Source organism: Ptychodera flava, chromosome 14, assembly GCF_041260155.1.
Source record: "Ptychodera flava strain L36383 chromosome 14, AS_Pfla_20210202, whole genome shotgun sequence".
Lineage (NCBI taxonomy): Eukaryota > Metazoa > Hemichordata > Enteropneusta > Ptychoderidae > Ptychodera > Ptychodera flava.
This window is the reverse complement of record NC_091941.1, coordinates 17,508,695-17,710,731: the sequence shown is the minus strand read 5'-3', so window position 1 is coordinate 17,710,731 and position 202,037 is coordinate 17,508,695. Positions and strand designations below refer to the sequence as shown.

At 38.1% G+C, this 202,037-nt stretch overlaps 9 protein-coding genes across 15 annotated transcripts in view; 4 read left to right on the top strand and 5 right to left on the bottom strand.

Annotated features, from left to right (window-relative positions):
• Positions 1 to 14,961: 14,961 nt before the first annotated feature.
• LOC139149586 (polypeptide N-acetylgalactosaminyltransferase 2-like) lies at positions 14,962 to 65,102 on the top strand. Of its 2 annotated transcripts, none has more exons than XM_070721413.1 (15): positions 14,962 to 15,207; positions 21,236 to 21,402; positions 35,002 to 35,103; positions 36,987 to 37,054; positions 39,601 to 39,666; positions 42,526 to 42,647; positions 50,603 to 50,702; positions 51,429 to 51,513; positions 54,797 to 54,900; positions 55,456 to 55,582; positions 57,910 to 58,002; positions 58,659 to 58,742; positions 59,428 to 59,554; positions 60,351 to 60,470; positions 61,373 to 65,102. In XM_070721413.1, the coding sequence occupies exons 1-15, from the start codon at positions 15,070 to 15,072 to the stop codon at positions 61,523 to 61,525; spliced, it is 1,656 nt and encodes a 551-aa protein (XP_070577514.1). In that variant the 5' UTR covers positions 14,962 to 15,069; the 3' UTR covers positions 61,526 to 65,102. The 2 variants fall into 2 exon arrangements, with proteins under 2 accessions (XP_070577514.1, XP_070577515.1); XM_070721414.1 differs by lacking the exon at positions 50,603 to 50,702 and adding an exon at positions 48,307 to 48,394.
• A 3,701-nt stretch (positions 65,103 to 68,803) lies between these two features.
• LOC139149585 (enhancer of rudimentary homolog) lies at positions 68,804 to 75,742 on the bottom strand. The gene is made up of 4 exons (XM_070721412.1): positions 75,639 to 75,742; positions 72,796 to 72,883; positions 71,141 to 71,261; positions 68,804 to 70,236 (listed from the first exon to the last, which is right to left on the bottom strand). The coding sequence occupies exons 1-4, from the start codon at positions 75,639 to 75,641 to the stop codon at positions 70,143 to 70,145; spliced, it is 306 nt and encodes a 101-aa protein (XP_070577513.1). The 5' UTR covers positions 75,642 to 75,742; the 3' UTR covers positions 68,804 to 70,142.
• Positions 75,743 to 75,755: 13 nt separating this feature from the next.
• On the top strand, positions 75,756 to 85,239 carry LOC139149584 (zinc transporter ZIP9-like). The gene is made up of 7 exons (XM_070721411.1): positions 75,756 to 75,967; positions 77,761 to 77,866; positions 79,119 to 79,313; positions 80,476 to 80,559; positions 82,348 to 82,433; positions 83,220 to 83,354; positions 84,186 to 85,239. The coding sequence occupies exons 1-7, from the start codon at positions 75,872 to 75,874 to the stop codon at positions 84,438 to 84,440; spliced, it is 957 nt and encodes a 318-aa protein (XP_070577512.1). The 5' UTR covers positions 75,756 to 75,871; the 3' UTR covers positions 84,441 to 85,239.
• Positions 85,240 to 89,854: 4,615 nt separating this feature from the next.
• On the top strand, positions 89,855 to 97,038 carry LOC139149582 (JNK1/MAPK8-associated membrane protein-like). Its single transcript, XM_070721409.1, has 8 exons — positions 89,855 to 90,001; positions 90,534 to 90,625; positions 91,652 to 91,806; positions 92,407 to 92,486; positions 92,990 to 93,110; positions 94,120 to 94,289; positions 94,710 to 94,786; positions 95,198 to 97,038. The coding sequence occupies exons 1-8, from the start codon at positions 89,965 to 89,967 to the stop codon at positions 95,405 to 95,407; spliced, it is 942 nt and encodes a 313-aa protein (XP_070577510.1). The 5' UTR covers positions 89,855 to 89,964; the 3' UTR covers positions 95,408 to 97,038.
• On the bottom strand, positions 96,927 to 121,227 carry LOC139149581 (leucine-rich repeat-containing protein 58-like). 3 transcript variants are annotated; one of them, XM_070721405.1, is made up of 12 exons: positions 121,128 to 121,227; positions 120,860 to 120,992; positions 110,135 to 110,434; positions 107,253 to 107,401; positions 106,813 to 106,944; positions 106,147 to 106,312; positions 105,345 to 105,526; positions 104,741 to 104,795; positions 103,001 to 103,161; positions 102,397 to 102,518; positions 101,712 to 101,873; positions 96,927 to 101,103 (listed from the first exon to the last, which is right to left on the bottom strand). In XM_070721405.1, the coding sequence occupies exons 3-12, from the start codon at positions 110,375 to 110,377 to the stop codon at positions 100,934 to 100,936; spliced, it is 1,542 nt and encodes a 513-aa protein (XP_070577506.1). In that variant the 5' UTR covers positions 110,378 to 110,434; positions 120,860 to 120,992; positions 121,128 to 121,227; the 3' UTR covers positions 96,927 to 100,933. The 3 variants fall into 3 exon arrangements, with proteins under 3 accessions (XP_070577506.1, XP_070577509.1, XP_070577507.1); XM_070721408.1 differs by lacking the exon at positions 106,813 to 106,944; XM_070721406.1 differs by lacking the exon at positions 120,860 to 120,992 and having other exon boundaries at positions 121,128 to 121,221.
• Positions 121,228 to 129,286: 8,059 nt separating this feature from the next.
• LOC139149579 (isthmin-1-like) lies at positions 129,287 to 149,242 on the top strand. Of its 4 annotated transcripts, none has more exons than XM_070721403.1 (6): positions 129,287 to 129,518; positions 138,306 to 138,508; positions 141,574 to 142,657; positions 143,027 to 143,203; positions 145,267 to 145,350; positions 147,191 to 149,242. In XM_070721403.1, the coding sequence occupies exons 2-6, from the start codon at positions 138,386 to 138,388 to the stop codon at positions 147,700 to 147,702; spliced, it is 1,980 nt and encodes a 659-aa protein (XP_070577504.1). In that variant the 5' UTR covers positions 129,287 to 129,518; positions 138,306 to 138,385; the 3' UTR covers positions 147,703 to 149,242. The 4 variants fall into 4 exon arrangements, with proteins under 4 accessions (XP_070577504.1, XP_070577502.1, XP_070577503.1 ...); XM_070721401.1 differs by lacking the exon at positions 129,287 to 129,518 and adding an exon at positions 132,997 to 133,473; XM_070721402.1 differs by lacking the exon at positions 129,287 to 129,518 and adding an exon at positions 136,184 to 136,320.
• Positions 148,615 to 155,285, bottom strand: LOC139149583 (hydroxyacyl-thioester dehydratase type 2, mitochondrial-like). Its single transcript, XM_070721410.1, has 4 exons — positions 154,941 to 155,285; positions 154,019 to 154,101; positions 151,605 to 151,705; positions 148,615 to 149,671 (listed from the first exon to the last, which is right to left on the bottom strand). Exons 1-4 carry the CDS (start codon positions 155,246 to 155,248, stop codon positions 149,591 to 149,593), a joined length of 573 nt encoding a protein of 190 aa, XP_070577511.1. The 5' UTR covers positions 155,249 to 155,285; the 3' UTR covers positions 148,615 to 149,590.
• A 918-nt stretch (positions 155,286 to 156,203) lies between these two features.
• Positions 156,204 to 165,366, bottom strand: LOC139149578 (uncharacterized). The gene is made up of 2 exons (XM_070721400.1): positions 164,269 to 165,366; positions 156,204 to 160,896 (listed from the first exon to the last, which is right to left on the bottom strand). The coding sequence occupies exons 1-2, from the start codon at positions 165,094 to 165,096 to the stop codon at positions 159,808 to 159,810; spliced, it is 1,917 nt and encodes a 638-aa protein (XP_070577501.1). The 5' UTR covers positions 165,097 to 165,366; the 3' UTR covers positions 156,204 to 159,807.
• A 24,261-nt stretch (positions 165,367 to 189,627) lies between these two features.
• Positions 189,628 to 202,037, bottom strand: part of LOC139149577 (sodium-dependent multivitamin transporter-like) — a 19,431-nt gene continuing 7,021 nt past the window's right edge. Inside the window, exons 5-15 of the mRNA XM_070721399.1 lie at positions 200,129 to 200,280; positions 199,718 to 199,855; positions 199,284 to 199,369; positions 198,830 to 198,877; positions 198,419 to 198,489; positions 196,807 to 196,895; positions 195,398 to 195,540; positions 193,444 to 193,597; positions 192,717 to 192,822; positions 190,742 to 190,881; positions 189,628 to 190,410 (exon numbers count right to left, since the gene is read on the bottom strand). Of these exons, the coding sequence (XP_070577500.1) occupies positions 190,395 to 190,410; positions 190,742 to 190,881; positions 192,717 to 192,822; positions 193,444 to 193,597; positions 195,398 to 195,540; positions 196,807 to 196,895; positions 198,419 to 198,489; positions 198,830 to 198,877; positions 199,284 to 199,369; positions 199,718 to 199,855; positions 200,129 to 200,280 (1,143 nt within the window). The 3' untranslated portion in view covers positions 189,628 to 190,394. The remainder of the gene's footprint in view (positions 190,411 to 190,741; positions 190,882 to 192,716; positions 192,823 to 193,443; positions 193,598 to 195,397; positions 195,541 to 196,806; positions 196,896 to 198,418; positions 198,490 to 198,829; positions 198,878 to 199,283; positions 199,370 to 199,717; positions 199,856 to 200,128; positions 200,281 to 202,037) is intronic.

The window sequence follows — 202,037 nt, the reverse complement described above, 5'->3', positions numbered from 1 at the left end:
TCCATATTAATACCATTAGATGTACTCGGAAACTCACAGACAAGTATCGTCGCGACAGTCCAACAGAGACGCGGAACCGACATAGCCGCGGACCATTCGGTAGTGCATCCACCTACACCCGATAGCGTTCACTTTTATCTTTTCACTTGAGAGACGGTACCATAAAAGTGCACTCTCTGGTCTCTGACACGAAACCCGTGTTACTCATACGCACAGTGTGACTCTGCTGTCGATATCCCAAGATAGATTTCATAATTCATACCCATCGCATAAACATCCCGAGGATGGAAACTAAGGTAACAAAAGGGAAGGCTAATATAATATGGCTCGATTTACTTATTTCCTTCCTAAATTTATTATTTTGATAATAAAGTCTTCCAATTAAGATAATTTCACCAAAGTGTATCAAGATGATCAAGATAGTTCAGTCCTGAAAGTTAAAAGTGACTAGTAATTCACGCATAAAATTAAAATTGAATACTACCGAAATTATTATTTTTTTAAGGTGCTCCTTTAAGATAAAACGGTACAAATTCTTAATTATTATAAAATCGTCTATTTTATCGAGCCAAATTAAGTATGATGCATAGTGCACCTGTTCGGGGGCGGGGGAGGGGGAGGGTCGACGTGACCTGCCCAACTTACGTCATGGTTTGCACAATAATTCATAGGAAAGTTTTGTCTGTTAAGTTTACATTAGGCGTGTTGAACGCAAGTGTCGATTTTCTTCAAATCAAAATAAAAAAAAGGGATTCAACGTGACAGAATTTCTAACAAAAGGAATCATCTTGCAAATTCAGAGAGAAGTGCCAACTTCTGGACATCATCAGCAAAAGCTCAACAAGTGGCTCCATCTCGCATGTTCCGTTTGAAAGCACAATCGTCAGTGCTCATTCACTGGCGAAATTTCGCCGACCCATCTCATCGGCAATGACACGGATTTTATTAGTTTAATTGCGCTTTACAAAGTCTTGTACCGTTTCGTCAATCCTGACGCTTTGTTACAGTACTGAAAACTAACAATCGGATGCTTTGTTATCCTCGAAGTTGTCTTGAGATTCGCGGTCCAAATTCTTCCAACCTTTCCGGGTGTGTAAATCACTTACTTGCCAAGTCCCATATATGGCGACTGCTCGCAACTATCCTATTCAGTTCCATTGGCATTCCTTCAAAACAGGAGACCGCATGCGCAGACAATGCGTGGAATGCCAATCGAAGCCCATGTCCGTTTCACTTCCTGGGTTGACCACTCCATGCCACAGTTAGTATCAAGCGTTCCTTTCTTTGGTGGTACATTAAAAATGCTAGACTAGATGTTGTGCTTGTCACTGCAATATTAAATCGTTTAATCTTGTCACCTTGCGATTTGGAAAGCAATTGACATTGCTCACTGACCCGTTGAGGTCCAGAAACGGCAGACTTGTGAAAACAAAGGAATCCGCAACGGCAAACTACAGATGTCTACAACAGTGCACCCAGTAAACTTCCTACAGTTACAAGAGTTTTGCAAAACTCCAAGGAACATTGCACAGTTTCCAACGATTGGATAAGTATAAGGGTCTTTTTAAAAAAATGAAAGTCTCAGACTTAACTTTAATCTCACAATACCACAATGGCCCATGTTTGTGTGAACCTGATTGCAAACTTCCTGTCCCATGGATATTGATAGTCGCGAATCATGTCCCAGACAGGGCTGGGTGAAGATACCGATGGACCAAACACAAAGTATTTTACAAACATCATGTTGTGTTTGTTTCCGTCAATCACCGCTCATTTCTTACTCATACAAGATCGTAATTTCTTCTTGCTTCAGGCAGTGTCCAACACGAAATTCCAACAAGTATCATATTCTGGGAGAAAACTTTTTTACGACAGGGACATTCCTGTGTTTTTTCTTCTGTCTGTTACCACGATTCTCGTCTTTTGAAAACTTCGTCGGGAAAATTCATTTTCCTTACAATCATCTGTTTGACCGACAGGAATTTGTATGCTAGCACTTGCTATCTTATAATCCTCCATCCTAGTGGGGTCACGCAAAAAACGGCGCAATGTGCAAAAAGTGGTCAAGCTAATGTTGCTTTGTAATTAAAGATCCATTAGCTGTAACTTTGGTGATTTTTTATTTTGTTTGTTTCATCTGCAGTTTCTGGTGTGAATCCCTGAACCATGGAGAAATTCCTAATATTTAGCTCATAAATATAACTTATATGCGTATAATCTGCATTGTTATTGTTTAAATTTTGTATTCAGGTCCAGACTAGAATACATTTATCAACAATAACAATGGTCATTTCACATATACAGGCTGTGTTGGCAAGCAAGACACCGGACATCGGTCATGATGATCGGATTATAGTAAAATTCTGTAGTTGATACATTGAAAAATTAGTCAACAGTACAGCTGCTAATGTCCCTTTAAGATGACACCCTATATGTCCCCTCTCGGATCAGTTTCCTTTTTCCTATTTTACGTCATTTTGCGGATGTAAAAGTACGTTTGTCACGCACGAATACCATTTTCCTCTGACGTTTGCTTGCGTTCGAGCCGATGCTGTCCCGATGAAATGAGGAGTTTCGTTTGCGTCACGGGAAGGGTACATTGATTATACGTCAATGCTACTTTTACTCTTCTTTTAACAGTCCAGCAAGAGGGAAGAATAAATTTTACAGGATTTCCTGGCGAAACAACAGCGCTGTGTCCATTTTTCCCTATCGAAATGGCAAAAGTGTCAGATGATTTATATCGAAGTGAGTGCCTGCCCACAGCAAGTATATACCATTGGATAAAGACAAGTCGCTAAACGTTGTTCAAAGATAATAGAGTATACCGACGAAAACGCAGTATCTGATGAACCCTTTACCCCTCTTCATCCTGTAAGAAGGCCGATATTCACCATTGATAACAACAGGATTGTACCAAACCATGAACCATCCTGTGATGATACTCTGGACGTAAACATGAAAAAGGGCTAAACGTTTGATGTAAAACATTTTTGCAGTTAGTGCGTCTATCAGTTTTAATTTTTCTGCTGTTTTTCTATATATACCTCAGCAGAAAGGTCAATTCTCCATAAAACGCACGCTAATGTTATGAAAAATCATTAATATTGCGCGCGCGCGTGCACACACACACACACACACACACACACACACACACACACACACCGTACAATATGGTGTGCATGAGAATGTACAATATCGCATATAGCGAGACACGTTTAATTAATATAGTACAGTTCGTAAAATCTACAGCGGAAGATAGGCAAATGGCCTCTTGTCAAAGGAAACGCCCCGAGGAAATGGCACCCAGGCGTTCTTCACGAGACGACACTGTTATAGGAAGTTCGATGATGACTTATTTAAAAAGTTCGATAATTCCTGTACAAGACGAGTTTTACGAGATATAGGCTTACTCTAGTACTTATGAACGTAAATTACCTAAGCAATATGTAACTAAAACAACAGGCTTCATACTTCAACTTTCGGCCTCACAATTTATGTGACACTGCATGACTGGGTATTGAAATTGCATAGCACCACTTGAGCTTCACTGTGCTTTGCCTTTTGTTTTTCTACAACCCTTGTGTGCGCAGCGACATGATGTTCTGGAAATATACGCATGTTTCAGCCATACTGTAAGAGTTCATCGGTAAACACCAGGCAAATATAAAGTCTGCGTTTTGTTTTGAGATCATGATATGCATTTGATAATCATCACCGGTTTTAGGGATATTCGGCGATTTACTTGCGCATTTCAAGTGCGTTTGATTGTACAGGACATGCATCATTGAAAAAGATTGGCAAAGGCTCGTCATCGCATATCAGAGCTTTCCATTAACACATGCATTCATATATAACGTAATTACTGTGACTTGTTTTTTCAAACAAACTGGAAAGCAACTGTTAAAAATATTTGCAAAGAAAACTACTCGACGAATTGGTTCATCTCACAATGCCAGGATTCAATTCAAATATTTATCTTCTCTTGTAGGCAAAGACTGATTTTAAAAAAGGAGAATAAATGTGTAGAATATAGAACTCGCATTCAGTGATATAGAAGTACTAGAACACGCTCTTTATAACCAAAACAACGGACGGTTATATGTAGATAGAAAGCAGTTTCAAATAAAGACGTGATGTGATGATTAACTCACCATTTTATGCCTGTCGCGGGCCCTGAGTATTCTAGGATTGTCCGAGGTCATTTCCTCACGGGTGTAAAACTCAACGCTTTGCATTGTGAAATATTGGTGTGCGTTACGTACCCAAGCGTGTTTGCCGTGTCAGTGTCATCTTCCAAGGTTTCTTGTCCGGGGAGCTGGATGCTTCCCGTGCGAGTGGAAGATGTGCCGATGTTCGCGTGCCGTATGTTACTTGCGAATGTGAGTTTCAGGAACTACCTACAGAACACTTTGTTCCATTTGCACAGCCGCAGTAGCATCGTCTGGTCTTCTCGTCTCTCTCGCACAACAAAGAACACGAACAGAACTAATGGTATCCTAGTGACGCTCTACACTTTCTGTTTCTAGGTAGGCTATAGATTCGACGACGTTTAGGCTTTTTAATGTGTATCAATCGTTGGGTTTTTTAATTTAATATCTTTCTCGCCAGTGGTGTAACTAACATAAACCTATCATCTGAAATTTTCGCGGTATCAATGATATGTTGTCGGTAGAACAAGAAAATGAAAAAAGATGATTTTAATAATGTCGACTGTATCTCTTCACTTATGTCATCATGAGATGTGCTCTCGGTGCAGGTGCGTGTCGAACACTTCTTCATTGAACCTTTATTTCTTGAAATATTCATCGGAAGACACAGGCCTACGCATATTTACTTTATTTAATATACGCTTGTTCAATGTGTGCAACGGTTAAGCAAAAAATCGTTAATAAATAAACAAATAAATAAAAAACAACGATAACGAGTAGGCCTAACATAGACAGTAGTCTTATTCCCTGCCTTTTCAGTAGGAAACTTTTTGAAAGGGGTACAAAAACACTTCCACAGACCAAAGCATTTCGTTACGACTCGCGCATTCTTTTAGGTGCCCGCTGGTATATTGGCATGTCCACACATCAGTTTAAGTTTTAAAAGTTGACAGTTTGAACCTCACGGTGGCCATTCAACAGTTACCTTTTATCAGTTTCGGTAATTACACGGATTTTTAATTAACTTGTTTTCATTAGCAATGCTGTTTTCACATGAATTAGCGCACGCTTTGTTCCAGGCAAAGAATTTTGTTTTAATTAGCAATATGCCGCTTTCACGCGATGTGCAATTCACACATTCTGTCGGCTTTAGACAAATGGGCGACCGAGAAGCAAACCTGTCCGGCATTTGCTTTTGGGAAAGGTCTTGTGCTATATCTTGTCACCACTGCTTCTGATAAAAATGCACAAGTATTTCTTTGAAATAACTGATTATTCACATCAAAGATCTAGATGGTGGGCAGCCAAAAGGAAAAGGGCGACGATGCACGACGGCCAGATCCACTGAAGCGGACTCGAATGATATTTCGTTTCACCTGAATTATGAGATCCGTATTGAAGACATAAGTGACCGAACGAGTCCCACTGGCTATTCTAACTACTTACTTTGTTTTATTTTGTCGCAGTCTTTCTTGCGTTAATTTATTCCCTACAAGTAAGACGTTAACAGCCAGGAAGGCAATGGAAAGCAGGCATGTATTGGGATATTTCTAGCCACACCGAAAAAGAAACACATTAATTGTCAAAAATATCGTATCAAATCTTTGGAGTCATAATAACGGCCGTCGAGTAACTACGGTGAATTATATCTGAACATGATTTGAAAGCCACGGGAAGGGTACATTGATTACGTCAATGCTACTTTTACTCTCTTTTAACAGTCCAGCAAGAGGGAAGAATAAAGTTTATAGGATTTCTGGCGAGACAACAACGCTGTGTCCATTTTTTTTCCTATCGAAATGGCAAAACTGTCAGATGATTTATATCGAAATGAGTGCCTGCCCACAGCAAGTATATATCATTGGATAAAGACAAGTTGCCAAACGTTGTTCAAAGATGATAGAGTATATAAAGGAGAACGCAGTATCTGATGAACCCGTTTACCCCTGTTCATCCTAGAAAGAAGGCCCATATTCACCATTGATAACAACAGGATTGTGCCAAACCATGGACCACCCTGTGATGATATACTCTGGACGTAAACATGGAAAAGGGCTAAATGTTTGATGTAAAACTTTTTCACAGTTAGCACATCTATCAGTTTTAATTTTTCTGCCTACTTCAGCGGAAAGGTCAATTCTCCATAAAACGCACGCTAATGTTATGAAAAATCATTAATATTGCGCGCGCGCGTGCACACACACACACACACACACACACACACACACACACACCACGCGCAATATGGTGTGTATGACAATGTAATGTGTGCCACATCGCATATGCGAGACAAGTTAATGAATATAGTACAGTTCATAAAATCTACAGCGGAAGATAGGCAAATGGTCTCTTGTCAAAGGAAACGCCCCGAGGAAATGGCATGCACCCAGGCGTTCTTTACGAAACGAGACTGTTAGGCCTATAGGAAGTTCGATGATGACTTATTTAAAAATAATTCCTGTACAAGACGAGTTTTACGAGATATAGGCTTACTCTGTACTTATGAACGTAAATTACCTAAGCAATATGTAATAAAACAAGCTTCATACTTCAACTTTCGGCCTCCAATTTCTGTGACACTGCATGACTGGGTATTGAAATTGTATAGCACCACTTGAGCTTCAGTGTGCTTTGGCTTTTGTTTTTCTACAACCCTTATGTAAGCAGCGATATGATGTTCTGGAAATACATTATGTCTCAGCCATACTGTAAGAGTTCATCGGTAAACACAAGGCAAATATAAAGTCTGTGTTCGGTTTTGAGATCATGATATGTATTTGATAATCATCACCGGTTTTAGGGAAATTCGGCGATTTACTTGCGCATTTCAAGTTCGTTAGGTTGTACAGGACATGCATCATTGAAAAAGATTGGCAAAGGCTCGTCACCGCATATCAGAGCTTTCCAATAACGCATGCATCATACATAACGTAATTACTGTGACTTTTTTTCAACAAACAGGAAAGCAACTGCTAAAATACTTGCAGAGAATTGGTTCATCTCACGATGCCAGGATTCGATTCAAATATTTATCTTTTCTTGTGGGCAATGACTGATTTTAAAAAAGAAGAACAAATATGTAGAACATAGATATCGCATTCAGTGATATAGAAGTACTAGAATTAACACGCTCTTTGTGACCAAAACAACGGACAGTTATATGTAGATAGAAAGCAGTTTCAAATAAAGACGTGATGTGATGATTAACTCACCATTTTATGCCTGTCGCGGGCCCTGAGTATTCTAGGATTGTCCGAGGTCATTTCCTCACGGGTGTAAAACTCAACGCTTTGCATTGTGAAATATTGGTGTGCGTTACGTACCCAAGCGTGTTTGCCGTGTCAGTGTCATCTTCCAAGGTTTCTTGTCCGGGGAGCTGGATGCTTCCCGTGCGAGTGGAAGATGTACCAATGTTCGCCGTATGTTACTTGCGAATGTGAGTTTCAGGAACTACCTCCAAAAGAACACAGAACACTTTGTTCCATTTGCACAGCCGCAGTAGCATCGTCTGGTCTTCTCGTCTCTCTCGCACAACAAAGAACACGAACAGAACTAATGGTATCCTAGTGACGCTCTACACTTTCTGTTTCTAGGTAGGCTATAGATTCGACGACGTTTAGGCTTTTTAATGTGTATCAATCGTTGGGTTTTTTAATTTAATATCTTTCTCGCCAGTGGTGTAACTAACATAAACCTATCATCTGAAATTTTCGCGGTATCAATGATATGTTGTCGGTAGAACAAGAAAATGAAAAAAGATGATTTTAATAATGTCGACTGTATCTCTTCACTTATGTCATCACGAGATGTCCTCTTGGTGCAGGTGCGTGTCGAACAGTTCTTCATTGAACCCTTATTGTTTGAAATATTCATTTGAAGACACAGGCCTACGCATATTTACTTTACTTAATACACGCTTGTTCAATGTATGCAATGGTTAAGCAAAAAAATGGTTGGTAAATAAATAAACAATAAATAAAAAACAACGATAACGAGTAACATAGACAGTAGTCTTATTCCCTGCCTTTTCAGTAGGAAACTTTTTGAAAGGGGTACAAAAACACTTCCACAGACCAAAGCATTTCGTTACGACTCGCGCATTCTTTTAGGTGCCCGCTGGTATATTGGCATGTCCACACATCAGTTTAAGTTTTAAAAGTTGACAGTTTGAACCTCACGGTGGCCATTCAACAGTTACCTTTTATCAGTTTCGGTAATTACACGGATTTTTAATTAACTTGTTTTCATTAGCAATGCTGTTTTCACATGAATTAGCGCACGCTTTGTTCCAGGCAAAGAATTTTGTTTTAATTAGCAATATGCCGCTTTCACGCGATGTGCAATTCACACATTCTGTCGGCTTTAGACAAATGGGCGACCGAGAAGCAAACCTGTCCGGCATTTGCTTTTGGGAAAGGTCTTGTGCTATATCTTGTCACCACTGCTTCTGATAAAAATGCACAAGTATTTCTTTGAAATAACTGATTATTCACATCAAAGATCTAGATGGTGGGCAGCCAAAAGGAAAAGGGCGACGATGCACGACGGCCAGATCCACTGAAGCGGACTCGAATGATATTTCGTTTCACCTGAATTATGAGATCCGTATTGAAGACATAAGTGACTGAACGAGTCCCACTGGCTATTCTAACTACTTACTTTGTTTATATTTTGTCGCAGTCTTTCTTGCGTTAATTTATTCCCTACAAGTAAGAAGTTAACAGCCAGGAAGGCAATGGAAAGCAAGCATGTAAGGGGATATTTCTAGACACATCGGAAAAGAAACACGTTAATTGTCAAAAATATCGTAGCAAATCTTTGGAGTCATAATTAACGGCCGTTGAGTTGCTACGGTGAGTTATATCTGAACATGATTTGAAAGCCTTCTTCGGTCGAGCTTTGTTATGTAAATTGCCTTCCCTGTTAAAAGTAAACGCAAATAACATGTAAATACAAATACCTTTCCTATGGTGTTTAATTGCTCATGTCTGCTTCATTTGAGATTGTTTAACAGAAAGACCAAAGCAATTCAGAGTGGCACACGATGTAGATTGCACGTTAAGAAAACTTTGTGAAAGGAAAACACAATCTTGCTGGCTCTTTGGGAATAACAGGAACGTAATTACACAAAATCAGTGCGTTCGCTTGGATAACTGGACTTTTGGATGTCACTTGAACACTTTGGACCGCATTTTCAAACATTATTCTTATAAACCCCATCATACACTAGAATATGTAATTCGAAACAAATTGTCATAAAAGTTTTGGAAAAAAATTTTTAACAGACAATGACTTCTTAAGGTGAAGTACTACGAATTACGTCAAAATTAAGTTGTGGTGTCATTTTCTTGAAACTTTGCACAAATATCCTTGGAAGTTGTGCAAGTGCAAAATGAAATAAAAAATGGGGGTCACCACGCTCGTTTCCATGGAAACGGACGTTAAAATGGCGTCGTTAGAAATAAATAAAAATGACATAATTCACTTAAACTAAAGAAAGCAATTATAAAACGCATAGCAAATGAGTTAATTTTAATAAATACCAAGACTTAGATCCATATCTATCGAATGTATAGTTTTTCATGATGTTTGTGAAGAAATTTTAACATAAGTATCGATTACAAAATGACGATATCGAAATTATATCACTACATAATTTTCGAACTTTCTTCCTGTCGCTTGAATGGTGTCATTTTGACCAAACTTGGCGAATAAACTCCTGACATAATACCATTTAGTTTACACTTTTAATAAAAGGGTGTCACCACGCTACTTTTTACAATATCTCCAGGTGAATGGGTAAGTTGCGCCATATAAATGGGAGAGAAATGTTAATTTTCGCTCATATTGAATAAAAACACAGTTCCTAGGGTCAAAATATGACAAGGTTATAGGTCACATGTATTTCTAAGACACTTGGTCAAAAAGTTAGGTAAAAGCGCAATTTCAACAATGACAGGTGATGTTAAATACATGCGCTACAAAATAAACCATTTGCGGCAGGCTGGAGTTAAATCTGCGCAGAAACGTTCTAAAGCGTGTGCGCGTCCGACTTTGTCGCCCTTTACCTTAATTTTGATGTGAAGAAGACTCGACATTGCGACTTGTTATCTTTTTTATGTTATCAGGGTAAAAAAAACTATGCCGAAAAAGGGAAGCGTTCAATACAAATTCAAAACTTTTGAGAAGTTAATACTCTTCTGATCATATATGGTGGCGAAAATCTAATAATTTTCACGGGATGACATCATGCGTACACGACATTGCCCTTGACACTATGATCTTCGTCAGTTGACTTTTTGCCAGATTTATAATGTTCATTAATTTATCAAATTCTGTCTCCTGGGGTTGTGAATGAAATCTCGATATCTTAAAATAGAACTTTGTAAGAAATGCCAATTAGGAGTGCAGTATTCTAGAGAATACCAGGTATTCAACGCCAAAATTGACAAACATGCCACATGTGTGGCAACACACAGCATGCTCAGTCTAGTGTCGCGATTCTCCAGACTATGTCTCGTAAGGAGAGGACAGATTGCACAATATCGCTTCGTATCGCGATTTGCTGTGATTTAGTCACGTGGCATACGGAAGAGAGAGTGAAATAGCATAGCCGCGGAGACTCTTGCCACAGGCGCTATAGTCGGCTGGGTGGTCTGCCCGGTCGACCCGATGGCATACTCGGTTGCCTGTATGTATGAAACCGAATCAGACTATCTACACACACGACCCGTTATTCTGTTCAATTGACAGTATGATATAAAAATAATCATAATTAAGTTTTGTCTACCTTTGGCGGGGTGGGGTCGGAAATTAACCATCCCAAATATTACGACGATTAACAGATATTTAGCATAATTTTGGAGAACATGTTTTGAGGCCAAACACGGGGAAACAGTGGCACAGCAATTCTTTCATTGGAGACGTAATTAAATACATCACTTAATATGAAGAGTAGCCTACCTCTTGGATATTCAAACTGGTTCTTTCTTTCGATTCAGCCGACTTTTGTATATAGTATTTCAGAGTGCAGAGTATGCTGCCGATGAAGCTCGTAAGACGGTAATATCCGAAAACGTCGGGGGGAAAAAAGTACCCGGTCACGTGACAAAGTTCTATGTGTCGTCTGCAGCTCAGAAAGAACAGTTAAGTAACGAGCTTCTGACCAAAAAGGAGCAAAATCTTCCATTCCCCAGTAGAATCGTGACGAGCTGTTTGGCAAATCATGTGCTATTAGTTAACGTGGGCCAACTGGCTCGACAAAAGCGATGTAAGGTGTTATTAAGCCGAAAACGTCGAAAAAAATAAAATGCCCGGTCACGTTACAAAGTTCCTAGTGTCGTCTGCAGCTCTGAAACAACAGTGAGTGACGCTTCTGACCGAACGGAGCAAAATCTTCCATTCCCCAGCAGGATCGTGACGAGCTCTTTGGCAACAAAGATCCAAGTGATACAAATGACGTCATCAGGTATGCTTAAAACGATTTCTCTTCATTTTGTGGAGTAACTTTTACCATGAACATTGTGTAAAAACTCGCCGGTAAAGTTTTCATGTGAACTTTGCATGTTTGCAGCGCATACATGAAAATACATTGAAAACAACAACATGTGTGCTGTGTTATAAAACAGTCACCTTTAACCCTTTGAGAGCTGTAATTTTTCACACCAGAATTTAGTGAAACGTTTTACCAATTTTTGTGAATTTTTCTGTAATTTTTTTGATAATTTTTTGACAAAATGGACATCGCATTTCATTGGCTACAGTTCTTCATGAAAATAGCGCTGATCGCAAATGACGTCACTGTTCTCTCTCATTAATATGCATAAATAAACATTTGTTCGCATTTTCCGCATAAATGACGAAAATAAAACCTGGGAGTGTTAGAATGGCTATTTAGCGTCACACTTATTCGTATGAATTGATGACTGAGACTACAAGCTGCAACAATAGCCGCGCATACAACGACAAAATTTGTCCGAATTTCAGCATATTTGTTCGAAAGTCGCGCGCGTGCAGCTATATTTAGTAACAAACCCGAAATCGCGATCAACGCTATTTTGGCAAAAATCTGAAAAAAATTGGCTTAATTATAATATTCTATAAAGGGGACAAAAATTGACCTTTGGTTTATCAGACCATAGCGCCCGTCTAATACCGGCCTCGGGGGAAAAGCGACGTGTTTCTGGTAACGCCCGACCCCTCTGGGTGGTAAAGACTGGGCAATATAGCTGTTCGGTATGCTTTGTACACATCTGTTAAAGGTAATAAAAAGAACTTGCAACTTTCAGTAGCTCACTTCAAATTATTTTTTTCACAATTTTCAAATCATGATGCTTCAAGTCTCGAATATTCGTGCCCTATACTAACCAAAATTCTGGTCACTTCGAGGATTCACTCCAATGTCGTATGGACCCATACGACCAATGTAAACACTATATCCAAGGTACGATGGTGATTGATGAAAGTTAAAACATGTCTGTCATAATATACATAGTATAATTTAAATGTTGCAGCTATGATGATGAGATGCATCAAGATACCGTGCACGAAATACATTGTTTGTAAACAAGAAACTCGCACAAACTCGAACGACCGTTTCCATTGAACCACAGGAGGGATTGTGCTTTTACAGAAGTAGGAGTACAGACCACTGCCCGATATTCGATATATTTGGTTTTAATGGTATGCTGCATAATTGGTTCTCTAATTATTTGTCACATCGAAGACAGAGAGCGGTAGTTGAAGGTGAATGCTCAGATTGGTTGCCTGTTCCTTCAGGAGTTCCACAGGGATCCATTTTGGGTCCTTTTTTATTTTTATTACATGTCAATGATATGCCCGTCTGTGTATCTCCTAAGACTACCTTAGCTCTCTTTGCTGATGACTCCAAGTGTTTTCGTGTGATAAAAAATTCACAAGATTGTGAAGCTTTACAGAGAGATATTCATTCTCTCTATAGCTGGAGTGTCAAATGGGGTATGACTTTTAATACAGGAAAGTGCAATGTCCTCCACTTTACACGATGTAAAATTTTTCTGAATTTTGATTATATCATGAATGGTAATGACTTAGCATCAGTTAAAAAATACTGTGATTTAGGTGTTGATCTCACTTTCGACTGAATTGGAATACTCACATTGATCGTATTTGCATGAAATCTCATAGATTGCTTGGCATGATCAAGCGTACTTGTGGCTACAAATGTGACTCTAAAACACTTAAAGCTCTTTACTGTTCACTAATGCGTAGTCATCTGGAGTACGGAAGTGTCGTTTGGGCAGCCCAGTCTAAGCGCAACTTAGTAAAAATTGAAAAAATCCAAAGAGCAGCAACAAGGTATATTCTTAATTATCCCACTGACATTGATTATAAACAAAGATTAGTTGCTGTAAACCTTTTACCGTTGTCATTTCGCAGGGAGATTCTGATCTGATTTTCTTTTATAAATGCACTACTGGGAAATACTCTTTAAATGTTCATAAGTATGTCAAAACTCACTCATCTAAAATTAATACACGTTCTAGTGCTGATACAAATGCACTGGATAGAAACCATTGTAAAACTGTCACTTTCCAACACCTTCTCTTTAATAGAATTGTCATTCTCTGGAACAATTTACCGGCGACAATTAGAACCACTGCTTCACTTTGTACATTTAGAGTAACATTGACAAAATGGTATTGGGATAAATTTTATAACTGTTTTGATCCAGACAACACTTGTACGTGGATTTCTCGTTGTCTGTGTAGCAGGTGTAGACCTATGTAGATTTTATTTGATTTGTTTAGACTTTCTTCATTTTTATCTCCTGTATGTTATTGTTGTTTGCTTTTTTTCATTTGTACATATTTCATTTCATTAGGGTGACTGGCTTTGTATAGGTGGTTCGCACCTGTTTCAGTCATCCTATCATATGTCGGTACACGTATCGTGTCCGCTGTGGATGAATATTATAAATAAAATAAAAATAAAATAAAGATATTCAACAGGTGGTTGCAATGTAAACTTCAGTGTAATGGATCTTCTGGTCATTTTGATGAGTTTTTGTCGATCTTAACATATATTTCATATTTTAACGGCTGAATGCGCAGACCTGGAATTTGCATTGGTGTGCTCAAATTTGTCCAAGATCCCAATATTAAGTAGTCAACACTGCACAGTTATGAATTTAATTTAAGTTTTAGCGCCACCTACGGTACAATCAATCTGGCGGTGGTTAGTTTTGATGTGTCTGTGGTCACCAATCTCATTGGTCGCTATACAGTGTGAGGCAGAGCATCTATTGTAAATTCTTTGTTTTTATTTTCACCTACAGTGTTTAATTACCTGTGGAAGATTGAATTTCAGTCATAAACAAACAAACAAACAAACCAAAAAAAAAAATGTTGTGGTTTTCTGAATCCACGAAAATGTGATTAGAATTCTCCGAACCAAAAAAGACCTTTTAAAGTTGTTAACGACATTGTCACACCTATTATTTTTTTGCCAAAAATTGAGTGACTGGAAATTAAACAAACAACAATTTGTTGTACAAAAAAATCTCATAGCACTGCACTGAGCAATAGCTAAATTCAGTTTCCAGGGGGCTCTCATGTTAAACCAATATATAACTAAAGTTGCCTCTGCAAATGCCGCCATTCTTCAGCGAAAGGAGATGAACTGTCTCAGTATCAGCAAACGTCTACTTTTATATCGTGAATGCTGTGGATGCCACACAAATAATCGCTCGATCGATGGAGCTTGTTGGAGGAGCCAGCCGAAGGGCTTTTTAGAGGACGCCCCCTAGAGTTCGAGTCGGAGCGTGTCCACTATCAGTCACCATTTCATTGTCACCCTTTGTCGGGGCAACAGGGAGCTCTCTGAGTCACAGGCAATTACAACTTCAGGCAGCGCTTCATGAATCGTATTGTTCGATCCGATGCTTCTTTTCCGTCAATGTCTGGCCTTACGTCGGAAGCGGAAGGTGCTTTTCGGCTTCCTGGCGTTATGGATGGTCGGAATGGTGCTATACACTGCCGTGATCAACCGGGCAAACTCAACGTTTGAGTTACAGCAGGTGGGTGAGAAAAAAAAACTTGGCGCACAACCTTTCCTGCGGGCCTAACCAAGGCTGGACTAACGTACATTGTGTTCTTTGAGCCGACGACTTCGATCATACCCCAGCGCGTATGTAGCGTTTGTACAATGAGCTTAGAACACTTGATCACTGGAGTCGATGAAGCGAAATGCGCGTTTATTTCAACGCACTGACAAATCAACGGCAAGTTGTCAGGATATTTCTTTCGCACGCTGAGTGACATGAATGAGCTAAACCTGGAGACGGGAAGACAGCACACATACATGCCTATATGATCTGTTAAGGTTTGTACAATATAAAACACGCCAAGGCCAAGGCAAGGGTTTCATTGCGCGGCTGCACATTACTGGCCGACACGGTTCCGGCTTCGTACCTGTCGGTGATTCCCACTGATCATGTATCATAGAGTCCACATACTCTCTCCGTCCCCCAGGTCCCTTCCCTGATGGACTGATTATTTATTCTCTCGCTGGTAAACTGTCACATATACACTTAGCCGTAGCCAATGTTCACAATGATCTTACGGGAAGATGATCGAAAGCAGCTAACACTCTCCCGCTCTGCACACATTTGGTGTAGGTGGGTTCGCAAATACGACGTCAACGGTCAATGATAGGGTTTTCTTTTGGTGGTCAGTTAAGAAAACAAGAAATGAAAACGGAAGACAATAGCACGTAATGAGCTCAAGGGCATTATTTATATAGCGAAACATGAATCTCGTAATTTACCCAAAAGACGGCGCGGAAACGCAAATACTATAAACACGAGTAAACTAGGCCTCTCATTGACCCAGGAAATCTCGTGCTTATCAAAATTCGCGGCCATACACTGATAAGAAAAATCCAGCTGGGAAAGGAAGATCAAGGCAAAGCGCGTCTCAAGGCAAATAGTTTCATTTTCAAGTAGGACGTGGAAACATGTTCGAAAGCTACAAATATCCAGGGGCAGTGTGTGATGTTAAATATGTTACATGTGACGTGTGTTTGATCACTGAGATCTTTTTTACCTCCATGGTTCATGCAGTGAAATTGCGATGTCATATTTTCAATTCCATTTCAATCGACACTTATTCGCTCTCAGCAGTGCTCAAGTTTCATAGGGGCCCAACGATGCATTTCCCCCGAGCTGAAATATTTTTAAGTGCTGTCTAATCCTGTTTAAAAATAGTTTCGAGGTACATACCAGGAAGATTTTCAAGGTATACCCGTTAGCAAAGTTCACCACGGCACTTGACTAACTGTGTAAACTTAATGCAGAGCATGCAACTGATAACTCAAACTTTTTTAATCTTAAAGCGGTTAAACTTACGTGGTCCGATGAAAGTGTCTTTAAACATTGTCAATTTCACAGTGTATGCCTGTCCAGCACTGTGAGGTCCTCAACAAGAGAAAGAGAAATTATTAACTTGAAGTTGTGTATGAAAAATTGTTTTGTGCAGTGATCACTTTTGAAGTAGTCTTGACATGTTCCCGGGACATGTCGATGAATATAATATTTACACAAAATGTGTTGTTGGTGATTCTGAAAACCCTGTGTTTGCCATAGACCGCAATGAGTGCGATAATATGATAATAGTACAAAAGTTGGGTATAGGCCCCAGATAACAGTTATCTAACAATGCTTTATCCTGTTTACGCTAATGATTATGTGAATATTTTAAGACTGTCTTTATTCAAACAATGTCTGGGAGGTTGGTAGGCTGCATTATTGTCCCAGTGCTCGGATTTGTCCCCTCAATGAAAATTGACAAATTGTTCATTTTAAAGGGCATTGAACTGTAAAAAAATTGCTTTTTGGTGTGTCTCTAGTTTCAAAGGAAACACATTCCAAGTGCTGGTTCTAGTCTATCAATTAAGTGATACAAGCAGAAGTCCTAGTGTTTTATTGATCAGTTACAGACATTTTTTATGGCTTGATAGTATTTAAACTGTGAAATTATCAGTATGCTGCTGATAGAACCAACACTTAACAAATAACTCCCAGTTAGCTCAGTTAACAAGCGTGGCCATTATGTGTTACCCACTTGAGATCATTTACATTGTCATGGTGTGCCTGCAGTAGATACATTCTCACAGATATTTCCACATGCCAAGACAGCCGTAAATAACCCTTCTCTCTCTCCTAACCATCAAAATAAATCACTCTTTGCATATTTGTGTTATGTAACTGCCAATCAAAGATCGCCAGAGTGTAGTTGGTGACCGGTTCCCTCAAGGAAGATTTCATTTGTTCCTCGATCATTGCAGAACATGGGTTTCACCAATGAATTGATATGAGCAAAGAAAATCAACAGAAGAAGGAGTTGAGGTCTTCCTCCTTCATTTCTTAACAATGTCTCACATCATGCAAGACAATATTATGGTGGTTTATGAAAGGACTTGAGAATTGTGGAAGGAGGTAGCTTGTTTACTGAGCTGACCAGACTGCTTTTATTGCTCTGGTGTGATCGTTACCTTGATAGAATCTATTGTCCCAGTGGTCAGTTAGTGTCAAAGTAAACGTTGACCTCCCTGTGATGATTGAAGACTTGTGGAGGTCCCAGGACTGCTCAGACCAGCAATTTCAGGGAAGGTGATGTGGTCTGCATTGTACTTCAGACCTTGTGAGGGTTGTTAGTCCCACGGACACCGTCCGGGGGGGGGGGGGACTTATAGGTTGGTCATGTCCGTGTGTGCGTGCGTGCGTGCGTCCGTCCGTGCGTCGTCCGTTCACGCAGATATCTCAGAATGCCTGGAGCGATTTCATTCAAACTTGGTACAAGGATTACTTCATATGTCATACAGATGCACGTGGATTTGTTTTGTGATATGATCCAATATGGCTGCCAGGCGGCCATTTTATTACGATTTTTTCATGTACAGAGCCATAACTCAGGCATGTTTCAACTGATTTTATTCAAAGTTGGTACAAGGACATTGACCAATGTCATAGATATGCACGTCAATTTTTTCTGTGATACAATCCAATATGGCCGCCGTGCGGCCATTTTGTTACGATTTTTTCATGTACAGAGCCATTACTCAGGCATGTTTCAACAGATTTTATTCAAAGTTGGTACAAGGACATTGACCAATGTCATAGCTATACATATCAATTTGTTTTGTGATACGATCCAATATGGCCGCTGTGCGGCCATTTTGTTACGATTTTTTCATGTACAGAGCCATAACTCAGGCATAACTCAACCGATTTTATTCAAACTTGGTAAAAGGACATTGACCTGTGTCATGCACATGCACATTGATTTGTTTTGTGATACGCCTATATGGCTGCCGTGTGGCCATTTTTACATTTTTTCATGTCCAGAACCATAACTCCATGTATCAAGCGAATTTATTCAAAGTTGGTACAAGGAGATTGACCAATGTCATACATATGTACATTAATTTGTTTGTGATACGATCCAATATGGCTGCCAGGCGGCCATTTGTTATGATTTTTTCATGTACAAGCCATAGCTCAGGCATATCTCAACCAATTTTAATCAAATTTGCTACAAGGACATTGACCTATGTCATACATATGCACATTTATTTGTTTTGTGATACGATCCAATCCGGCCACCGTGTGTGCCATTTTATTACGATTTTTTCATGTCCTGAACTACAACTCAGACATGTATCAAGTGAATTTATTCAAAAGTATTTTTATCACAGACCTAATGAAGAGGACTTTATCCTCTCTGAGGACCTGTAATCAAAGTACCCATTAACAAGTGGGGACTGTGTCATCAACGATGACTTGTTAATATTGTGTGTTATAAGGGCATAGAGCTTGTTTTCAAACACAGGAAAAGAGTTGAAAAAATTATTTCTTAACCACAAAGAAGAGAAAGTAAAAAAGCAATCGTTGGGTCTGAATGATCATTCAATATGTCTTGATCTTTTATAATTCATAATGAAACATCACTCAATCACTTTGAAAAATGTATCTCGATATTTGCTGGCATTGCCCTGTTTCTGTTGTTAAATTAATGAAAGCAAATGGAGATAATTATTCAAATGCTCCTTTCCTTTAAAAAACTCTCCTGAAGCATTAATGTCCTGCATTGGTTTACTATAAGTTTTCATGTGTTAATTGTTATGTGAATATTATTATTGCGATAATGAAATGTGTCCAGTTTCTTGTGTGCATTTAATAGCTGCTCTGTATTTCCTAAGTTTCCTAACTGCTTGAGTATAGTGTTAAACCATCATATCTTCCCCCCCACCCACCCACACACTCAGCTGTTGTCTTTGCCATTTTGTGGTCAAGAAGTCTCTGGTCATCAAATCAGGTGACACCTTAAAGTGAATTATATGTCAGTTGTGAGAAGTCTTTTATCCCTGGAAATAGACCAACATGGTGTTTCTAGCCCTTGGTGTGGTCTTGTTGTTGATCAGGTGATTGTATAGGACATCCCTGCAGTGTGCCAGTGCCCAAATCAGTGAAAAGACATCTGTATTGTTGCTGAAATACGGGCGCTTTGTCCACAAGCTGTGGTTGGTCTCTGGTTTTCACATACAGCATGGAGGCAGGAAGTGTCATTCATATATAGCTATTGATGGCACCTCCAAGGCTAAGGTGTTACTGGTACATGTGTTTAGGAATTAATAGCATATTGACTATAATAGATGATCAGGAGTCAAACCATAGACCCTATGGTCAAACCCTCGTCCCCTCCCTTGGGAGGAGCACCCCAGCCAACCCCCCAGCTGACATCTAGAAATTGAGGCAGAGTGTACTTGCTATAGGACAATCTGCCAAAGCATCTAAGATATCACACAGAATTAATTTATATGTCCATGGATATTGTAGCTCTGAGATTTAAAACTTTTCTCTCTGCTTGTTAAAAAACCAATCGGAACACTAATTAGACCTTTTGTTTTCAAAGTATAAAATGTCACATCCTTGTTAATGCAATACACATAGTGAACAATTAAGCTAATCACTTTTCGCACTTAAAATGATGCAAATTTCATCTTGTAAGACCATGGAGGGATTGTGCCAGATACGATACTAATTGACAGGTGTTTTCACAAGATGTCTGCTCGTTGTGTTTACAAGAGTTTCCTGTGTTGGTTTGGTGTGCTGTGTGCTGCCCTGTGTACATTTCTGATACAGGGTACTTGCAGCTGGTTGGAGAAAAATTAAGCAGATTAATGAAGTTAACAAACATGGAGGGGGAGAGAGTTAGAGAGGTTACATTATTTACAGTCAGTTCAGAAAATGTACTGCATCTTCACAGCGAGGAAATAAATCGTACAAAATCAAGAGAGTAAACCAAGCATCTTTAGATAGTGTGTGCAGCCTATTTATTCAAAATGTTGGAGAATTCACATATCTTTGAAAATTTATACATGATTCACAGATCGACATAATTGCGGAAAATAAAACTTACTACATTGATTTAAAATTGATATAACAACAGTATGTCAATAGAAAAACAGAGCTGCCCCAGGTACATTTGTATGCCCATATGTCCTCTGAGTCTTAGGTGAAGACTGTGTTATTTTGATCATTTTTCGTAATGTCAGTCTTTGCAAACAGTTGTTTCTTCCACCATATTATACATTTTATGTTGCTATTACAACCTGTGTGTGTCTGTTGTAAGCATGAGTATTGAACTGTCACAGGGTTGAGATTGTCATTGGGTATAGATTGTCATACGGTGTAGATTGTCATTGGGTATAGATTGTCGTAGGGTACAGATAGTAACAGTGTTGAAAAAAGGCTGCAGACAACATTTTAATGTTGGAAATATCTTCATTTTTAGCTCATATTTGGTATGTATGTAAATACCAAAAAGAGCTTATATGGTGAGTTGGTGGCGTCTGTATGTTTGATACTTTAAAGTGACACAGGAATCCCATTATAGATATTTTTATCCTCTTATATCAAAGTGAATCTAATTTTAGTCGTTGTAAGAGAGAGAAAATTGCCATTATGCTAGTGTTAATTATTCATATTCTGTCAACTCCGAACTCGTTACATAATTGATCTGTTTACATCTGCCTCCTGTTGACAGTTTGTAGAAGAGAAGTTAGAAATACCCGCTGCATTTGATGCCGTCGCATACATCGATAAGACCAGAGAGGATGGAATCAAGGAGCCCTACAAGCGGAATCAGTTCAATCAGCAGAAAAGCGATGAAGTCCAGCCGGACAGGGACATTCCGGACACCAGGTTATCAAAGTGAGTACATGTACATGTATTGCTCTTGCCAGTGAGAACATTGCACTTGTGGCTTAAAAGGATATTCTTGACCTATGGAATGTCAATGCTCCCATTCCAATGTTGCTGTGGATTCTGTTGAAATTTGTGTCAAGGTAGGGTATTTTCATTGTCCATTGAACCCCGATTATTGTCCATTGAACCCCGTGTGAATATTTGTAGCTGCTTGTGAATGGATGCATGAGCTTTCCGTGTCTTTCTTCAAGAAACAGCTTTAACAGTCTTATCTGTGGTGACCATTGAACATGCAGCTGAGACCGAAACTATGGTATTCTAAGAGTATTAAAGGTGCAGTAATGGCTGATTAGTCAGGTAGTAACATGACAAAAAGGCTTATTTCCAGAATAGTTGCTGTAAAACATCGTTAAATTCTTTTCCTTACTTTGTGAAAGTATCGGTTGAGCAATTACACAGGAGAGGGACACACTCTGATTACGCAGCTGTATAACACCTCATCAAAGGATGCCCAAAATGAGCATTGTCGGCAGATCACGGTTCATTTTCCACGCTGATAAGACCGCAAAGATCCTTGTTTTGCAGGGGGAGGTATGTATAGGTGTGTTGTGTGTCTTTAGAATTTGGTAGAATAATAGAAAATAGTGAATAGTGCCTGCAGGAATAAGTTGCAACATAACATAACCAGGTGAGGATTGTAAAACTGGGATCTCGTTCAAAGGAAACTCTGCTCCCCCCAACTGAGTAGCGTCTTGTTTTTTTCATGGGACTTTTTCGTCTCCAGAGTACAAAAGAAAATCCCTGTCGTCATAATAGGCTGGATTTATGCCACAGTCACATTATTGTTCACCAGTACGTCTGATCAGGATTTGGTTTTTATTCCCACGACGAGGACTTCTTGGCTTGTTTTGTTATGAATTCCCAGAGATGAGGGGAATAAATCCGAAAAGAGGGATTTAGGCTTGGTGGCCATCGTCTTTGCAGTGAAAACTTTTTCGTCAGGGGACCACTTGCTGCTATTTTAACATCTGTAACTCTGAAATGACGGACAATTGCCGAGTGGAGTGACACTAATGTCATTTAAACGTGCCACAATGGAGTGGGTCTTGTCAGCCGAGAGAACCTTGGTACTGGTCATGGCTGTCCAATTAGATTTGCAAGTCCTATAGTTTCTTTTCAGGGTCTGTACTTGAGTCTGGCTAGTGTACACACAAAGGAAGACCTTGTTTCTGTACTGCTCTATGTAGATTTGTGTGAAGTGGTTTAGGGGATTCCCACAGTCTTCCCCAAAATCTCTTCTGCAAATTTACCTTTGAGTTCAAGTTGGTACTCTAAATTTCCTGATCTCAATTGTCATTATGCAGTTAAGTCCAGCCAATGATTTGCCCTTTGTGACTTTATACAGATCTGATTGGTTTCTTTTGAATGGAAAACCTAAGCACAACAATCAACCTGGAGATTCCATTGTCGTTTTTTTTCATCCCTCGTACTGGTATAAACTTAAATTTCTGATGGCAAGCTCTTGTTGCTTAAAGTTTGAAAAGTTCTGATGTCAAGCTCTTGTTGCTTAAAGTTTGAAAAAAAAATCAGGGCCCATGGCCAGATGACCAGATGAGAGCTGCCAGCAAATCTCATCCATTTTGGTTGTCCTAGGATCAGTATTAAAGTAAAGTTGGTAGTGTACAAAATCAAACGCTGATTTTATTGTCTTGCAGAAGTGTCCTACACCCGTATGAGGGGAGAACCATTTGATTTCTGGGGAGGGCTAGAGAAAAATAATTGTGGGCAGGTGAAGAAGAAAAAAAAATATGATCCACTGATGTCTTAATGTCAAGTACTGATGGAAAATAGAAAAAAAAATTGCTGCCACAGTGGCAGGGAAAAAAGTATTTGCTGCCGTACCCATTTCCTCCAGCCCCCTCCCAAAATCAAATGGTTCTCCCCTTCCTATGAACTAGTCCATGTGGCTACAAGTATAGCAAATTCAGTTCCCAGCTAATATAGGAATCTGGAGAACTGGATTTGTCGAGCCCTGCAGATATTTTTGTTTCCACCAACATTAGCAGCACAATATCAATGAATAATCACCAAGTGGAATGGGTGTGAACTTCAAAGTTAAGCTGGTCAACTCTTTTGCACCTGTTTGACTGTGCGTGCTGAAGCCCTACCTCATCGCTAACTCTCAGTTTTCAGTAAACTGCTCCAAATATATTGTGTCACACAAGTGACTTGATCAGGTGTTCATGCACTGAGATATTAAATCTACATTATGTGAATGAATACACAGTGGTGTCACGTTGTATGAAATTCTGATATGCAAATCACAAAGCTCTTGAGGCTCTGCTAGATGCAGACGAACAAAATTGAGTTGTATGATAGAGTTGCAAATTTTCCACATGACATGAATGCATATATTGGTATGTCAATATGATGGCAAGCAATGACTAAATTGTAGATCAAGCTGCCAGTTTAACATTACTTAAAGAAGGATGTTAGGTCCAGTAAAGTTTAACATGTACTTTCTCCACTAAGGCCAGAAATCTTCCTTGATTTTAGGAACTGTGGTCCTAGCTTTGTTCCAGTGCTACAAATGAAATCTTGGAAGTACTCCTAAAAGCTTACATATGGACATTTTTATTTAGTTTTTTTATCGTCCTAATATAGATTATATTTAATTCTAGGAATGACTGGTCATACCGGTAGTTTATCAGTTGAAAAAAATTTGATGACAAAAACAAATTTAGTACCGGGGGTATTTCTGACTTGAGTACAGCAGCGCCAATGTGAAATTCACCGAAGTGATTTGTGAAACCGGAGCCTGAAGTTCAGTTTTCTTTACTCTGTTTTCTCAGCATTCACAGTTGTTGAATAATGGTCTTGTAACACTTCATGCCTCCTTCTCAAGAACAAACTGGCTTTTGTTCAAATATGTACAAAAGGCAACAGTTTTCCGATTGTGGAAAGTAATCGCTAACAATGATGCAGTCTGGGGGACTTTGCATTTTAAGTAAATGAGCAACTGAAAAATGTTTAGGTACAGACAAATATGCAGTTATATCTTCTGAATCAAGGCATATCTTTGGTGTTGTTATGCAGGAACTACTGAGTACTCTATATATACTGCAAAGTTTTAACTTGTTTGCATTGTACAGATTGTGTCTCTAGTGTATTGGTTTGTACCAGCTATGGAAAACGATAAAGTTTTCTCTGTGGTACAACTAACTTTCTCACAATATATTTCGTAGCTCCCACATGTATATGTGTATATGTGTACAGCTCCTTAAAAACTTCAAAAATCTCCAAAGTTGTTTATGACATTGTCAGATAGCATTAAAATTTTGTTTGTAGGTTTTATGTATGACTTCCCTTCATGATTCTTATTCAATGAGGTTAATTTTCTGTTTTGTTCTCTAAAACATTTTTGAAACCACTTATATTACTCTCAAATTTGGTATGTCAAAGTTAAGTTTTGGGCAAAGTCATTGAAGCTAGTTATTTTCCAAATATGATAATTTTTGGGTCTTCAGAAATGTGAAATGCACCGCTAAAGTTTAGGAAAGCAAGCTGCTTATCAACGGCAGTATTCTCTCTGTTGAATGCTATTTTTATCAGTTATAAAATATGAACTTTTGATATCTAATATCTTATTTCAATTGTGGTATCCCAGTAGTGATTTCAAATATTTCTGACAAGAGGTTGAAATCAAGACACTTCAAATGTAGCAACAAGTAGAAGAGATTACATACTTGTTTATGGTGACTTTTGACACAGAAATATGCCACGACCAGACATGTTCAGTAGTCAGTGTCTGTGCATTACCCATGACCAGTTCAAAAACTCTGTACCCTATTCCTGGCACAGTACTTGACACAGTTACCCATAATGCCATACTAATTGTGTCACTTCAAGTCAGGCAAATCGTATGTCTGCTGTCAAAGAGAGTAGTTCTATCAGTTTTAACAACATATTTTTGGACACCTATTTGTTGTCACTGAACAATTTTTAAAGAATTTAAAAAATATAATCGCTTGCAAGAGAATAACATGTTATTTAAATTTTCAAGTGGTAATTTTACTGCATAAGCCAAATAGAATAGTTTGTGTAAAAATCAGGAAACTGGTTACACCTGTCCCTCCGATAGGAAGTCCATTATTCTTTTTCAGTAGAATGTGATAAAGGAAAGTAATAGTCAGCAGTTTGTAGTACTTTCATGCTTTGAAATTGTCCAGTGTTGGAACTTTACTCAAATTTATCCCATCTTTCATGAAAACACTGCACTGGCATAGTCATAAAGTAAGAAATTTTAATTTGCAAAATTACAAAGCAGTCAACAGAGAAAAAAGCGTGTACTTGCAATAAAAGGGAAAAAAGTACTTATCTAAGAACACTGTATTAGCACTGAAAAATTTGGGAGAGGGCCCCTTCGGCCAATCAGTGAACTACATTTAAATTCTGATTATCGACAAACTTCATATCGGTACTTGATTGGTCATCAGATTCTACAAGATAACACTGAATGATTATTTTGATTCTAAAATGCAAGCTCGATTGTTAGGTTGAATAAATTTATTCAAACATCTGTTGATACAACTGCAGGAGACTGTGGGTAATTTGTAGAACACAATACTGCACCCTGTGGTGACATTGTTTGGCTTCCCTAAAACAAGATAAGGAGTGCATGCATATCACTAGCAACACTGCTGATTTGTAATGACATCACTGTTCCACCATTACATCCAAAATGAATATCTTTCTTAAAATTTTGATGAAGTTTTTGGTAATTAATTCTTAAAGGAGTGGTCAACTTCGTACTTGTTACTAGTGATGTTCTGATTATAACTATCAAATGTCAAAAGTACCTGACTTCAAGCTGAATAAAGACAGCTGCACAAAGACAAATTTGTTTGGAGTTGTGGTCAGATGTAAAAGTGTGTTGCTATGTTTATTAAGAAATCAACAGTTGCGATCAGTACGATGAAATGTCTAATCAGTTTCAGTGATGGAAAGAGGCAGACAAATGGGGACAAATATCGTGATTTGGTACAATGAGTGCTTCCATATGCAAATTCAAAAATTTCACCTCAATGTCATCCACCAACAATAGATTCTGAAGCAAAGTTAGCCATGAACAGCTTCAGATGTATCACAGAGGAGTGTAGTTGCTCATGGGATAAAACTAAACGTAAACATGCCAGGTACTGGATGGCAACCATTCCATATTAACAAATCATTTACAATATTACATACCTGTTCAATGGAACCTGTTGATAAATTAAAATTGCATGAATTTTATTGAATATTGTTTCACTCAATGAGAGTAATGAGTGGTCCTTATTCTTTAATACTCAATTTTGATTGAGTGGATAACCTGTAAAACTTAAGTCAACTTTACTTAAGCTGAAGGTAAACATGCCATTATGTTGGCGCTAACTGGTCCCATAAATTGTCACATTGCAGCAATGACAAGTACAAATAAGTCAGTTAATCTTGTTTGGCGTAATGTAATATCGTACAATTTTAAACTATGGTTCATTGAAAAGTGTGTCAAAAAAACTTGTGCCATTTCCTATAATAATGTACGATGAAAAATTCTTTGAGGTCTTTTACCATATTATTAGTAAAAGTGGGTTTTGTGTGTACTTCAGACTGGTAATAGGAAAGTGGCAACGAAATATGTCAAGCAAGTTTATTTTAATAACAAAATTTTCTGATCATTTTTAAATAATGTCAAAATTTTCACAGAATCCAGATGGTGGAGTGTTTACGTGTACTTGTGATGATATTTGTATAGGATTTTACACAGGAAAAAGACAAGTGGCAACTTTGCCAAAATACATGATGAAGGTGTTACCAGTCTCATTCAGCAAGAATAAAGGACAGGAAATTGCATGTATAGCCAATCAGGCATGTTTACAAAACCAGTGCCCAAAAGAATTCCATCTATTGTCCAAATTTGCAACAGTAGTGCTTTGTCATGTGTGTTGTTTTTCTAAGTCACTATGTTTATAAGTGTGAAGTTGAAGTGCAGTGAGAAAAGTTACAAATTTACATATTTGATCTTTGAAGTTTTTATCAATTTTCATAGGAACATTTTCTTCAACTTTAAAGATATTTAAATATCAACATATTGAAATATATTATTAATAATAATGTTTTAATAATAATGTAATGCTGTTTTTGTTAAGGAGGAAGAGCCCTGATATAAATCTCAATTTCATGTCAGAAAATCATGCCAGTTGTAACATCAAAGATTTATACTCTGTAGAATAAGTGTGGATCAGTCACGCCTACATATTCTAAGATCTGAACTTACTGTAAAGTATCTGCAAAGCAAGGTGCATGCCATGTAAAAAATGCATTTCCAGCTGTTACATGCATACCTTCTCTGTGTGCTATACGTCAGGCATATCAATGTGCTTTGAAATAAACGTTACAAAAATAGCCCAGAAATTACAGAAATGAACAGTGAGCCAAACACTCATCATCTGATATGTATGGTTGTGAAATATGCGGGCGCCTAAGTCCCAGCGTGCAGGTATCCTGGCATTTTTGAAAACTTTTGCCCTTTCGTTGCTAAATATAAATATGGGTTATATTCCTTTGAAAGAGAGATGGTAGTCTGAATTGCAAAGCGAAAGGTGCTCTGATCTGTCTTTTATTCCATTGTGGTAAAGGGCTCGGGTTCTTTTAGGTCTTTTATTAGTCCCCACGGACACCGTCCGGGGGGACTTATAGGTTGGTCATGTCCGTGTGTCCGTCGTGCGTCCGTGCGTCCGTGCGTCTGTCCGTTCACGCAGATATCTCTGAGATGCCTGGAGCGATTTCATTCAAACTTGGTACAAGGATTACTTCATATGTCATACAGATGCACGTCAATTTGTTTGGTGATACGATCCAATATGGCCGCCAGGCGGCCATTTTATTACGATTTTTTCATGTACAGAGCCATAACTCAGGCATGTTCTAACCGATTTTATTCAAAGTTGGTACAAGGACATCGACCAATGTCATAGATATGCACGTCAATTTGTTTTGTGATACAATCCAATATGGCCGCCAGGCGGCCATTTTATTACGATTTTTTCATGTACAGAGCCATAACTCAGGCATGTTCCACCGATTTTATTCAAAGTTGGTACAAGGACATCGACCAATGTCATAGCTGTGCACGTCAATTTGTTTTGTGATACGATCAATATGGCTGCCAGGCGGCCATTTTTATTACGATTTTTTCATGTACAGAGCCATTACTCAGGCACGTTTCGACCGATTTTATTCAGAGTTGGTTCAAGGACATTGACCAATGTCATAGATATGCACGTCAATTTGTTTGTGATACAATCCAATATGGCCGCCAGGCGGCCATTTTATTACGATTTTTTCATGTAAAGAGCCATTACTCAGGCACGTTTCAACCGATTTTATTCAAAGTTGGTACAAGCTTATTGACAAATGTCATAGCTGTGCACGGCAATTTGTTTTGTGATACGATCCAAAATGGCTGCTGTGCGGCCATTTTATTACGATTTTTTCATGTACAGAGCCATAACTCAGGCATATCTCAACCGATTTTATTCAAAGTTGGTACAAGGACATTGACCTATGTCATAGCTATGCACCTCAATCTATTTTGTGATGCGATCCAATATGGCCACTGTGCGACCATTTTGTTACGATTTTTTCATGTCCTGAACCATAACTCAGACATGTATCAAGCGAATTCATTCAAAAGTATTTGTATCACAGACCTAATGAAGAGGACTCTATCCTCTCTGAGGACCTGTAATCAAAATACCCATTAACAAGTGGGGACTGTGTCATCAACGATGACTTATATTTCATACAGACCTGTGTTCAACATCCTTTCCCTCCCCTAGGAAAAATAAATAAATAAGCAAATAAGTTAGTAAATAAATAAATAAAACAAAACCTTTATCTCCAACTTATTATTGTCAATAGAACAAAAGATTCTTTCTGGGCAAGAAGCTCTGACTTGCAAACTTTCTCATAGGTGTTTTTTAGTAAAGGTAATGTCGACCGCTGTACACCATTGTACACTTGGGTACAGATAGGGATGGGGTGAAGGTGTCTTTAATCATATTAATATAATTGAATAGCACTACCCTTGGCATTACCCGCAGTTTTATCCGTAACAGGGTTGTTCTTTTAGCCTAATTTTTCGTAGCTACGGGTTAAACCTGTCATACTGAACCTAAGTTCCCAGACCATGAGTTGATAGTTCATTAAGTATCTGAAAGGGAACTACTTTAAGTGATGGCATCAACATCAGCCCCTTGAAATAATAATGTGTGCTGGATACGGTAAGCACGGCAAGGAATTTGTCTGTGTGATATACCGCCACTGAATAGCTTTATTCTTTGTTTGAACTTGGAAAGGAGAGATTTCGTTTGCCCCAGTTGGCAAGTCCAAATTAGCTCCTCATGTAGTAGGTGCTTGAAAGTTCTGAGAAAAAAAGAAACCCTTTAGCTCAGCTGAACGCTCAGAATCAGTCTTGTGTGAATCCCAGCCCATTCTGCATTGGATAAAGGATGTTTTGAAGGGACGACCATGAATAGGGCCACACATATAGGGCTTCATGTCAGACTTATTTGCTGCATTGCAAAACAACACTCAGTGAATTCAAATGTGGAGGGCCTGCTCTCAGACACTGCACCTCCCATCAGCCAATTTGGAGGATTTGCACCTGTAAATGTAAATACTCTCACGTTCAGATGGTACTCTAGTGCGCCAAAATCTTTTGATTTGATGTCTCGAGGTGTGCTGTGTTTGCCGCGACCAAACACCATTGTGTATGCATCAAATCCCCATAGACTCAGATGGTGTCTGCGCTATGTCTCCGGCAGCTCGGCTCAATTGTTTTACTGTCTATTCTGTTTTAATCCTGCCTTACATCGCAATTTGGTTAAGCCCCCTTGTATTCTTCAAGTTTTGAGACTGGGTGGTTTTATGGAGGTGGTAGGGAACAGGAAGCTTTTTTATGTGAAGTGAGGATGCATCCTTTTATAGTACACATTCTGCAAACCTTTCCGTTACTGCTTCATCTTTGCCGTCTGCTTTCTCATCAAATGTAACTGACATAGTACTGTGCAAAATCCCATTATTTAGCTCACTATGTTGAAACTATACTTATTGGATAGACTCTTTACATCTATTTAAACACAAAAATTTTGATCTTTTGATCAAAGGAATTTTGGTTGAATATTGTCATGGGATAACAACCAGATGGTTGTGTATCAATAGAAGCCATACAGAGGGTTTTACATTGGCTTTGCTTAAAACCGAGGAAATTGATACGGTTTAGAAATGGTTTCAGGTTTTCAGTCGCCTAGAAGTCAATCGCTTATTGACTTCAATCATGGCGCTTTAGTGGTTTACCAAGCACCAAACCAAATGTGGCTGAAATAACAAAATTGCAATCAGCAGGTTGTGATTTTCATATGCTGTTTACTTTTTCCTAAACAACGTATTCAAGCCTGTTTACTCCATGAAATGAGCGCTGTTTAAATTTCTTACTTTTCAAGAAATAATATTTTGGCTGGGTTCACCATAACAGTTGAGGAAAGTTTCATCCAGTGAGGGGTTTTGGTTCGTTTTTGAAGAAATACAGAAGTTTTCCAATCAAGGAGTGCATATTCTACTTAATTTCCTGCTTTTGTGGTTCCTGTTGATATATTTAAGGTAGAATGCGCCTTTGGACAGATACATTTCACAATTTTTTTCTGATCTGCCTCTGTGGTGGCTCATTTTAAAACTCTCGGTGTAAAAAATTATTTCAATGTCTTAGTTTTTCGAAAATTGAAAATTTTATTTTTGTCCATAGAGTTAATGCAAGCCATTTTGAATTTCAAATATTGGTAGTAAAATCTTGGGTAATTTGTGTCTCTATCACCAAAATTTGCTTGGTGACCCCTGATTTTTATTTTTGATTTTGAAAGAGTATGGTTGAAAGATTCCTTGAGGAAAGTTTGAGCAAAAGTTTAAGTCTTTCACTTTCGAGGTGTATACTACCTTAATCAGCTGACAGTTTTCTGATGTTTGTGTTACATTGATACTGATGTCAGCTTCATAGCAGTTTTAATTTCTTGCAAAAGAAAGGCCGCTACTCAAAATTTAGCTTGGCCCAGAATGTGCCCTGGGACATCGACAGCTCTTTTAAAATTTTTACAAATGTTTTGCTGCTTTTGTGGACCCATTATGAAGCTGTTGGAGTAAATTAAGTTTCTAAAGCCTTTGCTACTGAGAAATTAAAAAGATAATATATTCTTAGGAGTTGACACAAGGGTGTATCACCCATTTGAATTTCAAATATGGTAAATTTAGGATACTTGTAATTTCTTTTCTCTAATACGAAACCTTGTACAGAGAACCCCGTTATTATTATCGATGGTGAAAGAGATTGTTAAAAGTTTCAATAGAGAAAGTTTGAGGAAATTATTGAAGCATTCTACTCTGAGGCGGGTACTATGTAAAAGCACAGTCCCTTTATCCATGATCTGGATAGAGGGACTGTGCTAAAAGATAAGGAGATGTGGTGTACATCATTTAACTTGACAGGTACCAGTTAGGCCAGGGCACTTAAAAGTCAAAAGTCAGAGTGCGTGGGAAAACTCCAAATAAACTTGACTGGGCAGTTTCGTTTTGTTTATATTGATTCTTATTGCAGGATTTAAGGACAAGCATATGTTGCAGTGCATTTGCAAAACAGCTTCTAGACACAAGCCAGAAAGTTTTTCAAGTCGGCAGGTTGTGAATGGAGCCATTGAATTTAATTAGTGAAGTGTTAATAGCATCATAGCAATTCGTCTGGGCTGCCAGACGTTTTACTTCCCAAGTGTGAAAGTTCAACAGATGGCTTAATCCCAATAAGGACAACACAATTATGTTAATTAATCAGCAACTAATGGATACTCTATGTTACTGGAATACCTGAATATATTGTATATTGCTTTTATGTCATACAGTCGTTTTATTTCCCTTTTCATATTATGATAATTGTTTTTTTATATCATTCATACAGCATCTTTCTGAATGGAATAATATTTATTGCTCAAAAAAAGGACTTTAGAACGTTGCCCACTCAAATTCTACAAAATCATTTTGATGTTGAAAGTCTGCTGGGAAAAAAAAAGACTGGAAGATCCATTGCTCAAGGACTCTTTCTTCAATAAGAGGAAAGAGGGTAACAGATCTTATGGTCCAGGCAAAAACACTCTACAGAAATTTCAGATTTTTGACACTACATGTTGCTATCAATATTCTGCCTCAAATGTTATGGATAGATCACCATTCTCTTTAGACTCTAAAATTCAGTTCAATCCCTCATTTTCGCAACCTACCCATTGTTTTGGAATATTCCCCCAGGACAGACAGTAGGTGAATCAGCCCTCGGCCAAACATACCTTTAAAGTTTTCCCTACTGCTGGAAGCTATGCGGTTCACTCCACCATTGTGCATATGAGCTTTCAGCGGTACAACTTGTTTGTTGTGGTCCCCAACAAGTGACAGTTTAAGAGATTTTTCTCCAAATCCCAGGACAATAGGCAAATTTCGCAGCCTGTGTGGCTTTTTACTCCAGAGGGCAACGATCTTGGAGAAGACAGCAGGTTTATTCCCCAGGGTCCGGACAGTGTATTGTCCTTTCTTACCTATAAATAACTTGTTTATGTCGGGGCAAATTTGACTCACATAGTACATCGCCTCCTCCACCATCACACCTCTTGGTTCTTCCTGGTGATGTAAGGTTTATGGTGATGCTAATACTTCACAGAGTGATTCACTGAGAGCTGTTAAAACCTCCCTGCTGCCATAAATCAACCTCTGTGTATACTACTCCGTCATGTGTGTCCACGGCGTTTCAATAACTTGAAATATTGCGGTATTTTTCATCCCATATTTCCTGTCTGTGACAGCTGGCATTATAGAAAATTTATCGTATGAGAGGGCTCTTTCATCTTCAAGCCAGAAATTTATCATTGGAATGGTTCAGTTTGCCTTGAGGCATCAAGATAATCAATTTTCTGTAGCATTCGTTGTATTTACTCTCACTGGGTAAAGCATTGGGGTATCAGTCAGTGTCAAAATTTACAGCAAGGAAAACACAATTGAAAAACATAAGTAGACTCACAAATGACGCTGTTCTTCAGCATTATCACCAAGATTCAAAAAAGTGCAAGATAAATTTGTTCAACAGCTGAGCCTATTTTCATGCAACTTTTTGTGAGAGGCTTTGCAAGATCTTGCACGGCGGTGGTGTTCAGAACTTAAGCTTGCAACGCAAAGTGAACTGCATCATCGGCAGTGTTTAGAACTGCACAGAGCACAACAGAAAAGCTTGTAATACCATACTTTCATAAAAAACGTAAATGGTTGCAAGCAACTTGTATATTGAATATCAAAGTCGCACAGGATCTTGTATAGAAAATGGTCCATTGAGTTCCCCCACCTAGCAGCCTAAACAAAAACAACAGACGGAGGTAATTCTTTGAAAAGAAAAGCAAATATAAGTTCATGTTCAGATGTTTCTGATCACTTGAGATCCATTTTATGCTTTTAATGGCAATAATAAGACATTTAGCACTTTAAAAGTCCATTAGCCATGACTTTGTTGTTTGTTGTCTGAAGTTGCACTTGTTTTCCCCAGGGTATTCCCAAATCCATGTCATGATGACTAGTGAACAACTGGTCAACACCGGTAGAGTTACTGTTGACAAGTGAATTTTCTTCTGGCTAGAATTCATTTGTCAGCAATGTTTGTATTGTACATAATACATGTATTTGTATTTGAAAGGCCTACTCAACATTTTACCATACCCGAGGAAAAAAACATAAACATAAAAATAAATAAAAGCATATTAAAAGCTACTTCCATTGGCCCATTAAATGTGTTCAATTTACTCTTACACCAACAAGTCTCCACTGTGTCGGGAATCATGGTACTCCAAAGGTCAAGCTGGGGTCATTCTCATCCTGATCATTTAGGGTCAGCTGACGTCAATCTGCATCATGCATGTCCTACAGCTAGAAAATTTATAATCCCTTCAAGGCTTGTGCTCAGCCGAGCATACTGAAATACTTTTAGTGAAATGATCATGATTCACTTATTTGTAAAACTCTGCAGCGGTGTTTGATCTCCATAAAAGCTTCTTCAAGCGGTCTGGGTCCCAGTCATGGTATGTGTTGCAATACCATTCCTTGGTTGTCAAAATTATTCATATTGTGAGATCTTTTTTTTTTCAGAATCACCTTATCAGTTTCAGAAGAGTGAATTTTCTTACTCTTGATTAAAAAGGTTCTGCATACTGTCAAATATGTCAAGTAGCCAGTGTGACAATTTTTTACTACAACACAAGTAGTCTTCCACCTCTGCAAGTACATGCAGGTTCAGCTGTATGTGAACATGAAGAGTGAAAGGAGGATCTGAGTGTGTTCTTTGTTTTTGATGACATGATCTTGATATTCTCCCTTTTAACCTTCTTCCGGGCAGGAGAGTTTTAGGATGTGGTGCAGTCATGATTTTTGATTTCTTGTGAAGAATTTCAATTGTCACTGTGGTTAACATGTCGCCTTCTTTTGTTCTTTCTACAGGTGTTTGAGTATCCCATATGATTTAGCTAGTCTTCCACAAACTTCTGTTATTATCACATTCCACAATGAGGCCAGGTCTACTTTGCTCAGAAGTGTCATCAGGTAAGTGTCATCAGACATACCCCATCCTGCAACTTGTAATGGCCCATCCCCTGTACACAGACATACCCTGTACATGCACTTTGAATGGCCCATCCCCTGTACACATGATATACCCGATACATACAACTTGGAAGCCCATCCCCTGTACACAGACATACCCCATACATACAACTTGGAAGGCCCATCCCCAGTACACAGACATATCCCGTACATGCACTTGGAATGGCCCATCCCCTGTACCCAAGATATACCCGAATACATACTACTTGGAAGGCCATACATACAACTTGGAAGCCCATCCCCTGTACCCAGACATACCCCGTACATACAACTTGGAAGGCCCATCCCCTGTACACAGACATACCTCATACATACAACTGGAAATGGCCCATATCCCCTGTACACAAGTGGCTTTAGCCAAAGACATCCGTATTTAGCCAAAGACATCCGTATTTAATGAATCCATAAAGGGTTTATCAAGCTTTGATTCTTATTCTACAGATTACTACCTGTCTATTCTCCAGCAAATTTTGCCTTTTGTTGAAAAAATAAATGGAATGATTAAAAAGCGTCTGATCACATTAGTCCCAAATTGCGCACATACCATCGGCAATATTCCGTCTCCAAACAGTGATAAATATTTACAAGATATTTGTTTGAGTTTGGTTTTTTGCGCATGTATTTTTGTTTCGTCTCTGGGCAAAGTGATATGCGGTACGCCAACAAACACTGGGGGCAAATTGTAGATACAAACAGACATCACACTGGTACAGATCTAGAGATATACAGAGTAGCAAATCATGGAGCCTGCTTTTTATGTCCCCGTGGCCTTGCTCAGTCCCCAGAGCTTGTCACAGAAGAAAAAAATAACAAAATGTGTAGGAATGTCTATTTTAAAATTCCTCAACATTCAATTGAACTTGAACGTGCACACGGTTGGGAATGTTCCATGAACTTTAATAGACGCTTTTGCCAGGTGGTGTGTTTTGAAAGGAGAGAGCTGGCAGTAAGTGGAGAGATCACAGGCTTTGGCGGCCACCTGTCTGTTGACCTGTATCGCATAGGTCTGCGATTTTTCTGGGAGGTAATGCTAGAAACATAGTGTTAATGCCCATAGGTAGTCAGTGTTTAGTCAAGCTTTTTCAGGTGATAACTTTGATATTGCAATGAACAGTTTAAATTTAAAAAAACAAAAAGGCCTCTCATTTAATTTACATAATGTCGGTGTGATGCAGTAAATGACACTTAATGTTTAGGGGCAGTTTCTTTGACATTGCTCATTCCACTGCAGTTGTCGCCATATAAGAAAGTGCGGTGCTACTTGCAAATGTTTCAAAGGCATATTTGATTGCACAGAATTGAGTCGCCCTGAATTATTCATCGAAACGACTGCAAGTCATCTGTCTCCACATGCCCTCTGAGTCACAATAGAATTGTTTAGTTTTCAAACATTCCTGAATGTTTGCTGACAAAATTGCGGCAGGGAATGTCAAAGTGAATTTAGAAAATTGTGGGAAAAGAGGTCAAAGCCTTTATGTATGTGCACAAAGCAGTTGATTAAAACTGCTTCAAAGTGGATTTAATTTGTATCCATGGCGATGATGTGCCTTCACAGCTTTTCTCAAATGGCAACGATACAAAGGCTGTAGACATTCTGTTGGCATGGTAACTGCAAGTACACTGACTACTGATAGTGCTTTTGTCTGTAAGTGAGCTTAACATTCCTGATGGTCTGTATACATCTGACCTCAGCAGACTACTTTACCCAACTTCTAATTTGATCAAATTAAGACTGAAATGTGACAAGACTAATAAATTACAGCCTAATGTGTCAGATATTCTCCTCCAGCGTATCTGATTGGTTTTCTGGTTTGTTTTCACAGTGTTTTAAATAGAAGCCCACCACAGTTAATTAAAGAAATTATACTAGTGGACGACTTCAGTGATGACCGTGAGTATGGATGTTTCCTGATGTCTTTATCCAAGGCCTTGAAGATCATGAAGATAGTATAAATAGGCAGATAATTATTTGTGAAATTGTAAACCCGCTCGGCGAAACCGGAGTCGGTCAATGTTAACACGATAAGCACATGTGCAACATTTGATATTGAATTTCAGCCACGTGGACTTGCGTTTGTGATAAGACTTTTGCGAGTTCAGACTTCCAGTGATGTTGGCATTGTTGAAAGACAATATTTACCCTTTTTTGTAAATTGAAATTGCATCCGTGTAAGTTGTACGGGTAGATTTGTATGCATTCACTTATTATGTGAGTAACATGTTTGGTCTGGAATGAAAACTGTGCCAATGAACCAGTGGAAAGTTGTACCGTGCGCACTGGTACAATTGAAAGTGTTTGTAAATTGTTCTGGCAAAATAAATTAAACTCTGAATTTATTGAAAAATGTGATATAAATTAGACTTTTACGCACAGAAATTTTTGCGTCAGTACAATTGAAAGTGATAGGAAATAATTCTGGCAATATAGATGAAACTCAGTGTGAAATTGAAAAATGATTTAAGAATTATAATTCTACACTTGTGTGTGTCTGCAAATTGTGTGGATATATCGTTCCTCAGTTATTTGAATAGCTCATAAAATATTCAAGTAACACCAGTCTTGCAGCATCTAGATTGTGTAAATCTTCTTCAATTTTCGGAGATTATTGAAACTTTAAAGGAGGGGAGTGGTAACTTTAATAGGATTTTTTCTGAGCGAGATTGCATCTTTGTCTTTCACATGTACAAGATAGCCACTCTACCATAGTCGCTTGTTGTTCGATATGCTTTAGGGTCACTGTAAACAGAAGAAAGAAAGGAAGTTCTAAAACAAAATGGCCACGATACATACATCGCTGAGTTCGGAGACAGATTTTCTTCACAAGAAGGCGCAATTTATTCAATAAAAGTAGTATCGGGGGCTTCCACTACATCTTTAAATTCATACCTGCCATCAACTTTGCGTCAAATTTGATCTATTGTGCATTTTCGGGTACGATTTCTGAGGAGACCCTTTCTAACAACAGCTGCCGTACCTTCATTGGCTCAATTAGCATATTCAAAATGAAATGTTTCAAGTGATTGCGGACTGACAGTAGATGGCCAATCACAGCACCGAAATTTTCCAAACTTCATCTCTTTCTAATGTTTACATTGGCCCTCACTGTGTATCAAACCACTAGCGACTGTGCACTCTAGCTTCAAGGAGAAACATTTTCTTTGTACCACTGGCACTGGTATTATTCAGCCCTCGTTTCAAACTCACAATTGCGTAAGCTTTGAGTTTGAAACAATTCAGATATAACTTGACGAGAGAAGTTATCTTATTGAAACATCAAAAAATTTGGCCTGAGATTGACTGCTAGGGGCAAATTGTCAGTGACAGCCATTCCAGCAGGGTATCAGCAACTGACAGTTCTCAGGGGTCTGTATAACATATTACTAGTGGTTAGATGTATATATACATTTGCCTTGTTATCAAATGCCGGTAAACGTTCTGGCAGATATGTTTCACCAAAAGCCATAAATCACAAATGTGGGTGAGTGTTGCATTTCTTTACGTGGATGAGGATTGTCAAACTGAGTGCGTGTACTTTGAAACCACAGGACTGACTGGATCACTTTTCCATCGGATACGCTCATTCTGAACTACCGCTGAGAAAAGTAGCTTAAGGGCAGAAGTGTTATTTGTGTTATCATATAATCATGCTTCAGCGAGTCTGAAAAATCATGCAGAGTTTAGATATTGAATCTGTCCTAATTACCTCCGTCACCACTGACATGAACGCACGTTTTTATTTTTAAGTATGAAAGTAATAATTTGCTAATGTTCCTATCACAATGTGGAAAAAATTTGCATTTTCCCATGTTCCTTTGTGAAGACATTCAACTTCTCTGTACAAGTCTGTTCTTCATCTATATCAGTACTTAATGTCCCTCAGTATGAAACCAAAATTTGATTACCGTAATCATAAACTTTAAAGGGCCAGTAATGCTATATTTTGATAATTTTTTCACCATTTTTGTTTTGAATGTAAACCATAGTTCCTTGTTACTCCCCAAAGAATATTGACATACACGGTGTTCAGCTTGTCAACTCAGCCTGTACAAGTGTAAACTGCTTTGTTATTGTTGAAAAGTGACTTCTGGTCTGGACTAGAATTAAAATGTAAACAATAGCAATGCATTTTACACATATAGATGATAAATTGACAAGCTGAATAGTGGGTGTTTCAACACTTTTTTGGAAGTAGAATAAGAAAGTGCAATTGATATACAAAATAAAAATAATGAAAAAATCACCAAAAGTTAGCATTATTGGTCCTTTAAGTGCTCAAGCATGTTTCAAGGAAAATTTCTTCAAAACAGTTTCTTTCTTTCAAAGGAGTTAATATGTTAAAGGACGGACATTGCTTGATGCATTTCAGTCTGCCTAGATAAAGAAATGTGTACAAGTAGCCTTTCCTTAACAAACTGTCTTTCTGTCTTCATTTGCAGCTGAAGATGGACTTCTACTTACACAGTTGCCCAAATTAAAAGTTTTAAGAAATTCTAAGCGAGAAGGTTGGTATGAAAGTCTATTACAGTACTTTTAGGAGACACTGTTCAATGTTCTTCAGGTTATTTAAATGTGAGTGCGAGGGGAGATTGTTATTTTGTCCTAATTTTTACCCCAAGGATATGTAAATTTTCCAAAATTTTCCAGCAATTTTTCTGCCCCTCCTCTTCGACATTTTTTTCTAATCACCTGTTTTGAAGCATATCATCCACACACTCATTGCAGACTTTTAATACGGTTATTTATTTGTTAATGACAGGACTAGTAGAACAATAGAATTGGAATGATGAAAAAAACCATTTTATATTGCAATGTATAACAATTGCTCATTGCTATTATAAAGTAATCCTGCATTATACTTACATCCAGTACAGTCATCAAATGGTAGATTCAAGGTAGGTGGTTATGGGAAGTGTGTTCTTTTACCAGTGGGTGAAAAGTTTGTCTTATAAAGGCCTTAGAGATGAAGTCAGGTGCAGTCCAAGATGTACTGACGCAGCTGACTTTCCCAATTCTGAATATTTAGGACAGCCTAAATTAAATTCACTTTGTCTTGCCCGCGAGACAATCTTACAAGCTGGTGTCATAAAAGCTGATCAGTCCATATATGATAATAATAATAACACACAAGGCTACAAGAAGGATGATGGTATACCATGCCTGTTCTTCTGCATTAAATTAAGAACGAATGACTCTCGTACTTGTCCAGTATGCAGCTGTCACTTAAATGCAAAGTTAAAATCTCATTTCTGCTGCCTGAATGCAGCTGGTTTTGAATGCTGCAACGATTTCCAGGTCACATTGCAGGTAAATTTATTAACTGTTTCTCAATGCATTCTCGACACTCTTTTAAAGCTGGCAATTGTGTTAATGGTACAGATTGTAGACAAAATGAATTTGTGTTCTTGTTGGCAGTGAAAACAGTTTTTCTTTAGTGTCAAATTTCCCAACCCACCACCCCAAATGAGATGATTCACCCTTTTACACTGCTTGTTAGGTATTCCTATTGAAGTTAAAATATGGATGCTGTCTGGGGAGTATTGTCTGTATGACTTGTATACTTCAACCGGCGATCAACTGTACCAAGGGACATGGTTTAGTCTTTTTTTCAGCGGGCCAGTTGATTTGCATTTGAATGACGCAAATGATATGTGAATTAGGGCAAATGTAGAAAGGATGAGATGTACTTCAAGTTGGACATTGCAAGACCTATGTCTCAGTCATCACCTACATAATTACAGACTAGCCGTAGCAATTTGCTCATTTTTCTTCGGTTCCTGTCGTTGCATTCTTTGTCACATTCCTTTCAAGATGCTCGCCTCACGCTTTGTGTGTAAAGGACTGTATCTGTGATGTCTGACATTTTAGACTTGTATGGTCCAGGTGTAAAGTACAAATTGTCTTCTCAGAAGCAGCAAGCATTCACTCATATTCAGAATGTCAAGTAGCTTTCTTGACAAAAACTGCATTCAGTGTTTTAAACAGACTTCACCACGGAATTGAAATTTGTTGTTTTTTCTGTTTTAGTTACATCATAGATTTGAAAAGAATTCAAGGCAGTTTCTTGTTAACCTTATATATTTTAACCCTTCAAAAAGCTTTGTTTTACAATGTGAATATGAGATTTAGTTGCTTTCTCATGTCTTAACTACTCAACCCCAAATCGCCAGTGAACAGGTCCACACTCACCATTTATAGGAATGGGTTTAGGCTGAACAATGATGGTGAAAGGGTAAACACAGCAGACATCTGATCTGAAATTTTTGCATATGGTGGTGTTTGTTGTAGGAGTTCTGTCATCAGGAACTTGAATTGCCATCATGATAATTGTTTACAATGACTTTGACTTGCTGTTATTTAAAGTCTATAAGCTGCTTCCATTCATAAATTATTGATGTCAAAACATCTTGCAGTTTTTTCAGACATATTTTGAATTCAACCCTATGACTAAAATCACCTTTAACTGCATTATTACACCATTTTCTGGAGTAATAGGCATGTAAATTTTAGTTTTGTCTTCGTTTTAAAGTTCCCAGCTCATAGGCCTGTACCTGGCAAGAGAAATGATAGAGTCTGTAAGTTATGTGTGAGATACGATAATAATGCAACACTTTTAGAAGACCCTTTAAAGCTTGGTACCCCAACGTAGGTCTCTCAGGGACCTCATAACCCACAGAAATGCAAACAGCCCCTCCTCTACAAAGGCACTGATATATATTCCGGCATCACTCCCAGGCATTGGGAGGCTTTTGTTTGCAAAACAGTCAAGAATTTGATTCACTGGCTGCCATCCGGAATGATGTGATGCCCCAGGCTGTCAACCTTTGAAAGTCGAAAAGGTGGAAAATGCCATTGAAGTTAAGACGATGGAAAACCCGCCTGACCTCCCGCAATAATTAGTGCTGAGCGATCCGCTCACCACCTGTTTCTGTGGAAACCCAGTCAATTAACCTGTTTTCCATTGACTTTCATTGTCTACAGACCAAACAAGATAAAGTCACTTCACAAGTAACAAATATTAAGTCCTATTGTAGTGCGATCTTTTGACAAAATTGTTCTGACACTGGGTACTGAAATTGAAGTGCTTTTTTGTGTAGACTGGATAGGAAGTACTTTAGTACCTGGAATTCTAACATCCGCTGAGCAATTTCACATTTGAAGAATGTGGATAATCGTTGGGCTTGTTAAGCTAAATCAGTAGCAAGGGTTATGTTTTTGTGGTTGCAACCGTCCTTTTGAAATTCATTTGACCAGAGGATGAGCATTTAGATGATATGAACCAGTCTTCTTCACAACACTGAAACCAAAATATATTCCTGCATTAAACCAGATGTTGATTTTTTTCTCTCTGACTTTCCGTTTAGGTCTTATACGATCTCGCGTTCGAGGTGCTGCGGCAGCGACTGCCGATGTTCTGACTTTCCTGGATAGTCACATAGAAGCTAACAAGGGTTGGTTGCTGCCACTGCTGCAGAGAATTAAAGAGGTAAGGAATGATGGTGTTTGGTATGAAGTTCAAGGTTTGTATGGGTTTAGCAAGAATTAATCACAGTTGAAAACTGTCACTAACACGTGTTGTAGAAAAATTTACAAGATTGCAGTTCAAAGGTTAAATTATTGTGCAAGTTGAAGTGGATGGCCTTGTTTTCTGTTTTACAGGGCCGTGACAGGAAAGTTAATGGAAAGGACAAGGTTTTGAAATATCAGTTGAGTTCATTGAGAACTGGTAGAAACCGTACAGCAGTGTACCCTTCCAGAATCTGATACACATCTGTAGACAGATGTCACTTTTGCAGTCATTTAGCTATTGCAGTTGAAAACAGGGCTTTTTGATAGAAAGAGTGCAGGGTACAGAAGACCTTCATGGCCACTTCAGTGATCTTCTGCAAGCAGCTGTCATGCCATCGAAGGTACCTCTCTGGTTTACCACTATGACAATGATGCCATGTGGCAGAAGCAATGCTCTTCTGGCCAAAGTTAACAAATGATGATTGAAACAAAGTTTCGTTATGATGTTCTCAGGGGCCCTTGAGCTGTTACCCTGGATTTCTTGACATTGAAGGACAATATTTATGTTCTGGCGTGAGTGACCAATGTCGCTGACTTTGAAGTGATGAAACTAATCTCCAAATGATTAGGGATGCAAATGAGTGTTTACTCAACGGATTGTCACTCCTTTGAGCGGCTGTCTTTTGTAGGGGGCTATCAATTGCCCCACGGTATTGACCACTGGGTAGCCTAGTCACTTTATTCAAGGTAGTTGTATACCACTATACAAAGAGATACCATTTTAACCTTTTTGCAGTTAATCCGTTTGGGGAAGAGTTACATAGCCATTGTTAATGAGCCAATGGCCCAAACCGATTGTTGCAGCAAGCTGTAAATCCGTATTTTACGATGTGTTAATGGATCTGCCCAATTTAGGAACCGATTCACAGAATTCAAGAGTTATGTGCTTTACATACTGTTATTTAGATCGATGGTTGAAGGCGCTGTGCATTGAAATCAAAAGCGGTTGATACCAGTATTTCTATGAGCAATAAGGTTGTTTTCTTCCATTTAAATTTTATACCGCCACTGTAATACCATGTAGAGAACACACGAGACAGGTTGGAGTCAGTTTCTCTTAGTTCAGACAAGCAATGTAAATTCGACTGACAGATGGTATGTGCGTTGTTAGGTAATCAACATGTAGACAAAGGGAACATTTTGGAAAAGAAAAACACAAAAAGGAAAGTTGGAACAACAAGAACACATAAAAGTGATAGGTCAATGACGCCTTAGGGGAAATTTCTGTTGTAAAGTTGATGATAACTCTCTTGCATTGTAAAAACTGTCATAAGTCATTGTTTATTTGGTACTTTTAAAGAGACAATTGCTGGACTTTATGAGAATATTTTCATTGTTTTTGTTTTATAAAACAAAAGCGTTTTGTAGTCTTCTCGCTAAAGTTTGTGAATACATTTGGTGTAGTCTTGCAAACACACTGCATTGTTCACAATATACAATATTTTTATTGATAATTAGATGAATTCTTATAACATCGACAAGTAAATTGTTGTATTTGACACCTTGAAAAATGCACATATGTGATTATTGGAGTAAAAACAAAAAAGACCTTTTACAGTCAGTGTACCATAAAAGTTCTGGAAAAAGCTAAGAGCTGCCGCAAACTTGGCTATAAGGTTTCTGGCCTGGATTTAGTGTTTATCTGATTTGGTTGTTTTCTTTTGTTTGTGGTCTTGTTTGTTTTTCTAACTGTCAAAGGTGTAAGACAATTGTTTAGCCATGGTAATCTGTGCATGGGAGATGATGACATCCTATTAAACAAGATTCAAAGTGCCAAGGAAGTAATCAGTCTTTTTCAACCGTTCACAGGGCTTTTTATCATGCAAAAGTAATTATCATGTCTTAGATTTGCAAATGTGGATGTTCAAGAAATCGTTTGTAAATCTGGCTTTTTAGCTGGAATTCTGTTGTATAGAGGTGCTCCAAATTGGTTTGCAGTCCTATGTAGCTTATAACCATTAACTACATGTCATGTAGCATTCTTGCCCAGTACTTGACCGTTACTGAACAGAAACAGCTACTGTGTACACTAGTGAATGGTTGATGCCAAACAGTCTGTTCAGGCAGATGTCTTCTGTGTTTTGGTTTTTTTGAAAGAGATACAGCCATTTTCTTTAGTATGATTTATCTTCCGGACTGGACCTTGCCTGTGGTGGACAATGACTCAGATTGTTGTACAATGAATGGTAAGATTCAAAGAGATTAGTTCTGCTTTGATGCACAGTGATGTACCAAGAGAAAGAGTGGTACAGAACCTTGAGTATATAACCTTTTCAAATTTTATCGGTCAAAGGAGGTTACTACACCCTCGTTCAAAGGCATCGTACACAAACTGTTCATGAAATGCTGCTGGTCCTGAGAATAATGAAAGTATGCTGTTTTTTCACTGTGGGTACATACACGTCACTGAAAAGAGGAAAGGTGAAAAGCAAGGGACATCAAATTTGATGTCCATACAATGATACTCTAACTAACTTGACCTCATTCTTTTTAACAATTTTAAAATCAACATCCTTGATATAGTGTGATGCTTGACCGTGCCGGAACATCAATTTGGATAAAGATTTGACATGAACTCTGAATTCTTGCATCTGTCTGATTTCTGTTGTATTTATATTTCTTGTCCCTGTGTGGCGGGCCCCTGTGTTGCGGGAGGTGTAAGTGGTTTGAGTGGCATTGAAATGTGACAAGGTTGTTTTGTTTTTACCTTGTGTTTACAAATTTAGCAAATGTCAACATCTTTGTTGGGTAATGTTTGTTATTGTTTCCTGTCAAAGTTGTAATGTTGAGGTGAAGAGTTGAAAGAAGCTGTAGGCAAAACCTAATTTTATTGACAGTTTGTTGTTGTGTTTCATCACAATCAGCGCTGTACTTGAAACAAACTTACTGATCATCTCATATGACAAAGTGTAGGCTTTCTTTAGACGTGCTTTGTTTTACACAACATTATCCCTCAACTGACTAGTATTGGAATTATGACAAATTGTGTTATGTGGCTTTCTGTAATGAAAATGTATTTAATTGTTGGGCCATGTGGAGCACTTCCCATGGCTCGCTTGTCTTGAGACAGTCTGCATGTTAACTGATTATATTTTATTCTAAAGAATGGTTCAATTATATTTTATTCTAAAGAATGGTTCAATTTCCAACCTTCTTACCCCACATGAAAAATTTGATGTCAAGTGAGTTCAATACATCTGGAATGAAGATATCTAGACTATTCACTAGGCCTTTAACCTGGTGTTATACTACACCCTGGCACAGATTGAAACTTATCTCTTCAACTAAACATTCCTTCAGATTACTGACTACAAGATGTTATAGAATCCCCTCCTTGATATTTTCAATATTGTAATGATCAGATATCTGGTTCCTGCCACTCACTGAGTTGCTGTTCTGAATTCAGATTTCACTAGAGTAGTATTACAGTAATAGTAGAAGTAGTTTTCCTTGGAATTTAATGCAGAAAAGCAAAGAAAAAAGTACCTGGTACAGAATGATAAAAAAGTGTCATTGATCAAATCCAGCCCAGAGAAAATATAGCCATCTTGTATACGTTGATTTGATTTGGCAGCTGCGATGCCCAAACAGCTCTGTTTGTCCTAGAGTGTACCAAAAACTAGAAAGACTCTTTTTTACGAGAGAGCTATGTCAACTTGTCAGTCAGTAAATCTGAGAGGTTTAGTTTTATATGTCATTCCAGAGGCTGTTGATTGGAAGTTAGGAATATGAAATGTGACATTAATGCCCCGGAAAGGGCAGTACGCTGAGTATCTTTGATGTAAGCACCTCTGACCCTTATTGCAAAGTTTACTCTAAGTGATGAAATGTTTTTGCTAAAGTTTTTTCTGTATAGCTTGGCAGAAAAAATTAGTAGATTTGGGCTCCTCCCTGACATCCTACCAAGCTTACTTTCCAAGCTGACCATCTGTGTACTTTGGTGCTCTTGAAAATGTGGATTGGAGAAGGAATTAATCATGGGAATGGAGAGAAATGGTTTAATAGTAAACAAATGTATGAGTATAAGCATGTGTGGATAATGGTCTTTAAGTTTGAAATCAAGGTTTTCAGTTCAATTGTGATAGGCAGTTGTCAAATGCAAAATGCACTTTCTGTGTATGTGATTGTCTATTGGGTGATTTCTTATGCTATTGACATGTGTGAAAACTGAAAAGTATCATGTAGAGATAAGTATCATGTACAGATGGGAATTTGGCTAATACGCAGTGGCAACAACTGTCAGGCTTTGCTAGATGTTGGAAGCGAACTAATAAATGTCACAGACAATCAGAGCCTTGGAATTGGTGTGAAATCAAACAAAATCACAGAACTTTAAGATGAGGTTAACTTGTGTAGACAAGTCTGTTTAAGTGAAAGAATGTCTCCTGTCTGTTGATGGACCTTTGGTTCAAAGACATAAATCAGAGATATTATTGCTTTGCAGCTGGAACATCTGTGCTGCATTATCATGCAAGCAACTTGATTTCTACCCAACACTTACTCATCAAACAACAATGTGTGTATGTGAGTGTGTTCAGTTCTTGGATGTAATTATGCTGAAACATTGAATATATTTTGATGACAAAATATGTAATATTTCTTAAGAAATTAATTTCCAAAATTTTGACAAGTAACAATTCAACAATTCTAAGTATTCAAAAAGTTATTTCACTTCAGGTTTTATCTTCTTTGTGAGTGTTTGGTTTCAGACATACAACCTCCTGCAGATTGATTAAAATAGAAACATGTATGGTGTTATATTTCTGTTTTGATTATTTTTCCATTTTGATTTTTTAAAGGGTTAAAATTATGATATCACATGCTGTAATTTACAGCACAGGTGAAAATAGAAATATCTTTCTCTTCCTAATACTCTCACCACTGTGGTACTACGAGGGCGCTTCTCTGCTCATGCCTTCGGTCATATCACATTCAATAGATAATAGCAGTTACTTTTGATAATGTTTCCAATATTTTTATATCTTTAAAAAGAAATACATTTCCTTCATCTTCTCAGTATAAGTGAGTGGAAAAACGAATAACTAGCCTTACCAATGCAATGCATATTGTCCAATTGGCAAATGAAAAAAGGTACTAAGTAGAATTTTTTTCAGTGATAACCGTCTGGTTCCTGTTATATATACCTACAGGCTGTATGGATACCGTGAACTCTAGGAATTTTGACTTGACTTTCAGGACTAGAGCAAGAAACTTTATTTTACAAACACAGCAAACCCATTGGAAAATGCATCCAAAGTGAATAAGCCAATGAAGCTTAAAATGTGATGTGTTTATTTACACATATACTTTGTATTAGTATAAGTTGATAATCAGTTTATGGTTGTGTGCAGTAACAGTTCTTTGAAGTATAATTTGTTTAATTTTTTTGCTTTTCAGATAGTTGGTTGCCATCAAAATTGCATGGTTACTGCAATGCTCATTTACACCCATGCCAATGTCAACTTAATATTCATAACAATGTTCTAACGTAAAATGCATGTGGCAACCTGCGCCTCTGTCTAATGTATGCTTACAACTTTTCTTTTCATCCATGGAAATTATGGTGATATTTCCAGGATCACACAAGGGTTGTTTGTCCTGTCATTGATGTAATCAACATGGATTCCTTCAAATATGTGGGAGCATCTGCAGACCTCCGTGGAGGTACTAAGTATTCTGTATTAATTCTGATAGTAAAACAGAAGAACCAATGTTGAAATATAAGCAGAATATTGTTTGTCTATGTGTTTAAATATATATATATATATATATATATATATATATATATATATATATATATACACACACACACACACAACACAATCAATCATACATAATACAAATATACATATATATATATATATACATATATATATATATATATATATATATATATATATATATATATATATACATATATACAAGCATACATATGTACATACATATGCACACAGATACAGACACTTAAAATGTATCATATATATATAGTTTGCTTTAAATGTGTCGTTCATTATAGATTCATGCACACATATACACATACACATTATTCAGCTATGGAAACGCATGGAGTCTTCGTTTGAAGGGAAGAGTGGTCAAAAGCAAGCTATACCCATATGGTACATGTCAGTGGTGTTGACATGTCACTGTCAAATAATTATCCTATATTTCAACGTTGGTTCACAATTTACATAAGAAATTAGTCTCTCTTCAGCTTAACTCTTGTAATACGAAATTCAAGCCTTTGTAATTTGTAGCATGATAACCTAAGTCAATGTTTTATTTACATTTTACTTGTGATTTATTGCAATGCTAACCCCAACTGCTCATACTTCTTGTTTCATAATTAATCAAACCTCAGTGTGTTGTTTGCTGTGCATCATTTCTCTCTTTCTTAATTTAACATAAAGCACCTGTCTGTCCCGGTAGTTTCAATTGGTCATATTTTGTCATGTACATGTCATAAATTGACCAATAGAAAGTGGAGCAGAGTTGTGTTCAGTGAAATGCAGGTATTAAAACTAACACAATGGTTGGGATAACAGTTTTGGGCAAGTTTTGTTGTGCTGTGTATGTTGTTTAATATGTTTCTGAAAATTTATATTTACAGTGTGTTTCAGTCAAAGCACTTGATTCAGTGGCATATAAAACAAAAACTGATTCTAATTTTGTCCTGTATGGCTGTCATTTTAGTACCCACTTGAATCCAGCATCTCCTTTTTCATGTAAAACTTTCTTGGAAATTGAGTCATGCATTTTAGTACTCTGTATCATAAATAACAGCACTTAAAACTTGCTTAATGTTGTACAAAGTTGCGGAAGGCACTAACAGTAATAAATTCTTTATTTTGTCATGCTTTGTTTATCAATATTTGTTTTCTGGTGATAACACACCTGCTGCTGCATGTGTTGACAAATGACAGCAATCAACAATCTGATGTAGCAATTTGAACTCATTTTATGGGGAGGGGAGGGGAGGGGGGAGGGGTGTGTTGAAAGAGCTGGAAAGTTGAATAACCATTCTTTTGCACCAGGATAGAAAGAGGTGGAAAGGGGGATTTGGAATTGCCCCGGATACTTTCATATTTCTCTTAGAAATTTCAATGTATTTTCACCAGTCTTTCTTTCCACCATGTGTCTTCGTTCCACATCTATTTTTCATCGTATGAATTTTACCTTGAATCATAATTTTCGCTGTTATCATCATCTTTTCTCATTGAATATGTAATGAGTATTCCGAAGGTCATCTGCAACTGATGTTTTTTTCTCTGTTAATGACTTTTTCCCTTCCTCTTTACATTCATTGTATCATTTACACAGACCCGAAACCCTTGGTTCAAACCAATTGTTGTTCAAGAGAATCAATGGCAGCAGTGATTGTCAAAACTATCACTATTTAATATTTAGTCAAGTTCACTGTACTCGGTGCAGTCATCTGTCATTTTCTATACTTTTTGTTTCATGTGTTGTATTTGATTTGAATTTGACAAATTTAAGTAGAATTTTTTATATGCCTGATATTTTTTTTAATACCATATGTTTCTTCTGTCCTGCTGTATTAAAAAGTCATGGAACTTTTTCAAATTGCTAGATGAAATAAATATACAAGAACAGTGTGATGCAAAGGCGTGAATTATAGATTTTCCCAAAACAATGAGTTTTTTGATTGACTGACATCAACATAGATGTGAATGCATTAGCAGAAAGTTATGCTCAATTTTCAATTTACTACTTAAGACAGCAGACAGTTACAAAAGATGTTTTTTTTTTGTTTCTCAAATTTTGATTCATTATCAGGACACCTTCCGCCCTTTGATGTCCACTTTTCAAAAAAGATGGACAGTTTTGCTTGATTTTTCCCATTCATTTTTTTAGGACACCACACGTTTGGTGAGTCCAGTCATTGATGTTATTGATCTGGATACATTTGAATATCACGGAGCAACACAACATGGCAATGCTCTGTTCAGGGGAGGTAAAAAAATATATTGAAGAGGAAATATAATGCATGAAATTTTCTAGTGCAATAAAAGCAGTGCTTTTACAGAAAGAAAAAAAAAATATTCACCTTGTCTACATTTTGATCATCAGGGTCATTCTATCTCTCTTTCTTTCTTTCTGAACTGTTTTCATGAAAATTTTCTTTCTCACCAGTCATCTACGGATTTTCCATCATTGATACTTCTCTTACATTTTGTGAAATGTCTGTATAATCCCTTCTTTCTTGATCAAAATGTATCCAAGTGTGTTAACAAAATTAAATCCCATATAATCCCTTCTAGCTTCTCTCAGAGCTTTACTTATTATCTTCTGACTTGCAGTTCCTAGCTGCTACATTCCCACTTTCCTTGTTTTCTCCTGACTATAGCACCTCAGATATCAATTAACCTGGGTATTTCCTCCCCTTTAAATAGCTATTAATACCTTTAATACAATAAAAGGGTTGACATTTTTTATTTTTGCGCCATTTAAGTTGGATTACTGAAAAGCGGTGTTCAATTTTTAAATTTTGTTCTGTATAAAATGTCACCATGCAGCAAAGGTATGTTTCTTCTGTATTTTCTCTAGTCATTTTATTTTTCTCCAAAAGTCTATATAAGGGTGTTGTAAAATTAACATAAGAAACATTGACTGTGTATATCTTTCCTCTGACTGTGTATGTCTTTTCTCTCAAATTATTGGCGATATCTTGCATCTGCAGGGTTTGACTGGAGTTTGCATTTCAAATGGGAACACATGAGTAACCAACAAAGGCAGTCCCGCAAAGACAACACAGAACCAATAAGGTAAGTCTGCAGTGTGGTCAGTTTGTTTGTGAGCTACAGAAACTATGCTACTGATCTCCAGCATCATAAGTGAACTGCGTGCAACTGGGCTGATGTGCACCCACAGTGGAAGAAAATTTTATCTCATTACAATATAACGAGTTTTGTCTCTGTTATCGTTAATGTTGATTAGTTTTGAAGAGTGAGACTGCTGTTCTTGATGTAAACACAACGCAATCAGGTAACACAAGTGATCATGGCTGATTGCGTCGCTAAATGTTGCATTGTGGAATGAAATTTGGTTTTGCTCATAGAAAGTACAGGGCTTTAACCTTACCACATCAGGATCACAATATTTTGTACATTCTTTAAAGCCTGTACGGAAGTTCCCAGAATTTTAAGGGTTTTGAAAGCAAATTTTGTCGAGTACCGGTAATCCATGCTTGAAATTGTCATTATTTGTTGCAAAACAATGTAAATAGGGTCTACGTGGAAGGTAGTCGTCAGAGTGTCAACCATTTGTGTGTGGTATGTCTGTCTTAAGTTCAGCAGTAAACCACTTACATTTTCAAGGCAACATTTGTGGTTGTTAAGCAATCTCCCATCAGGCCTTGCAGATAACCTTTTGAACTGAAACAGCATTCTGATTAAAAAACAGCAGAATAAAGGGTGTTGATACACCGCAAACTGAGTACATGTTTACAGTTGATTAAGTGTACTTATTGTGTAAATTCCATGGTGACATTTAAACAGGGTTCTGCCTTAAGTACAGGGGATGATGAAGTGGTTAATTCTGTGAGAAAATCTTGTCAGCTGAGACACAGTTTTGGTACAAACTGTACACCACAGACTGATTAAGCTCAGCTGTATTTATAGCATCACAAGTGTTATTGGCAGTGATGTTTACTGTTAGATACACCGTCTTGTGACAGTCAAATGTTATTGGCAGTGATGTTTACTGTTAGATACACCGTCTTGTGACAGTCAAATGTTATTGGCAGTGATGTTTACTGTAAGATACACCGTCTTGTGACAGTCAAATGTTCCTTTGAATATCTTAACACAAATACTGTTCACTCAGGATGAAATATTCAAAGTACCCTTTATCATTTACAAACAAGCAAAAAAATGAAATTAAAAAAAAATTCAGTCCTTAGTAGTGCATATATACTGTAAGCTGACCTGTATGCTGTGAAGCTGGTTTTGTTGTTTTGAAATGACCACATGAAATGCAAGACATGATCTCACTTGTCTGCTAATATTCATATCATGTCTATGCTTATAGTCAAATATTCATGGAGTCATATTGAGTTATAAGTATTTGATGATTATGGACTCTTCTCTACTTGCGTTTACTGCTTTTTTTTACCACATTCTCCTTGTAATGAATATTCTCACCCACCCAGAGTTACGTCATCAATGCTCTAACTGTCTTTTTCCATCAATTTATTCTTCAATTTGTAGAGGAAAAAAAAAATTAGGCATCTGTGACCTTCATGGACTGATCAAAAATATTTCTACCATGTATATACCAACAATGGACCAATTATACATTTAAATTTTTTTTCCAGCCGGCTGCTCACATTTTTTCATCAATATTATCTATTGTTAGATTGCAAATATATAGGGAATAATCATTTTAACAATGACTATACTTGCTTTGACTGCTCCATTTTTTTCACACCAATGTGTCTGTAAACTTCAATGCCAGAGGCACCAGCTGGCTAATGCATGATAATATGATAATGTCACCTTTACAGGAAATTGTTAACTAAATCATTGGATTCAGTTGCAATGAGTATATCATAGAGGAAATGAAATTTAAAAAAATTTGAAGAATTGATAAATGAAGAACAAATGTGAATATTTTTGTAGCTTACTGTGTTTTATACCTTTTACTCATAAAATTGTTGGTTGTGTGTACTTCACTTTACTCTGTTTGTTCTCATGGCAACTAAAACCACTTTCCTGGCTTGCCCTTTTTAGAAAAATGAGCAAATAAAGAAATACATAGGCAGTGCAATTAATTAATACGGGTGATATCTGAACCAAAGTAATTACTTTTGCGCTATCAGACCTTATTAAGTGATGTATTTTGCAGTCTTTTATCACATTGTCAATTTGTGCTCGTCTTTAATAGTGTTAAGTATTATTGATTACGACTTCAGGGTTATTAGAATCTGTTTTCCTTTCTGTAAATGGAATTGGCCATTGACTCCGCCACGTTGTGTCATTCATTAAAGTATGTAATAAGTTATTTTTTGAATTTCATCTGTGGATGATTTAAAAACAATATCTTATGATGCTTTATAAGTTTTGAATGAGGGCCACAGCAGCCAGAAAGCAACAGACAGACAAGCACAGAGCCATGAGTAACCTTTGCATTCTTGAAAACAAATATAGACCTGACTGAAATGAGGTTGTTGAACTTTGCGGAAACATTCAAAGTATTATGCAAGCTGTTTGTGACATAATTCTGACTTTGTTATTACAACCTTGCAGGGACGGATCACATTTATGTCAGTTTTGTTTGGAATGTTTGCTTGCCTTGGTGTGATACACAGTATGGTCTTAATTTATGATCAAAAGAAACAAAAATAGAATCATCAGTTTTTGCAGGACCGGAATTTTTTTCAACTTTGAACAGTAAAAAATGTTGTTTGCAGCTAAAACAGCATCCTCAAATTCACAAAGACTTTAATATTGTAAACAAGTCACAACATTCAATTGTAAATGCTGTAGCCCTCCAAGGCCTATGTCTCAGTGTAGTTATAGCACAATAAATTGCACCTAACAAAATCTTATCAGTTGCTGAGAATTTTGGATCATTAATTAGACCACGGTGTCACATGTGAATCAGATTGACTTTCCATTCTATTGTGGAAAAGCTATCACAATCAGTGTACCATGTTGTTTAAGGTAATAATGCGCCTCGAAAGTGAAAGACCTAAACTTTTGCCCAAACTTTCCTCAATGAAGCTTTCGACTTTTCTCTAACCAAATCAAAAAAAAAAAAATATCAGGGGTCACCATACAAAATTTGGTAGTGGAGAAACAAATCACCTAAGATTTCCCAATAAATAAAATTTTCTATTTTTGAAAAACTAAGACGGTAAAAAACTTGTCTTACACCAAGAGCTTTAAAATGAGCCCTCACAAATGGTAGATAAGAATAGAATTAGAACAAGTTTGAGAGTCTATTTATCTATTCTTGAGGTGCGTTCTATCTGAAGTGACTTTGAATTTATGAATGCACAGTGGAAGTGAAAACACTCAAACCAGACTCTGTCTGATTTCATTTCAGAACTCCCATGATTGCCGGAGGTTTGTTCATGATCGACAAAGAATGGTTTGATCATCTTGGGCAGTACGACACCATGATGGATATCTGGGGTGGGGAAAATTTTGGTAAGTCATACACTGAATTTTGTGTCGTGGATTCAGAATAAAATAGTGTAGAAACTAGAATAAGAGTGTATTGCAAGCTGAATAGAAGATGTGAATGGAACAAAAGTTACAAGAATAAATATTTAAAAAGATAACATCAAGTAGCAATGTGTACAATAATTTCATAAAAAGTTGACATAACAAGCAATTTCTTCAACTTTTATATCTTTGTTTAGGTAGTTTGCAAATTTATCAAATTTTGCAGCAAAAGAGAGCATAAAAATGAATTTCCCTCAATATGTTAGTGACCTATTGACATTTTATGTGATTGAACCAATTGCTAAGCTAAAGGAAATAAAGTTTGACCTTCTATGGAAAGTATTTTCAGGATCTTGTTGATGTTAAATTTATGTCAATAAACATGCATCTTATATCATGGCAATGTGGTGTATGGAAGGTTTTTTTTTAAGAAATTATTATGCTGTTGCTTTCTTTCATAAATATTATATTTTGATCCATTTAATTATTGTCTGTCTTGAGATTTAACATTTCAGGACTGTTCAATTTGTTTTGCAGAGATCTCATTCCGCACGTGGATGTGTGGTGGCAGTCTTGAAATCATTCCATGTAGCAGGGTAGGCCATGTATTCCGCAAGAAGCATCCTTACACATTTCCAGAAGGCAATGCAAACACATACATCAAGTGAGCATCAAGTCTATATCAGTGCTTAAAATTCCAATGTTAGATATTTTTATCCAAAAGAATTCCATGTTTTATAGATGTGGTAGCTTCAAAGAGTCATATTTGTGCTGAGTTGTGTGACGGCTGTGAATTATATGAATAGGTAATTATTGTAATCCAAGGTTGAAATTGAATCATCGTGAAACCTTTCATTCCCTCTTCCCAAGTATAAACAGATAAGTCTGTATCTGTAAAAATAAAGATGAAACTCACTGAATGGTGTCTGTATCTGTACAAATAAAGATGAAACTCACTGAGTGAAGTCTGTATCTGTACAAATAAAGATGAAACTCACTTAGTGAAGTCTGTATCTGTACAAATAAAGATGAAACTGAGTGAAGTCTGTATCTGTACAAATAAAGATGAAACTGAGTGAAGTCTGTATCTGTACAAATAAAGATGAAACTCACTGAGTGAAGTCTGTATCTGTACAAATAAAGATGAAATTCACTGAATGGTGTCTGTATCTGTACAAATAAAGATGAAACTGATTGAAGTCTGTATCTGTACAAATAAAGATGAAACTGATTGAAGTCTGTATCTGTACAAATAAAGATGAAACTGATTGAAGTCTGTATCTGTACAAATAAAGATGAAATCACTGAGTGAATTCTGTATCTGTACAAATAAAGATGAAACTCACTGAATGGTGTCTGTATCTGTACGAATAAAGATGAAACTCACTGAGTGAAGTCTGTATCTCAGTGTACAAATAAAGATGAAACTCACTGAATGGTGTCTGTATCTGTACAAATAAAGATGAAATTCACTGAATGGTGTCTGTATCTGTACAAATAAAAATGAAATTCACTGAATGGTGTCTGTATCTGTACAAATAAAGATGAAATTCACTGAATGGTGTCTGTATCTGTACAAATAAAGATGAAATTCACTGAATGGTGTCTGTATCTGTACAAATAAAGATGAAACTGAGTGAAGTCTGTATCTCAGTGTACAAATAAAGATGAAACTCACTGAATGGTGTCTGTATCTGTACAATAAAGATGAAATTCACTGAATGGTGTCTGTATCTGTACAAATAAAGATGAAATTCACTGAATGGTGTCTGTATCTGTACAAATAAAGATGAAACTCACTGAGTGAAGTCTGTATCTGTACAAATAAAGATGAAACTCACTGAATGGTGTCTGTATCTGTACAAATAAAGATGAAACTCACTGAGTGAAGTCTGTATCTGTACAAATAAAGATGAAACTCACTTAGTGAAGTCTGTATCTGTACAAATAAAGATGAAACTGAGTGAAGTCTGTATCTGTACAAATAAAGATGAAACTCAGTGAGTGAAGTCTGTATCTGTACAAATAAAGATGAAACTCACTGAGTGAAGTCTGTATCTGTACAAATAAAGATGAAACTCACTGAATGTTGTCTGTATCTGTACAAATAAAGATGAAACTCACTGAGTGAAGTCTGTATCTCAGTGTACAAATAAAGATGAAACTCACTGAATGGTGTCTGTATCTGTACAAATAAAGATGAAACTCACTGAGTGAAGTCTGTATCTGTACAAATAAAGATGAAACTCACTGAGTGAAGTCTGTATCTGTACAAATAAAGATGAAACTCACTGAGTGAAGTCTGTATCTGTACAAATAAAGATGAAACTCACTGAGTGAAGTCTGTATCTGTACAAATAAAGATGAAACTCACTGAGTGAAGTCTGTATCTCAGTGTACAAATAAAGATGAAATTCACTGAATGGTGTCTGTATCTGTACAAATAAAGATGAAACTCACGGAGTGAATTCTGTATCTGTACAAATAAAGATGAAACTCACTGAGTGAAGTCTGTATCTCAGTGTGCAAATAAAGATGAAACTCACTGAGTGAAGTCTGTATCTGTACAAATAAAGATGAAACTCACTGAGTGAAGTCTGTATCTGTACAAATAAAGATGAAACTCACTGAATGGTGTCTGTATCTGTACAAATAAAGATGAAACTCACTGAATGTTGTCTGTATCTGTACAAATAAAGATGAAACTCACTGAATGATGTCTGTATCTGTACAAATAAAGATGAAACTCACTGAGTGAAGTCTGTATCTGTACAAATAAAGATGAAACTCACTGAGTGAAGTCTGTATCTGTACAAATAAAGATGAAACTCACTGAGTGAAGTCTGTATCTGTACAAATAAAGATGAAACTCACTTAGTGAAGTCTGTATCTGTACAAATAAAGATGAATCTCACTGAGTGACAGTATCATTAAAGAGGATAAAAAGCTAATCTCTCCTCATTGGGTTTTATTCACTCATTCATTCTTTAGGAACACAAGGAGAACAGCAGAGGTGTGGATGGATGACTACAAAAAATATTTCTATGCAGCTAGGCCCTCAGCCAAAGGAAAACCTTATGGAGAGTGAGTATAAATCATTACAACAAAAAGTACACATAAAGTGGCACAAAACGACTTGTTCAGTTAATGTGTCAGGGTAAATGAACAAAATTGTATGGAAGTGGAGAGAAGTTATGAATGAGGATGAAATTAATGATTGTGAATTGATTCAGTATGGAGATATAAAAATTCATGTGCTGCTTGTGATGTGGTATGATGTTTGATGTCTGAACAAAAAGCTGAAATACTGGGAGGGAAAAATTCTGGGAAAGACATGTAAAACTGCATAATGTAATAACACATAACATGGGTTTGATTTGGGGAAAGGATTTTTACTTCACTTCCTATTGTGGCCAGAGTGCAGGCCTTCAAATTGAATTTAGCAGTTTTCAGTAACGTCTCATGCTAGAAACTGTAAAAAAGTAAAGAGAGTGCAACAAAACTCTTTTATGTTGGGATATTTGTCAGGCTGTGCAAACTCTAGGGAAAAGAGTGGTCATAAATAGAAGGAAATGGCTAGCTTAAACATCATAAAGTTTTATTATTTGGAAATGAAGACTTTAAGCTTTAAAGAACCCTTGAAATTCTTGATACAAAATTCACATCACATCTTATAAGAAGGGAAAACATAAACTGTTTCTAGTGCCGGCTCTTTCATGTTGGTTTGTTTGTTTTTTCAGCATTGAAGACCGGAAGAAATTACGTGAAAGTTTAAATTGCAAGAGTTTTAAATGGTATTTAGAAACAGTGTATCCAGAATTGAAGTGAGTAATATTGCCTCTAGACACACTGTCTATTTACGCATACTTTTCTGGGTGTTCATGCTGACAGAAACTTTTTGTGTTCACTTGACAGTTGACTGTGCGAGGAAATATTTGCCAACAGAGGTAAACTGATAGTGGAATTACGATGCGTTGAATTAAATCGATGAAAATAAGCTTTGTTCACTCTCGAAGGACATCTTGAATCTCGAGTGCAATAGATTGCTGCGAGTCTTAACATCTGGGCAGTGTTGGGAGTCACTCGAGCAAATGGTGTCTGTTGCCATGGTAATGCTCGGATGGAATTAGTCAATGCCCAGGAGTGTGATATTTTTTCCAAATGCAAGTCTCTGGCAAAAGTTTGGAGGCAAGCATCTGGTAGCCAAATGCAACATTTTCAGTTGTGGAATTTTAATTATGATGGTCTGCAGAGCCGGCTCCGTTCAAGAAAAGGGAACTACCGGCTTTGAAAACCATTACACACAATGCAGCTGTTTTGAGACATGTAATAAATAAAAGTGCTGAAGTGAAAATCAAAGACAGGGTGCTGCATCCTTGTGAGAGTGTAATTAGTACTGACAGGTTTTCTATACAGTTACAACTCATTTCCACTGTACCACATGTATAAGATTTGCCTTCTGTCATGTCAAAGCTATGCCTTTCACACTGATGTCCTTTGAATTCCCAGCGTTCCAGACGAGAAAACTTTCATTGAGGTGAGGCAAGATGACATGTGCCTGGACAGCTTGTCTGCCAAGAACAATGGTATGGGCCCTCTAGGCGTATTCAAATGCCATGGCAATGGTGGTAATCAGGTACGTAAACTCCAAAAGAAAATAGTTGTCTCTTGGTTTTCAATGTAGTGTTACAGACAGGCTAGGATTTGATAATACCGTATATCGCCATCTTTCCCAGTGACAAGTTGTCTGTGATATTCTGTAACCTATACCTGCAAATGCAGAAATTATAATTCAGGATGACATTGTCAATGTGCTGTGTATTTTTATTTCATATATATGAGGGGAGTTTGAGTATAATCCAAAAAGAATAAATATTCAAAGCTTTTAAAACCTTGTATTAGTCAAGATTCATTGTTATTGGCTAAAGCTTACTTATTTCAGCTAAGACCATTACATCAAGTGTTGATGGTCTATATGTTATAGAAATAACGGACAACGCACTGACCATTAACGTTTCTTTATGGGCGAGGGCGAGATATTATCAACAAACCCCCAAAACCGTCAAAATTTACGAAAATTTCCCATGCGACAACGGGGCCCCAGAACCTGTCAGTGAGTAGTGCGCGTGCTGCAAAAATTTGCATATCCGGAGATTTTTTTGAAAAAGCGTCTAAACTTGGCCCACAAATGCTCCATTTTATTTTATGGTTGATTGTGATCTTTGTAGAAATCACAATTTTCGTTTTAACTGTAAAGTTACTATGTTTATGATATTATTCATATTCACGGGCATGAAAACAAACCATTACTGTGTATTTGTTGGCAGTCACATGGTTCAGCTCGACTAATTAAAAGGCAATGGATAGAATGGCATGTGTAGGTGGTGCATACTTTGACAAAATAATAACACATCCTCATTTTGAACTCACAGGAGTGGGCCATGACGTCGGAGAACAACCTACGCCACAAAGATTTCTGTCTAACAGTGTCCTCCGGTGGGCCAAGTTCCAAAGTTTTTCTCTCACCATGCAATAGGGGAGATGTAAAACAGGTGGGTTTCCCTCTTCCTTGCCTGTCTTGTACAGGATAGAGTGTACCGTATGTTTTCCACAAACTATGTAGTGACGTTTAAACTGAATTGAATGAACAATGAGAGGGAATGCTATGTAGGAGAAAAAAACAACACACTTTTGTATTCCTTTTCTTTCAATTATACATTCCTCTACATCTTTACTTCCTTATTTGTAATAATTATTGAGAAATTGGATATCATTATAATTACATGATAGTGTGGATGGCAGAATGAAAAAAATGAGAGACGGGAACTCGAAAAAAATGTGTATTGGATTGATATGACGTGAAGGAAGGTTTTAGTCAGGACAAGCTACTATCTGTAACATGGTCAAACAGAATAGAAGCAGCCAATTGCCAAACAGACTAAAATAAACTGCAACAGGGTAGAATGAAATAGAAAAGAACAGTGGAATGTTGATAAAACCAGAGTAGAATAGAATAGAATGTACACGAGGCCAGGTTGGATAGAAACATACATTGATTGGGCAAGAGTATAATAGACTTGGACAGTATGAAATGAATGGAGATAAAAGTTGAATTGAGTATGGTACTTTCACCTAAATTTGTTGTGCTAATAGCTAGAGGTATTTCTTGGTCCTTTTATTTGTTTCTGTGTGTTGTCAGAAATTTTAAGACCCCCCTGTGGCAAGTGATGGTAACGTCAGTCAACGGGTGCTTAGTCTCACCCTGTAGGGTAATGCTTTGTCATCGGCACAGACCATCAGAATCAACTATTTGTTTTTCCTAGTGTTATAGCTATGGGCAGTTCCATTTTCCTAGCAGTATAGCTGAGGGCAGTTCCATAGCAAAGCAAAACATTCAACCTTTGTTGTTTTTTACTCTTTTTTTGTTTCTTCTCTTCTCTCGGTTTGGTTTTAGAAGTGGACGCTGAAGGACAAAGTGCTGAAGCACCAACCGTCCGGACTGTGTCTGGACAGTTATCTTGCCAGGGGTGTCCAGAATCGCTTGGTGGTATCCAGTTGTGACTCCAACCAGGTCTCACAGTTGTGGGAATTCCATAAGTTGGGTTAATCCAGGATGGAAACTATTTATGCAGATATGATTTATTTTCTGTAGATGTTTCCTGTCAAGTTTCGGACAGTGCCAAAAATTATTTAAAATATAATAACTTAATGCTCAGGTATGGCTTGCTCAGTCAGCAGCCATAACAGCTGCACAGTATTCTGATGTTTATCAGCTACTTTTTGATTGGTTGGACAACTACTTGACTAAACATTGTTGGTGTTTTCAGCCAATGAGAATGTAGCTTTCTTCTATTTAAAGTGCAGACAGACAAATCTACCCACATGTGTGGGTTTTATTTGCATTTAGAAATTTTAATAATCATGAAGCAAAGACTAGAACAGAGTTTCTCAAGAGTTACACAACAGCATTTCTGTTAGACTTTCATCCAAACAATAGTGTCTGTACAAGCTCTTCCCAAGAGATTTCTCTGTTTGCACTTAACTTTTTAAAACTGAAATGAAGATGTTGATGCCTCTGTTTACCTTCTGTGGAAAAAGGTATTTACAGCCACCAACCATATTTTTGCATTCCACAAAGAGCATCTTGCAGCTCGGTCATGTCAAAATATTGAATCAAACTTCTGTGAAAGTAGTCGGGATATCAGTGTTTTTGTTATTCAATGACAATATCATGAAAATCAAAATAAATTCAATCTCGGAGTTTCCCTTCTTATTTTGATGACAACATTGGACCTGTACACTGAGAATGGGAGTGATTTCTAAAAAATGAAGAAACCAACCAGATAAAAAGTAAAATACTTTAGTACTAAATTAAAGTATCTCAGATGTGGATCAGAATCTCGCGAAACGCAACTGAAATAAAAGTTCAGTTTTGTCCATTATTTTTAGAATGTAGAAAAGGGCTATGCACAACAGAGCACATTAAAAAAATTTTAACGATCTAGTACAGGTATATTTGCAGCTGTGAAGAATGTGCAAAAACTTAAGACGGAAATTGATCCAGATTTAAGAAATTAAAAAGCTTGATAAAATTTCGAGATAAAGTTAAGATATAATGATAATATAGACTGCCAGAGATTATGCAATGCAGCAATTTATTATAGATATAATTGAGACTTGACCAGACAGGTCCAAACTGTTACAGGTCAAGAGAACAATTTACATGATTTTAATATGAAATGTTGAATCAGATTTTACAGGAATTGAAGATTAATATATAGCTGTTCTTGTTTTCCTTCAGTTTCTCTTTTGAGAAATGATTGTTGGATCAGTAGCGTTGCCTCAGTGCAATTGCCTTTCAAAGTATGTTACTTTGGGAATTCGCTGCACTTTGTAACTTTTTTGTGTCTAATATCTGTTTTTGTCTGTATTTGTTACAGTCCTTTCTAGAAATGTATTTTTTAAGCTCACGGCAAAGGCCATCTGTTCCAAAAGTTTGTATTTAATACTTTCTGATGTCTATAGTTCAGAATGTCGCAGATCTCAAAGTCAGGCAGGGTTGATGCTATGTTTTAATGCTGCTCTGGATTATTTTTTGAAAACATTTCTTTGTAAGTCTTTCGTCTATTTTTTCACCAAACCTTACAGTTCGAATGTTCAATTTAAATGCATCAGCCTGACCTTGATTGGAATGGTAAGAAACCAAGCCTTTATTGTGTCTCATGTGAAAAAAGTGATCACAGAATTGCACATGGGACATTAGCATTGACATTTATTGCATTTTTCGCATCATTCACATTCAGACTTTTAACAGCCAGGATGTTACGGATAATACAAAATCGAAAAGAGTCCCTCATTCACCAGGATAGGTCAGGAGCTTTTTTCTGTAAGGAAATGCAACTGAAGTTTGATGGCAGCTGTTCGGTTTTTGTTCCTTTTTGGAGTTGAACCTAGGGGACATATTCTCTTTTGGTCTTACTTCCAAAGACTCTAGGATCCATTCATTAGAGTTTAGATTCAGTTTGATATTATAGCACATCCCATATGAAAACTGGCATGTAACGATTTTATATAATGTGAATTCTTTGGTCGTACTCTGCAAGCAGAAAATGATCTTCTGTTGTTACCATCAAGAATCCTTCAAAGATGATGTCTCTATGCAAGAGAAATTGCAAACAGTGTTGTTTCAACTGTTGCACTTAGAAGCTCAATGATTTTATCAAGTCTAGTTTCAAATCTTTCACATTTTTTATCAAAAGTGTTGGAGTCTGATTGCAGTGTTTGTAGGTTACGCAGTAATTTCAAGTTTGGTATCAAAATGCAAACTGTACATAACTTTTTTTCCAACAAAGAATTTAGGGTTGCACAAAAATACTAGTCTCTAATCTTTGGTTTTAAACTTGTTTCTATAGCTCAGTTTTCATTGTCTCTATATTTTTGATACTAGTATCACAACATACAGATTTTGTAAGTGTACGCACAAGGATTAATGAAGTCACACCCCAATTACCTGTAAATAGATCCATGCTCACCATGTAGAACAATGGATTTGGGCTAAACCATTGTGGTTGAGAGGTTAAAGCTTACTGTAGTAGGAGGGCGCTTAAAGGCATGGTTCAGGCTTCCGATTGTCTTACCAGGAAATTTACTTACTAGATTACAATTTCAATGGAAAACAAAAAGCTATGACACCTCCATAATCCTCTTACAGACTAGAACAAACTTGATGCCTGGGATCGAGTCCCCTACCTTTAACCTCTTTAATAACCTGACTTTTGTACATCCCAATTGTTTTCAACAGCGTAGGTTGCACCCATAGTATAGGTTATGGGGGAGAAAAGGATAGAGGGAATGGTTTGAAGACCACTCATGGAAAGTTAGAACCTTCTGTTTAGAGGTGTCTACTTCCCAAAACAAAATGTAGAGAGTATTTTTATAAACTATACACAACTGGGGGTGATAAAGTTGCCCATGAACTTCCTTCGTGTAAAAGACATAAAAGATTAATTTCCCTGTGCAGGTATTGCGTTTAAATCTCAGCCAATGCTATCCAAATACTTTTCTGTACTCTACACATGCAGTTCTCTGAATGTGATCAGCAAGAGTGTAAATACTCAATGGTATCAAGCATTATTTGCAAAAATTTTACCAAAATTCCCTAAAGTCGGGGACTGAAACTTAAGCTGCATTTTGGACACCATGACAGCAATATACTTTGAAAGTTAAAGCTGCTCTGAAATTCTACTAGTGGAAATTCATGTCACAAATCCTTAAAAATCAGTTCAAATTGTTTTCCGGTACTTTGGTGCAGTCTTTGTTTTGTATGATGGACAGGTGTACATTGAATTTATAGTATATATAGTGTGCCTTAATAGGATATGGTGTTCATGAAGTGCATAGTATCTTAAGTGTCATATTGGTGAAGGGGATCTTTAGTTCTAGCTTTTGTGCTACATGTTCAAAATGTGTTTTCTGTCGTGTTTTGCCATTTTTGTCAGTACTGTGAATATTATTTTACCCTTATTTGTGATTTTTTTTCTGAACTTAAGGAAAAAAAATTAGAAAAGTACTGTTGCTCAGATTTTATTGTACAGTAAAAATGATTACTTGTTAAGAGTTATATGTATATATTGGTGAGTACCAGCTATAGTGTGCAATAAATAAAGCAAATTTTGTCCAGATGATGTTGCATTGTTGTTGTGATTTACTCATCTTTCACTGAGAAATAAATCACGCACACTCACACACAAAGAAACAAATACCATGGTGAGTTTTTTCACCCAGGACTCAAACAGGGACAAGACTCAAGAAATCTTGGCCAATGCTTAACTTAAAGTATAATTTAACATTGTCCTGTGGGAGTATTTGCATTTATTTACCATGAAAAGCACTCTCAGGCAAAGCTCTGTTAACAGCATGTGTAGGATATGGCCTAGTTTTCTTCAGGGTAGGCCCATTTTTGGCCTTTGTCACAAACGATGCATCACGATGCATAATTTTGCCCACATCGCTTTGCAACAAATAGAACTGCGTTCTGTGTGTGGTACTTAGTGAATAAATTTTATGTGCAACTCTGGTCTTGGCATGAGAATGCTATTTATGATGTGTTATGCTTTAGTGTACTCTTATCTTTTTAAACACAGGACCAGCATATCAAAAAACTCGACTCCAGTGCAGTCTTTATCTATATGCCACTAGAGGGCGCTATTGCAAATTGCCAGACTGAGGGCCTTTGTGCTTCTTGCTTTGTAGCATAATGAATTGAATGTAACTTCGTGATTTTCAATATGGAAATTGACCATGAAATGTACTTGAAACGGTAACATGAAAACAATAATCATCATATCTTAGGCAATGATAAAAAGAGTTGCAGGTACTTTGAAGTATTGTTACTTCCAATGGACATGCACATTGCAGTGTGTACACAGAGTATGTCATGTTTTTCAAATGCAAGAATCAAATTTATCGCTAAATATAATGAAAACTATTTCCACAGTTTTTTTGTCTGATATATGTGTGAAAAGGCCTACCATGGAGCGAACACACATGTATGATAAAACTGCAAAGTACAAGGTGAGGGGAATGATATGATCTTGCCAGGACGTATCAGATCCGTAAGTCATTTTTTGGGTTTGAAATTGACTCATGTAATGAATAGCCCCATAGGCAAATGAACAGCCCTATCTAAGTGACAGGACCGACCACAGTAATTCCGACTGATCCATGGCTCAGTCGGTAGAGCATTCGAAATGTATTCGGGGGATGTGGGTTCGAGTCCCGCATGGGTCACTTTTCATTTCATTTACAAACATTCTGTTAGTTAGTCAACATTGAATACGGACTTCAATCTACATGATCTGTCTTCAACTTACCAACTTCTCTGGATTTTTGTTTGATAATTTATGCTATAGATGGAGACTGAGCACTCGTTGAGAAGTTTGAATACATCTGTACATCTACGGAGTATCCCCTCTCCCTTGAGTGCAAGTAACCAAACTACACCAGTAGTTTACTGGTACTTTTGTTCTCCTGTATCACCTCAAAAAGTGACACTATAGATCAAAGCGTTAAACTTACAGATATATCAGCTTGTTTGTAAAATCATGGATATTTATCAGATAGGAAAGAATTTTTGTTTTCCTGCAGCAGAATTGTTTTAGTCACCAGATATGAACTGAATATGCTCACGTGTTTTACATCAGGTCATTAATAGTAGTACGCTTCACAGAACAATAAGATATATGTTATCACTAAATGAAGCAGGTTTTTTTCAACATCGCACAGTACTCTCAGATTTTAATCACTAATTACAAAACTTTATTTAATATGCAAATGAGCTGTTAATTAACTTGACACTGCTCAATGCTTCATGGGACAATTAGATATCCATCAGATCAACATTTGTAGCACGTTTTATTTAATTTAATGCAGTAATTTTAGAGTAATGTCACTAATTACAAAGTTCATTAAATATGCAAATAATCCCTATATTAACTTGGCACTGTTCAATGATTCATAGCAAAATTAAATATTTATCAAATCAATATCTGTAGCACGTTTCACAAAATTTGGTGCCGTAATTTCAGAGCTATATACCTAATTACAAGGTTTATTAAATATGCAAATGAACCCTTAATTAACTTTACACTACTAAATGCTTTACAACACAGTTAGATATCTGTCAGATCAGTATATGCAGCAGTTTTCATCACATTTGATGCAGTAATTTCGGAGTTATATGACTAATTATAGAACTTCATGAAATATGCAAATGAGCTAATTATTAACTTGACACTGTTCAATGCTTCTCAGTACAATTGGATATTATCAGATATTTATCAGATCAAATCTGTAGCAAGTTTCATACAAATTTAACGCTGTAATTTTGGAGTAATATCACTGATAACGAAGTTCATTGAATATGCAAATAAATCCTTAATTAACATCACACAAATGAATGCTTTACACCACAGTTAGATACATGTCGGGTCAGTTTATGCAATATATTTAATCAAATTTGGTGCAATTATTTTGGAGTTATATGACTAATTATAAACGTCATAAAATATGCAAATGACCTATTTGTTAACTTCACACTGCCTAATGCTTCTCAATACAATTAGATATTTATCAGAACAATATGTGTACCCGACTTCACTGACTTGGGTGCCGTAATTTCAGAGTTATATACCTAATTACAAAGTTCATTAAATATGCAAATGAACCCTTAATTAACTTCACACTACTCAATGCTTCACACCATAGTTAGATATCAGTCGGATCAGTATCTGCAGCAGATTTCATCACATTTGGTGCAGTTATATCGGAGTTATATGACTAATTACAAAACTTCATGAAATATGCAAATGAGCTATTTATTAACTTTACACTACCCAATGCTTGTAAGTGTAATTAGATATATATCAGATCAATATTTGTTGCAAGTATCATCAAGTTTGGTGCGGGAATTTCAGAGTTATCTCACTTATAACAAAAGTTCATTAAATATGCAAATGAGAAGGTAATTGACATGACACTCACAGCATCATCATAATGTTCTGAGATTGTCATCTGCGGAAAATTTCATGGAATTTTGTGCAGTATTTCTTGATATATGTCTACACTGTCATAACCGTCTCCATAGGGAAACCATTGTACGGAAAAAAAACGATATGCATAACTTCATTAATATGCAAGCCACACTAACCAAAATCTAATCAGTTCTTGCAAGTAGCATATGGTACCTGTCTACCAAATCTGACTTGAATCCGTTCAGGCGTTTTTGAGTTATCGTGTAAACAGACAGACAGACAGAGACACACACACACACACACACACTAACACACACACACACACACACACACGGACAGACAGACAGACATCGCTATGACAATAGCCCACGTGTTTACACACGTGAGCTAAAAATGGCTTCTGGTTAAATATCGTGTACAATATTAAATTTGTCCTTAATTAACATTTTGTAGTTGACCAATATAGAGACAAGATATGCAGGAATGATTTGCCTATATGATACTTGGGTGTATAAGACAATAACAACTGGGATAACACTTGGTTATGTGTAGTCCTACAGGTATATGAGAATGTAGCATTGTGAATGTTGACTGTGTACATATTTATATAGGTTATTTCAACATGCCCAGGTGGTAGTTGGCATGCTATAATGCATTGATATTGTCAGCAGTATGGCACATCAAATGTCATATAGATACATCAGGTATTGTGAAAAATAATCACTGAAACTTAAGCTATTTGTACGACTTATCTGACCATGAAAATCAAGCTTATGATTAGTGAAACTACAATGGCATGGTGTAAACTATGACAGCACTCGTTATGCAAAAAAATAAGACCATGACAGGCAGGATTTTGCTAACAAAACACTTTATTTCCTATGAGAAACTTCTAAAGGACTTGTCATATCTCGAAGGTCTTGGAATGGTACAAGTTTACAGTGATCTGCTAAAGTAGTTGTGTAGCTAATATATAGATATAGCGATACCCATAAACTGATTCAGGATTAAGCTATTGATGTGATCAAAGCGCTCGTCATTCCAGATGCCAGAGAGATGTTTGTTACCATGGCAACTGTAAAATCAAATGTCAGCTTCTGTCCATTTACGTTATGGTGAACCTAAGCCTGGAAAGATGCATAACATATGGATCCAAAACTACAGATCACATTATGCCATCTCCAGTACACTGATGGGACTGAAAAATCAAAACTACCGCACTACACTTGTACAGGTACAAACATTAAAGACAATGTTGGCTATAAGATGGCTACATACAAAACATTCAAAAGTTACTGCTACACCTACAGATTGGTTTCAGAAAAAATTGACTCAGAAAAATTCAATCATACTGGAATCTAGATATTAAAAAGAAAGAAAAGATATCTTTGAATAAATGGAGCAAAATTTGATTTTTGTAAGGCATTTTGCATTTGTCAGGCTGCTTGTTGGGATATTGCAATTCCAGTACTGGAATATTCCATGGCACTGGATTTGGTATGGGATGTTTAGAGTCCTGGCATTTGTTTCTGTTTGGCCAAGATCACCTGGCTGATTTTCACATTGGGGGATGATTATGTTCCCTGATATGGCCATGACATATCAAACTTTAAAAGGCAAAAAAAATGAAAATAATCCACAGAACCCAATTCATTGGCCTACATCCTTACAGGGTAGTTCTGGTACCAGCAATACAGAAATCTCTAGAGGAAACCTTTAAAGCTTTATACAGGCCAATCCCAAAGAGCAGTTGACTGTCTGCAACTCTGATACATGACAGTTAGGGTAACTGAGTTTTGACAAAAGCTGTCTTAGTAAAATCTGTGAGGATAGTCATGGCAAAAACTTTCTTCCTCTTTCAAACTGAAAGTACAACTTCAAGACACAATTTGAAGTTTCACTGGTTGAGACTTGCTTTGGGAATTTACGTACAAAATATTGTCTATGCTCTGTAGAACTTGCCAATGGCAAATTCTACACACTTCAGTTGACTGCACATCCAAACCACAAAGCAGTTAAGTCACAGAAACCAGGAAATATTGTATTGAAAACAGTACTCTGCAATTTTGTACCTGATACATGATAGAACATGATTTTTCTTTAATTTTTAAAACGGATAATCTTGATATAGGCCCCTCCCTCCCCAGTACTGACCCATCCCTAGTAAACTTGCATGTTTTTGTCTTGAGACCCTCATTTGCCCGCTTGTTTTCGCAACAGCACATATATCTTCTCCTTGATCCAGTCTTTGTTGTAAGGCGCATATGTGTTTGTTGATTTCTGGTAACTGAAATAAAAGCATAGTTACAGCGATAAGCTCATCATTGCCACCTCACTGTCACATACCTCTGTGAACACAGAGGCAGAAAATTGGCTTATGAATAACTTAAGTACACAAATCATGAGAGAGGTTGAATAATTTGCAATTCGCTGTTGTCCACTCAAGCCTTGCCTAATATTTGTAGATATGGCCTTACTCTAACAAGGAAGAGTTGGCACAAATGGAGAGGAATATGTGTGATTTTTGCTAAACATCAGAATTACTATCATGGTGTATTTAAAGAGTTTACCCAACACAATAAACATATGTCATATATGACTTGTGACATTGCATTTCAAGAATCGGAGAGAATATGGTAACTAATTAAGAATCATGGCAATAACTGAACACGTTGACTTTGTCTGTCCCTTTGAGTGGAAAATCTGTGCTACAATATCAAACAGAAAATCAACTGTAATCTCTAAGCTTGTCAAGAACGTAACTAAATCTTCAACTAGTGCATCATATGATGTATCATGAAGAAAAATTAATATTTCTGTACACGCTAAAGATATTAAACTCTGGGAGTTGTTTGAAGCATAATTAACTAACAAACACTATGGACATTGTCACATGACATGACTAAGATCTGGGGGCAGGCCAATAAATCATATAACAGATTGATGTCGAGGGCTGTGCAGTCGTTTACTTATTCAACTTAGATCTGTTGGCTGATCAATAAACTTGAACAACTGATTGACAGGAAATGACTGAGCTCTGTGAGCAGGTCAAGAAAATCATATATGGACTGACATCGAGAAGTGTGCATTCAATTTTTAACACAAGAAAACTATGGTTTGTGAGCAGGGCAACATGCAACATAACAATATATGTGACTGATATTGAGGAGTGTGCATTCACTGTTACTTACACAAGGCAACTGAGATCTGCAAGCTGGTCGATAAAATCAAATAACTGACTGATATCGTATGTAATGGATGGACTGTTTGGATTCATCCTCTTCAGATGCTCTTCATAGATTTTGCACACACCTGGAAAAAGAATTACCTTTGTTAGTGAAGCTTGAAACATGAACCATAGCTTCTTTATAGAAATACTTCCAATGTTCAAGTTGACTATGCATAAAGGGAAAAGAAAAATATGAAAAGAGAAAGGTCTGTACACATACATAGATGACTAATATAAGAATTGAACGACTATTGACATAATTTCTCAATTATCATATTCTATTCCCACAGGACAGTACCAAGTACTACTTTGTTTCTCTGGTTGCATCATTAGTGATACATTTCAAAGGCGTAGATAAGATCTTGGTTGTAGGAGTATCAGGTGGTAAGACTACCAATCCAGCACCATCCTTCGATCTGTCGCTTAAAACTTCAAAGTTATCTGAGTGACTCTGCTTTGGCAGTTCACTATACATCTGTCTAAAATTTCATCCAAAGTCACGTCACAGTACAGAAGATTTTGTATTGATACTTGTTAAAGGGATACAGTCATCGGAACTGCGCTAAAAGGTTGTATGAGACCCATATGACCAATGTTAACACTGCATCCAAGGTACAATGGTGATTGATAAAAGTTACAAAATGTCTGTCATAATCTACATAGTATAATTTAAATGTTGCAGCTATGATGATGAGGTGCATCTTGATACCATACACGAAATACTTTGTTTGTAAACAAGAAACTCGCACAGGTGCAGTTCTGACAACTGTATCTCTTTAAGTACATCCTCCGCAGGAGATTTCATAACTTTCATATTTCATGATTGTACATTGCATGATAAGTACAATTCAGTTATTATGACATACATGGTTTTTCATCTATCAACTTACGCTTTCTTGAATTTTGTTGCCTTTGAAACAGAAAAATAATTATCAAAGTTCTCAGCGGCATGCAGCTCATCACAACCTTCACTGGGGGGGGGGGGGGGGGAGAGATAGACGATGCAATAGCTGAAGCACCACTATTAGACCAGATTTGATAGTGGTTCTAATGGAACTAAATTACTGTCAAAGATCCAGATCATCTTCCGCTGAATTTCTTGTGTACATATGCAGCTACTCAGAGCTTGTATTTTGCCAGAATGGGGACGAGTGCGTGGAAAATGACATTGCTACCACATGCTACCACAACAACATGTCTTGAAGTAGAACACTACAAAGGATGCTTAGACCTGTGTTCTATTTGCATGGTTAGGTCTCTGTTTTGAGAGGGAGTGCTGTCCCGAGACCCCACCATCCCCCAGATGCTGTCCTAATTTACAGCATTTTTTATGCCACTGTTCACAAGTAATGGCTGATCTGTTTTAGAAATTGCTCCATCTAAACTCTGAACCAAGGCTTCTCGTATAAACAGAACTAATGCGCAAGTGAAGCAAATGCTTAGTATTTGAATGCTAGCAAAAGCTTATTTGACCACAGTCCCTGGTGGGAGGATATTAATCATTTGATACAATATTTCCATGGTAAGAATGGTGCCACAATTCATTTGGGTGTAGTTTCAATGAGGAACTGTAGGATACATTGTAAATGTACAAGCTTTCTTATCATCTACGCTTACCTTCCATACATTCATTGACAGTCTCATAGTCCGAGTACGTCCTTGTCTCTGGCTTCTTGCCAGGCTGCACTAACAAAATAGTGTGTGACTGTCAAACAGACCACAAGCAAAATAAAATTATTATGTGTGAAAAAGTTAACTACATACTTTCAAATTTTATAATGATAGGGCCAAATTCCCTGAAGCTACTATAGACATGGATACAAAATTAAGTATTTCCTGTCTGTATGAAATTATCTCACTAAGGTCATCCTAGGGACTTGTAAACCAAATATTAAAGCTGTCTGACCAGCGGTTTTGAAAAAACAAGCGACTCAACAGTTGACAGAGCTCTGCTGTGTTATGTAGAGAATAACCTTTTGTGACACATGTATTGATGAAGAAGGTGGATATCTTTGATAGCTCATTTCAGGATGGCCTGACCAAAAATGGAAAATAATTCCGTAAAAATACAGATTTGCATATTTCATCAGACTATATTAGTCTATAATAGCAAATAAACGAGAGTTAATTACATTCTAATTAAAGTAAACAAGACTTGCTTAAATCAAGATTTATGTCATAAAAAAACAGCATATCTGTCAGGTTGTAAAGAATCTTGAGCTGGTTATCTTTTAATATCAGTATTTTCATCCTATTAACCAAGCACATTTTAACTTTCAAATTAACATTGTAAGTAAGTTCAGTTGAATAAGTTGAGACTGTACGTACTCAGAGAAAGCACACTGAAGAGACAAATGTTTGAAACTTAAGAAGTTCAAGGTCATCAAAAGCATTATAAGGAATCATGTTACACTTTCATTGCACTGTTTACACAGATTGCATAATTGCTATAAATAGCACATGAGGAATCTTACAGCCCAGCTTTACCATAAAAACCCCATCACTTTGACCACTCTTTTAATTGACCACTCTATTTTTTTCCTAAAAAAGTAATCTTATTTTATCCTTACCAAGTCAACCATAAATGGAAATTAGAACTTTCTCTATCTCTATTTATTTGACCACCCTATCATGACAAACTATTATGAGCAATTTCTTTTAGATAACATACAGGGCACAATAAATGACAGTTCAGAATATGTAAAAGTTGGGATTCAGGAAAGTTGCCTTTACATGTTTTAATCCTCCAAGATGGTAAGCATTTCACTATGAACTGTCAAAAAAAGTTGAACTTTCTGATAATTCCACACTAAAATTATTTTGGCTTTGATGATTTCCTAATTAATTCAGTTATTAAAATCATATTAATTATTTTTCCTGGGTGAATTGATAGGGTTTATCCAGTACAAAAATTCCATACAATGTAAGTCAAATTTGACCAAAAATGACAAAAAAATTCCTTAAAAATACACATTTGCATATTTCATCACAATTTGAACAAATCTAAGTTGGGTTATCCCTAGGGACCTGTATACCAAATAACAAAGCTGTCTGACCAGCGGTTATGAAGGAGAAGATTTTTACCAAAAACACCTTTTTTGGCATTAATTTGCCTATTTTCAACAATATCAAAAAATTAAAAAAAAACAGTTTCTCAAAATCATATTTTACGGTAATCTACACAACAAATATCAAATCAGTAAGTACCGCGGTTCTCAAGATATTTGAGTGGACGGACGCCTCACAAACGGACATACATACATACATACATACATACATACATACATACATACATACATACATACATACATACAGACTGACGCCGGACGGATACCCATCCCAATAGCTTCTATAGACTATAGTCTATAGTAGCTAATGATAACTCACCAATAATTATTCTGATGGCATTACATATAACATAAATAACACACTCACTCACACACACACACACACACACACACACACACACACACACACACACACACACACACACACACATATATATATATATATATATATATATATATATACACACGAAAATGGATTGCTTGTCAATGCAGGCAAAGTATAGTGCTCAATGCATTTCTGCAGGGCGGTAATACTGAGAATCTAGGAACTTGTAGTTGTCACTCTACAGGCTGTTTCATGCGCTAAGCAATCATCAGACCCTGATGATTGCTTAGCGCATGAAACAGCCTGTAGAGTGACAACTACAAGTTCCTAGATTCTCAGTATATATATATATATATATATATATATATATATATATTATATATATATATATATATATATATATATATATATATATATATATATATATATATATATATATATATATATATATATATATATATATATATATATATCTATATATATATATCTTATATAGATAGATTATCTGGTGGTTGATAGTTTGCATGAATGTTTTTTGTCTGCAACTAGACATACACAGACAAATCCACTCAAATGTTACTACAGCTGTCCTGCCATTGTTATACTCTGCAGGTTAGTATTTCGCCCTTTGCAATCTGGAGCAAAATTTAAAATCATGGAAGGAGTATGTCAAATCAAAACAAAAACATTACAGAAGTTCACATAAAATGCCCTAGATCTGTACAGACTAGTCAGAACTTGAAATTCTCATGACAACAATTTAAACACAAGCTATTTGTTTTCCAAAGTCGTTTTCTTTTATGAACCGATCCGCCTTGCTACCAATACAGATATGGAAAATTGCGAGCTCGTACTCGATAATATGCATTTCTGCCTGACCCACGCGATATGCATGGCGCTTCACAGCTCCAACATGTCGAAAGACGCCACAAAAATGTCCTCCTCAATTGTATGAGATCTGTAATAGATACTGTATTAATGCCACTCAGACTAGCTTTCTTACATAGTGACGGGGTAAAGTCGTAATGATGTTAATCAAAATTGCGAAAGAACGCAGAAAATATTACCATTTTCCCTTGAAGAATCGGCGATACCACAGTACGCTTTGGTCAGAATAGGTAAATGGTGGTAGTTACAGCGCCACCAAAATTGGTACCGTCATTTGCGCAGGGTCATCACGCAGAGGTCAAGTCTGCTGAACACACACACTCCACGAATATTGAATCGTATGTCTATCACCTCATCTATGATTGCAACTTTTAGTGGTTTTCTTCGATAAATAGTGAAAACACAGGAGGCGATGGACGATTTTTGGAGGCTTTTGCTCCTGTCTTTAGCCATGTTGATCGGCTGCTACCTAGCTGGCTCTATCCCCTTAGCCATCAACTTGTCAGAGGTGAGTTCACTGGTTTTAGACGTGGCAAGGATGAAGTGTAGTGTGGCACGTCAATCCTATTGTGATATATTGTTTTCGATAATGATTCTGCCTTCTTCCCAGTCAGCAAGAAACCCAACAAATAAAACATACGTAAGCGAATGTTAATTTCCTTCTTTTCCTATCGTCGCCGTGGATGAAAATCCGGCCACACAATTTTTGTAAAAATCTATCAGAAAAATATCTGTAATCTAACCTGGATTTAATGTATTCAATAGAAATCCCATTCATTCGCTCAGATTGGCCACACTTCTACCAGATGTCGCCAGCAACTGTGACGTGAATAATCCGAAGGATCACAATCTAGATCAGAAATAATAGCACAGAATTATGAAGTGGTTCGATAAAATGGCGAATCAAATGTTTACATTCCGGATCTGAAGAGTTGAATGAATATCACAGACACTGTACTAATAGACTGCTACTGCAATAGTATTAAACCCGGAAAGCAGGTTTTGTTTTCAATACCGCCTGTTTGAGTTCCAAGGATAAATAGATTTGGTTTTCACACATGCAGTCTATTTAATTGTAGAGGATGCCGCTTACTGATGTTGTGGGAATTAAGACACTTAGGACAGTTGTTGACAAGATATGCTACAGGCGAAAGATGGCTAATGAACCCCTCACGTTAGCTGCAAAATTGTAGCTCTACGGTGAGGCGGTCGGTGAGTTTTGGTTTTTGCGACCTCGCTCACCAGTAGAGCTACAATGCCGAAGGCCCTGAAGCATACAAAATAAGCACGCTGCTCATGGCATGGCATTTTGATATAAAATCCCATATATTTACCGCATTTGGTCATACTGATTTATCACTACTGAAGAAAAACACTATACTACACTAACCTTGTCGTGTATGGGGTTTGGTATTTGTTCAAATACGTCGATCGCGTTCCAAAAACATTTCTTGGAGCCGCCATTACCAACTTCCGGTAATGGCGGCTCCCAGAAACACGCTCAATGTTTATGGAACGCGATCGACGTGTCTGTGCTAATACAAAACCCCATAAACGACAAGGTTAGTGTAGTATAGTGTTTAGTCTTCAGTAGTGATAAATCGGTACGACCAAATGCAGTAAATATGTGGGATTTTACATGAAAATGCCGCACCATGTGTGGCGCGCTTATTTTGTATGCTACAGGGCCTTCGGCATTGTAGCTCTACTGGTGAGCGATGTCGCAAAAACCAAAACTCACCGACCGCCTCACCGTAGAGCTACAATTTTGCAGCTACCCTCACGTGTGTGCTTGTGTGTGTGCATGTTTGTGTTGTAAAAACAGTAAAAAAAATTATACAAATAAGTCCAGGAAAAGAGAAATAGCAATATGAAGTTTTTCAATTATGCATGACAGATTTTCATAAGACTCTTATTTTAGGGTCTATGGTTAGGTGAACAGTCACTGTGAAAAAGATGCAACACGCTGTGTACCACATGTTTGACATCAACTGATTGTGAAAATAGCTTTTTTATTTCTCAAAGCTAATAAAGGATTAACGTTGTTGCAAGTGTTATGTGTCACATGCAACTACTGGTTTTGTGAAATTAAATGCAGGGGAAAAAAACAAAGTGATTTTAATGATATTTTGATGGATCAAAACATCATTATTAAATCATGTTGAATTTGGAATTTTTAAAAGTGGGCAAATCAAGTAAGAGAGTACAAAATAAAGATATGCATACAACATGTCATTCATTTTACACATAGCTTTATTTGATAGTTTTGCACAAATTATATTTGCATTGTTTCTTCCACAGGAAAAGCTACGTCTTGTGACGGTACTTGGTGCTGGGCTGTTGGTTGGTACTGCGTTGGCTGTGATAATACCAGAGGGAATTCATGCTTTGTACGAAAATGTTCCAGGTAGGGTAAATAAAATCATTTGTGGAATCACATTATAATATTCCCTAATTAAAATCCTGACCTGTTTTAGTGTTATTTTGTCATGCAGTATTCAAAGTTTCACTGGATGTGTAACTTGTATAGAAACAGAGTGAATATCATAACGAATGATGGCAGCATGGGAATGTTGATGGATTGTTTAGAAGTGACTGTGGAATCGTTGCCTGTGGCATTGACTGTGGAATTAGATCAAGTATTTGAATAGGAAAGATGTAGTGTGTATTGAATCTCATCTCTCACTCCACAGTTTATGTTACTGTGTAACAACCAGTGGAGAAAAATTGACCAAAAAATGCAAAGCACCGTTTGCAAAATGAATTTAGAATAGTGATACCTTTGGATGTCATAACTCCTTTACCTTCAATCTTTCACTTTCTCTCCATTCTGTTGGAAAGTTGGGATAATAAAAGTGAGCCCTCTATAGTTTATTAGTCAATAAAGGATAAATTGAAGGAATTCAGTCAGGCAAATTCATTAACATGTATCATGTTTGTTGTCTTTTACAAAGTAAAAAAGGTTTGTATCCAATCATACTATTCTGGTAATGTACTATATATTAAGTATGAAAATACCAGTGAATTTAACATGTGTAATTTGCATTTTAATCATATTTTTTGTCATTGTGTACCCTCACATTTATGTGACAAAAATGTCTGGCAATCTATTTCGTGTTAAATATAGTACTAAAAGTTGATTTTATATTCCTGAGTATCAAACCAATCTAGGAAGCCATTTCAATACACTACTTCCAGTTGACTGTAGCTAATACGTTAATTTGATAACAGGAATATGAAAATGCAGAACAAGAGACTTTTACCATGTATTTGCCGCGTGGGATTAATAGGTCATTCTTTTGTCAATACAAGACACTTCATATCATGTGGTGTATCAGTGTGAACTGGATACAAATATTATCCTTGTTTATCTCCTCAATTCTTTCATCAGATAAAATTCTTTACACACAGTTTGAATGTTGCCATTGAAAAAAGAAACAGCTACTGTAAATTGAAGTCCAGAAATCCAGCATAGGGTCTATTACTTTCCTGGCCTTTTCTTGCCTTTGAAATTTGCGCAATGGATCACTTTTCCAAAGTAATAATTCATGAACTTCATCTTTTCAAAGGGTTTGTCATGCTTTATTTCCAAAATCTTCACAGATTTCTTATGTCAGTGAAACCTATTACTACCAATGTGGTCTCAACTTCTTTTTCAGAGTCTCACCATGTTGCGAAAGAAGGAATAGAAGAGACGGCCAAAGATGCCGCAGCTCACTCACATGACCATGACCATGACAGTGAACATGCAGAGAATGATCTGCATGTGTACATAGGCTTTGCTCTAGTCATTGGGTTTGTTTTTATGCTCCTAGTCGACCAGATTGGTGGCGCCCACTTCCATTCACCTGCTGGTAAGTCAAACTTGGTCTCTTTGTTTTCCTGACCTCTCTCTGTGTAGTGAAATTTTTTTGTAATGTTACATACTTACTAGACTGATTGTCAGGTATGTTTTCTGGTACTGTACAGTGCTTATTCATTTGGTAGTTCCTGGTGTTACTTGATTGTGTTTAGCATGTTAGAAAATTTGCACGTCAAGTTCTGTTCTAGACCTGCTTTCCATCAGATGATGTATTTAAAGAAAACAAAAATGGATTCATGACCAAAAAAATATTTCAAAAAATTCCATTTATGTAGATATAGAACTGTACCATCATATTGACTTGGTTTTTAGGTCTAGAGAATTGCAGGACCTGTGTTCTATTGTTGACCTGTTAGCATTCAAAGAAGCCTGTCTCTTTTTTTGCATGCAGCTGGGTAAAAAGCTACTATAACACATACCCCGTTCCCTTTTCATCATACAGGGATCCAATCGGAACATTGAAAACAGTAATTAATTGACCAAAGTCTGATTGTGAAAGACTGAAGCCAGTTCCAGTTTATATGAAATTTTATCAGTGAGCAATATTTTTTACAAGGAACCTACAAAACTGAAACATTCCAAAATGTAACATAGAACAAAAACAAAGCAACTGTCAAAAAATGACAAGAAACTATAGTCAATCATTCCTAATACTAGAAAGGTTTTATATTCAGTTGCCAGTTCATAGCAGAGCCCCCTTATGAGCCTCTCCTTACTCAGATGGATCACTGTCACTCCACAGTGAAGTGACCGTGGATGGATGCACTGTGTAACATTCATGCATCCATTGAGAGTATGTAGTATCCACAATGTGAGTGTAGGATTTTCTTTTTTAGGCTTTGACAGTCTCCTTGTAAAATTTTTGAAATGAAAGTCATGCTGTTAGCATTGAAATTTCTATCGTGTAATTTAATGTAATGCAACCATGTCATGGTATAGGATGGTTCTTCTGTTAATTTTTGAAGATTTATCAAATGTCAAGGTCATGTTCCTGTTTGACATAGGCAACTTACTCATTATCCTTTCAATAGTTGTGAAAGTCAGATGTATTTCCATGAAGTGCTTAACATAGTATTTGAGATTAATAAGAAAATCATGCAAAGTGATGTGAACATTACATCGCCATAATTCTAAATAATATTTATTTCCTTCAGGTGACGCTGAGACAGCTGGCAGGAATAACTCCACTGGTAGGAATAAAATTACAGCTACACTTGGCTTGGTGGTACATGCAGCAGGTAAGTCACATCCTGCGAGGTACATCTGATGCAAATCATACTTGGACATTTTATCACTAAGTTAAGTGTCCCAACGGCATCCCTAGGTCCTTGCTATTTGTTACAAATGAGACAGATGTGTTGAGCTCTCACCAGTGTCTCATTTATCATTTTGACAGCAATGACAGGTCATGGTGCATGTTTTATGGCATGTATGTGTCTAGTTAGTCTTTTTTCTCTTGATAAGTTCAGTAACAAATACATATTTTTTTCACAACGAGAGATCACGCCCGTTACAAAACTCTCTCATAGTAGGGGTCTGTCTTTGATTTCTAAGTTGCTCATCAGGTTTCATGTTATTATGCCACGTTTTGGATTGCTGATTAACAGAACCAAACACTGAAGTAGGTGATTATTTGACAGTGCCGCAGCAAAATCAGCTGGCTCTTTATTAACGACAAGTCCAGTATCTGTCTGTCTCTCTTGAACCTGAAACTGTTCTGGTTCTGAGTGGATAGATGGATAGATACTCGACTAATTCAGAATGGGAACTGTCATGCAAAAGTTTGGTTCATCCCCTACCATTGCCACCCCTTATAGATATCAATATTAATATGACTTTTATTCCCGAAACCTTTGACTCTATTGAAAAACAAGTTGCTTCTCATTCCATGGTTTTGACCTTCTACTTCACAGCAATCACCATTGCAAACACTTGCAAACTTTTTGGTACTTGACCAAAGTGTAACAAATTTTCCGTGGAAAAACACTCATAGGCACGACTATCTGCATTCAAAATGTTGTACAGAAAGCCTAATTAGGAATGTGGAATGATATATGGTTTATAAGATAATATGGCATGTGTATCAACCACAGCTTATCAGACACCTGCTGATATCAATCAATTTGTATTGTGATTGATAACCATGGCCTGGACTCTCATTGATTTGCTCTTCATAAAAACTTCAACCATTGACGTGCATACCAAAACTATCCCATCTTCAATCAAATCATCGCTTTCCAGGGTCTATGATCGAATGTGTCTCACAATCACAGTAAAGGTGATTTTTGTGAAAGTTTTGCACAGTGGATAAAAATATGTGTAAACTGTGGTGAGAATTTAGTAGTTCCCAGATTAGAGAGAGAGTTGATAAACCCCTGGGAAAATAATTTTAGAACACTGATATCATATTCATCAGCTAAACCACTGCAAGCAAAAACTTAACACTTCACCACCTGGGAAATCTAATTATCATTTTCATGCTATGCAAGATATTGCCGTGTATGTCACTGCTTTGTCATAAATTTTAAAATGCAAGTTTTTGATACATCAATGTTCTAATAAATGTTAGCTGAAGATTGATGAAAGCCAAAGTAGGATTCAAATATTATAAAGAAGAATCTAAAAAAACGAAATGTGTATATCAACAGCCTGGAAAAGGATAAAAAAATTATGTAATTGGAAGCCAAAAAATAGGTAACAAAAGTATTAATGGCCTCCTCTGGGTGTAATTGTCTGAGTAACAATGTTTTATCACCATGGTTATGCAATAAATGATTCGTTGTCATTGTAAGTTTATTGCCGCTACATTGAACACAGATATTGTGTTCAGATATGCTTTGTCAGGTATCTATTCAAGTGTAAAATGTTTAGACTAGCATCCAAAAAGAGATGAAAAATGAATTCGGTATCAAAATATGTAAATCTACTTATGACAATTTTGTGGTACTTCTTTCATGTGATATTCATATTTTCAGAGCACAGTTCATCACCAATTACTAATAGGATTTTCTCTTATCTGGTTTTAGCCGATGGTATCGCCATGGGAGCCGCAGCAAAGACCTCAAGAGCGGATGTAGAAATGATCGTATTTGTTGCAATTATGTTACATAAGGTAATGAAATATTCCTGAGAGATTTTATTTGTGTGGAAAATACCAAGTGAGGATTTTTCTGTTTTGTGAAAAAAATTATGATGTCCCAGGCTGTGCAGCATATTTTACCCAACTTGGTTTTATTAACACAAGCATGGTCTTTTGTCGTTAGTGATTTTAATTATGATTGAGATAGACCAAACAGTGTCTTCCAATCCTGGTATTGCTTTGGTGAATAATTTCATCTACATTAAAATGTTAGAAAAAACCAAACAGGACAAAATAGAAAGCACTGTACCCTAAAATACCGTTAATTACAGCAGTGAAGCAGAATTGTGTTCTTGAAAGCTGTCATGTATCAATCACACAGATGGATACTATTGGGCAATTCTCATTTTCATTTGTGCGTGATGATGATGATGATGATGATGATGATGATGATGATGGTGATGGTGGTGCTGATGATAGTGAGGTGATAATGATGATGACATCTGTGGTGCAGACGATGGGGCTTTTCTTTGTAATGGGGCAGTTACCATTTCGAAGTTGGCTTTGTTTTACTGAAAATAGTTGTTTATATTAGCCAAATTTAATGAGTTTGTGGGCATAGTCTAATGATAATTAGCTCCATGACATTAAGAATGTGACAATTTTGTGACAAAATTTAAATCGAAAATCACTTGATGAGAACTTGCACCACAAATTCTGTGAAATCATTAATAAAGTTTTCTCCCCCCCCCCACCAGTAGTATCGACCATATACTTGTTGAAATATTGATAAATTTGTATTATTCTTGATCCCTATAGGCACCAGCAGCGTTTGGTCTGGTCTCTTTTCTTTTACATGAAAACTTTCAGAGGAACAGGATACGAATGCATTTATTTGTTTTCTCCATGGCGGCTCCAATTGGAGCAATTCTCACATTTGTAGGACTGAGTCAGGTAATAAATTTAATTTATTTTGTGATATACCAACTTGGTTTGGTCTTTGGCAGTCATTTTGGTTGATTGGGATTATAGCGATTGTACGTGTGTTTGTATGAAATAGAGCATTTTGATTGTCATATTGGTTTTTTTCCACAGGACTTTGCCCTTTTCCAGTGTGTTTAGTGCTGTAGCCTGTTGTCAGATGATCAGATCCCTATCTTGCCACATGGCGTTTACAGTTTTTGATCAAAGCATCAGTGAAAATAGAGAGTAAATTTTGCCATTCCTGTCAGTGTAATTTCTCACAGTTTTGACAATATTTGTATTGTAACAATGGCATAACAACCTCATGAGAAATCAGTGCTGTTATAGGGATTGAGTTTGTTATGTAGGAGATGCAATGGTCTTTTGTTTTTCATTAAAATTGATGTTGAGCTTATGAATTTGCTTAGTGACTGATACGAGAAAAAAGTATGCCTTTAAATATGGACATAATTCCACGACAAATGGCAAAACAAAACACTATTTGTAATTCTATGGATTCTCTGAATATTGTGTGAACTTTTGGTGTTTTGATCGGAGTTCAACCAAAGTATGACATAAAGGTTTTGAATTATCTATGTGATGATGTTTTATAACAATTCATAGAATACATTATATCAAAATACATGTACCATCAAAATTTCAAAGACTTATATATAGCTAATTGGTTTTCATATTTCTACTGAGCTGCACGGAAGTAAACTCTCGTGCTAATTTGTGTTGTACTAATTTTTGTTGCACCATGTTCTGTTTTTGAACTCTCAGTTTTCCATTGACCTTGATATTTTTGTCACACATGCACAGGGTACAAAGGAAGCCTTGGACACCATCAACGCCACCGGTATAGCCATGCTGTTCTCGGCGGGGACATTTTTATATGTAGCCACCGTACACGTTTTACCTGAAATAGCCGCTCAAGGCCATTCCCACACAGCTGGTGCCGCAGATCAAGAAAACTCAACCGATGTCAAACATCCAGGCTTCTCAAAGATTGAACTGTTGGCTCTTGTGGTGGGTTCTCTGACCCCACTTATATTGTCTGTTCATCATCATCATTAAAGAACTTGAATCACAGAAAAAAAAAAATTATGAAGTATAATTTATATTTTCAGAACTTTGAATACTATGTAGCATGGAAATGGAAAAAAGATGGATTTACTGTATTTACTGTGCAAACAGAATTTGTCCGCCATCTTTACAGGAAGTGACATCATCATCCTTGTCCTCAATGCAAGGAAGTGATGTCACTGCAGTTTGAAATGAGCCAATCTTGCGAGAAAAATGTGATGTCAGTCCTTTCTTCTGAAGCTGAAGCTTTATCTTCAGATATTTTTATATGTACATCATAGGTATTATTCAAATCAAAGCACGATATCATATATCTAAGTAATACCCCCAGATTCCTTCACTTTTTGCACATTGTAATTGGTCGTCTCCCAGGATGCTTCAGGGTCTTTTCTGTATTTTTCATCTGCATCATGGTATCTGTATTTCTTGGCTGCTGAACTGAGCGAGGGAGCCTCGTGGTCATTTATGATGTGGTAAAATTTACATAGGATAAAATTTCAACTGTGTCGTCAAGTCATATGAGCCAATTGGAATCATTTCTTTGTTGAACCCTTGCAACAAAATCTCTCTAGCATTGTTTACCATTAATGTCACCTTCTGAATGGAAGAGGTTGATGCAAACCCTTCCTACAAATACTTCTGTGTCATTCAACAAGTTTTTCTGTATGCGCTCGTGCAGATGTGGTTTTCTTCATTTCCCACAAAAAAAATTGTAGCAGGCACTTGCATCATGATTTATGCTATAATGATAGAATGAATTCATTAAAGAGTCCAACAGAATGACACCTATCATATCAACCTCTTTTTTCGAGCCATCCCAATGTCATGTCTTCCCACAAAATTGTGTTTTCATTTTACGTTTCCCCCTCCTCATTGTTTGTCAATCTGCATTGTGCATAGAGTCACATGTTGCTTCAGAAACGGCTGCAACTTGACAGTCTCCCATCGTGACTACCTGTGAATCAAACAAAATCTGTGCTGTTGTCAGAGACTTTATTTACACTTCAAGGAAAGGAACAACTCAAAGCATAAAAAAAGGAGTAAGGTGCGGAATTGTGTCTTTTCCTTAAAGCCATTTCTAAACTATGTGTATTCCTATGAGAGCTAAAGTTACTAAAGTTGCAATAAAAGTAGGTAATAATGATATGCATGGCAAAAAAACAATTCCGCACATTAAAGAAAATTGACTGTGTGGTAGCCATTTGGGAGACAGGGGGAAAATATCTTGTATGCAGGGTTAACTGTCAATCAAAATACCTGGTATGGTGCCAAATATTCACCGCTTGCTGCTTGATCTGGTTCTGAACAGGGAAATGTAGGCTTGTTAAAATAAAGCTCTTGTTGAAGAGACCAGTCTTTAGGAGTTTTTTACGGGCAAAGTTAGTGGTATAGACTGCATATTTGCAGCAGCACAGAATTCCAGTAGGAATGGAAAAGCACTAGGAAAAGTTCTCCAGTTACATTACTGAAGATGCATAACAAGCATGGTGTTCAAGCACTCTTTCTGAGTAATATCTAAATCGGCATTTAATAGTGTTTTGAAGCATAGTGTGTTTGGTCCCTGTGTTGTATGCTTTATTTTTGAATGTGAACTCTGATTGTGATCGGTTTTGATCACATTGAACCAAAGTCTGTCAGTATTTTCTTCATGGATGAATCACACAATTTCAAGCTTTACTAAATCATTTGTGTTTGTATGCTTGTAAAAACCATATCATATTTTCATTTTGTGAAAAAAAAGTGCCTTTGTACAATTTTTAGTCCCGCGGACGAAGTCCGGCGGGACTTATAGATTGGGTCCCGTCTGTGCGAGGCGGCCATTTTGTTTGCGATTTTTCGTGTCTTTGAACCATAACTCAAACATCCTCAAACTGATTCTGTTCAAACTTGGCACAAAGGCATAACACTATGGCCTACACATGCATGTCAAATTATATTGCGATACGATCCAATATGGGCGTGAGGGAGCATTTTGTTGCGATTTTTCATGTCTATGGACCATAACTCAGACATTCTTGAACCAATTCTGTTCAAATTTGGCACAAAAGCAAAATAGTATGCCCTTCATATGAACACCAATTTATTTTGTGAAATGATCCAATATGGCGGACAGGTGGCCATTTTGTTTGCGATTTTCATGTCTATGGACCATAACTCAGACATTCTTGAACCAATTCTGTTCAAATTTGGCACAAAAGCAAAATAGTATGCCCTTCATATGAACACCAATTTATTTTGTGAAATGATCCAATATGGCGGACAGGTGGCCATTTTGTTTGCGATTTTTTCATGTCTTTGAACCGTAACTCAAACATCCTTGAACCGATTTTGTTCAAACTTGGCACAAAGGCAAAGCACGTACTATGGCATGCATATGCATGTATCATTAACCTTGCGATAGGATCCAATATGGCTGCAGAACTGCCATTTTGTTGGAATTTTGCATGTCTTTGAAGCATAATTCAAAGGTCATTACACCCATTTTGTCCAAACTTGGCACAAAGATCAAGCACTATGCCATACATGTCAATTTACTTCGTGACATGTTCCAATATGGCTGCCAGATTGTAAATTTTTTTCCAATATCTCTGCCCGATGGTCATTTTTGGATTTTTTCATGTCTTTGAGGCTTAATCATATGCAAATATTCCTTAACCAATGTGTTTGAGACTTGGTACAAAGATAAAGTACCATGGCATACATATGCATGTCTACTAATTTTGTGCTATGATCCATATGGTCAAGAGACAGCCATTTGATTTCAATTTTGGTGTGATTTTTTTATGTCTTTGAAACATAAACATAGGTCACTGTCCCTCGATGGACTGATTTTGTTCAAACGTGATACGAAGATAAAATACTATGGCTGCGTTCTTGTGCACATTAAATTGTTTCATTATATGATCCGAAATGGCTGATGGCTGATTACAACAACATACCCAATCCCATAGCATTTCGAAAATTCCACCAAACCATGTGTATAGTATGTGCCGTCATGACACTAGAGGCAGTGAGGGCATCGTTATGTGTGATGTAATCAAAAGTTCCTTCAGTGGTCATTACCGGCAGAGATGAGTCATTTATTGAACGTTCCTCAGATTACTTCATTATGCAAGTCACAGGCCTGATGCACCCGTTGCATCAATGTCATTCCACAGCGACCTAGACCACAGCTACCAAGACACCAAAGATTATAACAAAATGGACAAGCGGGACTGTGTCATCAACGATGACTTGTCGTATTAATTGTTTGATGCCAGTGTGACAGACAGCCTGTGCACAGTGGTCATAATAGATGTTAAGCTGATGCGATTACTAAAAAAGAAGCCATTGAAATCCATAGCTGCAGAAAAGCCTTGACAGATAATCAAAAAATCCGCATTTCATGAGTGACAGGAGACTGGATATACAGTGCATGGATGTATAGTATGTGTGTGTACAAATGCATGAGAAGAGAAATGCAACTTGCTAGTTTGTTTGTTTGTTTACCTTTCTGATGTTTACAAAATTATCTTCCTGATGTTTACACAATTATTTTCTGAACATTTGGCATGCTGTCTCACACTGTATATTGACATCTGTAATGTGTTGATCCCATGCCATTGCATATTTGGCAAATTTCATTTGTATTTTTACTTTTTAAGTGCACCAGCATGTCTACTTTAATTCATGCAGTTTAATCAACTCCTTTAGTAAAGTGTAATGAACATTGACAAAAAGGTTGGTGCTTAGGGACAGAAGATACTACATAGACTATTAGCGGTGAAAAAGACCTGTTGAACTGTTTTTTCCCCAGCGAGTCATGTATTTTATATTTCATGCACAAACTTTTGTAACATACTATATTACTTTTAATGTGAAATTTGATTTTGAAGAGTAAAAGTTCAATGTCAAAGGTTACACTAAAGCCATCTTCAACATAAACAATATGGCCACTGAGAAAATCACCAATTGCACAAAATTCAACTTTTAAATTGAATGAGATCACCGGCAGCCCTTCCTACTCGTCTCACGTACTGTTGCTATTTCTGTTTGTTCACGGTTAACTGTGCACAAATAGAAATTCAGTAATGTCTGTCGGTGTGTATTAAAAATGTTCAGGATATCTTTTTTCAGCACCTTTATACGCAATAGCGCTTGCAAGACTTAAATGAGACAGTTTTGCTGGTGTTTGAGATTGTCAACAGACAGTACTGTAAATGGGAAAATTACTTATTCTTATACAGGAGGGTTTCTTTGTAGACTTGTTTTGGGTTTGAAATACACACAGGCTTCTATGAAGTGCACCCTAAAAAGGAAATTTGTGATCGTGAAACCCAACGATAATAGCTCGATGATGATGATGATTGTGATGATGATGATGATATGATAAGAGAGAGAGAGAGAGAGAGAGAGAGAGAGAGCACACAATTGGAGTACTATGGCATATTTGCACTTTGGGCATTGGTATGCAATTTTAAGTATAATGTACATGAATTCTGGATCTTACCTGCCTAGTGTCGGCATGGGCTTGAAAGACTTTTTTGGCATTGCAATGGGAAACACCTGAATGTAATATGTAAATATCTCAACCTAAACATTGTCATGTGACGCCATGATACTCATGGGTAAGACATGTATGTAGGTTTTGCACCAGTCTGTAAATAGTCTCTCTAATCATGCTGCCCTGGTAAAATGTAAACCCTTGAAATATAAAATAAAAAATATTCTGTTCACACAGGCAGTAGTATTTTTAGTGTATTTTTTTCTGAACAGTCTTCAACGATTTTACTCATTGCTTTTATAATGAAAGCTTCTGACTGAAAGTAAGTGGTTCAACTTGTTTCACAGAAGACTTATCTTGGACAATCACTCCACTCATTACACAAATTATAGACCTGCCCCTTTAATCTACTATCATCAGGAACATTTTCTTGATGGGAATTTTCATAGTTCATTTTGACAAGTACATCTCACAGTGTTCAGATATAGGGCAACCATGTATAGGCGTTTTCAAAACTAAGTTTATACAGTAAAACAGCAATCATGACAGACATAACCCCATGACTAACACAGCTGTAGATGTTAAAGAAAACAAGCAAACAGGTAAAACTTAAGTCAGAAGTGTGAAAAAGATCTCACATACAATATTTCTTGACTTGATACAAAAGGATAAATTGATACTACCTGGTATGTGCTATAATTTTATTGTCCCCTCAAAAAGAAAGTGTACCATAACTTTATTGCAAAAAGAAAAGAGGGAGATGGGAAGAGAAATCAATCGTATGCAGCCTTGACCTTCTGCAGCTCCTTTGATGTAATGCGCCTTACAAGAAATAAAGATTTCACCATAGGCAAGGCAGGAGCATGCTAGCTAGCTGAGTGCATGGATAGTGCGCCCTCTATCAAGGTTGCTGCCTGTGGTCGCACAACCCGGAAGTAAATTCGAGCAGATCGTACACAACAAAACGAGATCAGCACTGGAAGGATGTCTTGCTCTCTGTTGTTTCTTTCAATTGTACGCTAAAGCACAAAGATGAAAATCCAGCAAGGTCCATATCCCTATGACGAAGGTGAGCATTTGATATTCTTGTAGATGAAACTGCACGAAGTGGGAGCGATCGATTCATTTTGAACGTTAGTGCATCTACGGTCGATCGCTTTGACTTTGCTGCTTTTTTTTCACTTTGGACCCCTAGCCCTGCGTACAATGCTGTGTGTTCCGGACGTTAGTATACAGCCCCTCACCCCCACCGTGGTGGGAGGCTGTATAACGCCGGGAAGACAGCATCTTGAATGCGTAAAATCACGAGGTTTATTAGAATTCTACAGAATTAGAGAACGCTTGAGATCAAGAATAACATTTTATAACATATCATATCATACGTAGTAATTGATGGGTTAAACTTCAGAACACATGGCAGCCATACCGAAGATAAGATATAATGTAAATGTACTCATGAAAATTGAAAGTCTAATTTTTAGGCAGTGATGTACCAAATCACAGTCACTTTGATTACGGTTACTCTACTCCACCGGAGGGGTAGAGTAACCGTGCTTTGATGTTAGAACTAATCCTTATATAGCTGTAATTTCCATTTCCAGAAATCACCCACATAGAAGAGGGTGTCAAGTCATGTCCTGGATCGTATTGTGGAAGAAATGAACTGGAAAATGGTACTTTTAGTTCGTGTGGGGTAGGTAAAAAGCATCTACAACTATAAGAACTGGTCAGTGTTGGACTTGTTTAGTCCATGCATGGAGGTAGTAGTTACCTCCATGGTCCATGGAGGTAGCATGGTCAGTCTCTTTGAGATATATAAGCATTTGGTAAAGCCACTTTTATTGTCAAACGGTAGACTCGACATTGGCAAGCATGGTCAAAATCCTTTGAGAATTTGTCCATGAATCATTGTACAAATATTTCAAGCGTTAGACTGAAAGATTCATGTTATGTTTAGGCAATCAATTGCCTCTGACAGGGCAGAGGTTGCAGAGCCAGGGTGCCTACACATGACTGTGGAATCTTTCAGTCTTTCCAGGTGTGTCAAATAGACCAATGTACACCAGCATTAACTCAATAAGGACAATATTGCTGTCATTTTTCTCAGCTTCATGTTTGCAATTTGTAATGCTTGAGAAGTCAATGAAAATCATCACACTTGAACTCATGAAGGTGCACCATTTAAGCAGTACAAGCTTTTGTAGAGTTACTGAATAATAGTACAATATGCTGAGTAATGATTCCCCAGTTCTAGTTCCACCATTCTTTCATAAACATACCAATATACATCTGTTTCCATGGTTTTGCCACTCTCATGGCAATTGCATGACTTTTATTATCATCATTACGAGTCTTTATTTCAGGCTGGCAAGTCTCTAAACAAAAGCCAGCATTAAAAAAATGCACTGAAGAAATTTTGTTGTGTAAAAGACTTTTCTAAAATTAGTAAAAGAGGACAAAAAGTAGTGTTTCTGAATTGATAAAACTTAAAATAAGAACATTCCAATAATCACAGATGCACACTTTATGAACAGAACTCAAAAATTTGGCATAAAATACGAAAAAATGTACATCACAGGCTGTTTCAACTCTCGCCAAGTTTTCTTTCCGCACTCATTACTCTTCATTGAAATTGATGTTGGAGAGAGACAAATTAAATGTAGTCTGTTGTACACAGGTATTAACAACCAATCTTCGTTGGTATTTTTTAATTTTTTAGGCATGTGCATGGGGTTACACAACCAATGCTTCATCCATATGTACACTGTGTGATGAGGTACCCACCTTCTATGATTGGTTGTACCTTGGTTTCATGGCATCGTTGGCGCTTGTCTTGAACTGGTTCTTTATAGAATATTTTGCAAAGTCCAAAAGGTGAGTACTGTAATTTGTAAAGCAGATCTGAAACCGATTCAGTGTTATAAACTCTCTTAGTTTCAACCTCACCTTCAGAAATATTTTGATTTACATGAAGGCGGCATTGTGAACAGCTTTAGGAATATGTCCTCAGACTGAAAGAATGTGATGAAGGCAGAAGTCAGAATTTGTACAGATTTCGTTTACTACAAAGATATACGTCATGAAATACATCACTGTGCATAGAGTAACACTTCTTGTAGCCATGAATGGTTCAATTATTCCAAGTTGAAGCTGTTTAGGTTTGTGCCAAAATGAAGACTTGATACAGCTATTGATAGCAGGGAAGGAAGAGAGGGGCTTTTTCTGAGGGTAATCTGTCCTGTCATAGGCAAATCACTAGAACAGCACCGCTGAGATATTTCGGTTCAGTGGTGAAGCATTGCATGAACAGAATAATGAAAACTTGCCTTTCCATGAAAAGTTTGTAAAAGAGTCAAAGTTAACAAGAATCTTTGCAGTCTGATTCTGTTTCCAGAAAATTGTACAAAATATTATATGAAATATTATGTTAAACACAAATGTAACTTTCCTTCTGACTATATGTTTGCATTTCAGGGCCATCATTTTACACATATCGGCGTTGATTGAATGCTCAATAGCAGCTATTGTGACACTTCTATTGGTGGAACCCTTAGGTGAGTGGAAAAGAATTAATGAGTGCAAGTGGCTATTGCTAGCAAGACTGAAAAACATGCAAAGTGTAATAATTATGCACATGTGATCTGCAATTCTGTTCCAACCTTTTGAAAGGATATCATATGGAAACTATTTTGACTGTTGTGTGGTTTTATTCTAAGTTAGTACATCACTGTTTTTCACATGGAACGCAACTATTAAAGATACTGGAACTGTGCTCTCACAAACTTGTTGCTGAGATCAAAGAAGTTATATCTCCAAGTGTCTCAGGCCCTGAATATACATGGTTATTCTACGCTAATACTCAATCACATACTTAATAAAATGTACATCCTTTATTCTCTCTGAATTTTGAGGAAAAAAGTACGGAGAGTTTTATATATATGTTTGTAATATGAAGATTTTCCTATCATTGAAGCTGTACACAGGCAACAACAGACAACATAGTTTTCTTTCCAATGCAGTGAGCTAAATTTTAAATTAAAAAAAAATTGAATTTCAGGCTCACTACAGATTCGTTCCTGTCTAATTACAAGTCTTGCTGATTGGTATACAGTGCTGTTCAACCCGTCTCCAGGTTTTACATCAACACTCCATTGTACGCATGAAGCAGCGTATCCACTGTAAGTAGATGAGAACGCCCCCTCACACCCATATAATATCTCCAGGAATGGAGTTTTCCATAAATAGCGTATGGAATAGCAGATGCTAGATTGATTAAGTTGTTACTAATAATCTTTACGGCCCTGATACGGCTTTTGCGGCCCGAGGTCGTACGGCAGAAGGGCCTGAGTGTGCGAGGGCCCGTACGCCGTACGACCAAGGGCCGCAAAAGCCGTATCAGGGCTGTAAAGGTTTTATCATATACCTTATGGAATGATAAATATGTAGTTTACATAATATTCAACATCGTTTAGGAGATAAAAATGCGTGCGATATCAAATATTTATTGCCATTTGAGTCAGTTTTTCATAAATACGCCGCTTCCCGTCGCGGATTGACATACATAATGACGTCATTTGTTTACCTGCAGAATTCTAGAATGTGCAAAGCAATATGCGTACTATTACGTGACCAACAGAGATCAAGGCTGAAATCGAGGTGTAAGAAGGACAAAAGCGTGATGTCAGTTTCTTGTAATTTATACTGAACAGGCACGCACTTAGTATACACAGGATTTCACTAGAATTTAGAAATATTAAAAAGCCAATGTCGCCACGCGCAACTACGATCTGAGCGAGCAGACGTTTTCCAAATCTCGCGCTGGCTTTGTGTACGAATGGAACGTTTGCGGATAGCAACGCGCGTAGTAACCAGAATCGAGATAGTTCAGAAATGCACGCGATTGCCCATATTTGGGCACCGGGCCGGGGCGTGATACGTAAAAAAATGCACGGATCTGAGAGCGCTTTCTCCCATAGCTTTACACAGGCACGTGAATGTAGGTATATGATAATCACTATTAGTGAACTTTTATGTTCGTAAAATTCAACTGAATCAGGCTGTGCATATAAGCAAATCTTGAAAACATAAAGTCTGGCTCAAAACATCATAGTGTATTGATAAAATGCAAATTATATCAGTATTTCTTCAAAGCTAAATCCTGCATGGTCTTTTTTTATCACTCTGCAGGTACACCATAGTCTTCATATACTATGCTGTAGATTTGGTGTGTATGATGTTAGTGAGACCGGTGTTAGCTGCTAAGTTCTGTGCAAGATACGGTAAACCGTCCCTGTATGCAGCATTGTACTTCCTTCCTATCTTGACAGTGACACAGGCTGTCGCTGCTGGCTTGATCTGTAAGTACTGGCCAAATATTTTTATAATGTCGTCGGAAGTGCTGATCAACATGTGATTGTTGTGCATTTTGTGAAATTCTCAGTTTGTCTATATGCCACAAAAACTGATATACCTTCAAGAATACTTCAGCTGTATTCAATGCATAAATTATAAACTACTTTCCCCTAGTATGCAATTCATGCATCATACACTCTCCTTCCTCTGAACTTTGACCTCACATACCCCTGTAATCTTCATTTGCCAATCAAGAAAATAACTTTCAGATATACAATACTGAAAATGAAGTGATGAAAGGCAGTTGCAATTGCTTGTGAGAATAAATGCAGATTTTCCAGATTCAGAGTGTGGGTTCAACTGTCTTCCTGTGTTCCACAGTTAGCAATAGGCTGAGTCATATTCTGCATGTGATTCATTTTCAGATTACTCCTTCCCGTACATTGTAATCATTGTCTCCCTGTTGACCAGTGCCCTCCACTTTGCAAAACAAGAAATAGAGGTAAGTACTACAGAACAATGTCAGTTGATCTGTAGTTATTTGAGAGATAACACAAGACGTTTTGCTTTTGGGACAGTCAACCCAGGACGATTACCCAGCAGACACTCACCCAATGCCAACTGGTGTTTTGGAAATGTCCACATGATAAATGACCATCATGATACCACTATCTATACCAGACAGGCATACACAGTTCACACAGTGTCAATGCATCCGGTTTTGTCACTCTGTCTTCACACAATCTGTTTGCTAGAAATTTGTTTCATTTGCAGATACAAGAAGCTCAGTCACTTATCATAGGAAGATTGCTCTCCTGTACCATGATAGAGATTTTGCCTTCTACCCTGGATACATGAGTAGCTGCCACACATGTGCCCAGATAAACATTTGTGCGCAATGCTTTGTTTGCAGGGTATAAAGGACCTCGTGAAGAGACCGGGACATATAGTAATACTACTAGGACACTGGGCAGCCCATGCCTATGGCATCATTTCAATTACACAGCTTGAAAACATAGTATTACATCTAGCACTGTTGGCTTTGGTTCCAGTGCCAGCATTATTCTACCTGATGACAGTCAGGTTCACAGACCCTACTAAAGTGCAGACATATTCAATCTGAGGAATTATATCATGGCGATGGTCAGTGGGTCGTGGTCAAAAAGCAAAGATCTGCATGGATGAACCATGGTTTCTCTACTGTCTATGGATGAACGTAAATCAACCTGTGTATGGGATAATATGGACCTACATATGGATTGTTGAATGAAGAATCTCAAAAGCAGTCCTATTACTGAGTGATCTGTGACACAAAGTTTGCATCAGTAGGAGAACTTGAGATTTTATGATGTCACCTTGCTTGTCAAAACAATGAACTGATGGACTTCAGTTGACTCTGCTGTGTTGCAAGAAAGTTTTCATTTTCCAGAAATTTCATTTTAAGGGACAGGTTTTCTCATGTGTAAATTATATGTATTTTGTGTATGGCTCATCTATTTAAAAATATTTCTGAGTGGGAAAGTCTAAAATTGGCTTTTAAAATAAACATAATGCTATGGGGTCCAGTTGCTTCACGAAGCTATTGGAGGGCCCCCTAAGAAACTTGTTTTCAAAATGAAGATTTGAACCAGTCAGTACCATCAATTTTTTCTTTCAAGGAAATTTTTCCGCAAAGGAGAGAAAATACAGCGCAAAGGAGAGAAAATACAGTTGGTACAATTTTGCAAATGACTTGTTCATGTCATAGGCTTACCTTTGTCATATGTTACTGCCCATTGACACTATGCAAGCAGCAGGCGTGAACACAGAATGAACAAATCTGAATTATCTACTTGTATTACATCACTCTAAGCTTACAAACCAAGCTGTTTTGAATCCTGTATGCACGTTATTAGAAAAAAAATTACTCACAGGAAAAAACAGATACACATACTCAGTAACTTTAGGGGCTGGCTGATGAGACGTACTCAGATTTTCAGGTGGTATTGCCTTAGGTCTCTCATGAATTCACCAGTGAAACTTCCATTAACAGCAATTAAGTTGTTTTTCCCTTCCATCAGTGACTGCACGCACTGTATGTTTTGTGTACCATCAAACTTTTCATATTTCTGAGCTCTGTGGATATGGGAATTATTTCTGAGAAACTTCCGTATGTCAACCTTATAATATTGGATCTAATATTTACAATTTTCTGTAGTCGGAGGGCACTGTTGAGTCAGTGATGTGTCCAATTGGCTAAGAGGGCTCATCACAGGCATGTGTACACTTCTCTTGAAAGCAAGAACTGCAATCTTGCAATGTTGTACTTCAAATCATTGTTGATTTGCACGCACATATATAATGAATGTCAGGGTCATTTCAAGTCATATGTACCATGTTGCCTCCACTTAAGAGGAAATATGCGTGTACTAAGAGCATGCAACATGAAACTTCAATGAACTCGGCAAGAAGAGTTAGTTTTGTCTTTTACCAGGAGTTCGGCAAGAACATACAAAGTTCTCTGTGATGTTTCTCAAAGAGAGGAATTGGACATCGTAGCATTCAAGGTAAATCTGTCAATTTGAGAGATGAGACAGTGGAAGAAAGAAAAAATTAAAATGTATTTATTCTTTACTTACTAGAAACAACCTCAGACAACTGTATTCAGCATTTGTAGGTTAAGTTTCCTTTATTGCTTTGTACAGTAAACAACTTAAGATTTACAGAACTGAATAAATAAGAAAGTCTGGAAAAAATACAGATTGCAGTTACAAATCTGTCTGCATGTTCACTTTGATCTATAGTAAATGTGAAGACAGCCATGTTGTGAGGAAATAATTTCACTCTTTGAAGCATGTCCGTCCTTGGTAATTTTCAAATCGAAATACTGATACAATGTAGCTGTTCAAATGCAGCTGATACAATGTAACTATTCAATGAAACTGATACATACATGCATAACATGAAAAATGCATAGGTAAATACACACATACACAATACTGTACTCAAGACAACACAGTATGAACTAACTACCGTGTATTGGGTGAATGAAAGCCCTTGTTTGAAATGTTGATTTCCAAAGCACTGCAGTGTAATGACTGAACATCAAATTGAGCACAACACATACATGGTTGGTTGGTTATGAACTAACTACCGTGTATTGGGTGAATGAAAGCCCTTGTTTGAAATGTTGATTTCCAAAGCACTGCAGTGTAATGACTGAACATCAAATTAAGCACAACACAAACATGGTTGGTTGGTTGGTTGGTTGGTTGCCCAGTGACTGAGCTAGACCTATTGGAAATATGAACTTTAAGTAGCAACAAATATATTACATCCACTGATGTATTTCTATACATCTCTGTGAAATACATTTCTGTGTTTTGTCGGTAATAGCTGCAGTAGTTCTCAGTGAGAAGTGTAATGTGACATACTATCTCAGAAATCAGTTAATGTAGAAAACGCTTTACACCAGCTATGATAGTATATCTTGGTACCTCTGCATCAGTCATCAGTCTTAATACGTGGTTAGTGTTTGATAATCATTTTACACGCTATCAAAAAAGCAATTACATGAATAATACGGATGGACCAGGTCTGAGTTCCTAGTCTTATACTCACAGGCAGTAAGACAAGAGAACGTCTTTGACAGGTCAGAAATGTACCCTATGTTCCTGGACATATAAAACAGCCAGTACAAATGAAAACAGACAATGTTACGAAAAAAAACAACTTGCACCACATAAACACAGTTAAATAAGTTTCAAAACAATGTCCATTTAAGGAAATTCATCTGCTAAAAAGAATCACTTACTCAAGTATAATACACCAAAATTGAAAATTTCTTGTGATCACAAATTAAGAAAATTCATAAGTCCAGAGATTTGTTTATTCAGATATGATTTAACCGAAAGATTTTTACAGCCATTGTAGTTCAGAAATTGCACATTTTGATGACATTGGGATCCGCACTTCTGTTGAGTATGCCGATGCCAAATACATATTTCAGACAAAAATGCACTTACGAAATGCACATGATCCTCGCTCGAAGTTTGAAATGCCTCATCAATTTGAGAAGTAGTTTGTCAGGCATAATCTGCACATGGCGTGAAATTGGCACTTTTCTTCCTATAAATCCATATTTGTGGCATTTAAAATTTGCATACATTTTTGAGATTGGTACAATTTGATGGCCGAATTGATTCCTATTGAGTGAAATCTTTACCATGGGTATGCACACATAAAGCCACTGAAAATTACAGGACTTTCCAAGAGTCTTTTTTTGCGGTTTTCCAGAAGTATTTGGAGGCGAAATATCCTTATTTTGAGAAATGATTGATTTTCCAGGATTCAACACAGCTATTACACATTATTCAGGGTTTTTCCTAAGAAAGTTTGAAATACAGGCCTTTCCAGATGCATGAAAATCTTCCTTAAAACTCGGAAAATCTCACCCCGCTGTCAACTTTAGCAACCTTTGTTTTGTCTTAGCAGCTCACACAAGAAAATTTCTGTAGATTGTACAGGTTAGAAGACACTGTACATGGTTGGGACATGCATGCTTTGTGAAAACACTACACATGTTTAAAACTGCATTTGTAGGTGCATTTTCCAGTATATTTTTGCAAATTTTGTAAAATGCAGTTTCTTGTTCTCCTCTCAAAGTCAAGTTGAAATGCTGAGTGTTGAACATGTCAACATGGCTTACATGTGTGTAAGATTAAATGTTGTTGACTTCCGAATATGAAACTAGAATTCATTACTCCATGATATCATGACATATTGTAAATAAATACTCTGTATTTCAACGTTCCTTGGGGATGAGAAGAAAAAAATGCACTTGTTTTCTAGAAAGATATAAAACATATCAAACGTCTAGTGTTCCTTTGATGTCAGTTTAATACTGTCATAAAGATGTCAAATAATATTTCTAATTGAATTATGAATCTTGTAGACATTTAGCAAAACAAGTTGAATTCAAGGCACAAACCCCACAATTTTTCTATTACAAAATAGTGGGATGTGTTAACTCCCATTTAGATGGTCATACACAACACAGACATCATTCAAAGTAACTTTCAGTACAACAAAACTATGAAATGAGCAACATTCACTGCCAAGCCGTTTCACAATTTACAAATCGAAACAGATAGATGTATGTGTGGCATACAATACTTTTAGAATCATTGAAGGGAAATATGAATTCCTTCATGACATTCACACAAACATCAATGTCTGTGTTATGATATGGTAACATTCCTGGTTGTAAAACGTGTCATCACAGATGGTAGAATGGAACCATCTTACCGGTATATCCGGTGACCCTAAATTTCCAGTTGACATTCTAACTGACATCACTTGGCCAGGTCTGGGGTATTTGGCAAAACCACATTTGCATGGCCTTGCAACCCTTGTTGAAGTGAAATTTGTGTGACAATGATGCTGGCTACTGTGTATCATAAAGAGATTTCCTTAAAACACATTCCAGCTTTTAGAATATTATATCCCAAAGTCAAAACACTGAGAAGCTGAGGCATTTGTTGGACGTCACAACTTACAATACAATAAAAGAAATATTCAAATCAATGTAAAAATCTTGATTTCAAAATCTTTTCACCAACTGAATTTATACATTTAACATCTTTTGAATTGATGGAGAAAACAAAATAAAAGTGTCCATGGCAACAGAGTTTATACATTCTATGTCCACAGAGGCTTAGTTCTCCTGTCTTTAGATTTCGTTTCACATTGTCATGGTGATTGAATTGTAGAATCGTCTATCTCCTTGGTAAATAGGTTTCTATGATTGTAACCTTGAAACATATGATAGACTTTTACATCTTCTGTGTGGATGTGGAGAACATTTCTTTAGTCTACTGAAACATGAAAATCTAAATGTCACCATGGCAACTGAGTTGATGACGTGCATTTCCACAACACTGAGATTGTAACATCCTGTCAGTATCTCCATGACAACAGATCTGCCAGTATTGGATTTAGTTGTTATTTACATTGTGGTTTACGCTCTTAATTTGACATTCAAAGAAAATGAACGTTTCAACGTCTCTGTGGGGAAAGCTGCTGTAATGCCTGAATAATCTTTAGTATTTTTTTAAATTTACATCTGAATAATGATGACTTTAATGATACTCAGATTCAGTTGTGTTGCTCTAAAAACAGTGGCAGGCTTGCCAGATATGTGAAGTTTCAACCAAAATGATCAATTAATTCATGACATAATTGCCTTTTGCAGCCGACAGTGGTCAACTATCTCATCATGGTTGTGTCACAGCAGGACACATATCAAGGACATTGAATCCATTGAGACGTAGAATGGCAGTAATTATGGCTTGTCAGTAGAGTAAAAAAAACACCACTGTGCCATCAAAAATGCATCTGTGTGACTTCACCTCGTTGCTCAGTGTAACAACACATGGTACTTTCAAATTAGAACTGCATAGAGTTTACCATTTGCATGTAAATCAGCAACTCACATACATGCAGTCGTTGCTTCCTTGACTCTAACCAATTGCTGGCACTTCATAAACTATTAGGGTTAACATTCTTTCTGTAGGACAGAATTATAACATTTTCTCATCACAAAGTGATTATCCTTGGATCCATTGATGAGCTCAAAGGCACAAATGTGGCACATGTTTCTCATGTCAACTCATCTGGTGTCTACCGGTTGACAGTGTGTATTGGTGTATGGTGAACAGATCTGCTGGTATAGAGGCACTCTGTGAAACACTCCAACGTTGCTGAAAACAATCTCAGACTTGTAATGTTTGAAGAAAGGCCCCTCACAGCTGGAACACTGTCTGGCATTCACAAGCATATCTGAAGTGGAAAGAAGTACAGGGGATAAACTGGACTTCATAATTTACCATGGAAAGCCAGTTGTGAAATAACTTTTTGATCAAAATAAATGATCATATTCAAATCAAATAATTTCAGAGCATTTATGAGAAACTACACCAGTAGAATCTTGCCATAAACAAGAGGGTACTTTTTGTGTTAAATATGACAATTCCCTGCTCATACACACATGCTACGCACAAACACACAGACATAGAAACAGACAGACATACAGACACACACAGACACAGACAGACACACATACACACACACAGACATACATACCCTAATGATGGCATGGGCACCCTTGGGTGTTTATAAAGCACCCTGGTGCCAAAAATGAAGGGATTGAAGAAAGATGAAGCGTTTCAGGAGGCGGAAACATAGAATTTATGAGGAAGAGACCAAGTTGACAGGAAAATGAAGAAATAAGTATGAATGAAGCTGTGAAGATGGTGCTTGAAAGAAGGGTTGATGGGTATAGCAGCAGAGTTTTGATAAGTGCATGATTGTTAATGTGCATACTAAACATCAGTTTTGAGTTACGGACAGGGGTAGATTTAAAAGTGGATAAGATTATGTTCACTGACCAACAAGTTCCAGTGGTAAATCATCTTTGGTCCAATGTACATCGTGTTTCACCAATGTCCTAGCTGCTAATTCTAAGAGAGGTGGAATGTCATCCGTTGGTTCAACTGTGATAGCTTGCCGAGCCTCCATGTTCCATTCATCTATTAGTGCATTGTGGTTGGCTGAAAAACAATGACATTTCATTCAAGTTAATCAAAACAGTCAAACTCAGTTATACATGGTAACTCTACTTTGTGCCTGTGGTTCTCATTCTGCAGTTTGTTATCACACTGTGAAACCAAATAACGTATCTTCATATTTGTTCATGAAATTCAATTGAAGAGCGTTACCAAAATGTATGAAGCTCGAAAACAGAATTGTAAATTACGTTTCCTTTTGAGAAAAGTAGATGCTTGACTCTCCATCAATGTTCTTTGCTCAACATGTATGACAGTTCATGCAAGGCTTGAAGGGTTGAATCTGATAGCATTCAACCTCAACCTCTTTGAGGATACTTTAAAGTCACAGTCACATTTGCAGCCTATTTGTATACATTGTTACAGTTTAGGTTTTCCTAACCATTGTGGAGACTGTCAAAGCATGGCAAAGTACAATAGTTTTACAGGGATGCACTAAATCAGATAACAGCGTCTCAGGGATCTGGCTTCTCGGTGATACCACATTGAACACATACACTACACTCACCGCTAAATGTGTACAATTGAAGGTATAGAAGTGACGCCGGAAAGTACATGATTTGATTATTGCGTACATGAAGCTCCTTGAGTTGGTTCAGTCTACCCATCTGATCCGGGACAGCTTTCAATCTGAAGGAAAGAGTTGAAAAATACAGAATAGTTCAGTGTCAACAGTGTCTGAATAACAATACCAAATGAAAGGTTGCATGTGCAACACCATGTACATTGTTCATTTGAATTTACTATATTCTTGCTGTCATTTTTAAAAGCACTCTGTCCTATGCAAGGCAAAGGATGGTAGGGCATTGTCTTAACTTCATACTTTGCTCAGTATAATCTTAATTTTTGTGAGGAGAATACGATTTTTTTATCTGGAGAGGTTCGACCTTTCATATAAATATCAAGGTTGGGATTTTCGGTCATATTTACCTCATCACTGATTTTTGCTTTTAGTGATCAGGCACGCAATGAATGGATTGCAAAGATGTCTTTCTTTACATTGCAGGAACTTTATTTTCCCATGTCGTATTTTGAGATTCATTATTTGTTACAATGAATATTATCATCAACATAGACAGAATAGTTAGCAGTGAGAAGACAGAAAGTCTTACTTGTTACTTGAAAGCCAGACTCTGACCAGTGATGTACATCTGGATAAGGAGTCTGGCAGGTAAACTAGTTCACAGGATGATACATCTAACTCAGCTAGTCTCACCAAATTACCAATGTTCTTGGGCAACTCACTCAGCCTGTTCTCTCCCAGGTACAAGGTCTGTCATGTTCGGAGAAGTAAATGCTATGGTCAATATCAAAACCTCCAAGCTTGGGACTTTGTGTCCTAATGCTTAGCAGAATGTCAAAACCAACCTTTGAAAACACAGGTTATGTTTTCAGTGTTTTTGGCAGCGTAGTATTTGGAAACAAGAGCATGTGCATGAAAGACAAGATGCTGATTGTTCATATGAATGATACAATTGATAATAGGCAGACCTTGATGTGTGGCTAGCTTGTCTGCACGTTGTGGGCACTGATTGAATACCGCACTGTGAGTGTTGAATGAACACCAAGTGTTGCAGATTGATGTGAAATCAATCACTTAATTTACAGATTTCTCATTCATGTAGCAAAAAGAGTCACACACTGACAAAAAAGCAGGCCTCGAAGTTTATTTTTTTGCTTAGCTGCCCACTGGGCAGGTACTCTGAAAATTTACCAGCCCAACAAATATTTTACCTGCCCAAGCCAATTTCACAAATCTTTTAGTTCAGGTCGTCTTTTACGTGTGCTACTAAAGTCAAAGCCTGTTTTCTGGATCGTGTCGTACCTATACAAAAAAGCTGATGACTTGTTGACAAGTGCCAGGAAACTATTAGCATTATATTAGCAATACATGACTGCCTGCTCGTCTTTCTCATCTCACTTTAGCCATTTGAACCATTCATCCCTGTATCCCCGCTTCCATTTTCGCTCATACTCCTTCTAATATGAAGTCGACTGTGCACTGCCATCGCTTTTCACGGACTTTTCACTTTCTGTTGACGTGCTCGCTACAGCCGTCGATTCACCACATGGCTCCACATTTGTTGTATCACTCTCATTGCCTTTGTCGGCCGTTGCTGTACTGTCTCCTTCTTTGTCATCGCCTTTTCTTTTCTCACTTTGATTTTCTTGAGCAGTACAAACTCCCTTTGAACTTTATGTAAAGCCAAAGTTGAAAAGACTCATGTTTATTCTATCATGAGGTGAAGCGAGGCACGTACGGAGGAATGAATAAGTCACATGTCCAGTGACGATGTATGCAAATTTATGTAGCTATATTTAGACCACGTACGCTGTGTACGTAGGAGAGGTCAGGTCGCAACACCAAATATGTACTGCCCTCAATGCGGAAGTTGCTTGATGACAACGCGATCGCGTCAAACATCGTTTTACTTTGAAAAGGTCCGTGCTTTAAACTTTGGGCAAGGGCATTGTTATTGTTTTGTTTCCTGAATGTGGACATTTTTGTCAGCGAAAACATGAACTTCCTGAAATAAGCAGTATTAGTCTGACAAATTTACCGGCCCAGCTGGGCCGACGACAATAAAATACACCTGCCCAGCGCAATTTTTACCGGCCCTGGGCCGCTGGGCCGGCGTAAACTTCGAGGCCTGAAAAGCAAATGTCAATCAACCATACACGTATATTCAGCTCCACCACATGTACTAGAGTAACAGAGGGATACATGGTATGTTGCATAGTGACTGTTTGCTGGGACTGAGTTTCATGAAGCAAAGTCTGATAGCAGTGGTGTAATTGTCACAAAAACATACAGTGAGTAAAAAATGCTGTGCTATAATTGCACTACTCACAGTTAAATTGACTAAGTTGCTTATTTCATCAGGCAGCTCGGTCAGTTGATTAGAACTGAAAGACAGAAAACAGAATATATTGATATTTGCTTGATATTGTATTTAATTTGCGATATTAAATTTGACTGGCCATGAATACCTGTATACTGGAGTCAAAATGTGTTTTATGACATGCCTCATCCATTTTCTAACTGAAAAATTTACAAATTTCTCAACTGCTTGTCTAGCTTGCAGATGACACCGTCATTTTCTTGAAGGTGCAAATGCATAGATGTTTCTTTTAGCCTTATCTGGGTAACAGTTGTCAAGATTGTCACCAGGTCAGTTGACAATCCTTTTCGCAAATGTCAATGCTAAAGTGACACATACCATGTGACCAGCATAGATTGATGAATCACTACAAAGACTGTAGATGAGATGTGTTATATGATACAAAACATTCAATCAGGAACACTTGAATTGAAACATGGTGGACACAGAGATACTACATCACTTATGCTTCTTTAGACACACCTCTATAAATTATCATGTGTTCATGCTCATCAATATAGTAATCTCAGAGGGATATTTTAGCCAAGGAGATCAGATAAACTTAAGAACTTACTGGGCACAAAGCTCTTCCAGTTCCACACATTTTCCAATTGAACGTGGAAATGTCTGCAGCATGTTGTTGGTCACATTAAGGATATTCAGGGATACCATATTACCCAGTGAGTTGGGAAGCTTTTTAATTCTGTTGTTTTTACAGTCTAGCTCTTCTAACTTCTCCAGGTTTCCAATGCTCTCCTATTGCAAAACAGATTCAGAAGAACAATTTTAATATGAAAGCTATAGAAAGGTCAGATTGGATAAGGTTCTTAACTTGGTTAATGCTATCCAACAAAATGCATTCTCATGACCTCTGGTAATTTGTATAGTGGGTAACATTCCAATTCATTTACTGCATGAAAAATGCAAAGTTTTGATGGAAAAAATGTTAAGCGGCAGTGCAGAACAAAATCGTGTGACTATGGGAGGTGGCTACAGAGTGTTCTATTAAACTTGTGGACTCATACAATTGAAAATGTATGTAAGGTCAAGAAGGGGTCACTGAGGATGAATGCGCGCTTCATATATGAAAGATGACGCGTGGCAGCTTTAAAACAATGAAAAATGTTCTTGAGAGTGACATGAATATATTTCATTAACTGTTGTTGATAATGAAACGTTTTTTTATCTAATACATTGTTAACACAGAAAGATGACATTTAGGTAAATGGCAATTTGAGACCTGCAATATCTAGCCACTAAGAGGATATCACAACAGCCTTTAAGTCTCTCTGACACAAAGTAGACTTATACATGACCGACTTTACAAGGATTAATCTGCAAAGTCACAAAAGTGCAGGTGTGTATGATAGACTTACCGGGATCTCTGTAAGGCAGTTATACTGCAGAAAGAGCTCCTCTAAGCCTCTTAGGAATCCTATTTCTTCTGGTAATGAATGGATTCTGTTGTTGGAGAGATTAAGGCTGACCAGCTGGGCACCCACATACCCAATTCTATCAGGGCAATTCTTCAGGTTGAGATAACTGTCAGTGATAAAAAAAATAGGACATAGTAAATTTTCCTCCAAGTTCATGAAAATTGGATCATATTATCATTTCTTTAAATGCCAGAAACCACACTGGTTGGAATGTTTCGACTGAAGGAGGGTATTTGAAATAGATCTGATTTTGTTGTTGTTGTATTTTCCTATCTTTGGCACTTTGATCTATTTCAAATGGTTTTAGTCAGCTATAGCATGTATACCATGAAACCTATCACTTACTCATCACAGAAACTCCCTTCAATGTCACAAATATTTCATTTCTGACAAATGACACAAACCTGAGCAAAAACTAATCATTGAGCCAATATGCGCAAGTAAAACTAGCAATCAATTTCTACACTATGACAATGACACTTCTGACAAAAAAAGAAACTGAAACAAAAGGAAAAAAAGAACAAAGTGGACAGAATGAGAAAAAGTGATGGTAATGCAACTGTGTGTGCACGTTGTCATGGTGATATGATTCCCTGTTCATCTCACCTGAGGTCTAACTCCACAGGTTTGTCATCACAGGCACCCTCCACTATACCCTGGGCTGCTGTGCCGCCGGTACCATGGGCGTGGCAAATTGACGCTTTGTTGGCACGGCAACACGCACCACATCTTGCATACCTGATGGGTTGAGTTGACCATGGAATGCAAGGTGAAAGACAGGTCAGAAGTGATGACATGCTGCCGTTCTACCTTGACCATGCTATGCTCTGAAAATAGCTACTCTATAGTTTACAACATATTTAACACAGGTGCTGTGTAGTAACATTGTGTCCAATACTCAGATTGAATAGAAGATTGTACCGAGGGTTGTGAAGTTGCAGAAACAGTCATGATGGTCTCAGAGACAGCATAGGTACTTTTCAAGACAATGCTCTCTTGGAACAATGAACACAAACTGATAGCTGATAATATCAAAGTGGTCTCACCTGCATGTTTTCTTTGCAGCAACAATATTACACACAGTACAGGGAACGTTGTTGAACTGCTTTGGCACTTCTCTACAGGACAGTATGACCTGTTTGGTCTGCTTTGGGGCTCTTCCTAACCTCACACCTTTCTTGTGGGTCACATGTACCTGTGTTGGGGTAGGGTATGATTTTATACAAAGCTTTCAATAAACTTCTCAAACATATATAATTTAAAATCCTGAATCATACTGTGGGCATATGACTTGCTCATTCAGCTGATTAGGAAAAGCAATTACCTGAATTTGACGATTTTAATTATGTAAATAATAAGGAAAACATGGTGACCAAGCCACAAATCTCACTATTATTCAATGTAAGATTGAAATGCTGATAAATATATTACAGCATTTTCACAAGTTTTAAACAGATCATCTTCACATACAATTTCAACTCTAAATGGTACTTTTATACATATTTTTACTTTTCCATGTAAGTGTTACTGTCATAAATTTGCCTGTTGGAATAGAATTCAATTCGGCTTTTTTGTTAGCAGCTATGCTTCCCCATCCAGTGTTTTAGCTAAAATTTGGGCAACATGGATAAATTGTACAGGAACTATCAGAGCAGGTAATATTATCACGGTGCATTGATGTACAATTACATGGGAACCTGACTAGCCTTGTCAAACACCTTGCTGTCTTAACCCTTTGAGTGCCGAATTTTTTCCCACCAAAATTTTAGAGCAACATTTTACTAAATTTTTATGAACTTTTCTGTATTTTTTTTTAATAATTTTGGACCAAATGGACACAACATTTCATTGGCCACAGTCTTTTTTGTAAATGTTTGCAAAAATCTGGAGAAAATTGACTGAGGTATATTTGATAAGGGCGACAAAAATTGATTTTGGTGCTCAAAGGGTTAACACTTTTTCCAATAGTATTCTTCTTCATTTATGGCTGTGCTTGATGTCAGTGTAGCAAGAGTTCAAGATTAAGATCAATGGTTTCACTGAATACAATATTTACAGTCCAGGTAGTTGTGAAATATCACAAGTTGACGATTTGCCTGGCATTTGATAAGATACCCAGTACACCTATTTAGCAACTGCGTCAACAGGGACTTGTAGTGATGCCCTGAAGAAGATTTATTACATAATGACTAGGTATAATGTGGGCACTACAACCTGGACTCTGAACAACTCAAGCAAAACATTCAGCCAAGGCTTTTTGTACTGAACATTTTACATAAATGGTGAATGGATATATATTAGTACCAATCATACTTACCATTTAAATAAGTTTAATGTAAGCCCAACTCATTAAGACCTTGCCTTTCAAACAATTAATAACAAGTTCAATTTGATTTAACCAATGACCCATCCAATACATTAGTAGAAATAATATTAGTTTCTGGTATTTAACATTAAAAATTTCACATGACATAATACAGTTGCTTTGATTTTGAATACATAATATTTAAGTGTCTTCAGCACAGTCAGGCATTCAATGAGATTCAATTCAGTGAAAAATGGTTATATTTTCATATTTTAATTTTGAATATTTTAATATTGTAGGGTAGAATGCATAGTAAAACCAAAGGATTTTTATCTGCTTTGCATCAGCGCTTTCCATTGGTAACGCACTTTTTCAGACCATCAGGGATACTTCTTGAAGGAATGTTAGAGATCTAGCCGAAAGCTTGCATGCTTTTCTAATCTTGAGATTCACAGCACCTGTTTCCTAGTCTTACACACGATGACATCTTAGCATACACACTAGTGTGATATATTCAAACGATATTCCCATTGAAGACGATAAAGTTGTACACATCAAAGAACTCGCAGCACAAAAACCAATCAAACGGCCAGCTAGGCCATAAACTGTCTCAATAAACACTGCTATTGCTACGAACTTTACAAATGTAAACCTTCCATTCACACACTAAAACATGCTCCAGTGCATTGAAAGGTCAATGGAAAAGCTCTCTACTTTTCTCCCCTCTGAGGTTGTGCCACAGATCAATGCATCAATTCATGATAAATGATTGACTAACAAAAAGCCATGGTTAGTTTATAGAGTAAATTGCTTACAAAGATGTAGTGATAATGAAGGGCTAGAAATTAAATTTTGGTGTAGTGGTCAGTATGAACAAAGCGCATATTTTTTTGTGTGGCCTGAATGAAAAAGGAGTGTTACCTTACGGTATTACACAAAATAAAAATCCAAAATCTGCCAGTGAACCTACCATTCAAAACCTGTGAATATTGCTATTTTTACAAATTGGAAGTAGTGTTCTTTAAACACATTCATTTCACATGGTGCTGTAAAAAACTGAGCTTTCACTCAGTGTGAGGTTAAGGCCAGTTCCGATGAGGTTACCGTTGGAATAAAATGGCTTGAGCAGACCACTGACTAGAAAAACTGCTGTCCGAAACTTAGTAATGAAATTTCTCTCGCCCAATCACAGTGATCAGGATCTTTGACAGAATCTTCTTCAAAGGGCTACACGTATTCTGTGACATATTCACAACCCTCCACAGCAACACTGACGGTTTCGTAAGGCCACCAACATTTTTGTCCGGGTTCATGATGAAAAACTGGCAGCTTCTGGACTCAACAGGCAACCATTTCACAAGTCAAATGAACATAAAACACAGCCTATATTTTTTTTTACTTTTCTTGGTATGATTTTCAGAAAGCTAGTACAGAGAAGCAGGGAAATAAAATTTATATTAATAGATGTTGTATTATATAAACAGCCTTGTGATCGAGTGGCCAAATCTGCAGAATATAATCCATAAAGGTCCCAACTGATTCTGTAGGCTGAAACCTTGATAATGCATTACCCTACAGGATGAAAATTCATTCAACAGAACAACTGTTACAATGTTCTCTCACCATAGAAGGTCTTCTTCCTAGTCTACATGACGAAGCCCTCCTGAGAGGCACTGTGCTGGCGGTCTTCTTCTTTGCACTGGTTGCCGGGGGTTTGCCAAATATCAGACTGACCAGAAGGCACACAAGCGAGAAGGACAGCATGCCAACGATGACCACCGCTATGCTGGTGGCCTGGACGTCGCCGGTGTGGAAGATGGAATCAGCCAGGAGGGTGGATACGTAACTACCTATGCTAATGGCCATGGCTTCTCCTAAACTTGACGTACATTGATCTCAGAAGGGTGATTTGTGAGTGTTCACCTGCAAGAGAAGTGAAAATAAAGTACTTGACTGTTTGAGAATTCAAGGGAACATAACAGAAATGGTACACTTTGACTTTTATACCGATGCTAATTTAAAATGTTTCAGTAACATGTTTCACACTGATTTAACTTTTTATTTTGTAAGCTTTGAATCACGTAAAAAATATCAAAGACTTTACCTTAGAACTGCACCAAGTCTATATCTGGATTCAAAATATGCACATCTAATGATTACAAAATAAAATGCGGCTCTTTTGACAAACGCTGCCAGTATAAAAATTAATTCTAACACTCAGTTCTTATTTCAAACCAGCCTGTGCCATGACAGATTTATGTTTAGTTTTGATACAGTTTAAAATATGATCTTCTTGTATAAGTCGGCAACTGCCTTACTTTAATGGTGTTAATTTTAAATCAGTGGTTCTTTCATAAGCAGTGGAGAACAGCGCCCGTAAATACACTGTAAGTTTATTCTTTGGTAAATGATATCAACATCAAACCAAGAACAAGCCAAACTTTGGACTATTTTTGGACAACTCTGTTATTTCTGTCGGCACAGAAGGACAGCTGTAGGGTGCCGGTACTGTGAGGGTGAAAGAACTATAATGCATAGGCAAACTTTTAGTTCATGAAAAGTTTGTATGTACTTCATGTTTGTTCAGAAGACAAGCACTGACCTTTGTGATTTCAATAGCATAATGATAGGAAGTTGTCAATGCAACAAAACATTTTGATAGTGAATTCAACATCCCTTTTCCTGCAAAGTCCATATTTCACCATCAGGTCAAGATGGTTAAAATTAATGAAACACAACATATTCCATATGGTGTATTTTAACATAATGGTGTACATTTGAAGGCTGTTGAAAACATAAATACTATAAACTTGATTTTTTTGACTAAAATGCAATAACATTCCAAGCCAAGTGGGTGAAAATACGTTATGTTTTGGCTCAATACTGCTTTTCACTGACTTGGCTGATGGGGAAATGATAATGTCTGGCAGGAAAAGGGATATATTAAAATTTTTTGCTACTGCATCAAAAGCTGATATCCAGAGTTCATCTATCTACCTGTCAGTCTACCTATTATGATCTCTAAAAGATCTTACTCCATATAAAACATATGGAGTATTTTGGTGAGAATATTTGTATTTACCTGAATGAACAAATCGAGGAAGAGAATACACATCCATTCTGCATTGCAGTTTGATCCATCATGTTGGAATGAACAGTTTAGTAAAGCAGTAAATTCCTAACAAAATGTACAAAATGCCTCGAAATTGAAAGGTTTAAACTTTCCCTCCCTTGCGAAATAAAGAATGAAAATCAGGGGCCACTGTTCAAACTTTGGTAGAAAAGGAACAAATTACCCACATTTACTGACACATGAAATTCAAAATGTCCACCATCCCCGGGGAAAAATTAAATTTTCGATTCTCAAACAATAATCTGGCAAAAACTTTATTTCTTTCTCAAGTGGTAAACATAAATGGACTGCAAAAGTTTTAAAGACCAAATGTCTGTCCCTGAGGAGCATTGCCTGTTAAAAAGTGACAAGACCTCTCTGAAATGTACAAAAGCAGGCAGAAGCCTTTGACGTTTGTGTCATCCAAAATGGTTGTTGTATCTAAACTTGACAAAGTCGATGTGTACTGAAGGATACGATGTATGAACAAAGCACAGAGTGGGGCTTGTTACAATGAGGGTTGCAGGTGCGCGATGCCGGACACTCGGTCTTGGTTACACTTCTTAGATTACAAATGCAATAACATCCTGATCATGGACGGCCGAAGGAGAAACTGGATTTCTTTACTGAGTCACATCAAAAGGACCTGCACACAGGTTTGATAAATCTTTGCGACGTCTTTCCCATCCGCAGCAAGGTGGGGGTTGAAAAAAATCCCAGTAATTTCCTGCGCCCTTGGCTGCTATTGCTAAATATTAACTTAACCTGTAGTGTCAAACTTATTAGTGTAGTTTGTATACTGACCACCCAGAGAGCTGTTTGCTTTTCATTTCAGGTAAGATGGAGGAATTGTCCTGGCAAAGAAAAGCTTCCAAAGATGGCTACCTTGAGGAATTCTTATGGCTGAGTGCATGCGACATGACAACGGGCCCGCAGAACATAAAATTCATGTAACACTACCAGATGTATGCACTTTGCTGGGAATTTTTGCTGGGGAAATTTGTCTCCTCTGTCAAATACACTTAGAGCTACATAAAATTTGTAATGTTGGAATTCAAATTATGGCAGCCCCTCCTGAAAAGCGGAGCTTTAAAACACAGTTACATATATTACCGGTATATCACAAATCATCTCAGCCATCTGTGATCTACATCGTACGTACATAAACCAGATTCTAGCATTTCAAAAGGAACGCAATTGTAAATCAGTCAAAAAAAAAATTCAAGTGACAGAAATCTGTTCAATCATGCTAATTTTCAGCAAATAAATATTTCAGGTATATCATCAAAGTTCTTCTAGGTAATGGATGTGCACTTGGTTCTGGTATGTGATTTTTCTTACGATTCATAAGCATAAATTTGCAAAAACTTTTACATGTTTCTGAAGCTATATTCATATTTGCTTTACCTGCTACAAGTTAGTTGTACCCCTTAAAAAATAAATACAGGATAATTTCTGAAATGATTTTTTCACTTTGCTGTGAAAATATTTCATCACTCATGTTGCACACACAGTTGGTCTCATGACAGATCTGATAAACAGATAAATAATTTGGTGTCAGAGAAGAGTAACTCAAACCACATAGATGTTAGGTATGCACCGCAAATGCAAAGAGACCGCTGTACCTCTCACTCACTCCCAAACTAGTATTTCACAGAGCGACCACAGAACACCAGGAGCAGGTTACAGACCCTATTAAACAAATTGAAACCAAAACACACACACACACTGCCGTCTCCAGCACCGTCTCCCACTGGGGAGTTTACTAAACAGACGCAAACATCACCAATGCAAATATTTCCCTTCCGACACTAAGTAACATCAACAAAGGTGACATCGGAACACCACGTGGGAAAGACGCTTCGGTGTGGTCGGTCAATGGCCAGTCCCATCCGAAAAACTTGACCTAGCATGTTCAATTTCACATATATTACGCGGAACGCCACTCCTGAATTGCATCTGTAGTAGGCATGAATATTTAAATGACGCATATTTCTTGCTGTTACTTCCATTTGGAACAGAGCGTGCGAGTGTGTTGACGCAGTGGTGGCTGGATCAATGTAAAAGAAAGCCCACTTAGACAGCATATTAACCAAAGTCAGAGTCACCTTCCTGAAGACCTTCAAGACTTCCAAAGGTATGGATCTATCTTGATTTCAAATAGCATCCTGCATGCTTTTCCCCTAACAAATGTAAATGAACATTTTATGTCAACTTGGCAGTTTTCATTAACTGTGGGATCAGATCATCTTATTTTCACATACCAGCCAACATTTGTTGGCATGTGACAGAAAATTACTGACACTGTCCCACAGACTGGAATTACACAGTACATCCAAACAAAAATTAGCTGCCAACAAAATTATGAGGGCACTTGGCAGGGTCACTTTTTTGACGATCAGTTCTTACCTAAAGACATTGAAAATGTATTTGAAATTCGGGAAGCCATACATGGCACATAGTCGGTATTTCGAAACTCAAAATTTGAAGTCACAGATGAACTTCTACACCAAGAAGGATCATAAAAAGTAAAGAAATTTAAATTTTTCTCAAATTAGTCATTATCTATTTGATTTTGTGGGATGGCACTTTAATAATCATAACCAAACAAATGAAGAAATATGAATCTGTGATATATGAAAGCTCTGAATGTTATGATAACTAAAGAGCGCGTAGAATGTTGAAGGAATTTTTTTCACGAGGAATTTGATTTTTCTGAAGTCTTTACACTGAAAGAAGCATGATCAAACATTTGTACAATAGAATTCACCATGTCTGAGTCGGAAATTCTTATGGGGCACCAACTTTTAACGATGTATTCAAACAATATTTGAAATTTATTGCTGGGTATTTTCATTTCAGAATTAATCACACCAAAAATATACAAAGCTGAAACTGCTGAGAACTGGAAGTTTTTAGCTCATGCTATACTGTAAAACCTGTCCCCTTCCAATTCCCCATAGGCAGGTCCACACTCACCATTGATAACAATAGGTTTGGGTCAAACCATGATGGTGAAAGGGTAAAGCTTTGTGACTGCAAAAACATTTGCTGCTAGACTTTGGCTCCTTGAGTTACAATCCAGTCACCATGGCAGAAGCACAGAGGATTCGAGTAATTCTTGACATTGTCAAACAGTTGTGCCAACAAATCCAAATCTAAGGGACAATGGCTTTAACCTTTTAATAATATTTTGTTATTTCTACAATACAAACAAGGCTTGTCTTCTTCCGTCTAAAGCATGACATACATGTACTTAGTATTGGCCTTGCCGACACAATGCGTAGTGTACCAGATGAAACGTTACTAAGTTGAAGTCGGAAGCAAAATTAAAGTGTAAACAATAAAATGGGTATTCACGTACATACAAGCTGTTGACAGGTTACCATTGGACAAGGTTTTAGGGGTAAAATAAGAAATTGTATCTTACAAAGGGACCAAAAATACCAGACAAGATGTAAAAAAAAATGACAGTTAATGGAGCTTTAAGCCCTCATAATCTAGCTGAAGTACGGGTAAATGCCAGTGACTACTCAAAGGGAACGATGAGGATTTTGCAAATTGAGCAAAAAATTCCAGCACAAAGCATTTTTTAGTAAATGCCATTAGTAATGCCATTCAAAGCACTAACACAGTCAGGAGAAGAGAATGACCCAGTTTCTGCATCTATCCAAGCAATAATTTTCCGTCAACATATGTGCGCATCCACTTTCTCTCAACTCAACACCATATTTTGATTCAGCAGCCCGAAGGTTCTGCTGGTGTTTTCGCTTAGACGAGGGTGAATGGGAATAACAGATGTGAAACAAAGATCCTGATTAAACTGCCACTGATCCACAAAATATTTTGTCACCCTTCTTGCTGCTGTCACACACTTCGTGTTCATTAGAGAAGCCATACATGTCCAACGTACCATGAACATATGCGTGACACACCCCTATATCTGAGTGCAAAGGGTCCAAATGGCTTTGTGAAAACAATGGGGTTTACCTCAAAGCTGGTAGTCAAAGTGTTTTTAACTTCAAATTCGAGCTGGAAGAGTAATGATGATGAACGCACATTATAACCACAGCCATGGCATTTTGCTCAGAGTCCACACTGAAAATTGACCCAAACAGTGATGGGGAAGGTTGCTCCATCAATAGTGCTTGTAGCAGTAGAAATGTGTAATCTCGTTTGTGAACCACTGATGTGTATGTGGAAACATACCACTTGCATTGCACACCGGAATTTGCTACTTGGAGACCTAATTTCTGTGGACAATCAGGTAAATGCACTATAGCTCCCGCAACTTTGCCAAAACTGTTCAGATTTAGGCAAAGAAAATCATCACGTTTACCACTTTCTACACGTACATCACATCACATCACAATGTGCACCACTTTCTGTGCTACATCATCATGTGCATCACTTTCTATGCCACATCATCATGTTCATCACTTTCTACACCACATCATCATGTGCATCACTTTCTACACCACATCATCATGTTCATCACTTTCTATACCACATCATCATGTTCATCACTTTCTATGCCTCATCATCATGCGCATCACTTTCTACGCCACATCATCATTACATGTACTCTGCTCATGAAGCAGATGAACTGTAGGTGACCCAAGTACATTTAACCTTCAAAAAATATTTTGCAATTTTTTATCCCTCCCTCTGATCAATACTTGAAGATATTTCTTTCTTCTGGCATCACAATGGTTACTTTTTTATGTCGGTACAAAGTGTGTATAGATATAGATCTTTCTTTCTTTTCCTACCCATGGGCAATACTCGAAAACAAAAACCACTCCTTACAAAAAAGAAGCATTTCTGCTGAGGACATTAACAGTTTATTGCGTCAAAATGCTTTTGAAAACAACAATAAAGACCTTAAGTTCGACTCATGCATGTTCGATGTTTGATTTCTTTTGAATTTTTATTTGATTTCGTGTTGAAAAGACAGTCTTACAACAATACATGTACGTGCCTGTACACCACAGAAATCTATGAACCCATACGTGCACAGCCACAAGTAGGGCCTTCTTTTCTGCTGATGCAAATTTGAAAAAAAATAATGTATGATGGATCTAGAAAGCTGTTAAGACAAGCGGCAAATTGTAATCAAAGTGGGATCTATTCGTGTAACAACTCATTTTGTTGTACAAAGCAATAGGTTCTTATACAGTGCAAGGTGAGAGAAACAGTAAAGAGAGTCAATGCATTGCAGGGCTCTTTATAAGAGTACTGCGCTTCATACAGGGATCAATACAGAGTTGCCAAGTGAGATCCACTGGAATATGGCAATTACTGGCTTTCTCCGAAAGGTTAGTGCTGTGTCTCAACATTATTTGCTGTGCCTTATTAGGGACTTTTGGTGACGGTGACGATGGGTTTTCCAGGAAAAGTCTCTCTTCTTGTTCACTACATAATGGCACATCTGTCACTGCGCAAGCTGGTGGTCATTGTGTTAGTGTTTCTGTTTGTACGATGGCCTTCTACCGTTGTGGCTAATTGACATTGCGTGATGCCCTTGCATACAGTGTCTATCCTTTCCCACACCAAGCCTTTTTGCATCCACCAATGGCAAGAGCACTACAGCTGTCGTAACTTCCATTCAAACCTGGATTTAGCATTATAGCAAAACGTTATATTGATGTAATGTTCACCAATTAACATTTACCAGTTACCATGCCACATTTCCATCTTTCAAAATCTAGATGAAACTATCTGAAGATGGATTGGCCACTAATTTCTTTTTTTTTTTAAATTAATGGCCAAACAAGGAAAAAAGATATCCACTTCCCTATAACTTCCAGGAACCTGCCAACAGCAGATTGTAAACCATACACAATTTGTTTTCAGGACCCATACGAGTAACCTATTTGTCTAAACACTTTCTTTTGAAAGGACTACTATGTACGATAATGTTTTTCTATAGCAGAATGCAGTAAATACACTATATATAGAAACAGGTACCAAAGAGTGCCCACACTGGCCAAAAATGCAGAGCCCAAAGAAATAATGCCAGTGCCTATAGTGGTTTCTGAATGCAGCATTTGTCTAATCTACTCTGGACTATTAAGTCACATGGAAAAACACAGACTGTTGATTCAAAATTCACAATGTGAACTAACTTTACTAGGGTGTTGACATCCATCTGATGAGCATATAGATATTGTGACAACAGGTGGCTAGAACATGAATAGAGAGCAAACTAAGAGAAGCTGCTGCCTACTTTTCCGTACCTCACAACGAAACTGTGCATTGGCAATTTTTTCACAGTTACTCCGTGTTTCTTCATTATTTCAGCTCCAGTGAAGTACTACGGTAGTGACTGGTAAAATTGCTATGTAAGTGTAGACAGAACTTTGATCATACTGTTGTAATTACAGTTACATTTCAGAGAGTGTCCAATTCTATTCTACTAATTTTACATGTAAGTAGTAATGTCAAGTACATGTTGCTCAACATGCAACACACACTTTAGGGTGTGTCTATGTCTGTCTGTCTGTCTGACATAGAAATGACTTATATTTTTGAACATATTGGATACAACACATGAAAGCTCCAGAAAAAACATAGATACTCTACACATGATTTTTATTGACTAAACCTGCTAATACCGGTACATGCCAAGTAGGTAAAAATATGCATGGGTTTTTGCTCAATACTGTTTTTTACCGACTTGGCAGATTGGGAATTATAGACCTTCGCGTTAATCATGTTGCTGAATTTTCTGTTAAAATAGCCTTTGTAATAGGCTATATAGTATGTGACAATGATATAATTATACGTGTTACGCATACAAAACATATTACCTACCATAGATTTGGATCCATTCATTAAATACAATAACAGATGTTGGACAAAGTTGCGGTTCACAAAATGATAAATTCATCTAGTGATGAAAATTCAAGAGTGTGCTTATGAAGATATCCTATTCACATCTTTCACCCTAAGGCCCCCCAAAAAATTGATTTGCTTCTGGTCACCGCCCGTATCACTTCAAAGGGTGCACATCAACTCTTTTTTTTCCTGTTTTTCATTTGCCCCTATAGTAAAAAGGAAAAAATGTATCAAATTCCACCAAAAATAAAAACAAATTGAAAAAAAAAATTGTGTTGCCGCATCATTTTTCCCACATGTCAATGACCAGAAACGACTATTATTGTTTTCGGCCTAATCCTACCAAGTAAATTGAAGTTCATTTGTCACCATCAGGCCAAGTTGGTTAAAACCAATGAGGTGCAATAGGTCTCGATCTCACACGTTGCATTTGAACAAAAGCTTGAATATTTGAAGGCCCCCTGAATACCTAGATACTGTAGATTTGATTTTTTACTGACCAAACCTGCTGTAACATACCATGTCAAGTAGGTGATAATACACAAAGATTTGGCCCGATACCACTTTTAATGACTTGGCAGATAGGGAAGTGATACTGTCTGGCAGGATAAAGGTTAAGGGTTGCACAGAAAATAAGCTGAATGCCGCATAAATGATTTTCAATAAAATTGCTGTAAACGATGCATAAAATTTGCACCACAGAATAGTTTGCTTGCAAAAGCCTTAATTTTGAAGTTCATTTGTCACCATCAGAATTGTCACAATTGTTAAAAGCCTTGTTTGTGCACAGTAACATAAAAATGCTAGAATAAAGCTATTATTAGTATGGTAAAACCCTATTGTTTTAAATATAACTCTGGGCGTCTTGTACAGTAGTTTCACAAATTTCTATCGTGCTCCACAAAATTTGCCATATTGTTGCCCAGAAAACCCCTGATGATAGTGGTACTTCAAAGATTGAGACACTTTCTTTCAGCCCTTTGTTAATTTATTCTAAAAAGCCGAGAGTCTTGTGTTGAAAGACCTGAACATGATTCACAGGATTTGCAGTACTGTCAGTGAATGCTGTAATTATTCATTTATTTTATTTGTGAGAACAAAGCTTGAAGAACGCATTTTAATGATTATTCATGTCATCATTTTTTCTGCTGGGGTTACGCAGATAACAATCTAATCTTTTGCTATCTCTGAAAATTTTATCATTACAACAACTTTGTAGTATTGCTCCAAATACATGTACTCTACAGCTTTGTAGTTTTAAACATCAAAACTTGACAAAAGCTCTCCCATGACACAAGCTTAGTGTGGGTTTTCCCCCAAGAGTGGTGATATTTTGCCAGGGGCTTTGATAAAACTTTAATAGCATTGGCTTTAGAGGAGTGTCCATGTTTTACAATTGAGCTATCAAGCTAGTATTATTGTCAGCTATCACAATGGACTCTGGCAAGACAGAGTGTCTTACAGAGTCTTTGAAGAGTATCAGTAGGGGGATGGATGTCTGTTTCTCCCTCCATATTAAATACCGCCATGGCAAATATCTAATTGGGTGAAATGAAGTAGCAGGTATCAACTGCATTGTCAATGTGTTACCTACTACTAACCATGGAGGTACGATAAGACTTCTGGTTATACCTCCATGCTGCCAGTACTACCTACGCAATATTGTGTTGTGTGAATGCATAGCAATGAAGATAGGTTTGCCATGGGCTCAAAGCCTATAAGCTGCATTTTCAAGACATTGTCACATATCATGTGAGGGCTGAAATAACGCAAAGGGACTATTAATGCATGGCTTCATACATTTGCCATTAATAATTAACAGTACACCCATTTATAAACCATAACAAATATCTGGTAGTGGTACCTCGTATCTGTACTTCATAGTATTTGTAAGCAACAATTTTGGTTGCAACAATGCTTACTTTATACTGATTGTTTCAAATAAGACGAGTATAACAAATGAGGGTGTTTTACATATGACTTAAATCACAAACTTGTAATAAGTCTATGACATTAGCATGCACGACTAAGTCTGGGGGTCAGGTTTCGCAAATAAATAGAGCAAGTCGCGGGGCAAGGAGTGAACAGATCGAACAAAAAAACAGTGTTTGATTTTGATTGTCACTGACACGTTGGGCGTAATCTTGTTCCGATGCACATTACAAGTGTCGATGTTATATAATAATCTTTTCCCCGAGTTACACTGAGAACCACTAGGGCCAGATTATTAAAATTTCAGGCCAGTGGTCCAGAGCACAACACAAAGTACTTTCGCACAGGTTGAAAACACAGGGACCTCACTGCATCGTGTTATAGCACAGAGCACAACTCCGCCTTTTTGGCACTATAAAGAAATACACGAGACGATGCATTCCTAAGAAACGCGCCAAACTCACCTGGTAACGATGCGGTATTCAAATATGTGCGTGCTTCCCTATCATTGTACTTCCCGAAAGGCGCTGTTTTGCCACAACATAAATCCCATGGTCGCCGAAGCTAGCTACGCTCGGTTCACAGTTCACAGTCACACTACGGAACAACGAAAAAACGTAAAAAGAAACGTTACAGGAATAGCAGTGTCTTTGCTTGCCGACTGTACAACTCCTCTGCACAACGCTACCGTTCTCGCGAGATGAAATGAAAGATTAACATGAATTTTAATACCCGAATCGCTTGGTTTTCAGGGCATTTCTTCGCACCCAACTGCGCTTTGTTGAATATCACCTTGTTGGTCACGGAGCAGGCGCGCTGCGTCTCTCTTTGAAACGCTCTATCGTTGGGGGCGATATTCGCGATCTCTTGCACCCCATACGACCACGCTCCCGAACGTTGCGCGTTCCGTTCGTACATTCATCATGTATACTTCGTTCGTAGCATTTCAAATGGCGAGCGATTTACTCCAGAATAAGTCGGAAGCGGATCTCGAACAGGACAAGCACATTATTATTTATTTATTTATTTACTTATTTATTTATTTATTTATTTATTTATTTATTTATTTGTCGCAGCCCTTTTAAAGCAAGGGCTCACTAAAAACAATAGGATCATCAACTTACACTGGGCACTGGAAATGCAAATAAAAAGTTACAGAAGAGCTAGCTGAAAAAATCTAACATAGAAATTGAATGAAAACATAAAATAAAAAACATTAAGGTAGAACACACTTCGAAAGTGAAAACCTTAAACTTTTGCTCAAACTTTCCTCAATGAAACTTTCAACCATTCGCTGACCAAATCAAGAATAAGAATCAGGGGTCGTCGTCAAAATGGCCGCAATCCCCTTGGCGAAGAACAGAATTTTCAATTTTCGAAAAGCTGAACATGTGGATTTTTTCTTACTCAAAGAGCTTTAAAATAATTTCCCATAAATGTAGATCAGAAAACATTTGGAAAATTTTGAGATTCCTAGTATCTGTTCCCGAGGCGCATTCTACATTGAGTTTCTCTATACGACCAAGAAGGATCGTGTCGAGGAAAAGGCTCTTGAACCGAATTTTTGTTTCTCAGATGTATTTTGGTAGTAGTAGCAAATAGAGGATGTGTATTTGCGAATAAACTACATTTTTTCCGCTCATCGGGTCAGTGAACAAGTTCTCTACACGGAAAAGAAGAGGCAAATACTACTGTCATGTATATATATATATATATCGCCCTCAACGGTAAAAAGCAAACGAAATCTTTGGGTTATGGCCCCTGTCTTGTGGTTGAAGGGTTAGGATTGTATAGCCTTTTTGTATAGTGAGACAATGGGGAGTGTTTTAATGGGGGAGAAGCGGGGATTTGTCATGGCGTGAGAAGAAGAGGAAAATATTCAAATCTTAGCGGGAAGGTTGTTACGAACAGCTATTTAAATTTTGCCCCTCCAATTTTGGCTCTCTTCAAAGTACGCTGGAATAGTTAGAATTATGCAAAGAGAACTATGGGTAAAATTTCTAAAAATCGGCTGGTTTGCTACTCCTAGCCTGTTATTTGTCCGGCACATGTTTATCATGAATGTTTCAGTATGCATGTATTTCTCGAAAGTGATGTCGACGCATATGCATTACGCTTGCACAATGTGTCCCATAACACTGTCGTGCTGATCTGAAATCACGTTTTAGGGAGATGTCAGTGTTTACGGACGGGGAGGGGTGGTGGAATTTTTAGGCGTCAGAAAAAATGAGCTGTTTCAAGGGGTTACTAAAACTTGCAATTGAATAGGGGCAACGAAAATACAGAACAAACATTCTTGAACATGAGCTTAAGTCATCACAACTATGTCACCATCATGTTTTTAATAAAACATAAATATAGAAATATTCTTTGATGTATATCATTTAACTTCAACGGGATATAAAGTAATAATATTATTTTATACCCATTGATAAATCAACCTTCTATCACTTCAAGAGCTCACTCAAATCATGTAGCGTCAACGTTTCGATACCTTGGGGATGGGCCTTGATCACTGCTAACTGCAGGTGACTGATGTATATATTCCACAATGCAGTATGTCAGGGCTCAATCAATTAAAAGAATATTTTACACGATTGGAACTAATTTAGGGTAATTGGATGGTGAAGTAATGTTGATTTAATCTACAAATGTAATCTCATCTGCTTTTCTTTTTACATTATACACTTGTTTTTATGAGTAATTTGTATTATTGCAACATTTGATTATCTAGCACCTAACACTTTTGAGAAATTTAAAAAATATGGAAATCTAATTATCCCAAATTAGTTCCAATCGTGTTAAATTTTCTTTGATATTTGTTTCAGTCTTTTTATTGAGTGAATGAGACAACCACAGATTCATGTTTTACTGCCTGTAAAGGATACTGAACCATTCAAGATGTGGGTTTCAACACAGCCCTTTGTAAATATTTGCATTGCTGTTTTTGGTCAACTGAATATAAATTATTCGATTCATTTGAATAGAGCTGTAATATCGATTCAGCCTGTATACGTGTAACGGCGTTTACTATACACACACAAGCTATACTGACAAACCAAATACTGGACATTTCATATTCATGATCCTCTGCTGAGTAGATCAGACATCTGTAATAAAAACACACAAAAATGTATCAATAGTTATATATGCTGTCCCTTTAACATTTCCGTATTGCAAATGCAATTCTTTTTAAGTAGTAATATGAAATTGTTTATATCACATTTTGCAAAACTCAGCGTTTTCATGGGGTCACTTCCTATTTTTTTCAGAAGGCAGGGGATTGCTAAAATTTCTCAATATATTGAGCCACGAAATATGCAAAATATTAACAACAATTTCTCTGCCTCAAGGTCATAATTAATGAAGGTTCCTTCGGATGTGTTTGTTATTTTTTTAATCAATTTATCCTAATGAAAGGTGGGTCCAAGACACTGGTGGTCCGTGGCTTCACCTAATGCGAGGTTGTCTATCTACGTTTGTAAAATAGCTATTACATGTAAATAGCGCGGTTTGACCATTCGTTTGTCTCAGACAATCGGAGAGAAACATATTTTTTGTACAAAACTTACAAGAAACCTCTTTTGTCTACTTTCACATCCTGTCGGTATGTTTTCAGAATGCGCAAGTTACTCTTCCGTCAAGTTGGGTTGTTTGCATCGGTGCTCCTTGTTTCAACCAATTTATTGGCTCTCCTCTCCTCGTCCCTTGCTACCGATTTTGCATACCTCTTTTTAACATACGTACAAGCTGTGATAAACTATAATAAAATACTAGCCTTCAACACGAACCTACATTTTCTGCAAACTTCGCTTCTTTAGAGGTATTAGCGTAAAGAGGGTCTGTGTAGTCTATTGGTTTACAAAACGCGGAAAATTGCAAAATGGGAGAAAAATGTCGCTGCAGACGATGAGTGGATGATAGATGCGGGGGGGAGGGTGGTCATTGCCTGGCGACAGTTTAATCTTAAAAGTCAGGGTCAACGAACGAATTACGCTGGTGAAAAAAAAATTCTGGAGCCAGTAGGCATACTTTCAAACGAACATGTCGATCCGCAAAGTCATATTTAAAATCCCCTTGCCGTATACCAACTTGAAGTCTGCTAATAATTAAGACATCCCAGTTGCATTGCGATGTCTTCTAAATTTTGAATTCCTGCTTTCAGTGAGTAATATCCCCCCAAAATGACGGGTAAATCGGTGGCGGGGATAATTCATAATAGAGAGTCATACTTTCCAGTGATTCGACGAAGAACAAATACGTACAATAGCTCTCTTGTACACGAATTCAACCGTATTGATTGCTTTCCGTCCATACCTTGACTGGTTAAGGAATGTCATCGGTATCTACCCGTCATCCACCTTCTCTCTCTCTCTCACTCACATGTACAAGCCATCACATCGCACTCCATGTATAATAAGCATGTGTCAATCAATCAATTAATCCATCAATCATATATATATATATATATATATATATATATATATATATATATATATATATATATATATATATATATATATATATATATATATATATATATCAGGGTTTTCTCTCGACTGCGCGATTGCGCAAATTGCGCATTTCGAGCCTTTTTCTGCCCTTTAAAAGTTACTGACTGCGCGAAAATCGCGCACAAAACACAGCACGCAAATACGTCCGTATGATGGTGACCCAAGCGCACAGTGTAGTGACCTGTAAATTTGCCGTTATTTCTATTCAGAATATTCCCCGAAAAAGACAAAATATCGCCTGTCATTCAATTTTGGTGACGTGCATAACGTGGAGTGTACGCATCGAAAAGAAAACACAGTAAAGGACATAGTTGTGCATCAGTCTCCATGGATACCAGTGCCATGCATTTTATGTTCATGTTTTGAACATGCAGAGAAAACACTGTATATATATATATATATATATATATATATATATATATATATATATATATATATATATATATATATATATATATATATATATATATATATATGATTGATTGATGGATTGATGGATTAATTGATTGATTGACACATGCTTATACATTACATATATATATATATATATATATATATATATATATATATATATATGTGTGTGTGTGTGTGTGTGTGTGTGTGTGTGTGTAGTGTGTGTGTGTGTGTAATTATATCTGTTACTTAAGTTTCTTGAAACGTACGTAACATATAAGCATTTTGTACTTGAATTGTTTTTATTTATAACGCTCTGCTTTTAGCGTCGAGCACCGTAATTTTGTAATTTCCCATGGGGACATCTGTATACATATTTACATACATACACACATACATACATGCACACACACAGATATATATATATATATGGAGAGAGAGAGAGAGAGAGAGAGAGAGAGAGAGAGAGAGAGAGAGAGAGAGAGAGAGCGTTTAATCGTGCATACACTTATAACACGATTGGAACTAATTTGGGATAATTGGATGGTGAAGTAATATCTTTAACATCTGCAAATGTAAACTCATCTGCTTTTCTTATTACTAACACACTTGTCTTTATGAGTAATTTGTAATATTGAGACATTCAGCTATAGGGCGCCTACCGTTTTTGAGAAATTTGAAAAATATGACGATCCAATTATCCCAAATTAGTCCCAATCATGTTTTATATACAGTTAATATTTGACATTCGGTATGCATAAACGAAAGGAGAGCGTTGGCTGTTTTTTTAAATACCATAAAAAAGCCGAGTCCTTTTTCATATACCGAGGATTGTTGCTGGTCGAAAGCCAAAGACTGATGGCTCGCAATTGCTTACGCCGACGCCACTCACTCTGCATTCAGCTAGTTCCGGCAACGCTTGCCGGTTTAGGCGAAGAAGGTCAAGTCGGTACTGCCGACTGTCATCGACCTAAAAGCATGGATCAACGGCACTGTTTACAGAACGCCGTCGGATTCGGTTGCCAACGTACGCCCATTCCTGTCACGGAACATCACTTGGCACCTAATTCCACCAAATTGTAAACCTTCTGCGAACCATCAAAGTTACCGGTATGGCGGGAAATACGCACACACCACAAATGAATACCGCCGCTTCGCCTTGCCTAAAGCTGCGGGCGGAAAAAGTCGCAAGAAATAAACATCCGTTGGACGAGATAAATAGGAAATATCCGCTATTAAGTGGGTGTTTTGAATTAACCTAGACAAGTTCTTCAGCGATAAATCAACTACAGTGACAAGTCATTTATGTCTTTAATCCATCCTTAATGATACTAATGGATTTTTCCGTTCAATAACACACGTTTCAAGGCAGGGCATTCCGTGGTATTTCCAGTAAGATACCAATGATGGACGATTCAACAAGTCACTGGTGATATTCCTCTATATGAATGTTTCACCCATGCATTGTACAAAGCAACCGATAAACGTAAGCAAGTTCCGAGGGGGTACTTAGTTCAGGGGCAACGTTTACGTCATGAGCGGAAGGCGACTTTTTTTTGGATAAGCAACGAAAAACATAGAAAAAATGTAGATACTATGGGGAATGATAATTTTGTTTCGTCTTAGACAAAGTTTTTCTAGGCTACATGGTACCGTACCATCGTATATTATTTCTTCTGTTGTCAACCTGTGTATAATGATGCGCTATCTCGCAGTTTCAGACAAATTATCGATTGAAGCATACCTGTTGTAGGTGGAAGTCATTATAGCTTGTTCAATTAAGATGACTTGAGATTTGGAGTTTTTGAGGTTTGGTGGTTTTGTTAGATCACTAACTCTTGAATGTAGCCCAAGAAATACTCAGTTTCTGGCATCGCTCAATGTTTCTGTGAATTTTTGCCAACATGCTTCTTTACGTGTTCAAATTTCAAATTATGCCGTTGGGCAGTAGAGTATTCAAGGGTATTTATAAAACGGCATGTAAACAATTTAGAACCTTCCTTTATCTGTTCACACGCTGTTCATTCTCCTTGAAAATAAATATAGGGAAAAAAGAAATGTTTGAAATGAATTTCTACCACACTTCATCCTTCAGCTGTCGTATACGTATTTCGTGGTAGGTAAGACACGCCCAAAAGGCTTACTCGGCCTTGAACATCACCTTGTAGGAAATCTAATGCCCCTTAATACACGGACTGCAACCTCAAGATATTTTGTTTGAGGCTGCCATTTCCGGCTTCAGTTTTCTGTACATGCAATCGACGCACGCATGCATGTCTTATTCAACCGCCAATGAACTCTTGACAAGTCTCAGGACAACTGAAAGTCGAGGCTCCAGTGCATCCATGGCCATGTGGCCCGACTGACGGACAGATCAATATCGCTTCGTGACGCCAAAAAACAAGTTGTGCAAGAAACAGCAGCGTCAAATGGAACTGACAGGAAACCAGTCATGTTTTGTATAAAATACATGCTAAATGCCGACATATACAGACACACTGTCACAATACGTTCATTTTGCACACGTTCTCATACTTATGCGCATGCTCGTAAACTTTTAAGCCAATCGTTTTCCTCGGCGGACACACTCTGTCGCCACCAGAAATTGGTAATAGGAAAGAAGAAAATCATGGGGTCCACAGATCGAGTAAAATTTTCATTTTCTCAAGTGTCTTCTAAAAGGCAATATAATATTATGCAAGTGTAACTTGTGTTTGCAGATTATTTGGAAGAAGAAAATAACAGTTTCGTACATGTGCAGAAGATGTGAAAAAAATGTTAACATATACATAATCAAACTTTCCAGCTGGGTATTTGTAGTGATGTTTCCATGAGACAGCAATTTACAAACTCTACTGAGTTATATTCACAATACGCTCTATCAGAGCAGAGAGGAACTATAAAACACCGTGCTGGGATTGTAAACGATTCTGGTTATCAAGCTCGCTTTTTTCTCAAGGAAACCAAAAAAAGGTGAACAATCCATGCCATTTTGATTCACCGAAAGCCAAGAAACGCAATTCTTGAACTCAATGTCATCTCGACGGCGAATAAAAGAATTTCAAAGAAAAACTCAAGTTTGCCCTCGCGATACACAGCACTAGTTGACGGAAAAGTTGACGTTAATTGACGTGGGAAAATCCGAATAGATATGCGGATGTCGTTATGAACCCTCTGGGGTTCTTGAATTACCGTGGCATTTGAATAAATCGGCGAGATTAAAGCGTTCTACTTGTCCGAGAGGGCATCAATCACGATGACGCCCAGGGACCTCTCCACAGAGTCTGCTCCGATATTCAGTTTACTCACTGGGTTCGACTACACGTGCACCGATCTCAGTTGCAAATTGATCGTGTTTTTGGACATGCACCGTTTTATCAAAACCACTTACCCGTTATCAATGCCGCCGGCTTAATTACAGGGTAAATACGGTGACTTGTTTAAGTAATGACACTGGATGCTGTGGGTTATCTCACCAGTTCGCTCGACACGGCAACTAAATCATTGGGCGTTGAGATACAAGGTGAAGGGGCACCCCAAAGGACAATCGTGAAGGCAACTTGCATCACGGTCTAGGAGCACAGTGTCACACGATGAACCATGTATTGGCCCGTGAGCAGGTAAAGCGAGTTATAATTGGGAACGTTGTAAAAAAATTTTGAAATTTCACGTTACAATCGAACACTTTTGCATTCTCAGGCGATAAAACCACAAAGAGCCATCTCACATTAACTTCCTTCCATAAATCTAACCATTTTAGCAAATGCATGATCGGATCCAAAGGAGCTTCGATACGGTCGATTATGTCCAACAGTATATTACCCAGGTCTTTTTGGAATGAAAATGATGCACTGTGTTTCAACAGCACCATTCCGCTCAAAACAATGCCACGCAGTCATCGGTGTATTATCTTAAGAGTCATGTATAAGGTCAAAGGACCTATCAACCGTGTTTAACGCTCAGCAGCAATTTGTTGACAGACGAGCCATGCGTCCGTTAATTTGAACCCCGACGACGTCGCTTTGTTAATCACATCCCGTGTTGGGGCCAATTTACGGGCAAAAGGCGCCAACGGATGACTTGACGGGAACTCTAAAGCTGTATGCTGACCGGTTAGCGATTAACAGAACAACCCAAGTATCAACTACATGTAAACCACGGAGTCGTAAGTCCGTGACAGAGGATCGGCTATAGCATAGTTAACGTCGGCAGATAGGTGTGTACATTCTTTTTGCCAGATTTCCTTTCCAACTCTTCTAAGTTGGTGATGAGATCCCGCCAAATTGGCTTCGTTACAGTATTTCACAATTGAAAATGGGTCAAAACGTTGGTTTCGGCAGTTACACAGAAAATTGACGTCTTTTACGTTTGCGGTTTACCGTTATCTGAGTCGGCGGGAACTTAACTGTGCTTGTGGTCATGTTCCCATTCAGCTTTAAACGAGTTTCTGAGAGTTATGGGTATGCTATTCTCGGAGTGGACAACATTGTGCAGACACACCAACTGCCAACCTCACATAAATGACATCTACTCATACATGTTTATGTTTCACGCTCTGATTTTGCATTGAACATTTGAATATCCCTAGACATCTGTATGTATGTATGTATGTATGTATGTATGTATGTATGTATGTATGTATGTATGTATGTATGTATGTATGTATGTATGTATGTATGTATGTATGTATGTATGTATGTATGTATGTATGTATGTATGTATGTATGTATGTATGTATGTATGTATGTATGTATGTATGTATGTATGTATGTAAGGATGGATGGATGTATACTTGTATGTACCTATGTATATAAAATGACACAAATTAGTTTAAGTACAAAGTAATAATATAGTTACTTAAGTTTCATGCATCCTTCAATCTTCAGACAGAACTTAACTATCCCTTTACGTTAACCTTAATCTTCAGTTGTTACTAAATCCTAAGTTCTGTCTGAGGATTGCAGCATGAATGAAACTTAAGTGACACATATTATTACTTTGTACTTAAAGTGTATATATATATATATATATATATTATATATATATATATATATATATATATATATATATATATATAATATATATAAAACACAAATTACTTCAAATACAAAGAAATAACAATATCAGATTCATGCATCCTGCAATCTTCATACAGAAGTGAGAGGATTCTTAGCAACACTCTCATTTATCAGTGTTGCTGAGAATCATTTCACTTATGTCTGAAGATTGCAGGATGCATGGAACTTAAGTAACAGATATTATTATTTCTTTGTACTTGAAGACTTGAAGTAATTTGTGTTATATATATATATATATATATATATATATATATATATTATATATATATATATATAATATATATATATATATATATATATATATATATATATATTATATATATGTGTCTGTGTGAAGTTTTGCATGTTCTACATTTATATCCATGATGTCAGGCTGTGTGTCAGCATTGTACGATTTGTTCAATTCAAAATCCGCTTTACAATCAGATAACATCTAGGGCGTTATGTGGTGTATTTTATGTGATTAACTGCATTTATGTAACGTCAATCGGATTTTCTTGCTATTAGATGAAGCCGACAATCCGGGATCATTTCTCAGTGACCCAGTGAGTCACTGAGTACGTCCCAAGCAGTTGCATCTCTGGCCGACTGGCCCTCCATTATTCTGTCGGTCAATTGGTTATTTACTCGTCTGGGGCGTAAATGTTTCGTTATCGCGGCTTAAAAGCCAAGTAAATAACCATAGTAATCGGTAGATGTTCAAACGCCGAGTACTGATTAATGTAAATTGTGTGATAAGGAAATTGGAGTTAGTTGCTCAAATCAAGTCGCTCAGACAAAACTGTGACGATGACACATTCATTTGAGTTGGGCAAGGTCCCCTTTGTGTAGCAGTGCGGGCGCGACATTACAAAATTGGGCGGGCTTCTGGTAGGTGCAGTCTCTCTGATATTCCAGAACTTTATCATTTAAGATATATTCTTCGTATCATAAACTGGATTTTTTACCGCGTGTTATCTAAGAGTGGTGACTTTGCGCTCCACAGCTGACAGCGAGACAAACTTTGCGGTATCGCACAAAAAGAGCCGCGGATTTACCTCGGTCGTATAAAAGGGCAGCCCTGTTTACCTATATTGAATAACATTGTCGATGCAAGCAGGTGTTGTTTAGGTCGGAGTACACCATTGTTGGGGGCGCATTCCACCGTAGGAAAACACGTGTAACGTACATTGTAAATAACTCTACGACGTTTTGATTCAATACTGCTCTTTATTACATAATTAAGAAGACATTTTCTGGATGATGACGCGTTCCACAAGGAACTGCTGTAACTGACCAACCTTGTGAAGCCCGAGAATAAATATCGATTCCACGGCAAAGTTCAAGCAGTGGCCGACAAACGAGGGGATCGGAATTTTGTTTGCCAACTTGCCCCTGTCCGAACCGATTAGCGGTAAACCATAACAATGGTCTGTGTCTCGACTTGAGGCTCCGATTGAATTTGTACAGTTAAGGTTTCTGCACTGTAGGTAAACACTGACGGTATGTCTTTCTCTGTCACGAGCAACCCCACCGAAGCAAAACGCAGCGCTTGAAGTAGCACGTGTCGAGGATGGGAAGACGGGTAGAGCATGTAGGTCAATGGATTGGGCACAAGTTTGAAACATTTGGAGAACCACCGGTACGACGATCCTTGCGTGCTGCTGCTTTATACATATCCTACATGTCGCAAAAAATTCAACTTATTTACATACCTTACAATCAGCCGCCAAGCAAGACCGACCAACAAACACGGTCATTTAAAAACGAATCCGGTGATATCAAAGCTCTTTCATAACTTTATGAAAGATGTCATTTACGGCTGGAGGGCACTGCAAGTGATTATTAAATGGATATTTGACAAATAACATGGGAGATAATCATGAACAATAGCACATGATACTAATAAATAATGGCACAAAAATATACATCATTACAAAAAAAAAATCGGCGTCTTTCAAATTCACTCTATGTTTAAACAGTGAACTGATTCAGCGGAGAGACATACTTTAGTTGAAAAACAAAACAAAACAATGACGGTGGGGGTGACATTAGTTATGACTGAGGCAACGTCACAGAACAGACGTGGATTGGATGTCATGTTTTGATCACAGCGTATATTGGTCGTTGAGGGAACCCACGATGGTTCTTGAGTAACGGAGCGTTCTCCGGGCTTTTCGGCGCTTAGGCGTTACCTGGTTAAACTGACATGTGTGTATGTCGGCGAAAGCTCTCAATGGTTTAATCACATTACACAGGACTTAGAAAAGCCGACATTAATGAATGGGATTTAGTCGCAAGGAGCGTGTACCAAAGAAAGAACTTTATTTACACCGAACGTAAATGTAAATCTCCGATGTTAAATAAAATCAACTGTCCTGGACGTAGATGATCGAACAATGCTGTCGCTTAAGTACACATGTCAGCAATATGCCCACTCTGGCTTTGCCCTTAGATTTGGGATATTGACATTCGATACTGCCCTGTATATGCAACGCGATCGCCGTGTACTCGAGTGTCTCCAGTGCGCGGTTCTGAAGGAGATTTGGACCCCGTTGGCAGGTTTTGTCAGTTAGCGCCATTGACACAATGTTGAATCTATTTAAAGGAGAAATGCAAAACGGACTTGCTTTCAGAAAATGAAGAAATGGACATTAACCGCATGAAAAACTTTCCTCTGAAAGGAGCCAAAACATCTCCTGAAAGCAGTCCAAACAAGTGCAACCCAATTGGATACCAAAGTGAGAAATTCTGCGGGGCAATTCATTCATTGAGGTGTGCGCATAACAAAGGCGAACGGGCGTGTTGTTACGAATATTTCGCCGCTGGCCGTTCAGCTTCCAGATATACAGTGAAAAGAGCAATGACCAAGTAAAGCATAACTCATACGGTATACAGTTGACGAAGTTGCCGATAAACATCTAAATAATCATGTGACGAGGTAAACACACTCGGGGGAGATTTCACATCGCATTTTAAGAGTGTCGTACAGTATCGCAGTACACGTGTTTGATTGAGATCGCTGTCTCCAAGGGTTAGCTTACCAGTTTCCTGGCCACCAGCTGAGAGGGGCTCCACCTGTTACACACATATACACAGGCACAGCATAACGAGGTGAGTGCGATCAGACTTTGTGGTGTGTCGGGGGATGTGGTTTGTGTGGAAACATTTTGAATCAAAAAGACAGGATCTTAAATATAGCAGCACTCGGTTTAATTTTCAAGAACTGACTAATATTCTGACAAAGGTTCATTTTACATTCCCAATCTCTCCCAGTAAATTCGCGGTGAGACCTGTTCACCGATGATCGTTTATCACAGTGTTTATGTGTACACAGTGCGGCCAACATTCCCTCGTGAGCGCCTTCCACTGAGCAAGAACACTGGATGTTTTTTCTCGGGCTGAAGAACTCGATACCGTTCCAAAGAGCTGCCGCATTCTGACGGCAGAGTAGCCCCATCAAATACGACGACAGTTTGCTGGAAGTCCATTCGGAAATAACTATCCGAAGTATTAATTAACTTTCTGGTGATCGCAAATTAGCCGCTTTCGGGAAACGTTCAGGGACTTGTCGTCTCGGGAGCACACACACACACACACACACACACACACACACACACACGGCTTTGTAACTGTGGGCAATGCACATGTCGGTGAAATTGAGACCTTTTTGAATAACGTTATATTCATACCGCATAGAAGGCGAAATCACCATATACCATGGACTGCAAACAGATTATGGCGGATTGCTCACGCGTTTTTTTTTTCACGGAGATTTCATTGGATTAGTAATCCCCACACTTTGTATCACCGGAAAACACATAACTGCTGATACTTGTCAAAATTAGCGGTAAAGGAGATTTTAGTGCTCTACTGTTATTTCACAGCCATCTTTAGCTTACAAGAAACAGCCGTCACTGCCGAACTTACACGTTCAGCCCAGTCTAATTTCGGAAGAAGTGGAAACAGGCTTTACAAGGGACAAGCACGAAATGTTGAACTTTAATATCTTAGGTGAATGAAATTACAGTATGTGGGCAATTTACTGGCCAAACTCGTATTTTTCTTTCCCATCGGAATAAGAATGAAGGGTATATTTAACTTTGAGAATTCGGGAAAAAACATAAAATCTGAATAGTATAATTAACAATATGCTAGTAATTATGTCTGAATCTAGCGAAGATTTAAGTTCACTTTGGAATTTCAGATGCCTGTGTTCAAACAAAATGTCTTCCACTTTCAGTAGGATATACTGTGTTATCTGTCAAAAGAGCGTTCAAATTGTTGTACTTTTTGAAATATGAAATATTGATTAAAGCATTTTCGATGTGCTGGTACATTATAAAAGAGACTGATTATCGCAATATCACCAATTTTTTGCTCCGCGGGGTGGCCGGATAATGCAGGACAACGGCGGCTCACCTCGTAGTTACACTCGTATCGGGTCACCCCCGTGCTGAACTCGTATACAGCATCGCCTAAGTGACTAAACATCCTACAATGGCGTTCAATGACAGGCATTTTAACAAGCAAATCAGATCCGCCCGCACCCATCAGAGTATCTGCTCAGGTTACCTATTACATTCACCACTACAACCGTGTACACTGGGTGCCGCCGTTGTGCTCGCAGGGGGCCGTACAGAACACTAATTGTTGCAAAATGCAATACATATAGCCCCGAGAAAGATGCCGATCCAAGGTCTATGGTGGAGCCTGACTGGCGGTTCACGATATCCCGTATACCATCAGGTGTCTCTTTATTAAGTTTACAAATCTATCGAGGTACCAACTTACTCGGATCATTACAGCGTCCACGGGGACACCTGAACAGAAGAACTTCAATTCATTTTATTTCAGGGACAACCAGGGCCACACAATACACAAAGAGTGCGTTTGTTTTTGTGGCAAAAATTTCGGAGTTTAGCATCCCTCATTATGTAAAGTGCACCTTTCTGGGCGATAACTGGCAAGGTCCTTTTAATTATAGTTACGCTGATCACAAAGTACACCGCAATGGTTTGTAGTTGATTGGACATAGTGGCTTACACTCGCAACTCTGCAAGTCTAAGACATTCCGAACAGTTCAACGTGTGAAAAACGCCAGTCTGGCCAGTGTGAAAACGTTGGCCGTTCACACCGCACCACACAGGTTGGCTAATTATGATAAAAACGTCTCCTCTCCGGTAACTCGCATTGACAGGGAACGATGTTTTACATGGATAGTTAGTTTCGAAAAGAACGCAGCTCCTAAACGTTTGAATGTTTCACAGTCGTTTGTAGACTATTCAGCGCTGGGACTATTCGCCCCATAGACGAGAGTACAGAAGCGAGAAATACCCTCAAGTCTGGAAACAGAATGGCTATAAAAACCACGCCATGTCACATTCCGTGTCCGATTTCACTGTGAAATTAGCAAGTTCATCTATCATGCAACCGTCGATCGTTCCCTATCATTCTAAAATTTCATACCTGATACTTTATCTGATTCAAAAACGCTCATTTCGTGTGATTTTCGGCCGAATTCGACGGACACCTCGCCAAAACCTGGGGGTGAGCAACATTCCGGTCACCTCACAGTGGACGTTGGGCACCTCCACTTTACTGACATTAGCGCCGCGTACCCATGAGGGGTGACTGGAAGGTTTTTCATGCCTTATGTTTTGGCGACGTGTCTTCTGAACTCGGCCGAAAATCACACGAAAATTCATACCTGATACTTCATCTGCTTACAAAATGCTCATTTCTGTGATTTTCGGCCGATTTCGAGAGACACCTGGCCAAAACATAAGCGTGAGCAACATTCCAGTCATCCCTCATGGGTAGGCGGCGCCAACGTCAGTAAAGTGGAGGTACCCAAGAGGTGACCGGAATGTTGCTCACCCCCAGGTTTTGGCGAGGTGTCCGTCGAATTCGGCCGAAAATCACACGAAACGAGCGTTTTTGAATCAGATAAAGTATCAGGTATGAAATTTTAGAATAATAGGGAACGATCGACGGTTGCATGATAGATGAACTTGCTAATTTTCACCGTGAAATCGGACACGGAATGTGACATGGCGCGGTTTTTATAGCCATTCTGTTTCCAGACTTGGGGTATTTCTCGCTTCTGTACACTCGTCTATGGGGCGAATAGTCCCAGCGCTGAATAGCTCTCCAAACGACTGTGAATGTTGTTAACGCTTGGCAGCTTTCTTTCAGCCCCGGTGCCTTTCCCCACAGGCTCAAGATTAGGGGGAAAGTTATAACGCTCCAAGCTTTGCGGTAACCTGCCGTAAAGCTTACCTCCGCTGGTTTCGGCGGGCTTGACGTCATTAGAGTGTTACTCCCAACGCGTGACGCATTTTACGTCGACCACAAAGAATGCAATTAACACTGTTTGAATGCTTTTGTAGATTTCTTATGTTAAACTATTATCAGGAAAGCAAACGTAAAAAAAATCCCACTGTTTTAGAAAGAGAAACCCGACGATGAAAGCATCGTCATGAAAAAATACTTGTGTAATGACACGCAACCTATGAGATATTTCTTAATGGTTACAGAAAAGGGCAGCACGTAAAATTTTAATGTTTCCATTACAAGCAAAGCGTTTCTGGTCGTAAAGAACACATTACAATAGAAAGAAAGTTACTAGGGGCTGTATTGCAGCCAATATACATTTCACGGTGCTATTCATCGGAACACCTAAAGTATGAATGCCAGACCTTGAGTACTACTATAGGGATCGTAGATACAAGTTTAATCAAAAATCGAAACTGTGTGGTCTACTGTATAAAATCTGTAAGTGAGCCTTGCGTGCGTCTGTTCACGTTTATTTGCGTACGAACGTATGTATGTATGTATGTGTACATGTATGTATGTATGTATGTATGTATGTATGTATGTATGTATGTATGTATGCATGTATGTATGTTGTATGAATGTACGAACGTATGTATGTATGTATGTGTACATAATGGTGGGTAGAACGGTAATATGTACGCAGAGTATGAATTTCATTACACAAAAGAAGAAAACAATACCAGTGATCGTCTCTGTTCTTTTCGTGATACCGATAGCCTTCCAAGTATTTGTGAATTACGCAACAGCAAATCTCGATCTCATTTTACATGTAATGTGTGTTTTGCCGAATCAAGGGCGCATATGGTCCGAATGTATGTCGATGGCAACTTCTACGACCAGTCGCTGGAGGTACTCGACAGGCCGCAATACTACTCTCGTCCTCTCACAGCTACGCCCCTGAAATAAGATCCCAGCGTGGCGGCTCGAGGTAGACTGTCTCACAGAAGAACAGGTGAACCACATGAACAATTTCTCTTCGCTAGTCTCCAGGGATATTCAGAGGACGGGTCGGCGTGCCTTTCAAGTGCACTCGTTCATGTGTTGTTTATTCGCATGAATTGATATTTATTAATTAGGGTTGCCGGCGGCATGCAGTCACTGATGTGGGACACTGAAGACAGAGGGGCTGGAACGCATCGATTGGAAGGCTTTCTTAGGGCAATCATCTCGTCCTCTAAAGACGATAGACCTTTCACCTGATTGATACTTTCCACAGCTGTGTGTGAAAAGGCAGTCATGCACCACGACGGGTAGCGACCCAATCGGCTTTCGCCTCTTGTCAGACGGCAGCCAATCGCGGAACCGGATTTGGGGAGGGGGGTTTGACTGTTTGTTTATGCTCGAAATGCCCCCTCCTTTTAAATGACAGTCAATGTACACACGGAAACAGGAGACATTTGTCAACATGTTCATGTTCACAGTGGATACATGTCCTGAGTTAAACGCCTAAACCTCGCTTTGCCACAGGACATTAGATCTCCACTGGATAGTGATAGTGTTTGTTTTCTGATGAGAGCCACGGTCCGGATGACAGACGGTCTTCTTCCATCTTTTAACCCGAGGAAAATTTTGTAACGACGTACATTGTTCTGCCTTTTATTTCCCAGACATTCACTCACGACCGTTCGATAAAGCGTTCTACATGTGAAGACTGGTTACCTGGGCGGAGAGCTCCACGACGACCAATATGGTCCCCTGGTCGCCTAAGTTGTCCATAGTCATCGGAATGGCAGTGATATTCGTGACTGGCGTGGCGCTGATGAACACCTGTGAAAGCTACGCACTACGGATGGAAAAAATTCAAAAGCAGGTAGGCATTTTCATGTGTTTATTTTTTCTGTAAATCCGTGAAGTTCAGATAAAACGCCCTAATTGATTTATCTACAAATTGCCCCGGGCATATCAAGATTAGGATGATAACAGAAAATTGCAGACGCCACTATTTAAAGGACTCGTTGACATCACTGCTCACTCTCGTTAAATCCGAACATCATATTCGGGTTTTACCACCCATTATAAAGTTTAAACTAACTTGAAGAACGGAACTGTCTACCATGTAATGAAATCTTTACCACGCTCGAATGTGACCGATGAGGTGATAAACCTCTGATCTCATATATTTACCTTTTATGGTCAGTTTCAGAGACTTTCGTCAAACACAAGGTTTCCTAGGTTATCGTTTCGGCTGCTGAGTACGAATAGATAATCAATAATTGCATCATTCGGCCCTCGAATTATGAGGGCGTCCCCGTGGAACTTACAATCTCCATGAAATACGACTTCAACCAATCTCTTTTCTACGATTGTCTTCATACGGTTTATGGGTATATCATTTACAGGGTCAGCACAATAACTACTAATTTGGCTCACTTCCAGTCAATTTGAAACTCCTCAAAGCGTGGTACGAATTGCACGGTTTAGTTTTCCTTGATTTTCAGAGACTTCGGCAAACAGTATCAAGTATGCCACTCGGTGGAGGACCCGTTTAATGCTCTTACAAGGGTGTGTGTGGATGGGTTTGCGGCTTGCGCACAGGACAGTCTAAATTGAAAATTTATCACGCTCGATTAAACCGGCTTACAAGCAAATAAAGCCGAGTGTTTTCGATTAGGAGGGATTCTTTCCATTGTTGATGGTACAGCGGCAGCCGCTGAAGTCCAAATGTTTGTATATTTGCTGGACGATCTAAAAAGAGGAACCGACTCTGATCGAAAAATGGGGGAGGGGATGGGGTCGAGTTTGCTTCATTACATGTCCAGAGTCAATAGCATCGCAAGACATACAAAGGAAACGGGAGCCTGAATATATCGATGTTGGCGACGTTGCCCGATGCGGCATCCTTGAAAGTCGTAGCAACATTCCACCAAAATGTTGTCTTCATCTTGTTAACGATCATCGGAGACAGGAGGTTGAGAGGGTCGGCACTGAAAGACCTTCCTTCACAAGTGGCAGCTGTTAGGTTTTTGGATCAGGCGTAAGCGAGTTTGTTACCGTTAGAACATGTTGCGCCTTGGGACTACAGGAGGCTTAGACTGTGTCGGCAAGCTGCTCTTATGTTTCATAAATTTCACAAGGCTTGGGGGAAAGGGAATTTTCCCAGTTATTTGCTGATTTGATTTGTTTAGTCTTGCTGCTTTACTATTGAGCAGAATTTTAGGGAAAAAACCTGGCTGGTATGGACAGCGGCTTGAAACACGTAGAGAGGAAGTGATTGTGTTCACGATAATATATGCAAGAATTTTTTGAGCCTATGAGCAGTATGTGGCTGATTACGTATAGTATATCTAGCCCTTTGCATATTAGCCGGGAAGTAAGGAACAACATCGCACACATTAGTAGGATTGTTAGCGTCGGCAACTTCTGAAGCTGAGAACGCTTGAAAAAAAATCGGCATCTCCATTTCGACGCAGATCTCAAAGGTATATTGGTTTAAACAGACGGTGATAGTTGGTGTCATCTTCAGCGTAACTATTATCTTTCCAGCGGTGGCCATGGGCTTTCCGCGAACAATTAGGTGAGACGGCGATGATCGGCGGCGACCTTCAAAGCAACTCGCCTTATGAATAATGGGGATAAAGAGAGACCGCACAGAAGTCAACACTGGGCGATCATCTCCGTTCTGTTTTTGTCTCTCTCTCAAAATAACACGCGGGCGAATCGACACCTCATTAATGCATTTTGTAACTTCCATATCGTTGGTTGTCCGCTTCGGGAGAGCTGAGGAATGTCGAGGATTTCCTCACCGTTTTTACGGTCACTTAATCCCACTGTCATATCAACCACATGGTGCACAACTCGTCGATGACGCCGGTCACAGCCCCCAAGTAGAAAAAAATATATTCTTCCCATTTACAATTAAATCATCATTTGTCATGGAAACGTTTAAACACTGAAGCTTCTCCTAAAACGGGCTGTAATACAGTGAGAGAGGTTTATAAGACAGAAGAGGTACTGATTTCAAAGTCTCCCGACCGCATTTTTTTTAAATGCCACACGAAATACGGTAAACGCGGATATGTAGCTCTTCTTAACCCAGCTTCGCACAAATGCTCGCCCATGGTCGATCATAGACCCTCCAAAAACAGGGTCTATGGATAGGTCTTGCATAAGTAACATTCTGCCTGTAGAACCATGGACAGCGCCTTCCACTCCACTGTATATAGTGTAAAACCAAACACTCTAACCCTGTGACCTTCGGGCAATCGAACGTGTAGAACTCTGGCATCTGCGGACCAAGACGGATGTTTTGAATCCTTTCAGGACTACCTTTTGTTGAGCAACGTTTTGAGATGCAGACAGAGTGTTTTTTTTACGCATGTGTCTTCTTCACTGGGTCGTGGGTATTATCATAGCATAAGGGACGTTGAACTGTGAAATACACTTTGTCTGCGAAACATTTAGGCACAAGCTGGAATTAGACAGTGAGACACGAAGACAATTCTTGCGGTTAGAGATATACCTTTTACCTCAAATCTAATTTTATTGGTTGCATTTTTGCCATGCAATGAAAATCCTCGTCGATGACAGCATTGAACACGAACCATAGTGTGTGAAATGTCAATTTCAGAGTTTTCCCACCTAGTTAGACATGGAATGCAAATATTAAACAGTCGGACTCAGGACATGTTTTGACACACACACGCAGTCGGCGCGACAAACGGTTCTCTCGGTGTGTCGGTCCCCACATGTCCCCATCGTGATTCACTTTCTCTCCCATTCACACTTTCGTCGTGAACAAGATGATCTTCACACGTTCGTACCAGTTGACAAATATTGCTGGGTTCCATGACATGCACAAAGGTCGCTTAGCGGATAACCTCTAACGCATTTTATTTAAAAAAAGTTGATTAAAAATGTGTGTCTATTATCCTGCAGGTTTCACACGGAGAAGAGCACGCCCGGGAAGCACGAAGGAGTGTGACGGACGAGAGTGCAGAGATTGCTTCACAGAACACTGACGATATAATAGCGAACAGTCAAAAGAGTCTTCCAGGAAGGCGGCAATCGGTAAATGAGCTGGTGAGAAGGGCGCTGTACGGTGCCATGGGAAAAGGACACGACCGTGACTTGAGAGTCCGGAGGAGTTCGGATGCCGCGAACGGTCAGAATAGAGACATCGGGGAGGAAGCCACACTCCCACACAGACACAAACACAACAAACCAAGGGATAAACGGAAGAGGAAAGATAGGAAACGAAATCGTGATAAACAGCGAAGGAGAGATCGACATAAAAGGCGAAATAGGGAGAGGAAGGAGAAACATTTTCATGAGAAGAAGGAACATGATGGCAGTGAAACCTTGGACAGTGTTACTCCAAAACCAATTAGGACTAATGTTGACATTGACCTTTCGACGGCTGTAACAAAGGTGAATCATGGACGAGACACTGCCAACGTGGATGACGATTATTCCGCATATGACTATTTTAATGAGGAAAACAGATTTGCCTTGAAGAAGAAACACCGCCGCGAAAGAAAACGCCAGGAACTTATCTCGGAGAACGATTCTGCGCCGAGGGATTACGCGAAGCTATTTCAAAGCAGCGACTACAATAATGGGGGATCGCTTGATTTGACCAGACAAAACCCGAACATAGAAGTGGCCATTGAGATCCTTCACGAAAATTACACATCGTCGGAATACACGGAAGTGGAAGACGCGGGTCCCAACGACTTTCCCATCGGGCAAGACATGAATTTTGACGAATTCGCCAAGGCATTCCAAAATCAGAACGGAGGCGGTATTCGGGAGGTGGTTGAGGATGAGGATCATGATGCAGGTGGTGGTGATAAAGATGATGATGATGATGATGATGATGGCAGTGATGACCATGACTACGGTCATCGTGATGACGGTGAAGAAGACTCTGAAGCAGTAGAATTCAAGGACTCAGAAGGTCCAACCGAGGACTATTACTCCTACAATGTGGCACCCACTGACATAGCTGGTGATAATAAAGGTGGGTATTTGCCACCCCGACATCTTTCTGACGCCGACGATCTTTGGACAAAGGGAAAATGATAGGGGACGTCTAAATTGTTCTCTTCTTCTTCCACAGCGGAATGAGATAAAAAGGATAGTTTGGTCCTAAACACAGTAAGGCTCGATCAAGTATGGCGAAGGAGAGCGTAATTTATACCTGGACGATACAAAGAGTCCGCAAACAAAGTCCTTTCACGAAAAGGTGTCTAGAAAACAAGATTAGATCACAAGTCAAGCGAATGCCCATGCCATTGTCACAGTAACACCTCTGGGTAATTAAATTGCCTGTGTTGAATGCGTGCCATTCTCTTAATAACCCGCACACTTTCTTTTTGCCCCCTCACAGATACTTCGAAGGAGGTGACGACGGACAATAGAGATAGCAAGAATTACAGAGGTCCGTGGTCTGAATGGAGTGAATGCAGCGCAACATGTGGAGGCGGTACTAAAGAGCGGCACAGAAGCTGTGGGAATTCCTGCACATCCACAGAGTCACGGGATTGCTACAGAGAACAGTGTCCAGGTAAATGATAATGATCAATATAACTCCCTCAGAGTAATATTTGTCACGTTCCCACTTTCGTTCTGACACTTCTTTTGTCAGCCTGTGTGAACAAATTCTTACTCGCCAGTACGTACCTTTGCAGGTACGCGAATGCAACGTAGATAGTGATAAAGATGATACGTTTCCTACAATGGGAATGACCCAAGGTCATACATGAAAGTAATATCGAGCGGTAAATCAGCCTAGAGGTGCTGCATACTCACAGCACTTTATATCCGATGGAGTCCAACACAAGAACTTGTTGTTAATGTTGCACAATTCTGATAAATTTCTGACACCGACATTTGAAACGTATGTTAGTAAATCGATTCAAAGGAGGTTCATCGTGTTTTTTTAACTTTCCTTGCACACAAGTTACTGAAAGAGGGAAACGGTGAAAATTAATGCCGTTTTAGCCCTCATTCGGTTGTAGCTCAAAAACAACAACTTAACTTTTAAGCAATTGATCTGAGCGTCCACATGCCGCCGATAACGTGAGCGCACAAGCGCCCATAACCATGATATCAGATCTTTCTATCTGGGATAGTTGCTAGTTTTTTGTGGGCGTGGCTTGCATGTCTCAAGTTAATTTGCATCGATTAAATTAGTGACAAATGGTAAAGTTCTACCATATTTCAGTGGCTACTGTGAAACTGATGCAGCTGATGCTGGCGACATCGATTATTTGAAATGAACAGATCAGTGTAGTAAGACATGTCGATAGCAAAATATCTTATTTGCATGTTTGATACGTGTTTGAAATCAGGTTGTACATCGCAGGAAAGACCAGGCCACAAAGGTTATACCGACAAAAGGTTCTATCTTTGGATAACGCTTGCACAGGCATGATTATGTATTTGCGTACCTAAAATATGAGCTATATTTTATAAATCTTTACAAAAGTTGACGGTTTTCAAGATACTGTTCATAAAAATTTAGGGTTGTGATGACAGGTGTCATGTCTTTGAGTGGTTAGGTCAAAACTCATGAGGTAGAATATGGGAGTGTTTGCTGACCAACTTTGCCTACCAAAGTATGAAGATGGTATATCTAGTTGAGGAACACCGGTGCTTCACAAATGCAAACTGAAGCCACACCTCATTAGTCTAAGAGTATCACTAGCTTTGAGTACAGTAAACAAACGTATCTTCGCATTCCTATTTTTTTGCAGAAGGACAGACACACATTTTACTCCTTGATGCTTCATCTTTAAGCTTATAGTTCAAATTAAGGTAGAATGTGCCTCGGGGACAGATATTCAGACTCTCAAACTTTCACAATTCTTTTCTGATTTACCACTTGTAGGGGTTCATTTTACAGCTCTTGGTGTAAGAAAACTTTTCACCGGCTTAGTTTTCCGAAGTTCGAAAATTTTGTTTTTCTCCATAGAATTAACGCAGGGGTGGCAGCCATTTTGAATTTTAAATATCGGTAAATTTTGGGTTATTTGTTTCTCTAGTACCAAAATTCGCACGGTGACCCCCGAATTTTATTCTTGATTTTGAACGAGAATGCTTGAAAGATTCCTCATGGTAAGTTTGAGCGAAAGTTTAAATCTTTCACTTTTGAGGCACATACTACCTTAAATAGAGCAAACCAATTTGTTTTTCAGGCTAAAACACGTTTCACTGGAATGGAGTATTCTCTGGAGGTATATAATGTCTACAAAAAAGCAGGGTCTTCAATAACAATCTAGTTTATAAATAAAACGTACCACAAAGGAATAAGCCATGTAGGTTACATAAGGCAACCAAATTCAATGTACATGAGCAATGATAAAAGTAAAGTAATGGCATTACAAATTAATGAAGAGAATGAATTGAGAGGGTTAATATTTTGCTATTTATTCGTGGATAAGAGTTGGTAGTTGAAAGTTTATTGCACCGTCCAGTCACAGTATACATGCTATACACAACATGGACACTCGTTTGTGGTGCAATATCAATGCAGAGTTGACTGAGACCAGCTGTAACCCAACCAGAATGCCTCGAGATATTTTCGGCCGATTTACTTTGAAGTCATTTATCTGTTTCAACACACAGACGATTCGAGGCAAACGGAGGGTACTGGACATGCCGGGGAGTATGGAGTATTTTCTCATTCTGATATAGTCATGGAAGAAATAGGTAAGTTAGATGTTGAAGTTGATTCAAGTTTCCTTCAGCTCATAAATTTTTCTCTCTAACAGATTCAGTTCTTTCATGACATTAAAGTACCTTTGGATAACTAATATAATTTATCTATGATTTCTTTTCGGAGTGGTCCTAAAATTCTGTCCTTTTGTTTGAAGGTCTAGAAGGACTTGTAAAGCTTACACTTGAACTGATAGACCGGTGGGACTTGGTTTTGAGGAGTTAAAATGAAAATAGTGTAAGGCTATTCAGTAGTTGCTTGATTTAAATTCTGGCTGATTTGAAACCTTGAAAAAAGCATAATAGACAAAACTTTGTGAAATCCACTAATGGTAAAACTGAAACCACATGACAGTAAATGTGATTGGATATCAAACAAACTTGACAGTGACTGAACATTGATTGAGCAATATATGGCCATGCCTGGCATTTGAAACATTACAAATTTGGAGATGCTGTACTGATGTCTTTGTCTGTGCTTAACATATTTGTTGCTTTGGAAAGCACAAGAGAAAACACAATTTTGGTGGATTGCTGTGACATTTTGCGTCAGGATGTGGCATTTGAATCATTGTGGTACATCCTGTCATATGAATACACTTCCTCTCACTGCCCTGAGAAAAAAGGTATCAGTGCACAAACAAAAACAAGAACCAGTAGTATGCATCTTAAATTCTGATCATTTTGCACTTACAAGTGTATGGCAAACTTAAATAAATGCAATGTTACGAAACTGGTGACATCACTGCCCACTTTTTAAACACGTCACCAGCCTTTCAGCCAATGGCACCGTGACATCATTCCACAGCTGTCGGTGGCACTTCAAGGATTGATTTGTTTGCGCTGTTAGAAAATACAAATAATTAAACAAGACAGGTCAGTGAGTTCACTCCACTCTTAACCACATGGGGACACACTAGCACAAGCAGAAGATGTACAAGCCTATCGCATTTCTGATTTGAAATGTGATCACGCTGTTTCCTCCAGTAAGGAGATGTCAAAGCCCTCTGGGAGCTTGATTATTTCAGAAAGTTCCCAGAGAAATGACTTAGAAATCTTCCATGCGTGATGATACTATAAATTCTTTGTCCTTGGCAATGACATGCAGGCATGTTGTGTGAGGAATCTCCACCGGCAAGGAACTGAAAGTGTTTGCCCTCCTCACATAAGGGTGAAATTCTTCATTTCTTCACTCCACAGTTGCCACTGAACAGACAGCTGTACCTAAGAAGTAGAAAGTTGACAAGCGGTTTGAACAAGTGCTAGCTTTATGAAGTCAAAGTGACCGAACCATCCTACAAAATAGAAATTTCACTACACTGTAGTCGAGTGAATATAGAGATCAATACACCTTTTACAATCAGCCTGTGGTTTGAATTTCCCTTAGGCCAATTTATGAGGTTCAGGCATGTTTTCGTGCAAAGGAACATACCGCAATGACCATTAATGCAACTATCTTGTTATTCTTATCATCATAAATAATCACAACAACATATTTGTCTTGAATTAACATAATTCTTTTAATCCTAATCATTGCCATATGCAATCCAGTGATACATTATGTTCTAAAAACTACTACTTGTGATATATGCAAGTATGACTGACTGTGTGTTCCAACTCTTGCCACATCTTTCCCCTTCCCAAGTACCAACGTGAGATTGATTTTGCCATTCAGTAATTACTGCCTCAGGCTATACAGCTGCTTGTTTTCTGAAGTCATCACTGCATAGTGTGAGCCAATCTGTTTGTATACATTTGAATTCATATTCCCATAGCACTGCTATTCGCCGATTGGTGTATTCATGTATGTTTAATTTGGTCTCATGCTTTACAGGACATGATAGTTGTGAAGCTTGGATGAAGTGCCGCAGCGAAAGTCTCACATCCTACCTGGCAATGCTGCAGGACCTTCCCAGTTGCCCCTGCTTCTATCCGACAAACATTCCCTACAACGACAGCATCTGGGATCATCAGAAACAGAAGATGTTTCGCTGGATGGATGCGAGCGAAAGGCGTGAGAGACTTGACATATACAAGCCCACTGCTCGGTACTGCATTCGTTCAAAGTTGTCTATGCGCAGCACCAGCTTGGCTGCACAGCACTGTTGCTATGACGATGAGATGAGACTCATCACCAGAGGGCCAGGGGCAGGGACCCCTAACCTCATCAGTACAGAAGTTTCTTACGCTCTTCATAAAAAAATAGACATTATGCCCTGGATTAATTGTAAGGGAGATTGGACCAGATACAATCAAATTAGGCCACCTAATAATCTGAGGGGCTGTACAGAAGTTCCGGACACTGAGACATTTTTAAAACTTTACAGGGATGCCAAGAATTATTAACTTTGAGGACACAAATAGTTTCACTTGTTAATAGAATTCAGCAGCATTCTCTGTTGACATCTTTGGCTTGAATTGAAATCTGTAAGATAAATGTTTGTGTTGGAGAATATGTACACTTTGACTTTTTGGGGACTACTTAATGCCTGGAATTGGATCTCATGACATTCTTACTTTTCTGCGTCATACCGTATAAATGGAGCATGGAAAGCAATCCAAGGGCACTCCTTGGCAACCGTTTGTATGAGTGGACAAGTGTTCGAAGTCTTCTTGGAGGGCTAAACTCTTGTCAAGAGGGCTATGGTATGACTGCCCTTTAGTTCCTGTATGTCCAATGGAGAATGAGAGCACAAACAAACAAACATTATTATACAAAAAGTTGTATTTAGAATGCTATGGTGAGACTGCATGAAAAGGATTCATTATAGCAGAATCCTTGGTATCAAATGTTAAATGCAGCAGTACGGTGTCACTGCAGACACAAGAGAAAGCTAATGACAGAAAGTCTGCCTTTTGTTATCGTAGTTCGCCTCTCTGTTCAGTACTTCTTTCTACAAAGATTGGAAACTTCAGAATCCTTTGAGAGTACCAGCTCTGCGTACAGTTCACCGTTACGGTGTATTAGAGCTTACTTAGGAATTGATGGTAGTGCTTCAACAGCCAAGTCAACTCCAAATGTTTCTTCACTGAATGTAAATTATTGGTCTCAGTGGAAATGATAATTTCATGGTATGAAATCTACTCGGAAATTTGACAGACAAAAAGACAACAGATGTGGTATTGCGTCTGATTTCTGCGACACATATTTATGAAATTTGTTTTGGTACATAATTCCACATTTTTGCATTTTGTAATTCCACATTTCATTTTCTGCAAAAGTCCAGATTTTGCAGCAAACACAGGTATATTTTGTGAAAAAAATTTATTGTCAATTTACTCAGGGCAAAGCTTCTGCTTTTTTTGTCATTGAACAAATTATCATTGTACAGAATTAAACACGTCAAAGATTGGTGAGGACATTGATTAGGATTCCATTTACACTGAAATAGTAGAGTCCATATGTACTTGGATAAACCTACCATTTTTGTTATGTCAGAAAAAGAAAGCATCTTTTGATACCTGTATCAATACTTAACTCACAATTCAAAACAATTCGTTTTACACTTCTTCAGTATCTCACATTATATCCATAATTTCTATAGGAAGCTTTTCTGTCTATAGAATTAAACCAGGTAAAAATTGTAACATAGCTTGTTAGCCATACATTTCACAAAGATCTGTCAGTCCTTCCTGTGAACATGTCCTGTTGGTTTACATAATGGTCAGTTTGATAGACTATTTACTATTGTGTATGATCCTGCTTTACCTTTGTACTGCATACACACACACAAAAAATTATTTGTAAGTTAAAATGATGAGGTCCCAAAGGTAGATTTCTAGAAACAATTCTGCTGTAGGGGGATGATATAAGACTATATTTAACCAATATGTATTATGTTGATATAATTACTTAATAAAATCAATTATCAAAGTGCTGACTTGACTTGAAAAGTTTGTCCTTCTCTACTAGTGTAGTTGAAGAGATTGACAAGACAAAGCATTACATTACAGTTCACCTTTTGTCCAAGTGAATGTTTTTGACATAATAGACATTTCATTTAATTCACCAAATGTTTATTTAAAAACAAATTTTGTTACTTGGCCTGCAAATTTTAATGATGGGTTTTGACCCATGAAGGGAAAACTGAATGTTGGCTCTTCTTTGCTAAAAACCCCATTACACTCAGTGAGTCTTTACACAGACTGTGTCACCTAGGGCATTGTAACAGCGGTATGCCACTGCAGTGGGGTCTCACCTCCAATGTCACCAAGTAGCTGATTTATTTCATGATCATCGTTTCATCACCTGCTGTGAACTGGTTTCAGAGGAATCCAGCGGCATGTACAGCTTAACGTAGCCAGACATCACAATCTGAAACATGGAATGATGTATTTCACATGTCAAATTTCAAACAATGCAGGACTGTTACCAGCAGTAGGCCTACGGGTCACTTTGGAGCAGCGTGTTTTGATACTGTTTGCACAAGTAACACCCGATGGGTAAAAAATTTCATGTGGGCTTATGAAATTATGCAGGTTCTTTAGGATGGTAAGCCTGTTAATGTCACTGAGGTCAAAGGTTACTTTACTGTGGTAGTTCGTGGTATATTGATGCACAGATGATGGGGAACAGACTTATTGTTGCTATAGTTCTTCAATGATTTACCTGCATTTCCCGACCCTAGCAGAAAATCTGTAATGTTAACATTTCAAGGCAGTCCTCCAACACTGGTTCTTGGATTGGCGGTTGTTGATATTGAGTGTTTATGTGATTTTAGTCCTTTGTCCTCCTTTGAAAGTTTTGCACATTTATGGAAGTTGCTCAGAGATAAAGCTGATAAAAAACCTGTCCCTTTAAGCCTGCAACACACAAGAGATATTAGCTGAGCAATACTCCATTTGAGGCAGTTTTGCTCAGCCACTTTACTCCTGTATGCAGGTGACTTTCCGTGAGGTTTTCTTTTTGTGCCATTGAGCAGAATATTCAACATGTTTGATATTTTTTGCCACACCAGAAAAACTCCTCACAGTGCATGCTTTAGAAAAAGATTTTCCTCGTGTCTTTTATAGCGCTTACATGCGTCTAAATCACATGACAGTACAAAATGAAACAGTCGCGTGTGGTTTGATACATGGCAAAGGTTGTCAAGACAAGATAGACTGACCAATCTTTCTAATGCTTACAGTTCCCTTTGCCTCTGATGAAATTTTGCTCAGCTGAATTCTCTTGTGTGCGGCAGGCTTTAAGTTTTAATGTACAAGATCAGTTGTCCGTTGCTTTCATGTGTGTCTAACACATCCATGTGGATCACTCTACCTGACAGAGTACCTTCTTAGCAAAACTCACACATCGCTGACTTGAGAAAGTTTTCTTTGACTCCAAGAATATTTTTCATTAATACATGTACTGCTGTAGGAGGACAAACATTTTTTTAGGAATATTCTGTGCTCTTTTTTGTTTGCTTCCGGTTTGAACCACGTGAAGTAGTGCCATGGGGTGGGGCCATACAAGCTGTGCTGTCATTTTGATGAAGCTCTTATCGTACAAGGTTGCATTCATTTATGTCAGATGTATGAATCAGAGAAAAGTGCACATCTCAGCATTAGCTATGATGTGAATCACAGGCTGAATCATGATGAATACAGAAAATGTAGACTATCAATTATGTAGAACCTTTAAGCATAATGATAATAGTTCCATGTGTATGCTGTCTACCAGAACGTGTATTTTTAGGGGAATATTCACGTAAAGGTAGGATAACTCTAATATTCAAAATTACATACAGTTTTATATTCTGGCAAACCTGCATTTGATCATGCATACTTGCTGGTGATGATGATGTAGGATTTTGCAATGAAAGTCGTGAAAATGAAAGATGTTTCAGTCACTTTTGATAAACTCCCTAAATTTAAGATGACATACTGTTTTTCTCACATCAATAAGTAGATTGAAAAGCCCTGATTTATAATATCTGCCAATGTGTCCCATCTGACAATTTGACATGTAACTGACTCAAGGGTGTTCTCAATGATGAATTTGTATTGACTCACAAAATTCCTAAATTTACACATACTAAAAGTTCAGGAATTTCAAAGTTGACACTGATTGATGCCCGTAAAAACATACACTGTCTGAGATTCATGATGGTTGTGAACAAGAATTGAACACAGAAGATGTCACATGATTTGTAGTGATGCAAGAAAGTGGACATGAAATTTGCAAAATCAAGGGTTGGGTGAGAAAAATGACAGCTTACAGGACACTATGAATCTCAAGAAAGACAGTTAAGATGGATTACTGGTACCTTATCACGTTCCGCTGCTGTACAGGTAGCAGCCATGTTGATAATGGCCTTCTGAATGCTTTTCACTTCCACTTTGGCCATGACTTCTTCTCCTACAAAGACTGAAAAAAGTAAAGCAATTATTATACAGATTCACTCAATGATATCACAAAATCACATATCACCAGAATTACGTTTTCCGTACAAGTAACATTGACTTACACAATGTATGTTTGCTGTAAGCTAGGCAGCATGGTAATTTGTTATTTATGAAATATTGAAAATCTGGATGGCAATGCTTCACTATTACATCACTAAATACTAAATTCTGAGATCTATGTTCTAATTCTGAGATCTATGTTCTTGTGTTGATGAAATTGCTAGGTTTCGAAAGCAAAAAACAGAAATTTTGAAGGGATATAGAGGCCCTCTCAAAACTAATTTGCTCACCCTTCTTCATGAAAATTAATTTGAAATGAGTGTTTCATATCTTTTTTCTAATGCTGTTGAATGTAGAAACCTGAGTCTTTCACTTTTGATGTTCCAGTTTTCCCCAATTCTATGAAAATCGGGAGTACAAAATTATGGGCCGAACACTTTATACCTTCATCAATGCCAAATTATGCAAAGATAAAAAGGAAACGTCTTTTTAAATTATTGTAGATCAACAGATTGACAATTACAGTGTGAATGGACTAAAGCCTCAGTGGAGGCTCTGTTCCATGAGCTTAGTTTCCAAGTGAAATCTCATCATATTCTTGTGCTCATGATGTGATGTTTGTCTGTATGTTACTACACTTACTCAAGAAATACAAGGGTAAATTAGTTTGTAGAAATAATAGCTTGGTGTACATCCCAAAATGTGGCTACCATTGTAACGCTATATATCAGGTGCCGCCAACTGGTAAATTTCATCAATTTCGCAAAATCATCACAAAACATCTTTTGAAGGCTGATATACCAATTTTACTTATTTTTGACTTTGACCTTAAATTTGGAGGGGAAAGTAGAGCTGTTTGTAACTGCCCTCGGACTGGCAGACATGGCAAATGTGCCCTCCCACTGAATTTTGATGCCCACTGCCCTCCAGTATCTATGGTCTGCCTGCTCTTCACTCCCCACAACAATTCACGCTCCCCACTGCCTTCTCCCCACTACTGAAATTCCCAGTTGCCCACTAGATGCCCACTAGGCAACCCACATCAACACAAAACCGTGCCAGGAACTAGTAGTATACCTTAGAACATTGCTCCCCTCTAAGTTAGGTGCTTAATCTCCCCTCAAGTTCTATCATCAACCATGGCTTTCCCCTCCCTCTACGTATTTTCCGGTACCCACTGTCAAAAATTTCTCCCCGCCCACTGAAAATAATGAAATTTCTTCCCCTCCCACAGTAAATATCGATTTTTTCTCCCCGCCCGCTGATTAGTTTCGAAATTTGCCCACCCGCTGAAAAACTGTCCACAAACACCTTTTCACACAAACAGCTTTGGTGGCACCTGATATATGCAATATAGATTAAAGATAGACATGTGCACGGTTAGGGAGTCTGTGAAAATAAAGCAACAGCAAAGTAATATGATAAACTGACCCATCTGAATTCACCAACCGATACTGCAGTAAAGCCTGCTGATTTTATGGGGCGCCATCAGGTCTCTTAGTAATAATGAATAATGGTCTCTTAGTTCAGGTGTGCATTGATGAGGGCACTGTTCAGATAGCAGTTATTATTCAAATTTGCCTGATATTTACATCATTGTCAGTGACAGGTCAGGTAGGTAGACATGGCAACACTGTCACAGTCTATACTGTGAATGGAAAAATGCAAAGTAACAGTGTACTAGTGCTGTGGAGCTGTAATGCATTGTTTAATGCATTTAATGCACTGTTTTATTTGAAGACTTCCCAAAGCTTTGATAGTCCTTCAACACGATGTATTCTTTTCAAAAAAAAAATTGACAGGAATTTCCCCCTTCTTTGTGTCAGAAAAGGGAGTTACTGGACAAATTTACGTGCATAGATAATATCCGGAGATGTAGCGCAGTTCTTTCTGAGAGAGATTTTGTGTAACTTTAACCAGAATGATTTGACTTTGTTGATGGATTCCAAACTACATGTATAGATTCTACATTCCAAAAAGCTAATAGGGTACTCCATCTATTATTTTAAGGATATCTATTTTAAGTGTTATGTTTATCATTAGACTGTTTTGTAGTAATGCCATTCTTGGCAATGAAAATGATCCCTTAGAAGCTGCAGTATTAAATGATGCTTGAAAATTGTGACCACAGCTGGACAAGACACATCAAAGCCGGAAGAACAGTGCTGTGATGATTCTCTGCGACAACAACTCTTTATTGTAACCTTGACGCGCATTTTTACTACAATAAAGAAGATTTCGTAAGACCTGATAGTGATACAATACTGTTGCTTACGTGGTCCTGGGAATTTCATCTCTTGAGAAACTAAGATTGCACCCGATCCTGGTAATCTTGTTCCAAGGACTGCTGATATCAGTCTAACAAGAAAATTTGTTTAGAGAAGATTATTTATAGTACTTGCCAACATGTACATGATAGCAATGTAACTTGTTTACAAATATCTCTAATCTACAGTGCATAGTAAGAAGGCAAAAGATAATGCCTTGGGTTTCATAAAATTATAAAACAAGGATAAATATGCTAAGTTAGAGGGCAAGTAGCAGTAGCTTTTGATGATATTTATTCACAATTTTTGTTTTTTTAATGTCATCCCAAGTTTCCTGTTCTACTGCTCACAGCATATTGCATACAGTGCTTGCCAACTCAGCATGTAAGTGCATAAAGTTTGCATTATTATTGTCGACAAGTGAGTTCTGGTCCGAACTAGAAATCGAATGAAGAAAATAGCAACTTGCATTTTGCATTTAGTGTTCAGTAGTGGGTGTTTCAAAATGCCTTGGGGGATAGCACAAGAACTTGCAATTGACATACAAAAAAAATAGAGAGAAAATCATCAAAGGTTGTAGCCACTGGCCCTTTGAACTATTCAGTGTAATACATCAAATCAAATTTACAAACTTTTATATCATATTCATAAACTAAAAGAAAATAGGAAAATGAAATGAAAAAGGAAAAAAAAGGAAAACCACAGCAAAAATTTTGGCATTTTCTGCAATAAGGCTTATGCTATGACGTGCTTCTCCATAACTCGGTGATTCGTTTCGTATAAATAGGCCTACACTTGAAACCTTATGTAGGGGAAGATTTGTCACAAATTGTCGTCTGCTATACTGGCGACGAACCCGTGAGAACATATCGGACAACATTGCGATTGAAAGTCTACGGCACGCTTTAGAAGAAACACCGCGTTACTTACCCTTGTATAAGAACACCATGCACGACACACTTTCCAAATCTGGTAGTTTCGGCGTATTTTTCATCCGTATGGATTGGATTTACATCGCCCGTCAGCTCAGCAAAAGCTCGAACATCTGATTCGGAGATCACTTTGGACACTTCGGCGGTGTCACCCTCTTTGAACCAAAATCGACTGCGTCTCGATAATTTGGAACAAAAATTGCGTGAAAAGGTCCTGTTGAGACAAACATTCATTGCATAGTGGGAAATGACCAAAATTACGCGCTCACAATCTTCAAGCGGAGCAGCAGACGAGAGACCGAGCATGCAACATAAGCGACCTGTGTGACTTCCGCCTTGTGCGTATGTTGGTTTCTTTACTCAGGTCACATAGCCCTCACACGGCACAACTTTATAAATCTCTTGTTTTTCCTCAATCGCTGATTATGTACCTGAATCGAACGTAATCTATGGTCATTTGTACATACAGAGTAGAAGGGGGAAAGTGGTTCAAAAGCGGAAAATAAAAAATCAGATCCGGTAAAATTTTCAAAAGTTCTAACTGTGTTTAGAATTACGGTAGGTCACAGTTTTCATGATATCGATAGTGAAATTCTCTCGACGAAATTTAATTTCTGAACGAGCTGAAGTTGGGTATCTTAGATATCACGGGGAAAAAAAGAGAAAGTATACACGACAGAGTAATTTTTATCAGCATAAACTATATGATGTCCTTTGAATAATATACGCAAGGATATCGGAAAATATTCGTGACTTTGCGCTTTTGAATTAAGCAGAACATAGTTTCCGTTGAAACATAAACAGATAATAACAATCGCATTGCATAGATTATCATTAGATTACGAGAAGAACACCCGGGTATTTCGGCAGTTCATCTGTCAGAGTCAACAGTTTGGTGGGCTACACAAAAAGTTATGACTGATAAACCAGCTTTCAGATTTTCATGAATAAATTATTATGCATAAAGAGTGAAATCTTCGCTCACGCGCACACTTCGCTTAATAAGAAGTTGATATGGGCAAAAAGTTTTTAAAATAAAGTCACAGCCAAGCAAACAAAAATTACTGAAACAATCCCATCCGACTAAGCGCAAAACGAAAAATGGGCAAGAAGGCAAGCAAAAAATTAATAGTAGATAAATAAAACGCGACATCCGTAAGAAATAGTTGTACTGGTTACACTCCCCCTTTTCCTCTCGTTATTACATTTTGACAGTACTCAAACAAACAACAAGACATACAAATAATGCAAGACAAAAAACTGATTTTACTACATTTATTAGTCGATACTACCTGTTGAACTCCAAAATGAAGGAAATCTACAACATTACTCTCCAAGCTACGCAGGTAATAGTTTTGGTAAACCGATCACAATAAACTGTTTACACAAGTTAAATAATGTACGGAAAGAAAACAATGCTAAGTTTTAATATATAGTTCATATTGCTCAAGGGTAATTATTAAGGCTTCACTGGATCAATCTATGTAAATTAAACAATCATCTTTATCCTCAAGGTTGTTGCGTTTTCTACTGTACTCCTACCATTAATATGTAAAGTTGCATTATTGACCGACTCAGCTGTCCAACTCGGAGTAACCTCCCTCCGAATTCTAAAAGAGAAATACCACTAATATTTGGTTCGTAATAAGCTTATAGCTCAAAATATTACGGCTGCACTATCTCGCATACACTAAACGTATAGTAACACTTCAAAATTGATTGAAAAGAAAGTAAATCATGCATAAAGATCTTAAATACAAGCAAAGAAATGTGAGGCAAGATATTTTAACTTGTCGAATTAATGCTAAGGCAAGCGTCAAGTTGTTCCATACGTACTATAGGTGCTTGTGTATTGATATATGCGCGATTAACATTGGCGTAGACTTAAACTTGAAGGCTGATTTGGAGGAAAATTGGCAGTTGATAATACATCTGTAGTTCAACAGACTTTTCGTGTTTGAAGTACTGTCATGTATGTCACGTGTTCATCAGTCAATGTGACCAATGAAACAATTCAGTGTAGAGGTGGTTATAGATATACTCAAGGTGGAGGTATTCATTCACTGGAAGCCGTATTTTGGCGTTCTCTATAAAGAAAAGTTTAAAAAATTATAGGTTTCCTATTTAAAAATATAACCTCTGTTTAGTATAATGCAAATATGTTATGCACATATTTGTTTTTAAGTAACATTGCATACGATTAGTAACATCGACATATTAAAAGTTCCTCCCATATCTCGGGACCATATGACACACCGTTCATCAAATTTAACCATAAATACCGACATGATTCGATATTTCACATTACTCCAACTGTGATTTATTATCTGCCTTCATCTCCTCGATCAGAGGCCCCTGTCCGTTATCGAAAATGGCATGTGGTACCAAAGTCTGATTAAGGGCGCCACCTCAGGCCGCAAGTCACCGGCTAATTTCACCTGCCCAGCTATTGCTGCTAATTTAACCTTTTTAGTGCATTGTTTTACATCTTGTGATATTTAAATGTTCAAAAAGTTTAAAGTTGACCAATTTTACCCAGAAACAAATTTTAGGAGAATTTTATAGACTTTGCTCGTTAGAATTTTGTAAAACTTTGTGTTGTCGTTTCAATTCACTTCAACTATGGGTTAGCTAACCTAAACAAATTCATTACTCAACATATGGGCTTCGATAATCAAGTTGAATAAGTTTGCACGACCTATACGAGACCAGACCATTCAAATGTGAAGCAATGGTGTGTACACAACGAAATTCAACTGCTGGATAATCCGTTTGTCGTGAGATACATATTGGAGGTAGATTTGAATACGTCGATTGAAGAAAGCGATTGAAATTTGGTCCCTCTTTCTTAGTTTGAGGTAGAGCGCATCCCCGAAAAAACACAGCAGACTTGTAAACGGTTATACTTTGCTTGATACTAATTTTGACTCACGTTTTCTTCGGTACATCAAGAGGTCGTTACCAAGATAGTGTATTGAACAAACATCATAAATTAGGGGTATATTGCCAAACATTTTGGATATATATTAGAGTTGCCACAGACACTGTCACGTTGACATTTGGCAACAAGATTGGATTTACTCGAGCTTTGATTTTACAAAAATGGGACAATTTTTGCATTCTTTCATTCGTCTATGATAATGTCTCTCCCCGAGGCGGACTCTTCCTTAAAATGTAAATAGAACGAACAAGTAAAATACAACTACCAATATGACCAATACTGTAAATATTTCTGTAAAATAAAATGTCTGGAAAACTCGAAGCCAAAAAGCTAAATAGCTCTACCTTACTATGAAGATGTACATGTTATCGATAATTGATAATACATGTTATCGATAATTGATAATACATGTTCTCGATAATTGATAATACATGTTATCGATAATTGATAATACATGTTATCGATAATTGATCATACATGTTACCGATAATTGATAATACATGTTCTCGATAATTGATAATTAATTTTGAGTTATGATAACTCTATGGTAATATATTAAGAGAGGGGGTCGTCGAAGCTAAACATGTTTGTCACGATGTAGTTCCTAAAATTTAAATGTTGCAGCTATGTTGACCTGATGCATCTAGATATGGATTAAACAAATCCATTGCTTGTAAACAAGAAAATCGCACAGATGCAGTTCCGACTCTCTCCATTTGAAATTATAGGGGGACTGGTCAGTTTCTTCAGCCTTGGGGGATGGATCCATGGGGGTCACCGTGTTTTTGAAATGCCTAATTAGGGAGGGGTCTGTGTGATGTTGAATTAAGACACAAGCTCAAAATAGAATAAAAGTGCGTCATACATGCCACACATTGTATCATTCGGTTGTAGTTTTCGGCGTGCCCCCGGGCTCATAATTTTAATACATCACATATCTTCCTGTGGCGGGTTTTCAAATAAAATGACTTTTTTTCATGAGTGTTAAAAAGAAGGCAGGACGTTCTGCCACGATAGTTAAAAATAAGGCAGGACGTTCTGACACTTTTTGATGTCCGCAAGAAATAATCCACCCCAGCCTGAAGAAACTGATCAGTTCTTCAGGGCAAAAACAGCCAGCAATAACTTTTTCGCTCGTTGCCTCTACAAACCAGAACAGCAAATAACAAGCAATGGAGATAATGTCGTGACATTGCTTCATCTGATTTCAATCAGATTAGTAGAACATGAATGTCAAATATAGACAGCAAAACAAAGGAAAAGTTTGGACGTGAAAAATAAGGTTACATATCATCTGTCCTCGGAAAACTACCATCAAAATAAGACGTCTATCGGGGCAATAGTAACCATGAATTAAAATAAATGGATCAGTTTATAACTACCATCAAAATAAGACGTCTATCGGGGCAATAGTAACCATGAATTAAAATAAATGGATCAGTTTATAACATAGTTGTATTGAAACGTAGTTATAACAATCACTTTTAACACCAGAAAAGTTGGCACCATTAATGTGAATATTATTCATGTCTTAAACAATAATCCCTGGAAGTTAATTTCTTATTCTCAAAGCGATCAGAACAAAACTCCAATCGTCACCCCTTCATTTTGTGTGAATCTCAAGCAACATAGCTTGGCTTGCAGAGATATTAAACCTATGATATGTTGTCCTACTGAAAACCAAAGCCCCTACTGGAAACTTCAATTGTTGTCTCTCTTTCAATATACCTCAGCTCATCTATTTGTTTGCATATCTCTAGGAGATACAAGCATGCCCTTGGCTTTTCTTAGATCTGTTCCAATGTCAAGGCACTATTTTGACTGGTGGCACGTCGGCAAAGAATATGTTACGGTTTCTTCTTCGACCACTTGCTTCGTTTCTCTATGTATAACTTGAATGGTTCTACCTAGCTTTATCGCCACTTCACGAGCAGAAACATAGTTCTGGTACCGGGTCATGGCTCCAACGGACAGACTTGCTTGGAAGCACTATACGAGGAAACTCTAACGTGTTGAGTGAAGACAGCGCAAGGTTCCTCTCAACGCCGTTCAGAAAGAGCCTGACGTTGGGGCACTCTCCCAAATTTAGCGCCAACAGATCGCGGCAGTGCAGGTCGACTCTGAGCATGTCCTTGCACCCAAAAAGATTCAGGTATCTCATCAAGTTGGCTGTCATCGGAATGCGGACTTTGGTCAACGCCGAACACTTCTCGAGGTTCAGGTGGGCGATGTTCGGGCAGCCGTTCAATGCCATTTCAAGGACGTAGTCCCCTATGTTGCAGCGGTAGAGCACCACAACACCCGCCGATGGGGTACTCAGGATAAGAGTCTGCACGCTGCAGTCGAAGAAGCGGAGGAAGCCCAGATGGCGGAAGGCCTGGATGATGCAGGTCTCAAGGCACACTTGGTAGTCGCTGCAGATATTCAACTCTATCTTGTCTATCGACTCGCACTGAACAATGAAGTTCCTCAGGTTCGGCACGCCGACCAGCGACACTTTCTTCAGTCGATCCGCCATCACCAGGACATCGTTCAGGGTATCCAGGTCGCTCTCCTCATCAGTGTGCAGCACTCGTAGGTTGTGGCACCTCACCCGGAGACTCCTGCAAGAGAAGTCATCCAGGAGACACAAATCTTGCAGACTTGGGCAGTAATTGTCGTCCAGCGACAAATCGTGAACCCCAACGTCCCCGATGCGCAGGGTGGTCAGAGTCGGGTTTTCTGCAAGACTCTGGACGAGGCTGCGGGTGTCCAAGTCTTGGCAGTTGAAGATCTCCATGTTCCTCAACCTACCGTTCTTGATGTTCAAGGTGTGAAGAACTCCACTGCCATCGACATACACATCTCTGAGCCTGCAAGAAACGACCTCAAGGTGTTCCGCCGACTCGAGACCCTCGTCGACCTTCAAAGTTCGCAGATTTGGTGCGTGGATACTTACGAAGAGGACCGACCATAGGTGGAGTAAGTACACTTTCTGCAAAGAATTCGACTTCAGCCGTACACCGTGTAATCGCTGAAAATCAATAGGAGCATAGCGGGTTATCTGATCTCATCGTGTATATTATAAGGCAAGATTGTACGGATGACAATAAACCATATAAGTGTGATTCTCAGATATGATCACCATAAAAGAAAAAAAAAACTTGTATTGAATGTTCGTATTATCAGACACATATGTCACATTGCCATTGCCACTGATGGTCTCATCAGCACACCGATTCTCATTTCTTTATTTAAAATTTACAATATATTCATTGCAATTTCTGAATGGGTAAATTATTCGCCGTTCTAGATGTATATGTTCTAGAAGTATATATATATATATATATATATATATATATATATATATATATATATATATATATATATATATATATATATATAACAATACTGTGAATATACATGTATGGTACATAGTATATGATATATCGTATATGTTATGTAATATAATATAATAATTTCCCACGAGGACAGCTGTATTATATATATATATAAATATATATATATATATATATATATATATATATATATATATATATGTATATATATGTATATATATATATATACATATATGTACATATATATATATAGGAGCTGTATTTTATATATATATATATATATATATATATATATATATATATATATATATATATATATATATATATTGGATTTTGATTTTCAATAAAAACGACGATGATCTCACAATGTAAATATGAAATAAAGTTATGATGAAATGTGTTTGCTTGGCACATGTACGTTAATCGTCTATTGCACTCTCCTTTTATAAAAAAAAATCTATGACGATTCAATTGCAAAGATTCGAATATAAAAATAGATCATTCCTACACCTGATGTAAAGGGTAAAAATATCGACGACAACCTTGTTTTCCACCATATTCTGGTATAAACACTGATCACTCATTTCGGTTATTACTTCACGCTAGGTTCGCACGGTTTCATCACTGCCTGGATATAGTACCGCTGAACGACCGGCTGGCGCATCGCATAACTCGTCTCCTAGCAACGAACCTCACCCGTAATCATTGGTATTTCACGTGGCCGACATGAGCAGAGAAATATAAAAAATTGGTATTCCTTGTCCATCCTCGAACAGGTCAATGGGGATATACCATCATTTGGCACAGCATGAAACTAGCGACGACGATCAGTTAATCAATAATTAAATCACTTTATTAAATGACATATATCTGCTTGCGTACAATATGGCGTTAAATGAGTTTCAGTAATTGTCTATTCGAGGATGACATCATCGATATTTTCTCATTTAATATGAACTGGCTAACTGATTGACCGACATTCGTAACGATTTTAGGTTGCCAATATATATCAGTGCTTCTCTCCCCTACGATTGAAACAAACACGCTTGAAATCGCGGTAGCAGGGCACTTTTATTACTCGCTGTCGGTATGGCGCTTTTATCACCCGCTGTCGCTATGGATTCTAATCAACTTTCTACCTCAAAATCCAGAGTCAACACTGTCTGATATTCGAGCAATGTTAGCTATGCAGTTTCGTTTGATGGGTGAGCGTTTCAAATCCCGATATCACTCACCGCCGACCCATATTTATCGCGAAGGTAAATATGGTGGATTAGCATACCAGTATTTTCATACGGTGATGGAGTCATGTGCTTCTGAGTCAGCGGTTTGATGCAGAGGTCATTTGAGGTCACTGATGAAAGGCGTTCGTAAGACTCAAGTCTGGGACGTGGATTGAACGTTACATCTTTAGGGGGTGATCAGCATTCGGACATGCACAATTTTGGTGTTCAAAGATTCCACATTTTTTCTTCTAGAAATTGATAAAGCTGGAATACGTATGTTTCTGGAATTTCACAGTACACTAATCTTCCTGTCACGTGATTTGTTTTCAAAAAGCAGAAAAAACGTCGAATATGATTTTAGCCTTAGGTATGGGGACAGAAAATGGCGGAAAGCACCAAACACGAAATGATTTTCTCGAGTTTGAAATCCCTGATCGCTTTTCTCATCCGCCGTATTTCCAATCCAAGAGACTTGATCACGGGTAAACCTCTGAATGGTAGCTGGTCTTGAGGGCGTGGTCACCAGTCCAACAAGTAATGTCGACCTCGAAGATAGCCCGGATTACTTTGTATACACACCTGTTGCAATTTACGTAAATTCTCACCAGAATCAATATGTCCCCAATTGTCTGCACAAGAATCTCAAACCACACACTATTGGGCCACTCAATGTCTAATGGCAACAATATTAGATAGTCTCTAGCCTAAGAGTGGTTGCCCATTCAGTCTGCATCGCCTCATATGAAGGCTAAAAACGTTCACTCTATCCCTTATTTAAAATTTTTCACCGACGACGTGCAAAGCTTTTAAAAAGCACGATAAACCAACTAAACTCCACGTGGTAATCCTCGACAGGCTTAGAGATGGAACAGTTTGAAGAAAATAATAATGATAAAAATCAACTGAGTTTTTGTTCTTTTGCTGGTCAAATCCGATAGAGAGAGGATTCCGCACGGCAATTATGTACACACACGTCATCGATGACAAGAGGAATGACCCACTTTCTGAGAGCAGAGTAGGATAGCGCACGTAATGGGGCCGCCCATCGATCCAGCTGCAGGTGTATGAATGAACAACTTAAAAAGTACACATTTTTAATTATTACTGTTTGAAATGTGTTGAGTACGATTCGAGTCGCCGTTCTTTTAGGGACATAGGTCTCAAAAATTAAACACTTAAAAACCCCGAGAGATCTGATACTCAGAGTGGCTATTAAAATATTCATCACTGAAACACAAGTATATGCTTGTTATCTCCTTGGCTATCCCACAATTTGGACCGGAAATTATAACCGAGTATAGGTCTATTCACACAATTAACCATGCAAACAGATTGATAGATATGTATGTATGTCTGTATGTCTGTCTATCTGTCTGTCTGTCTGTCTGTCTGTATGTCTGTCTGTATGTATGTATGTATGTATGTATGTATGTATGTATGTATGTATGTATGTATGTATGCATGTATGTATGCATGCATGCATGCATGATGTATGTATGTATGTATGTATGTATGTATGTATGTATGTATGTATGTATGTATGCATGTATGTATATATGTATGCATGTGGATGGATATGTAAATACGTGTTTGTACACGTGTAGGCCCTATGTATTTGTACGTGTGCCTTTGTGTATAATTGTATGTCTTCATCTTAGAAATATTTGTGTCAGCATAACGGCATGCCACTACACGGACTCGAACTGATGTACCCACTATTTGTTCCGTTTGTGTGATGTGACCATACGTTCTGTACATGTGGCAAATTTCCAACGCCTTCATATTTACAGTAAATATAGCTTAGACCAGAACACTACCCACCTCACAGTTACTGATTGCTAATTTACGTAACCTTGGCAACGTATTGACGACGCTCCAGAGTTCTTCCAACTCTATCGATACGAAATTTAACGTCAAAACGGTCACGGAAGCCGCGCTCTCCGACTCGGCTATGGTCTTCACCACTAGCCCGCCATGCAGCATCGCTCGATCGCTCCGGTAATCCTGGATCGGCAAGCCGGCGTTTATTTTCAGCTTCAGTTCGGCGGACGGACGTTTCAACTTCCGTAGAAACTCCTTGATTCCAGCGCTGGTCAAACTCCAGCACCCGTTAAGGGTTATCCTCTTCAGTTCTCCGAAGTTTTCCGCGATTTGTATGAGGTCACTGTCCTTTAAATCAAACCCTCCATTGATGTGCACAGTTTCCAGTAGCTTCACCGGTGCCAGGCAATCGAGAACCGACCTGTTCCATAGTATGGGCAGGCGCAAACTCTTCAAATTGACCAGTTTCGATATGCAGTGCAGGGATGATTCGTATACCCTGGATCCGTTCACCCACGTTAACGTCTCTACGTGTTCTCCGTACCTCCAGAAGATGCTGTTGATCAGTCCATAGCACCGAGTAACAGGGCAGTTGGCCGGTGTGATGACGATATTCCGCCATAGGTGACCGAAGTGACGCAGCATCGCCCGCCATTTCCGACAAACCAGGGACAGTCGAGGTAGCTGGTCTTCGATCGGGTCGAGGTAGGAGAACACCCGACCCCACAGCTCACATGGTAGCTCGTCGAACGAAAGCTGACGACATAGTCCATCGTACTCGTCATCAGAACGAGGATATAACTGGTCCGAATCCGACTCCAGCAGCATTTCCGTAACTTTTGTGGTGGACCGGTTCTTTCATAGCGATAAAGCGTGTGTCGTCACCGATCAGTTCCGTCGAACGGCAAAGTCGGTATAACTCACAGATCGCTGCTGTACAAGAACTTAATCCACATATCGATCCGCTATATTGTCTAACCCTTATAATCTGGTGTCAACGACAGACGAAACGGAAGTGTAGGTTATAGAATTTACATTTTCCCAGCCAGCATGTATGTAAAGAGCGTATTTACCAAAAATAGTAAAGGGTAGATCGATATGAATGAAACAGCGAAATGGATTGTGGGTATGGTTTCGGCTCATTCATTGGCCAGCGCGTGGTTGAACGATTTCGTCATCCATTGTTGTCAAATCCGTGTCAGATGCCCTTTCGCCAACACGACGACGGAATCGAAACTGACTGTACATATGCGAATCGAAAAAAGTACCAACCGGATGATATAATAACAAAACCAGACGTCGAGTGCCAAGCGATGATAATTGTATCGCTGACTTTAAAACAATTAGTCGTCACGATATTCAAACGCATGGTAAAAAAGCATTTCCGACGAGACAACATGTTATGTCATATGCAATAACTGTCGCAATAAAGCTTAGACTCTTTGTCAGAAAAATAATGGTAAATATTATGTATTGCAGTTGTAAGCCCATAGTTCCGAATGTCGTTCTACTGCTGTGCCGTCGTGACATGAAAATTAATAGAAGAGCGGATATTGTTCGTAGCGGTTGCTATGGTGACTAGGTTAATGTAAATTCGACAGTATGGTCCCCAGTGTGCACATGCGCTTTTGTGAAAAATCTGATTGCTACAAGCCATGTCTTTGCCCTAAACCTGATCGATCTCGATGTATGTATGTATGTATGTATGTATGTATGTATGTATGTATGTATGTATGTATGTATGTATGTATGTATGTATGTATGTATGTATGTATGTATGTATGTATGTATGTATGTATGTATGTATGTATGTATGTTTGTATAACACGATTGGAACTAATTTGGGATAATTAGATTTTCATATTTTTCAAATTTCTCTAAGGTGTTAGGTGCCTTATAGCTGAATGTTGCAATATTATAAATTACTTATAAAAAATGTGTGTAACGTAAAAGAAAAGCAGATGAGATTACACTTGTAGATTAAGTCGACATTACTTCACCATCCAATTATCCAAATTAGTTCAATCGTGTATGTAGTATGTATGTATGTATGTATGTATGTATGTATGTATGTATGTATGTATGTATGTATGTATGTATGTATGTATGTATGTATGTATGTATGTATGTATGTATGTATGTATGTATGTATGTATGTATGTATGTATGTATGTATGTATGTATGTATGACTTTAATAACCATGCTTTCGTATCAAAATTCCCCGTTTTGTTTGCTTATGTATTGCGTTTTAGTTATACAGAATACATCTCACGGACTTTTTTTCGGACACTCGACTTTTTCAGCACTTGTATCCAAACTATCTTACATTGTACCGGGGAAAGTTTAACGCTGATGTTTTCAGTTTTATACGCCTATGCTGTCAAGTGAACGTTTGCAGTTTTTCTCAAATGAAGTTGTGTATCAGTATACTATTCAGAAAACCTGTTACGACATTGCACTCTTTCCCTTTTGACGTGCATTGAACTGTGCATGAATAATGAATGAATGGGTGAAAAATAAATAACATAACGCTAAAGAAAAAAGGAGATTCCATGAATACTTTAAAATGAACACTTGTGAAAACTATTGGTGGGAAATGTCGAAACAAGTCCGTTGACGATCAGTGATTCAACATTGGCTTGACAGGCTAGGCACGAATCGGGCCCGCTGCGCCTCTTTTCGAAAGATTTTTATGATTTGACTGATGAGGGCGCCCACTCTTACATACACTTGTGCTGCAGGGCAGAAAGTCTTCTCGAGGGTCTCTACTCGAGGGTCTCTACTTTGGCCACGGTCCCTCCTTTTGTGGAGGGACCGTGCTTTGGCATAGTATACGAGATTTATAGCACGGCTCGTGACTGGCGAACTGTCGACGCTGCAGCCGAGATGGACCTTCAAGGTTTCTGTCGGTAGTAATTTACCAAGCTTCCATTGTGAATTTTATGGCAAAGATCGACTACAATGTGAATACTTTCAAATGTGAACTTGAACTCACATACTGGAAGGTTTCGCACGATAAATGAAAAACAGATTAGGCTGCATTCACAAACACGTCTGGAGGGGAAATCGACGGGGAGACTTGAACATATCAAGGGTATGTTTGGGCACTTGAAAGGATTTGAGGACTTAAAGGGAGGACTCAAAACAAAACCGTCTCTCATTGATATGAAATATGTGTTGGATTGTCAATTTTAAGCTATAACATTTGACTAATTTTTGGTTTTGTGTATCCACTGCAGTTTCTTGTTCGTCTCCCTGAAGCACCGCAATATGTGTAAAGTCAGCATTGTTATTGTTTAAAATTGAATTCGAGTTCAGACTAGAATTCATTGGTAATCAATGACAATGACGGTCTTTACGCTTGCATATACAGAGTATTTGCAAAACAGAATTTTGTTATTTAGAATGCTGATGGAAGTAGAACAAGAAACTGCAGTCGATACACAGAACAAAACATATTGATTGGCCAAAAGGTACACGTAGTGTCCCTTTTATACAAATAAGGTAATAATTGTGTCCTGTTTTCCTGAAAGTTGAGGGGAGCGCCCGCACACGACTGAATCTTTCAGTCTATAGGAAGTCATAACGTTTCCAAACCTTTTTTATGTGATCGCGAAAGGGGCAACAGCTGTAATGTTTACCGTCATTTATAGTTTGGCTTATAATTGTACAGAGAGCACGTACTATTATTGTTTATCACGAAAAATATTACAGCCTAAAATACAATATTTAACAACAATCAATATATATATATATATATATATATATATATATATATATATATATATATATATATATATATATATATATATTACAAATATATCAAGTTTTGTCGGGCAAAATATTTAATAGTAAACTTACCTGAAGACTGAGAAGTGAAATAATCATTTTGGGTGAAATTCCAATATCATATTTGTGGTCCATATCTGAATCTTCAAATACTCTATTGTCAAACACTTATCAAAGCACATGGTTAGTTAGTTTAGTATTGTAAAAAATATTCATAGTTTCCTCATAGAATCACATGTATAGTGGAAGATCATTTACGCTGACATTCCAAAAATCAATTTTCTTGTACACGCATGCATTTGTAACCATTCTATTCTAATCATGTACATTTATGTCAACTATCCAACATCTATGAATGCACAGATATTGCTAGTTTTATAATTGAAAAAAAAAATTGTTCAGTTTCCCCATAGACTATAATGAATCAAAATTAACGATGAAATTTAAAATCAAATTTTTTGTACACAGATGCACCTTTTACCTGCCACTTCAAGCAAAGTACATTTACTTGAATTTTCAAACATATATTAATGTACAGATATAGCTTGTTTTTATGGGGGGGATGTTAATAGTTTGCCAAATAAACTCTCATGTATTATTGATATTTTTGGACGAAGCACTATATCGGCCACATTTTTCCTTCCTTTGAAGGGAGGATTTAAAATTATAGCAAGTCAGAAGGAGGATTTGAACACATTATGAGTTTGTCTGAGGGCGTTTGAAAAAAATCTTAGAATTTTTTTTGGAATCTCCCGCCCTCCTCCAGAGATGTTTGTGAATGTAGCCTTGGAGCCGTAAGCACTTAAAAAGACCGGTCTTTCAGATAGAATTTTGCAGGTTGTAATTTCCGGAATACGTATGTTATATATCTACAAAGCAAACATCGACCATGGCGCCAGAACCTCGTCACTCGAATGAAACACAGCTTACTAAAGATTTCCATTATTTGGCCGACGAGGGCGTGCACTCTCAATGAACAGAAGAGTCCTATCGCCGAGTGCATATTCACATTTACTTTTGTATTTCGTTTGGAATGCTTGGAAAATTGAATGGCATCAATAAGTAGTACATATTCTTGTATTTACATTCTGCACCGCCGCATTCAGAAACTGCAAGTAAACTTTACATGCAGTCTAGATTCCTGGAATTCCTAAGCTCTCTATGTCGTGGCAATAATAGGAGTTTTTGATACCTGTGCTATGATTGCTCAAGATATGGGCATCACGGTGAATTGCAATGAGTGTCAAACATAAACTGAAATTCATGCCTACTCCCTCTGTCTGTGTCTGTCTGTCTGTGTCTGTGTCTGTCTGTCTGTCTGTCTCCGTCTCTCCCCCTCTCTGTTTCTCTCTGTCTCTCTCTGTCTCTCTGTCTGTCTCTCTCTCGCCTATGCATCGAAGGAAATATGCAATGTAAATATCGAAATGTAATTTGATGTTCGCTATTACATGTCGATATATAATTTGAAGACAGGTCTGACAAGGATCAAAGGAACATCTTACAATGGCGACGCGTTCTTCATGATCTGCTTACTGCAGTCTATACGGCTTACACTGCTCAATATCTGTGGTCGTCTTGGGTAACACAAGCTATGTTGGTTTGTTGAAGGAGTCGATGTCACACACCTTTACATGTCGTGTTTTCGGAAGAGATATGAATACCAAAAGCTTTTATTCCAATAATGTAATATGTCACATTCCGGATTTGCAGGAGTCAAATATACAAAACGAATGCTTTATACTCCATAATGCTTGAAAAAAATTAATGCTCGAATAAAAACAAAAAATTACGCAAGAATTTAAATTCCACGGAAATGACAAACAACCTAGGCGTAATCGATCGCCATAAAAAGGGTGGTGGATATGATAGAATTGTAGTAAAGATGAAACGACATTTGGAATCGTCAGTCCAAACACGTATTGCAAAATGTAGAGCAAGGAACAAATGAAACTTTTGTGGAGTTACATCAATACTACGTTTACGTTGTGAGCAATAAACGTGCGCTGTGTTTGAACGCGAGACACTATGAGGTCATCACTTTAATGAGCCTCCGTTTCGCGTCGGGTGTTGGCGAGGCTCTGTACAATGCTGCAGTGCTTTTTTCTTTGGACCTATCGGTGGAATTCATTTACGCCACCGCTGGGTTTATCGTGAATATCACAACAGTGTTTATTTTCTCTGGGCAAAGTGGAAATTTGCTTTGTATTGTACCTTTCTTGATTATAGTGGTCGTCACATGGTATGATTTGGCCAAGAATTTACTCAGTTTAGAAACGCATATTTGTGGGCTTTTAGGCCTAATTGTCATTTTGACGCAATTTCAATCGGCGACTTTGTACTTTTTAAAATTGAATTCTTATCATGCATGGTAAAGCTTATCGATCTGCTCATGCGTCATCACGTCGTCTGTCGCCCGCTCGACGTATCCAGCTCGACAATTTTAATCAGAGGGGCCACCTTGATAAGGGGGCGAGGGGAATGTTTGAAAACATCGCTGTGAAAAATTAACACTTCTCACTGCCAACAGCGCGGTGATGACCTTCGCCGTGAATAAAACAATTAGGTCACTCTCACCCTTTCTACTGAGTGTTAAAGGTAAATCGCCCACACTCGAATTCTCTTAATCTTTCCATCTATCAAAGCTCATCTCTCCGAATGCAACCTTAAGCACTGACCTAGACGAGGGTGTAGGTGACACATGTGCCTTGATCTGTAAATACAGGGAATGCCTTGTCACCAACGCGAGAGAGATGGCTGCACGGACCGGAGGGGAAAGCTGTGACCAGAGAGGCACTTTGCAATATATATGAAGAGAAAGGTGAAAGGTGGATAGAAATAAAAGAGAGACCAGGAACGGTAGACAGTTGCAGAGAAAAATGAAAGCTCGCTCTTTAGAATTTTTAAAGTGATCTATACATATGGAGCGCAATTCGTCCTTTGTCCTCAACTCAAACATTACACGCATTTCACATATTTCAACCACATTTTACTTCATACGTCACTGCTTTCTAATGTGAACAGTATTCACCAAAATCATTAAATTTCGCATTTGTTTTTATTCTGAATCAAAAGTGTACCATACGTTCAGACGTTGCCTTCTTTCATCCCATACGGCTACTGACATGAGCTGGTTTCCGCATTAAAATACCTTCGGCTCCCTGCCATCACTCTCTCTCTCTCTCTCTCTCTCTCTCTCTCTCTCTCTCTCTCTCATGTATGTATGTAGTCTATTTTTGATTTTCTCTCTCTCTTTCTGTATGATTTCGTGGTTCAGTAATTTTATTTGGTTCTGGCGACTCCGAACATTTTGCATTGATTACGGCTCACAATTTCAGATGTTCGTGCATGTTGGGCGTTTTCGCACGCAAAAATAAGACAGTACTCAGTCTAACAATCCCACAATGTCTGCCCTCAACGGACGGCCAAATTCCTGAGTTCGAAGACTTCTATTCTTCATGATGGGATTTGCAATCTGTTTCTCACACCCGTTCGAAATAAATTAATATTTTCTTTCGTGTTTATGTCCAGCACACACTCTCAAATGTATCAATGCAATGAAGGAGTAAGGATGGAAATGGTATTTCACGGTCTTTCTTGATTTGTATTTACATGGCATTGAGTTGTAAGCGAGGATCAAAAAATTGAGAATGCTTCAATTTCCAAATGAAGCTATGTATACACAGTGAATTATTTTGCTGGATAGTTTCGTTATCAAATTGCTGTTACCGTTGCGCGAATTACGGTGACAAAATAGGGCTTGTCTGTCAGAGCACGGTGCAGCCCAGCAGTCATTCGTATCGGGTCATAGGAGTATTCAATCAATCGTGACAGTGCCGAACAATTAGCATGCAGACTCCCTGATGCGTAAATGACATTTGAATGCCAAAGTCACTGCTAGATTAAAAAATTCGAACTGTCGATGATTGAGGGGGAAATTATGATTAATATTTTACGACCCTTTATTTTGTTCGTTGGAAGACCTGGACCAAGTGACCCGAGACATGACTTCGCATCATATACAGAATATTGGGGCGATTACAGATGTAGGCGTTGCGCCCTTAAGGTGCAGTCAAGGGATTTTCTTTCAGATAAGCGACTGTCATTTAAAGGAAAGCAACTTTCTTCCCACTGAAAATTCAGCGCCCCTCTGAATCCTTGCTTTTCATTACACCGAGTCATCCACGTCACATGACTCTGAATACATAAACGTTTTCAGCTTCTGTTCTCGTATAGCGATCAGCAATGTTCGTGTGACTGCGTGCGCACACGATTAATCTCGTTAGCTGTACTGAAATATAATTGGCGTTTCTTTTCACTCTTCTTGGCTCTAATAAGAGTGAATATGACGCACGTTTGTTTCATTAGATCATCAGAGACCAACAGCAAAATTACCACAGCGATACAAAGCTGATCAAACTGATGCTGATCAAACTGATGCAAGTTAATACTCTGACACAATGATCTGACGTAGAAAATGATTAAAACAAAATGCAGTTTTTTTGACAAAAGAATGCACACCTCTTTTTACATCTCCTTCGGATCACACCTTTGGATCATGAGAGGCCAGCGACAGTCATGCGCAGTAAGCCAAACAAACATCACGCTTTCTGGCGAGTATTACAACGCCAAGATAAATATCTTGAAAAATTTGGCAATTTCAACGGGAAAGCGGTCGCCCCCGTTAAGCTATCCATTCGCTATTTACCTCTTAATTATATGGATCAATCCACGATACCTCCACACACAGGGAGGGACTTAGCATTGAGTTGCGAAAAGAGACATTACAGGTACTAAAGAGCAGCTTATGGAGTCAATACATTCAGTGAGCAATAGGAGCTGTAAGACTGATTGCCGCATGCGTCAAACTCCTGTGAAACTTAAAATTTTCATTGTGTGTTATCATATCCCCCGGATATAGTCTTTATTGTTTTGGTTTTGTTTATGAAAAGGCGCCATGGAAACGCAAAGGCTTGTGGTAATTTAACCTCGTCTGTGATGACCCTTAATGACCTCAAAATGTCTTCAGTATCCCAAAGGTTCAGTTAGATTTACTTGGGCGTCTTTGTTAGCGTAAAGTCGAAAATAAGGGACGAGCCTCATTCAGTCCCTCGAATTAAAAGTCTCGTTATTGGCAGCATTTGCTGCCACTGGCTATGCTGTCTTGAAAAATAATTTCTTAGCGGTTTTTTGGTCCATTTGCGAAGATAAATCGCCATTGTAGCTGGGAAAGTAGCGTTATCAGCGACAAAGAAGAAAAAAGATGGAAGACAACTGGGAAATGCAATGCGATCTATAATACCTGAAAGTCTGAGTACTATGAGTTAATTTTATCCCCTCTCTTCCATGCTGTCTGGTGGCCCGTCCCTTGCATCATACAGCTTCAATAATATAGTCTTGTAAAGCAAATCCAAAGCTCATTTAAATGTAGTATGTATCTTAACGCGAGATTTCGCTGACTAGAATGCACTCTAAATGCTGGTGGTGTCGAGTATTACAGCTTTGTACTTCGCCGCGTACGTGATTCGGAAAAGTAAATGGAGATCGGTTCATGCATAATTCATCATGCCTTAGGCATGTGCAATCTACGGCGGCGTCTCAGGTCAGTTTTTCGCTGCGAATATTGGGTAAAATAATGTGAGATGTGAAAACTTATACAATACAAGGCAGAAAAAAAATTGCCAGCACTGCGACAAACTCGCTGTTTCCAAGGTATAGGGTAAATCGTATCACTCTTTCGTTACATTGAAGTGCAGTACATCCTGGCATATCTGGTTTTATGGACTGCCAAACATTATGAAATCTTGCTTTTTCAATAAATGATACTCATGTAGTTGCCGTCAAAGTCATTTTTCGCCAAAAGTCCACTGGATTTTGCCGTAAAAACTAAGATGGAATCAACAAGACCATGATGGTAAGAAACCGAAGTCCCTGATGAGTCCACATCAGTCACGCTTTTAATCACTTGCTCTGGAGTGACGTCGGTGCTATGATACCCCTGACCCAAATCATATTGATAAATTCTAAAAATAGAAATATTTAGGCTCCATTGTATACTGTATTCGGAATGTTATTAGTTTTTTTCTAATCAAAGATTAATAAATTGCTAAGACAATATTAATAATAAGAAAGTTCATAGCTTAAACAAAAACTTAAAACAAATTTGGCAGAGCACTCGAATACATATAAGCATTATTGCACACGATATATTTAGCTTGCAAAGCTGATCGCTGAATACTTCGGCATATGGAGAAGCAAACGAACACACACTTGTTTCGGAGAAAAAAAAATAATGAAAGTAGTGTAAAAGAGTACAGCTATAGGCCTACTGTGTCTCTTGCCGTTTGGATGCCATAACTATATGATCGATAATCGCTACATATTTTGCGAACTGGAAATTGGGAGAGATAGAAATGACGGAAGCTGTCATCTCTTTTCCTTCGTCGCAGAAAGTGAACCTTAAGGTCTATGGCCAAACGTAGACATTATGGACAGAACAGTAATAGCCCTTCGGACGATCATTTTCACAAACAGTGTGTTGTTGATAAATGTCATCACTCGGGGAGACAGCTGACAATTGTGACGGGACTTGCGTGACGTCGATCGACCCTTGATGCTGCGCTGAAGCCTCGGTGTGTTTTCTCTCACTTTACTAGTATATTTAAACTTTAGTGACACAGCAACCTACCCACACAAACCAATGAGACAAATACATTGAGGAAAGCAGAAATATCCAACATTTTAATAAGGGCTTTCATCATATCTAAGATATTCAAGTGCAAGAGAATATATAGTCACGCACACTGCTTGTAAAGGAAATCAAATTGTGCCGTAGTGGCCCTTTTCTTGTCAGTGTAATAATCAGAGGAGTGTTTGTGTTGAATATTTTAATAAGCAACTGCCTCTACAGCGCTAACTCTCTTACTATTTCTTCTCAAAAATTCTTCAGTTTTTTCTGTTTCCAATCAAACTCATAATATGATACGACATATATGCGAAATACACATCGATAGCACACCCGCACCTTGTCAATATGTTGTTACTATAATATAGACAATATTTATTGAAAGAAAAAAAAAACGAAGTAAAAATATAACAAAATAACCTAATTTCAATATAACATTTCTAAACTTACTTAAAATTTACTTGCTATATCGAGCGGTGAACTGAACAAAATATGCTGAGAATGTAAATTGCCATTTATATTCAACGATCATCACTGTATAGCAGACGACAAAAAAGGTAATAAAAGGTCAATATATTTTGACATTCCGTTTGCTGATTAAAGTTTTTTTGTTATAATTTATTGAGGTTTCATTAGTCTCGGAGTTGGACCGACGTCTATCTGCCTGGCTTATAGGCCAAGGCTACTACACCTGTAGACGATATGGATTTTCTGATATTTCTGGTATCAATCCCGGGTCTGGATGATTACATTAAGTATTTAGTGTCCTTTTATCAAAGGAATTTCATTTTCGTTATTTTTCAATGAAAAATGAAGCATCATCGTCCCGTCCGACTTTTACTAGCGGTCGTACTTGAACAAACACACTGAATGGCATATAAGCTCGAAAAGTGTCGAACAAGTGATCGTCTGCCCGCGATTTCCCGCCAAAATTGCTCTATATAATGGTCGTGTTTGTGCACACAACAGGCGGGAACACCGTTATTTCTGAATTAGTGAATCCTTTGTCTTGTTACTCACTGGCTTTTAACGAAGTCTATGCATCAAATCCTATTTGAATCGGCTTTCAATAAAAAAAACTGGCCCCATCAGATAGATCCTGTCACGATTTCTCAAAATTCAAACGTATAAAACAGATGTATTCTTGTGATCTGAAAGGTGTTTGAACAATCATGACTCATAGCCGATATGGTGAACATTTGCTGAATAACGTAAAAAGAAGGAATGAGTGCACATGGAACCGCCGTACCGATGCTATTAATTTCTTTTGAACACATTGTTCACTCTCCATTTCGCAAAAGTGGAGTTTCCGCATGCACCTCGCTGAATTAATTCTGGTGACGTGACCGAGAAATCACAAATTCAAGTACTTGAATAAATTATGTGACGACTGTGCCGCGCCGACTTTGTTTCCTAAACAGTCAGCATGTGCAGTAGGAATAACGAATGAGTTCCCAAATTGATTTGTGATAAGAACGTTGAATTTATACTTTTTTGGAATTCGAGGAAAATTTGACAACAGCTTTATGTAAATGAGACGTACAGCACCCGATCAGACTTATGAAATTGTAATGTAAAAACTACTGACTTATAATGAAACAAAATTAAAATTTAAAACCTATTCTTACGCCTATCTTCTCAGTGTTGTATTTCTGCAAGAATAAAACGTAAAGAATGATAAATTCTAAATATACTCATTGCAATGCTTGGTTTATCAATTCTACGTTATCACGTAGATTGCTGTCGTCATTTTCTGTACCCATTGACCTTTGATATTGTACGAAAGGAAATGAATATTCCTCGAATAGTGACAGAGTTGGCAATCTATATGTGTGATGTGACACATTGTTGAACTTGAATTCGGGTTGTCAAGGCGAACGCCACTTTGAAGTTTCAAATGGCATCCCGGCGAGTGCTTCGGTCGTAAGTAATCGTGTAGTTTCCCCTTTACTTTGGTATTATATCTGCCTGTCGATGCGTGTGTAATTAATAAGATGCGGCTATACCCCTTTGAAGATGTGGGCCTAACGGAGCAAAACAATGTTTATTAATCAATGCAGGTATCCGATATGACAACAAAACTGGTCAAATAATCATATCCATCCGCGGTAAAAAAAATACCGGGTTAGTGAGACACTCTGAACCACTAATAGTGAGTGGTGGTACCACGTGTCCGGAATGGATGGATATGATAATTTGACCATGCTCACGACATTGCAATTACTGTGGTTAGAAATAATGATTCAGAGTGTAATGAATCACCCGGCAAGGTTTCCAAAGCCACAGAAGTGCATTGCAACCATCGTTGTTTTGATGTCAAACTTGACTCACACCTTGAAATACAGTTACAAAGGATCACGGGAAATCGGACAAGCGAATTCCCTGCAGAGGTGTAGCTTGCCGATTGCCAAAGTAATTTATTACTTGATATGATAGCTACTTCAAAACCATGGTCAACATCACAGAAAAAATATGCCACTTTTAAAAATTTGAGATTGACATACAGTATTTTCATGACTACATTTCCACTGGAGGTAAATAAGTGAATACTCGCACGTTTTCTTGTGAACCTTCTATATATTCAAAAGTGTAAAATGTCAATCAGATGTTACCTCGCATATTATTGGCTACTAGTCCTAAATAACTCACAGGAGCTAGAAGTCAATTTGAATTTAAAAGACAAAAATCACCTAAAATTTATATGCATCATAGTAAATCGCTGATGAAGTATAAAGATTCATTGAAATTTAGTCAGAAAAGGACAGGAGTATTAAAGCCTATTGTGATGAAACAATAAGGAAAAATGATTAATGGAAATCATATAAGAAAAAAAAGTTTTTTTTCCAAATTAATTTATGTCTCTTGTATGAGAAACTATTCTATAGCATAGATTAAAAGAAAATGGAGTATGGATTTATCTGCTTTTTATGAGCCATGGCAATGCTTTGAAGATTATAAACACTCTCTTCTTGAATATTCAAGCTTGAAACAACACAGTCACCAATTCACTCAGTAAGACATACACATTTCTACTACATTCAGTTGCCAGCATGTTATTCTAGGCGCATTCTAAAGCGGGATCTTTAAATGGAGAAACATTACTCTCACACACGAACAAGAAAATCCTGACGACTACATAAAATATGAGCAGGTCTTACAGATTTTAATTAAATTTCATGATCAGTAGCAACGTTGTCCATTGAGCGAACGTTGTACATAGTATTATCCGCTGCAGGTTAAAGGTTGTCTCAGCTATCGACAGTGTTCTGTTGTGTCCGACGTCGTTCTTCCGTAAATGCGCATTTAAGAGACAAATGACATGGAAACGAGAAACATGTATACCGCTGGGATGTACAAAGTCCCCTCAATCTCTGATTCGTCGTCTTGTAGCGTGAATGTGTTCGTGGGGCCCTTCTATGGGGAAAGTCAAACAAACGAAATTGAAAACATGAAATCGAACACAGACATATAAAAACGAGTGCACAACACCCGTTTCGAGATCTCGGAATGATATGCCCGTGTTTCCCTAAGAAAGCAAAATAAATGATCTCGTACCCTCTTTGTATTTTAACAACGCTGATCACAGAAAATATTAACATTATAAAATATTATAATCTAAATGAATAGTTTGATTCCCCCCCGTAAATCCGTTGCTGTACGCGTGAAAAATGGACTCCGTTAGTGCCTTTGTGTTAAGACGGCGGCATATATAGATATACCTTTGTTTCTCGAAACGCCGATATGGAAACAATGCTTCAGGGATGGTCTTTTACTGTTGCCATGACAACAGGGTTCTGGCGAGTCGACAAAGCAGCCCCTCTCCGACCTTGATCGATCAGTGAAGGCTTCAGTAAACGTATTCTCAAGCAATCAGGCAAAATTTCCGGTATTGTTTAATTTTGCGATCGAAACCGTTGAATTGACTCACAATTTGTCGCTATCCGCTCAGACAGACGAAGCGGTTAATGTCGACAACACTTGTGTTTTCGCTCAGAGCGCTCGTTTGCTTCGTTCGTGCTTCTCTTTTTTATCACATATGTCCAAACATATTCCTGCCTTGTGCATACGTGACTGCATAGTAATGATTTCAAGGCTCTATGTGCCGCTGCTGAAGCTATGATACACGGACGCACAGACAAAGAGATGGAGAGACATGGTATACTGCCTTTATGAATTGCCACGAGCGAACACAAGCAGCAGATGTAAAGATAGTGCCGACTATCAGATCTACGGAGACAAAGAATCGCTGAGATTCTATTGCGCTCGATTTTTACAGGTTACCGTGGTTATTATCAGACATTCGGGGCTCAAATGGACGCAAATTCGAGCGAGCCAGCCTTTTCATGTCTCCTCAATCGAGGGATACGTGAACGTTTTACAGCTCGCAAGCTCGTTCATCTAAACTGAGCAAGAGACATCACCAATCTTGCCCCTCCCGGGAGCAGTTCATTCAAATTCTTATCCGGGATTTTACATATTTAAGCTCAATCGAATCCTTCAATAGGCATGAAATACGAATTCACCCTAAGAGTAGTGTTTAACGCACATTCTCCAGAGTTGTCACTAATGATATTTTTATCAGCAAATGTGATCATATGAAGGCCTCGCTGCTCAGTGGCATTTCAAGAGAAATCTGTCTCTTATGATCGAGCATGATTAATTTTTTGAACTGAAGAATATGAACACTCGTTATCTTTCCATTGTTCACATTATTGACGTTTCTAGAGAAAACACAGAATTAATTAGATTTGCTTTATTGAGGCCATGTCTGGATATTATAATACACGAGAAAACATGTCGATCAAAGCGCACCGTGATCGGCATAGCTCGCAAAGTGTGAAGTCATGTCCGGGGGTAGCGGAAACACAACTATACCTTACCGATATTTCATCACACTTTTTAAAATGAGAACGGTCAAACGGCTTCAGACGACATCCTGACAACATAGAAACAATAACAGAATATCATTAGGACACACTTCTCGATCTTTCCCTGCAGCATGAATCACGAAGCCTGATTTTAATTTTTAAGGTGTTTTTCCTAAATAAAATATGCGCATATTGATATGCAAATTTTGCGTAGAATATAAGCACCATGTAACCACACCGACGCATCGAACGGACGAATAGGAGGCCAGAGACGTTGATGACGTCATTGCCAGTGAGCATTATGCTAATCGCTGGAGACGTGCTATCTCAGGTAGTTCTGTAGCTCACCCATTTGCTGGCTGTCAGAGAGCAGGTAAGGGTTTATTCTTTGTTCTCTTCTCTTCCTTTATTTCGAAAAATCTTGTATGTACACATGTTTGATAAGTTTATTAGGATATGACGAGGAATATAGAATGGAAAACGCTCATTAACGAACTCCTTCCTAACTGTCTAATTACACCTAATGGTTGCTGCAATTGCAATTCCATGAAAAATGCAATCTTCTGCATCTTAATACGGTGAGATTTATTTGAAAGGGGGGGGGGACAAAGTGACAAATTTGTCATCAAAACGCTCTTTAGTACACTAGAAGGACATTTTTAAAAAGTAAAGAAGTAGATTCTGAAATTAAAAAAAATCCGTACAAGAACGACCACTTTCGCTGCTCGCCGCACCCAGGTCATAGATACATTAACTATGTTGAGTGCTATCTGCCATAATGAGAAGACGTCATACCCTCTTTAGTAAATCGTGAAAATATATTGAAATTCGTCTTTCCCACCTTTTAAAACAGTTCCATCAGTGAGTGAGTTGCGTCTAGCGATTGGTACCATACACAGAATGCTTCGTAAGGTGAGCAGATTTTATTTTCAGTTCTTTTTTAATATCTGTCCGTTAAATTTACATTTTTCTCCCTTCCTCGCCCTTTCACTGATCCGTTCTTTCATCTTAACAACGTGAAACCTACGCTTGCTGTTTCACATCCGTATGTCTACTATATCTACCTCTTCTGAGTGTCAAAATCCAAACTCTTTTAGCAGTGGGCTCTTGTTTGCCCCTCCTGGACATCAGACTAATGCGGCTTACCTACTGCGGACTAACTCGTTTTGGTTTGTTTGCTGAAATTGCCCGAAGTCGCATACGGCTGTCAAAGGGATTCGATGAATCGAGAAATTTTCCGTTTTTGGTTACGAACAAAGACCGAGGAGAAGCGTTAGGCTTTGGCGCTGCCTTTCCTTTCATGTGATGTCGAAGGGTCAAAACTGAGCCCACGGTGAAATTTTCGTCTTCTGTGTCACCCTAGCAAATGACGGAGGGCATATTCTTGCATTCTGTGGAACCGCATCCGACCATTGCAGTACTGAGCCATGTGAACGAGACTTACGGGTCAGTAGTGGCACATTGCATTGATGCAAGCCTTTTGTTTGTCCAGGGAAAGTGATGTCTCTTAAGTTTATTTGTAAAACATCATTATATGCGAAAACGTTAATACCTTAACCGTGTTCCGGCTTTCGATTAGCAAAGCGTTTAAAAAAAACCGCCCAAAAGATACAGCGTCCGACATACTGGACATTGCAGCATCGAGGAAAGGGCGTTGGCAGCTTTGCTTTCACTAGTTACAAATAACAGATGATGTAAAGAAGGTAACTGAGAAAGGCGGTCTGAGTCAATCGTAGGACAATTGGAGACAGCTCATAATCGACCTTATGGGAACATTTTGTAAAATGTGTAAGGCTGTGTGTCTGTCAGAACCGGATCGACATCATCGGTCGGCGGGAGCAGAGTTGGAGATTTTTGTAAAAATGAACGCAGGGATTACAATGAGCGATAAACGTGCAAACAATACGTGCCTACAAATCCCCATATACTGAACATATACCTTAGCAATAAGCGAGTCCCTCTTATGTATTCATCCACCATGCTATTGAAATATTTTTCCTTTGTGTAGCCAATCACACAATAAATCATAAACTCTGTGGATGAACCTGTACAAGGCAGTGAATCACCGGCAGAATCATTGGTATTTTCTGATCCTCATACAACGTACTAACACCAAAGAGCCTCATCAGTGCTTTCGATGAGGTAGACGGTCGACTTTGAGCACGTCAGAACAGAGTTTTTTCACTTTTATTCATTGTACATGTAAATTTTATCATTTCCATGCGCGTGGATCATTATGCACACGCAGAGACGAGAAAGCGAGGGTGACGGACAGGAAAAAAATTGCCAATTACACACACTGAATACACAAGCGCAGTGCCGTATGATCGAAGTCTGAATCATTTCAGGCGCAAGTCACGTGATGGGGCCCAAAAAGGAGAAACAGACTAGTGCCATGCTTTTCCTTTCTTTTCAACTTCAGAAAAAAGCGGCGAAATCATAGAGTAGGAATTTTTCAATTAACGCCAAATTTGAACCGCCCCGAAAAAAAATATACTTTTACAATTTTGGACCTAGCAATTCCATTAAAACGTCTTGGTTCAACAATACGGTATTGTATTATCATAGAGCACCCCTTGGGATCTGAGAGCGTACAAGGATCTTCGGATAAGATCACGATTCGTAATTCAAAATTTTCTGGTTCACGTCGTTTTCTCGCTCTTGTGCGAGAAGATTGGCCGATGCAGTCGCAGACCTTCCGAACACTGATAATCCTCGAGGGAATTCAGATTCATCTGTCCAACATTCTACATTTCTTCCGACGCGGCAGACACCCAGTACACAGAAGGCGTTTCCGTTCCCTGTTTAGCATTGCAATGAAAGTAAAAGTAGGCGGCGTGTGAGTAATGCTGTGAATCGCTTGATTTTTCCCAACTGGAAAAACCATGCTACACTTCAGCGAGGTCATTCCTGTAGAAATGAGGGCGCTGATGTACATTACAGTTTAGTTTGTAACTCAGACTAACCTCTGAAAATGAAGTATAATAATATAATAATAATAATAATAATAATAATAATAATAATAATAGAATAATAATAGAATAATTTTGAATATAGTTCTTGAAAATTTCACGGGACGGTCGGTAGCAATAGCAATATTCTGCTCTCATATATAATTGGTTTCAAATATTTGGTTCCCGAGGCGCTTTTTCATAATGTAATCAAGGACAAACAAACTGGGAAATTTCATTGATTTTTATCATCGAAAGTGCATTAGGAATATTAAAATCAGAGCGAGACAATAGCGAGCAGCGTTTGATTGGCTGGAGGTCTGACACATGAGCATGCGTTCTCGAGTGCGGCTGGAAATGAGGTGGTGGCGTCTTTCCTGTCGTCTGCATTAGATCAAAAGTACAGGTCCTAGTTGATATTCAGCTGAATGCTTCAGTTAAACAGGGCGACCTTTTCCTTGTAGTGGCGAAATTTTCTTCTCAACTGTTTCATGAAATGGGGTGAGCTACACTTACAATTTATCGCTGTAAATCCATTGACGACAGCGCAAGCTCTCTACGTATGGCGGGGAAGAAAAGTATCCCTTCTGATGTATGAAATGCCATGCCATTCGTTTCATCAGCTTTCCTGTGGATGACTGACGAGGTCTCATGATGACAATTTTTAAAGTCTGATGTGTATCATTGGGGAAGGGGTAGGGACTGGTCGCATTTTATTCCGAGACTGAATCTAAATTGCCGTCTTTACTCAATGTTTCGGTCGTACACAGTATTCCAATTCAACGACATTGTCAGCATAACTCGCAATGTAATACAGTAGGTATTTTCCATTGTTTACGCATTTTCAGGGGAAAATTGCAAACCAGATATGACATAAGCATCACAAAATGATGAAGTGATGCAGCCACATTCAAAAAAGAGTATTTTTATCGGAAAAAAAATTGGATCACACCCTTCAGAGTCTCAGCACGGAAGGAGGCTAATGTTAGTCTCGAATACTATGAATTGTTGTGATTCCTACGCTTGTCATTTCCACTTCTCTTCATGGAACTTTAAACTGCCGTGAATTAAATATTCTTTATGCCCAGCGCATGATTTTCCGACCTATCTCACTGCACAGCCCCAGGAAAGGTGGCTCTATTTGTAAGACAGTAAAATGTGTCTCAATGCTATCGTCTGCTCAAATCACTTTTGCTTCTTTAAATAGACGTGAAAATCTAAAGCACTGATGACACATATTCACCGCCCGATGATTTTTCCCCTTTCTAGCGAGTAAGCGTAGACGTGCTTTTATCTGTCAATCTTAAAAATGTGCAGCAAAGACTATTTTGACCTCTTTTTAAATTTTAAAGTGGTATTTTGAGGATCAGGAGTGATTGTGACAAAAAAGTAGCATCTGATGGCGCAGTCGAGCCTCCTACACTGTCTTAATGGTTTCCACAATCTTTCTCTCGTAAAATCTTCTCCGCTGCTTGTCTAATATAGCCGTTTTAGTGAGCACGAGCGACCATCACAACTTCAGCCTCAACACAATCGCAATGAGGTCCTTAAATTAACATCTTTTGATCTTTTAAAGTATTTTTTTAAATTCTTTTATGTGCGCCTCCTTCCATTGCAGGGTATATGGTGAAACAAAATTTCATCAATATTTCCTCTATGGAGGATACATGATAGGCGGTCCATAAAATTCACGTTGATCAGCTTGAGAAAAACGTTAACTAAATAACAGATAGTTTACTCTTGACATATTCTCGATCTGCCTTGTATGCCCTTTAGGCCAAAGTAATTTAATTCTTTGTTTTGCGTCCACTCTAAATAGGAAAGGTACGCGTCTAAGCGGCTAAAAAACACACACAAGAAAATTAACACAATGTAATTTGATTGCAGCAAATAAAAAATTGTAACAAAATTTTAGTTCAGAAAAGCTATGCGGTTATGTCCTAAAATTTCCTATTTAATACACTGTGTGTGTTTTTCATGAAAACCTTAAAAACCTAGGCGGGTAGGGACGCAAAACAAAGAATTTAATTACTTTGGCCTTATGATACATCATCAGTTCATTACAAGTCACTGTGTATCGAAAGCTTCTAGGTTGACTTTTAACAATGATGGCTTCGTCACACAGGTGGTTGCGAAAGCTTAAGCCAATGTCCTTCAACGTTTACTCCAAATACTCCGTTCCATGTTATGTTTTTTTTGGGGGGGGGGGAGGGATATGACGTATGCGGGATATCATCGCGTTTTGTTTAGAAAATGTGTTGTCGTTAAAAGAGCCCGATCGTCAGAAGATATCTTGTAATGGCAGCCCTTCGCAATGACTGTGGAAGGAAGTAAACCAAAGCCACAGGGGAAAGAAATCAGTCCCTAGACGGTTTGGAGTTGAAATCTTTATTTAAAATATCACAGTCAAAATTAATAAAATCAAATAAGGTAAACCGTTGCACAAAATCCCTCCCCACCCAAGGGGACTGACTTCTTTCCTCTGAGCCAAAGCCGACTACCTGGTCGTCAAGTCACAGCCTACTTTAAAATACGTCTGCCATATTCCTGACCCCTGACAATGACGATGAAATGATGGCCAACGTCATCAAAGTCACTCAAAGAAGTAAAATCACGAGTGGAAAGTGACACTTCTCAGTATACCAACGAAGAGGTAACTCTCCTTGGTATACGTACTCGATGCTCGAAGCTTGAAATTGACATCGAAAAGATTGCGGAACCTTCACGAGTTCCATGGGAACTCTCTGAAGACAAGTGAAGTAAAATATGAAGTCAATACATAAAGCAAAAATGTTATTGAAACATTGCGTTGAAAATATTTATAACACACCCCTGCGGGGCAGATCTTTTTTTATCTTAACTACGATTTTCCTTTAGTATCAGAGTCTATCATTGTCCTATCATTGCCGTTCAAGTAACACAAGGTTGATACAACCAATCACAATGTGCGTTCCTCCCAGTGTATGCATGACCTCCATTGTCTTGGTATTCTCAGAAATGTAGTGTGTTCATCTTTTACAGATGGTTTTGTTCGCCGTTCTGGCTGTTCTTCTCGTGTTAGCAGGTAAATATACTTTGATATCAGTTGTATAATGATTTGTGCATGTTTTGATTGATTGTGAGAGAGAGAGAGAGAGAGAGAGAGAGAGAGAGAGAGAGAGAGAGAGAGAGAGTCTCCACTTCTCTCAACGAGTTTGTCTTCAAACAGTGCAAGACCAAGTTCACTAGTGGTCAAATTTAACCGTTTGTACTTCTGTGAATACTGATTTCCGTCGCAAAACTACACGATTTCGTTCAATTGCGAGTTGGAGCTATCTAAATGCAATTTTAACCATATTGGTTTTCTGCGATCGAATCATTTTATCATAATGGGGCTTGTCATAAAAAAAATGAAAATGTCACTTTTATCACGATAACGAAGTCGTACAAGTCCCAAAGACAAAAGTTGTTTTGCTCTTGCGGTTGATGGAAAACAAAAAAAGCAAAGAAACACACAAATAGAAACAGAAAGGAAACGAGACTACATTAGTAACTTGAACCTGAAAGTAACCACAAGCAAGCATATGTATGCACGTACGCAGGCACAGAAAACATTATTTTGAAATTCACTCAAATGCACACATAGTGGTTAAACTCGATCAAACTAATGAACGCGTTTCATGTATATTTTAATCACAGCTGCTCAGTCGACCGCTGCAGCCGCGGCTTCAACTGCGGAACCTGGCTCACCACAGACAGCGGCCGCCGAACCCAGCACACAAGCCGCAGCAGAGACCACTCCTGGAGCAGCAGCAGGTATGTTTTTTATTAAAAGTGATCCCGAACAGTCAGCATACTCACGTCATGGCGTCGAACGTACCGAGGGAATTTTTTGACGTTGATGAACAGTAAAGGGCTTGTTCTGTAACTGACGACGGGCAAAGTGATTGAGAAAATGAAACGAGTTTCAAGACTAGTGAGCTGGACGGTTCATAATAACGCCCTTATAAAGAAAGCACAGCATTATCGATGATAAAGAGTGCGCTTTAAGCTATTGTCCATGAAATGGCGTACCAGCGGGACGTTACAAACAACCAGTTGCCCTCAGGTAAACCTTAGAGTATGAAAGCGTGAAGTACTGGTGAAGGATAGACGCCATGATGAAATGGGTGGAAATCAGTTGTTCATAAGTTCACAATTTCCGTCTAATCACCCCGGCCGCTATCTCAAAAACAAATCCATAAAATCATAGTAAATTTTGCCTTGTCTCGGTGCTTGCTCCTTTCTCGTTCTTTCTACGCCCCCTTGTACAGTTCCGTTCCTATCGAATTGAGAAGAAAAAAAAACAGACCTTGCTAACTGTAGGTAACATTGCAAACGCGATCATAGTAATGATAATGGCTAGCCGACCTCACATCGATTTTTCTATTTTCCCACTCACAGGAACATCAGCGTCAATCGCAGTGATGGTTACATCTCTGGGTGCATATTTGATGTGGCAGTAAATTTCCCGCCCTGCATCGCTTCCATCATTCATCGCTCTGTCATCGCTGTTCTGTAAATTCCTCATCGAAATGGTCTTTCCTGTCCACCATCTTCATCTGCAGTAGTTCTTCATTGAGAGTTGAAATCATCACCTCTGTACGTTCACTTGACCTCTCTGTTTCCCTCTTGTCATTCTCCACTTTCTCATTTTTACTAGTCTGAGTTCAGCAAAATTCGGACCCTTTCTTGACGTAGTTACATTAAGGAAAACCGAATACGCATGCGTGGGTGTTTTGTTTGATACTTGCCTACCTACATCATGATGATGTAGCAAAAATAATTCATTCAGCTCGAAGCTAATGAACAAATACGGGTGTAAAAGAAGTGACCTCGAACGCTGTTTGAATAACTTTTACATGAATCTACCTCACAGAGCGTAGATGAGCTCGAATTCTTGCAGGTGAACCGCGGAACACATGTTGACGAATCATGCGACAAGTTATGTCAACGAGGGCGCCCTTCAACAACATCGAAAACTGACATCAATCTCTATATGATACTTGGAAGACTTCGAAACTAAAAAAGACTCGTTCTGCTTTCCTATAACAACATCTTTTGCGTGTAAATTGTGGATATACGCATCCGTTGAGATCGCGAGAACACATTGAGAGTTTGCAAACTCGAGAATTTCTCTGAATCTCTGAACGCTGTAAGGATATAGCGGAACGTTGAATGATAATAGCTATTAAAGGTCATTTCCCCGGATGTAAACCTGTCTGGACAATAAAATATTTAAAACAAAAGACGCACTTCTCCGTGTTATTATTCTCGAGCCCCGATACTGTAGTAGTCGGGAAACCCTCATCAAAGAAACCAACCAACTCACAGATTAACGATAAAAAAACGGGATAGTTTTATGCCGCCAAATTCAAATATTCTAACAATCTGGTCTTAATCCCCCTACTTGATATGTGTCACAGTCCTTCCACAGAGGGACCGCATGGATCCTGGTTATGCTGATGACAATGTTATGAAAACGTAAATGTATCTATGATGCAATCAATTTGCTGACGGAGAAAAATCAGGGCGATACATTCAGCAAGATCTCGTGAATACCAGATTATTTGCAAAAATCTTCAGAAAAGACGATCCCCCGGGAGCGAGTCTCCCTGGGGTAGAAATTATAGGGTGCTGTTCTTGGTTTGAAAGAGTAAACATACGCATTAGTTTTGAGTAGTGTACACGCCAGACGATTCTGCCAGATATGCAATGGAAGATTTCGGTATTATTTGCAAGATGTAGTGATTGCAGGGATGACGATATCGTGTCTGATTCGGTAACTGTTGTACGTCTTTTAAAGAAAAACAGGAAAAAATCAGTTACAGGTATTGAAAGAAAATTGACCTTGCTTTGTTTTCAAAAGGTATCCATGATTGATATGATTTTTGGAGCCTAGGAAATTTTCAGTGCAGGGATAACAAAGAAGCTAGGACAGTTGGGTGAATACCTGGTACGGTGGAAACGCTTATCCTCAGATTATATTTGCGTGCAGTGTAGCCGATAATAGCATATCTAAAACCAGATATTCAGCACATCTCTCATGTTCTATGCGTTTTACTCCAATTTTGATGACAAAATAGATGTAAGGACTTAATTTCATCTTTGGCAAAGTTACAATACCACGCTACAAATAGGCCATGATGATAAGCTGAACGCTGGATGAACATACACCTGGAAGTAAACAATGAGCATAAACCGAGAACAAATATGAAGTTCACATTCAAGTCGTTCATGTTTGAAAATATGTGTAGGAATTGCTTGGTTTTACCAGTGCTTACTAGCAATTTAGTCTTTTTGGGCTGAGAGATTGCGTACCTTCGTTTCTACGCGCTGCCAAAATTTCTCAGACTGTATACACATATAAGGCCAAATAAAAAAATTGTGCTGTTCCGATAACATGACCTATTTTTTGCCTGCTGACCCAAAAACTTTTTAGAGCTACGTAAACACGGAAGGAAAAAACCCATAAAATCACGGGTTCGTTACTTGGCATGTGATTTTTGCTTCAACGAGGATGTCTTTTATGTTTTTCCCTTTTATATGTATGATACATTTTTCTGGAAATGTTGTGGCCAATGTTTGACCGCCCTGAACCCCTAAAAATGCATATTTAAAAATAAAAAATATTTTGGAAAAAAAAATTCCTGCCCACCTACCTTCCCTATTTTTGAAAATCATGTTATCGGAACAGCACAATTTATTTATTTTTGGCCTAAGAAGGCATTGTTTCGACACGTCGTAATTAAGTTGAAGTTGTAAATCATGGGGCACCGACCTAAAGGTATTGAAATTTGAATTTATGAGAAACTGTGAACGTTTAGTTCTCGAGTTGTCACTTCGGGGCTGGCATTAACTCTTCCATATTTTTATGGCAAAGAGGGCCAGTTAACTCAAAGGGCAAACTCTATCGTTCGAGGGCGCCCTGTACAGTATACGAAATGAAGTGAGCATAAACCGTGTCGCTACTTGGAATACTTAATACACTAGTTGTAATATAGTAGTAATATTGCATACACAAAAGCACGACTAGTAGAACGAAGCTGTCGAGTCACAGTTGTTTTCTTGTATTTACAAAGCATTTACATCAGATTATTGCAATACTCTATCGTTGGCTTGTGTCTTCTGACAGAGCCCATTTTTGACAATTGCAAATCCAGGACTTGTAGTTGGAGGTACCACATAATATTACTTCTGTCCGTAAAGACAGAATACTGGTGATTTTTGCGAACTCAAATTTACTCTTAAAGAACAGCAGAATTTATATAAATTGCATAGACAGGGTATGTTACCAAACTTTTATAGTTCACGTCGTGACTTGGTTTTTAGGTGAATATAGAAAGGAGAACTTCAACATCCCTGATCCTACAAGGCGCAGGTGCCACAGTAAGAGCTTCTCAGTGTTCATGTTCTACTCGTCAGTCGCAAACGTAAAGGAGGGGTGGTCCAAGTGTGAGCAAATCCATACAATATTCGGTGGCAATCGAAGAGTTATCAATTCCCGCAATCTATATTCCCTGTCACACATTTGGACAACTGGAATAGAAAATTTACAGGTCGCGGCAAACATGACGCTCACAGACCCTGGATCACCATATGTTGGCTTCCAGTCATGCTCCTAATCAAGACAATCAAAATTCTTGCCAGATATATGATCAAATCAAGCGTTGCGATTGTTTTCAAAATGGATACACAATACACTCTTCTGGATATTTATAACCACTCCATTCCTTTCAATTTCTTACGTTATTTCATAGAAGAAAGATGTGGGGGAAAAACAGCTTTACTCAGTTTTGGATATATGACGAACGGCTTTACTTGGTTTTAGATCTGTTAAAATAAATAGAGAAACGTAAAGATGAAAGTTTATGATGGAACCTAATGAGGTCAGAACAGGTATACTCTGCATGCATTTCATTGAACCAATCTGACGCTTCACATCTCACTTACTGCATCGCGATGATAAAGAGCAGCCTCATACTAATTTACAGTTGAAATGTTTGATTTACTAAGTAAACAGACTTAGACTTTGTAGGATATCCCGAGCAATCATCAACTTTTCTCTGAAACGAAAAAAAATCACTAAACTACCATAAAGTCAGTAGGTGCAAGTTTCTGTCCTTTGACAATGCATGTCCCATTAACATGGAAATATAATTACCTCAGGAATGTGGCGAGTAACATCGGGTCAACCACTTTTCTTCTTTCCTCCAGAGATATCAACCGGACAACTTCGCTGCAGATGATTCCGACGACCATAGTGGTTAGACAAGTCATTGAACTGTACCACATGAACGACAACTGTTTACAAATAAATGTAAAAGACAAACTATGAGAAGTTAAACACGTCATTATATTTTAAGTTGTTTTGCCCCGTGTCAAATTATGTCAAAGTAAGAAGACATTCGAAACAAACTTTAAGGGCTATTCATGTCACTAAACTGTACCACATGAACGACAACTGTTTACAATTAGGGAGCCGTCATTATTTACGCCCGGACGGAGGGGGGTGGGGGAATGTCATCGGTAACACCGAAATTTCGAGTACACCCCTTGCAAACCATGATGAATTTGAGTAACCCCCTCTAACTCAGAAATTTTGACCTACCCCAACGTAGTAAAGTTATTGTAAAATTTACTAAAATACAGCAATAGTAAGGACCTTTCAAATCCTGATGTACCCTGCTAGAATATTATCAGTTATCTCACGACCGTTAAAAAATGTGAAGCCAACAAAGTGAAATTCAAAGTGACCAGAAAATACAGATGTAAAAGCTCACGCTATGACTAGTATCCAATCATACAGTATCGTTTAATTTTAATGGATATCATGACAGGGTTTTCACTAGGATATCTGACTGGGCAGAATTTGAAAGTATGGGGGGGGGGGACACGCTAGAGGCAGAGGAGGAAACGGTCGGAGGGGGCTGTCCCTTATCTTGTGCATGTGGAAAATTTTGAAAAATTGATGTATGCAATGGTGCAGTCGTGGTGCTATCTGAGAGGGATGTTTCAATTTATTTTGCACTCGGTAAAATTATTTGAAAATGACATTAAACACTGATATTTTTATCACATTTTTGCATGATCAGTGTTTGAATCACAATATTCAACAACCAAACGATGACAATATATTTTGTAGAAAACAGTTCTAAGTTTGCCAGAGATTGAAGATCAAAGAATATGCAGGAATGGAAAACTTGACCTTCTTGTGTCATGTCTCCAGCTGCCAGCTGCTAACGAAAAGCCTGAATACGGTATGGTTGATTGTCAAAATGGTTATGAACTGAAATCAATTGAAATATACGTGTCTGTGATAATAAATGATGAATTCACAACAGGTCAGTTTTATCCTAGATCCTGTGAAAAAAATGAGATACTGATGTGTGCGATGGTGCAGTCTGGTGCAATCTGAGAGGTATTTTCAATTTGTCTTTAACTAGTATAACTGTTGGAACACCCCAAGGCAGAGAGCACGAGAGGGGTGGTACCCTCTCGCATCGAAGTTTCAGAAATTGATGTTTGCAAGGGTGCAATCGGAGAGTGTTTTACTTTATTTCGCACTAACAATTTAGTAATCCTCTTCTTCCTTTCCACATTTTGAGCAACCCCCCTGAAGTTTTCAATTTTTTGAGTGATCGCCCCTCACATTCCTCCGACCACCGATGCCGTAAATAATAACGGCTCCCTTAAATGCCAAAAATAAGAATGGGAAGTTAAAGAGATACAGTCGTCGGAACTGCACTCAAAGGTCGTATGGGACCCATACGACCAATGTTAACACTGTATCCAATAGTACGATTGTGATTGATCAAGTTAAAACATGTCTGTAATAATCTACATCGTATAATTTAAATGTTGCAGCTATGATGATGAGGTGCATCTTGATATCACGCACGAAATATATTGTTTGTAAACAAGAAACTCGCACAGGCGCAGTTCTGACAACGGTTTACATATTATTAAAATTGTTAATTTGTTTTGGCCCTCGGCCTATGTCAAAGTAGGAAGACACTTAGTCGAGACATTAACTTTCAGGGCTATTCATGTGCATCGTAGAGTTAACAAAATAATTTAGTCAAACCATTGTCAATTCAAATTTACTGTATAAATGTTTGTAATATTGGCTGTTTTACCCGATATACAGCTGAAACCGAGTCAATTTCGTTCTGGTACACCATACCACCGACTGATATCCAAATACCAATTGAAAACCCAATTATTAGCCCAGTCAGCATTCCTCTGTTGAAAATACACGTAGTAAATCAAATGTTAAAAAGTAAGCCTTTTAATTCGGGAATATGCAAAGCTACGTAACGTACTTACAGTACTGTACATGTACTTACACCTGTCTCTCTATCCGTTCTTTCGTTCACCCACCCGTCTATCGGTATGACAGTATATTTGTACGACTGTATATTTGTACGACTGTATGTACGACTGTATGTACGACTGTATGAAATTTACAATTTTTCGCATAAGAAACAAAAAAGGAATTAACTGAAGTCATGCAATATAAATTCTCCACAGTAGAGAAAATGATCGAATGATATTTTGATGTACCGCATCAGATGTGAGGGTAGTCTCGACTTCCAGACCCGGTCGCTTCGCCCTTGCATAATAATCGTAGAAAACTGCGCCGCAAGCATTGGAGAGTGATGAACGCCAGCGTCGCACTTTACTTTAATGGTTTAAATTGCGTAAGCGAAGCCAACGAGGTCTGGAAAGACAGACTAGTGTGAGAACAGTCCATGGTAAATTATTCATTTTTTGGATTTACATGATTGAACACATTTATTAGTCCATTCTAACTTCCCTGTTATCTAACACATTTTCTGTCTTCCATGCGAGAGATTTACTCACTTGCCATTCGCTCTTCTGTACAGCACACCTGTCAAAAACAGTCCCGTCACTGGTCCTGCGACGATTCCGATAACCAAGTTTGCCATGCTGACAAAGGTACCCATAGAGGCAGCTACAAAGGCGAGACCTATGCCGCATGAACCGTATACACATGCTGAAGCAAAATGAATAAAATAGACAGTGAATTCAGGACCGGGCAATACTGGCCGACTGTGAACCCATAGGTCAATCTAATGGCTTCACAGAAGCACAACCCCTATCTGCATCTGTGCCTTTCCGTCCTTCTGTTTCTCTGTCTTTCTGTCGCTGTTACTGTCTCTCATGTCTAAATTTCTGAACATATACACACCAAAAGCACGTGCTTCTCTGTCTTATTTCTCGCTAGATGTCGATATTCATACTTATTAAAGTTCTGCATGAAAAATGATAAATTTGTGAATAAAAATAACAAAGCCCCTCGGCGAGGTTGTGTATGCATGCTAATCCTTGGCGTTACTATCACTGTTTACGTTTACTGTAGTTTTCAAAGACATGTAGTGTGAATTAACAAAGTGTACAAGCACTTTTACGTCTTCTTTGCTGTTGGGCTTGTCGGAAAATTCAAACTTTATATGTTAACATTGATTTAAACCATGAGTATAAACACTATGGTAAAAGTATGTTCATTGGGGACCGTTCAGTTTTTACGGCGGGGGGGGGGGGGGGGGCCGGCAAAATCTTGTCGCCGGTGTTCAAAAAATATAGACCCCCCCTGCATTTTCTCGAAAAAAATGATGACCCCCCCCTTTGTCAGACGAAAAAATTTGATGATCCCCCCCCCCCCCCCCGCAGAAAAATAACCAAAACCCATATGTCAAATTTACCCGTACGGTTTGCATTTGAACTCCGGTACGCGGCGCACTTTATTCGTGTAGCAGAGATGCCAGTGCACAAACTTCTCAGCCACATCCATGCAAACGTCTTTTAATAAGGACGACTGTAAGGCAATTTTTAACTTCATTTCCATAGACAACTTATGTCCATGGACATTTTATAAAGTAAACTTTATTGGAGTGGTTCGCCATAGGCAGCCCTCCGGTTAAGAGGGTCATGGGCCATTACGTAATGTCAACTTTATTCTAGTGGGTAACCAAAGGTGGCCCGCTGGTAAAAAGAGGGTCGATCATGGCCATTGCACGAAGTAAACTTTACTGAACAGGGCCGCTGAAGGCGTCCGGCCGTAAAGATGGTCATGGGGTATTACAATAAAGTCAATTTATTGTAGTGGGCCGCCGCAGGCGGCCCGCCTATAAAGAGGGTCGACCATGGCCATTGCATGAAGTAAACCTAATTGGAGTTGGCCGCCAAAGGCGTCTGCCCGTTAAGAGGGTCATGGGTAATACTTAAAGTATATTATTGTAGTGGGCCGCCGAAGGCGGCCCGCCGGTAAAGAGGGTCGATCATGGCCATGGCATAAAGTGAACTTTATTGTAGGTATTATGTTTTTGAAAATGTGGTGACCCCCCCTTTCCTACCAGTGAAAAAGTGATGACCCCCCCTTCGGGATTCCAAAATTATGATGACCCCCCCTGGATTTTGCCGGCCCCCCCAGGCCGTAAAAACTGAACGGTCCCTTGGGTTGACATTATGCATGCATGCATGCAGACACAACTGCATACACGAACACATGCACATATAACAAGCACATAAAAACATACGCATACATACATACATACATACATACATACATACATACATACATACATACATACATACATACATACATACACACATACACACACATACATACATACATACATACATACATACATACATACATACATACATACATACATACATACATACATACATACATACATACATACATACATATTATACTGTGTAAAATGCATATGGCTGACCGTAGTTAACGACTTGGACATGTGAAACACTGTGTCACTGTGCATTTACTTACCAAGACATTTTGACAATAAAGTATCCCGCTTGTCATTCTCACGTACGGAGTGTCCGCCAACACGCGCTCTCCATCCACGGAAAGGCTTTATGAAATCTTGTAATGTCGCGGCTGTGATAGCATTAATACTTGAGGATATTGAGCTAGAGTAGGCAGAAAAATCAATTTTTAGTATTTTAGTAAGGAATTTGAAATTGATAAGCAACTGACGGTTTCGCCATTCTCAGTAAAAAGTAAGTTATTATTATAACCAAGTGTCCACTTATCACCTCTGTCTTCAGTTCTTGTATGGAATACAAGTATATCGTTTAATTAAATAATAACACACGCCAGCAAGGGCACGATCACGATTTGTTGCCCGCCCAAGGGATGGTGCTCATGGCGGTATCATCAATATTACCGTCATGAGCACCAGCCCGAGGGCTGGCAACAAATCGTGATCTTGCCCGTGCTAGCGTGTGTTATTAATTTTATTACACCGAACAGACACTTGTTTTCGAAACTTTGCTCAGAATGCAGTCAAGTGTCGATCGAGACTCGCCACAGTGAAACGTTCGATTTGTTCCTCGATCGCAATGCTACATGAAGTTGAATTAACGTCTAAAAACGAAGACAGTGTTGTTCAAGCTTTTCTCGTTTAATGTACTAAACGTCGTGTACTTCAGGTCAAGCTAATTTCTTGTACCTTTTCAAAAGCCATTGCTTCACAGAAAATACCAAGCAAATGTACGCGATGATGTGGTACGCGCAGAAAGGACGCGCGGTATTCCAGAACGTGGTAGCGGGCTATATCACTGCACGCGACAGGGCTATATCAGCGCACGCGACAGGGCTATATCACCTGTGCCATGTTCTATCACTTTTTGTTCTATATCACGTGAGTGAGGCTCAGCCAATCACAGTACCTGAATAATACGTGAGGTGTAATAATGTATTATATATCATTTGGTTCATCGCTGTATGGCTCCAATGACCATGCATGATGCAAGAACCACACAAAACAAGCAGAGGTCTAGGAATGTATTATCATTATGTATTATCATTGCATTATCATGCCTTAATACTAGTTAATTTCAAGTTTAAATTTATCAATATTTTAATCACAACGCCGACAAGGTAAATGTTATTGAGCAGTCTGAAGGCACCCGTTAGTTCCTAGGCTAAGTCTTGGAAGTATTTAGCAAAATGTTATCATTTACATTTCGTTGGTTTTCAATGCATAGCTAATAATAAAGGCTTGAATAAGAATGTTTCATGCATGCATGTATGTATGTATGTATGTATGTATGTATGTATGTATGTATGTATGTATGTATGTATGTATGTATGTATGTATGTATGTATGTATGTATGTATGTATGTATGTTCATTTCAACGTTCATCGATCATTTGTCTTGTGTGATACTTACCTTAGGGATCCAGCTGTTAAGCACGCCATGAAAAGACCTTGTATTCCAGGAATATCACCAAATTGGGAACTGACGAAAAACACCAATATCTAAAAAAATACGTAGCAAGGCGAATGTAGAGTTCCAAAATATACACCTGTGTATAAATGTTAGGGTTGTCTCAAAAGATAAGTTTCTCAAGAAGTATCTTAACCCCGAAAGCTGACATAGATGGGAAGAGACTTTGAATAAAAAAAAGATTCTGGTGACATCTATGTAATGACCATAAAATCATGGTAGCGGCCTTGTCATTTTCAATTCTCTTTTCACGAACGATATCGTAAAACAGACATCGAAAAGAGAGAGAAGACACAATATGAAAGTGGGGGTTGGTTCTGGGTATGTAGACGTTTTACTGAGAAATAACGTCATCTGCAAGAGTTATGTTATGGTCGGATTGAGGATATCCCTATTCTTCCATATATCATAGTGAATGTTGTCAGAGAGAATTGGTCAGACTCAAAAGGTAACGATTGTCATCATGCCGTCCAGTATTGTGCAACTTGCCAGATAACATCGTTTTTTAATAATCGAGTGATTTTAATAGTGTCGACCCGTACTCTCTGCCGCAAACCGGTGGTAATCTCATGAGTCTCGTCTTGCAAGATGACATTATAGAGACGAATAAGAAAGTCTTTATCCTCCGATAGTTCCTCCGATACTAGGAAGGGTACGATCACGATTTGTTGCCCGCCCGAGGGATGGTGGAGAGCCTTCGGCTCGGCTCGGGCATCAAAAATATTACCGTCATGAGCACCATCCCTCGGACGGGCGACAATTGTTACCTTACTTAGTACCCTTCCTAGAGTGTTATTTTTATTTTATGTTATTTATTTTATTACATCGCAAGACTACATGAAGTTGAAGGTCAACTTTCAATTACGTCTAAAACAGAGAAATTGTGTAATCGTTTAATTTAATTAATTCACTGCATGAAAACGGAATAATACACTGTCAGATAAATTCACATTAATGAGTTGTCTGTATTATAGTATAATACACGTGAATTCACATGAATCCACATAAATACAGGCTTGCTGAATACAAAAAATGGATTCCTGACTGTATTCATCTGTATATGCACTCTTCAGCTATAATACAGACATTAATCCATGCTAATACGGTAAGTATTATCATGTTTTTATGCAATGTAATGTACCAAATGTCCTCTACTTCAAATCGACCTAACTTTTTGTAGCTTTTCGAAGCCGTTTCTATACACGAAATACCCAGCGAATTTACACGATGCTGTGGTACGTGCAGAGACGACGCGTGGTATTCCAGATTGCGGTAGCGGGCAATATCATTACTAGTGCGTGCGACAGGGTAATATCAGTGCACGCAACCACAGTAACTGGATAACACGTGAGGTATTATGCAGACACATGAATCACATGATTGACTTATAGCATTGCGAAAATACTTCCCCTATCGCGGGGCAATTTTAGATAAGGTGTTTCGACCAGGAGTGTTGAGGCACTTCTCAATTAACTGATGCAAAGGTAGCAAAAATGGAAATAGACACAGAAGAAACTTTGACGATTTTATGAGTAATAGTTGAGTAGAGCTTTACCTGATCCGAAGAGCTGTATGGCGGCGTGTAGCGGGATTTCAAACTGTCGCCAACCAGTTGCGATGGAAATTCTGAAAACGAATGGGTTTAGTCAAACACATGGTCTAGTCGAGATATAGGGTGCCTTTAAAATAACACTTAGACATCCTAATTTAAGCACATATTGTGTCAGTCAACAACTTTCTAGTTTCAAACGACAAAACAATTTGAAGGTTTTGTTAGCTCGTGATACAGTGATACATGTAAAATATGTGGACAAAGAAGAAAACATGGTCCCGTGAATTTCTCTTTCAAAACGTCTCGGTCGTTATCGCAAACCGGTTGTGTAAAACGCACAGCGGACTCTCTCAAGCCTAATCAGGACAAAACAATCCGTAATAAGTAAGTCTTTCGTGTCTTTTACATACTCACCGGACGGCAGAGTTGCATTAATGGCCGGCATCAACGGACTCGCTTGGTCTGAAAATGTGGAAAACTCAATGAATACTGGCTTTTAGCGGTAAATTTAGTCCTAATTTCAGGTTAGACAGTTTGTCGCAGAGTACTCAAATGCTAATTCTCTTTTCCTGGGCTCCACTTTGCGGTTTCCGTTTAACCAACAATATAAAAACGTTAATTTATGCATAAACAAACATAGACGCAGAAATTAAACAAAAAGTCCAAGGTTGTAATTTAAAACGCTACAACCAAAACATATCATCCTTGTCAGATGGTGCTGGAAAACATCAAATTCATAGTGAAAATATGTGGTTTGAATTTGTGTCCGTTGTGTAGTGGAAAGGACCATAATTATGTCTAAATTAGCGACAGGGAGGAAGTGCAATAGTGTGATCACTGATTGCCTCTATCTTCCAGAATAACTTACCATTGTAAAATGCGAACAGCACTAATCCTGTTAGATATACCATGGAAAGAATCAAACATTCGAAAGGTATGTTCAGCAGTACAGATCTAAGACAAGAGCGAAAATCACTGTCACCATGAATGCTGCTGAGTTTTGTAATGCTTTTGAGACATTTTGTTCATATGCACACATACATACATACATACATACATACATACATACATACATAACTACCTAACTGCCCACCCATCCACCCAACCAACAACCCACCCACTCACCCATCCACCCTCTTACCTACCTACCTACCTACCTACCTACCTACCTACCTACCTACCTACCTACCTACCTACCTACGTATATACATACATGTGTGCACTTATGAGTGTATGTATCATAACACGTTCTAATATGACATCCGACAGACTTCCTTTGCAACAACCTACCGAAACACTTACAATTGTGCTTCCCTTATTGTTTTCGTCGCAATGATTCTTTGAACCGCGGTCTGACTGACATAAACAGATAGGGTGTTCATTCCATTACCAACTATCACGTTTTGGACAGTAAGTCGGGTAGTCGGGTCGAGTGAAAAGCTGCAAGGGAAAACGTCGGCATTATAGCATTGGCAACTATGCTTACATTCACAAAAGAATCCACAAATTCTCATCACAATAACCATTTTTCTCTTACTTTACCAGAAAATCGTCTGGATAGAAGTGGTGAGCAAATTTGCCTGTTAACATATATTCCAGTAACTTCCCTTTGACATTGGCTCCGTGTAAATAATAGTTGTGGGCCCTGAGTGTTTGTAGACTTTATCTAGATTTTGATCAGAAGTCACGCATGCCCGGTACAATAGGTTATACCTTGTTGCTAGTCGTCCATGGTCGGCGTTGTATTGCCAGACAGAGCCTAGACCACCGATTTCCAGGCAACCCATCACGACGATGGCTAATAGAGTACCATAAATGACCAGAAATTGGAAAACATCTGTCCATATAACCGCCTTGATACCACCCTGAAAGGAGACGAGGGAAACTATTTCTTCGTACATTCAAGATCGATAAGCCCATAAGAATAATATAATGCATACACATCGTGCAAAAATCTTCGTATTATTCATGGAAGGCTAAAAATATTGTGTATTTCAGTTAACATACTCGCAGCAAACAGGGTATGTCGATTGAGAATTTTTTTATCGTTTATTTTTGCTTGGGCATTACTCATCAAAAAGAAATAAAACTTGACAAAATCATCGGTGATTTTTTGAAAATGCGAAAAACAATGGTGTCGGAGGGTTTTATATAGTGTAGGTCGGGTTAATGGAAACACACATATCTTTTATTTGGCCTAATTGACCAGTTAAAATTAGGCCGTGGGCTAGAGGGGGTCTACGTGCACCCCCCACAGGATAACAAATTTGTATTTTTCAGAAGCCTTGGGATCCCTAGAATACGAAATAGAATTTTAACAGAAAAAATATAGGGACGCAATAGCTGTTATGGTCATGTTTTGAAGGGTACCGCAAAATCATGATTTTCCAACCCAAATGCATTTTCGTCAAATCTGTCTTCTTGTAAGTCATGTGCTGAGCTTATTTTTTAACAGCTGTAACAGTCATATTTTGAAGGGTACTGCAAAATAACAGTATTGCAGATTTGCATGCGTTTTTGTTGAATCTCTCTTCTTATAAGTCATCTGCTGAGCTTGTTTTTCAATATAACCTCACTTGTTAGGTATCATTAGAAAGATCATTTACTAATCTTTAAAATGACATATTGTAACATGCAATATATTGTATAATTTTCATGATATATGACCAACACTTACCCCATACCCCAAAGTTTACATTGAACATTGCAGTCAAAGCTAAATCCAAATTTTACAAATATTTTAGCTTGACACATAAATCTTGCCGTTTTTGCTATTAATTTTTTTTTTATTTGGTACAGGGACATGAAAGAAATATCAAATAGACTTTTAACAGAAAAAATTTTTCTGACTCTACAGGTGTAACAGTCATATTTTCAAGGGTACCGCAAAATAACAGTGTTGCAGATTTGCATGCATTTTTGTTAAATCTGTCTTCTTATAAGTTATCTGCTGAGCTTGTTTTTTAATATAACCTCACTTGATAGGTATCATTAGTAATATAATTGACTAGTTTTTAAAATGACATATTGTAACATGCAATATCTTGTATGGTATTCATGAAATAAGACCAACACTTAACCCATACCCCTAAGTTTACATTGAAAATTTCAGTCATAGCTAAAATCAAATTCTACCATTTTTTTACCTAGACATATAAAATCTGGCCGTTTTTGCTATTAAATCTGTTTTATTTGGTACAGGGACATGTCAGAAATATGAAATAGACTTTTAACAGAAACAATATTGGGATTCCATGGCTGTAACAGGCATATTCTGCGGAGTACTGCAAAATCACAGCAGTGCAGACTCATATGCGTTTTTGTTAATTTTGTCCCATTGTAGGTCATCTGCTGAGCTTATTTTATTACATAACCATGTTTGTTTGGTACCATTGACAAGGTAATTTAATAGTTTTTAAAATGACATATTGTTATATGCCATATCTTATATAGTTTTCATGGAATATGACGAAAACTTACCCCATACCACAAAGTTTATATCGAAAATTACTTTCGTAGCTATCGTCAAATTCTACCTTTTTTAGCTAGACATAATAAATAGGGCAATGCTTTATATGAAATCGTTTTTATTTGGTACTGGGAATGTCAGAAATATGAAATA

Excerpts from the sequence above, each read along its gene's own strand:
- LOC139149586 (XM_070721413.1), top strand. The coding sequence starts at position 15,070 with ATGCTTCTTTTCCGTCAATGTCTGGCCTTACGTCGGAAGCGGAAGGTG. Across the intron at positions 35,104-36,986 it reads TTGCTCAGAAGTGTCATCAG|TGTTTTAAATAGAAGCCCAC; the intron begins GTAAGTGTCATC and ends TTGTTTTCACAG. Across the intron at positions 55,583-57,909 it reads AATGCAAACACATACATCAA|GAACACAAGGAGAACAGCAG; the intron begins GTGAGCATCAAG and ends TTCATTCTTTAG.
- LOC139149585 (XM_070721412.1), bottom strand. Across the intron at positions 71,262-72,795 it reads TGTCAATGAATGTATGGAAG|GTGTGTGCAAAATCTATGAA; the intron begins GTAAGCGTAGAT and ends TTCTTTTTCCAG. Across the intron at positions 70,237-71,140 it reads GCAGATCTCAGTTGCCTTGT|TTACCAGAAATCAACAAACA; the intron begins GTAAGTAACAGT and ends CTTTTATTTCAG.
- LOC139149584 (XM_070721411.1), top strand. The coding sequence starts at position 75,872 with ATGGACGATTTTTGGAGGCTTTTGCTCCTGTCTTTAGCCATGTTGATC. Across the intron at positions 80,560-82,347 it reads CTTGGTGGTACATGCAGCAG|CCGATGGTATCGCCATGGGA; the intron begins GTAAGTCACATC and ends ATCTGGTTTTAG. Across the intron at positions 83,355-84,185 it reads CATTTGTAGGACTGAGTCAG|GGTACAAAGGAAGCCTTGGA; the intron begins GTAATAAATTTA and ends ACACATGCACAG.
- LOC139149582 (XM_070721409.1), top strand. The coding sequence starts at position 89,965 with ATGAAAATCCAGCAAGGTCCATATCCCTATGACGAAG. Across the intron at positions 90,002-90,533 it reads TCCATATCCCTATGACGAAG|AAATCACCCACATAGAAGAG; the intron begins GTGAGCATTTGA and ends TTCCATTTCCAG. Across the intron at positions 94,290-94,709 it reads TGTCGCTGCTGGCTTGATCT|ATTACTCCTTCCCGTACATT; the intron begins GTAAGTACTGGC and ends ATTCATTTTCAG.
- LOC139149581 (XM_070721405.1), bottom strand. The coding sequence starts at position 110,377 with ATGGCCATTAGCATAGGTAGTTACGTATCCACCCTCCTGGCTGATTCC. Across the intron at positions 107,402-110,134 it reads TAGGAAGAAGACCTTCTATG|GTACATGTGACCCACAAGAA; the intron begins GTGAGAGAACAT and ends ACCCCAACACAG. Across the intron at positions 101,104-101,711 it reads TTTACCACTGGAACTTGTTG|ATATGCTTGTGAATGCCAGA; the intron begins GTCAGTGAACAT and ends TTTCCACTTCAG.
- LOC139149579 (XM_070721403.1), top strand. The coding sequence starts at position 138,386 with ATGGTCCCCTGGTCGCCTAAGTTGTCCATAGTCATCGGAATGGCAGTG. Across the intron at positions 138,509-141,573 it reads TGGAAAAAATTCAAAAGCAG|GTTTCACACGGAGAAGAGCA; the intron begins GTAGGCATTTTC and ends ATTATCCTGCAG. Across the intron at positions 143,204-145,266 it reads CTACAGAGAACAGTGTCCAG|ACGATTCGAGGCAAACGGAG; the intron begins GTAAATGATAAT and ends TTCAACACACAG.
- LOC139149583 (XM_070721410.1), bottom strand. The coding sequence starts at position 155,248 with ATGCTCGGTCTCTCGTCTGCTGCTCCGCTTGAAGATTGTGAGCGCGTA. Across the intron at positions 154,102-154,940 it reads CATGGTGTTCTTATACAAGG|ACTGATATCAGCAGTCCTTG; the intron begins GTAAGTAACGCG and ends TTTTCTTGTTAG. Across the intron at positions 151,706-154,018 it reads GATGAAATTCCCAGGACCAC|TCTTTGTAGGAGAAGAAGTC; the intron begins GTAAGCAACAGT and ends TACTTTTTTCAG.
- LOC139149578 (XM_070721400.1), bottom strand. The coding sequence starts at position 165,096 with ATGCTGCTGGAGTCGGATTCGGACCAGTTATATCCTCGTTCTGATGAC. Across the intron at positions 160,897-164,268 it reads TAGCAATCAGTAACTGTGAG|CGATTACACGGTGTACGGCT; the intron begins GTGGGTAGTGTT and ends ATTGATTTTCAG.